General features: G+C 51.3%; 4 protein-coding genes across 9 annotated transcripts in view; 3 read left to right on the forward strand and 1 right to left on the reverse strand.

Moving 5' to 3' along the window:
* The window catches only part of LOC147120614 (villin-1-like), a 65,557-nt gene extending 64,979 nt beyond the window's left edge, over positions 1–578 (forward strand). Inside the window, exon 20 of the mRNA XM_085986747.1 lies at positions 1–578. This exon is cut by the window's left edge and continues 854 nt beyond it. The gene's annotated coding sequence lies outside the window, so the exon portion shown is untranslated.
* A 12,075-nt stretch (positions 579–12,653) lies between these two features.
* On the forward strand, positions 12,654–50,500 carry znf142 (zinc finger protein 142). 2 transcript variants are annotated; one of them, XM_085986753.1, is made up of 9 exons: positions 12,654–12,873; positions 14,403–14,827; positions 19,794–20,504; positions 24,257–24,457; positions 25,078–25,890; positions 26,690–26,867; positions 28,677–32,184; positions 42,764–42,869; positions 43,504–50,500. In XM_085986753.1, exons 2-9 carry the CDS (start codon positions 14,479–14,481, stop codon positions 44,004–44,006), a joined length of 6,369 nt encoding a protein of 2,122 aa, XP_085842879.1. In that variant the 5' UTR covers positions 12,654–12,873; positions 14,403–14,478; the 3' UTR covers positions 44,007–50,500. The 2 variants fall into 2 exon arrangements, with proteins under 2 accessions (XP_085842879.1, XP_085842880.1); XM_085986754.1 differs by having other exon boundaries at positions 19,797–20,504.
* A 1,854-nt stretch (positions 50,501–52,354) lies between these two features.
* On the reverse strand, positions 52,355–212,194 carry LOC147120616 (obscurin-like protein 1). Of its 5 annotated transcripts, XM_085986748.1 has the most exons (28): positions 211,969–212,194; positions 203,268–204,428; positions 197,516–197,785; positions 191,548–191,808; positions 188,255–188,560; positions 186,930–187,196; positions 179,184–179,459; positions 162,086–162,358; positions 157,514–157,786; positions 156,365–156,634; positions 132,608–132,877; positions 130,867–131,136; positions 128,962–129,231; positions 125,147–125,416; positions 121,797–122,072; positions 119,806–120,081; positions 109,337–109,612; positions 103,452–103,718; positions 102,119–102,391; positions 97,229–97,495; positions 95,810–96,076; positions 81,619–81,731; positions 77,885–78,038; positions 72,635–72,796; positions 66,073–66,177; positions 64,533–64,799; positions 63,389–63,658; positions 52,355–54,417 (listed from the first exon to the last, which is right to left on the reverse strand). In XM_085986748.1, exons 2-28 carry the CDS (start codon positions 204,370–204,372, stop codon positions 54,410–54,412), a joined length of 7,362 nt encoding a protein of 2,453 aa, XP_085842874.1. In that variant the 5' UTR covers positions 204,373–204,428; positions 211,969–212,194; the 3' UTR covers positions 52,355–54,409. The 5 variants fall into 5 exon arrangements, with proteins under 5 accessions (XP_085842874.1, XP_085842875.1, XP_085842876.1 ...); XM_085986749.1 differs by lacking the exon at positions 156,365–156,634; XM_085986750.1 differs by lacking the exon at positions 109,337–109,612.
* A 4,040-nt stretch (positions 212,195–216,234) lies between these two features.
* Positions 216,235–226,520, forward strand: inha (inhibin subunit alpha). Its single transcript, XM_085986755.1, has 2 exons — positions 216,235–217,374; positions 223,003–226,520. Exons 1-2 carry the CDS (start codon positions 217,035–217,037, stop codon positions 223,734–223,736), a joined length of 1,074 nt encoding a protein of 357 aa, XP_085842881.1. The 5' UTR covers positions 216,235–217,034; the 3' UTR covers positions 223,737–226,520.
* The last annotated feature ends 61,838 nt before the right edge of the window (positions 226,521–288,358 follow it).

Genomic DNA, 288,358 nt, shown 5'->3' on the forward strand with positions numbered 1-288,358 from the left:
TCGCTCGCTAATTTTTTTTCTCTCCGATCTTTGAGCAGTGTTGTAAATCTGGAACTGGTTCAAAACCTGAAACTAGTAAGACCGTCTATCTCCCATACATACACACACACACACTGCACGTTGTAGAATCGGAAAGAAAAAAACAAGATGGCTGATCCCTCACGCCTGCCTTGGAAGCCAGAATGTGGTGTGGCTTCCAATCCACTCTTCCCCAAGTGTAGATCATGTGGCCGAACCCCCATGGACATGACCAGTGCCAATTCTCCTCTTCCTGGCCGGTTTTTTTCATTTTTGAAGACCCAAGTCTTAACTCTTCAAGGTTGGAATATGGTGGTCACTGGCAATGGAGACCAATATTTCACCAAGCAATAAGTTGTAGTTCTAGTCTTGAGGGGAGGGGGGGGGTGTCTGAATCACACTGCACAGCATTTCAGCATCTTCATTAGTGATGCCTGCATTCATTCACTTTAGCTGGTCACGTGCATATGGGGATGTTTCGATTTGTAAAAGCTTACTGTGCCTGAGATGTATTTAAATATGAAATGCCCACAAAAATAAATATGGAATGATTCACGCAATTTATTTTTGGCCTTTTTTTCCTGGAGGAGGGGGCTAAAGTGGTTGCAGCATCACATCACACTGTGGTGTGGGGGGGCTGATGGAACAACTGTTGGGGTGATGGCCCTTGCTCTGTACCCCTTGTCAGAATTGACCCTGCAATTGTGCAGCACTAAATGCACTGTATATGTCACTTGCATTAATGTTATGGTGAAATCCCCGAGAACATAAATAGGAGCAGGAGTCGGCCACTTGGCCCCTCGAGCCTGCTCCGCCATTGGGATGGCAGGAATGACGTATGAGGAGAGATTGGGTCGATTAGGCTTGTACTCGCTGGAGTTTAGAAGAATGAGGGGGATCTCATTGAAACTTATAAAATTCTAACAGGACTAGACAGACTAGATGCAGGAAGGCTGTTCCCGATGGTCGGGGAGTCCAGAACCAGGGGTCACAGTCTAATGATAAGGGGTAAGCCATTTAGGAGAGAGATGAGGAGGAATTTCTTCACCCAGAGAGTGGTGAACCTGTGGAATTCTCTGCCACAGAAGGCAGTGGAGGCCAATTCATTAAATATATTCAAGAAGGAGTTGGATATATTTCTTAAGGCTAAAGGGATCAAGGGATATGGGAAGAAGGCAGGGACAGGGTACTGAGTTTGGATGATCAGCCATGATCTCATTGAATGGCAGAGCAGGCTCGAGGGGCCGAATGGCCTACTCCTGTTCTATGTTTAATAAGATCATGGCTGATCATCTACCTCAACTCCACCTTCCTGCACTATCCCCATATCCCTTGATTCCCTTAGTATCTAAAACATTGATATCTGCCTTGAATATACTCAAAGACTGAGCGTCCACAGCCCTCTGAGGTAGAGAATTCCAAAGATTCACAACCTTTTGAGTGAAGACATTTCTCCATCTCGTTCCTAAATGGCCGACCCCTTATCCTGAGACTGTGGACCCCCCCTATTTCTAGACTCCCCAGCCAGGGGAAACAACCTCTCCGCCTCTACCCTGCCAAGCCCTGTAAGAATTTCATGTTTCAATGAGCTCATCACCTCCTTCTAAACTCTAGGGAATATAGTCCTAGTCTCCTCAATCTGTCCTCATAGGACAATCCCCTCATCCCAGGAATCAGTCTAGTGAACCTTCATTGCACTCCTTCTGAGGCAAGTATATCCTTCCTTAGGTAAGGAGACCAAAACTGTACACAGTACTCCAGGTGTGGTCTCACCAAGGCTTATAATTGTAGTAAGATTTCTTTACTCTTGTCAAAGCCTTTATTACAAAGGGTAACGTACCATTTGCTTTCCTAATTGCTTGCTGTACCTGCATGTTTACTTTGATTTGTGTACAAGGACACCCAGGTCCCTCTGAACACCAACATTTCCCAATCTCTCACCACTTAGTCAAAAAAAAAATTCTGCTTTAGAAAAAATAGTGGATAACTTCACACTTCTCCACATTACATTCCATCTGGCATGTTCTTGCCCACTTACTTAGCCTGTCTATATCCCTCTTCAGCCTCTGCATCTTCCTTACAGCTTACTTTCCCACCTAACTTTATCAGCAAACTTGGATACGTTACACTCAGTTCCCTCATCTAAGTCATTGATGTAGATTATAAATAGCTGAGGCCCAAGCACTGATCCTTGTGGTACCCCGCTAGTTACAGCCTGCCAACCCGAAAAATGACCCGTTTATTCCTACTGTTTCCTGTCCGTTAACCAATCCTCAATCCATGCTAATATTATGGGGCAGTAATTCCTCCCCAAACGCGTGAGTACGGAAGGGGTACTCGCGCGTCTGGCCGGAGGAAATGCCGGTTTTCAGCATGCACAGCGCATGCGCTGAAAACCGGCATTTCCTCTCCTCTAACCCAAGAGGTGAAGAGGCTAGCGCGTGCATTGTAGGGGGCAGCACGTGCGTCTTGGATTTCCTCTGTTTTGGGGGATTTGCGCATGTGTAAAGGCCTCCGGTCTTTACACTTGTAAAAAGCACAAGTATTTATTTTTACAGGTAAGTGGTGTTTTAGTGCAATTTAGAATTTTTTTTTCCACAGGTTTATTATTTTAAAGAATCTACAATAAGGTAAGTTTAGTTTTAGACCCTTTTTATTAATTTATTTTTTTCAAAAAAAATTGTTTAAATTTTTTTTTAACTTATTTATACTTAATTTAAAGTTTGTGTTTTGGGGTGCAGTACTTCTCATGAGTTTGATGGTTCTTACACTCAAACTTATGAATGAAGTGTCCCCTCCCCTGATTGGCTGAACAGTGCTCACCTGATCCCAGCCAGCACATCGCACTAACTAGGCCGCTGGGTCAGGTTAGCACAGCGCGCTGACATCAGAACCGGGCCACTGACAGGAAATCCACCGCGGGCCAGGTTTCAGATGTCGGTGTGCCGGGTAAGTGCACATCGGGGGCTTGCACGCGCGGCAAGCCCCCGACACCAAGTTCTGGGCCATTACCCTCGATCTCGTGAGCCCTAATTTTGTGTAATAACTTTGTGTGGCACCTTGTTGACTGCTTTTTTTGAAAATCCGAATGTGCCACGTCCACTAGTTCCCCTCTTCTCTACCCTGCTAGTTACAACCGCAAACTCTAGCAAATTTGTTAAACACTTTCCCTTTCATAAATCCGTGTTGACTCTCATGATTTTCTAAGTGCCCTGTTACCGTGTCCCTAATAATAGATTCTAGCATTCTCCCTACTACTACTACTGCTGTCTGACTGACTACTGGCCTGTAGTTTGCTTCGCTCTCTCGCTCTCTCTCTGGATAACTCCCCTGCTCTTCAAAATGGTGCCCGTGAGGATCCTTTGGGTCCATCTGAGAAGGTAGACGTCTGTTTAATATCTCATGAGAAAGACGGCACCTCTGCCAGTGCAGCACTCCCTCAATACTGCACTGGGAGTATCGGCCTGGATTTTGTGCTCGAGTTTCGAGTTGGACATTAACCCACAACCTTCTGACTCTGAGGTGAGAGTGCCACCATGATTAAATGTGCCACTGGATAAATATTGCCATCCAAATAATGAAGTATTGGCTACCTGATCAAAAGAAAGATGTTGAGACGGTATGGATGAGTAACTGGAACAATTCAAGGTAATGGTTATGTTACTGGACTAATAATCCAGAAAATGAGTTCACTGCCCACCATGGGCAGTTTGAGAATTTGAATTCAGTTTTCAAAAAAAATAAAAATCTGAAAATAGAAAGCTGGTGTTCGTTAAAAGTGACCATGCAGCTGTTGTATTTTTATAATAAAAGCCCAACAGATTCACTCATTTTAGGGAAGGAAACTTGCCGTCCTTACCCGGTCTGGGCTTACATGTGACTTACGGATGTTTCGTGTAAGACCTATGCTCTCGTACGCTTCGGTGAAGGTGTTGACGATGGTTTGGAGTTCGACTTCCGAGTGAGCGCAGACGCAAGCATCGTCTGCATACTGTAATTCGTACATCCGTAAGACAAAGGTCCTTTACCAACCTGCACCTGCCATACAGTGCTGCTCCCGATTATCAAAATCCACAACAAGGCCTTGGACAACGTGGACCACTATCCATACCTCGGGAGCCTACTGTCAACAAGGGCAGACGTCGACGACTAAGTCCAACACTGCCTTCAGTGTGCCAATGCAGCCTTCGGTCGCCTGAGGAAGGAAGTGTTTGAAGACCAGGACCTCAAACCCGGCACTAAGCTCATGGTCTACAGGGTAGCAGTGATACCCGCCCTGCTGTATGCCTCAGAGACATGGACCATGTACAGCAGGCACCTCAAAGCACTGGAGAGGTACCACCAACGCTGCCTCCGCAAGATCCTGCAAATCCATTGGCAGGATAGGCACACCAACGTCAGTGCTCTTGCTCAGGCCAACATTCCCAGCATCGAAGCTTTGACCACGCTCAATCAGCTCCGATGGACGGGTCACATTGTCCGCATGCCCCATACGAGACTCCCAAAACAAGTGCTCTACTCGGAGCTCCGGCACGGCAAGAGAGCCCCAGGTGGGCAGAGGAAACGCTTCAAGGACACCCTCAAAGCCTCCTTGAAAAAGTATAGCATTCCCGCCGACACCTGGGAATCCCTGGCCCAAGACCACACAAAGTGGAGGAGAAGCATCCGGGAAGGCGCCCAACACCTCGAGTCTCTTCGCCGGGAGCAAGCGGAAGCCCAGCGCAAGGAGTGCACGTCAACCCAAGCACCCCGCCCCCTCAACCACCGTCTGCCCCACCTGTGACAGAGACTGTAGGTCCCGCATTGGACTCATCAGTCACCTGAGAACTCATTTTTAATGTGGAAGCAAGTCATCCTCGGTTCCGAGGGACTGTCGAAGAAGACGTGACTCCAGACCCACAACAATGAGGTTGACTCTTACCAGCCCACTTCGTTGTTTCCACCACCTTCTCGCGTACAACAGCAAAATCCTGCGGACGCTGGAAATCTGAAATAACAGCAAATGCTGGAAATACTCAGCAGGCCAGGCAGCATCCGTGGAGAGAGAAACGGAGTCAACGTTTCAGGTCTGTGACCCTTCGTCAGAACTGGAAAAAGCTGGAGATGTAACAGATATGGAAGGAATTGAAAGAACATACTGTGAAAATGTTGCAAATGGGAATGGCAAAATCATACAGCATGAAAAATGGCAGGGATTATCATCTGAAATTGTTGAACTCGATATTGATATCGCCTGTCACTCTAATTCTCCGCTCCACTCCCACTCTGACCTCTCTGTCCTCTTACATTGTTCCAATGAAGCTCAACGTAAGCTCGAGGAACAGCACCTCATCTTTCGATTGGGCACTTTGCAGCCTTCCGGACCCAATATCGAGTTCAACAATTTCAGATAATCCCTGCCCCCATTTCTCATGCTGTATGATTTTGCCATTCCCATTTGCAACATTTTCACAGTATGTTCTTTCAATTCCTTCCTCCCCTCCTAACCCCCCACCCTGTCTCTGCACCTGCTTAATATCTGTTACATCTCCAGCTTTTTCCAGTTCTGATGAAGGGTCCCAGACCTGAAACGTTAACTCTGTTTCTCTCTCCACGGATGCTGCCTGGCCTGCTGAGTATTTCCAGCATTTTCTATTATTACCACCTTCTCTGGGATGGGTAATAAATGCCCAAACCCTGAGAATGAATTTTTAAAAAAATCAGAATTTGAGTTATGAGGGAAATATAAAGCTGGTCTGGTTTTTTTTGGTAGGAAAGGTGAAAACTAATTGAAGATTTTAAAACTAATGACGGGAATTGACACAGTCGAAACAAGCAAATTGTTTACTGTGGTGAAGGATTTGAATGGCGGGGGATACAAGTTATTTGACACATCAAGACGGTGTCTTCCGCAGACCAATAAGCTCACACACTCTACCTCATCCATTTAAGAAAGAACTTTCATTCATGTAGCATCTTTCACGTCCTCAGGACATCCCGAAGTACTTTTGAAGTGTAGTTACTGTTGCAATGTAGGAAACGCGGCAGCCAATTTGCGCACAGCAAGCTCCCACAAACAGCAATGTGATAAAGACCAGATCATTTGTTTATTAGTGGTGTTGGTTGAGGGATAAATATTGGCCCCAGGACACTGGGGAGAACTCCCCCCTGCTCTTCCTCGAAATAGTGCCGTGGGATATTTTACGTCCACCTGAGAGGTCTCCTTTCTTTAGCTCATGATTCATATTTGTCTGATTATGCCACTGCCTGGGGATGTCTCACTATAGTGGCGCTATATAAATGCAAGTTGTTGCTGAATCTAATGAGACTCTTGTGTCTCTTGCAGCTTCGTTCTTAGTTATGTCCACACCATTCGTGGAGTATGTTGTTGCTTATTTCTACTTCCCATGTGCGATAACTTGCATCTGTCCGCCTTGCCAACCCAGGCTCAGTGGTACTGTTCTCGTCTCGGAGTCAGCCGGTTGTAAGTTCAAGCCCTACTCACGGACTTCAGTGCAGTACTGGCGGAGTGCAGTGCAGTCTTTTGGATAAGACGTTAAACCGAGGCCCCGTCTGAACACACGGGTGGATGTAAACATAGAAACATGGAAGATGGGAGCAGGAGTAGGCCATTCGGCCCCTCGAGCCTACTCCGCCATTCAATGCGATCATGGCTGATCATCCACATTCAGTACCCTGTTCCTGCTTTCTCCCCATATCCCTTGATCCCTTTAGCCTTAAGAAATATATCCAACTCCTTCTTGAATATATTTAATGAATTGGCCTCTACTGCCTTCTGGCGTAGAGAATTCCACAGGTTCACCACTCTCTGGGTGAAGAAATTCCTCCTCATCTCTGTCCTAAATGGCTTACCCCTTATCCTTAGACTGTGACCCCTGGTTCTGGACTCCCCTGCCATCGGGAACAGCCTTCCTGCATCTAAAAGGTTCCATGGCACTATTTGAAGAGCAGGGAAATTCTTCCAGTGTCCTGGTCAATTTTTGTCATTCAACCATTACTAAAACAGGTTGTCTCACTGCTGTTGGTGGGACCTTGCTGTGCGCAAATTGACTGCCGCGTTTCCCCACAGGCCGAAATTAATGAACAGGAAAAGACCAGCTGCTCCATCAAGCCTGCCCCACACTCATGATAGCTGGAACATCCTGGCTAGACACTTCTTCATCCTTCCAACCGCCCCCACCCCATCCTCTCCCAACCCCCGCAGCCATGTAATCTCCCGGGGAAGGCAAAAAAAAAGAAACCCAGGGCCAATAAGGGAAAAATACTTTGGAAAATTCCTCTCTGACGACAGTGACTACACTTCTAAAGTACTTCATTGGCTGCTTTGTGATGTACTGAGGTCATGAAAGGTGCTATATAAATGCAAGTGTGTTGATTAAGTTTCATCTGTCATTGTTCTGCCCACTTACATATATTCTGTAATTTCTCAGCTATCTGTACTCAACGATAGCAATCTCACATAGGAACAGGAGGAGGCCATTCAGCCCCTCGAGCCTGTTCTGCCATTCAATTCGATCATGGCTGATCTGTATCATAGCTCCTTCTAACCGCCTTGGTTCTGTAACCCTTAATACCCTTACCTAACAAAAATCTATCGATCTCAGTTTTGAAATTTTTCAATTGACCCCCCAGCTTCAACAGCTTTTTGGGGGGGGGGGGGGAGAGTTCCAGATTTCCACTACCCTTTGTGTGAAGAAGTGCTTCCTGACATCACCCCTGAACGGCCTGGCTCTAATTTTAAGGTTATGCTCCCTTGTTCTGGACTCCCCCCACCAGAGGAAATAGTTTCACTCTCTCTACCCTATCAACTCCTTTAATCATCTTAATACCTCGATTAGATCCCCCCTTAATCTTCTATACTCGAGGGAATACAAGCCAAGTCCTCATAATTTAACCCTTTTAGCCATGGTATCAATCTGTAACGAACAGGGTGGATAAGGGTGAGCCAGTAGATGTGGTGTATTTGGATTTCCAGAAGGCATTCGATAAGGTGCCACATAAAAGATTACTGCATAAGATAAGAGCTCACGGAGTTGAGGGTAACATATTAGCATGGATGGATAGAGAATTGGCTAACTAACAGAAAGCAGAGAGTCAGGATAAATGGGTCATTTTCCAGTTGGCAAACGGTAACTAGTGGGGTACCACAGGGATCGGTGCTGGGGCCGCAACTATTTACAGTCTACATTAATGACTTGGATGAAGGGACCGAGTGTAATGTAGCCAAGTTTGCGGATGATACAAAGATGGGTGGGAAAGCAAGTTGTGCAGAGGACTCAAAGAATCTGCAAAGGGATATAGACAGGCTAAGTGAGTGGGCAAACATTTGGCAGATGGAGTATAATGTGGGTAAGTGTGAGGTTATCCACTTTGGCAGGAAAAATAAAAAAGCAAATTATTATTTAAATGGAGAGAGATTACACAATGCTACAGTTCAGAGGGACCTTGGGGTCCTTGTGCATGAAACACAAAAAGTTAGCATGCAGGTACAGCAAGTAATCAAAAAGGCAAATGGAATGTTGGCCTTTATTTCAAGGGGGTTGGAGTATAAAAGCAGGGAAGTCCTGCTACAACTGTACAGGGTATTGGTGAGACCACACCTTGAGTACTGCGAACAGTTTTGGTCTCCTTATTTAAGGAAGGATATACTTGCATTGGAGGCAGTTCAGAGATGATTCACTAGGTTGATTCCTGAGATGAGGGGGTTGACTTATGAAGAAAAGTTGAGCAGGTTGAGCCTATACCCACTGGAATTTAGAAGAATGAGAGGTGATCTTATTGAAATATATAAGATACTGAGGGGGCTTGACAAGGTAGATGCAGAGAGGATGTTTCCCCTCGTGGGGAAATCTAGAACTCGGTGGTATAGTTTCAGAATAAAGGGTCGCCCTTTTAGAACTGAGATGAGGAGGAATTTCTTCTCTCAGAGGGTCGTAAATCTGTGAAATTCTCTGCCCCAAAGAGCCATGGAGGCTGGGTCATTAAATACATTTAAGTTGGAGATAGACAGATTTTTGCAAGATAAGGGAGTGAAGGGTTATGGGGAGCGGGCGGGGAAGTGGCTTTGAGCCCAAGATCAGCTCCTATTTCTTATGTTATGTAATCTGCGCTGCAAGGCCAGTATATCCTTCCTGAGGTGAGGTGCCCAGAACTGAACACAGTGTCCAGCTGGGGTCTGAACAGAGCGTTATACAACTGTAGCATAACTTCCACCCGTTTGTACTCCAGGCCCCTCGAGATAAAGGCCAACATTCCATTAGACTTTTTAATTATGTTTTGTACCTGTCCACTGGCTTTTAGTGATTTCTGTACTTAGATACCCAAATCTCTCTGCTCCTCCACAGTTCCAAGCTTCTCACCATTTAGAAAATACTCTGATCTATCTTTCTTGGGTTCAAAGTGGATGACCTCACACTTTCCCACACTGAACTCCATCTGCCACAGTTCTGTCCACTTACTTAATCTATCAATGTCCCTTTGCAACTTTCTGTTCCCATCTACACTATTTACTGTGTCACCTCTGAGTCAGAAGGTCGTGGGTTCGAGGCACACTTTGGAGACATGATGGCCCAGAAATTCGGGTCGGAGGCTTCCCGCGAGTGCAAGCCCCCGACCTGCACTTACCTAGAGCGCCGGCCGTTGTGCTGTGGGCCCGCGTGGGATTCCGATCCCGGGCCTGCTCCAACTGCCGGCGCGCAGTGCTTGCGTATCCCGGGGCGCAGTTAGTTCGAAGCGTCTCCTGGGATCACATGGGCCATGGAAAGCCAATGGTAGCAGGGAATGCTTCATTCATAAAATTGACAGGAAGAGCTGTCAAAACTATGAATACAATTCAGCCCCAAAACATAACTAAAACTTCAAATAAATTTTTAAAAAATCATCACATTTTAAAAATATCTATAAATTACATAAAATAACTATTTTAAACAATAATTTAAATTTTTGAAAAAATTAATTACAGTTTCTAATGAAATAAACTTACCTTTCTTTAAAGTATTTAAAAATAATAAACCTGTGGAAAAAAAGTTTTAATTTTACTTAATTCACCACTTACCTTGTTAAAAGCAGGCCTTGCGACTGCTTTTTACAAGCATAGCTCCTGGAGACTTACCCTCCCCGGAGAAAGCTGGAAAAAAAACCGGAAGTTCCAGGCGTACGCGCTGCCTCTCCGGCGCACGCATTCGACCTGTGAACCCCTTCCTTTAAGGGAACGGAAGTTCCGGTTTCCCGCGCATGCGCAGTGCATGCACGAAACCGGCACTTTCGTTGGGCCTACGCGTGAGTACTCAGCGTGTACTTGTCCATGGGGACCTGAAGTTCTGGCCCATGCATATGAGCACATAATCAGACTGACACTCTAGTGCAGTACTGAGGGAGTGCTGCACTGTCGGAGGTTCGGTTTCTCGGATGAGACGTTAAACCGAGGCCCCCGTCTGCTCTCCCAGATGCACTTTAAAGATCCCACGGCCACTATTTGAAGAGAGGTAGGGGAATTATCCCGGTGTCCTGGCCAATATTTATCCCTCAACCAACATCACTAAAATAGATTATCTGTTCATTATCACATGTGGGAGCTTGCTCTGTGCAAATTGCCTGCCGCGTTTCCTACATTACAACAGTGACTACACTTCAAAGGTACTTCATCGGCTGTAAAGCGCTTTGAGACGTTCTGAGGTTGTGTCTGAGGCTGAACCTTGGTGTCATATTTGACAATGAAATGAGCTTCCGACGACATATCCGCAGCGTAACTAAGACCGCCTACTTCCACCTCCGTAACATCGCCCGTCTCCGCCCTTACCTCAGCTCATCCGCTGCTGAAACCCTCATCCATGCCTTTGTTACCTCTAGACTTGACTATTCCAACACACTCCTGGCTGGCCTCCCACATTCCTCCCTAAGTAAATTTGAGGTCATCCAAAACTCGGCTGCCCGTGTCCTAACTCGCACCAAGTCCCGTTCGCCCATCAACCCTGTGCTCATTGACCTACATTGGCTCCCGGTTAAGCAACGCCTCGATTTCAAAATTCTCATCCTTGTTTTCAAATTCCTCCATGGCCTCGCCCCTCCTTATCTCTGTAATCTCCTTCAGCCCCTCAACCCCCCACAAAATATCTGCAGTCCTCTAATTCTGCCCTCTTGAGCATCCCTGATTATAATCGCTCAACCATTGGTGGCCGTGCCTTCTGTTGCCTAGGCCCTAAGCTCTGGAATTCCCTCCCTAAACCTCTCCACCTCTCCTCCTTTCAGACGCTCCTTAAAACTGACCTCTTTGACCGAGCTTTTGGTCACCTGCCCTAATTTCTCCTCATGTGGCTTGGTGTCAAATTTCTTGTCTTATAACACTCCTGTGAAGCATCTTGGGACGTTTTACTACGTTACAGGCGCTATATAAATACAAGTTGTTGTTAAATGGCGCTATAGAAATGGGAGTTCTTTCCTCTTTCCATTGCACTGCCCTATCTCTTTTGGTATTTACATAAAAATTGATCATAGAATTACTCAAGAAGCTCGACACCATCCAGGACAAAGCAGCCCGCTTGATTGGCACCCCATCCACCACCGGCGTACTGTGGCTGCAGTGTGTACCATCTACAAGATGCACTGCAGCAACTCGCCAAGGCTTCTTCGGCAGCACCTCCCAAACCCACGACCTCCACCACCTAGAAGGACAAGGGCAGCAGGTGCATGGGAACACCACCACCTCCAAGTTCCCCTCCAAGTCACACACCATGCTGACTTAGTAGTATATCGCCAGTCCTTCATTGTCGCTGGGACAAAGTCCTGGAACTCCTTCCCTAACAGCGCTGTGGGAGCACCTTCACCACACGGACTGCAGCGGTTCAAGAAGGCGGCTCACCACCACCTTCTCAGGGGCAATTAGGGATGGGCAATAAATGTTGGCCTTGCCAGCGACGCCCACATCCCATAAATGAATAAAAACAAATACAGCACAGAAACTGGCCATTCGGCGCAGTTAGTCTGTGCCGGTGTTTATACTCCTCAGGAGTCTCCATCTGCCTCATCTCAGTCTTTCAGCATATCTTTCTATTCCCTTTTCTCTCATGTACTCGTCCAGTTTACTTTTTGAATTTGAATTTCTGAGGCCCAACTCAACGGCTATCTCAGAATGCCAATGGGGGATTGGTTTTTGTTTTGGGTCTGTGAGCTTTTGCCCATTGTCCTGGGCTGCAATGTAGGATGCCCACATGGGAATTGGAAGAGGCCATTCAGCCCCTCCAGCCTGCTCTGCCATTCAACCATATGGTGGCTGATCTGCTTCCTAACTCCATATACCCGCCTTTGGCCCATATCCCTTAACACCTCTGGTTAACAAAACGCTGTCAACGTCAGAGTTAAAATTAAGAATAAATTTAAAAAAAAATCCCCTTCCAGCCATTGCCCACTGGTCTGCCCTAACTCAAAATGGCGGCTGCTGCTTCACCCTGTGACGTTCCAAACAATAGAGCCTTCCTATTGGCCAAACTGCCCACTCAGGGGGGCTTTTAACTACGGGCATAGGTGTCCGACCTGAAGCCTAAGAGATTTTTTAATTTTTTAAAGAACGTAACGATCGAAATCTTAAAATAAAAAACCCAAATTGCAGCGCAATCCTAATGACGGGGTGTCAATTGGCGATGGGATGTGCTCGTCGGGGAACAACAACAATAACAAAAAGGTGTCCACGGCGCCGGTTATTTGTCAGGCACTGAGGCGAACGCGAAGAAAGAGCGGAAATAAATGTCAGGCGGGCGGGCGGCAAAAAAACCGCTCGGGCCCGGGAGAGTGCGCGGCCCCGCGAGGGAGAGGGGGCGGCAGCGGGAGCGCGCGGTGCCCGGGAGCGGGGAGAGAGCACGGGTAAGTACCGGGCCAGACCGGGCCGCCATTCAACCCCACCGCGGGCTGAGAGAGAGCGAGCGAGGGGCGGGCGGGCCCGCCCGCCGCCCGATACCGGGCCACGGTCTCCCTGGCAACCGCCCCTCACCCCCACCCCCTTTACCCCTCTCCCTCCCCCTGTCCGTGCCCCTCTCCTCGCCCCGTCCCCCTCTCCTTGCCCCCTCTCTCACCCCCTTTTCGCTGTCCTTGCCCTCACCCCCTCTCCCACCCCTTCTTGCCCTGTCTTTGCCCCTCTCGCCCTGTCCTTGTCCACCTCTAGCCCTGTCTTTGTCCCCCTCTCGCCCTGTCCTTGCCCCCTCTCTCACCCCCTCTCGCCCCCTCTCACTCCCCCTCTCGCCCCCTCTCTCACTCCCCTGTCCTCGCCCCCTCTCTCACTCCCTCTCGCCCTGTCCTCACTCCCTCTCGCCCCCTCTCTCGCTCCCTCTCGCCCTGTCCTCACTCCCTCTCGCCCTGTCCTCGCCCCCTCTCGCCCTGTCCTCGCCCTGTCCTCGCCCCCTCTCTCACTCCCCTGTCCTCGCCCCCTCTCTCACTCCCCTGTCCTCGCCCCCTCTCTCGCCCCCTCTCTCGCCCTGTCCTCGCCCCCTCTCTCGCCCCCTCTCTCACCCCCCTCTCGCCCTGTCCTCGCCCCCTCTCTCGCCCCCTCTCTCGCCCTGTCCTCGCCCCCTCTCTCGCCCTGTCCTCGCCCCCTCTCTCGCCCTGTCCTCGCCCCCTCTCTCGCCCCCCTCTCTCGCCCCCTCTCTCGCCCTGTCCTCGCCCCCCTCTCTCGCCCCGCCTCTCACTCCCTCTCGCCCCCTCTCTCGCCCCCTCTCGCCCTGTCCTCGCCCCCCTCTCTCGCCCCCCCTCTCTCGCCCTGTCCTCGCCCCCTCTCGCCCTGTCCTCGCCCCCTCTCGCCCTGTCCTCGCCCCCTCTCGCCCTGTCCTCGCCCCCTCTCGCCCTGTCCTCGCCCCCTCTCGCCCTGTCCTCGCCCCCTCTCGCCCTGTCCTTGCCCCCTCTCCCACCCCCCTGCAAATTTTTCCTTTTCAAGTTTTCACCCAATTCCCTTTTGAAAGTTACTATTGAATCTGCTTCCACCGCCCTTTCAGGCAGCGCGTTCCAGATCACAACAACGCGCTGCATAAAAAAAAATTCTCATCTCCCCTCTGGTTATTTTGCCGATTACCTTTAACCTGTGTCCTCTGGTCACCGACCTTTCTGCCACTGGAAACAGTTTCTCCTTATTTACTCTTATCAAAACCCTTCATTATTTTGAATGCCTCTATTAATTCTCCACTTTAACCTTCCCTGCTCCAAGGAGAACAACTCCAGCTTCTCTAGTCTCTCCACATAACTGAAGTCCCTCATCCCTTTGTTGTTCTTCCAATTTTCTCCCCCCCCCCCCCGGTTCTTTTGCCAATTACCGTAAATCTGTGTCCTCTGGTTACTGACCACTGCTGCCAGTGGAAAGAGTTTCTCCTTATTAAATCTTATCAAAACCCTTTGTGTGTCGACAGGACTCAGTTCTGAACAGGAAGGGTTGACGGCCAAAGCAACTGGACGGCAACGAGGGCGAAAGGCGTCAAGGCCAAGATGGAAGAGCAGGGAGGAGGCGTAGAGGACAATAGCGGCATCTACACGGACTTCGCTCCCAAGCAGGACTACGCGCTCCATGGCATCGTCGAGCTGCGGGGCGGACCGCCCGGTCTCCAAAGTGGCGGGTGCTTCAGCGTGGACGTGGCGCACCTCATGGCGGCGGACGGGCGGTGCACTGACCCTCGTGACGAGCCCGGTTGCAAGGACACACGGCAAGCCGTGACCCTGGAGGTGACGCTAGAGTCCACGCAGGAGCTGTTGGAGAGCGGCGAAGAGTGCGACGGGAAGAACCTCGCGCAAACCGTCCAACGGGACGGAAAGATGGAGGCAGCTAACGACCCACCAGGTACCTTAACTTGGTCTCTTTTCTCGGTGCTGTAGTGTGACGGAGGCTTGTTGTACTGTCCAGATGAGTCCATGAAGAGCAACCCTGAAGTAGCTACTACCCAGCGTAAGCAGATACTAGCGGCCAGGACTGTCCAAGCTACAGGTACATTATCCTTTGTGCTCCAGACCCCATTTTCAATTATAGGAACATTGGAGGAGCGCAGAGATCTCGGAGGGTTGTGGGGTTGGGGGAGATTACAGAGATAGGGAGGGGGGTGCGAGGCCATGGAGGGATTTGAACACAAGGCTGAGAATTTTAAACTCGAGACGTTGCCGGACCGGGAGCCAGTGTAGGTCAGCGAGCGCAGGGGGTGATGGGTGAACGGGACTTGGTGCGAGTTAGGACACGGGCAGCAGAGTTTTGGATGAGGTGACGTTCACAGAGGGGGGGGAAGATGGGAGGCCGACTACGAGAGCATTGGAATAGTTGAGTCTGGAGGTACAATTGACCTCCACATCCCTGGACTATGAAAGGGTTAGTTGGGGTTCCTGCTCACAAACCTAATGACCCCTACTGCAAAATGCGTGTGTGAGGATTGAGTGGGGTTAGGAAGAGGCTTGTCTGTAATGCCCCGCCAAACCCCCCCCCCCCCTCCCCCAGCTGTGGCTCTGGGTTGCACTCTCGCCTCTGAGTCAGAAGGTTGTGGGTTCAAGTCTCACTCCAGTGCGGTGCTGAGGGAGTGCTGCACTGTCAGAGCTGCCGTCCTTCAGATGAGACGTTAAACCAAGGCCCCGTCTGCTTGCTCAGGTGGACATAAAAGATCCCATGGCACTATTTTGAAGAAGAGCAGGGGAGTTCTCCCCAGTGACCTGGGCCCAATACTTAACGCTCAATCAACATCACTAAAAACAGACTATCTGGTCGTTGTCACATTGCTGTTTGTGGGAGCTTGCTGTGCACAAATTGGCTGCTATGTTTCCTACATTAAAAGAGTGACGACACTTCCAAAAGTTCTTCATAGGCTGTAAAGCGCTTTGGGACGTCCTGAGGTTATGAAAGGCGCTATAGAAATGCAAGTCTTTTTTGATGCTCAATATTTCGGGTTACACAGAAGGAATGGCCACTTGCGTGAGGTATTGGAGGGAGCTCGTTGTCTGTGGAACCTACTTCACAGCTGGAGTGATCCGATCTCCATGATAGGAACAGGAGTAGAGCATTCAGCCTCTCGAGCCTGTTCCGCCATTCAATTAGATCACGGCTGATCTGTATCTTAACTCCATCCACCCGCCTTGGTTCCATATCCCTTAATACCCTTAATCAATCAATCAATCTCCGTTTTGAGATGATCAACAGCTTTTTGCGGGGCGGCGGGGGGAGGTGGGGGCGGACGAGTTCCAGATTTCCACAACCCTTTGTGTGAAGAAGTGCTTCCTGAATGACTGACTGAGCTTTAATGTTAAGGTTCTGCAATAAAGGCTAACATATATGTTTGTTTTAATTTGTTCATGGGATGTGGGTGTCGCTGGCAAGGCCAGCATTTATTGCCCATCCCTAATTGCCCTTGAGAAGGTGGTGGTGAACCGCCTGCTTGAACCACTGCCGTCCGTGTGGTGAAGGTGCTCCCACAGTGCTGTTAGGGAAGGAGTTCCAGGATTTTGACTCGGTGACGATGAAGGAATGGTGATGCAGGAAACTCTTTTTTTTTATCCGGCACCGACGGGACCGGTGTGGTGCCGGTTTATCAAAAAGTCTGGATTATAGAGAGGTATAGGAAAAGGTACGAGAGCCCCGTACACGGCCACAGATCCAGGCGTCCCTGTTGCATGGCAACAGGTGCAGGAACCCCGGCTACACAGCCACAGATCCAGGAACGGCCACTAATATGAAGTAAAACTTACCAGAACCTATTCCTGAATTTTGCCGGTTAACAGAGATTTCCGGTTATTTAGGTGTTGGTACATCAAGAGTTTCCTGTCTGTCTCTCTCTGTCTCTCTCTCTGTCTCTCTCTCTGTCTCTCTCTCTCTCTCTCTCTCTCTCTCTCTCTCTCTCCAATTCCAATTCCAATTCAAATGCTTTATTGGCATGAAAGTTTACAGAGAACCATATTGCCAAAGCTTACATAGCAAAAAGGTACAGTTTTCCAACATTCTGTAGGTGTCAATCGATTTGACATTTGTTGGGTACATACAATATTACTTTTAAACAATATTAATTTTAAACAGTCTTTCTACTTCATTTGGTACGTTCAATATTAATTTTAAACAGTCTTAATTTTAAACAGTCCTCAGGTTGTGACATGTTGTTACATATTTGGCCCCAAGGTATGGTCTGTCTCCTTCTCCCAGGACTAATCTCAATTTTGACAGGTCATCCAATTCCTTGAAATCTGGGGTTGTTTGGCTTAGCTTGTTGAATAATATGTTTCTTGATGTGTTGAATTTTTCGCATTTTAGGAGGAAATGCATTTCTGTTTCAACCTCGCCGGCCAGACATTGATCGCATATTCTATTCTCTCTAGGCTGCCAGGATTTCTTGTATCTGCCTTTTTCAATTTCCAGTTGGTGGTCGCTTAGTCTGTACCTGGTGAGGGTCTGTCTCTGTTTTGTGTCTCTGATGGTCGTGAGGTAGTCTGCCAGTTTATATTCTCTTTTTAGGGCCCGGTAACATTCTAATCTGCTTTGGCTTTCGGTTATTTTGTTCCAATGTTCCAGGTAGGTTTCTTTGCATTGTTTAATGATTTGGTTCACTCGGATTGGTGTTTGGACGGCTGTGTTGGTCTGGGGCTGGTCAGGGTCCGGCTGAGTACTTAGTTTCAGTAGCAGCTGACTCAGGGGACTCTTTTCTGGGTTTAGCTCTTGGGTCTGAAAGGCTTTGAAATGAAGGGTGTCTGGGGAGCTAGATTTGAGGTGATTTAGGAAGTTTAGTGCTCGTTTTTGGATGTTTATTATCAGTGGGTATCTGCCTAGTTCGGCTCTGCATGCATTTGTTGGCGTTTTTCTTTGGGTGCGAAGAATGCTTCGGCAGAATTCTGCATGTAGGGCTTCTATTGTGTGTTTTTCCCATTTAGTGTAGCTTTGGTGATTTAGCGGGCCCCATACTTCACTACCGTACAGTGCAATGGGCAGGATTATGCTGTCAAATATTTTGAGCCAGATTTTGATTGGGATTTGGATGTTGTAGAATTTTCTTTTTATTGCATATAGGGCTCTTCGGGCTTTTTCTTTTAGTGCATTCACTGCTATGCTGAAGCTCCCTGATGCTGTAATAGTTAGACCAAGGTAGGTGTAGCTCATAGTGTGTCCTATAGCGGTATCACTGAGGGTAAACTGGTATTTGTTTTCCTGACATCTGGGCCTTTTTTGAAAAATCATGATGTTGGTTTTCTTTAGATTTACTGTTAGAGCCCAATTTTGGCAGTATTTGTCGAGTAGGTCTAGTTGTTGCTGTAATCCCTGTTCTGTGGGAGACAGCAGAACCAGGTCGTCCGCATAGAACAGGGATTTCACTTCTCCATCCAGGAGACGGAGACCTGGTGACTCGCTTTGCTCCAGCATGTCTGCTAATTCATTTATGTATATGTTGAACAGGGTCGGGCTCAAATTGCAGCCCTGCCGGACGCCTCTTCTCTGGGTGAAGAAATCGGTGCGTTTGTCTCCAATTTTGACCCCGCATTTGTTTTTCAGATACATTGATTTAATAAGGTTATAGACTTTGCCCCCTATTCCACACTGAAGCAGTTTATAATAGAGCCCTTCGTGCCATATAGAGTCAAAGGCTTTCTTGAAGTCGATGAAACAGGCGAATATTTTCCCATTTTTTGTTTGGTGTATATGTTTTCCAATGAGGGTGTGAAGGGTATAGATATGGTCGGCAGTGCGGTGTTTTGGAAGAAAACCTATTTGGTTTTTTCTGAGGATATTATGTTTGTTAAGAAAATCAAGTCTCTCTGTCTCTCTCTCTGTCTCTCTCTCTCTCTCTCTGTCTCTCTGTCTCTCTCTCTCTGTCTCTCTCTCTCTCTCTCTCTCTGTCTCTCTCTCTCTCTGTCTCTCTCTGTCTCTCTGTCTCTGTCTCTGTCTCTCTCTCTCTCTCTCTCAATTCAATTCAATTCAAATCGCTTTATTGGCATGACAAGTTACATCTTATGTTGCCAAAGCATCGGAAAACATTCATGTTTGTTCACAAAAATACAGATCTATCCATACAGTGTATAAACAGATATATCCCTGAGTGTATAAATATACTTTCATATAATTTATATATACTCTTTTCTTATACTTAGTGGTTGTCCCTCTGTTTATGGCAAGCTGTAACATAGTGTGCCGCTAGTGTTACACAATTTCTCTCTTCCCCTAGTAGGTATGGGAGTTTTTGGTCGTCATTCAAATTTCTGAATTCCAGGCATATTTTTGTGAATTTTGGGTAGAAATTATCCCTTATGCCCTGATCTCTGTCTCTCTGTCTCTCTGTCTCTGTCTCTGTCTCTCTCTCTCTCTCTGTCTCTCTCTGTCTCTCTCTCTCTGTCTCTCTCTCTCTGTCTCTCTCTGTCTCTCTCTCTCTCTGTCTCTCTCTCTCTGTCTCTCTCTCTCTGTCTCTCTCTCTCTCTGTCTCTCTCTCTCTGTCTCTCTCTCTCTCTGTCTCTCTCTCTGTCTCTCTCTCTGTCTCTCTCTGTCTCTCTCTCTCTCTCTCTCCAAGTCAGAATGGTTGTGACTTGGAGGGGAGCTAGTGATCTTGCTGCCCTTGCCCTTGCCCTTCTAGGTGGTAGAGGTCGTTGGGTTTGGGAAGTGCAATTGCTTGTTGTAGCTACATGTTAACTTTCAGTGATTTGTGCACCGGGTCACCCGGGTCCCTCTGCGTACCAGGGTAATTGCAGGAGCAGAGCCAAGTCCCAGCACCTCGTGTGGTGTCACCCGAGTAAGACATTGGCTTGTAGTCTGGCCCTTGGATAAATAATGAGCCAAACTGACCGACGGTTTATGTTCTCAGCAGATGCTTTGATCCGAATGGAAGGACTTTACTGCTGCCAGCAATGCCACGAGAGCTTTGAGAACCAGAACCTTTTGGCCGATCACCTGCAGCATCACACACCGGGCGCTAACTGCCCTCTGTCTCCCAGGCGCGAAGACGAGGACGGATCGCAGGCGACGCGCCCTGGGACGGCGCGCAGGAAGCACGGCGCGGGTGGCGAGGAAAACGGCGGCACCGTGGCCACTTTTGCCCGGGAGAAGTACCCATGCCCGGTCTGCGGCAAAAAATTCACCCGGGCGCGGGCCTTGAAGGAGCACGAGGGCACGCACGGCAGCGGCGAGGTGGGGGGCCGCTGCAGTGAGCCCCCTGGGCAGTCGAGAGCTCGTCGCGGTGCCAAGCCCATCCCCTGCCCTTACCGGGCCTGCGAGCTGGTGTTCTGGAGCGCGGCGGAGATGGAGGAGCACCGACGCGGCCACTACCCGTTCCGCTGCGACCAGTGCGATTTCGTTTGCTCCAGTGCCAAGCTCTTTGCGCAGCACAAGAAGCGGGGGCGGCTGAAGGCCAGGAAGTTCAAGTGCAAACTCTGCCCCTTCAAGACCTGCGGCCCGTGCGACCTGAGCAAGCACTACAGCGGGGCGCATCGAGGCAAAGCAGCTTACGGCTGCAACAGGTGTGACTTCACCAGCCGCTACCGCAAAGTTTTGAAGAAGCACCTGACTGTGCACTCTGGTGGGTACCTCGCGCCATTCACCGCGCGGCACACATGCTCGTTCCCACCGTTGTACAGTAGACTAGTGGTTATGATACCGGACTAGCAATCCGGAGGTTGAGAGTTCAAATCCCATCGTGGTCTGGCACCAGATAAAATAATATTTGGAATGCACTCTCTGATAGGCTGGTGGATTCAGATTCAATACATAAATAAGAACATAAGAATTAGGAGCAGGAGTCGGCCATACGGCCCCTCGAGCCTGCTCTGCCATTCAATAAGATCATGGCTGATCTTCAACCTCAACTCCACTTTCCCACCGTATCCCTTGATTCCCCTAGAGTCCAAAAATCTATCGATCTCTGTCTTGAATATACTCAATGACTGAGCCTCCACAGCCCTCTGGGGTAGAGAATTCCAAAGATTCACCACCCTCTGAGTGAAGAAATTCCTCTCGGTCTTAAATGGCCGACCCCTTATCCTGAGACTATGCCCCCTAGTTCTAGACTCTCCAGCCAGGGGAAACAGCCTCTCAGCATCTACCCTGTCGATCCCCCTCAGTATCTTCTGTTTCAATGAGATCACCTCTCATTCTTCTAAACTCCAGAGAGTATAGGCCCATTCTACTCAAACTCGCCTCACGGGACAGCCCTCTCACCCCAAGGATCAGTCTAGTGAACCAATAGTAGCCTTCAAAAGGGAATTGGATAAATACTTGAAGGAGAAAACGTTGCAGGGAAATGGGGAAAGCGCGGGGGAGTGGGACTGACTGGATCGCTCTTCGAGAAGAGCCGGTGCAGACTCGATGGGCTGATTGGCCTCCTTCTGTGCTGTGCTATTCTATGATTCTAAAAAATGACCATGTTTTAAAAACCCCAACTGGTTCGTTAATGTCTTTCGGGGAAGGGGACCTGCCGACCTTACCCGGTCTGGCCTATACGTGACTCCAGTCCCACATTATGTGGTTGACCCTTGGAGTTGGACAATAAATACTGCTTTGCCATTGTTGCCTCCAGCAACAACAACTTGCATTTATAGAGCTCCTTTAACGTAGTAAAACAACCCAAAGGGCTTCACAGGATTGTTATGAAACAAAACTTGACACCGAGCCACATAAAGACATATTAGGACAGGTAAGTTAGGTTTTAAGGAGCGTCTTAAAGGAGGAGAGAGCAGTAGAGAGGCGGAGAGCTTTAGGGAGGGAATTCCAGAGCTTGGGGCCCCGGCAGCTGAAGGCACGGCCGCCAATGGCTACACTGGGTCTTGACTCCCCATGTACATTGACTAGTTTATTACCAAAAATCTTGCACTGCCTGTCCACAAACATTACTTCCCATTGACAGAAAAGTTTGACCAAATATTGGGACAACATTTAACATTGTAAATTGCTATGTCAATCTTATCCCATTCTGTTTTGTGCTGTGACCTGTCATGGTGTAGTGTGGGCTCTGGCTCCTAGGTGGCTCCACGGAACAGTTTTTTTTTAAAGTTGCTCAACTCCATGTTTGTATATAAAAGAAAGGTTGCGTTTATTTCCAACACCAGATCTCTGGTCACTTTGGAGGACAAGACCTGATTTCTGATCGGTCCCTTTGGAGGACAAGACCCACCCAGTAGTTTCTCTGGAATATGTAATTAGATGCTGCCTGCCTAAGTAATCAATCAGTTTGCAAAGTGTAATTCGAGCCATTCTGACAGCCAGACTCCAGGCAGAACAGAGCTCACGTAGAACAGACAGGGCTCATCCTCGCAGGTTAAGACATTCTCCCCCCACCGCGCCCCCCCACAAGTTACTGACCTCCCCCTGCCCCCCCTCCCCATCCCCACAAGTTCCTAACCTTCCTCCCACTCCCAAGTTCCTGACCTCCTCCCTCCGCCCGAGTTCCTGACCCCAGCTCAAGTCCTCCCCTCTTCCCGCCCCCACCCACCCACAAACCGGGTTCCTGACCTTCTTGCACCCAACAAGTTCCCGACCTTCCTCGCCACCCCCCTCATAGATGGGGCATTGTGTGTGGATCATGGATTATTAACCGGTTTATTGGGTATGAAGTGAATAGTGACAGTGTCGTGACTTCCGGATTTCGCCCAGTCCAATGTTGTCATTTGCCACACACGCACCGAGCTTTCTGAGAAATCAACCAGGTGTAGGGGGAGGGGAGGGAGAACGTGGTGTGGGTGTAAAGAGGGTGGGGTTGGAAGAACGTGATCTGTCTTCCCATCTGGATCACATTCTTGCTCTCATCCACCACCCCACCCCCCCCCCCACCTTTAGACCTGGATCATGTTCTTTCCCCATCCCCACTGTGTTGTTCGTGCTCTTTACCCCCCTCCTCCCAGAGTTCCTGACCGGTTTCTCTTTTTTTTTCTCTCTCTCTGTCTTTCCGTCCGTCGCCCTCTTTCCCCCCGCCACCCTCCGATTCTCCATCTCCCTTTTCGATCTTGTCTCTTTTCTCCCCCCTCCCCTGGCCACTAATGGATCTAGTTCACCCACGGAGCCGAGGAAAGCATGGCCCACGGTGCAGGCCACAACTGTTGGGTACTGCGATACGGCGCGCATGCACAGAAGGCCGCAAAAATGTTTGTCGATAATCACAGCGATAAAAGAATTGTATTGATAATTGGAAGAGAGCCATACCACGGTCACTTTACGAATAACATTTTGAAATCTTGAGCCTTAAACCTTGGGAGCTGTAGTTAATACAAAGGAAGACTGCAACAAAATACAAGAAGACATTAATAAACTTGTAGAATGGACGTTTCATTGCCAAATTCATTTCAATATAGATAAGTGTGAGGTGGTACATTTTGGTAGGAAAAATAAGGAGACCACATATTCCTGGGAAAATAAGAGTCTAAATGGGGTGGAGGACCAAGGGGATCTAGGGGTGCAGATACACAAATCACTAAAAGTAGCGACGCAGGTTAGTGAGGCCATTAAAAAAGCAAACCAAGCACTGGGGGTTTATTTCTAGAGGGATAGAATTGAAAAGTAGGGAAGTTAATGTAAAACTTGTATCGAACCTTGGTTAGACCACACTTGGAGTTACTGGGCACAGTTCTGGTCTCCGTATTATAAAAAGGATACAGAGGCACTGGAGAAGGTGCAAAAAAGATTTACTAGAATGATAGCCGAACCAAGAGGTTCTAACTATCGGGAAAGACTGAGCAGGCTGGGGCTCTTTTCTCTAGAAAAGAGAAGGCTGAGGGGACACCTGATCGAGGTCTATAAGATTATGAAGGGGTTCGATAGGGTAGACGTAGAGAAGATGTTTCCACTTGTGGGGGAGACCAGGACTAGGGGCCATAAATATAAGATAGACACTAATAAATCCAATAGGGAATTCAGGAGAAACTTCTTTACCCAGAGAGTGGTGAGAATGTGGAACTCACTACCACAGGGAGTGGTTGAGGCGAATAGCGGAGATGCATTTAAGGGGAAGCTGGATAAACACATGAGGGAGAAAGAAATCGAAGGATATGTTGATGGGGTGAGATGAAGAGGGGTGGGAGGAGGCCGGTGTGGAGCATAAACACCGGCACGGACCAGTTGGGCCGAATGGCCTGTTTCTGTGCTGTGGACTCGATGAAACCTTCTCAATTCTAGTAGAAAAAAAGAATTTTTTAAATGCACAATATCAATACATGGTAGTCAGGCTGCATGGGGATCAATGCACCAACTTTCCATTCCACATAGAGTGATCATCTAGAATGTCACGCTCATCACTTTCCGGAAGGTTCCTCTGTGTGATTCTGGCCATTTGTTTCCCTGTAGATGAGAGTGGTAGCGCTGCCGAAGAGAACGACGAACAAGAGGGAAGGAGACGGGAGCTAGCTGAAGGCAGCAGTACGGCACAGAGACTGCCCAGAAAGCGGAAGCGGGCCAGGTGCGAGGAGGAAGAGCTGGTGTCGGAGACCGGCTCGGAGGATGACATCAGCAGAAAAATCAAATCCTTCAGACAGAGACACTTCAAAGGTGCGCTAAAGACAGAAAGAACTTGCATTTATATAGCACCTTTCATGCCCTCAGGATGTCCCAAAGCGCTTTACAGCCATTGAAGTACATTTGAAATGTAATGTAGAAAACACGGCAACCAATTTGCGCACAGCAAGGTCCCAGAGATAGCAATGAGATAGCAGCCAGATAATCTGTTGATTGAGGAATAAATATTGGGCCAGGACACCGAGAAGAACTCCCCTGCTCTTCTTCGAAAATAGTGCCGTGGGATCTTTTACATCCCCCTGAGAGGGCAGACGGGGCCTCGGTTTAATGTCCCTTCCGAAAGACGGCACCTCCGACAGTGCAGCACTCCCTCAGTACTGGCACTGGGAGTGTCAGCCGAGATTATGTGCTCAAGTCTCGGGAATGGGACTTAAACCCAGGACCTTCTAACTTAGAGGCGAGAGAGTGCTACTCACTGAGGTATGGCAGACCCCTCAGTGCATGAGTGTGTGCGCCATGAGTGTGTGCATGCGTGCGCCTTGAGTGCTCGAGTGGGTGCGTATGTGTATCTCGGTGTGTGTGCTAAATAAATTGCATTGACTTTGAGCATCTCTTTGAGATTTTTGGTTCTTTTTTTTAATGGTGCGTCCCAGTTGACGTTCAGGAAGGAATGGAACATCTGTACAAGACTCACATCTGCCCCGAATGCAAACGCTGCTTCAAGAAGAGAACACACCTGGTCGAGCACCTTCATTTGCACTTCCCGGACCCCAGCCTCCAGTGCCCCCACTGCATGAAGTTCTTCACCAGCAAGGGCAAGCTGAAGGTCCACTTGATGCGGGAGCTCGGCGAGAAGACCCACCACTGCCCGCTGTGCGACTACAGCGCGGTAGAGAAGAACTCGCTGAACCGGCACATGGCCAGCATGCACGAGAACACCACCAACTTCTACTCTGACGTGTACTCGTGCCCGGCGTGCGAGGAGAAGTTCACCATCAGCAACTCGCTGAAGGAGCACATGAAGACCCATAAGGAGGAGTGGCGGCCGCTAGACTGCTTCGAGGGGGGCTGCAGCTACACGGCGGAGGAGCGCAAGGACTTCGTCCGCCACCTCAAGGAGGCGCATGGCGCCAGGGCGGTGGAGTGCCGCTACCGCACGTGCGGCTCGCTCTTTGGCACGGAGGCGGGCATGGAGGCACACCGCCGCACGCACTACGCCTTCCACTGCGACCAGTGCGACTTCGTCTGCTCCAACAAGCACGTCTTCAGGCGGCACAAGCGGAGAGGGCACCCGGGCAGCGAGGAGCTGGCCTGCAGCTTCTGCCCATACAAGACCTTCAACCCGGTGGAGTTCCACGACCACGTGGGCAAGATGCACGCCAACGAGAAGATCCACAAGTGCAGCGAGTGTGACTTCGCCACGGCGCACAAGAGAGTTCTCAACAGGCACATCCTCCTCCACACAGGTCAGTGATAATAACCACAACACACGGGGCGAGGGGCTGCTGTAGGCAGGGAGACCTCTCTGGGTGCGTGGAGGTGCCACCCGCAAGTGGAAACCTCCGCTACATCCACCCTATCTAAGCGGTCTTTAAGATTATGAAAGGTTATCAGGTCACCCCTCAGTCTTCTGTCGTCTAGAGAAAAGAGCCCCAGCCTGTTTAATCTTTCCCGATTAGTTATAAAATCACAGTTCTGGTATAATCCTTGTGAATGTTTTTGCACTTTCCTAATTAGCCTAGATCGAGTTTAGCCTAGATCGAGTGGAGAGGAAGGACCTATTTCCTGTAGCAGAAGGGTCAATAACCAGGGGGCACAGATTTAAAGTAATTGGGAGAAGGATTAGAGGGGAGTTGAGGAGAACTTTGTTCACCCAGAGGGTGGTGGGGGTCTGGAACTCACTGCCTGAAAGGGTGGTAGAGGCAGAAACCCTCATCACATTGAAAAAGTACTTTGGTATGCACTTGAAGTGTCGTAGCCTGCAGGGCTACGGACCAAGAGCTGGAAAGTGGGATTAGGCTGGGTAGCATTTTTACGGCCAGCACAGACACGATGGGCCGAATGGCCTCCTTCAGTGCCGTAAATTTCTGTGATTCTATGACTTGCCTCGATATCCTTTTTTGTAATGTGGAGACCAGATGCCTGCACAGTAACTCTTAAATGTGGTCTAACCAAGGTTCAATACAAGCTTAGCGAGTGTTAGTAGCAAATGTCCCTCGGTCTAATTGTTTTATTTTCTTGTTGGTTTTAAACCCTCCTTTCTAGGCGAGAAGCCACATAAATGTGAACTGTGCGATTTCACCTGCAGGGACGTAGGTTACCTGTCGAAGCACATGCTGACGCATTCCGACGATAAGAACTACATGTGCACGGAGTGTGGTTACATCACCAAGTGGAAACACTACCTTACGGTGCACATGCGCAAACACACCGGAGACCTGAGGTAATCTGCTTTCTTGTGTGTGAATTTTGTGCTCGTCAAAGGATGTCAGTAGTCAGAGAAGGGGCACCTTTCTATTTGGGATATCCATTGTTCCAGCAAACACTCCCAGGGCAGGTACAGCACGGGTTAGATACAGAGTAAAGCTCCCTCTACACTGTCCCATCAAACACTCCCAGGGCAGGTACAGCACGGGTTAGATACAGAGTAAAGCTCCCTCTACACTGTCTCATCAAACACTCCCAGGGCTGGTACAGCACGGGTTAGATACAGAGTAAAGCTCCCTCTACACTGTCCCATCAAACACTCCCAGGGCGGGTACAGCACGGGTTAGATACAGAGTAAAGCTCACTCTACACTGTCCCGTCAAACACTCCCAGGGCAGGTACAGCACGGGTTAGATACAGAGTAAAGCTCCCTCTACACTGTCTCATTAAACACTCCCAGGGCTGGTACAGCACGGGTTAGATACAGAGTAAAGCTCCCTCTACACTGTCCCATCAAACACTCCCAGGGCAGGTACAGCACGGGTTAGATACAGAGTAAAGCTCCCTCTACACTGTCCCATCAAACACTCCCAGGGCGGGTACAGCACGGGTTAGATACAGAGTAAAGCTCCCTCTACACTGTCCCATCAAACACTCCCAGGGCAGATACAGCACGGGTTAGATACAGAGTAAAGCTCCCTCTACACTGTCCCGTCAAACACTCCCAGGGCAGGTACAGCACGGGTTAGATACAGAGTAAAGCTCCCTCTACACTGTCCCGTCAAACACTCCCAGGGCAGGTACAGCACGGGGTTAGATACAGAGTAAAGCTCCCTCTACACTGTCCCATCAAACACTCCCAGGGCAGATACAGCACGGGTTAGATACAGAGTAAAGCTCCCTCTACACTGCCCCATCAAACACTCCCAGGGCAGGTACAGCACGGGTTAGATACAGAGTAATGCTCCCTATACACTGTCTCATCAAACACTCCCGGGGCAGGTATAGCATGGGTTAGATACAGAGTAGAGTTCCCTCTACACTGTCCCATCAAACACTCCCAGGGCAGGTACAACACGGGTTAGATACAGAGTAAAGCTCCCTCTACACTGTCCCATCAACACTCCCAGGGCAGGTACAGCACGGGTTAGATACAGAGCAAAGCTCCCTCTACACTGTCCCATCAAACACTCCCAGGGCAGGTACAGCACGGGTTAGATACAGAGTGAAGCTCCCTCTACACTGTCCCATCAAACACTCCCAGGGCAGGTACAGCACGGGTTAGATACAGAGTAAAGCTCCCTCTACACTGTCCCATCAAACACTCCCAGGGCAGGTACAGCACGGGTTAGATACAGAGTAAAGCTCCCTCTACACTGTCCCATCAAACACTCCCAGGGTAGGTACACCATGGGTTAGATACAGAGTAAAGCTCCCTCTACACTGTCCCATCAAACACTCCCAGGGCAGGTATAGCACGGGTTAGATACAGAGTAAAGCTCCCTCTACACTGTTCCAAGGGTGCTTGGTATAAGTGCCGTGGGCAGGAAGGGCGAACACATATAAGTGCTTATTTGGAGCTTGGCTGGAAAGGGAGAGGAAGCTTCAGAGAAGCATTGATAGTTTAGCTGGTATTGATATAGTAGAGAAAGGCAAGAAGGGATGCAATGGAAAGAGAACGGAGGTGGAGGTATCGGCTGATGATGGTATCCCACCTGGAGACATGATGACCAGGCGTTGGTCCACAACCACTACCCCCCGCGCTCCCTTGAAAATGAACGCCCTGGCACTACACTACTACCTGTACTGTCTTTCTCTCTTGCAGGTACCATTGTAATCAGTGTTCGTACCGCTGTCACCGTGCAGACCAGCTCAGCAGCCACAAGCTGCGGCACCAGGGCAAGTCGCTCATCTGCGAGGTGTGCGGCTTCGCTTGCAAGCGGAAGTATGAGCTGCAGAAGCACATGCAGGTGAAGCACTCGAAGGACTACCAAATGCCCCTCTACCAGTGCCAGTACTGCAGCTACCAGACGAGGTACAAGCAGGCCCTCCTGAATCACGAGAACTGCAAGCACACCAAGCACAAGGAGTTCCGCTGCGCCCTGTGCTCCTACAGGACTTTCAGCAACACCAGCCTCTTCTTCCACAAGAGGAAGGTCCACGGCTATGTGCCGGGCGACAAGGAGTGGCTGGAAAACTACGCCAAGGAGGAGATGGCCATGAACTCGACCCACATCCTGTTGGGGTACAACGACACGAACTTGACTCTTTTGACCTCGGCCAGGGCAGAAATGGTCGCGGCATCTTCGAGGAGCGAAGCGTGGCAAAAGAAGAGTTGCGCTGTGGTGGAGGAGCAGGAGCAGGTCTACCAGCACGCCTTTGGGGCCCCTCTCTTCGGCAACGGGCTCTCGCCAGCTGGAGAAGCAGCACAGAGCGGCGCCGCACCGCAAGAATCGGGACCGTTACAGCAGCGGCACTTGGAGTATTCAGCCACCGCGGGCCAGGTGGCTGTGCCCGGCGCTGCGGACCCAGATGAAGCTGGCACGGAGACCAACCGCGATATGGAGGGGGAGTTTCAGAAAAGGCTGTGCGGAAGCGGCTCGCAGCTGGACGAGGTCTTTGAGGCCCACCTGGGGTTTCACCATCCCCCGGCGGATGAAGTGGCAAAGCAGCTTTCCAGCTCCCAGCTGCCAGCCTTGGATTCCTGGGAACCCTGCGACACTGGCGCCATGTACAGGGACTTTGGACTTCACACTACAGACGATGCACAGGCTGACGATGGCAACGATGAGGCTGACATTGGAGACCACTGTGAAGACGAGGAAGGTGGCGGCGGGGACCACGTGGTAGGGAACCAAGAGGAAGTAGGCCACAGCGTCGATGTCTTCGCCGATGAAGATCAGAGGTACGAGCTTTCGGATAAAAACGATGAACCACTTGGCGGGCCCACCCAGCTGGAAGTCGAGGCATCCGCGAGCGTCGAGGCCGACGGGACCTGGGCGAGCGCAATAGAGCCTCCTGCGACTCTGCCCGCCGACGGCAGCCGGGGCGCGGCCGAAGCGCGGGACGCTGAAACCGCGAGGCGGGCCAGTCCCGACGCCGCTGGCTGCCGGCCCGGAAGTCGGGAGGAAGTGCGGCTCTCGCAGTCCGAATCCGAGATCAAGGCTCTGCGCAAACAGGACAAGCAGCAGGCCCAAGCCCTGGTCCTGGAGGGAAGGGTGCAGATGTTGGTGGTGCAGACGGATGCCCAGGTGTTCAAGTGCGAGAGGTGCTCGTACGTCACCAGGAAAGAGAAAGCCATGGTCCTTCATACAAAGTCTGGCTGCCAGAGCAAGAAGTCCCCGCTAGTCTGCACAGCCTGCGGGGCCACCTTCAAGCAACAGCGAGGGCTCAACACCCACCTGCAAAAGAAGTGCCCCGTCATCGTAAAGAAGCACAAGCTTTACGTGCGGCAAGCCACGGTAATACAGTCCAGCGCGGGGCCGGACAGAGAGAAGGAGCCGAGCGCAAAGCCGGAGGTGAAGAGAACGGGAGCGGCACCGAAGAGGAAAGGCAGACGGGCCAGCGCTGGTGACAACAAGAGGCGGGAGCCGAGCCCGGATCCGCCTAAACCCGATCGGCCGCTCGCCAAAGCGACGGGGGATTGCGGAGTCGGTGAAGAGCGGGCAATCCAAGACCTAATGTCCGTCTGTGTCCCAGAGCGAGGTTACGCTGCAGGAGAAATCCTGGCTGCTGGCGAGGAAGAGGAGGCTGGCTTCTCCACCGAAGAGGTCCTGGCTGGTGCTGCCCCGGCCCATGAGGAGACTTCCCCATCGGCCCAGGGGGAAGGGACTCCAGCCGACGTGGGGCTGTGCGAGGAAACCCAGCGGGAATCGGGGGCCTGGAAGTTCCGGCGGGACCAGGGCAAGTTCCACTGCGACTCGTGCCCTTTTGTCTGCGCCAGTGAGCAGGCCATCGGCTGCCACGTTGCAGGTGGCTGCCCGACGCCCCTCAAGCTGCCCTGCGGCTTCTGCACGTTGCTCTTCCGCTCGGAGCGGGCGCTGAGGAACCACCAGGCCATCAAGCACACCGAGGAAGAGGACCTCTCTGACCAGAGCGACCTGGACGAGCCGGACCGAGGCTCTTCCAGCGAGGACGAGGGGAGCCGAGACTCCGGAGGCGGTGACTCCCCGGAGAGCAGCGGCGACTCGGAAACCGAGGGTGGCCCCAGGCAGAGGCGCTTCTCCTGCCCTTCCTGCCCCTTCAGCTGCTACCAGGAGCGTGCCATGGACACCCACGGCAAGAAGGGCTGCATGAAGCCCGGCGAGCTCCAGTGCGGCCTCTGCTCGTTTGTCTGCAAGTCTGCCGCGGCCCTCAAGCACCACGCCCGCCTGCACAGCAAGAAGTGCTGCCGCAAGAGGCCGCGGCTGAGCTGCCGCCTGTGCCCGTTCACCTGCAAGCAGGCCAGGTGCCTGAAGCAGCACGTCGCCATCAAGCACGACGGCGTCAAGCCCTACAAGTGCCGCTACTGCGACTTTGGCACCACCCGGCGCTACCGCCTAGACGCCCACGAGTCCCTGCACACTGGCGTGGGGCGGCTGGCTTGCGACGCCTGCCCGCAGACGTTTGGCACCGGCTCCAAGCTGCGCATCCACAAGCTGCGGGTCCACGAGAAGCGGCCCACCCACTTCTGCGCCCTCTGCGACTACAGCGGCTACAACCAGAACGACATCACCCGGCACGTGGGCAGCTGCCACGCCGGCGAGCCCAGCGCGGCCTGCGGGCGCTGCGAGGCCCGCTTCAGCTCGGAGGGGGCGCTGAAGCAGCACTGCCTGCGGCGGCACGAGGCGAAGGTCTGCCACGGCTGCCCCTCCTGCGTCTTTGCCTGCTACAGCGAGTCCACCCTCCGGAGCCACGTGCAGCGGCAGCACCCGCAGCTAGAGTGCTCCGCCTGCAAGGAGCGCTTCGAGCGGCGCGACCAGCTAGAGGAGCACAAGAAGATCCACTTTAGCCACCGCTGCCAACACTGCGGCTTCGCCACCCGGGAGCGGCAGCAACTCATCCAGCACCTGCTGGACACCCACGAACGGGAGGAGGAGGAGGAGGGGGGTGGCGACGAGGAGGGGGGCAAGCCCTTCCGCTGCCCCTTCTGCGACTTTGCCTGTCGCCACCAGATGGTGTTTGACTACCACATGAAAGCTCACGGGGGCACGCGGCTGTACAAGTGCACCGACTGTGACTACACCACCAAGAACCGGCAGAAGATCACCTGGCACATCCGTATTCACACCGGCGAGAAGCCCTACAAGTGCCACCTGTGCAGCTACGCCTGCGCCGACCCGTCGCGCTTAAAGGTGAGCGGGGTCTCTGATACAGGGCACCGAGTCCCATTAACCCATCACCCGCTGTGCTCACCTGGCCTACATTGGCTTGCGGTCCGACAACAATGTTGCCCCTAATTTTTTGGGGGTGGTTTAAACAGAGTGCTGCGAGTTGGGTGAGTCAGAGAGTCTTAACTGTTTGCTAAAATCAAACTTTTGTTTGTTTCACATTTACTGTTTAAAATCTAAATTTCCCAGCTTTACGCAGGGTTATAAAGGGATACACAAGACCTACAATTCAGAGCAGCTGAAGGCAGTTAATTAGGGAAACTAGATTAAACTGGTTCTCCTGTAGCAGAACCCAGCAAGCTCCTTTGTTTCAGGGCCTATAAAAACAGGCTTTGCAGTGCCATTTTGCACTGAGTGCGGTTTAAACAGAGTGCTGCGAGTTGGGTGAGTCAGGGAGTGGGGGGAGGAGCTCCCTTGCTTCACCTTTGTTTTTCCTAACTTTTCACCCTGCAGGAATTAGTTCTTACTTTACACCAAGGAAAGAGTCCGAGAGCGGGAGCAGTCAAACAACAACAACTGCAAAACCGCTAAAGTGATGTCACAACCAGGGAAGGAGCTGATTGGTAAGTAGGACCTGGTGAGTATTTCTACAGTCCAGTCGTTAAAGTAAAAGTAAGGTCTCTAGTTTAGAGTAAGTAGTGTTTAAAGGGAAGTAAGGTCCCTAGTGTATTTAATATTCTTTAATTTAAAGGGAGTAAATTAAGGGTAGGACATGGCAGGGCAGCTCGGCTGCGTGGAGTGCCCCTCCTGTGCTATGTGGGAAGTCAGGCACACTTTTGGTGTCCAGGGCGAACACGTGCAGGAAGTGTCTCCAGCTGCAACTACTCGAAATCCGCGTTTCGGAGCTGGAACTGTGGTTGGAGTCACTGTGGAGCATCCGCGAAGCTGAGATCTTCATCGATAGCACGTTTAACGAGGTGGTCACACCGCAGGTAAAGAGTGCGCAGGCAGACAGGAAATGGGTGACTGACAGACAGAGTAAAAGAACTAGGAAAGTAGTGCAGGAGCCCCCTGGGTCCATCTCCCTCTCCAACAGATTTTCCGTTTTGGATACTGCTGGGGGAGATGGTTTCTCGGGGGGAATGCAGCAAGAACCAAGTCCGTGGCACTACGAGTGGCTCAGCTGTACAGGAGGGGAGGAAAAAGAGTGGGAGAGCAATAGTGATAGGGGATTCTATCGTAAGGGGAACAGATAGACGTTTCTATGGCCACAGACGTGACTCCAGGATGGTATGTTACCTCCCTGGTGCCAGGGTCAAGGATGTCACTGAAAGGCTGCAGGGCATTCTGAAGGGGGAGGGCGAGCAGTCAAGATAGGTTCACATTGGTACCAACGACATGGGTAGAAAGAGGGATGAGGTCCTGCAACAAGAATTTAGGGAGCTAGGTAGCGGATTAAAAAGCAGGACCTCAAAGGTTGTAATTTCTGGAATACTCCCGGTGCCACGTGCTAGTGAGTATAGGAATAGGAGGATAGAGCAGATGAATGCGTGGCTGAAGAGTTGGTGCAGGAGGGAGGGCTTTAGTTTCCTGGATCACTGGGTCTGCTTCTGGGGAAGGTGGGACCTGTACAAGTAGGACGGGTTGCACCTGAACCGGAATGGGAACAACATCTTTGCGGAGAGGTTTGCTAGTACTGTTGGGGGGTGGGGGTTTAAACTAAGTAGGCAGGGGGATACGGAGTGGAGCTATAGTAGGGGGTGATGCACAGCCAAATATAGAGGAAAAAACAAGTCAGCCTGGAAGGCAGAGCAAATATTTAACGGCACAAGGGAGTATGGCAAGGCTGGATGGCATTTATTTTAATGCAAGGAGTCTTGCGAGTAAGGCAGATGAATTGAAGGTGTTGATGAACACATGGGAGTATGATATTGTTGCTATCACAGAGACATGGTTGAGGGAGGGGCAGGACTGGCAGCTCAATATTCCAGGGTATAGAATCTTCAGGCGAGACAGAGGGGGATGTAAAAGAGGAGGGGGTGTCGTAATATTAATCAAGGAGTCAATTACTGCTGTAAGGAGGGATGATATCTTAGCAGTTTCCTCTAATGAGGCCATATGGGTTGAACTTAAAAGCAAAAAGGGGGCAAGCACTTTGCTGGGAGTGTACTATAGGCCCCCAAACAGTCAGGGGGAGATAGAGGAACATATATGTAGGCAAATCTCAGAGAAGTGTCGAAATAATAGGGTAATAATAGTAGGGGATTTCAGCTTCCCCAATATTACTGGGATAGTCAGAATGTGAAAGGCTTAGAGGGTGCGGAATTCTTAAAGTGCATCCAGGAGAGCTTTTTGAGCCAACATGTAGAAAGTCCTACAAGAGAGGGGGCGGTACTGGACCTAATTCTAGGGAATGTAGCCGGGCAAGTGGTGGAAGTGTCAGTAGGAGAGCATTTTGGTGACAGTGACCATAATTCGGTGAGATTTAAGGTAGTCAAGGAAAAGGACAAAGATGGACCGGAAATAAAGGTTCTAAACTGGGGGAAGGCTGATTTTAATATGATAGAGCAGGACCTGGCCAAAGTGGACTGGGATCAGCTACTTGCAGGAAAATCCACATCAGAGCAGTGGGAGTCTTTCAGAAAGGAAATAGAGAGAGTACAACGCCAACATGTTCCTGTAAAGGTCAAGAGTGGGACCAGCAAGCCCACAGAACCCTGGATGTCAAGGGATATACAAGAATGGATTAGGGGGGAAAAGGGAGGCTTTTGGCAGATACAAAGGACTAAAAACAGTGGAAGGAGTATAGAAAGTGCAGGAGGGTACTTAAAAAAAAAAAAAAAAAAAAATTAGGAGAGCGAAGAGGGGGCATGAAAAAACACTGGTGGGCAAAATAAAGGAAAATCCCAAGGTGATTTGTAAGTATATTAAGGGCAAGAGGATAACCAGGGAAAGAGTAGGGTCCATTAGGGACCAAAGTGGCAATCTGTGTGTAGAGCCGGAAGATGTAGGTGAGGTTTTAGATGAATATTTTGCATCTGTGTTCACTATGGAGAAGGACAATGTAGGCATAGAAATCAGTCAGGGGGATTTGTAATATACTGGAACAAATTAGTATTGAGAGGGGGGAGGTACTAGTGATTTTAGCAGGCTTAAAAGTGGATAAATCCCCAGGCCTAGACGAGATGTATCCCAGGCTGCTGTGTGAGGCAAGGGAGGAGATTGCAGGGGCTCTGACACAAATTTTCAGAACCTCCCTGGCCACAGGGGAGGTGCCAGAGGACTGGAGGACAGCTAACGTAGTGCCATTATTCAAGAAGGGTAGTAGGGATAAACCAGGGAATTACAGGCCAGTGAGCCTAACATCAGTAGTAGGGAAATTATTGGAAAAAATTCTGAGGGACAAAATTAGTCTCCACTTGGAGAGGCAAGGATTAATCTAGGATAGTCAGCATGGCTTTGTCAAGGGGAGATCATGTCTAACCAATTTGATTGAATTTTTCGATGGGGTGACTAGGTGTGTGGATGAGGGTAGTGCAGTTGATGTAGTCTACATGGACTCCAGTAAGGCTTTTGACAAAGTCCCGCATGGGAGACTGGTCAAGAAGCTAAGAACCCATGCGATCCAGGGCAATTTGGCACATTGGATCCAAAATTGGCTTCGTGGCAGGAGGCAGAGGGTGATGGTCGAAGGTTGTTTTTATGACTGGAAGCCTGTGTCCAGTGGTGTACTGCAGGGATCGGTGCTGGGTCCTTTGCTGTTTGTAGTGTACATTAATGATTTAGATATGAATGTAGGAGGTATGATCAGTAAGTTTGCAGATGACGCGAAAATTGGTGGAGTGGTAAATAACGAGGAGTGAAGCCTCAGGCTACAGGACGATATAGACGGGTTGGTTAGATGGGAAGAACAGTGGCAACTGGAATTTAACCCTGAAAAGTGTGAGGTGATGCATTTTGGGAGGACTAACAAGGCAAGGGAATACACAATGAATGGTAGGACCCTAGGAAGGACAGAGGATCAGAGGGACCTTGGTGTGCATGTACATAGATCCCTGAAGGCAGCAGGACAGGTAAATAAGGTGGTTAAAAAGGCAAATGGGATACTTGCCTTCATTAGCCGAGGCATAGAATATAAGAGCAGGGAGGTTATGATGGAGCTGTACAAAACGCTAGTTAGGCCACAGCTGGAATAGTGTGTGCAGTTCTAGTCGCCACACTATAGGAAGGATGTGATTGCATTGGAGAGGGTGCAGAGGAGATTCACCAGGATGTTACCTGGGCTGGAGCGCTTCAGCAATGAAGAAAGACTGGACAGGCTGGGGTTGTTTTCCTTAGAGCAGAGAAGGCTGAGGGGGGACCTGATTGAGGTGTACAAAATTATGAGGGGCATAGATAGGGTAGATAGAAAGGAACTTTTCCCCTTAGTAGAGGGGTCAGTAACCAGGGGGCATAGTTTCAAGGTAAGGGGCAGGAGGTTTAGAGGGGATTTGAAGAAAAACGTTTTCACCCAGAGGGTGGTTGGAATCTGGAACTCGCTGCCTGAAAGGGTGATAGAGGCAGGAACCCTCACAACATTCAAGAAGCATTTAGATGAGCACTTGAAACGCCATAGCATGCAAGGCTACGGACCAAGTGCTGGAAAATGGGATTAGAATAGATAGGGCTTGATGGCTGGCGCGGACACGATGGGCCGAAGGGCCTCTTTCTGTGCTGTATAACTCTATGGGGGAGAAATTGGGTGAGTAGCGCCACCTGTTAGCGCCTAAAGAGGCAGTCAGTGGCTGTAGCGCCACTGGCTGCGCCTCCCGCGATATTCAGCAGGGGCGCTAATGGTGGCGTTAGCCTTTTGCGCTGCGCCGCCACTGATGACGTCATCGGTGTGTGCAGCGCCCCGATCGCGATATTTGGTAGCGAACGCCGCTGTAGCGCCGTTCGCTACCCGCGCCCGGTTCACGGGGCCTTGCTGCGCCGGCAGAGGCGCAAGTTAAGGTGGAGGTGCGGGGCGGCCGCTTTTTTGGCGGCCGCCTGCCAGCACCTCCGTCCCCAGCCTCCTGGTCCCCCCGCGGCATTGCCGGCTGTTTCCCGAGAGCCTGGCACTTCTCCTTGGTGCCGGGCTCTTTTGCCGGCACTCGCGATCGGGGCTCGCGCTGCTGCAGGCCCCTCCCCCTTAACGGTGGGAGGAAGGCTGTGGCACGTAGCGCTGCGAAATTCACTTTCAGCGCCCTAAGCGGGACGCGGAGCACCTCGAGCCACGCCCCGTCTCCCTCTAGGGGCACTTCAACTGAATTTGCGACGATCGCTAATGCGGCGATCGCGGCGCAAATTCCAGCACCCAGGCGAACTTTGCGCCGCTTGGGCGCCTCAGGCCAATTTCTAGGCCTATGACTCTATCACGGACCCATTCAAAATCTCGTGCATCCGCAGAATGACCCAGTGAAAAGCCAGTGATCGGCTTGTACAGGACCTCAAGATGGCCAGGCAGCTTAACAGGAATATTGTCCGGCAACGCCTCGATTTTAAAATTCCCATCCCTGTTTTCAAATCCCTCCATGGCCTCACCCCTCCCTATCTCTGGAACCTCCTCCAGCCCCGCAACCCTCCGAGATCTCTGCGCTCCTCTAATTCTGGCCTCTTGCACCTCCCCGATTTTAATCGCTCCACCATTGGCGGCCATGCCTTCAACTGCAGAGGCCCTAAGCTCTGGAACTCCCTCCCTAAACCTCTCCACACCTCTCCTCCCTTTACGACGCTCCTTAAAACCTACCTCTTTGACCAAGCTTTTGGTCACCTGTCCTCATATCTGGAGCTCTTTTCTGAAGGGTGACCTGATGGAGGTCTTTAGGATTAGGGAGGGGTTCGATAGGGTAGACAGAGTAGATGTTGGAGGAGACCAAAACTAGAAGCCATAAATATAAGTAGTCACTAATAAATCCAATAAGGAATTCAGGAGAAAGGTCTTTGCCCAGTGATTGGTGAGAATGTGGAACTCGCTACCACAGGGAGTGGTTGAAAAGCATAGGTACACTTAAGGGGAAGCTAGATAAGCACAGGAGGGAGAAAAGAATAGAATGATAAGCTGATAGGGTGGGAGGAGGCTCGTGTGGAGCATAAACCTCAGCATGGGCCTGTTGGGCCGAATGGCCTGTTTCTGTGCTGTAAATTTTCTGTAATGCTCTATATAAGTGGCTGTTACAATTTTTATTTAGACTAAAGAAAGTTCAAGAGCTTTTTTGCAGCCCTTTCTTAAAAAAAAAAAGGACCTGTATTCTTACAGCAACTCTCAAACCCACGACCTCCACCACCTAGAAGGAAAAAGGCAGCAGGCGCACGGGAACACCACCGCCTCCAAGTCCCCCTCCAAGTTACACGCCATTCCGACTTGGAAATATATCACCTGTTCCTTCATCGTCACTGGGTCAAAATGCTGGAACTCCCTACCTAACAGCACTGTGGTAGCACCTTCACCACACGGACTGCAGCGGTTCAAGAAGGCGGCTCACCACCACCTTCTCAAGGGCCAACTAGGGAGGGGCAATAAATGCTGGCCTTGCCAGTGACACCCACATCTCAAGAACGAATAAGTAAAAGCTCCCTCTACACTGTCCCATCAAACACTCCCGGGGCAGGTACAGCACGGGTTAGATACAGAGTAAAGCTCCCTCTACACTGTCCCATCAAACACTCCCAGGGCAGGTACAGCACGGGTTAGATACAGAGTAAAGCTCCCTCTACACTGTCCCATCAAACACTCCCAGGGCAGGCAGAGTATGGGGTTAGATACAGAGTAAAGCTCCCTCTACACTGTCCCATCAAACACTCCCGGGGCAGGTACAGCACGGGTTAGATACAGAGTAAAGCTCCCTCTACACTGTCCCATCAAACACTCCCAGAACAGGTACAGCATGGGTTAGATACAGAGTAAAGCTCCCTCTGCACTGTCCCATCAAACATTCCCAGAACAGGTACAGCACGGGTTAGATACAGAGTAAAGCTCCCTCTACACTGTCCCATCAAACACTCCCGGGGCAGGTACAGCACGGGTTAGATACAGAGTAAAGCTCCCTCTACACTGTCCCATCAAACACTCCCAGAACAGGTACAGCATGGGTTAGATACAGAGTAAAGCTCCCTCTGCACTGTCCCATCAAACATTCCCAGAACAGGTACAGCACGGGTTAGATACAGAGTAAAGCTCCCTCTGCACTGTCCCATCAAACACTCCCAGGGCAGGTACAGCACGGGTTAGATACAGAGTAAAGCTCCCTCTACACTGTCCCATCAAACACTCCCAGGGCAGGTTCAGCACGGGTTAGATACAGAGTAAAGCTCCCTCTACACTGTCCCATCAAACACTCCCAGGGCAGGTACAGCACGGGTTAGATACAGAGTAAAGCTCCCTCTACACTGTCCCATCAAACACTCCCAGGGCAGGTACAGCACGGGTTAGATACAGAGTAAAGCTCCCTCTACACTGTCCCATCAAACACTCCCAGGGCAGGTACAGCATGGGTTAGATACAGAGTAAAGCTCCCTCTACACTGTCCCATCAAACACTCCCGGGGCAGGTACAGCACGGGTTAGATATAGTCTTAAAATCCTTCTTTCCACATTTTCTGAGCCCCCAGTGTGTTTTTGTTATTTATTCTGCTAGTGCTGCAGTAATTCGCTGAGTCACCTCTAACCCCATTACCTCATTTGATGATTTGAAACTGATCTGGATCTGTCAATTATTAACTCCCTTGCTGTTTGGGACTGTCAATAATTGTTCCGAGTGCACCATATGTACCTGGGATCATACAGACCCATCTATACATTAACGTTTCAATGTCTATAGTGGCTGCTAGATTGCTCCAACGTGGAATCAGTGCAGCAATTTAGATAAGGGTAGTAATCCGCTCCATTTTGGTCTGCACAACAAGCCTGGGAAACATGCCAGGGAAATTGTAACTTGTAAAAGAAGAAACTCTTGCGTTTGTGTAGCACTTTTCACAGCCTTGGGGCACCCCAAAACACTCCACAGCCAATGCCCTGACCAACACTGGTCCGACAACCAACTCCACCACAAGCAGATTAACTGGACATTCATAAAATAAGTCACTGTTGTAATGTAGGAAACGCGGCAGCCAATTTGCGCACCGCAAGCTCCCTCAAGCAGCAATGTGATAATGTCCAGATAATCTGCATTAGCGATGTTGGCTAGGATACTGGGGAGAACTCCCCTGCTCTTCTTCAAAATAGTGGCTGTGGGATCTTGTGCGTCCACCCGAGAGGGCAGACGGGGCCTCGGTTTAACGTCTCATGCGAAAGACGGCACCTCCGACAGTGCAGCGCTCCCTCAGCACTGGCACTGGGAGTGTCGGCCTAGGTTATGAGCTCAAGTCTCAGGAGTTGGACTTGACCCCACGACCTTTTGACTCTGAGGCGAGAGAGTGCAACCCACTGAGTCACAGGCTGACACAGACTGGGTAAGGACGGAAGGTTTCCGTCCCTAAATGACATTAGAGAACCAGCCACAACAGTCCGACAGCTTCATGGTTACTTTTGGAACATAAGAATTAGGAGCAGGAGTCGGCCATTCAGCCCTTCGAGCCTGCTGCTCCATTCAATAAGATCATGGCTGATCTTCGACCTCATTCCCGCCCGATCCACACATCACTCGAGTCCCTTTTACTGATACCATCCTTTTATTTCCAGAACTGTGCGCTGCCCCCCTCCCCATTGTCAACTAGCCTGCTGGATCTCACTGCCTAGGATTTCACACTAGAGTAATGCGCACTCATGGAACTACACCTCGGAGAGAGTTGTCTGACTGCTTCTGAAAAGGGAGGGGGGGGGGGGTGGAATTGGCCAAAAAAAAACAAATTGATCTTGAAAGCTTCATCTCCCTCCCTCGCTCTCCGCCCCACGCAGTTTTGTGAAAACAATAGCTGGACGGATGCCTTTACAAGCTGCAGTGGTGATGATTGATTTCATCTCCTTGTGATCATTGCAGGATAGTGAGTGCACCAGATGAGTCTGCGGGATCTTATCTTTTATCTGTGCACCGTTCTGTTCTGTTGTTTTTGCAAAGAAAAGTTTGTTTTTTAAAAAGACCTTTGCATTTACATCATTCAAATACCTCAAAAGCGTTTTACCACCCCATGAATTCCTTTTGAAGTGCGGTGACTGTTGTCATGGAGACGAGTTAAGCAGCCATTTACATAGAATGACATAAAATTAGATAGAATTTACAGCACAGAACCAGGCCATTCAGCCCAACTGGTCTGTGCTGGTGTTTATGCTCCACATGAGCCTCCTCCTACTCTACCTCATCTCACCCGATCTGCACATCCTTCTATTCCTTTCCTCCTGGTGTTTATCTAGCTTGCCCTTAATGTCCTCTATGCTATTCACCTCGAGTTCCACGATTATTAAAAAAAATGTTTTAATTCTCAGCATATGGGCATCGCTGGCAAGGCCGTCATTTATTGCCCATCCCTAATTGCCCTTGAGAAGGTGGTGGTGAGCCGCTGCCTTGAACCGCTGCAGTCCGTGTGGTGAAGGTACTCCCACAGTGCTGTTAGGGAGGGAGTTCCAGGATTGTGACCCAGCGACGATGAAAGAACGGCCGATATGTTTCCAAGTCAGGATGGTGTGTGACTTGGAGGGGAACTTGGAGGCGGTGGTGTTCCCATGCGCCGGTTGCCCTTGTCCTTCCAGGTGGTAGAGGCCAGGGGTTTGGGAGGTACTGTCGAAGACTGCTTAGCAAGTTGCTGCAGTGCATGGTGACAGACCTGTACCACAGTTCTGTACCCCAGTGTTATACAGCGACAGTCCTGTACCCATCAGTACTGTGCCATAGTGTTACAAAGTGACAGACCTGTACCCACCAGTACTGTACCCCAGTGTTATACAGTGACAGACCTATACCAACCAGTACTGTACCCCAGTGTTATACAGTGACAGACCTATACCCACCAGTACTGTACCCCAGTGTTATACAGTAACAGACCTATACCCACCAGTACTGTACCCCAGTGTTATACAGTGACAGACCTGCACCCACTGGTACTGTACCCCAGTGTTATACAGTGACAGACCTGTACCCACCAGTACTGTACCCCAGTGTTGTCTAGCGACAGCCCTGTACCCACCAGTACCGCACCCCAGTGTTGTCTAGCGACAGCCCTGTACCCACCAGTACTGTACCCCAGTGTTATACAGTGACAGACCTGCACCCACTGGTACTGTACCCCAGTGTTATACAGTGACAGACCTGTGCCCACCAGTACTGTACCCCAGTGTTGTCTAGCGACAGCCCTGTACCCACCAGTACCGCACCCCAGTGTTATACAGTGACAGACCTGTGCCCACCAGTACTGTACCCCAGTGTTATGCAGTGACAGACCTGCACCCTAATTATCACACAGCTCAAAGTGCTCTCTACAGGCACAACCCATGGACACATGCTATAATTGTATGTCTGGGAATTTCCCACAGTTCAAGCAGCCACATTCACTCTCCCACCGTTACACTTCATTCGTGCCCTAGTAACAAGACTAGTTGGTTAGTTTGGGAGGATGCTGGTGGCCGCCCATTAAGCGAACTCTCTGTCTTTCAGTACCACATGCGGATTCACCAGGAGGAGAGGAAGTACCTGTGCCCGGAGTGCGGGTACAAGTGCAAGTGGATCAACCAGCTCAAGTACCACATGACGAAACACACAGGTGAGGATTGGCTGGAGCACGGTGCCAGGTCGCAGATTGCCTGATGGCCTGGGAGCAGCCCCGGGTAGCTCAGCTGGTTAAAGGAGCGGGCAGTTAAGTTGATCCCTGCAGGGGAGGCGGTTTATATGTTATGCAAGTGGTCTCTGTCGCAAATAAACGGTGATTACACCTCACTTCCGGTGAAGTTACAGTGGCGGAGGGGGAGCCCACGTGTTGAGTTTACATGGGTAACCAAACTAGGGCCTCCAGTTACTGCTACTCTCTGAACGCCCAGTAGGGCCTCTAGTTAAGTGTAGGGGGTGCAACTAACTAGGTTAGTGTGTCTAGTCAATTGTTTGCAAGGGTAACTGGGTTAGTGCATCTAGTTAAGTGTGGGGGTACAGGTAACCAGGTTAGCATGTCTTGTTAATCGTGTTGGCTTTGTTAACTGCGTTAGTGCCTCTAGTTAAGTGTGGGGGAGGTGGAGGTAGCCTGGTTAGGGTGTCTAGTTAATAGTATTAGCCGAGGTAACTGGGTCAGTGCCTCTAGTTAAGTGTGTGCGATGGAGGTAGCCTGGTTAGGGTGTCTGGTTAATGGTGTTGTGCTGGGTAACTGCCTCGGTGTGCCCTGTTAACCGCGGTGTTCCTGTTCACAGGCGCCAAGCCCTACCAGTGCGACGAATGCGATTACTGCACCAACCGCGCGGATGCACTGCGGACCCACAAGGAGACGCGGCACAAGGAAGCTCGGAGCTTCATCTGCGAGCAGTGCGGGAAGGGCTTCAAGACCCGCTTCCTCCTGAAGACCCACCTGAAGAAACACAGCGAGGAGAAGCCGTACGTGTGCAGCGTGTGCCGCCGGGGTTTCCGCTGGCAGGCGGGCCTGCGCCACCACTACCTCACCCACACCAACGAGCACCCCTTCTTCTGCCGCCACTGCAGCTACAAGGCCAAGCAGAAGTTCCAGGTGGTCAAGCACATCCAGCGGCACCACCCGCTGAAAGCCTCGGCCGACCCCAGCGAGGGGGTGGGCAAGGTGCCGGTCAGCCATGCCCTGGGCCCGGGCGATGGCAAAGCCGGGGAGCCGCAGCCGGCCCGGCCCCACAGCTCCGCCGGTGCCGACGGCAAGCCGCTCCTCAGCCTGGCTGCCAGCTCGTGAGTGAGGGAAGAAGGGGAAAAGCCTTTGCCTTCGGGAGGCGAGCGATGACTACGAGTGTGGCTGGCCTGCACCGCCTGGGGTCTCCGTGTGTAGTTTGGAGGGTGTTGCATTAACTGGAGACGTGTGTTTGAGCTCGCGTGTGCGCACACATGGCCTGACTTGCATTAATGCAGAGAACGAGGACCTTCCTGCACTGTTTCAAACCCAAAAATAATGGACCAAGGATTCTCCGTGTAAAAAATATTATTGACCGGCTGTCGCCTTGGGAGATTCTAAACCTTGCTGTGTCGGGGGTATAAACCCTGCCACTGCCGTTTCTTACGAAAAGGGCGCACTGATCTGCGGGGAGCACCCGAATTGGGGAGGCGCAACCTCTTGCCCCCAGTCACGACACTCGGGCAGAACGAGAGGCGCGCCGGTTCTTGCCGCACTGCCGTGATCTAAGCAGAACGCGGAGGGAAGGACACAGGCTTCCCAGAGAGAGAGAAGTGTAATGGTGCGTCGCCAAGGGACACAATAATCGACCTCTCTGGCCACGTTTATTTCCGGCTGCGCCGCAGTTGCAAAGCCTCCGCTGAAAGACCCTATTGCTTAAGTAAAAGTGGAACAATAAGATTTCGCATTGTCAACCCGTCAGTATAATCGAACGATTGGCGTTAGCATTTCCACAAGACTTGACGCTGAAGGCAGGCAGTATTTGGACACTGGGGGTTGAATGCACGGAAAGTCGAAAACCCCCCCCTTCGGAATGGACTTGCTGCACCAAGGGATTTTCGCCGTCCGATTTTTGACAGCAAGTATTCCCCCCCCCACCCCTTTTATTTATCACCATGCAAATGTTCTATTAAAGCAACCGCCAGAACAGCCTAGAAAACTCAAACAGGGCCAAGATGTAGCACTGAGTATTAGTTGCATGCAGTACTGTGTTTGCTTCGGGTACCGAGGGACAGAGAGGGGCAAGGCTTCAGTTTTGTTTCGACGCCATTGCTGTCATGTCTGCCGGCTTTTTCGTCTCTCAACTGTTAATACTCCCCTTATTTCCGCTCGCAGTATTGTCAGAGGACCTTTTGAATGGTTTCTTGAGGGTCTGAGGAAAGGAGGGAGCGTTCTGAGTAACCGAACCGCCTGGAGTTTGTCCTTAATATTACATAGAACGTACAGCGCTGAAACAGGCCATTCGGCCCGACATGTCCGTGCCAGTGCTTATGCTCCACACGAGCCTCCTCCCACCCCTCTTCATCTCATCCCATCAGCATATCCTTCTATACCAAGACTTTATTTTATTTTTTTGCCACAGCTCTCTTTTCCCCATCTCTCCTGAAGGTGCTGAACCTGTCATAAGAACATAAGAAATAGGAGCAGGAGTCGGCCATATGGCCCCTCGAGCCTGCTCCACCATTCAATAAGATCATGGCTGATCATCGACCTCAACTCCACTTTCCCGCCCGATCTCCATATCCCTTGGTATCCAAAAATCTATCGATCTCAGCCTTGAATAGACGCGAAGACTGAGCCTCCACAGCCCTCTGGGGCAGAGAATGCCAAAGATTCACCACCCTCCGAGTGAAGAAATTTCTCCTCATCTCAGTCCTAAATGGCCGACCTCTTATTCTGAGACTGTGACCCCTGGTTCTAGACTCCCTGCATCTACCCTGTCGAGCCCTGTAAGAATTTTATGTTTCAATGAGATCACCTCTCATTCTTCTAAACTCTCGGGAATATAGGCCTAGTCTACCATATATTAATATAGGCCTAGGAACAAGAAGAATGTACCCTGGCTGATCTGTTTATCGGCCCGTTCCAACCCCTTCCTTAGCCCCAGGGGCAAGTGGGACCAATTGCAGCGTCCCAACTGCTTCCCGGACTGACCAACCAGCTCAGCACAGGCTGGCGATTGAAGCTGGGGCCCCCTTCCTCTGGCTCACTACCGAAGCAGCTCATTCATTGCCTTAGGCAGCTGAGCCCATGAGGAGTCCCCGTGTCGAGCGATCCTCTTCACATCGCCCATTGCTCCGCGGAGGCCATCCTCCGCCTGCTCTCACAATCCGGACGGAGAGAGTCCACCCACGCTGGACATCTGAGATAAATTCCCAGCAGGCCATCCAGCACATGGAAAGACCGCCTCTAGAATGATACAGCGCAGGAGGAGGCCATTCGGCCCATTGTACTTGTGCCGGCTCTTTGAAAAAGCTGTCCAATTAGTCCCACTCCCTGCTCTTTCCCCATAGCCCTGTGAATTTTTTTCCCCCTTAAAGTATTTATCCAATTCCCCTTTTGAAAGTTACTATTGAATCTGCTTCCACCGCCCTTTCAGGCAGCGCGTTCCAGATCACAACACAGAACAGTCTAAAGATAAGGGGTAAGCCATTTAGGACAGAGATGAGGAGGAATTTCTTCACCCAGGGAGTGGTGAACCTGTGGAATTCTCTTCCACAGAAGGCAGTAGAGGCCAATTCATTAAATATATTCAAGAAGGAGTTGGATATATTTCTTAAGGCTAAAGGGATCAAGGGATATGGGGAGAAAGCAGGGACCGGGTACTGAATTTGGATGATCAGCCATGATCGCATTGAATGGCGGAGCAGGCTCGAGGGGCCGAATGGCCTACTCCTGCTCCTATCTTCTATGTTTCTATGTAACTCGCTGTGTTTATAAAAAAAAAAAAAAAAAAAAAAAAAAAAAAAATTCTTTTCATCTCCCCCCTGGCTTTTTTGCCAATTATCTTCAATCTGTGTCCTCTGGTTACCGACCCTCCTGCCAGTGGAAACAGTTTCTCCTTATTTACTCCATCAAAACCCCTTATGATTTTGAATGCCTTTAATTAAATCTCCCCTTAACCTTCTCTATTCTAAGGAGAATAACCCAGCTTCTCCAGTCTCCACATAACTGTGAGAAACATGTTGACCTATGATCCGCCAACCTGCCTTCTCTTCCAGTTTTTATTATGGGGACAGAGGGAGCTGTTTCCTTGTGGGGGCTGTAGCCCAACACTCCCCGCCGCCGCCCCCCCCCCCCCCCCCCCCCCCCAACCGTCTCCTTCACTGGCACTGGACCAAGGGGGGAGTGCAGGCACCTAAGCCCCTCAGCGGGAGGACTGACCAAGGAGCAGCCGCTCGGGGGCCCTAGTCACTCTCGGATGTCTCACCTGCAGGTACAGAGCCTAGCTCACCCTGCTCCCTGGGGCAGGAGATCGAGGGAAGCCTGAAAGGGGGTAAGACTAATAGATCAGGGGGGGAAAACTGCCCTTTTCTAGAACAGCGGGGGAGGGGGGGGGAAGTGATGTAAGAATTAGACATCACTGGGACCTGGGGTCAGAACATAGAAACATAGAAGATAGGAGCAGGAGTAGGCCATTCAGCCCCTCGAGCCTGCTCCGCCATTTAATGAGATCATGGCTGATCATCCAAATTCAGTACCCTGTCCCTGCTTTCTCCCCATACCCCTTGATCCCTTTAGCCTTAAGAAATATATCCAACTCCTTCTTGAATATATTTAATGAATTGGCCTCTACTGCCTTCTGTGGCAGAGAATTCCACAGGTTCACCACTCTCTGGGTGAAGAAATTCCTCCTCATCTCAGTCCTAAATGGCCTACCCCTTATCCTTAGACTGTGACCCCTGGTTCTGGACTCCCTGAAGAGATCGCAAAGTCTCTGAAGAATGGATTCAGTCAAGAATATTTGTTTGTGGACTTCTCCTCAGAGAGCTGGGATGAGAGCCTCTCCCGTCTGCTGGCTGTAAGAAAGAAAGACTCCCATTTACACAGCGCCTTTCGTCACCTCCGGACGTCCCAAAGTGCTTTACAGCCAATGAAGTACTTTTTGAGGTGTAGTCGCTGTTGTAATGTAGGAAAGGTGGCAGCCAATTTGCGCACAGCAAGCTCCCACAAATAGTAATGAGATAATAAACAGATAATCTGTTTTATTAGTGATGTTGGTTGAGGGATAAATATTGGTCCAGGACAGCGGGGAGAACTCCCCTGCATTTCTTCGAAATAGTGCCCGTGGGATCTTTTACCTCCACCTGAGAGCAGACGGGGCCTCGGTTTAACGTCTCATCTGAAAGACGGCACCTCCAACGGTGTAGCATTCCCTCAGTACTGCACTGGGAGTGTCAGCCTGGATTATGGGCCTCGAGTCTCTGGAGTGGGGACTTGAACCCACAGCCAACTTGGAGGCGAGAGCCCTAGCAGACTGAGTTGTGCGCACTGGCAACACACAACTGCCTGTTATTCAGCTTAATTTGTCCTGGATTCGCAGCCTCACTCTGAGGCCTCAGTGTTGGTGTCTCTCTCCCGAAGGGGGGCTGACTGGACTGAGTTTACCGAACTCTACTTGGCATCCATTGCCTTCGAGTGGCCCATTACTCGTGCGCGAGCCTCGCCAGCACGGGTCAAGGGTCACCATGGGCAAGTCCTCGCCTGGCCTCCACACCTGTGTAGGTGGCCCTTCCCATTGGATGCACCCAGCGATAGCAGCAAACACTCTCATAGAAACATAGAAGATAGGAGCAGGAGTAGGCCATTCGGCCCCTCGAGCCTGTTCCGCCATTTAATGAGAGCATAGCTGATCATCCAAATTCAGTACCCTGTCCCTGCTTTCTCCCCATATCCCTTGATCTCTTTAGCCTTAAGAAATATATCTTGGGCTAGGTGGAGAACTAAACCCCCTCTACTCCTCCCCCCAACAAGCATGCCTCAGTCCCAACCTCGAGTACGCCTCCTGCTGCACCAGTCCGACATGTATTTTCACGTCTCACACCAGCCCGGTAGGACCTGGAGTGGGGACCGCCCAGAGTTCGTTGCAATTGGTCTGGGCCGGATTCACGAGCAGGTTGTGGAGTTGAATGGCTGAGGGTCCAAAACGCTGCTCCGCTCACGATCCCCGCATGTTGATGCTGTTCAGAATTTAATAGCAGTCTCCGCAATAGCTCCGGGGGTTTAATCCTCCTGGACTGGCTCCTGTCTGCTGACGCTTACCCCGTAGACACACCCTGAGCAACAACCACTTGGTTGAGGTGCCACCGGTGGCCTCTCACCCTGGACCCGTACCCCGCCCCCCCCCCTCACCCTGGAGCCCCGGGAAGTACATAACCAGAGAGTCTGAACCCTGCGGAGACGGTCCCGGGAGAATTATCCTCCAGTACAGGTCAGCGCTTGCAGGAAAGGAGGTAAAGAGCAAGGAGGAAGGCGGCAAAGAATTTTAAATTTTGTTAATTAACATTCCGAAAGAAATTCACAGAACCAAGAGAGCACAGGAAGAGGAAGCCTGAAGTTCAGAGCATCTACTACAGGGAGCAGCATTAGATATTTTTCTTAAGGCTAAAGGGATATGGGGAGAAAGCAGGGACAGGGTACTGAATTTGGATGATCAGCCATGATCTCATTAAATGGCAGAGCAGGCTCGAGGGGCCGAATGGCCTACTCCTGCTCCTATCTTCTATGTTTCTATGTACCTGCAGGATACCGAGATGCGAATGAGTCATGATGATATTTGCATTATAAAGTCTTATCACATCAAAATAACCAGAACTGCTTCATTCAGCGTATTGTGGAGTGCACCAAGAATCGACGTGTGGGCCATTTTACACACAGCACTATGAGGCGATGGACCAGTTAATTATTTTGTGTGTGGCGGCATTGGCTGAAGGAAGAGCGTTGGTGGAGGACGCGGGGGGGGGGAGATTGGGGGAGCTGGACTTACAGGAGCCGAGCAGCCTCCTCCAGTACGATAGCAAAATACTGCAGATGCTGGAAATCCGAAATAACAACAGAAAATGCTGGAAAAACTCAGCAGGCCAGGCAACATCCGTGGAGAGAAAATAGAGTCAACATTTCGGGTCAAACCCTTTGTCAAGACTGAAAAAGCACAGGAAATGAAACAGATTATAAGGCCAGTTTGGAGGCTGGGAGAGAACAAAAGAGAAGTGAAGAGACATTAAGAGGCATTCAAGACGAGATGGTGATGGAACTAGTGGAGACAAAAGACGGCTCTAGATTAGGTGTGAAATGCGCTGGCAGAATGAGACAGCTGCCATGTGGGAGAGCCTCCAGTGCTGTGATCTCTACAGTTCCAGGATACATGGAGAATTCTGCAATCCGTCAGAGCAGCCTTGGCCACCCCGCCTCTTTCCCCACACCAGGGGTCTGTCTGCTGATCAGACCACTGCCTCCGAAGGGGACTGGAGAAAACTGAGGTAAGGGGCCAGAGCGGAAAAGCAAGACGAGGTGCTGAGCACTGAAGCAGAGCAGGTACTGTGACAATACTGCACATCCGCAAACGCCTGGAAAGTATTTAATGCGGAGAAGGAGATTCCTCACAGATCACACACTCCTGATTAGAATATTAATATATTACTCAGTATCCATGTGCTAATCAAATGTATATGTTCAGCTTGCCTGTACAGAACCGAAAGACTTAAAAAAAAAGCTTTTTTTTTTCTAAATGTGATCCTGAATTCCATTAAAAACAAGAAGGAAATGATGGACTCCTGGGAGCCAAGGTTTAAGCCAATGATTTGCAGCAAGCAAGAGGAGGGTAGCTTGTTTTGAGTTTAATTCAGTCTGAGGCTGCCTGCCAATAAAACAAGAACGTGCATTTTTACAGTGCCTTTCACGGCATCGGGATGTCCCAAAACACTTTACAGCCAATGAAGTACTTTTTTTGAAGTGTAGCTACTGTTGTAATGGAGGCAACGCGGCAGTCAGTTCGTGCACAGCAAGCGGTGTGATAATGACCAGATAATCCGTTTTTAGTGATGTTGGTTGAGGGATAAATATTGGACACTGGGAACTCCCCTGCTCTTCAAAATAGTGGCCGTGGGATCTTTTACTGCCACTTGAGAGGGCACAGACGGGGCCTCGGTTGAACATCTCTACTGAAGATGGCACCTCTGACAGTGTAGCACTCCCTCAGCACTGGCACTGGAGTCGCAGCCTGGATTTTGTGTTCAGATATCTGGAGTGGGACTTGAACCCATGACCTTTTGACCTCAAGGCGAACGTTGTCTAATTGCCCTCGAGAAGTTTTACTTTAAAATGGGGAGGGGTGTGAGCGGGGGCTTGACGTTACAACACATTGCCCAGTGGGCTGCTGAGCCGTGAGGACTGCGAGGCCCTCGGGCGGCGGCTGAGTTAGTCGACGTGCCGCGATTCAGGTTGCCACTGTTGATCCTGGCGCTCCCAGGGGGAGGTGAGAATGAGGGATGTGGTGGCAGGGGGGGGTTTCCTGGATCTGATCACTAGCGGTGACCTCTGCTGGGAAAGTGCGTGAGGGGTGAGGGCAGAATCAAGCTCGACTATGACACCTCTTGCCGCCAAATGGCCCGGCGACGCCACACCACCACCTCAGCTTGCACACGATGCATAGCCATGGCCAACGGGGGTGGCCCTGTGGCTGCAGCTGTAGCCCAGGAAGATTCACTGCTGTTAGCAGACAAAAGGTAAAGGTGGGGGACGATACTGGCTGGAGAGACTGGGCCAAAACTCATTTCAGTGAGGGCCCAGTGGAGGGGTAAGTGTCTCATCCCCGTTTGGATGGGACTACCTCCGGGGTTATGGTTCTGGAGGGGCCAGCGCCTTCTCCCCCGCACCCGCCCTCCCAATACATTTCCCTTGTTGAAATCTATTGCTGGCGAGCAGCGGGTAGGTGCCAGCACTGAATGGGCCGCACTATGATTTAAAAGGACAGTCCGTTGAGATGCCCTCGTTCCGCCGGAAACCTGTGGGTATCACCATGGACACGGAGACCTGCAGCAGTTGAGGAACGAGGAAAGATCTTCCAGGGTAAGCCACGGCGCTCTCCCCGTTTTCAAGAGAATCATTCCCACAAGTGTTCACCGCGTTGGTGCATTTCTGTGATGGAGGATGGGTGTGTTCACAAGAACTTGCATTTACATAGCGCCTTTCACATACCTAATATGTCCCAAGGTGCTTCACAGGATCGTAATCAGACAAACTTTGACAATGAACCACACAAGGGGAGACGTGAGGACAGAAAGAAGTAGGTTTTAAGGAGCGTCTTAAAGGATTAGGGAGGGAATTCTGGAGCTTGGAGCCTAGGCAGCTGAAGGCACGGCCGCCAGTGGTGGAGTGAAAAATATCGGGAATGCGCAAGAATTGTAGGAGCGCAGATAGCTCGGAGGGTTGTAGGACTGGAGGATTACCGCAATAGGGAGGGGCGAAGCCATGGATGCAGTTTGAAAACAAGGATGTGAACTTTGGAGGCCTTGCTGGACCGGGAGCCAATGTAGGTCAGCGAGCACAGGTTATGCACGATGAGCTAGTGAACAAAGCTCCTCAGTGCCGCAGTACAGGCCTGAAGGCGGAAATAAAACAAGACACGCAAGAACTGCCATCTGGTGCAACTTTTTATTACAGGAGGTAATAACATCATAAAACAATCGTGTCGCTGACTGCAAACGAGCAGTGGGAAGGCTCAAGCACAACAGCCACAGCAAACACCAATCAATTCACACTGACTACTAGGTGGCGCATCACTAGGACCCCGTTGAAGTGTAATGGGGGGGGGTGAGATCTTCATACAGGGGCCCGATATTTCTCTTTATATATGGGTGTGCGCCACTGCCAGGGAGCCTCGCCAGAAGCTGTGTGCGTCGGGAGATCACGGGCGCCATTGGTGCAGAAATAAATGTCCCAAGGGGCCTCAGACAGAAAGATGGGCGCCTAGACGAAGAGATTAGGAGGGGGCGACCAAAAGCTTGGTCGGTGAGGTGGGTTTGAAGGAGAAGAGGGGGGAGGGAATTAACAGCCAGATTCCCAGGCGGCTGAAGGCACGGTCACCAAGGGTGAGGAGTGAAGGGAGGCCGGGGTGCACAGGAGGGCCCCGAGTCTGGAAGGGAGAGTTGTTGATGACAACACTGGGGGGGGGGGGCCGGTGCAAGGGAACAACATTAAATTACACCCTGGGGGAATTCAACAGGAGAGGCTGGCGTGAGACTTAAATGCTTCACAGAAGGAGCTCAAGATCCTGGGAACTGCTTGATAACTTTATACAATTGGGGTTACGGGTGAACGGGACCTGGTGCGAGTTAGGACATGGGCAGCAGAGTTTTGGATGAGCTGAAGTTTATGGAGGGTGCAAGTTGGGAGGCCGGCCAGGAGTGCATTGGAATAGTCGAGTCTGCAGGTAATAAAGGCATGGATGAGGGTTTCAGCAATAGATGAGCTGAGATGGGCGATGACTGGAGACTGCCACAGATAGGGAAGGAGAAGGACTGGAGCCCAGTCTCCGAAGAGTGGAAGGAGAGACACAGACATTGGGTCAGTGGAGGTCCCAGAGCCAGTCCGCGGAGCAGATTTGCCAACTCTGACAAGGGTCTTGCACGCTGAGTGTTGGCAGTGGTTGGTGAGGACAAAGGTGAGTGAGACTTAATAGTGGATAGGACTGCAGGGATCTACCCTGAAGGCACCGGCTCAAGCTGGGGTGTGGTTTCACAGATGCCCAAATGGCTAAACAGTGCTTATGTTGCTAGGCTATTCGCACTTGGGTGCATCCCTGCCAAGCTTTCCCCGGTTACACGTGCACTTCCCAGCAAGGAATCGCAAGACGGTGATCAGAAGCAGGGACCTTGGCTGTTTCTACATCTCTCCACCCCCATTAACCCAGGGATACTGAAGCCAATTGTTTCCCTCCCCACCACCACCACCCCAGTTGAGATCACGAGGGCGTGAGGGGCAAAGGGGAGGCCGGGATCGAATCGGGGACCTTTCTCATTTGAACGGCTCAGTACAGCACTGGGTGGTGCCGTTACCCAATAAAGCCAAGGGTTGCCAACCCTGGTCGTCCATATTCCAGGAGGTTTCATCACATGACATCTCAAGCCGCCAACCGACCCTCCTACACATTCTCGCCATCGGTCGCCCGACACGTTAACCCTCATGGCGGCGCCGCCCGTCCCGTGGCCAATTGGAAAGCGAACAGACTGTCACCCGATTGGATGATTCTTGGCTGTCAATCAAAGCGCCTTTTCCTCCCCATCTCCAATATATTTATATTAACTAATGAACAAAAGTGTTCAAAGAAAATGAAAACAACACTCCATTTTTTTTTTCAACGGCCCCTATGATGTTTCTCCCAGGTTTCGCTGGCAGCAGTGTCCTGGAGATGAATTCCCGGAGACTCCACGACAATCCAGGAAGGTTGGCAACCCCTTAACTGCACCGGCTGGGTTTATTCTGTCTCAGCGAGTGGAGTCAGGCGACCTGTCCGTGCGTTGCTGCCTGTTCCCAGGGAAGGGTAACGGTGAGCCAAGCGGTCCCTAACATCGCGCGGCAAGGCAGAACTGTCCCCAGGGTCCAGTGACGAGCTGTCGCAGGAGCGTGTGCGTGTGTGTGTGTGTGTTTGATTCCCGGGCGAACGGCAAGCTTGTTCCAAACTGCTGCTTCTAATCGGCTGATGAGACAAAACGAAGAAAGAAATCAAAAAACGGGTTCGCCAAGGTAGATGTAGAGAAGATGTTTCCACTTGTGGAGGGAGACCAGAACTAGGGGCCATCGATATATGATCGTTTCTAAAAAAAATCCAACAGGGAATTCAGGAGAAATTCTTTACCCAGAGAGTGGTGAGAATGTGGAACTCGCTACCACAGGGAGTGGTTGAGGTGAATAGCGTAGATGCACTTAAGGGGAAGCGAGGTAAGAGTAGGACTTGCATTTACAGAGTGTCTTTCATGACCTCAGGACGTCTCAAACCGCTTTACAGCCAAGGAAGTATTTTTGTTTTGAAGTGCAGTCATTGTTGTAAAGTAGGAAACGCAACAGCCAATTTGTGCACAGCAAGTTCCCACAAACAGCAATGTAATAATAACCAGATAATCTGTTTTTAGTGATGTTGATTGAGGGATAAATATTGGCCCCAGGACACCGGGGATAACTCCCCCTGCTCTTCGAAATAGTGCCGTGGGAACCTTTACATCCACCTGAGAGAGCAGACAGAGCCTCCGAAAGACAGCACCTCTGACTGAGCAGCACTCTATATATTTTGATATATATAAATGACCTTGATATTGGAATACAGAGTAGAATTTCTAAATTTGTCGATGACACCAAACTTGGGGGTGTGGCAAACAGTGATGATGATACCAATCGACTGCAACAGAACATAGGAAGGCTAGCAGAATGGGCAGACAAGTGGCAGATGGAATTTAATACAGAGAAGTGTGAGGTGATGCATTTTAGCAGAAGGAACAGGGAGAGGCAATATACACTTAATGGCACAGTTTTAAAGAGTGTGCAGGGACAGAGGGACCTGGGAGTTAATGTGCATAGGTCCCTGAGGTGGTGGGACATATTGAGAGAGTGGTTAACAAAGCATATGGGATCTTGGGCTTCATAAATAGAGGTATGGAGTACAAAAGTAGAGAAGTTATGCTGAATCTTTATAAAGCGCTGGTTAGGCCACAACTGGAGTATTGCGTCCTGTTCTGGTCACCACACTTTAGGAAGGATGTGAAGACCCTTGAGAAGGTACAGAGGAGATTTACCAGAATGGTTCCAGGGATGGGGGATCTTAGCTACAAGGACAGGTTGGAGAAGCTGGATTTGTTTTCATTAGAGCAAAAGAGGTTGAGGGGTGATTTGATAGAGGTGTACAAGATTATGATGGGTTTGGATAGACTAGACGATGGTTGATGGTACAAGGACTAGGGGACACAGATTTAAGGTTTTGGGCAAGATACAGGGGGGATGTGAAGAAAAACTTTTTTATGCAGCGAGTGGTGAGGACCTGGAACTCGCTGCTGACGGAAGTGGTGGAAGCGGAGACACTCAATGTTTTCAAGGGGAGACTGGATAGGCACTTGAGGGAAATAAACTTGCAGGGCTACGGGGATAGAGCGGGGGAATGGGACTGACTGGATTGCTCTACGGAGAGCCGGCACGGACACAATGGGCCGAATGGCCTCCTTCTGTGTCGTTATGACTCATACCCTCAGTACTGCCCTGGAGTGTCAGCCTAGATTTTTGTGCTCAAGTCGCTGGGAGTGGGACTCTGAACTCAGAGGCGAGAGTGCTACCCACTGAGCCATGGCTGACATGAGGGAGATGTAAGTACATGAGAGAGAAAGGAATAGAAGGATATGCTGATGGGGTGAGATTAAGTAGGGTGGGAGGAGGATCATATGGAGTGTAAGCACTGGCACGGACCAGTTGGGCCGAATGGGCGGTTTCTGTGCTGTTTCCAGCATTTTCTGTTGTTATTTCGGATTTCCAACATCTGCAGTATTTTGCTATCGACTCGATGTAAATGTGTATGTTAATTTGTAGAGAAAGCGAATTGGGGAGGAAGAGATTTTCAGGTTGCGCTATTAACCGACAGCAACAGAAAAGTTGTACCTCAGAACATAGCCCCTTCACTCCTCACTGTTATAGGGGGAGAGGGGCATTGGGGCCTCATTGTAGAGAGGGGGAGAGGGGCATTGGGGCCTCACTGTAGACAGGGGGAGAGGGGCTTTGGGCCTCACTGTAGACAGGGGGAGAGGAGCATTGAGGCCTCACTGTAGACAGGGGGAGAGGGGCATTGGGTCATCACTGTGATAGACAGGGGGAGAGGGGTATTCGGACCTCACTGTAGACAGGGAGAGGGGCATTGAGGCCTCACTGTAGACGGGGAGAGGGGCATTGAGGCCTCACTGTAGACAGGGGAGAGGGGCATTGAGGCCTCACTGTAGACGGGGAGAGGGGCATTGGGGCCTCACTGTAGAGAGGGGGAGAGGGGCATTGAGGCCTCACTGTAGACAGGGGGAGAGGGGCATTGGGGCCTCACTGTAGACAGGGGGAGAGGGGCATTGGGGCCTCACTGTAGACAGGGGGAGAGGGGCATTGGGGCTTCACTGTAGACAGGGGGAGAGGGGCATTGGGGCCTCACTGTAGACAGGGGGAGAGGGGCTTTGGGGCCTCACTGTAGACAGGGGGAGAGGGGCATTGAGGCCTCACTGTAGACAGGGGGAGAGGGGCATTGGGTCATCACTGTGATAGGGGGAGAGGGGTATTCGGACCTCACTGTAGACAGGGAGAGGGGCATTGAGGCCTCACTGTAGACAGGGGGAGAGGAGCATTGGGGCCTCACTGTAGACAGTGGGAGAGGGGTATTGGGGCCTTACTGTAGACAGGGGAGAGGGGCATTGGGGCCTCACTGTAGACAAGGGGTGAGGGGCATTGGGGCCTCACTATAGACAGGGGTGAGGGGCATTGGGTCGTCACTGTAGATAGTGGGAGAGGGGCATCGGGGCCACACTGTAGACAGGGTGAGAGGGGCATTGGGGCCTCACTGTAGACAGGGGAGAGGGGCATTGGGGCCTCACTGTAGACAGGAGGAGAGGGGCATTGGGGCCTCACTGTAGAGAGGGGGAGGGGGGCACTGAGGCCTCACTGTAGACATGGGGAGAGGGGCATTGAGGCTTCACTGTAGACAGGGGGAGAAGGGCATTGGGGCCTCGCTGTAGACAGGGGGAGAGGGACATTGGGGCCTCACTGTAGACAGGGGGAGAGAGTCATTGAGGCCTCACTGTAGACAGGGGGAGAGGGGCATTGGGGCCACACTTTTATAGACAGGGGGAGAGGAGCATTGGGGCCACACTGTAGACAGAGGGAGATGGGCATTGGGGCCTCACTGTAGACAGGGGGAGAGGGGCATTGGGGCCTCACTGTGATAGACAGGAGGAGAGGGGCATTGGGGCCTCACTGTGATAGACAGGAGGAGAGGGGCATTGGAGCCTCACTGTAGACAGGGGGAGAGGGGCATTGAGGCCTCACTGTGATAGACAGGGGGAGAGGGGCATTGAGGCCTCACTGTAAACAAGGGGAGAGGGGCATTGGGGCCTCGCTGTAGACAGGGGGAGAGGGGCATTGAGGCCTCACTGTGATAGACAGGAGGAGAGGGGCATTGGGGCCTCACTGTAGACAGGGGGAGAGGGGCATTGGGGCCTCACTGTAGACAGGGGGAGAGGGGAATTGGGGCCTCACTGTAGACAGGGGAGAGGGGCATTCGGGCCTCACTGTTGAGGTGGGAAGGCTGTGCTATAAAACACTGTCAAGCAGCGCTGGGAATACACGGTGAACACCAACCGGAGCAGCCTCAGGCCTATTTATTGGCCCGTGGATTGTGGCGGGCTTTGAGTGAATGAGGCCATTGATCAGCTTGAGCCTGAGCACTAGAAGCACACCACTGGCATCTGGTGGCTGCACCTGGGCATTGCAGTACCTCCCAAACCAAGTTGCTGTAATGATGGGGATTTTAACGCATGCTAAAGCTAATTTAATTATCTGAATTGATCCTTAATTATATATCTCTAACACTGCATGGTATACCTCAGTCCCTTTCTCGCAGGGAGATATCTGTACACTGACTGGTGTCTCTCAGTCCCACTCTCTCAGGGAGATATCTGTACACTGACTGGTGTCTCTCAGTCCTGCTCTCTCAGGGAGATATCAGTCCACTGACTGGTGTCTCTCAGTCCCTCTCTCTCAGGGAGATATCTGTACACTGACTGGTGTCTCTCAGTCCCGCTCTCTCAGGGAGATATCTGTACACTGACTGGTGTCCCTCAGTCGCGCTCTCTCAGGGAGATATCTGCACACTGAGTGGTGTCTCTCAGTCGCTCTCTCGGAGATATCTGTACACTGACTGGTGTCTCTCAGTCCCTCTCTCTCAGGGAGATATCTGTACACTGACTGGTGTGTCTCAGTCCCTCTCTCTCAGGGAGATATCTGTACACTGACTGGTGTCTCTCAGTCCCTCTCTCTCAGGGAGATATCTGTACACTGAGTGGTGTCTCTCAGTCGCTCTCTCTCGGAGATATCTGTACACTGACTGGTATCTCTCAGTCTCCTCTCTCAGGGAGATATCTGTATATTAGAATCATATAATCATAGAATGGTTACCGCACAGAAAGAGGCCATTCGGCCCGTCATGCCCATGCCAGCTCTCTGCAAGAGCAATTTAGCTAGTCCCACTCCCCCGCCCTTTCCCTGTAGCCCTGGAATTTTTTTTCCTTCAGGTACTTATCCAATTCCCTTTTGAAAGCCACGATTGAATCTGCCTCCACCACCCTTTCAGGCCGTGCATTCCAGATCCTAACCACTCGCTGCGTAAAAAAGTTTTTCCTCATGTCACCTTTGGTTCTTCTGCCAATCACCTTAAATCTGTGCCCTCTGGTTCTCGACCCTTCCGCCAATGGGAACAGTCTCTCTCTATTTGCTCTGTCTCGACCCCTCATGATTTTGAACACCTCTATCAAATCGCAACCTTCTCTGCTCCAAGGAGAACAACCCCAGCTTCTCCAGTCTATCCATGTAACTGAAGTTCCTCATCCCTGGAACCATTCTCGTAAATCTTTTCTGCACCCTCTGTAAGGCCTTCACATCCTTCCTAAAGTGCGGCACCCAGAATTGAACACAATACTCCAGTTTGAGGCCAGACCAGTGTTTTATGAAAGTTCATCATAACTTCCTTGCTTTTGTACTCTGCCTCTATTTATGAAGCCCAAGATCCCATATGCTTTTTTAAACACTTTCTCAACCTGCCCTGCCACCTTCAATGATTTGTGCACATATACCCCCAGGTCTCTCTGTTCCTGCACCCCCTTCAGGATTGTACCCTTTAGTTTATATGTCCTCTCCTCATTCTTCCGACCAAAATGTATCACTTCGCACTTTTCTGTGTTAAATTTCATCTGCCACGTGTCCGCCCATTCCACCAGCCTGTCTATGTCTTCCTGAAGTCTATCACTATCCTCCTCACTGTTCACTATACTTCCAAGTTTTGTCTCATCTGTAAATTTTGAAATTGTGCCCTGTACACCCAAGTCATTAATATATATCAAGAAAAGCAGTGGTCCTAATACCGACCCCTGGGGAATACCACAGTATACCTTCCTCCAGTTCAAAAAACAACCGTTCACCACTACTCTCTGTTTCCTGTCACTTAGCCAATTCCGTATTCATGCTGCCACTGTCCCTTTTATTCCATGGGCTTCAACTTTGCTGGTAAGCCTATTATGTGGTACTTTATCAAACGCCTTTTGGAAGTCCAGGTACACCACATCAACCACATTGCCCTTATCAACTCTCTTTGTTACCTAATCAAAAAACTCGATAAGGTTAGTTAAACACGATCTGCCTTTAACAAATCTGTGCTGGCTTTCCTTAATTAATCCATACTTATCCAAGTGACTCTTAACTTTGTCCCTGATTATCGTTTCTAAAAGCTTCCCCACTACTGAGGTTAAACTGACTGGCCTGTAGTTGCTGGGTTTATACTTGCACCCTTTTTTGAACAAGGAAGTAACGTTTACAATTCTCCAGTCCTCTGGCACCACCCCCGCCTAAGGCGGATTGGAAGATTATGGCCAGTACCTCCGCAATTTCCTCCTTATCTTCCCTCACCATCCTAGGATGCATCCCATCCGCTTCTGGTGACTTGCTAACTAAGTACAGCCAGCCTTTCTAGTACCTCCTCTTTATCAATTTTTATCTCATCCAGCATCTCCACTACCTCCTCTTTCACTGTGACTTTGGCAGCATCTTCTTCCTTGGCGAAGACAGGTGCAAAGTACTCATTTAGTACCTCAGCCATACCCTCTGCCTCCATGTATAGGTCTCCTTTTTGATCATTAATCGGCCCCACCCCTCTTATTACCCGTTTATTATTTATATGCCTACAGAAGATTTTTGAATTGCATTTTATGTTGGCTGCCAATCTATTCTCATACCCTCTCTTTGCCCCTCTTATTTTCTTTTCCACTTCCCCTCTGAACTTTCTATATTCAGCCTGTTTCTCACTTGTATTCTCAACCTGACATCTGTCATACGCACTCTTTTTCTGCTTCATCTTACTCTCTATCTCTTTAGTTGCCCTACCTTTCCCCCTTGTGGGAATGTACCTTGACTGTACCCGAACCATCTCCTCTTTAAAGGCAGCCCATTGTTCAATTACAGTTTTGCCTGCCAATCTTTGATTCCAATTTACCCGGGCCAGATCCATTTTCAACCCACTGAAATTTGCCTTCCTCCAATTAAGTATTTTTACTCTAGATTGCTCCATCCTTTTCCATAGCTAATCTAAACCTTATGATACTATGATCACTGTTCCCTAAATGTTCCCCTACTGACACTTGCTCCACTTGACCCACCTCATTCCCCAGAACCAGATCCAGCAATGCCTCCTTCCTCATTGGGCCGGAAACATACTGATCAAGAAAGTCTTCCTGAGCACATTTCAGAAATTCTTCCCCCTCTCTGCCCTTTACACTATTACTATCCCAGTCTATATTAGGATAGTTGAAGACTGGTGTCCCTCAGTCCCTCTCTCTCAGGGAGATATCTGTACACTAACTGGTGTCCCTCAGTCCTTCTCCCTCGGGGAGATATCTGTACACTGACTGGTGTCTCTCAGTCCCTCTCCCTCAGGGAGATATCTGTACACTATTCAATTCAATTCAATTCAATTCAAATCGCTTTATTGGCATGACAAGTTACATCTTATGTTGCCAAAGCATCGGAAAACATTCATGTTTGTTCACAAAAATACAGATCTATCCATACAGTGTATAGACAGATATATCCCTGAGTGTATAAATATACATTCATATAATTTATATATACTCTTTTCTTATATTTAGTGGTTGTCCCTCTGTTTATGGCAAGCTGTAACATAGTGTGCCGCTAGTGTTACACAATTTCTCTCTTCCCCTAGTAGGTATGGGAGTTTTTGGTCGTCAATCAAATTTCTGAATTCCGGACATATTTTTGTGAATTTTGGGTAGAAATTCTCCCTTATGCCCTGATATTTTCTACAAGTTGTGAGGAAGTGCATCTCTGTCTCCACCACTCCCTGACTGCAGTGAGAGCATATCCTGTCCTCTCTTGGTAGCCGGGTCTGTCTGTGTCTACCTTTTTCGATCGCCAGGCTATGTTCACTAAGTCTGTACATTGTCAAAGTTTTTCTCAGTTTGCTATCCTTTACCATGGTCAGGTAATCAGCCATGTTGTATTGTCTGTTTAGGGCCAAGTAGCAATTGAGTTTGCTTTGGGTTTTTGTTGTTTCTGCCCAATATGACAGACATTTTTCCTTTTGCTTAGCGACGATTGTGTTGGGTCGAATTCTTTGTGTTACGCTGTCACTGTCCTGGGGCTGGTTATTGTTAGTAGTTACTTCACTGAGTCCCAGGACTAGTTGACTGAGGGTATTCTTGTGTCTCTCAGTCCCCTCTCCCTCAGGGAGATATCTGTACACTGACTGGTGTCTCTTAGTCCCCTCTTCCTCAGGGAGATATCTGTACACTAACTGGTGTCTCTCAGTCCCCTCTCCCTCAGGGAGATATCTGTACTCTGACTGGTGTCTCTCAGTCCCCCCTCCCTCATGGAGATATCTGTACACTGACTAGTGTCTCTCAGTCCCCTCTCTCTCAGGGAGATATCTGTACACTGACTGGTGTCTCTCAGTCCCTCTCTCTCAGGGAGATATCTGTACACTGACTGGTGTCTCTCAGTCCCTCTCTCTCAGGGAGATATCTGTACACTGACTGGTGTCTCTCAGTCCCTCTCTCAGGGAGATATCTGTACACTGACTGGTGTCTCTGAGTCCCCCCTCCCTCAGGGAGCTATCTGTACACTGACTGGTGTCTCTCAGTCCCCTCTCCCTCAGGGAGATATCTGTACACTGACTGGTGTCTCTCAGTCCCCTCTCTCAGGGAGATATCTGTACACTGACTGGTGTCTCTCAGTCTCTCTCCCTCAGGGAGATATCTGTACACTAACTGGTGTTTCTCAGTCCCCTCTCCCTCAGGGAGATATCTGTACACTGATTGGTGTCTCTCAGTCCTTCTCCCTCAGGGAGATATCTGTACACTGACTGGTGTCTCTCAGTCCCTCTCTCTCTCAGGGAGATATCTGTACAGTGACTGCTGTCTCTCAGTCCCTCTCTCTCAGGGAGATATCTGTACAGTGACTGGTGTCTCTCAGTCCCTCTCTCTCAGGGAGATATCTGTACTCTGACTGATGTCTCTCAGTCCCCCCTCCCTCAGGGAGGTATCTGTACACTGACTGGTGTCTCTCAGTCCCTCTCTCTCAGGGAGATATCTGTACACTAACTGTTGCCCCGATTTTAAATACTTCACCGTGTCTTCAGCTGCTGAGGCCCTAAGCTCTGGAATTCCCTCCCTAAATCTCTCCGCCTCTCTTTAAATCCTACTTCTTTGACCAAGCTTTTGGTCACCTGTCCTAATGTGGCTCGGTGTCAAATTTTGTTTGATAATGTTCCTGTGAAGCGCCTTGGGCCGTTTTGCTATGTTATCGGCGCTGAACTAACACAAGTTATGGTTGATCTACCGATTACACCGCGCTAAATCCTTCTGTTGAAGTTTTACCTTTGACGGTGAGCTGTGCGCTGGAGCGCGCCTTCCCCGTGGTGAACTTCACCACCCCGCTCATGCCGGGGGACGTTTTGCTCAGGATGAGCCGCTGGACGGTGCCCTTGTTTTCCACACGGACCCCGTTTCCGTTCTGAAGGGCCTGCCCATTGAGGCTCCACTGTGGGGGTCTGATCACCGGCACCGACACCTCGCACTCCAGCTGGGCCTCCCCCGGAGCCGTCACCTCCACATCCACCAGTTCCCTCACCATCAGAATGGCTTGTTCTGGAACAAAGTCAATTGGGAAAACACCTCATTCCAATGGGACTCGCGGTTTCTCTCTTTTGTTCTCTCTTTCTGTTCCTTTTTTTCCCCCTCTTTCTCTGTTTCTTTCCTCTTTTCTTTCTCTCGCGTGCTGTCTCTCTTTCCCTTTCTCCCTCTCTCGCTTGCACTCTCTCTTCGTACCTGAGGAACACAGGAACAGGAGGAGGCCATTCAGCCCCTCCAGCCTGTTCCGCCATTCAATCAGATCACGGCTGATCTGTATCCTAACTCCATTTACCTGCCTTGGTTCCGAAACCATTAATACCCTTACCCAACAAAAATCTACCGATTACAGTTTTGACATTTCCAATTGACCCCCCCTCAGCCTCAACAGCTTTTTGGGGAGAGTTTCCAGATTTCCACTCCCCTTTGTGTGAAGAAGTGCTTCCTGACATCATCCCTGAACGGCCTGGCTCTAATTTTAAGGTTATGCCCCCTTGTTCTGGACTCCCCCCACCAGAGGAAATAGTTTCTCTCTCTCCACCCTATCGAAAAATTTAATCATCTTAAACACCTCAATTAGATCCCCCCCCTTAATCTTCTATACTCAAGGGAATACAAGCCTAGTCTATGCAATCAGCGCTCATAATTTGACCCTTTAAGCCCCAGACGAGCCGGCACAGGCACGATGGGCTGAATGGCCTCTTTCCGTACTGTAAGCTTCTATGAGTCTGTGTATCACCCCCGAATGGCCTGGTTCCGATTTGACAGTTATAGAAAGATACAGCGCAGAAGGAGGCCATACGGCCCACCATGCCTGTGCCCCCTTCAGTAGCCACACCGGGGTTGGGCCTGCAGCCACCGAGGCCGCTGGAGTGCGGATTGCCCAAGGTACCTTCCACCAGGACCTTGGCGGATGAGCAGTCATCGAAGGCGTCGCAGGTGTAGGTGTCCTCATCCTCGAAGCTGACGTCGTGAATGATCAGCTGGCGGTAGCAGTCGTCGCTGCAGATCTCGTACTTGCCCACGGAATGGAGCTCCTCGCTGCCCCGGTACCAACGCACCCTGGCGCGCGGCTTGGAGACCTTACACTCCAGGATGACCTTGTGCTTCTCCAGCGCCGTCTTGTCCCGCAGCGGCTTGACAATCTTGATCGGGAGCTCTGAGGGGAAGAGACGGAGAGAGAGCGATGTCAGAGGAATGCGTCACCTCCCCAAGAGATTCCACCCCCCCCCGCCCCTTCGTATCTCGAGTCGCACCCAAGGGATTCCCTCCTTGCCAATGGTCCCGTTCATTTTTTATGGGTGCGTGGCCCATTCAAAATAACACGCGTGCGCAGTTTTTCCCATTGAAAAGCTGGCGAGCTGGCTGCACGTGAGGTCCAGAGAGCTGCGCGGCCATGCAGCTCAAAGGGAACATTGCCCCTTGCCCCTTCTCAGCTTGTGTCGCATCCAAGAGATTCCCCCACTGCCCCTTCTCAGCTTGTGTCGCATTCAAGAGATTCCCCCACTGCCCCATCTCAGCTTGTGTCGCATTCAAGAGATTCCCCCACTGCCCCATCTCAGCTTGTGTCACACCCAAGAGATTCCCCCACTGCCCCATCTCAGCTTGTGTCACACCCAAGAGATTCCCCCACTGCCCCATCTCAGCTTGTGTCACACCCAAGAGATTCCCCCACTGCCCCTTCTCGGCTTGTGTCGCATCCAAGAGATTCCCCCACTGCCCCTTCTCGGCTTGCGTCGCACCCAAGAGATTCCCCCACTGCCCCATCTTGGCTTGCGTCGCACCCAAGAGATTCCCCCACTGCCCCATCTCGGCTTGCGTCGTACCCAAGAGATTCCCGCGTCACTCATGGTTTAGGCTTAAGGGAGGGGGAACAGCCACTTGCATGGCCCTCCCCCCACCCAATTAAAGATTTGCATTTATATAGCACCGTTCAGGACATCCCAAAGCGCCTGAAGTCAATGAAGTACTTTTTGAAGTGCAGTCACTGTTGTAATGTAGGAAACACGGCAGCCAATTTGCACACAGCAAGATCCCACAAACAGCAATGAGATAATGTCCAGATAATCTGTTTTTACGATGGTGGTTGAGGGATAAATATTGGCCAGGACACCGGAGAAAAATCCCCTGCTCTTCTTCCAAATAGTGCCGTGGGATTTTTAACGTCCACCTGAGAGGGCAGACGGGGTTTAACGGCATCTCCGACAGTGCAGCACTCCCTCAGTACTGCACTGGGAGTGTCAGCCTAGATTATGGGCTCAAGTCTCTGGAGTGGGACTTGAACCAACAACCTTCTGACTCAGAGGCGAGAGTGCTACCCATTGAGACAGAAAGTCGTGGGTTCAAGTCCCACTCCAGTGCACACTTAGAGGAGAGGATCCCATTGTTGAATGTAAAAGGAAATGGGACTGAGGAATAAGTGGCAGACTTACCGTTAACATCTAGACGAGCCACAGACTCGACGTTCTTGGCTGTAAATTGGATCTCCCCTGCATCCTCCGCCCTCACGTTGCATATCAGCAGGAAATGCTTGGTCCCTGGGCAAACGGGATGGAAAACAAGTTGACTTTCCATCGTGTGGAAAATTGTTCCCATCGTCTCAAGGTGCTGAATCGCCCTGGTCCAGGTAATCATTGCACACAGGGGAAGCCAGAGAACGAGGGTCAGGCAAGTCATTGGAGTGCATCACTGCCTAGTCCAATTCTGTTCTCAGCTACACTCACACAAGCACACACAAACAAGTGCACATGTGCACACACGTACAGCATGGGTTAGCTACAGAGTAAAACTCCCTCTACACTGTCCCATCAAACACTCCCAGGGCAGGTACAGCACGGGTTAGATACAGGGTAAAGCTCCCTCTACACTGTCCCATCAAACACTCCCAGGGCAGATACAGCACGGGTTATGTTGTGTATGTACCTTTAAGAGAATAACTGGTCTCAGACTGCAGTACCGGCAGTGACCACCCCTGTATAAAAGGCGCTAGTGAGCCTCTGTTGTTTTAGTTTTCACTATTGACTTCCACCAGTAAAGACGTGTTTTGTTTAACTCTGCTGTCCGTGTCTCAATCATTCACGGACATAATACTGGCGACGAGCAGATACGAACCTACCTACAGTCTGCACCACCTCCTGGGATCCATTCCTACAGCGAAGTGAGCAGAGGTCGAGGCCAGAAAGAAAAGAAAGTAAGAGGCAGTAGAAACGGGCGTCGACCGTGGGCATCCGCCCTGTGTTGCAGAGTTGAAGATTGCTGGAGAAGCTGTCGGATGCGGGGCCTGGTTCCTGTCGACGGTGCTTCAGCTAATCGGGCTGGTGGCAGGTAGTGCACTGATCTTTCCTGGGCTGTGGCGGTCGCGAACTCGAGTGGGTGGTTTGCAACGGGGCCGAGCAGCGTTGTCGGGAAGAAGAGAGAGGGTGGAGCACACAGGGCGCGGCCGGTGCTACGAAGCCGGGCTGCGTATAGACCCGCGAAGAGGGAGGCAAGAGTCCCACAGGGTTGTTCCATGACGGGAAAATAATTTAAAAAAAAATATTAAACGCGCAAGAAACCGCGAGGAGCTGCAGGTTGCAACGGGAACCGCGGAAAGCAGCGCTAACAACAGCAGGGAAGAAGGCAAAGCGCGGGAGGCGCCATTTTGTTAAATCGGGGAAGAAGGCAAAGCGCGGGAGGCGCCATTTTAGATTTGCAAGATGCCGAAGACTGGCTGTATCACTGCTTTTGATAATACAATAGAGGACTGGACCACGTATGTGGAAAGAGTCGAGGTATATTTCGAGGCAAACGAAATAGCGGAGGAGAAAATGGCATCGATATTGTTAAACTTAATGGGCGCTAGAACGTACGGCCTATTGCGGGACCTGATTACTCCAGCCAAACCGAAGGCGAAGAGTTTTAATGAAATTGTTGCTGTCCTACAGGAACACCTAAACCCTGCACCGCTGTTGATAGCAGAAAGATTTAAATTTCACAGGAGAACTCAGCACAAAGATGAGAGCAATGCTGAGTATCTTATGGAACTACGCAAGCTATCAAAGCACTGCCAGTTTGGAGCAGGACTGGCAGATACCCTACGGGACAAATTTGTCTGTGGACTCCTGAGTGAAGGAACACAGAAGAAGTTACTCTCAGAGAAAGAGCTGACGCTAGATAAGGCTTTCAGCGTGGCAGTATCGTATGAAGCAGCAGCCAGGGGAGCTGCAGAAATTCAACAAAAACCACAGGAATACGGCACCCACGAAATGACACGGGGATTTGCAAAATGTTATCGCTGCGGCAGAACTAACCATGACCAGAAGGACTGCTGGTCCAAAGACAAAATATGCAGGCAATGCGGGAAGATGGGTTGCACGAGTTTGCAGGTCTGGGAAGAAGACCAGCGACAACAAAAAGGCTACTAAGGAACCGTACAAGAAAGTACAAAATATGACGGACAGTAGTTCCGAAGACCAGATGAGCGATAGTGAATCCGGGAACAGGAGACTAAGCTGTCTCAAACTTCACAATGTAATCGCAAAAGAGGATCACCGAACCATTTGGGTCACCCTCACGATAGCAGGGTCCCAAGTTAAAATGGAATTGGATACAGGATCAGCGCTAACCGTCATGAATCGACGAGACTACGAGCGGCTATTTTCACACATACCCTTGAGAGAGACATCCATCGTCTTGATGACGTATACGGGGCAAAAAGTATACCCCAGAGGAAAAATAAGGGTGCCTGTCGAATACAACGGCAAGAAAATACGGAAATTGTATCTCTACATACTGCCAAATGGTGGACCACCGTTATTGGGATGGGAATGGATCAGGAAGATAAACTTAGATTGGCACTCCATTCATGCAATGATGGTGGACGGTAAAAAAGATGAAGACGTCACTCCTGGACGATTGTCAATAATCTTAACTAACGCCAAAGAGGTATTTCAACAAGAACTGGGCACGCTTAAAGGCGTAACTGCCTCGATAAAAATAGAAGAGAATGCAGTTCCCAAGTTTTTCAAAGCAAGACCGGTACCATATGCAATTCGCCCAGCCGTCGAGGCAGAACTGGAGAATCTGGAGAAGGCGGGCGTGTTGTCTAAGGTCGACTGGAGCGAGTGGGCGACACCCATCGTTCCTGTCATGAAGAAAACGTTAAGCAATAAGTCCGGGGAGCCAAGGAAGATTCACATCTGTGGGGATTTCAAGGTGACGGTGAACCCAGTCCTTCACACAGTACAATATCCCCTTCCAAGGATAGAAGACATCTTCGCCTCACTGTCTGGAGGGAAGCGTTTTACAAAAATTGACCTAGCACAAGCATATTTGCAGATGGAGGTTGAAGAGTCCTCTAGGAAGTATCTCACGATAAACACTCACAAAGGTCTTTACCAGTATCATCGATTGGTAGTCGGAGTAGCATCGGCTCCGGCGATATGGCAAAGAGCGATGGAACAAGTCCTGCAAGGGATTCCGGGGACTCAGTGTTACTTGGACGACATCCTTGTGACGGGTGAAGATGACAGTGAACACCTTAACAACCTAGAACAGGTGCTCACTAGACTACGGGAACATGGGCTGCGAGCTAACTGCCCCAAGTGCGAATTTTTTAAGAAACAGATATCGTATTGTGGCCACGTGATTGATGAAGAGGGGTTACATAAGTCCCCTGACAAAATTGAAGCGGTTGTTAAGGCCCCAGCGCCTGAAAATGTGTCGCAACTGAGGTCATTCCTCGGATTGGTGAATTACTATCATAAGTTTTTGCCGAATTTGTCGACAATTCTGCACCCACTGAACGCCCTGCTACGAATGGGGGTAGCATGGAAATGGAGCGATGATTGTAAGCGTGCTTTTCAGAAGAGTAAGTACTTAATCACTTCGAGGGAAGTATTGGCTCACTACAACCCAGCACTGCCGATCAGACTGGCGTGTGATGCGTCTCCCTACGGCATTGGGGCGGTACTGTCACATAAATTCCTTGATGGTTTAGAGAGGCCGATAGCTTTTGCGTCACGCTCGTTAACTTCTGCCGAGCGTAACTACGCCCAGATTGACAGAGAGGCCCTCAGCCTAGTGTGGGGGGTGAAGAAGTTCAATCACTACCTGCACGGTCAAAAATTTACTCTACTAACCGATCATCAACCTCTTGTCTCCATTTTCAACCCTCAGAAGGGCGTACCGATAATGACAGCACAACGGCTGCAGAGATGGTCCCTTTTCCTAGGGGCACACCAATATGACATCGAGTACAAAGGAACTAAACAGCATGGAAATGCTGATGGATTGTCACGCCTACCGTTGCCGACGGTGGAAGAAGAAGACCTTGCAGTGGATCCAATGGAGTTATTCCACTCGACCATAATCGAATGTCTCCCTGTGACGAATGCAAACATAGAAAAGGAAACACGGAATGACCCGACACTATCACGGGTCTATGATTTAACGGTGAAGGGATGGCCAGCACATGGCGAACCACTGCTGCCAGCATTCTCGCCGAGAAGAGAGCAGCTGTCAGTGTGCAGAGGAACGTTGATGTGTGGATCCAGAGTAGTAATTCCACCTAAGTTGACGGATAGAGTGCTCAATGAGCTTCATGAGGGTCATCTGGGTGGGGTAAAAATGAAGAACTTAGCCAGAGCGCTTGTGTGGTGGCCGGGAATCGATAGAGAAATCGAAGAGATGACCAAGAGCTGTGCAGGATGCCAGAAGGTCCAAAACGCCCCACCACAAGCTCCTCTGCATCCATGGGAGTGGCCCTCATCTCCATGGCAAAGGGTGCACATTGATTTTGCTGGTCCCTTCATGGACTCGATGTTTTTAATTGCGGTGGATGCACATTCAAAGTGGCCAAAGGTAATAAAAATGTCCTCAACCACCACGGAAAAAACTATCACAGTTTTACGAACCATATTCGCCAGAAATGGGCTGCCTGAACAGATTTGCTCTGACAATGGACCACAGTTTGTGTCTGAAGAGTTCCGGAGGTTCTTAAAGAACAATGGTGTTAAGCATTACACATCTGCCCCATATCATCCAGCCACTAATGGATTGGCCGAGAGGTTTGTCCAAACATTCAAGAAGGCTATCAAGGCAATGTGTAATGAAGATATACCCCTACAACACAAGGTGGACAACTTCTTGTTTGCCTACCGGAATGCGACACATGCGGTTACCAACCAAACTCCAGCCATGATGTTCTTCAATCGAAGACTACGATGCCGCTTGGATTTGGTTAAGCCAAACGTCCGAAGAGATGTGGAGAACAGGCAGTTTCAGAATATGAATGAAAGGCCGACCAGGAGTTTTAAGATAGGTCAACCAGTTTTGGCCCGGGACTACCGCACTGAGAAATGGCAGCCAGGAACGATTTGTACACGACAAGGACCTCTCATGTATACCGTGGACGTTGGGGAGAGCATTGTAAGACGCCATGCTGACCAGATTCTAGAGTCACTGGAAAACGTCAACTCCACACCACGATCTGATACACCTGGTAATGAAATCGACGTTCCAATTGCAACTACCGCAGAACCGATAATATTGGAAGCAGATGAACCAAACAACGACATTGATCCCGACTCAACATTGCCAGAAGAACCTGATACCCCAAAGAGGCGTTATCCAGACAGAATCAGGAAGCCTCCTCAAAGACTGAACTTATAATTGCTTAAACTTAACCAATGTATCTTGCAACAGTAATTGTGATTGTAATTAGTTATCATTTAGTTGTTAAATGAATGTTATGTACTGTTTATCTAAAAGGGGAGGAATTGTTGTGTATGTACCTTTAAGAGAATAACTGGTCTCAGACTGCAGTACCGGCAGTGACCACCTCTGTATAAAAGGCGTTAGTGAGCCTCTGTTGTTTTAGTTTTCACTATTGACTTCCACCAGTAAAGACGTGTTTTGTTTAACTCTGCTGTCCGTGTCTCAATCATTCACGGACATAATAGGTTAGATACAGAGTAAAGCTCCCTCTACACTGTCTCATCAAACACTCCCAGGGCAGGTACAGCACGGGTTAGATACAGAGTAAAGCTCCCTCTACACTGTCCCATCAAACACTCCCAGGGCAGATACAGCACGGGTTAGATACAGAGTAAAGCTCCCTCTACACTGCCAATGTACTTTGCTGGATTTGAAACCAACTCCCAGATTTGAAAGCTCGGTGTCTGACCTACTGCCCTGCCCGTCACCCAGCAATAATGGCCCAGAAATTCGGGTCGGGGGCTTCCTGCGGTTTGCAAGCCCCCGACCCGCACTTACCTAGCGCGCCGGCCGTTGTGCTGTGGGCCCGCGTGGGATTCCGATCCTGGGCCTCCTGCAACTGCCGGCGCGCAGTGCTTGCGTATCCCAGGGGCGCAGTTAGTTCGATGCATCCCCTGGGATCACGTGGGCCATGGGGAGCCAATGGTAGCAGGGAAATGCCCATTCATAAAATTGACAGGAAGAGCTGTCAAACCTATAAATACTATAAGCCCCAAAACATCACTAAATCTTCAAATAAATTTTTTTTTAAATCACATTTTTAAAATAAACTATAAATTACATGAAATAACTATTTTAAACAATAATTTAAATTTTTGAAAAAAATAATTTTATTTTCTAACGGGGCTAAAAATAAACTTACCTTTCTTTAAAGTATTTAAAAATAATAAACCTGTGGAAAAAATGTTTTAATTTTAATTAATTCACCACTTACCTTGTTAAAAGCAGGTCTTACGCCTGCTTTTTACATGACTAACTTCTGGAGACTTACCCTCCCGGAGAAACCTGGGAAAAAAACATAAGTTTGATGCGCACGCGCTGCCTCTCCCGCGCATGTGTTCGACCTCTGAACCCCTTCTTTCAGGGGAACGGAAGTGCCGGTTTCCCGCGCATGCGCAGTGCATGCAGGAAACCGGCACTTCCATTGGGCTTACGGGTGAGTACCCCGTGCGTACTCACCCGTGGAGACCCGAATTTCTGGGCCAATATTGTCTTTAAAACCCACAAAAGTCTGCTCACCCTCCTGTCTTATTTTGACGGTGCTGTTCAATTTGATTTTGTGTCCATTCTTTAACCATTCGCTCTTCACCTCCTCGTGAGACACTTCACAGACAAAGACCGCGTTGTCGTTCTCTCGCACCTCCAGATCCTCCAGCTGCTGCACAATCTGGATTTCCCGTTCTGTAAGGATACACAGATAAGATGCAAAGACACTCAGTGTGTACAGACTCGGGCCCAAACCCGCACCTGTGCTTCACAACCTATTCTGAGGCTGAACCAGACAGTTCGCAAACTCGCCGTCCTACTTGACCACGAGCTGAGCTTCCGACTCCATGTCCGCTCCATCACCAAGACCGCCTACTTCCACCTCTGTGACATCGCCCGTTTCCTGCCTCAGCCCATCTGCTGTTGAAACCCTCATCCATGCCTTTGTTACCTCCAGACTCGACTATTCTAACGCTCTCCTGGCCGGCCTCCCATCTTCCAGCCTCCGTAAACATCAGCTCATCCAAAACTCTGCTGCCCCCGTGTCCTAACTCGCACCGAGTCCCGTTCACCCATCACCCCCTGTGCTCACTGCCCCGTGTCCTAACTCGCAACAAGTCCCGTTCACCCATCACCCCCTGTGCTCACTGCCCCGTGTCCTAACTCGCACCGAGTCCCGTTCACCCATCACCCCTGTGCTCACTGCCCCGTGTCCTAACTCGCACCGAGTCCCAACTCGCACCGAGTCCCGTTCACCCATCACCCCTGTGCTCACTGCCCCGTGTCCTAACTCACACCAAGTCCCGTTCACCCGTCACCCCCTGTGCTCACTGCCCCGTGTCCTAACTTGCACCGAGTCCCGTTCACCCATCACCCCTGTGCTCACTGCCCCGTGTCCTAACTCGCACCAAGTCCCATTCACCCATCATCCCGTGCTCACTGCCCCGTGTCCTAACTCGCACCGAGTCCCGTTCACCCATCAACCCGTGCTCACTGCCCCGTGTCCTAACTCACACCAAGTCCCGTTCACCCATCACCCCTGTGCTCGCTGCCCCGTGTCCTAACTCGCACCGAGTCCCGTTCACCCATCACCCCTGTGCTCACTGCCCCGTGTCCTAACGCGCACCGAGTCCCATTCACCCATCACCCCTGTGCTCACTTCCCCGTGTCCTAACTCGCACCAAGTCCCGCTCACCCATCACCCCTGTGCTCATTGCCCCGTGTCCTAACTCGCACCAAGTCCCGCTCACCCATCACCCCTGTGCTCACTGCCCCGTGTCGTAACTCGCACCAAGTCCCGTTCACCCATCACCCCTGTGCTCGCTGCCCCGTGTCCTAACTCGCACTGAGTCCCTTTCACCCATCACCCCTGTGCTCACTGCCCCGTGTCCTAACTCGCACCAAGTCCCGCTCACCCATCACCCCTGTGCTCACTGCCCTGTGTCCTAACTCGCACCAAGTCCCGTTCACCCATCACCCCTGTGCTTGCTGCCCCGTGTCCTAACTCGCACCAAGTCCCGTTCACCCATCACCCCTGTGCTCACTGCCCCATGTCCTAACTCGCACCGAGTCCCATTCACCCATCACCCCTGTGCTCACTGCCCCGTGTCCTAACTCGCACCAAGTCCCGTTCACCCATCACCCCCTGTGCTCACTGCCCCGTGTCCTAACTCGCACCGAGTCCCGTTCACCCATCACCCCTGTGCTCACTGCCCCGTGTCCTAACTCGCACTGAGTCCCGTTCACCCATCACCCCTGTGCTCACTGCCCCGTGTCCTAACTCGCACCAAGTCCCGTTCACCCATCACCCCCTGTGCTCACTGCCCCGTGTCCTAACTCGCACCAAGTCCCACTCACCCATCACCCCTGTGCTCACTGCCCCGTGTCCTAACTCGCACCAAGTCCCACTCACCCATCACCCCTGTGCTCACTGCCCCGTGTCCTAACTCGCACCAAGTCCCACTCACCCATCACCCCTGTGCTCACTGCCCCGTGTCCTAACTCGCACCAAGTCCCACTCACCCATCACCCCTGTGCTCACTGCCCCGTGTCCTAACTCGCACCAAGTCCCGCTCACCCATCACCCCTGTGCTCACTGCCCCGTGTCCTAACTCGCACTGAGTCCCGTTCACCCATCACCCCTGTGCTCACTGCCCCGTGTCCTAACTCGCACCAAGTCCCGCTCACCCATCACCCCTGTGCTCACTGCCCCGTGTCCTAACTCGCACCAAGTCCCGCTCACCCATCACCCCTGTGCTCGCTGACCTACATTGGCTCCCAGTCCAGCAACGCCTCGATTTTAAAATTCTCATCCTTGTTTTCAAATCCCTCCATGGCCTCCTCGCTCCCTCCCCATCTCTATAACCTCTTCCAGCCCCACATCCGTCTGTGAGCTCTTGAGTTGTTGTGATCTGGAATGCGCTGTCTGAAAGGGCGGTGGAAGCTGATTCAATAGTAACTTTCAAAAGGGAATTGGTAAAATACTGGAAGGGTAAACATATGCAGGACTGGGGGTGGGGTGGGGTGGGGGGGGGTGCGGCAGGGGGTGAAGAGCAGGGAGAGTGGGACTAACTGGATCACTCTTTCAAAGAGCCGGCACAGGCTCGATGGGCCGAATGGCCTCCTGCGCTGTGTGATTCTGTGATTCTGCTACCAAAGGCCCAACCCGCTCCAGCCTGAGGCTGCCATCTGCTGCCAGTGCCTTGCGCCTAGAGACGGGATGGAAAGCCAACCGTGGGTCCAGGTACGAGAGGCCTCCAGGAGCGGTAATGGCCGCTTCTAGAGGCTGTCCATTAACGGGCCTCCAGCCCTGAGAAGCTCCCTCATGTCCCTGGGGTGGGGGGGAAACTGGCCGCATTCAGCCCTCACGGCCTAGCTGCCAGCCAGCGCCCGTCCTTCCAACGAGGGGGAATGGAGGCGGAGCGTGATGTCTGCCCCACCTGGCCACACTCCCTAATGGGCCCAGGGCTTGGGGAGAAAATTGAGGCAGGAGGCACCTTTGTGTTCCTAGTTACCTCATCTGCATAAGGGAACAAAATGTTCAATCTTAGAAAAGAAAGACTTGCATTTCTATAGCGCCTTTCACGACCACCAGATGTCCCAAAGCGCTTTACAGCCAATGAAGCACTTTTTGAAGTGTAGTCACTGTTGTAATGTAGGAAACGTGACAGCCAATTTGCACACAGCAAGCTCCCACAAACAGCAATGTGATAAATGACCAGATCATCTGTTTTTTAGTGATGTTGGTTGAGGGATAAATATCGGCCCCAGGACACCCGGGAGAACTCCCCCTGCTCTTCTTCGAAATAGTGGCCATGGGATCTTTTACGTCCACCTGAGAGGACAGGCGGGGCCTCGGTTTAACATCTATTTCAAAGGTGGCACTTGTGTCAGCCGTGGCTCAGTGGGTAGCACTCTCGCCTCTGAGTCAGAAGGTTGTGGGTTCAAGTCCCACTCCAGAGAATTGAACACAAAAATTTCGATTGACTCTGCCAGTGCCGTCTTTCGGATGAGACGTTAAACCGAGGCCCCGTCTGCTCTCTCAGGTGGACGTAAAAGATCCCGCGGCACTATTTTGAAGAAGAGCAGGGGAGTTCTCCCCGGTGTCCTGAGCCAACATTTATCCCTCAATCAACATCACTAAAACATTATCTGGTCATTATCACATTGCTGTTTGTGGGAGCTTGCTGTGCACTAATTGTTTCCTGCATTACAACAGTGACTACACTTCAAAAATACTTAATTGGGACTGACATAAGAAAACTACTAGGCACTTGGTCTAAGCTTTAATCAACTGTTTTACAACATGGAGGTCTAGTTGTGTCCTTCACTAGTTCCTGTTAAGAATGTCCTGCGCAAGCTGGGCCCATGCCCGAGTATGTATACTCTCCCTGGACAGCGCCACCCGCAGGTCGCTCAATATTATTTCATAAGTCTTTCTTTTATGAATGACTGATTCATGTCAGGGACGTCCCGAGGTCGTGAAAGGTGCTATATAAATGCAAGTCTTTTCTTTTTCCTTTCTTACTCCAACACTGCAGCACACCCTCTGTTCTGCACTGGGGGGGTCTCAGCCTGGATATTGTGCTCAAGTCTCTGGAATGGGGACTGTGAACCCAGGACCCTGCTGACTCAGAGGCCAGGGTGTTGCCCACTGAGCCCAAAGCCAGCTGACAGTGACAGCGATTCAGTGGGTAGACACCCGGCTGGGTGTGGTACTGAGCTGCACAGAGGGGCAGGCCCCAGGTTCAGCGTGTGCTCTGACAGCCGATCTCAGTTCCTTAAAAGTGCACAAGTACCGCGAGGTGAGGGAAGCAAATAAAGTACAGTAAACTCTTTCTTATCCGGCACCTATGGGACCAGGATGGAGCCGGTTGATGAAAAATTCTGGATAACAGAGAGGTCTACCTACCACGGTGCTGCTTTTCCACTCACCATCACCACGGACTAACTCGGCCACCGCGGGAGACTTGGACTCGGCAAAACGAGTGCTGGATGGATTCGGCAAGATTACCGGTTATTGAGCTGTTGTTTTGTATTGAGATATTTCTACAGGAAACTCTTGATTTACCGGCACCTAAATAACCGGAAATCTCTGTTAACCGGCAAAATTCAGGAGTAGGTTCAGGTAAGTTTTACTTCATATTAGTGGCCGTTCCTGGATCTGTGGCTGTGTAACTGGGGTTCCTGCACTTGTTGCTAAGGAACAGGGACGCCTGGATCTTGTAGCCGGGGTTCCTGCACCTGTTGCTAAGCAACAGGGAAGCCCAGATCTGTTGCTGTGTACGGGGCTCTCGTACCTTTTACTATACCTCTCTGTAATCCGGACTTTTTGATAAACCGGCACCACGTCGGTCCCGTCGGTGCCGGATAAAAAAAAGTTTCCTGTATTTTGCCGGTTATTAAAGTATTCCGGATGATCAAAGTGCCGTTTAAACAAGAGTTTACTGTATTTAGATTGCATCGGTAGATCTTTCCTACACTACACTTAGGATATTAAGACTCCGCTGCTTAAGAGTGTCATGCCCAGTTTGGGTCCCCGTGAATGGTGAAGGATACCAGGGATCTACAGAAGGTACAGAGGGTGACTAGATTGCCACGCATGCTAACGGCTCGAGGTTATGTGACTGCTACCCGACTGAGCCATGGCCGACACAATAATAGCAAACATATTAATGCTTCAAAAGAGTACATCAACCAACCAGTGCATTGGGTTGAATTCCTCGCGCTCTCATTGGCAGCGACATGCAGCCAATGAATACAAGGTCAAGTATGGCCAATTACCGTAAACTTCCAGCTTGCCGGAGGTCTTGCTTTCGCCAGCGTCGCAGGTGTAAGTTCCCGACTCCTGCAGTCCGCACTTCCCCAACTGGACAATCCGCTTCCTCCCCATCGAGTAAATCCGAATATTTTTGTTGGGTTTCATCTCCAAATCGTCCTGTGGAGAGAACATTCAACGAGTGTATGGGAGGGTCCAGCACGGGTCAGATACAGAGTAAAGCTCCCTCTACTGTAAGATTATCATGGATTAGTTTTTTTTTTAAGAATACTTGCTTTACTATCTTATAACCATTAATATCTTATAATCATCAGTAACAGATCTTTAATCGTGTGTAGGATTAAATATAAAAGTCTGTAATCATCAACTGTATCGGTAGATCTTTCCTATACTACACTTAGGATATTAAGGGCTGGATTTTGATACTGGAGGCGGGTAGGAGGCGGGACTACAACTTTTGGGGTTGTAGTCCCGCCTCCATCGAATTGTGGCCAACCCACGCGATTTTCCCTTGATTGACCTTGTTGAGCCCACCCAGCGGGCTCAGCAGGCCAATTAGGGGCCACCCGGCAACAGGTGACGTCACAGATTGACATTTCATCTGTCAAGACCTTTTGACAGATGAAATAGCAGCTGTTTGAAGCTGTCAAACACTGACAATCTGTACACTAAGTTAATTCCTTCCTCTCAGGATGATTTAGAGATCTCTCCAGAACAGAAAGCTGAATGCTGCAACTTTTGACAGCTCGCGGCCATTCTGCTTTCTGTGCCGGTGAGATGAGGGACTCCCGAGACCTGAAGGAAGGAAGGGTGTAAAGGTAAGTAAAGGTAATTAAACGTCTTTAAACACTTTACACACACCAAACACACTTACCTCTGCACTCATCACTCACCTGAACACCGGACATCCCAAACCCTCCAAGCCCTTCAGCCCGACGGTCCGTCACGCTAACTTGGCATGTTTTGGAGCCATCGGGAATCCCACACTTCAGGAATAAAAATAGGGATTAGGCTAAAAACTGCCTGTTAACTACCTGTTAACAGGCAGTTAATTTGCACTAATCCCCTTCCCGCCTCGGGGAGGCGGGTCCCAGCACAGGTCGGGTATCTGCCTCCTTTGAAACTGGCATGGAGGCGGGTTGGGGGCGGGATGGGTTCGTGCCCCCTGATTTCACAATTTTAACCCCCCACACGCCTCCAATCCCGCCTCCACGGCCCAATGAAAATCCTGCCCTAAGACTCCGCTACTTAAGACCTGAATTATATGCGAGATGTGACCCTTTTGCTCATAATTAAAAGTCTGTGAGTAAGCTGTAAGCAGACAGCCTGGGGTGAGAAAGAGGATTGCTATAGTGAAACAGTGAGGCTATGGGTGTGGGATATCAGCCAACAGTAAGGATGAGACAGAGTACAGCTCGCCTGGGAACCAAGGTTAGGCGCAGTTACCACTGTGCTGGAATGTTATAACATCCGCAGTGAATTAAAAAAACAAAGGCCGACAGCAAGGGCCGTATCTCAACCTGTGGAGACATATTCCTTTCATATTGCCATAACTACCCCAGATACGAGTCTTAATGGTCGAAAACAGATAATGTAAGAGTGTCATCAGACCAAAAACCTGCGTGAGCCAGGGCGCTACCAACGTGGCATCTTTAGGACTGGATTTTGGGTTTCGGTCTCAGCCAGTGAATGGTTCAGGAGGACCCCTTAGGTTTTGAAAGAGAGTAAGGGTATAAGAAGGGGGTCGTAACAACCACAAAGGGTAGGAGATTTCAGGAGTAGACGTTTACAGGACAAATCAAAGAGCCACCTGGAACTCGGAGAGAGAGAGAGAGACAAGAGGCACAGGGTGCAGCTTACTCAAGGTTACGGTTCCTGCCCAGAGTATAAGTGATAATATAAGTCTCAATTATACACTGTAAACTGCTGCTCGAATACTGTAATGTATTAAGTCTGGCTTGCGCTGAATAAAGGTAAATCACTGTCCCCAGTACGGGTCAACCTCAGATCACTAGGAACCAGGGTCCTTCTGGCTCTTATACTACACTGCCCCATGAAACACTCCCAGGGCGGGTACAGCATGGGTTAGATACAGAGTAAAGCTCCCTCTACACTGTCCCATCAAACACTCCCAGGGCGGGTACAGCACGGGTTAGATACAGAGTAAAGCTCCCTCTACACTGTCCCATGAAACACTCCCAGAGCAGGTACAGCACGGGTTAGATACAGAGTAAAGCTCCCTCTACACTGTCCCATGAAACACTCCCAGGGCGGGTACAGCATGGGTTAGATACAGAGTAAAGCTCCCTCTACACTGTCCCATGAAACACTCCCAGAGCAGGTACAGCATGGGTTAGATACAGAGTAAAGCTCCCTCTACACTGTCCCATCAAACACTCACAGGGCGGGTACAGCACGGGTTAGATACAGAGTAAAGCTCCCTCTACACTGTCCCATCAAACACTCCCAGGGCAGGTACAGCACGGGTTAGATACAGAGTAAAGCTCCCTCTACACTGTCCCATCAAACACTCCCAGGGCGGGTACAGCACGGGTTAGATACAGAGTAAAGCTCCCTCTACACTGTCCCATCAAACACTCCCAGGGCGGGTACAGCACGGGTTAGATACAGAGTAAAGCTCCCTCTACACTGTCCCATCAAACACTCCCAGGGCAGATACAGCACGGGTTAGATACCGAGTAAAGCTCCCTCTACACTGCCCCATCAAACACTCCCAGGGCAGGTACAGCACAGGATAGATACTGAGTAAAGCTCCCTCTAGACTGTCCCACCAAACACTCTCAGGGCAGGTACAGCATGGGTTAGATACAGAGTAAAGCTCCCTCTACACTGTCCCATCAAACACTCCCAGGGCAGGTACAGCACGGGTTAGATACAGAGTAAAGCTCCCTCTACACTATCCCATCAAACACTCCCAGGGCAGGTACAGCACGGGTTAGATACAGAGTAAAGCTCCCTCTACACTGTCCCATCAAACACTCCCAGGGCAGGTACAGCATGGTTTAGATACAGAGTAAAGCTTCTATACTCAGGGAATACAACATAGTCTATGCAACCTGTCCTCATAATTTAATCCTTTTAGCCCTGGTATTGTAACATTTGCATATTGAATTAACATTGGCCCGCAGGCATCTGTACGGAATACCTATTATATTCACATGTGATCACATGCTGAGTTGTCATTGGCCTGCAGGCATCTGTAAGGACTACTATTGTTTTGAAGACCCAGGCTAGGGGTCCTAATGCCATGCTTCCCCCACTGTGCTGCTATGAGTAAGATCAGACCTAATGCTTAATAAAAGAGTTAAACTGTAATACTCCGTTGTCCTGCAATTTATTATTTCTGTACAAAGTGTGCAAAACAAGACAGGTATAACTCTGTTGAATCTGCACTGCACCCCATCCTAGGTCAATAGATCCTTCCTGATGTGCCTAGAGCTGAATGCGGTGCTCCAGGTGGGGTGTAACCAAGGCAAGACGCACCTCAATCCCAACCCCTGCTGGTCTAGTAATTGGCTGGGGGTAACTGTCTATGCCCAAGGATGAAGGATGTTTGGCACTGTGGACCTCGTACCCCACCAGCAAGCAACAGCGCTTTCAGGAGAGAAGGGGAACGAAGAAATCCAAACATATAAATCCTACAGCATTGCACCCGAGATCACAGGGGAAGTCGGTGACCCGTGAGTTACGGGGGCCGCGTGATGGTTGAACCTCCTACCTTATACCATGTGACCTCTACGTTGGGCCGGGACAGCTCACACTCCAAGGTGATGATGGTAGTTTCCGGAACCCGCAGGTCCTTCAGCTGCTTCAGAAAGGTCACCGGGGGTTCTGAAACGAACCAGCGACAAGACAGGGTGAGCGGAGACTGCGGTGGGATACAACACACGGGATGGAACGGTGGGATACAGCGCACAGGACGGAACCGTGCTGTGCCTCCCCACCTCCCCCGCAACCCCCAAGCAGGGCTATCTCTTTCCAGCTCTTCGTAGCACCCTATACAATGCCTGCTGCCTCGCGAACAATGCCCACATCCGCCCCCCATCCGTCCACCTCCTTCTCCTGTAGGAGGACATTGGTGTCCAGAGCAGCCATGTCCACTGCCGCGAGCCATGTGCTTGGTCTTAGCGTCGGAGGCAGTACAACATCGTCTGGTACCCATGCCGCCCAACAGGGCTTAGACCTACTGCCCATGAGTTGCTGCATTTGGCACAAGGCAGGCAGCTTTAGTGCAGTGCTCAGAATTGAACCCAATACTCCAGGTGGGGGTCTAACCAACCACAAGAACTTGCATTTATATAGCGCCTTTAACATAGTAAAACATCCCAAGAGGCTTCACAGGAGTGATTATCAACAAAACTTGAGACCGAGCCACATAAGGAGGTATTAGGACAGATGAACAAAAGCTTGGTCAAAGAGGTGGGTTTTAAGGAGCGACTTAAAGGAGGAGAGAGAGGTGGAGAGGCTTAGGGAGGGAATTCTAGAGCTCAGGGCCCAGGCAGCTGAAGGCACGGCCGCCAATGGTGGAGCGATGAAAATCGAGGATGCGCAAGAGGCCAGAATTGGAGAAGTGCAGAGATCTCGGAGTTTTGTGGGGCTGGGGGAGGTTACAGAGAAAGGGAGGGGGCGCGACCTTGGAGGGATTTGAAAACAAGGATGAGATTTTTTTTTAAATTGAGGCTTTGCCAGATCGGGATCCAATGTAGGCCTGTGAGCACGGCGGTGATGGGTGAACGGGTCTTGGTGCGAGTTAGGGCATGGGCAGCTGTGTTTTGGATGAGTTCAAATTTATGGAGGGTGGGAGATGGTAGGCCAGCAAGGAGAGCGTTGGAATAGTCGAGTCTGGAGGTAACAAAGGCATGGATGAGGGTTTCAGCAGCGGATGAGCTGAGGCAGGGGCGGAGACGGGCGATGTTACGGAGGTGGAAATCGGCGGTCTGGAGCTTTATACAACTGAAGCATCACTTCCTGACTTTCCAACTCCCTTGAGATAATGTCCTACATTCCATCAGCCTTTCTGATAATGAGTTCATCCACCCAAAGAGATCCCAACAACCCCCATTTCAGCATCTATTTGGTCATTAAATGATTCCAGGTTCTTGCCTTCCTGGAAGTTCACTCCACACGTTGATTGCTCCTCGTGTGAAGAAGAATATTTTTGATATCAGTCCTAATTTTGCCTTTTGCTATTTTGAACCTCTCCCCATCTCCCATCACAATTTAACATCACATTCCAGGTTGACATATTCTACATAGAATGACAGAATTTTACAGCACAGAAACAGGCCATTCGGCCCAACTGCTCCGTGCCGGTCTTTATCTCCACACGAGCCTCCTCCCACCCCTCTTCATCTCACCCCATCAACATATTCCTTTCTCCCTCATGTGTTTATTGAGCTTCCCCTTAAATGTATCTATACTATTCGCCTCAACCACTCCCTGTGGCAGCGAGTTCCACATTCTCACCACTCTCTGGGTAAAGAAGTTTCTCCTGAATTCCCTATTGGAATTATTAGTGACTGTCTTATATTTATGGTCCCCTAGTTCTGGTCTCCCCCACAAGTGGAAACATCTTCTCTACGTCTACCCTATCAAACCCCTTCATAATCTTAAAGACCTCGATCAGGTCACACCTCAGCCTTCTCTTTCCTTGAAAAAAGAGCCTCAGCCTGTTCAAACCTTTCAGTTCTGATATCATCCTTGTGAATCTTTTTTGCACCTTCCCCAGTGCCTCTGTATCCATTTTATAATACGGAGACCAGAACTGTGCCCAGTAACTCCAAGTGTGGTCTAACCAAGGTTCAATACAAGTTTAACATAACTTCCCTGCTTTTCAATTCTATCCCTCTAGAAAGGGTTGTTCTCCTTAGAGCAGAGATGTTTAAGGGGAGACTTACTAGAGGTGTTCAAAATTCTGAGGGGTTTTGATAGAGTAGATAGGGAGAAACTGTTTTCAGTGGCAGGAGGGTCGGTAACCAGAGGACACAGATTTAAGATAATCGGCAAAAGAACCAGAGGGAGATGAGGAGAATTATTTTACACAGAGAGTTATGATGATCTGGAATGCGCTGCCTGAAAGGGCGGTGGAAACAGATTCAATAGTAACTTTTGTTGTGTATGTAATATGTATGTTACTTTAAACCTATGGCCAGGGCGGCACTACTTTGTAGGGCGTAGTGATACCATAGTACCACTCCTGGCCATAGGGGTATAAAAAGTACTGTGGGTACTGATCTCCCCTCAGTTCCCGCCTGTTGGTATTAAGTAAAGACCTACGTTGAATCTTCCAAGCTGTCTCTTCATTATTGGATTAAGTATAGACACATACTTTACACTGGCGACGAGTAAGGTTCGAACTCACCAGTACACGGTGCAACAAAGGAACGGCAGCAGTACGGAGAGAGAAGGAGAGAGGCTTCTTACCAGCCAGCCTGCAGAGTCCAGCGTCGACCAAAGGAAACTGCCCAGCACTCCAGGTTCGGGAGGAGCAGCAGCAACAGAGAGAGAGAGAGAGGGTTCCAACAGAAGCTGCAGCAGCTGAGAGAAGAGGCTGAACGGGCGCTCCAGCCACGGGGCAAAAGTCCACCCAGGGCCAGGTAAACTGAAATCCTTCCCGGGGAATGGGAGCTGCAAGGGCCAGAACGGGCAGGCGATCTGGGGAACAAACGGAGCCACGAGGACTAGCAAGCCACGAGAGGGGAAGGTCGTTGTTAATAGCAGCGGTGGTGATAACGGGAGCTGCAAGGGCCAAAAATAACGACACTGGAGAGAGGTCGTTAGCAGCAGCAGGAGAAAAGGCGGGAAAAACGCCATCTAGTGGACAAAGGGGGAAAGTTTTTTCTCTTCAGCAGTTTTAAATAAAAAAAATTAAAAAACGCCATCTAGTGGACAAAGGAGGGAAAAGCTCTTCAGCAGTTTAAAATGTCTAAAGAAGGTTGGTTGTCAGAATTTGTTGAGGACACAGAAGAGTGGGATGCCTATGTCGAAAGGCATGAACTTTATTGCATAGTACACAAGGTGAAAGATGACGAAAAGGCAGCAACCTTATTAAATTTTATGGGGGCAAAAACATACGGTCTGCTGAGGAATCTTCATACTCCAGAAAAGCCAGCAGACAAAACGTATGCCCAAATTGTTGATACGTTAAGGGAACATTTAAACCCTAAGCCACCATTTATAGCGGAAAGGTACCGCTTCTACAGACGTGACCAAAGGAATGATGAGTCGCAGGCAGCCTATTTGCCTGAGCTCAGAAGGTTGTCCAAACATTGCCAGTTTGGAGCCTTTTTGGCGGACGCGATCAGAGACAGATTTGTCTGTGGCATGTTAAATGAGAGTACACGAAAACGGTTGCTAGCCAAGAAACAGCTCAGCCTAGATCAGGCGATTGAAATAGCATCGGTCCATGAAGCAGCAGCACAGGGTGCTGCTCAAATGCAACAAAACACAACCTGCTATGACACCCATGAGGTGACATTTCACAAAGGTAAATGCTACCGTTGTGGCAAAACCACCCACGACCAAAGTAATTGTTGGTTTCGTGATAAAATATGCCGGCAGTGTGGGAAAAAGGGGCATATAGCGAAAGTTTGTCGGTCGGGTACAAAACCCAATAGTGGGGGCAGTCCAAGCAGTACCAAGGCAAGGACAAAAATACATAAGATGTCTGACAGTAGCTCAGACGAGTCACAGGAAGGCACAAAAGCAGAGCCTAAAGGTCTGGGATGTCTCAAGTTATATGGTGTAGACAAAACGGAGGACCACAGCACAATGTGGGTTAAAATGAAGGTAGCAGGCGTCGAAGTTAATATGGAGCTGGACACGGGTTCAGCCCTATCAGTAATTAATGAACAAGATTATAACAGGCTGTTCAAACGCATTCCCTTAAAGGATACGGAAATTAAATTAAAAACATATACGTGTCTGCGTGGGTTTCCTCCGGGTGCTCCGGTTTCCTCCCACAGTCCAAAGATGTGCAGGTTAGGTTGATTTGGCTATGATAAATTGACCCTTAGTGTTAGGGGATTAAATACGTGGGGTTACGGGGATAGGGTGGGATATGTGTCGGTGCAGGCTCATAGAAACATAGAAACATAGAGATAGGAACAGGAGTAGGCCATTCGGCCCTTCGAGCCTGCTCCGCCATTCAATGAGATCATGGCTGATCTTCGTCTGAGATCATAGCTGATCTTACCAGTTCAGTACCCGGTCCCCGCCTTTTCTCCGTAACCCTTAATCCCCTTAGCCTTCAGAAATATATCCAATTCTCTCTTGAAAATATTTATTGAATTAGCCTTCACATCCCTCTGTGGCAGGGAATTCCACAGGCTCACCACTCTTTGAGTGAAGAAATTCTTCCTCATCTCTGTTTTAAATGATTTGCCCGCTATTTTTAGACTGTGGCCCCTGGTTCTGTGCTCCCCGGCCATTGGAAACATTCTCTCTGAATTCAGCCTGTCCAGGCCTGCCATAATTTTATATGTTTCGATGAGATCCCCTCTCAATCTTCTAAACTCCAGTGAGTACAAGCCCAAACTATTTAATCTCTCTTCATAGGTCATTCCCGCCATTCCAGGTATCAGCCTGGTGAATCGCCGTTGCACTCTTTCCATGGCAAGAACATCCTTCCGCAGATGGGGCGACCAAAACTGTATACAATACTCCAGATGCGGTCTCACCAGCACCTTGTACAGCTGTAGTAAGGTATCCCTATTCCTATACTCGAACCCCCTTGATATGAAGGCCAACATACCATTTGCCTTCTTAATCGCCTGTTGCACCTGCATGCTCTCCTTCAGTGACTGGTGCACAAGAACACCCAGGTCCCTCTGCACTTCCCCATCTCCCAATCTATTGCCATTTAGATAATAATCTACCCTCCTGTTTTTACCCCCAAAGTGGATAACCTCGCATTTATCCACATTATAGTGCATCTGCCACGTATCCACCCATTCCCCCAACCTGTCCAAATCGCACTGTAGCCTCCTGACATCCTCATCAGAGCCCACCCCTCCTCCTAGTTTAGTGTCGTCAGCGAATTTGGAAATATTGCATCCAATTCCCTGATCCAGATCATTTATATATATTGTGAACAGCTGGGGTCCCAGGACAGATCCTTGCGGCACCCCGCTGGTCACTGCCTGCCACTCCGAAAACGAGCCGTTTATTCCAACTCTCTGTTTTCTATCCGCCAGCCAGTTCTCTATCCACGTTAATACTTTGCCCCCAATTCCATGAGCCTTAATTTTGCATGATAATCTTTTGTGTGGAACCTTATCGAAGGCTTTCTGGAAGTCAAGGTACACCACATCCACTGGCTCTCCCCCATCTATTTTACCAGTTACTTCCTCAAAAAATTCCAGCAGATTAGTCAAACACGATTTACCCTTTGTAAATCCATGTTGACTCTGTCCGATCCTTTCCCCATTTGTCAAGTGCTCCGCTATTTTATCCTTAATAATGGACTCTAGCATTGGCTCGATGGGCCGAAATGGCCTCTATCTGCACTGTAGATTCTGTGATTCTGTGATTGTGGGACAAAAAATTTACCCGAAGGGAAAAATGCAAGTAACAGTTAAATACAACGGCAGAAAAGTGCCAGGACTTTATTTATACGTCCTACCAAACGGTGGACCACCACTTTTGGGTAGGGAATGGATAAGAAAAATCCATTTCGACTGGAAGTCGATACACGAGTTAAAAGTAGAGACCACCAAGGATGATACAACCATTACAAGCAGGCTGTCGAAAATATTGGCAAAAACGCCAGAGGTGTTCCAACAAGGGCTGGGGACCTTAAAGGACATTAGAGCAAAAATAACTATTGCTCAAGACGCAAACCCCAAGTTTTGTAAGGCCAGATCGGTGCCTTACGCCATTTGGCCAGCTGTGGAAGCAGAACTGGATGCCTTAGAGAGTGCAGGTGTCCTTACAAAGATTGAGTGGAGTGAGTGGGCCACGCCCATCGTCCCAGTTATAAAGAAATCTGCAAATAACACACCGGGGGAACCAAAGAAGGTTCGCATTTGCGGGGATTTTAAGATAACTATTAACCCAGTCACAGAATCACAGAAATCACAGAAACCCCACAGTGCAGATAGAGGCCATTTCGGCCCATCGAGCCTGCACCGACACATATCCCACCCGATCCCCGTAACCCCACGTATTTAATCCCCCTCACACTAAGGGTTAATTTATCATAGCCAATCAACCTAACCCGCACATCTTTGGATGTGCACACGGTACAGTATCCGCTGCCGTGGATAGAGGAAATATTCGCATCGTTAGCTGGGGGTAGACACTTTACGAAGATTGACCTTTGTCAAGCTTATTTACAGATGGAGGTGGAACAGGACTCGAAAAAGCTCCTAACGATTAACACACACAAGGGATTGTACCAGTACAATCGCCTGGTATTTGGTGTGGCGTCCGCCCCGGCAATATGGCAGAGGACCATGGAACAGGTCTTACAGGGCATTCCAGGAACGCAATGCTACCTGGATGACATCCTGGTGACAGGACAAACGGATAACGACCACCTCGCGAACCTGGAGCGAGTACTTCTGCGGTTACAACAATACGGACTCAGGGCGAACAAGCAGAAATGTGAGTTTTTCCAGGAACGTATTGTGATAAAAATGCTAACTTCCGGGAAGTTATGTCATCACTTCCTGTGAACTATGAACTATGAACTGTGTACATACCTCACTTCCTGTAAATGTCACTTCCTGTTGGACTGGTATAAATACTGGTCTGTTCAGTATTGTAAGAGGCTTCTACCAGAGGCATGGTAAAGACCTCTCTTGTATATAGTGTGTTTATAAGTTACTTAAAGCTTACTTTAAAGTTACTTGATGGTAAGTCTCCTTTTTCTTACATCAATTTAAGTAACTTAGTATTTACACTGACAAATACTAGACCTTCAGACAAACTCGGAAGTTAAGGATCCAGGGAACCACCCATCATGGAGAAAATCCTTAGACCTATTCGTCTGGACTTGGACCCGAATACACCAGCAGCTGGCAGGGTATGGAAGCATTGGTATCGTACTTTTGAGAATTTTCTGGATGAATGTAAAGTGGATGCTCCTGCTAAATTGAAGATACTTGTCAATTATGTGACCCCAAAAGTGTTCGAATATGTTGATGACTGGGATAATTACGAAGAGGTGATTCGGGCACTTAAGAAACTGTATGCGAAGACCCCAAATGAGGTCTATGCTAGACATCTACTGGCCACAGCCCGACAAGGGCCAGGGGAATCAATTGACGAATTCCTGCAAGAACTTCGCAGGCTCAGCGTAGATTGTAACTTTCAGGCAGCCTCAGCTGAGCTGTACCGCCAAGAAATGATTCGTGATGCTTTCATCTGCGGGATTGCCTCTCCATTTATACGCCAGCGTCTACTAGAAAGTAAAACACTTGAGCTACAAAAAGCTTTTGAACTAGCTTGTTCACTGGATTTGGCAAAGAGAAATGCAGACCTCTATCAGCTGCCCAGATCTCGATCTGCTGCTGTAGCTGCAACCAGACAATTCAAGCGGTCTCAGGTGAACCCTATCATGGGGGAATCTAATTCTGATAATTCTGATGAAGAAGAGGAGGACGACCCCACTTTAGCAGCCTCTTGGCAATCTAGGAAGGAATGCTTCTTTTGTGGAGATGCTTTTCACCCTAGGAAAACCTGCCCTGCTCGCAATGCAATCTGCAGTTATTGCGGGAAAAAAGGACACTTTGCTAAAGTTTGCCTATCAAGGGCCTCTACGAGGGCCAATCCAGCTAAGGCCTACCGAACTGCCCCAATTAGGGCCTATCAAGATGCTCCAGCTAGGACCTATCAAGCTTCCTCTCGAGCTCTCTCCCGAAGAAGCACACCGAGAGTTTTAGCCACTCTCTGTGCAACGACACCAATTACAGCTGCTTGCCCACAGAACCTGTCTCAGGCAGCCACAAAAATTTCAATTAAAGGGCATACCTTAGATGCCTTAATTGACTCAGGAAGTACTGATAGTTTCATTAAGGAACAGATTGTTGCGAAATTGAAACTACATGTCTTCCCATCGGACCAGGCAATTGCGATGGCCCAGTCATCACTTAATACCAGAATCTCCGGCTTTTGTGTTGTTGATATGACACTTCATGGTCGTATGTATCCCTCCACCCGACTTTCAGTGCTCAAAGACTTATGTAGTGATCTCCTCTTAGGGCTGGACTTCCAAAAACAGCATAAGAAACTCACCATTGAGTTTGGTGGATCCAAACCCGGACTTACTATTTCTAATATACCATCTAAATTACCATTTTGTGCATTATCAGCAGCTTCACTTGATGAACCCTCATTATTTGCCAGTATTCCGCCTCAATGCCAACCGATAATAACGAAATCGCGGCGCTTTAATCAGGGAGACCAATCTTTTATTGCGGCTGAAATCTCTCGACTTCTAGCAGAGGATATCATTGAACCATGTTCGTCGCCCTGGCGGGCTCAAGTCGTCATTGTCAAGAACCCTCTAAAACCTCACAAACAGCGACTATGCATCGATTATTCACAAACCATCAATCAATATACCGACTTGGACGCCTACCCATTGCCACGCATTGATGATATGGTTAATAAACTGGCCGAATACAAAGTGTTCTCAACTTACGATTTAAAAAGTGCCTATCATCAGTTACCCTTGAAGGTCTCAGATAAGCAGTACACAGCCTTTGAGGCTAATGGACGGCTGTACCAATTTCGTCGCCTCCCATTCGGGGTTACTAATGGAGTGGCTGTCTTTCAACGGGCAATGGATGGCCTGGTTAAGCAGGAAAACCTAAGGGACACTTTTCCCTATCTTGATAACATTACCATTGCAGGTCACGATCAACAGGAACACGACTCCAACCTCCAAAAATTTCGGGATGCCCTCCATCGCCGTAATTTGACCCTGAATGAATCCAAATCTGTTGAGTCGCAACCGACCATCAACATCCTTGGCTACTGTGTAGGCAATGGTATCATTAAGCCAGACCCAGAAAGACTTCGCCCGCTCCAAGAGCTCCCGTCACCTAAGAATCCGGCTTCTTTACGTCGGGCTCTCGGTCTGTTTGCATACTACGCTAAATGGATTCCTCATTTTTCGGACAAAATCCAACCCTTGCTGCATGCTAGATCATTTCCACTGGGAACAGCGGCTGTTGCAGCCTTTAACCTTCTCAAAAAACAGTTGGAGAAAGCGGCTCTTCACTCCATCGATGAGAATCTCCCTTTCGTGGTTGAATGTGATGCCTCGGAGGTGGCGATCTCGGCTACTCTGAATCAGGAAGGTCGTCCTGTAGCATTTATGTCCAGGACCTTACAAGGTGCCGAGCTACATTATCCTCCGGTTGAGAAAGAAGCCACAGCCATCATAGAGGCAGTACGGAAGTGGAACCATTTTCTAGCTCGCCAGCACTTTACATTGATCACGGACCAACGATCAGTCGCCTTCATGCTCGATAATCGAAAACGAACCAAAATTAAGAATAATAAAATACAACTTTGGAGGATGGAACTGGCCTCTTTTGGTTATACCATTCTCTATCGGCCTGGCAAGGAGAATGTGGCCCCGGACACCCTCACACGGGCATTCTGCTCCACTATGTCATCCTCCACTCTCATGGATGTCCACAATGGTTTGTGTCATCCTGGCGTTACGCGCATGCTACATTTCGTACGATCACGGAATCTCCCTTTTTCCACTGGAGATGTAAAAAAAATATGCTCAGAATGCCGGCTTTGTGCGGAATTAAAACCTCAGTTCTTCCGCCCCTCAGATGGTATACTCATACATGCAACCCAACCGATGCAACGACTTAGCATCGATTTTAAGGGCCCAGTGCCCTCTTCAACTCGGAACACATATTTGCTCACCATGATCGACGAATATTCACGTTTTCCGTTTGCCTTCCCCTGCTCCAATATGCTGGCGTCCACAGTAATCTGCTGCCTTGAGCAGGTATTTTCTCTCTGTGGCATGCCGGCTTATATTCACTCAGATCGGGGTCCATCCTTTATGTCAAGGGAACTCAAGGACTACCTCTCAGAACGGGGAATTGCTACAAGCAAAACAACACCATACCATCCCATCGGAAATGGGCAGGTAGAGAGGTATAACGGTATCATCTGGAATTCCGTACGTCTCGCTTTAAGATCTCGGGGCCTACCAGACCAGCAATGGGAAACAGTGCTTCCGGATGCATTGCACTCTATACGGTCCCTGCTTTCTACAGCCACAAATACTACACCTCATGAGCGGTTCTTTGGATTCCAGCGTCGCTCATCTCATGGAACATCACTCCCGTCATGGCTAACTACTCCTGGACCTGTATTACTCCGAAGATACGTTCGGACGTCTAAAAATGACCCTCTTGTAGACGAGGTCGAACTAACCGATGCCAACCCCACCTATGCAAACATACGATATTCCGACGGCCGAGAATCTACCGTATCATTACGGGATCTGGCTCCCTGCCCACCAGGACCGAGTGGGACATCGGGTGATGGCATTTCACCAGGAAACTCTTGGGACCTATCGGGTACCCCTCTCCAGGATCCTGATCGGACACCAACTAGCTTGGTGCCGGTAGAACCCCGTGCTCAAGGTTGCGACCCTCCCAGTACCGCGCATGAAAGTACTGATCCGCCACAGACCAGCTCTGCACCTCCCTCTGAACAGAGGCAGACCGACTTTGAACCTATTGGGGCTCGTACTCGAAGCCATGATCTCCCCGACCCTTCACAGAGCAATCCAGGCCACACAGACTCTGACCAATGGCCAACCGCATGTAAGCGGACCAGCGACCCTCTACGACGGGAATCCAAACGGGTGCGACTCTTCCTTGTTCGGCGGCTGCGGACCAAAAGGTAGACCACAGCCTCCTAATCCTGCAGGAGGGAAGAATGTGATAAAAATGCTAACTTCCGGGAAGTTATGTCATCACTTCCTGTGAACTATGAACTATGAACTGTGTACATACCTCACTTCCTGTAAATGTCACTTCCTGTTGGACTGGTATAAATACTGGTCTGTTCAGTATTGTAAGAGGCTTCTACCAGAGGCATGGTAAAGACCTCTCTTGTATATAGTGTGTTTATAAGTTACTTAAAGCTTACTTTAAAGTTACTTGATGGTAAGTCTCCTTTTTCTTACATCACGTATCTCATACTGTGGTCACATTATAGACAAGGAAGGCCTGCATAAGTCCCCGGAAAAGATCGAGACAGTAGTGAAGGCCCCGCCCCCTGAGAATGTATCTCAGTTACGATCATTCTTAGGCCTTATAAACTATTACCATAAGTTCCTCCCGAACTTATCGTCCATTTTACATCCACTAAATTCATTGCTGCAAAGGGGAGTCTCCTGGAATTGGGACGAAGCGTGTGAGGCTGCTTTTAAAAAGGGTAAACAACTCATTACATCAAAGGAAGTGCTCGCACACTTTGACCCAAAAATGCCAATGAGGTTGGCATGTGACGCCTCCCCGTATGGTATAGGGGCAGTGTTGTCACACAAATTTCCCAACGGGACGGAGAGGCCAATAGCATTTGCCTCAAGGTCATTAACTACAGACGAAAGAAACTATGCGCAAATCGACAGGGAGGCCCTCAGTCTGGTGTGGGGTGTAAAAAAATTCCACCACTACCTACATGGGCAACGTTTCACACTACTGACGGATCATCAACCGTTGGTGTCGATATTTAATCCAACAAAAGGGGTGCCCCTGATGACGGCCCAAAGGCTACAGAGATGGTCACTGTTCTTAGGCGCACACCAGTACCTTATCGAATATAAGGGTACCAAACAGCATGGCAATGCGGATGGCCTGTCGCGGCTACCATTGCCTGCCGAGATCGAAGAGATAGTACAGGACCCCGTGGAAATATATCATACGGCTGTTATGGAACACTTGCCCATCACCAGCCAATGTATCGAGCGGGAAACACAGAACGACCCGACATTGGCAAGGGTTTACGAATTGACCGTGAAAGGCTGGCCGGCGCAGGGTGACGCATCATTGCCGGCGTTTTCGGCAAGGAAGGACCAGTTGTCCGTCTGCCGGGGCACATTGATGTGCAGAGCCAGGGTGGTGGTCCCTCAAAAATTACAACGTAAAGTGTTGCGGGACTTACACGAAGGTCATCTGGGGGGTGTCAAAATGAAAAGCCTCGCCAGAGCCTATGTCTGGTGGCCCGGCATTGACAGGGACATCGAGGAAGTAGCAAAAGCGTGCCAAGGGTGCCAGATGGTACAGAACGTACCACCCCAAGCCCCACTACATCCGTGGGAGTGGCCCTCAACGCTGTGGCAAAGGATCCACGTGGACTTCGCTGGGCCCTTCCTGGATGCGATGTTCCTTATTGTAGTGGACGCCCACTCAAAATGGCCGGAGGTCATAAAGATGTCATCAACGACAGCCGAAAAGACGGTCGCAGTCTTAAGGACCACTTTTGCCCGAAACGGGGTGCCCGAGCAAGTCTGTTCGGACAATGGGCCGCAATTTGTGGCAGTAGAATTTCAAGCATTCCTAAAAAGGAATGGAGTGCGACATTATACGTCCGCACCATATCATCCGTCTACAAATGGGCTGGCAGAGCGCTTTGTACAGACTTTTAAAAAGGCCATCAAGGCGATGGGGGAGGAAAGGTTGCCACTACAACACAAGGTGGACAATTTCCTATTCGCGTACCATAATGCTGCACATACGGTGACCAACCAGGCCCCCGCCGTCATGTTCTTTAATAGAAGGTTAAGGTCTCGCCTTGAATTGCTCAGACCAAACATCCGGAGAGATGTGGAAAACCGAGTATTTCGTAGGGCTCCTGACAGGCAGACACGGAGCTTCGAGGTGGGGCAGCAAGTGTTGGCCCGTGATTATAGAAATGAAAAGTGGCGGTCTGGTACGATAAAGGCCCGCCAGGGACCTTTGATGTACACAGTGGATACAGGGGACGGCATAATCAGACGACATGCTGATCAACTTGTGGAGTCCAGAAACCCAACTGATTCACTACCTCAAACGTCTCAGCACATTGCTACAGCGGAATCACGGCCCAGCTCGTCGTTACAGAGGTCTCAGGATTGCGAGGAGTTCAGCACTCCAGTGATCTCCACGGCACAGGATGTGCCATCAGACACCGACGACTCCAGCGATGAAGTGGTGACGGAAGTACCGCCGCCTACACCGAGACCGACTAGAGAAAGGCGTTATCCTAGTCGAGACAGGAGGCCCCCTCAGAGACTGAATCTATAACATGTTTCTTTTTATATATATATATAGGTAGACAACTCTGATGTAAATATGTTATGTATATTGTGTTACCAAATGTTATTAGCCCTAGTTATGGTGCATCTGTTGACTTAATTGCACAGGTACGTTTTAATTAAAAGGGGAGGAATGTTGTGTATGTAATATGTATGTTACTTTAAACCTATGGCCAGGGCGGCACTACTTTGTAGGGCGAAGTGATACCATAGTACCACTCCTGGCCATAGGGGTATAAATAGTACTGTGGGTACTGATCTCCCCTCAGTTCCCGCCTGTTGGTATTAAGTAAAGACCTACGTTGAATCTTCCAAGCTGTCTCTTCATTATTGGATTAAGTATAGACACATACTTTACAACTTTCAAAAGGGAATTGGATAAATACTTGAAAAGGAACAATTTGCAGGGCTCTGGGGAAAGAGCAGGGGGAGTGGGTCTAATTGGAGAGCTCTTTCAAAGAGCCGGCACAGGCACGATGGGCCGAATGGCCTCCTTCTGTGCTGTGAGATTCTACGATTCTATCTGGACCCAGTACTTGAGGTGCGGTCTGATCATGAATCCCAACTGTGAGCATGCAGTCAGGACAGGGGGAGCGAGGTGGGTATTGGGGGGTGGGGATCTCACCTCTGACCGTGAGCCGCGAGGCGCACCGGACGCTGTCGCTCTGGAACGCGATGGTCCCGGTGTCCTCGAGCATTAGCGCGGACAGCGTGAGGCTGTGGACTCTCCCTGCCGCGCTGATCCGCCGGTTGTTGTTGGGCTTCACACGGATTCCGTCTTTGATCCAGATGCCTTCAATCTCTGGGTGGGACAACTCCACTTGGAATGTGACTGCCTCCTTCTCGAAGGTCTCCATGTCCACCAGGGGCTTCCTCACGGTTATCCTACGAGCTGACCCCAAATAGAAGAGCCAGAAACAGGTTAATCCCTCCGGCTGAACACCATGTCCACCATCTTCTATCCCATCCCTCCATTTTGAGCTCCTGATGATCGCATCGTTGGGTTCATTCTCACAAGGTCATCCTCCAAGACCTCGCCCTCGGTAGTCAACATCGAGACTCACCCAACATTCACACCCACTCGCACACTCGTTCTTGGATCACTGCTTAGCGATAAGGATGGATAAAGCTCCCTCTACACTGTCCCATCAGACACTCCCAGGGCAGGTACAGCACGGATTAGATACAGAGTAAAGCTCCCTCTACACTGTCCCATCAGACACTCCCAGGGCAGGTACAGCATGGGTTAGATACAGAGTAAAGCTCCCTCTACACTGTCCCATCAAACACTCCCAGGGCAGGTACAACACGGGTTAGATACAGAGTAAAGCTCCCTCTACACTGTCCCATCAAACACTCCCAGGGCAGGTACAGCACAGGTTAGATACAGAGTAAAGCTCCCTCTACACTGTCCCATCAAACACTCCCAGGGCAGGTACAACACGGGTTAGATACAGAGTAAAGCTCCCTCTACACTGTACCATCAGACATTCCCAGGGCAGATACAGCACAGGTTAGATACAGAGTAAAGCTCCCTCTACACTGTCCCATCAAACACTCCCAGGGCAGGTACAGCACAGGTTAGATACAGAGTAAAGCTCCCTCTACACTGTCCCATCAAAGACTCCCAGGGCAGGTACAGCACGGGTTAGGTACAGAGTAAAGCTCCCTCTACACTGTCCCATCAAACACTCCCAGGGCAGGTAAAGCACGGGGTTAGATATAGAGTAAAGCTCCCTCTACAATCTCCCATCAAACACTCCCAGGGCAGGTACAGCATGGGTTAGATACAGAGTAAAGCTCCCTCTACACTGTCCTATCAAACACTCCCGGGGCAGGTACAGCACGGGTTAGATACAGAGTAAAGCTCCCTCTACACTGTCCCACCAAACACTCCCAGGGCAGGTACAGCACGGGTTAGATACAGAGTAAAGCTCCCTCTACACTGTCCCATCAAACACTCCCAGGGCAGGTACAGCACGGGTTAGATACAGAGTAGAGTTCCCTCCCTCGGTGTCTGTTCGGTTAAAGGGGCCACACTTACGCTCCACGGTGAGCTTGGCTTGCGTTTTGTCGTGCAGCGTCTCACAGCGGTAGTTCCCCCGGTCCGCGAAGACGGTGCCGTGCACGGTGAGGCGCCTTGTCCTGCCTTCCCGCTGGAGGAGGAACTTTGGGCCCGGCTGGATGACCACCCCTTGCTTCATCCACTGGACCTCGGCCGTCTCGCTGCTCACCTCCACCTCGAAGGTGGCGTCCTGCATCTCCTCCGACACCACGCTCGCCATCTTCCTCGTGAACATGATCTGTGCCTCTGCGGGAGAAGATGGGATGGAGTTTACAAAAGTTCCCCCTTTGTCCCCCTCTCGCGAGCTATTCGACTGTGGGAGGGTATTCAGGCCAGAAGCCCCCACCGGCTCTGCCAACAAACACACAAATCTGACGGGCAGGAGAAGACCAGCTGCTCCATCATACCTGCCGCACACACCATGATGGCCAGAGCATCGTAACTAGCCACTTCCCACCCCACCTTCTCCCTTCCACCCCAAGCCATGTAAGCTCCTGGAAGAAGCAAAAAAAATCCAGAGGATAAACCCCGGGCCAATAAGGGGAAAAAATACTCTGGGAAATTTCCTCTCCCACCCCCTCAGGCGATGGAAACCAGTCCGGGAGATCACATGGACCCAGTGTTATAAGAACGTAGGAACATAAGAAATAGGGGCAGGAGTTGGCCATTTGGCCCCTCGAGCCTGCTCCGCCATTCAATAAGATCATGACTGATCTTCGACCTCAACTCCACTTTCCCGCCCGATCCCCATATCCCTTGATTCCCCTGCAGTCCGTAAATCCATATCTATAAAGATACTGACCTTCTATATGCTGCGATCTCGGCCCAGCTGCCACTTGAAGGCAGAGAGTCAGCACCCAGCACACCAGCCGACAATGTATTCCAGAGACTCACTACTCTGGGGGGAGAGGAACCGCCCAACACCCAGCCTATACAAAGCCTTGGTTTGACCACACCTGGAGCACTGTGCACAGTTCTGGGCACCGCACCTTAGGAAGCATATACTGAACTAGGAAGGAGTGCAGCGTAGATTCACCAGAATGATACGCTTGCGTCTGCGCTCACTCAGAGGTCGAACTCCAAACCATCGTCAACACCTTCACCGAAGCGTAAAAGAGCATGGGCCTTGCACTAAACATCCGTAAGACAAAGGTCCTCTGCCAACCTGCCCCCACCACACAGTACTGCCCCCCGATTATCAAAATCCACGACAAGGCCTTGGACAACACGGACCACTTTCCATACCTCAGGAGCCTACTGTCAACAAGGGCAGACGTCGACGACGAAGTCCAACACCGCCTTTAGTGTGCCAGTGCAGCCTTCCGTCGCCTGAGGAAGAGAGTGTTTGAAGACCAGGACCTCAAGCCCGGCACTAAGCTCATGGTCTACAGAGCAGCAGTGATACTCGCCCTGCTATATGCCTCGGCGACATGGACCATGTACAGCAGGCACCTCAAAGCACTGGAGAGGTACCACCAATGCTGCCTCCGCAAGATCCTGCAAATCCACTGGCAGGATAGGCGCACCAACGTCAGTGTTCTCGCTCAGGCCAACATCCCCAGCATCGAAGCTTTGACCACGCTCGGTCAGCTCCGATGGACGGGTCACATTGTCCGCATGCCTGATATGGGACTCCCAAAACAAGCGCTCTACTCGGAGCTCCGGCACAGCAAGAGAGCCACAGGTGGGCAGAGGAAACGCTTCAAGGACACCCTCAAAACCTCCTTGAAAAAGTGTAACATCCCCACCGACACCTGGGAATCCCTGGCCCAAGACCGCACAAAGTGGAGGAGAAGCATCCGGGAAGGCGCCAAACACCTCGAGTCTCTTCGCCTGGAGCAAGCGGAAGCCAAGCGCAAGGAGCGCACATCAACCCAAGCACCCCACCCACCCGCCCCTTCAAACACCGTCTGCCCCACCTGTGACAGAGACTGTAGGTCCCGCATTGGACTCATCAGTCACCTGCGAACTCATTTTTAATGTGGAAGCAAGTCATCCTCGGTTCCGAGGGACTGCCTAAGAAGAAGAAGACCAGGGCTCCAAGCGTTAGATTATGAGGAGAGATTACACTAACTAGGCTTGTATTCCCTGGAATCTAGAAGGTCAAGGGGTGATCTGATTGAGATTTTTAGGATTTCGGTAGGAACTGATAGAGTAGATAGAGAGAAACGTTTCCACTGGTGGGGGAATCTAGGACATAACCATAAAATCCGAGCCAGGCCATTCAGGAGAGAAGTTAGGCAACACTTCTTCATGCCAAAGGTGGTAGACGTGTGGAACTCTCTCCCACGAAAAGCAGTAGATGCTAGCTCAATTAATCATTTTAAGTCTGAGATTGATAGATTTTTGTTGGGTAAGGGTATTGAGGATTACGGAACCAAGGTGGGTGGTCGGAGTTAAGATAGAGAACAGGCACGAGCTCATTGAATGGCGGACCAGGCTCGAGGGGCTGAATGGCCTCCTCCTGTCTCCGATGTTCCTAATTTCCTATTCCTACTCTTACGTAGTTTAAACTCACGCTCCCCTGGTCACACCCACACTTTCAAGCAGAGTTCCCTGGACGGTGATCAGGAGTGGGAACCAGAGCATGGCTGTTTTCTTCCCCTCCTTAAATCCATGGGAGTTGTGCAGGGGGTGGCTATAACAGGCCTGTGGACCCCTGGGGTTCTGGAGAAGAAAATCAGCCATAGGCATTCCCACTCCCTTCTACTGACTCCTGCTGAAAAGTGCGATACCGACAACAACAACTTGTATTTATATAGCGCCTTTAACGTAGTAAATCGTCCCAAGGCTCTTCACAGGAGCGATTATCAAACAAAATTTGTCATCAAGCCACATAAGGAGATATTAGGACAGGTGACCAAAAGCTTGGTCATAAAGGTAGGTTTTAAGGAGCGACTTAAAGGAGGAGAGAGAGGCGGAGAGGCTTAGGGGGGAAATTCCAGAGCTCAGGGCCCAGGCAGCTGAAGGCACGGCCGTCAATGGTGGAGCGATGAAAATCGAGGATGCTCAAGATGCCAGAATTGGGGAGCGCAGAGATCTCGGAAGGTTGTAGGGCTGGAGGAGGTTACAGAGATAGGGAGGGGCAACAAGGATGAGGATTCTAAAATTGAAGCGTTGCTGGACCGGAAGCCAATGTAGGTCAGCGAGCACAGGGGGTGATGGGCAAAGGGGACTTGGTGCGAGTTAGGACACGGGGCAGTGAGCACAGGGGGTGATGGGCAAAGGGGACTTGGTGCGAGTTAGGACACGGGGCAGTGAGCACAGGGGGTGATGGGCAAAGGGGACTTGGTGCGAGTTAGGACACGGGGCAGTGAGCACAGGGGGTGATGGGCAAAGGGGACTTGGTGCGAGTTAGGACACGGGGCAGTGAGCACAGGGGGTGATGGGCAAAGGGGACTTGGTGCGAGTTAGGACACGGGGCAGTGAGCACAGGGGGTGATGGGCAAAGGGGACTTGGTGCGAGTTAGGACATGGGGCAGTGAGCACAGGGGGTGATGGGCAAAGGGCATTGGTGCGAGTTAGGACACGGGGCAGTGAGCACAGGGGGTGATGGGCAAAGGGGACTTGGTGCGAGTTAGGACACGGGCAGCCGAGTTTTGGATGAGCTCAAGTTTATGGAGGGTGGAATAGTCAAGTACCAGAGGGCCTTCTGTGGCCTGTGGGACTATCATCCAGCATGAGGCTTCAGTGAGGGAGATAACAGTGAGGCACAATCACAACCAGAGATAACATAGGGATTACGAGACGTAAAAAGGTCGTGGTCCATCTAGCTCACCTTCTAACCATCCTGGTAGTCACATGGTGCAATGATAATGGGAGCTGTTGACTAATCACAGCGATCAATCTCGATCAATGAGTCTACAACAGACCGTGACATGAGGCGAGGAAAACCCCCAGTGGTGGAGAGCTTTGGGAACCATAGTATCTTACAGCACAGAAGGAGGCCATTTAGCCCATTATATCTGTGCCGGCTCTCTGGTAGAGCTGCCCAATCAGTCCCACTGCTCCCTGCTCGTTCCCTGTAGTCCGGCCAATGTTTCCTTGTCCTGGAGTGAGGGGACAGTCTACATCAACAACAACAACGTGCATTTACACAGCGCCTGTAAAGTAGTAAAAATGACCCAAGGCGCTTCACAGGAGCGTAAATCAACAACAACAACTTGTATTTATATAGCGCCTTTAATGTATTATTTTAAGACAAAAAATGTGACACCGAGCCACATAAGGAGAAATTAGGGCAGGTGGTCAAATGCATGGTCAAAGAGGTGGGTTTTAAGGAGCGTCTTAAAGGAGGAAAGAGAGGTGGAGAGGCAGAGAGGTTTAGGCAGGGAATTCCAGAGCTTAGGGCCCAGGCAACAGAAGGCACAGCCACCAATGGTGGAGTGATTATAATCAGGGATCCTCAAGAGGGCAGAATTAGAGGAGCACAGATATCTCGGCCGGGGTGGGGGGGTTGTGGGGCTGGAGGAGATTACAGAGATAGAGAGGGGCGAGGCCATGGAGGGATTTGAAAACAAGGATGAGAATTTTGAAATCGAGGCGTTGCTTAACCGGGAACCAATGTAGGTCAATGAGCACAGGGTTGATGGGCGAACGGGACTTGGTGCGAGTTAGGACACGGGCAGCCGAGTTTTGGATGACCTCAAGTTTACGTAGGGTGGAATGTGGGAGGCCAGCCAGGAGTGTGTTGGAATAGTCAAGTCTAGAGGCAACAAAGGCATGGATGAGGGTTTCGGCAGCGGATGAACTGAGGCGGGGGCGGAGACGGGCGATGTTATGGAGGTGGAAATAGGCGGTCCGGCAAATATGGTGAGCGCGGATTAGTTTTGAAGTTGCCCCCTCCGCCAACGCGGGGCCGTGTCCTACCTTGCACCTGAAGGTTAGCGGTGGAGGTGCTGCCCTCTGCCTCCGCTGTCACTCTGGTTGCCTCGGCGAGCTGGCAGTTGCGTATTAGCAGCATGTGGCACAGCCCGTTCCGCGAGATCAGGTACTTGTCGCTGCCGGGTGGTATTTCGGCCCCATTCATTTGCCAGGCCAGCCTCACGTCCTCCGGTGACACCATGCACTTGAACTTGGCGTCGTCTCCCTCCAGCACCGTGACACTGTGGAGGTCGGAGATGAACTCCACGACCCGGGGAACTGAAATGAGGGGGGAAAACACTTCCAGTTCAGGGAGTCAGAAAGCCCCAGCAACAGCAGTGTGCATTTATATAGCGCCTTTAACACAGTAAAACGTCCCTTTAACTATTAACAATCAAAATTTGACACCGAGCCACACAAGGAGATATTAGGGCAGATGACCAAAAGCTTGGTCAAAGAGGTAGGTTTTAAGGAGCATCTTAAAGGAGGAGAGAGAGGTGGAGAGGTTTAGGGAAGGAATTCCAGAGCTTAGAGCCCAGGCAGCTGAAGACACGGCCGCCAATGGTGGAACGATTATAATCAGGGATGCTCAAGAGGCCAGAATTAGAGGAGCGCAGAGATCTCGGGGGGTTGTGGGGCTGGAGGAGATTCTTCTCTTAGGCAGTCCCTCGGAACTGAGGATGACTTGCTTCCACATTAAAATGAGTTCTCAGGTGACTGTCGAGTCCAATGCGGGACCTACAATCTCTGTCACAGGTGGGGCAGACGGTGGTTGAAGGGGCGGGTGGGTGGGGTGCTTGGGTTGACGTGCGCTCCTTGCGCTGCCTGCGCTTGGCTTCCGCTTGCTCCCGGTGAAGAGACTCGAGGTGTTCGGCGCCTTCCCGGATGCTTCTCCTCCACTTTGTGCGGTCTTGGGCCAGGGATTCCCAGGTGTCGGTGGGGATGTTACACTCTTTCAAAAGTGGAGGAGATTACAGAGATAGGAAGGGGCGAGGCCATGGAGGGATTTGAAAACAAGGATGAGAATTTTTAAATCGAGGTATTGCCAGACCGGGAGCCAATGTTGGTCAGCGAGCACAGCGGGTGATGGGCGAACGGGACTTGGTGCGAGTTAGGACACGGGCAGAAGGGTTTTGGATGAGCTGAAGTTTACGGAGGGCGGAAGATGGGATGCCGGCCAGGAGAGCGAGGGAATAGTCGAGTCTGGAGGTAACAAAGGCATGGATGAGGGTTTCAGCAGCAGATGAGCTGAGGTGGGGCGGAGTTACGGAGGTGGAAGTAGACGGTCTTCGGCGATGGAGAGGATACGGGGTCAAACAAAACGCACGGCGCCACGAACCTCTCACGGACACTCGCGCTGCCGTCCTGTCGTCCTTGGACTCGCAGGAGTATTCGCCCCCATCCTCGAGGGCCACTTTGGCCAGGGTCAAGGACCTCAGTCGCCCCTCGGCTCGGACCACGCGCTTGCGACTGGGCTGGACCTCCTTCCCGTCCTTCAGCCACATGACGTCGCCCTTTGCCTTGTTGAGCTCACACCACAGGGTGACCGTGCCGTCTTTCTGTACACACAGGTCCTCCAGCTTCAGCACGAACAGGAGGGGGAGCTCTGCGAAAAAAGAGATAGACTTGCATTTCTATAGCACCTTTCACAACCTCAGGATGTCCCAAAGCGCTTTACAGTCAATGAAGTACTTTTGAAGTGTGGTCACTATTACGTCCGTGAATGATTGAGACACGGACAGCAGGAGTTGAACAAAACACGTCTTTACTGATGGAAGTCAATAGTGAAACTGAAAACAACAGAGGCTCACTAGCGCCTTTTATACAGGGGTGGTCACTGCCGGTAATGCAGTCTGAGACCAGTTATTCTCTTAAAGGTACATACACAACAGTCACTGTTGTAATGTGGGAAATGCGGCAGCCAATTTGCGCACAGCAAGCTCCCACAAACAACAAAGTGATAATGAGCAGATCATCTGTTTTTAGTGCTGTTGATTGAGGGATAAATATTGGCCCCAGGGCACTGGGCAGAACTCCCCTTCTCGTCTTCGAAATAGTGGCCATGGGATCTTTTATGTCCACCTGAGAGAGCAGATGGGGCATTGGTTTAACGTCTCATCCAAAAGACGGCACCTCCGACAGCACAGCACTCCCTCAGTGTCAACCTAGTTTTTTGTGCTTAAGAGTCTTGTGCGAAGACCAAAGAGGCGATGTTGACCCCATGTCATGGTGAAAAGACCCCTTTATTCCCCTCCAATTTTCTCCCGAAGGCCCCCTACTCCTTCCAGGTTCCAGCTTCACAGACACCAGAAAGTTAACATGCAGGGACAGCAAGCAATAAGGAAGGCAAATTGTATGTTGGCCTTTATTGCAAGGGGGTTGGAGTATAAGAGTAAGGAAGTCTTGCTACAATTGTACAGGGCCTTGGTGAGACCACACCTGGAGTACTGCGCACAGTTTTGGTCTCCTTATCTAAGGAAGGATATACTTGCCTTGGAGGCGGTGCAACAAAGGTTCACTAGATTGATTCCAGGGACGAGAAAATTGGGCCTAAACTCTCTGGAGTTTAGAAGAATGAGGGGTGATCTCATTGAAACATATAGGGGTAAAAATTGGATAGTGCCCCGAAAAAGTTAGCATCCCCGTGGCCGATTTTCCCAGGTAGCACCCCGAGAGGGAGGAGGGGCGCCACTGGAAGCGCCCCGCGGCCCTCTTGGGGTGCTGTGAGCCAATATCGCGGCGCTACATGCCGCGGTACTGCAGGCCTTCCTCCCCTTATTAAAGGGGAGGGGCCTGGCGCAGCGCCTCCCGGCGCCCAGCTGGGCCACCAGGGATTGGGAGTGCCGGCAAACGAGCCCGGCACTCAAGAGGAGTTCAAGAGGAGTGCCGGGCTCACGGCGAGCAGCTGGCACCCCGCGAGGGGGCTTCACGGGGGCCGGAGACAGCAACGGGGGCAGGTGCTGGCAGGCGGCCAGCAACAAAAATGGCCGCCCGCCACCTCCCCTTCAACTAGCGCCACCCCGGCTGCAGGTAGGCCCCCCTGACCCTGGCGGACATAGCGTCTGGCGGTAAGTCGGGGGGGCACCACCCAATATTACAGCCGGGGCGCTGTGCACGGTGATGATGTCATCACTGGCGGCACAGCGCCACGCAGTGCTAACGGTCAGCGGCGCCGCTAACCTCCCGCTGAATTTCGCGGGAGGTGTTAATGGCATCACACCCAGGCGCTAGTTGCTTTGCGCCCCGTTAGGGCACTAACGGGAGGTGCAAATCAACCAAATTTAGCCCCCATAAAATTCTTAGAGGGATTGACAGGGTAGATGCTGAGAGGTTGTTTCCCCTGGCTGGGGGGTCTAGAACTAGGGGGCATAGTCTCAGGATAAGGGGTCGGCCATTTAGGCCTGAGAAGAGGAGAAATTTGTTCACTTGAGTATATTCAAGACAGAGCTCGACTGATTTTGCGGACTCTAGGGGTGTCAAAGGATATGGGGATCGGGCAGGAAAGTGTAGTTGGGATCGAAGATCAGCCATGATCTTATTGAATGGCGGAGCAGGCTCAAGGGGCCGAATGGCCGACTCCTGCTCCTATTTCTTATGCTCTTATGTTCTCCTGCAACAGGGGTTTGATAGGGTAGACATTGAGAAGGTCTTTACACTTATGGGGGAACCCAGAACTGGGGGGAAATCAATATAAGATGGTCACTAATAAATCCAATAAGCAATTCAGGAGAAACTTCTTTACCCAGAGAGTGGTGAGAATGTGGAACTCGCTACCACAGGGAGTGGTTGAGGCGAAGAGCAGAGATACATTTAAGGGGAGGCTGGATAAACACATGAGGGAGAAAGAATAACAGGATATGGTGATAGGGTGAGCTGCCCGTTCATGCATGAACAGTGAGTAGGCTATTCTACCACGTGTCAAAATCCTGGAACTCCCTCCCTAACAGCACTGTGGGAGTACTTTCACCACATGGACTGCAGCGGTTCAAGAAGGCGGCTCACCACCACCTTCTCAAGGGCAACTAAGGATGGGCAATAATAGCCGGCCTTGCCAGCGACGCCCACATCCCAAGAACGCATAAAAGAAATTGGCAAAGATTACCGACATGGGAGGTGGAACAAGAAGCCTTAATTCTTTTGTATTTATTCATTCACAGGATGTGGGCATCGCTGGCAAGGCCGGCATTTATTGCCCATCCCTGATTGCCCCCTGAGAAGATGGTGGTGAGCCGCCTCTTGAACCGCTGCAGTCAGCATGGAGAAGGTGCTGACTTTGTCATAGTGATTTGGTACAACTGAGTGTCTCGCTGGGCCATTTCAGAGGGCAGTTAAGAGTCAACCACATTGCTGTGGGTCTGGAGTCACATACAGGCCAGACCGGGTAAGGACGGCAGATTTCCTTCCCTAAAGGACATTAGTGAACCAGATGGGTTTTTACGGCAATCCAGTAGTTTTATGGTGACCATTACTGATACTTGCTTTTTATTCCAGATATATTTAATTAACTGAATTTAAATTCTCCAGCTGCCGTGGTGGGATTTGAACCCTTGTCTCGGAAATCATTGGGCCTGGTTTCTGGATTAACTAGTCCAGTCACATAACCACTATGTACTACCGTCAGTTTCAAGAAGGAATAGGTAGGTTCCTGTAAAGAAATGGGATTCTGGGTCATTAGCAATGCACCATGGGAATACCGGGGATAGGTGGGCTAGATGGGCCAAAGGGCTTCTCTTGCCTGAAATTGTTACTATGTTTATATACCTATTAGGGGCCATGGAGGGGAGGAGAGGGGATGAAAGCAAGAGATATGAAGCACTTCTTCATACAAAGGGGAGTGGAAATCTGAAACTCTCTCCCCCAAAAAGCTGTTGAGGCTGTGGGGGGTCAATTGAAAATTTTCAAAACTGAGATTGATAGATTTTTTGTTGGGTAAGGGTATTAAGGGTTACGGAACGAAGGTGGATAGATAGAGTTATGATACAGATCAGCCGTGATCTAATTGAATGGTAGAACAGGCTCGAGGGGCTGAATGGCCTCCTCCTGTTCCTGTGTAACAGGCTCGAGGGGCTGAATGGCCTCCTCCTGTTCCTGTATAACAGGCTCGAGGGGCTGAATGGCCTCCTCCTGTTCCTAATGTAACAGGCTCGAGGGGCTGAACGGCCTCCTCCTGTTCCTGTGTAACAGGCTCGAGGGGCTGAATGGCCTCCTCCTGTTTCTAATGTAACAGGCTCGAGGGGCTGAATGGCCTCCTCCTGTTCCTGTGTAACAGGCTCGAGGGGCTTAACGGCCTCCTCCTGTTCCTGTGTAACAGGCTCGAGGGGCTGAACGGCCTCCTCCTGTTCCTGTGTAACAGGCTGGAGTGGCTCAACGGCCTCCTCCTGTTCCTGTGATTCTGAAACAACAACAAAACCGTGTATTTCTATAGCCCCATCAATGTAGTAAAACGTCCGAAGAGGCTTCACAGGAGCGATTATCAGACAAAATTTGACACCGAGCCTGAGGAGAGATATTAGGACAGGTGATCAAAAGCTTGGTCAAAGGTCTTGGGATGTTTGGTCCATTAAGGGTGCTGTCTAAATGCAAATGGTGGAAATCTGAAATATAAACAGAAAATGCTGGAAACACTCAGCAGGTCAGGCAGCATCTGTGGAGAGAGAAACAGAGTTAACGTTTCAGGTCGATGACCTTTCGTCAGAATGTTAAAAGAGCAGACTTGCATTTCTATAGCGCCTTTCACGACCACCGGACACCCAAAGCGCTTTACAGCCAATGAAGTACTTTTTGAAGTACAGCCACTGTTGTATTGTGGGAAACACGGCAGCCAGTTTGCGCACAGCAAGCTCCCACAAACAGCAATGTGATAATGACCAGATCATCTGTTTTAATGATGTTGGTTGAGGGATAAATATTGGCCCCAGGACACCGGGGAGAACTCCCCTGCTCTTTTTCAAAATAGTGGCTGTGGGATCTTTTACATCCACCTGAGAGAGCAGATGGGGCCTCGGTTTAACGTCTCATCCGAAAGACGGCACCTCCGACAGTGCAGCACTCCCTCAGTACTGCACTGGGAGTGTCAGCCTAGCTTTATGTGCTCAAGTCCCTGGAGTGGGACTGTGAACCCACGACCTTCTGACTCAGTAGGTGAGTGTGCTGCCCACTGAACCAGGGCTGACTCTGAAAGCAGATGTAGAAGAGCAGAACTTCTGCCAAGGGTGGGCGTTCCTGGAAGAGAAGTGGCAGTGAACCAAACACTAATACAAAAGCAAAATGCTGCGGGTGCTGGAAATCGGAAGTATAAACAGCGTTCGCTGTCACTTCTCTTCCAGGAACGCCCACCTTGACAGAAGTTCTGCTCTTCCACATCTGTAGTATTTTCCGGTTCTGACGAAAGGTCAATCGACCTGAAACGTTTACTCTGTCTCTCTCTCTCTCCACAGGTGCTGCCCGTTTCCAGCAGGTGCTGCTTGTATAAATGCAAGGTAGAAACATAGAAACATAGAAGATAGGAGCAGGAGTAGGCCATTCGGCCCCTCGAGCCTGCTCCGCCATTCAATGAGATCATGGCTGATCATCCAAGCTCAGTACCCTGTCCCTGCTTTCTCCCCATACCCCTTGATCCCTTTAGCCTTAAGAAATATATCTAACTCCTTCTTGAATATATTTAATGAATTGGCCTCAACTGCCTTCTGTGGTAGAGAATTCCACAGGTTCACCACTCTCTGGGTGAAGAAATTCCTCCTCATTTCTGTCCTAAATGGCTTACCCCTTATCCTTAGACTGTGACCCCTGGTTCTGGACTCCCCCGCCATCGGGAACATCCTTCCTGCATCTAGTCTGTCCAGTCCTGTTAGAATTTTATAAGTTTCAATGAGATCCCCTCTCATTCTTCTAAACTCCAGCGAGTATAAGCCCAATCGACCCAATCTCTCCTCATACTTCATTCCTGCCATCCCAGGTATCAGCCTGGTGAATCTTCGCTGCACTCCCTCCATGGCAAGAACATCCTTCCTCAGATGAGGCGACCAAAACTGCACACAATACTCAAGGTGTGATCTCATCAGGGCCCTGTACAACTGCAGCAAGACATCCTTGCTCCTGTACTCAAATCCTCTGATATCGGCACCACTCACGGCCTGATGCTACCCTTCTGCCTGGTTCAGTACCCCCCTCCCATCTCGCCCCTTCGCCCCGAGTCGGTCCGCCCTACCCCCCCCCCACTCCTACCTGCCACGTTTACATTGAAAACCATCTCGTCATCTGCGGAGCGGCAGGTGTAAAGTCCGGAATCTTCCTTCAGGACGTTCTTGACGATCAGACTGTGCACCCGGGACTCGTTCCTCATCTCGTGCTTCTCCCCCTCGGCCACCGGCTCCTTGTGCCTGTACCAGGCGACACTGACATTCTCCTTGGAGACGATGGCGGCCAGCATCGCCTGGCCATTCTCATTGGCGGAGATTTCTTCCGGATGCTTCTCCTTGTTCGTAAACAGCACCGGGGCCTCTGGCGGACAGAACAAGAAAGAGAAAGCGCTGGCGTTTATACAATGCCTCGCACTGCCTCGGGACTTCACGGGCAATGAAGTGTTGTAATGTAGGGAAACGTGGCGGCCAATTTGCGCACAGCAAGATCCCACAAACAGCAACAGGTTTGATGAAGAAGGGTGGGAGGAGGCGCACGTGGAGCGTAAACACCAGCACGGACCAGTGGGGCCGAATGGCCTGTTTCTGTGCTGTACATTCTATGTAATTTTCGATGTAATGAGGTAATGACCAGATAATCTGTTTTTAGTGATGTTGGTTGAGGGATCACCGGGGAGAACTCCCCTGCTCTTCCTCGAAATAGTGGCCGTGGGAATCTTTTATATCCACACGAGAGGGCAGACGAAGGTTTAACAGCTCATCTGAAAGACGGCACCTCCGACAGTGCACCACTCCCTCAGTACTCGACAGGGTAGATGCTGGGAGGATGTTTCCCCTGGCTGGGGAGTCTAGAACCAGGGGTCACAGTCTCAGAATAAGGGGTCGGCCATTTACGATTGAGATGGGGAGAAATTTCTTCACTCAGAGGGCGGTGAATCTTTGGAATTCTCCACCCCAGAGGGCTGTGGATGCTGAGTCGTTGAGTATATTCAAGGCTGAGATCGATAGATTTTTGGACTCTAGGGGAATCAAGGGATATGGAGATCGGGCGGGAAAGTGGAGTTGAGGTCGATGATCAGCCATGATCTTATCGAATGGTGCAGCAGACCCGATGGGCCAAATGGCCGACTCCTGCTCCTAATTCGTATGTTCTTATGAGTGTCAGCCTGGATTACGCGCTCAAGTCTCTGGAGTGGGGACTCGAACCCACAACCTAGTTAAACAATAAAGGGGCTGAGTGTGTGGACTGAGGTAGGAGAGAGGGAAGGCAACGAGTCCCTCCTTTCACACGAGTAACCCGAGGAAGAAAGAGGTCGCCATGACAACATTTCCTCAGTCAGCGGTGGCCTACCAACCTCCGCCCAGTGCTCACCGTGACGACCACTCAGTGACGGGACCACCTGCTCGGAGATTCAGCCCCATATTCACAGCCTCGGGACGTCCCAAAGCACTTCACAGCTGAAGGAGTACTTTTGAAGTGTCGTTAAGTAGCAAAGGAGGCAGCCAGTTGTGCAAAGCGAGATCCCGCAACCGGACTGGATTTTGGTGGGCCTGGGTTGAAGGAGGAATGTTGGCCCAAGACAACGGGAAAACTCTACTTCGATATAGTGGCCGCGGGATCTTTTACGCCCACCTGAGAGGGGCAGACGGGGGCCCTCGGTTTAACATCTCACCCTGAAAGACGGCACCTCTGACAGTGCGGCACTCCCTCAGTACTGCCCCTCTGACAGTGCAGCGCTCCCTCAGTACTGCCCCTCCGACAGTGCGGCACTCCCTCAGTACTGCCCCTCCGACAGTGCCACGCTCCCTCAGTACTGACCCTCCGACAGTGCAGCGCTCCCTCAGTACTGCCCCTCCGACAGTGCAGCGCTCCCTCAGTGCTGTCCCTTCGACAGTGCGGCACTCCCTCAGTAGTGCCCCTCTGACAGTGCCACGCTCCCTCAGTACTGCCCCTCCGACAGTGCGGCACTCCCTCAGTACTGCCCCTCCGACAGTGCCGCGCTCCCTCAGTACTGTCCCTTCGACAGTGCGGCACTCCCTCAGTACTGCCCCTCCGACAGTGCGGCACTCCCTCAGTGCTGCCCCCCCGACAGTGCAGCCCTCCCTCAGTACTGCCCCTCCGACAGTGCGGCACTCCCTCAGTACTGCCCCTCCGACAGTGCGGCACTCCCTCAGTACTGCCCCTCCGACAGTTCAGCGCTCCCTCAGTACTGCCCCTCCAACAGTGCAGCACTCCCTCAGTACTGCCCCTCTGACAGTGCAGCGCTCCCTCAGCACTGCACTGGGAGGTTCAGCCTGGAGTATGTGCCCAAGCCTCTGGAGCGGTGCTCGAAACCACAACCTTGTGCTATCAAACGAGCCAAGCCAAGCTCGCTGATGATTGGTTGCACCATTTTGCCAGTCGCTGATATAGGCTTAGTAATTACCTGGGCTTGTTATGTTATCTATGAAACCGGGCACCACATTTCACCATAAGAAATCAGACACCATAAATTAATGGCCAATCGTATCCATGCTGTTCAGTTGGGGAATCCTACTCTCATCCCATTTCCCTGCTCTTTTGCTGTATCCCTTCAATATTTCCTTTTCAGCTTTTTGGGTTGAGATGAAGAGGGGTGGGAGGAGGCTGGTGTGGAGCATTAACACCGGCACGGACCAGTTGGGCCGAATGGCCTGTTTCTGTGCTGTGAATTCTGTGTAATATTATGTTAATCTGATGCCTTCTTACTGACTTGGTTTCAATAACCGTCTGTGTGGTGACTGAACCATGCTCTATTAGCCCTATCCTTTACATTGACAGATCCATATTTAATAGAAATTGCAGCACAGAAGGTCCTTGTGTCCAATCCAGGAGTACTCCCCCCCGACTCTCTCACGTGACTGTCATCGTGTCTTGCCGAGCCGCACTCTTGCAAGTGATGTCACCATCATTAAGTTTTGGGGCAGGATTTTCATTGGGCCGTGGAGGCGGGATTGGAGGCGTGTGGGGGGTTAAAATCCTGAAATCGGGGGGGGGGGGGGGGCACCCAACCCATCCCGCCTCCATCTCATTGAAACTTATAAAATTCTAACAGGACTAGACAGACTAGATGCAGGAAGGATGTTCCCGATGGCCGGGGAGTCCAGAACCAGGGGTCACAGTCTAAGGATAAGGGGTAAGTCATTTAGGACTGAGATGAGGAGGAATTTCTTTACCCAGAGAGTGGTGAACCTGTGGAATTCTCTACCACAGAAGGCAGTTGAGGCCAATTCATTAAATATATTCAAGAAGGATTTGGATATATTTCTTAAGGCTAAAGGGATCAAGGGGTATGGGGAGAAAGCAGGGCCAGGGTACTGAATTTGGATGATCAGCCATGATCTCATTGAATGGCGGAGCAGGCTCGAGGGGCCGAATGGCCTACTCCTGCTCCTATCTTCTATGTTTCTATGCCAGTTTCAAAGGAGGTGGGTACCCGCCCTGCGCTGGGAGCCGCCTCTCCGAGGCGGGAAGGGGATTAGTGCCAATTAACTGCCTGTTAACAGGTAGTTAACAGGCAGTTTTTAGCCTAATCCCTATTTTCATTGGTGAAGTGTGGGATTCCCGACGGCTCCAAACCACGCCAGGTTAGCGAGGCGGGCCGTCGGGCTGAAGGACTTGGAGGGGTCAAGATGTCCGGTGTTCAGGTGAGTGATGGGTGCATGAGTGCAGAGGTAAGTGTGTTTGGTGTGTGTAAAGTGTTTAAAGAAGTTTTACTTACCTTTACTTACCTTTACATCCTTCGTTCCTTCAGGTCTTGGGAATCCCTCATCTCACCGGCACAGAAAGCAGAATAGCCGCGAGCTGTCAAAAATTGCAGCATTCAGCTTTCTGTTCCCGAGAGATCGCCACATCATCCTGAGAGGAAGGAATTAACTTGGAGTACAGATTGTCAGTGTTTGACAGCTTCAAACAGCTGTCAAACGCTGATATTTCATCTGTCAAAAGGTCTTGACAGATGAAATTTCAATCTGTGACGTCACCTGTTGCTGGGTGGCCCTTAATTGGCCTGCTGAGTCCGCTGGGCGGGCTCAACAAGGTCAATCAGGTCAAAATCGCATGGGCTAGCTACAACTCGGTGGAGGCGGGACTACAACCCCGAAAGTTATAGTCCCGCCTCCTACCCGCCTCCTCAATGAAAATCCAGCCCTTGGTGTCTGACCTGTGGCAGTGGGTAATCTGTCAGGTACAATTTTAAAGGGGGTGCAGGAACAGATAGACTTGGGGGTAATGTTCCCTCTTATTTTTATTCTTTGGGCATGCGGCCCCTTTCGCCTGGGCAATACCTTACACTGAAAAAGCCGGTCTGGGGCTGCGCAGGGCTGGCAGAGAGGTGCGCGGCTGCTAAAACCCTTTCTAAATCACTAGTTAGACCCCAGCTGGGCACCGCACTGTAGGAAGGATGTCCAGGCCTCGGAGAGGGCGCAGAGGAGATTTACCAGAACGGTACCCGGGGATGAGGGGCTTCCGTTATGTGGAGAGACTGGAGAAGCTGGGATTGTTCTCCTTAGAGCAGAGGTTAAGAGGAGATTTCATAGAGTTGTTCAAAATTATGAGAGTAAATGAGGAGAAACTGTTTCCAGTGGCAGGAGGGTCGGTAACCAGAGGACACAGATTGAAGGTGATTGGCAAAAGAACCAGAGGGGAGAGGAGGAGAATATTTTTTCCGCATCGAGTTGTTGTGATCTGGAATTCACTGCCTGAAAGCAGATTCAATAATAACTTTCAAAAGGGAAATTGGATAAATATTTGAAGAGGAAAAATTTGCAGGGCTCTGGGGAAAGAGCAGGGGGAGCGGGACTAATTGGAGAGCTCTTTCAAAGAGCCGGCACAGGCACGATGGGCTGAATGGCCTCCTTCTGTGCTGTATCATCCTATGATTCTACAGGTTTCAGGTCTTGCCTTAGATATTCTCATTGGCCCCATTGGGGGCCTGAGTGTCTTACGTTTAGGGGTGTTGCCCGTACTGATCAGTATTGAACCTTATGACAGCGTAACCCAGTGTCTAACAGTAGGACCCCTTTGTGCTCTGAACTGGACGTGATGTCTCTCACATAAGTCACCATGTGACCATGTACAGCAGGCACCACAAAGCACTGGAGAGGTACCACCAATGCTGCCTCCGCAAGATCCTGCAAATCCATTGGCAGGATAGGCGCACCAACGTCAGTGTTCTTGCTCAGGCCAACATCCCCAGCATCGAAGCTTTGACCATGCTTGATCAGCTCCGATGGACGGGTCACATTGTCCGCATGCCTGATATGAGACTCCCAAAACAAGCGCTCTACTCGGAGCTCCGACACGGCAAGAGAGCCCCAGGTGGGCCGAGGAAACACTTCAAGGACATCCTCAAAGCCTCCTTGAAAAAGTGTAACATCCCCACCGACACCTGGGAATCCCTGGCCCAAGACCGCACAAAGTGGAGGAGAAGCATTCGGGAAGGCGCCGAACACCTCGAGTCTCTTCACCGGGAGCAAGCGGAAGCCAAGCGCAGGCAGCGCAAGGAGCGTACGTCAACCCAAGCACCGCACCCACCCGTCCCTTCAACCACCGTCTGCCCCACCTGTGACAGAGACTGTAGGTCCCGCATTGGACTCATCAGTCACCTGCAAACTCATTTTTAATGTGGAAGCGAGTCATCCTCGGTTCCGAGGGACTGCCTAAGAGAAGAAGAATTCTGTCTCTCACATAAGCCTCCATGTGAACCTCTCCAATCTTTACAAACACTTGGTAAGACGAGGTCAGTTACGAGGTCAATCAGACGTTTCATTTCTCAGACAGCAGGTGACGCTACAGGACAACAGTTATGGTCGGGCTCACTTAATTCCATCAGTGCGACTGGTTTTTGCGTAATAACACAAAATAATGAATAAGCTACGCTTTCCCACGTCAGTAGGTTGTCTTGCCTTGTCTTAAAATAACTACCCTCCTGCATTCTAGCCTTCAGAGTCTGGTGAGGTCCTGTCCGAACAGCTTTCTGTTTACAACATGACTGTGTTCACACACAGAGAAAGGAGCTTATGCCAGACAATCCTCTCCCAAGCACCAAGGACCAAGGACTTCCCAACACAATGGGTGTCAGGTGTTTGTCGAGAACCGGGACAGGCTAACAAATCGTTCATTGTTTCCCATTTCTTGCGAAACAACTTCACGTGCAGCTCATTAGCATTTAAACCACCTCCATCTCAGTGCTTTTTCAAAACCTGTGTGAATGCACTTCGCTTTAAATCCCTGACGTTTAAATGTAACTCTTTTCCAGATCCTGTCTCTGAATGAAATGGTTAAAATGCTTTCATAGAATGATACAGCACAGAAGGAGGCCATTCGGCCCATCGTGCCTGTGCCGGCTCTTTGAAATCAGTCCCACTCTCCCCCTGCTCTTTCCCCAGAGCTCGGCGAATGTTTCCTTTCCAAGTACAGTATTTGTCCAATTCCCTTTTGAAAGTTACTATTGAATCTGCTTCCACCGCCCTTTCAGGCAGCGCATTCCAGGCTGGGGTGGGGGGGCGGTGTTAAGATCGAGGCCTGTGTGTCTGTCTCTCCCTCGATTTCTCTTTCTGTCTGTCTCTCTCTCTGTCTATGTCTGTTTCTTTGTTTGCCTGTCTCTCTGTCTGTCTCTCTTTCTGTCTGTCTCTCGCTCTGTCTATCTCTCTCTCTCTTTCTCTCCCTCGATTTCTCTTTCTGTCTGTCTCTCTCTCTGTCTATCTCTCTGTCTGTCTATCTCTCTCTCTGTCTATCTCTCTCTCTGTCTATCTGTCTCTCGCTCTGTCTATCTCTCTCTCTCTTTCTCTCCCTCGATTTCTCTCTCTGTCTATCTCTCTCTCTGTCTATCTCTCTCTCTGTCTATCTCTCTCTCTCTGTCTATCTCTCTCTCTGTCTGTCTCTCTCTCTGTCTGTCTCTCTCTCTCTCTCTTTCTCTCTCTCTGTCTGTCTGTCTGTGTCTGTCTCTCTTTCTGTCTGTCTCTCTCTCTGTCTATCTCTCTCTCTGTCTATTTCTCTCTGTCTGTCTGTGTCTGTCTCTCTTTCTCTCTGTCTGTCTTGTCTCTCTCCCAGAATCAATTTCTGTTAGCTCTGGGGGGGGTTTGGTTAGGTTCTGGAGGGTGAGATATTAAAATCTAAACCAATGTCACCTGTTGTTAATGATCAAAATGCCAGCAGTCCAACCCCTCGCTGACCCTGTCTAATTTGGTCTGCGGGGATTAGGTAACGATTTTACAGGGTTACCATGCAAATAGTTTCATTGTCGGGCCCTCTGAGTGAGCACAGACCTCTGTGACTGCAATAATCGAGAGAAAGGACTCCCTAACCCCTGTGGATCGAGTCAGGCCACTTACAGGACCCCACCTGATGCCCCATCCAGATAAACGCAGGCACGCTCCGAGGGTCAGTGAAAAGTGACCGGGCCCAAAGGACAATCTATCCCTGCTGTTCTTCCCGCAACCGGTGTCAGCCCATCCCATTGGGAAGCAGGAAATTTTGCGTCTATCCACAATGCATGGCGCCCCAGGAGGAGGTCAATGCTTGGGCTTCAGTGATTGGCTGCTGCTCATGAACCCTGGGCCTCAGTGATTGGCTGCTGCTCATGAACCCCTGGGCCTCAGTGATTGGCTGCTGCTCATGAACCCCTGGGCCTCAGTGATTGGCGGCAGCTCATGAACAATGGGCCTCAGTGATTGGCCGCTGCTCGTGAACAATGGGCCTCAGTGATTGGCCGCTGCTTGTGAACAATGGGCCTCAGTGATTGGCCACTGCTTGTGAACAATGGGCCTCAGTGATTGACCACTGCTCGTGAACAATGGGCCTCAGTGATTGGCGGCAGCTCATGAACAATGGGCCTCAGTGATTGGCCGCTGCTCGTGAACAATGGGCCTCAGTGATTGGCCGCTGCTTGTGAACAATGGGCCTCAGTGATTGGCCGCTGCTTGTGAACAATGGGCCTCAGTGATTGACCACTGCTCGTGAACAATGGGCCTCAGTGATTGGCCGCTGCTTGTGAACAATGGGCCTCAGTGATTGGCCACTGCTTGTGAACAATGGGCCTCAGTGATTGGCAGCTGCTCGTGAACAATGGGCCTCAGTGATTGGCCACTGCTTGTGAACAATGGGCCTCAGTGATTGGACGCTGCTTGTAAACAATGGGCCTCAGTGATTGACCACTGCTTGTGAACAATGGGCCTCAGTGATTGGCGGCTGCTCGTGAACAATGGGCCTCAGTGATTGGCCACTGCTTGTGAACAATGGGCCTCAGTGATGGGCCGCTGCTTGTGAACAATGGGCCTCAGTGATTGGCGGTAGATTATATTTATTTCTCACAGGTTGATGAAGAACAGACGATCAGATTTGATGATTTTAGTATAAAACTGGACCAGTATCCCTTGGGACTGGGATTGAGGGTTAGAGAGAGCTATCTGATTTACACTGGGGGCTACAGGAGGAAGGTCATGGCGGGTAGTGACAGGAGCCAACTTGTTGGTTTTATCTGCAGGTGTCACCGGTGGCTCAGTGGCAGAATCTCTCGCCTCGGAATCAAGTCTCACTCCAGAGACTCAAGCGCATAATCCAGGTTGATACTCCCAGTGCAGAGCGGAGGGAGTGCTGCACTGTCAGAGGTGCTGTCTTTCGGATGAGATGTTAAACCGAGGCCCCGTCTGCCCTCTCAGGTGGACGCTAAAGGTCCCATGGAACTATTTCAAAGAAGAGCAGGGGAGATCTCCCTGGTGCCCTGGACAATATTTATCCTTCAATCAACATCACTAAAATACTGATTATCTGGTCATTATCACACTGCTGTTTGTGGGAGCTTGCTGTGCGCAAATTGGCTGCTGCGTTTCCTACATTACAACAGTGACTACACTTCGAAAAGCACTTCATTGGCTGTAAAGCACTTTGGGACGTCCTAAGGTGGTGAAAGGCACTATAGAAATGCAAGTCTTTTATTTCCCACAGCACTCTCTCCTTACAGGGCTGCCTCTGAATAGGCCGCTCAATCGATGTCTTGCGGGATTGATCGGAAGTGACGTTGTCCCCCAGGTGGGCTCGGCAGACTGTGGCACTGCCTGGTGTGGGGCTGGGCCACATGGGTCAGGAGAGTGCCAGGCTCGCTCCCGAGCCTGTCCTAAGCAAGCTGATCTCTGCCCGGGGCTGCAGTCAGCAGGAGGGGAGACGTTACAGTTTGGGCTCTGGGCCAGAGTGGGCAAGGGACATGTCTGCAGATGTCAGGTGGAACCACGAGGCCCCACAAGGTTGAACAGCAGGCAAGAAGGTCACACACGGTGACTGGTCAGAAAAGTAAAAGCCCATGGGATCCAAGGCAAAATTGGCTCAGAGGCAGGAAACAAAGGGTAATGGTCGAAGGGTGGTTTTGTGACTGGAAGGCTGTTTCCAGTGGGGTCTCGCAGGGCTCAGTACTGGGTCCTTTTCTTTTTTTGCTATATATCAATGATTTAGACTTGAATGTAGGAAGAATGATTAAGAAGTTTGCAGATGATACTAAAATTGGCCGTGTGTTTGATAATGAAGAAGAAAGCTGTAGACTGCAGGAGGCTATCAATGGACTGGTCAGGTGGGCAGAACAGTGGCAAATGGAATTCAATCTGGAGAAGTGTGAGGTGATGCATTTGGGGAGGGCTAACAAGACAAGAGAATACACATTAAATGGTAGGACACTGAGAAGTGTAGAAGATCCGAGGGACCTTGGAGTGCATGTCCACAGATCCCTGAAGGTAGCAGGACAGGTAGATAAGGTGGTCAATAAGGCGTACGGGATATTTGCCTTTATTAGCCGAGGCACAGAATACAAGAGCAGGGGGGTTATGCTTAAACTGTATAAAACAATAGTTAGGCCACAGCTAGAATACTGCGTGCAGTTCTGGTCACCACATTACAGGAAGGTTGTGATTGCACTAGAGTGGGTGCAGAGGAGATTTACGAGGATGTTGCCTGGGCTGGGGAATTTTAGCTGTGAGGAAAGATTGGATAGGCTGGGGTTGTTTTCTTTGGAACAGAGGAGGCTGAGGGGAGACCTAATTGAGATGTATAAAATTATGAGGGGCCTAGATCGAGTGGATAGGAAGGAGCTATTTCCCTTAGCAGAAGGGTCAATAACCAGGGGAAATAGATTTAAAGTAACTGGTCGGAGGTTTAGAGGGGATTTGAGGAGAAATCTTTTCACCCAGAGGGTGGTGGGGGTCTGGAACTCACTGCCTGAAAGGGTGGGAGAGGCAGAAACCCTCATCACATTTAAAAAGTACTTGGATATGCACTTGAAGTGCTGTAACCTACAGGGCTACGGACCAAGAGCTGGAAAGTGGGATTAGGCTGGGATAGCTCTTTTTTGGTCGACAGACACGATGGGCCGAATGGCCTCCTTCTGTGCCGTAAATTTCCACGATTCTCTGATTCTATGAACAATTCCTCGTGGCTTTCCCACAAACCGTGGCGGCTGAGACAAGAGTGCTTGGCGCCTCAGGGACAGAAGGATGAAAAGTGTAACCATTGTTGGCGATGAGCTGGCGCTGTGTCACCATGCCCGATACCTGCGACTGTCACTTTAAAGGTCAGTCTGTCTGACCCCGCATCGCAGACGTATTGGCCGGAGTCGCACGGCTCAGAGTCGAAGATCATCAGCTCCCGCCTCAGGCCACGCCACTCGATCCTGATCTTGTCGCTGGGCAGCAGCTCCGTGCCGTCCTTGTACCACCGAACCTCGACGTCGGGGCGAGAAAGCTCGCAGGTCATGGCGATGACCTCGGACTCGGTGAAACAGCGGTCTTCCGTGATCTTGCTGCTTCCGACGATCGTCACCGGAGGGTCTACAAGAAAACCCGGAGGGTTAGTCACTCATGAATCATCGGGATCATGGCATGCTCATAAACCATGGAGTGTTAGTCACTCCGGAGCACCAGAGAGTTCTACCTGTCCCATCACTGACAGATACAGACCCTGGAGTTACTGCCTGTGTGGTGTAGCTCAAACACAACAACACAACAACTTGCATTTATAGAGCGCCTTTAACATAGTAAAATATTGCAAGGCACCTCACAGGAGCGATTATCAAACAATCTTTGACTCCGAGCCACATAAGGAGATATTAGGACAAGTGCTCAAAAGCTTGGTCAAAGAGGGAGGTTTTAAGGAGCGTTATAAAGGAGGAGAGAGAGGTAGAGAGACGGAGAAGTTTAGGGAGGGGATTCCAGAACTTAGGGCCTAGACAGCTGAAGGCACGGCCGCCAATGGAGGAGCGATGGAAATCGGGGACGCGCGAGAGGCCGGGATTGGAGGAGCGCAGAGATCTCGGAGGGTTGTGGGGCTGGAGGAGGTTACAGAGATAGGGAGGGGGTGAGGCCATGGAGGGATTTGAACACAATGGTGAGAATTTTAAAATGGAGGTGTTGCCGGACTGGGAGCCAATGTAGGTCAGCGAGCGCAGGGGGGTGATGGGCGAACGAGATGCGGTGTGAGTTAGGACACGGGGCAGCAACATTTTTCAATGACCTGAAGTTTGTTGAGGGCGGACGATGGGAGGCCGGCCAGGAGTGCGTTGGAATAGTCGAGTCTAGAGGTTACTAATGTATGGATGAGGGTTTCAGCAGCAGATGGGCCAGGTAGAGCCGTCAGTGTACATGTGGGACCTGACATCATGTTTCAGATAATGTCGTCAAGAGGCAGCATGTAGATGATCAATAGGAGGGGGGGCCAAGGATAGGTCCTGGGGGGACACCAGAGGTAACAATGCGGGAGTGGGAAGAGAAGCCATTGCAGGTGATTCTCTGGCTATGACTGGATCGATAGAAATGGAACTAGGCGAGGGCAGTCCCACCCAGCTGGACAACAGTGGAGAGGCGTTGGAGGAGGATGGAGTGGTCAACCGTGTCAAAGGTTGCACACAGGTCAAGAAGGACGAGGAGGGATAGTTTATCACGGTAACAGTCACATATTTGTGACTTTGATAAGAGCTGTTTCTTTTTTATTCATTCACAGGATGTGGGCGTCGCTGGCAAGGCCGGCATTGATTGCCCATCCCTAATTGCCCTCGAGAAGGTGGTGGTGAGCCGCCTTCTTGAACCGCTGCAGTCCATGTGGTGAAAGTGCTCCCACAGTGCTGTTAGGGAGGGAGTCCCAGGATTTTGACCCAGCGACGATGAAGAACGGCCGATATATTTCCAAGTCAGGATGGTCTTCAGTGCTGTGGCGGGGCGGAAACCTAATTGGAGGGGATCAAACATGGAGTTGCGGGAATGATGGGCACGGATTTGGGAGGTGACAACATGTTCAAGGACTTTGGAGAGGAAAGGGAGGTCGGAGATGGGGCGGTAGTTTGCAAGGACCGAGGACATGTCCCATCACTGCCAGGTACTGACCCCTGGAGTTACTGTCTGTGCGGTAGAGCTCGGAGCCACAGCGGGCGATGTATTTACAACCTCGGCCAGCAGGGGATCATGGAGGTCCTAGGTGTCGCCTCCCAATGATGGGGAGAGAGTCCTCCGGTCAGATTTTCAGGGAGGGGACTGAGACTGTGGTGCGTTACCTTCCACAAGGACTCGGAATACAAGGCTGTCGTCCTGAACGTCACAGAGGTACTCTCCCGAGTCTGTCGTCCGAGTGTCCAGCATCCGCAGTGACCGCAGCGCCCCCTCCCGCCCGATGAACGTCCGCTCGTCCTCGACCAGCTTTTCCCCGTCCTTGTACCATTTGGCAACGCCATCTGCCCGAGACAGCTCGCACTCGAGCGCAATGTCCTCGGAGATCAAGTACTTGTGTTCTGTCGGCCTGTCTGCACGTTGGATTATATTAACTGGCGCTTCTGCAGATAGAGCCACGGAGTCGTTGGTTTAATGGCAACATGACAACAACAACTTGCATTTATAAAGCACCTTTAACTTCGTAAAAATGCCCCAGGGCGCTTCACAGGAGCGATTATCAAAACAAAAACTGACCCCGAGCCACATATTAGGACAGATGACCAAGAGCTTTACATAGAATTACATCGGGCTCGATTTTGTCAATGGCGGGACTCCCACTTTTTGGGTTGTAGTCCCGCCTCCATCGACTTGTGGCCAACCCATGCGATTTTCCCTTGATTGACCTTGTTAAGCCCGCCAGTGGGCTCAGCAGGCCAATTAAGGGACACCTGGTCACTGGTGACGTCAGCGATTGACATTTCATCTGTCAAGAGCTTTTGACAGATGAAAAATCAGCGTTTGACAGCTCTGTGAAGCTGTCAAACACTGACAACCTGTCTTCTAACTTGAGTCCTTCTACTCGGACACAGTTAGAGAGCTCTCCAGACCAGAAAGCAGAGGCTGCAGCTTTTGACAGTCCAGCGGCCATTCTGCTTTCTGTGCCGGTGAGCTGAGGGACTCCCGAGAACTGAAGGAAGGAAGCCTGCAGGAGAAAGTAAAGATAAGTAAAACTTATTAAAACACTTTATACTTACCTCACACACTTACCTCTGCACACATGCACCCATCACTCACCTGCACAACGGACATCTCGACCCCTCCAACCCTTGCAGACCGATGCTCCGCCTCGCTAACTTGGCGTGGTTCGGAGCCGTCGGACAGCCCACACTTCAGGGCTAAAAATAGGGATTAGGCAAAAAACTGCCTGTTAACTACCTGTTAACGGGCAGTTAATTGGCACTAATCCCCTTCCCGCCTCGGGGAGGCGGCTCCCAGCACAGGTCGGGTACCCGCCTTCTGGGACACTGGCACGGAGGCGGGTTGGGGGCGGGATGGGTTCCTGCCCCCCGATTCTGCAATTTTCCCACCCGCCTCCTCGGGGCTTGGAAAATCGAGCCCATCGAGTCTACAGCACAGAAACAGGCCATTCAGCCCAACTGGTCCGTGCCGGTGTTTATGCTCCACACGAGCCTCCTCCCTCCCCTCTTCATCTCACCCTATCAACATATCCTTCTATTCCTTTCTCCCTCGTGTGTTTATCTAGCTTCCCCTTGAGTGCATCAATGCTATTCGCCTCAACTACTCCCTGTAGAAGAGAATCTTACAGCACAGAAGGAGGCCATTCGGCCCATCGTGCCTGTGCCGGCTCTTTGAAAGAGCTCTCCAATTAGTCCCACTCCCTCTGCTCTTTCCCCAGAGCCCTGCAAATGTTTCCTTTTTAAGGTATATCTCCAATTTCCTTTGGAAAGTTACTGATTCCATTGTGGCAGCGAGTTCCTCATTCTAAACACTCTGGGAAAAGAAGTTTCTCCTGAAATCCATGTTGGATTTATTAGTGACCAATAAGATAGGTGGGCAAAGAGGAGTGTCTTAAAGGAGGAGAGGCGGAGAGGTTCAGGAAGGGAATTCCAGAGCTTAGGGCCCAGGCAGCTGAAGGAACGGCTGCCAATGATGGGGCGATTAAAATCAGTGATGCGTGGGAGCCCCCTGAACACCGATGGCCGTGACGGAATCTCCAGGACACGGCGAGGGCCATTTTAACCAAAGCTGCCCAGCTGGGGGTCTGACAGGATCGCATCAGCTGCCCGTCTGACACCCCGCCCGAGCTCACTTCAATGGAACGTGAGAGGGTCACTGCCCCTTTGCCCCATCGCTTCATAGAAACTTACAGCACAGAAGGAGGCCATTCGGCCCGTCGTGCCTGTGCTGGCTCTTTGAAAGAGCGATCGTGCTCAGTCCCACACCCCCCGTTTATTGTCCGTAACCCTGTGAGTTCCTCATCCTCAAGAACCCGTCCAACTCCCTTTTAATATTACTTATGGAATCAGCTCCCACCACCTTTTCAGGTCGAGCGTTCCCGATCCCCACAACTCTCCGAGTGAAAACATTTCTCCTCATCTCCCCTCTGGATCTTTGGCCAATGATTTTGAATCTCTGACCTCTGGTTATTGACCCACTCACCAGAGGGAATAGTTTTTCTCTCTCTACTCGATCAAAACCTCTCATCATCCTGAATACCTCTATTGGGTCACTTCTTAACCTTCTCTGTTCCAAGGAGAACAGTCCGAACTTTTCCAACCTCTCCTCATAACTGAAGTCCCTCATCCCTGGCAACATCCTGGCAAACCTCCTCTGTACCCTTTCTAAGGCCTTTCCATCTTTCCTGAAGTGTGGGGCCCAGAATTCTCCACAATACTCCAGCTGAGGCCTAACCAGTGATTGGGCTTATACTCGCTGGAGTTTAGAAGAATGAGAGGGGATCTCACTGAAACTTATAAAATTCTAAAAGGACTGGACAGACTAGATGCAGGAAGGATGTTCCCAATGGCGGGGGAGTCTAGAACCAGGGGACACAGTCTAAGGATAAGGGGTAAGACATTTAGGACTGAGATGAGGGGGAATTTCTTCACCCAGAGAGTGGTGAACCTGTGGAATTCTCTACCACAGAAGGCAGTAGAGGCCAATTCATTAAATATATTTAAGAAGGAGTTGGATATATTTCTTGAGGCTAAAGGGATCAAGGGATATGGGGAGAAAGCAGGGACAGGGTACTGAATTTGGATGATCAGCCATGATCTCATTGAATGGCGGAGCGGGCTCGAGGGGCCGAATGGCCTACTCCTGCTCCTATCTTCTATGTTTCTATTCTATGTATTATAAAGTTCTAGCCTGATCTCTTTGCTTTTATATTCTACTCCTCTATTTATAAACCCATCTGCTTTTTTAACCACCTTACCAACTTGCCCTGCCAGCTTTAATGATTTGTGTATATGGACTCCAAGGATGCTTCTCCCCATTTGCCCCATCACTTCTCCCCTTTTCTCTGTCACTGTCCCTTTGGCCCATTCCTGTCCTCTTGCCTTCCAATCGTTGCTCTTTCCTACCTGTCGGTGATTCTTTCTCTCCCCGTTCCTCTTTCTGGTAAGTGAATACAGTTGAAACGTATCTCAACACGAGCGCCCGACCGGGTACTCACGGGAGACGGTCACTTCAAACTCGGCCGAGTCGTCGACTGCGTCGCACACGTACGTCCCTCGGTCCTCCGTCGTAGCCGAGCGGACGGTCAGCCTCCGGCGCTCTCCATCCACCTCCATCGTGGTCCGCTCGCTCGGCTCCACCTCCAACCCATCCTTGTACCAGCTCACCTCCGCCTCGGGCCGCGAGAGCTCGCACAAGAGGACAACCTCGCCACCGGTCAGCACGCTCAGCGCCGAGGGGGAACTGGTGAGGATTTTCACCGGAGGGTCTGGAACCGACACAGCCAGAGAAGGAGAGAAAGAGAAAGAGAGTGAGAGACAGAGAGAGCGAGGGAGAGGGTGAAAGAGGAGAGTGAGAAAGAGAGAGAGAAACAGAATTAGAGAAAGAGAGAGAGAGCGAGGGAGAGACAGAGAGAGCGAGGGAGAGGGTGAAAGAGGAGAGTGAGAGAGAGAGAGAATCAGAATTAGAGAAAGAGAGAGAGAGCGAGGGAGAGACAGAGAGAGCGAGGGAGAGGGTGAAAGAGGAGAGTGAGAGAGAGAAACAGAATTAGAGAAAGAGAGAGAGAGCAAGGGAGAGACAGAGAGAGCGAGGGAGAGGGTGAAAGAGGAGAGTGAGAAAGAGAGAGAGAATCAGAATTAGAGAAAGAGAGAGAGAGCGAGGGAGAGACAGAGAGAGCGAGGGAGAGGGTGAAAGAGGAGAGTGAGAGAGAGAGAGAGAAACAGAATTAGAGAAAGAGAGAGAGAGCGAGGGAGAGACAGAGAGAGCGAGGGAGAGGGTGAAAGAGGAGAGTTAGAAAGAGAGAGAGAATCAGAATTAGAGAAAGAGAGAGAGAGCAAGGGAGAGACAGAGAGAGCGAGGGAGAGGGTGAAAGAGGAGAGTGAGAGAGAGAGAAACAGAATTAGAGAAAGAGAGAGAGAGCAAGGGAGAGACAGAGAGAGCGAGGGAGAGGGTGAAAGAGGAGAGTGAGAGAGAGAGAGAGAAACAGAATTAGAGAAAGAGAGAGAGAGCGAGGGAGAGACAGAGAGAGCGAGGGAGAGGGTGAAAGAGGAGAGTGAGAAAGAGAGAAACAGAATTAGAGAAAGAGAGAGAGAGAACGAGGGAGATAAAAAAAGAGAGTGAAAGAGAGAGAAACAGAAAGTGAGAGAGAAATGGAGAAAGAAACAGAGAGAGGGAAACAGAGACGGCCAGAGAAACAGAGAGAGATAGAAAGAGACAGAGAGAGGGAGAGAGATAGAGGAACAGAGAGAGAGAGAGAAATTGAGAAACAGAGAGAGGGAAACAGAGAGAGAGAGAGACAGAAAGAGAGACAGATAGAGAGAGAAACAGAGCGAGAGATAGACAGAGAGAGATGGAGAGGCAGAGGAAGAGAGTAAGTGAGAGACAATGAAACAGAAAAAGAGAGACAGAAATAGCAAAAGAGAGAGAAAAAGAAACAAAAAGATAAATTTAATATATATGTGAGAGTGAGAAAGTGATGCATAGAATGAGAGTGAATGAAAGAGAGAGAGATAGTTACAATTACAGGGGAGAAGATAAAGGTGGAATAAAAACCAGCAGGAAATGACTGGCTTTCTCATTTTCAAGGCCGTTCTGCCTCTGTAACAAGGTGTGACGCTGGGAGTGTGACAACTCAGTCCTGAAATTCTGCGGAGGTTCACCTCATCTCCCGTCCTATCTCTGAAGGAGACTACTGGGACTCCCCAGAGGGAATAATGTAACTGGCTGAAAGTGGCCACTGACTCCGTTTCTCTGGGGGATGCATTGGTTTATGGCCAGAGTTACGGTGGGAGATTGGGAGAATTTCAGGGTCATGTACCGCGTAAAGTTAAGTAAATCTAGTCATGATCAGCCCATCCCTGGCCTCCCAGGCAGCAATGTGCTCGGCTGCTAGTGGGATCTGGCCCGCAGATTCCTCCAGTTCCTGCTCCTCCTCGTCTTCCAGCTGATGCTCCTCCCCCTCCTGCTCCTTCTCTGAAGAGGCTGTGCGCTCAGAGCCTTGCTCCTCATGCAGCGCTAATCCTCAGTGCTGCGCTATGTTGTGCAGGGCGCAGCAGACCACGACGATTCTGGAGACCCTGGCTGGTGTGTACCGAAGGGCTCCTCCAGATCTGTCAAGGCATCTGAAGCGCATTTTGAGCATGCCTATTGTTTGCTCTATGACACATCTGGTGGCAATATGGCTTTCATTGTATCTCTCCTGGGCCTCAGTACTTGGTCCCCTCAAGGGTGTCATGAGCCACATCTTCAGTGGATAGCCCTTGCCTCCGAGCAGCCAGCCGGAAAGTCTGTTTGGAGGAGCGAAGAGCTGAGGGAGGGCGGACTGGCGAAGGGCGAGTCATGGCAGTTGCCAGGGAATTTGGCGCACACAAGCGTGAAGATATTCCTGTGGGTGCAGACGAGCTGCACATTGAGCCAGTGGAAGCCCTTGTGGTTCACAAACACTCCTGGGTGATGTGGGGGTGCTCTGATGACCACATGTGTGTAGTCGATGATGCCCTGCACCCGTGGGAAGCCAGCCAGAGCAGCGAAGCACACGCTCACTAACACTGGCTTCATCAGTGGCAAAGTTGATATAATACGCTTATATTCGCTAGAGTTTAGAAGAATGAGAGGGGATCTCACTGAAACTTATAAAATTCTAACAGGACTAGACAGACTAGATGCAGGAAGGATGTTCCCGATGGCGGGGGAGTCCAGAACCAGGGGTCACAGTCTAAGGATAAGGGGTAAGCCATTTAGGACAGAGATGAGGAGGAATTCCTTCACCCGGAGAGTGGTGAACCTGTGGAATTCTCTACCACAGAAGGCAGTAGAGGCCAATTCATTAAATATATTCAAGAAGGAGTTGGAAATATTTCTTAAGGCTAAGGGGTCAATGGATATGGGGAGAAAGCAGGGACAGGGTACTGAATTTGGATGATCAGCCATGATCTCATTGAGCTTTCTGTGCAGGAGAGATTTCTAACTGAGTCTGTGGAGAAGGACTCATGTTAGAAGTAAGACTGTCAGTGTTTGACAGCTTCAAAGAGCTTTCAAACACTGATATTTCATCTGTCAAAACCTCTTGACAGATGAAATTTCAGTCTGTGACGTCACCTGTTGCCGAGTGGTCCTTAATTGGGGGGCTCAACAAGGTCAATCAAGTTAAAATCGGGTGGATTGGCCACATCTCGGTGGAGGCGGGACAACAACCCCGAAAGTTGTAGTCCCGCCTCCATCACGTCCCCTGAATGAAAATCCAGCCCTTGCAGTCTGTAGAAAGTTAAATCTGTGCTGGGAATAGAGTCAGCAACAGCTTCTGCCTGAGGAAAGTGATCAGCTGTGAGGTGGGAGCTTTTACTGTACATTTGATGCTGTCATCTAATCAGCTGGATCAATGGCCACTCAACGCCTGCCTCAGGCTGACAGATGTGGTTCCTGAGCTGCATGAATCCCCATGGGCAGCCAGGGAAATTCGAAAGGTAGGCTGAAAAAGGCGCTCAAGGGTCTGACAGCTACCTGTTAATGATTTGAATTAGGTCGCTAGCCTCTGCTGGTTGGGTCTCTGCCACACTGGCAAACATACCCGAGGGAAAGGCACGGGAGGGCGGGATGACGGTGGGTTCCTGACGAGCTGCAACTTATTTCAAATTTCCCACCCGACCCGGCTCCAATCGCGCCCGCCATGGACCCCAGAAAATTCTGACCCATGGTGTCTGGTGTGTGACCTCTGGAGAGTGACCTTTGCAGTGTGACCTCAGCAGTGTGAAGTCAGCTACCCCGGGCTACGGAGGAAAAATGGCAAGTTTGCATGCGGCTTGACCAGGGACTCACGGGAGACGATCACTTCAAACTCGGCCGAGTCGTCGACTGCGTCGCACACGTACGTCCCTCGGTCCTCCATCGTAGCTGAGCGGACCGTTAGCCTCCGGCGCTCTCCGTCCACCTCCATCACGGTCCGCTCGCTCGGCTTCACCTCCAACCCGTCCTTGTACCAGCTCACCTCCGCCTCGGGCCGCGAGAGCTCGCACAAGAGGACAACCTCGCCACCGGTCAGCACGCTCAGCGCCGAAGGGGAACTGGTGACGATTTTCACCGGAGGGTCTGGAACCGACACAGCCAGAGAAGGAGAGAGAGAAAGAGAGTGAGAGAGAACGAAGGAGTGAGAGGAGTGTGAGAAAAAGAGAGAGATAGAGAGAGAAAGATAGAGTGAGGGAGAGGTCGAAAGAGAAGGAGAGAGAATAACAGAATTAGAGAAAGAGAGAGAGCGAGGGAGATAGAGAAACAAAGAGAAATGGAGAGGAAAACAGAAAGAGAGGGGGAAACAGAGAGGACAAGAGATAGATAGAGAGAAACAGAGAGGGAAAAACAGAAAGAGAGAGAAAGAAGGAGAAAGAGAAAGAGAGAGATAAAGAGAAAAAGTCAAAGAGAGAGCGAGCGAGAAAGATATATGGAGAGAGAGAGAAAAAAGAGAGAAAGAACGAGTGAGGGACAGGAAGAGATAGAGAAAGAAAGTGAGGGAAAGGATGAGAAAGATAGAGACAGAGATAAAGAGAGAGAGGGAGGAGAGACAAAGAGAGTGAGAGATCGTTAGAGAGAGGGAGAGAAAGAGGAGTGGCAGAGGAAAAGTTAGATAGAGAATCAGGGACAGAGGAGGAAGAGAGAGAGAACATGAAACAGAGAGAGAAAGAGATAGAAAAAGCAAAGATCAGAGAAAAAAAGAAAGAGAAAAGAGAGTGATAGAGAAAGGGAGCAAGATGGATAGGTAAAGAAACAGAGAGAGAGAGAAAAAGATAAAGATATGTGAGAGAGAAAGTGATGCAGAGAATGAGAGAGAGTGAAAGAAAGAGAGAGAGAGTTACAATTACCGGGGAGAAGATAAAGGGGGAATATAATTTTGTTAGAATCTCTGAACAGAGGAAATCCTCGTGACCCATTTCCGATGTCCCTCCACAGAGTGTCCGACCCATCCCTCCCCACAGAGCGGGGTCTATGATTTGTTTACAGTGATAGTGACCCCGTCACACTGCTCGAGGTGAGTTAGTGACTCGGTGTTTAGAGGGACAGGAGCGTTCTAGTGTGTGACGCACAAAGTATTATTCTGCTGCACTGTTCCTTTAAGGTTACAGGTCACAGGACCAATTACTGTAAATGTAAATGGAGAGTCTGGAACGAGGGGTCATAGACTCAGAATAAGGGGTCGGCCATTTAGGACTGAGATGAGGAGGAATTTCTTCATTCAGAGGGTGGTGAATCTTTGGAATTCTCTACCCCAGAGGGCTGTGGATGCTCAATCGTTGAGTATATTCAAGGCTGAGATTGATAGATTTTTGGATACTGGGGGAATCAAGGAATATGGGGATCGGGCAGGATTGTGGAGTTGAGGTAGAAGATCAGCCATGATCTTATTGAATGGCGGAGCAGGCTCGAGGGACCATATTGCTGACTCCTGCTCCTAATTTTTATGTTCTTATCCTGGGGTCAATTAAATTTGCAGCTCCTCACCTCCAGCTGAGAAAAACCAGTCAGAAATGACTGGCCTTCTCATTTTCAGGACGGTTTTGCCTCTGTAACAAGGTGTGATGCTGGGAGTGTGACAACTCAGCCCTGAAATTCTACCGAGGTTCTCCTCGTCTCCCAACGTAATTCTGAAGGAGCCCGGCTGGTGGGACCGCCCCCTCCCCCCCGAGGGACCGGTGTACATGGCTGCGTCCAAGTGCGGCTTGACCAGGTACTCACGGGAGATGGTCACTTCAAACTCGGCCGAGTCGTCGACTGCGTCGCACACGTACGTCCCTCGGTCCTCGGTCGTAGCCGAGCAGACGGTCAGCCTCCGGCGCTCTCCGTCCACCTCCATCGTGGTCCGCTCGCTCGGCTCCACCTCCAACCCATCCTTGTACCAGCTCACCTCCGCCTCGGGCTGCGAGAGCTCGCACAAGAGGACAACCTCGCCACCGGTCAGCACGCTCAGCGCCGAGGGGGAACTGGTGACGATTTTCACCGGAGGGTCTGGAACCGACACAGCCAGAGAAGGAGAGAGAGAAAGAGAGTGAGAGAGAACGAAGGAGTGAGAGGAGAGAGAGGGAGAGACAGATAGAGAGAGAAATGGAGAGAGAACAAAGGAGTGAGAGGAGAGTGAGAAATAGAGAGAGATAGAGAGAGAAAGAGGAAGATAGAGGGAAACATTGAAAGAGAAGAGAGGAAAACAGAATTAGAGAAAGAGACAGAGCGAGGGAGATAGAGAAAAAAAGAGAAACGGAGAGAGAGAAAAACAGAGAGTGAGAAAGGAGAAAGAGAAAGAGCGAAAAAGTTAGATACAGAGGAGAGAATGAGCGAGAAAGGTATTTGGAGAGAGAGAAAGAGAACGAGTGAGGAAAAGGAAGAGAAAGATAGAGAGAGACAGAGATGAAGAGAGGGAGGAGGAGAGACAAAGAGAGTGAGAGAAAACATGAGAGAGATCGTTAGAGAAAGAGGAGAAAAAGAGGAGAGGCAGAGGAAGAGTTAGATAGAGAATCAGGGACAGAGGAGAAAAAGATAAAGATATGTGAGCGAGAAAGTGATGCAGAGAATGAGAGAGAGTGAAAGAAAGAGAGAGAGAGTTACAATTACCGGGGAGAAGATAAAGGGGGAATATAATTTTGTTAGAATCTCTGAACAGAGGAAATCCTCGTGACCCATTTCCGATGTCCCTCCACAGAGTGTCCGACCCATCCCTCCCCACAGAGCGGGGTCTATGGTTTGTTTACAGTGATAGTGACCCCGTCACACTGCTCGAGGTGAGTTAGTGACTCGGTGTTTAGAGGGACAGGAGCGTTCTAGTGTGTGACGCACAAAGTATTATTCTGCTGCCCTGATCCTTTAAGGTCATAGGTCACAGGACCAATTACTGTAAATGTAAATGGGGAGTCTGGAACCAGGGGTCATAGACTCAGGATAAGGGGTCGGTCATTTAGGACTGAGATGAGGAGGAATTTCTTCACTCAGAGGGTGGTGAATCTTTGGAATTCTCTACCCCAGAGGGCTGTGGATGCTCAGTCGTTGAGTTTATTCAAAGCTGAGGTCGATAGATTTTTGGACACTGGGGGAATCAAGGGATATGGGGATAGTGCAGGATAGTGGAGTTGAGGTAGAAGATCAGCCATGATCTTATTGAATGGCGGAGCAGGCTCGAGGGACCGTATTGCCGACCCCTGCTCCTAGTTTTTATGTTCTTATCCTGGGTTCGATAAAATTGGCTGCTCCCCACCTCCAGCTGAGAAAAACCAGCTGGAAATGACTGGTTTTCTCATTTTCAGGACGGTTTTTCCTCTGTAACGAGGTGTGACGCTGGGTGTGTGACAACTCAGCCCTGAAATTCTGCCGAGGTTCTCCTCGTCTCCCAACGTAATTCTGAAGGAGACCGGCCGGTGGGACCGCCCCCTCCCCCCCGAGGGACCGGTGTACATGGCTGCGTCCAAGTGCGGCTTGACCAAGTACTCACGGAAGACGGTCACTTCAAACTCGGCCGAGTCGTCGACTGCGTCGCACACGTACGTCCCTCGGTCCTCCGTTGTAGCCGAGCGGACGGTCAGCCTCCGGCGCTCTCCGTCCACCTCCATCACGGTCCGCTCGCTCGGCTCCACCTCCAACCCATCCTTGTACCAGCTCACCTCCGCCTCGGGCCGCGAGAGCTCGCACAAGAGGACAACCTCGCCACCGGTCAGCACGCTCAGCGCCGAAGGGGAACTGCTGACGATTTTCACCGGAGGGTCTGGAACCGACACAGCCAGAGAAGGAGAGAAAGAGAGAGAGAGAACGAAGGAGTGAGAGGAGAGAGAGGGAGAGACAGATAGAGAGAGAAAGAGAAATGGAGAGATAAATAGAAAGAGATAGAAACGGAAAGAGAGCGAGAGAGTGGGAGAAACAGAAAGGGAGAAAGAGAAAGAGACAAAGAGAGAGATTGAAGGAGAAAGATATATGGAGAGTGAGAGGAAGAGAGAGGGAGAGGAAGAGAGGGAGAGGAAGAGAGAAAGGGTGAGAAAGAGAAAGAGAGCGAGGGAAAGGAAGAGAAAGATAGAGAGAGAGACCGACAAAGAGAGAGGGAGGAGGAGGTGACAAAGAGAGTGAGAGAGAGCATGGGAGAGATAGATATAGAGGGAGGGAGAGAAGGAGGAGAGGCAGAGGAAGAGAGAGATAGAGAAAGAGAGAGAGGAGGAAGAGAGAGATGGAGAGAGAACAAGAAACAGAAAGAGAAAGAGATAGAAATAGCAAAGGATAGAGAGAAAAAGAAACAGAGAAAAGACAGAGAGAGAAAGAGAGAACGAGGCAGAGTTAGCAAAAGAAACAGAAAGAGAAAAAGAGATAAAGATAAAGATATGTGAGAGAGAAAGTGATGCAGAGAATGAGTTAAAGAAAGAGAGAGAGAGAGAGTTACAATTACTGGGGAGAAGATAAAGGGGGAATATAATTTAGTTAGAAACTCTGAACAGAGGAAATCCTCGTGACCCATTTCCGATGTCCCTCCACAGAGTGTCCGACCCATCCCTCCCCACAGAGCGGGGTCTATGATTTGTTTACAGTGATAGTGACCCCGTCACACTGCTCGAGGTGAGTTAGTGACTCGGTGTTTAGAGGGACAGGAGCGTTCTTTAAGGTCACAGGTCCCATTACTGTAAATACAGGCATGCTGAGGTCAGCTGGTCAGCCTCCTTAGAACCCGACCACCTCTCGCTCTGCTCCAACTCCACCCCATTCTTATTCAGTTGTCCTTGGGATGTGGCCGACACCAGTATTTATTGCCCATCCCTAGTTGCCCAGATTCAACCAAGCTGTTGTGGGTCTGGAGTCACATATAGGCCCAGACCGTGTAGGGACAGCAGTTTCCCTTTTCCTTAAGAACATTGGTGAACTAGTTGTGTTTTTACAACATAGGAACAGGAGAAGGCTGTGATGAAATATTCCATTCATCACTCATCAGTATTTCTCTGCCTGTGACTGTGGTTGGTTTCAGTTTCATTTCCATTGTATTGTACTGTGTGTAGGGCTCCGCCCATACCTGGCTCCTATGTAAGCTGGCCCAGCCTGCAGCACATCCAGTACGGCAGACCTCTGGATGGAAGATACATTCTCCTCTGTGTGTTACCTTCTAAGTCAATAAAAGCCTTGTTTTGTTTCGCTAACATCGAGTCTCGGATTTATTGAGGCACATCAAGTTTATTGACTTAATTTTCAACACAATGGATCAACTCTTGAAACCCGAACGTTTGGATTTGGACCAGCATGCTTCGGACGCATCGGCACGCTTCGGACACTGGTTTATGTGTATGGAATTCTTCCTGGACAATTCCGCAGCCGTCAAAGACGCTACGGACGCTGCGAGTATGAAACTCGGAATTCTGCGGAATTGGGTAAGCCACCGGGTTTACCCCCTCGTCCAAGACGCCGACACGTACCCGGCCGCCTGCGACAGTTTAAAGGCGCATTACCAGCAGCCTACGAATGAGGTGTATGCTAGGCATCTGCTCGCTACTCGCGCACAGCGACCTGGGGAATCGGTGGAGGAGTTCCTAGGCACCCTGAAAATGCTTGGCAAAGACTGCAAGTGCCAAGATGTAAAAGCCGCAGTGTACACTGACGAGCTTGTTCGCGATGCCTTTATCACAGGCCTCAGCTCCACTTACATCCGGCAGAGACTGCTGGAAAAAACGGGATTGGACCTGAAACAGGCTGCGGACACAGCACGATCCCTGGATGTGGCCCAGAGAAACTCGGACGCCTACTCTTCAGCCCGCGCCGTCCACGCTGCCACGTGTGCACCAAGGGCGCCGCCATCTTGGAAGGCATCTTCCCCGCCCGGCAGCCCGACACCGTCGGGGCCCCGCTCTCCCCCCAGAAGCCCTACGACAGCCGCGACGCGTCGGGGACCCAACTGCTACTTCTGCTGGCAGCCGAAGCACACCAGAAACCTGTGCCCGGCGAAAGGCACCACCTGCTTTAAGTGCGGTAAGAAGGGGCACTTCGGGAAGGTGTGCAGAGGGAACCCCGCCGGAAAACCCACCACCGCCGCGTGTGCGCCGTGGGAGCGGCCACCTTGGACGCCATCTTGCCCGACCTCGTGGGGTCCGCCATCTTGTGAGCAGACAGCGTGGACGCCATCTTGTCTCGATCAGGGCCCTACAGTGGCATCGGTCACAGTGGACCAGACCAGGCCGCACCCGCTATCCAAATCAATGGTGGACATCGAGGTAAACGGGTGCAGAGTTAAATGTTTAATTGACAGTGGAAGCACGGAGAGTTTTATCCACCCTGAACTGGTACAACAACTCTCCCTAAAGGTGGTCCCGACTCGGGGTACCATCTCTATGGCTGATAAAACCCAGACATCGACCATTATGGGTTACTGCACGGTACAATTGTCCGTTAACGGAACTGTATACGATAATTTTAAAGTATTAATCATGAAGAATCTATGTGCGAGCGTGATCTTGGGCCTGGATTTCCAGTGCTACCACCAAAGCATCACGCTCAATTACGGTGGGTCCCAGCCGCCCCTCACAGTGTGCGGTCTGGCTACCCTGAAGGTAAAGCCGCCTTCGCTATTCGCGAACTGTGGTAAACCACTGTTTGTATTCCACTGTGTACATGCCTGGACATGCCTCGGCTGACTCCTCCCAGAAGTCCTAGTATAAAGGTGACTGCTCCCCAGCCCTTTGTATTTCTGGACCGGTCGACCACTCGAGGCAGACCTTCATTCTTTTGTTAATAAAAGCCTTTAGTTACTCTCTTAACTCTCAGTCTTTTATGAGTAATTGATAGCGCATCAATTTTATTAACAAAATTTTTATAATGGAGAAGATCCTCACACCAGCATGCCTGGACTTAGATCATCGGGAGGCGGACTCATCCACCAAGTTTACTCACTGGCTTAAGTGTTTCGAAAAATTCCTGACCGCCTCCGCAGCAATCAAATCGGACGAGGACAAACTGGATGTCCTGACCTCCAAAGTGAACCACCGAGTGTACTCGGTCATCCAAGACGCGACCTCGTACGCGGACGCTATCAAGCTCCTCAAGGACCAGTACACGCGCCCAGTGAACGAAGTGTACGCCAGGCACCTTCTGGGGAGTCGTAAACAACAACCTGGGGAATCGACCGTGGAATACCTTCAGGCACTGTCTGTGCTTGGCCGGGCCTGTGGTTGTAAGGATGTAAAGGCCGCCGTGTACACAGAGGAACTTATCCGGGACGCTTTTGTAGCGGGCCACAGATCCAATTACACCCGACAGCGACTGTTGGAGCAGAGTGACCTCGACCTCAACAAGGCCTCTGAACTCGCACTATCATTGGATGCAGCCTACCGGGGCATGGATGCCTACTCCTCTGCACCGTGGATGCCGCGGGGAATGACAGCCTGGGACACGGTAGGACCGCCTCATAGCGCCGTGCCACCCCAGCCACACCCCAGCAACGGCCCAACTACCGCAGCAGTGTCCCAAGGCCAGACAGCAGTGCCCCAAGGCCAGAAATGCTACTTCTGTGGCCAGGCAAAACACCCCAGAGCGCGCTGCCCGGCGAAAAACGCGATCTGCTCGGGCTGCGGGAAGAAGGGACACTACGCTAATGTCTGCAGGGCCAAAGCCACCCCGAACCCCAGCAGCGCCGCGTGTGGGCCATGCGGGCCGCCATCTTGGGCCTCCCCGGCCATGTGCGAACCACCGGTACAGCAGCCATTTTGGACGCCTCCAGCCACATGGGGATCATGGACGCCGCCATCTTGGACGACAGCCGGAACGCAGCAGGCCCCCAACACCACCTCATCTGATACCCGCAGCGACACACCGACCCCTACGCTGGCATCCGTTACACTGGACCAAGCGAGACCGCACCAGCTGGCCAGTTCCACAATGGACATTAAGGTAAATGGCCACGATACAATCTGCCTCTTTGACTCTGGGAGCACGGAGAGCTTCATCCACCCCGACACAGTGCGGCGTTGCTCTCTCCCAGTCCTGCCTGCGCACCAGCGGATTTCTATGGCCTCCGAGTCCCAGTCGGCGGACATCGGCGGCTACTGCGTAGTGACACTCGTAGTAGACGGGACCGTGTACGATCATTTTAAACTTCTGGTCCTGCCCGACCTCTGCGCTGCCGTCCTGCTGGGGTTAGATTTTCAGTGCCACCTTAAAAGTGTTACGATGGCGTACGGTGGACCCCTACCCCCACTCACAGTCCGCAGCCAGCAGCTCCCAAATTGCCCGCCGTGCACCAGGTGCAACCTCTCCACACTCAGAGTCACCCCCCCCCCACTGTTTGCTAACCTCACCCCCGACTGTAAGCCCATCGCCACAAAGAGCAGGCGATACAGTGCCGGGGACAGGGTTTTCATTAAAACCGAAGTGGAGTGGCTCCTGAAGGAAGGGATTATTGAGGGCAGCACCAGCCCCTGGCGAGCCCAGGTTGTGGTCGTTAAGACCGGCGAGAAGCAGCGCCTGGTCATCGACTACAGCCAGACAATAAATCGCTACACCCTGCTGGACGCCTACCCACTCCCCCGCATAGCTGATATGGTCAACCAGATCGCGCAGTACCGCGTCTTCTCGACCATTGACCTGAAATCAGCGTACCACCAGCTCCCTATCCGCCCTGAGGACCGCCAGTATACTGCCTTTGAGGCAAACGGCCGCCTCTACCACTTCCTTAGGGTTCCCTTTGGCGTCACCAACGGGGTCTCCATCTTCCAAAGGGAGATGGACTGGATGGTAGATCAAAATGCGTTGCAGGCCACTTTCCCATATCTGGACAATGTGACCATCTGCGGCCGTGACTTGCAGGGCCATGACGCAAACCTCGAAAAATTCCTCCGCACCGCCCAACTTCTGAACCTGACATATAACAAGGAGAAGTGCATATTCCGCACAAACCGCCTCGCCATCCTTGGCTGTGTTGTGGAACACGGAGTCATCGGCCCCGACCCCGACCGGATGCGTCCCCTTATGGAACTCCCACTGCCCCACTGCCTCAAGGCCCTGAAGAGGTGCCTAGGGTTTTTCCCCTATTATGCCCAGTGGGTCCCCTACTATGCGGACAAGGCCCATCCGCTGATCAAGTCCACCTCTTTTCCCTTGACGGCAGAGGCCCGCTTAGCCTTCCACCGTATCAAGGAAGACATTGCCAAAGCCACCATGCACGCAGTGGACGAATCCATCCCCTTCCAGGTGGAAAGCGACGCGTCCGACTTTGCCCTGGCCGCTACCCTCAATCAGGCGGGGAGACCCGTGGCCTTCTTTTCACGAACCCTCCAAGGCCCGGAGACCAGACACTCCGCTGTTGAGAAGGAGGCCCAGGCGATTGTGGAGGCTGTGCGTCATTGGAGGCACTACCTGGCCGGAAAACGATTTACCCTGCTCACTGACCAACGTTCAGTTGCTTTCATGTTTAACAACAAGCAGAGGGGCAAAATCAAAAATGACAAGATCTTGAGGTGGAGAATCGAACTTTCCACCTACAATTACGAGATCTTGTACCGGCCCGGGAAGCTCAATGAACCCCCGGATGCGCTATCGCGTGGCACCTGCGCCAGCGTGCAGATCGATAGACTGCGGGCCCTCCACAATGACCTCTGCCACCCGGGGGTCACCAGGTTCTTCCACTTCATCAAGGCCCGCAACCTGCCTTACTCTATTGAGGAGGTCAGGACCATGACCAGGAACTGCCAAGTCTGCGCTGAGTGCAAACCGCACTTTTATAGACCAGACAGGGCCCACCTGATAAAAGCCACTCGCCCCTTCGAGCACCTGAGCGTTGATTTTAAAGGGCCTCTCCCCTCCTCCGACCGCAATGTGTACTTCCTCAATATTATTGATGAGTACTCCCGTTTCCCGTTCGCCATCCCCTGCCCGGACATGACCAGTGCCACGGTCATTAAATGTCTGAACGACCTCTTCACCCTGTTCGGTTTCCCCAGCTATATCCATAACGACCGGGGCTCATCGTTTATGAGCGACGAACTCCGTCAGTACCTGCTAACTAGGGGTATTGCCACAAGCAGGACCACCAGTTACAACCCCCGGGGGAACGGACAGGTGGAAAGAGAAAATGCGACAGTTTGGAAGGCCGCCCTGCTAGCCTTAAAGTCTAGGGACCTTCCAACCTCCCGCTGGCAGGATGTGCTCCCCGATGTGCTCCACTCTATTTGGTCACTGCTCTGCACTGCCACTAACGCCACCCCTCATGAGAAAATGTTTGTCTTCCCAAGGAAGTCCACATCGGGGACATCGCTACCGCCATGGCTGACGTCCCCAGGGCCGGTCCTACTGAGAAGGCACGTGAGGACCCATAAAACGGACCCCCTGGTCGAGAGGGTCGACCTCCTCCACGCCAACCCCCAGTATGCTTACATTGCATACCCGGACGGGCGGGAGGACACAGTCTCCATAAGAGACCTTGCACCCTCGGGGGCCGCAGTAACCCACTACTCACTACCACCCCCCCCCCATGATCCGATATCCAGCCCCAGCAGACGGCAGGCCTGGGCCGCGCGACCCGCTCGACATCTACGAGGACGACACGCCTGTGCCACAGCCCACGCAGGACTCGACGCCGGAAGCTCCACTACCCCTGCCGTCGCCACGCCGATCACAGCGGCAGACAAGACCTCCGGAGAGACTCCAATACACTAACTTTTAATACACTTCACCCCGCCGGACTCAATTTTAAACAAGGGGTGAATGTGGTAAACCACTGTTTGTATTCCACTGTGTACATGCCTGGACATGCCTCGGCTGACTCCTCCCACAAGTCCTAGTATAAAGGTGACTGCTCCCCAGCCCTTTGTATTTCTGGACCGGTCGACCACTCGAGGCAGACCTTCATTCTTTTGTTAATAAAAGCCTTTAGTTACTCTCTTAACTCTCAGTCTTTTATGAGTAATTGATAGCGCATCACGAACCTTACCCCTAACTGCCGGCCAATAGCGACCAAAAGCAGGAGGTACAGCTGGGAGGACAGGCGGTTTATCGCGACCGAGGTAGACAGGCTCCTGAAAGAGCGCATTATTGAACGCAGCAATAGCCCGTGGCGCGCCCAAGTGGTGGTGGTAAGGGGTAGCGAGAAGAAACGGATGGTGATCGACTATAGCCAAACGATCAACAGGTACACCCAACTAGACGCCTACCCGCTACCCCGCATATCAGAAATGGTGAACCAAATCGCCCAATACCGGGTGTTCTCCACCATCGACCTCAAGTCAGCGTACCACCAGCTCCCTATCAGACCAGAGGACCGCCCGTACACCGCCTTCGAGGCGAACGGACGCCTCTACCAATTCCTCAGAGTCCCCTTTGGGGTGACGAATGGGGTCTCGGTCTTCCAGAGGGAGATGGACCGCATGGTCGATAACCACCACTTGCAGGCAACCTTCCCCTACCTCGACAACGTCACCATCTGCGGTCACAACCAGCAGGATCACGACTCGAACCTCGAGAGGTTCCTGAAAACCGCACAAAAACTCAACCTCACCTACAACGAGGACAAGTGCGTTTACAACACCACGCGCCTCTGCATACTAGGCAGCGTGGTGGAGAATGGCGAAATCGGACCAGACCCCGACCGATTGCGCCCCCTATGGGAGCTGCCCCTGCCCAACACTCCCAAAGCCTTGAAAAGATGCCTGGGGTTATTTTCTTATTATTCCCAATGGGTCCCCAACTACTCCGACAAAGCCCGCCCCCTCTTGAAAGCATCCTCTTTTCCACTCTCTGCTGAGGCCCATGCCGCCTTCAAAAGCATTAAGCAGGATATTGAGCGGGCCACACTACAGGCAGTGGACGAGAACACTCCCTTTCAAGTGGAAAGTGATGCGTCTGACTTTGCCTTGGCGGCCACCCTCAACCAGGCGGGGCGGCCCGTAGCTTTCTTCTCGAGGACCCTCCAAGGGCCCGAGATCAGACACTCCTCCGTGGAAAAGGAGGCCCAAGCCATCGTGGAGGCAGTGCGCCACTGGCGCCACTACCTAGCTGGCAAACGCTTCACCCTACTTACCGACCAGCGGTCGGTAGCGTTTATGTTCAATAATAAACAGAGGGGGAAGATTAAAAATGATAAGATTCTTAGGTGGCGGATCGAGCTCTCCACCTTCGATTATGACATCATTTACCGGCCAGGGGCCCTTAACGAATCCCCCGACGCCCTCTCATGAGGGATGTGTGCCAGCGCCACCGGGGATCGGCTACAGACCCTCCACAATGACCTCTGCCACCCAGGGGTCACGCGGCTGTTCCACTTCATAAAGTCCCGCAACTTACCCTACTCGATTGAGGAAGTTCGGTCCCTGACCAGGAACTGTCACACTTGCGCTGAGTGCAAGCCTCGGTTCTACCGCCCAGATAGAGCCCACTTAATCAAAGCTACACGGCCCTTTGAGCGGCTCAGCTTAGATTTCAAGGGCCCCCTCCCGCCCGTCGACCGCAATGTTTACTTCCTGAACATTGTGGACGAATACTCTCGTTTCCCATTCGCCTTCCCCTGCCCAGACATGACCAGCGCCACGGTCATTAAATGCCTCAACAGCCTGTTCTGCCTGTTCGGTATGCCGAGCTACATCCATACGGATAGGGGGGCGTCCTTCATGAGTGAAGAGCTACGCCAGTACATGCTGTCCAGGTGGATCGCCACGAGCCATACCACCAGCTACAACCCCCGGGGTAACGGTCAAGTGGAGCGAGAGAACGGGACAGTATGGAAAGCAGTCACTCTAGCTCGAAGGACCAAAGGCCTTCCTATCTCCCGCTGGCAGGAAGTCCTCCCAGATGTGCTCTGTAGTGTATGTACCCGTCTGCCTTTAAGGAAACTATTGTATGTAACCGTTCACCTTTAAGAGAACTACTTTAGGTGTGGCACTACTTGTTTGGCTTCTGTATACTGTAATACCGACAGTGACCACACCAGTATATAAGTGTTGTGGCAGGATTGCTGGGGCAGATTCGCCCTGACCTTCGAATAGTAAAGACCTGTTTGTTTGTTATTCCTGAAGTCTGTGTCGTTATTAACTGTACAACCCACAGACTTTACAGTGGCGACGAGTCCGATCGTACCCTGCGGCAAGACTACCAAAGCAACTAAAGAGCGTCGAAGAGAGGCAACCGCCCTCGTCGTTCTGCTGGAAGAAAACACGAGGCTGCAGCAATAGAAAGGAGGAAGACTTTAGCAACAAAAGCTTCCATCAGCAACAGGCACTGACTATCCTTCTACCACGGTGCGGAGTGAGCCGATCAGCAGGAAACAAGGCGGCCGCGGAGACTGTGAGTAGGGGAAAGTGTAACGAAATCCGGAGGATAAGGGCTGTGCACTCGACCACGGTCGAGGGGGAGCAGAGCTGGTCAGGAAGGCGGGTCCAACGGCGTCGTGAGACAGCCGGACCGCGATCGGCGGGAAAAAGCTGGGCAGCGACCGAAGCCACGAAGCGCTGAGACCGGGAGCAGGCGTGGGAAGAGAGAAACTCAGCCGCAGCCGGGGAGGGAAGCACCGGACTGCGTGAGGGCTGGGAGGCGAACGGGAACAGAGCGTGTGGGAGAGGCAGAGCTGACCAAAGGAGGCTGCGCGAGAGCCAGTCCAGCGGCTGAACTGTCCTCCACCAACGGGGTACCCAGCGCCGGTAGAGCCGAGTGTGCGGGAGAGAGAGAGACAGAGCCGAGCAAGGAGAGAGAGACTGCGCGAGAGCCAGTCCAGCGGCTGAACTGTCCTCCACCAACGGGGTACCCAGCGCCGGTAGAACCGAACGTACGGGAGAGAGAAAGACAGAGCCGAGTAAGGGGAGCTGTGTGAGAGCCAGCCCAGCAGCTGAACCTGTCCGTTGTGGGGAAAGCGTACCCCTTCCACCAGGGAAGAAACGCGGGAAGCCGCCATTAGGCGGCGAAGACGACAGAAGCGGGAAACCGCCATTGAAGTGGGCGGGGAGAGAAGGAAAGAGCGGGAAACCGCCATTTTCGCGGGAAAAGCCGCCATCTTAGGAAAAAAAATAATAAATAAATAAATACAAATTGTGTTGTACCCAAGGAAAGGAAGATGCCTAAGCGGGGGGACATCAACGATTTTAATTCTGAGATAGAAGACTGGGCCACGTACGTGGAACGTATTGAGATACATTGTAAGGCTAACAAAATAGCTAAGGATGAAAAAGCTTTAACCTTACTTAACATGATGGGTGCGAAAACATTCGGGTTGTTGAAGCATCTTCTCTCACCAGCTAAACCGGCGGATCAGACTTTCGATGATATTGTAGCAGTGCTGAAGGATCACTTGAACCCCACACCGTTGATACTGGCTGAACGATCCAAATTCTATGCAAGAACGCAGAAGAAAGACGAAAGCAACACGGAATACTTGGTCGAACTGCGTAGGCTAGCGGAACACTGCCAGTTCGGAGGGAATCTGACAGAGGCACTGCGAGACAAGTTCGTATGTGGATTGTCCAAAGAAGGGACGCAAAAGCGACTACTGGAAGAGAACGACCTCACACTAGACAGGGCTGTCCTTATAGCTGCATCGCACGAAGCCGCAGCGAAAGGAACGGCGGAAATGCAGCTAAAGGCGGCGGCACTCGGGGTGGACCAAATTACCTCGAGGACAACAAAATGCTATCGTTGTGGGAAGACAACACACGACCAGAATCAATGCTGGGTTAAAAACCAAGAATGCAGGAAATGTGGCAAGATCGGGCACATAGCTAAGGTATGCCGGTCAGGAACAACGTACAACAATAAGGAGTCACCACAAAAATGGTACGGAAAAGTGCAAGAGGTGACTAGGAAGAGTCTGAGGGAACAGAAGTCGGACTCACACTCCAAATGCAAAGGACTGGACAGTCTGAGAATTCACAATGTGAGTAATGAAGCTGACCAACAAACTATCTGGATAACGCTACAGATTGCAAAGGTCCAAGTAAAAATGGAAGTGGACACCGGATCGGCGTTGATGGTCATGAATAAGCATGACTATAAAAAGTTTTTCAAGCATATTCCACTACGGGATACGGAACTAGTACTACAGACATACACGGGGCACAAAGTATTCCCCATCGGAAAGATAGAAGTCAAGGTGAGATACAAGGATAAAGATCACCACCGGTTGGACCTGTATGTGTTGCCTTAGGGAGGTCCACCACTTCTGGGACGGGAGTGGATCCGAAAAATAAAGATGGACTGGCATTCACTAAACACCATGACGGTGGATTCGGAAAAAGAGGATGTCAAACCGGAACGGTTGTCCAGAATATTGGACGAAGCTAAAGAGGTATTCCAGCAAGGACTGGGAACACTGCGAGGAATTAAAGCAAAGGTTAAGATTGCAGAACATGCAAGCCCAAAGTTTTTTAAGGCCAGATCGGTACCTTACGCAATACGACCAGCGGTGGAGGCAGAACTGGAAGAACTTGAACGATCAGGGGTTCTGTCAAAAGTGGACTGGAGTGAGTGGGCCACGCCCATTGTTCCCGTCATGAAGTCCTCACCAAGTAATAAGCCAGGGGGACCGGGGAAGGTCCGTATCTGTGGAGATTTCAAGATCACTGTGAATCCGGTGCTTCACACGGTACAATACCCGCTTCCGCGGATTGAAGATATCTTTGCTTCGTTGGCTGGAGGGAAGCACTTCACGAAAATAGACCTGGCTCAGGCATATTTACAGATGGAGGTCGAGGAAGAGTCACGCCAGTACCTCACCATCAACACTCACAGAGGCTTGTATCGCTATAATAGGCTGGTCTTTGGGGTAGCTTCGGCACCAGCAATTTGGCAGAGGGCCATGGAACAGGTGTTACAAGGAATTCCAAGCACGCAGTGCTACTTAGATGACATTTTAATCACGGGAAAAGATGAGGAAGAACACCTCACGAATTTGAAACTGGTACTCACCAGGTTGAAGGAGTATGGCCTTCGGGTTAATCACAAGAAGTGTGAGTTCTTCCAAAAACGGATCTCATACTGCGGTCATGTCATTGACCGAGAGGGACTGCATAAGTCACCTGAAAAGATAGAAGCGGTCGTGAAGGCCCCCGCTCCAGGAAACGTTTCACAGTTAAGATCATTCTTGGGGTTGATTAATTAATATCACAGGTTTCTGCCAAATTTATCCACGTTGCTGCATCCGCTGAATGATCTGTTGCGGAAAGAAACACCATGGAAGTGGAGTGAAGAATGCAAAAGGGCTTTTCGCAGAAGCAAGGAGTTGATTACCTCTGAAGAAGTGTTGGCTCATTTCAACCCAGCATTACCCCTTCGTCTAGCTTGTGATGCTTCCCCGTACGGAATTGGGGCAGTACTTTCGCACAGGCTACCAAATGGCTCGGAAAGGCCAGTGGCATTCGCGTCACGATCATTGACACCCGCGGAGCGAAATTACGCTCAAATAGATAGGGAGGCCCTCAGTCTTGTGTGGGGCGTGAAGAAATTCAACCATTACCTACAATGTAAAAGGTTCACATTGCTGACAGACCACCAGCCGTTGGTGTCCATATTCAACCCAAACAAGGCCGTGTCCACCATGACAGCACAAAGGTTACAAAGGTGGTCCATGTTACTTGGGGCACACCAATATGAAATTGAGTACAAAAGGTCCAAACAGCATGGAAATGCTGATGGGTTATCACGCTTGCCATTGCCGATGGTGGAAGAAGCGAGTACAGTGGACCCAGTAGAGTTGTTCCACTCATTCATAGTGGAGTGTCTACCGATAACAAACTCAATGATTGAGAATGAGACAAGGAATGACCCGACTCTTTCACGAGTCTATGATGTAACGGTGGAGGGATGGCCAGCACAGAGCGAACCAACACTGCAAGCATTTTCACAGAGGAAAGAACAACTGTCAGTGTGTCGAGGAACCCTGATGTGTGGATCTAGAGTGGTGATTCCACCCAAACTCCAAAAGAAAGTGCTAAAGGAGCTGCACGAAGGACATCTGGGTGGAGTAAAGATGAAGAATCTAGCAAGAGCGTTTGTGTGGTGGCCAGGCATTGATGGAGACATAGAGGAGATCACGAAGAACTGCCTAGGATGTCAGAGGGTTCAGAACGCGCCACCACAGGCTCCTCTGCATCCATGGGAGTGGCCCTCATCTCCTTGGCAAAGAGTACACATCGACTTTGCTGGTCCATTTATGGACTCGATGTTCCTAATAGCGGTGGATGCCCACTCCAAGTGGCCGGAAGTAATTAAGATGACCACCACCACGACGGAAAAAACCATCACAGTGTTAAGGACTATGTTTGCTCGGAATGGCCTGCCGGAACAGATCTGTTCTGATAATGGACCGCAATTTGTGTCCGAAGAATTCAAGAAATTCTTAAAGAGCAATGGGGTTAAGCATTACACGTCAGCCCCATACCATCCCGCCTCCAATGGATTGGCTGAAAGGTTTGTCCAGACCTTCAAGAAGGCCGTAAAGGCCATGAGTAATGAAGACATAAGTCTACAACATAAGGTGGATAGCTTTTTGTTGGCATACCGGAATGCAACACATGCGGTCACAAATCAAACTCCCGCAATGATGTTTTGTAATAGACGCCTAAGATGCCGGCTGGATTTGCTCAAACCAAACGTCAGAAGGGACATAGAGAACCGGCAATTCCAGGGCATGAATGAAAGGGCCACTAGATCTTTCCAGATCGGTCAACGAGTTTTGGCCCGGGACTACCGTACCGAGAAATGGCAGCCTGGAACTACTGGAAAAAGGCTAGGGCCGTTGATGTACACCGTGGACATTGGGGACAATATAATAAGGCGCCATGTTGACCAAATCATAGGGTCCGCCACAAATGGGCCACCGACTTCACCACCTTACCCGGGTAATGTTGAGTCTGAGATACCCAGAACACCTACGTCCGATCTGGTAATACTGGAATCAGCTGAACCTGACACTGTCTTTCAAGCCGAATCGACTTTGCCAGAAGCACCTACTAGCCCGCCTGGAATGACGACACCACTGCGGCGTTATCCGGACAGAATCCGGAAACCTCCAGAAAGACTGAATCTATGAACTGTCTTACATAAGCTGTATATATGTTATAATGTATGTTCACTATGGACTCAGTATGTTGAAAGCTAAAAAGGGAGGATTGTAGTGTATGTACCCGTCTACCTTTAAGGAAACTATTGTATGTAACCGTTCACCTTTAAGAGAACTACTTTAGGTGTGGCACTACTTGTTTGGCTTCTGTATACTGTAATACCGACAGTGACCACACCAGTATATAAGTGTTGTGGCAGGATTGCTGGGGCAGATTCGCCCTGACCTTCGAATAGTAAAGACCTGTTTGTTTGTTATTCCTGAAGTCTGTGTCGTTATTAACTGTACAACCCACAGACTTTACATGCTCCATTCGATACGGTCGCTATTGTGTACTGCCACTAATGCCACGCCTCACAAGCGAATGTTTGTCTTTCCCCGGAAATCCACCTCAGGCGTATCCATGCCGTCATGGCTCTCCACCCCAGGTCCGGTATTCGTGCGAAGGCATGTGAGGGGCCACAAGACGGACCCTCTCGTGGAGTCAGTGCACCTACTCCATGCCAACCCCCAATACGCGTATGTCCGGCACGCCGACGGAAGGGAGGACACCGTGTCCATAAAAGACGTCGCCCCAGCCGGTAACGACAACAACCACGACAACAGCAGCAACAACGACCACAGCAACTCTTACCCACCCACTACTCTTTCATCAACCCCGGCAGAACATCGACCAACGGTACCCCCACCAACTACCCCTTCAACAACCCTGGCGGCACCCCCGGCAGAGACCCAGGAGGCCACCGGGGACACCCAGCCGACACCCGCGGCACCACAACAGCCACGTCGGTCGCAGAGGACTATCAAACCCCCGAACAGACTAAATCTATAGAAGGGGTGAATGTGATGAAATATTCCATTCATCACTCATCAGTATTTCTCTGCCTGTGACTGTGGTTGGTTTCAGTTTCATTTCCATTGTATTGTACTGTGTGTAGGGCTCCGCCCATACCTGGCTCCTATGTAAGCTGGCCCAGCCTGCAGCACATCCAGTACGGCAGACCTCTGGATGGAAGATACATTCTCCTCTGTGTGTTACCTTCTAAGTCAATAAAAGCCTTGTTTTGTTTCGCTAACATCGAGTCTCGGATTTATTGAGGCACATCAAAGGCCATTCAGCTCCTCGAGCCTTCAATTAGATCATGGCTGATCTATCTTCTTCTTCTTAGGCAGTCCCTCGGAGCCGAGGATGACTTGCTTCCACATTAAAAATGAGTTCGCAGGTAACTGATGAGTCCAATGCGGGACCTACAGTCTCTGTCACAGGTGGGGCAGACGGTGGTTGAAGGGGCGGGTGGGTGGGTGCTTGGGTTGACGTGCGCTCCTTGCGCTGCCTGCGCTTGGCTTCCACTTGCTCCCGGCAAAGAGACTCGAGGTGTTCGGCGCCTTCCCGGATGCTTCTCCTCCACTTTGTGCGGTCTTGGGCCAGGGATTCCCAGGTGTCGATGGGGATGTTACACTTTTTCAAGGAGGCTTTGGCTGATCTATATCATAACTCCATCTACCTGCTTCCTTACATCGCCCCTGAACAGCCTGGCTCTAATTTTAAGGTTATGCCCCCTTGTTCTGGACTACTTATAAAATCCTTTAATCATCTTTAAACACCACAATTAGATTCCCCCTTAATTGTCTATACTCGAGGGACTACAAACCTGGTCTATGCAACCCACCTGTCCTCATAATTTAACCTTTTACCCCCGATAACAACAATCCGACAGTTTTCATAATCACTTTCTGTTGCCAGCCCATAAATGATCAATTTAATAGATTCACAGGTTACCATGGTGCGGTTTGAACTCACAACAACTTACATTTATATAGCGCCTTTAACATAGTGAAACGTCCCCAGGTGTTTTACAGGAGCGCGATCAGATAAAAATTTGACACCGAGCCACATAAAGAGATATTAGACATGGTGATCAAAAGCTGGGTCAAAGAGGCAGGTTTTCAGGAGCAACTTAAAAGGAGGAGAGAGAGGCGGAGAGGTTTAGGGAGGGAATTCCAGAGCTTAGGGCCCAGGCAGCTGAAGGCACGGCCGCCAATGGTGGAGCGATTCAAATCATGGGATGCTCAAGAGGCCAGAATTGGAGGAGCGCAGAGTTCTCAGAGGGTTGTAGGGCTGGAGGAGGTTAGAGATATAAGGAGGGTGTGAGGCCATGGAGGGTTTTGAACACAAGGGTTGCTAGTCCAGTACCATAGCTACTAGGCTGCCCTACCTGTGACTGCAGAGTAAAGGGACATAGGTGCAAACTAGTAGAGGATTCATGTCAGGAAGTATTCAGAGTGATCAGTACCTGGGATGGTCTCTGGTTAGGGGAGTGTTGGCAAAAGATTTTGGGGTCATTCAAGAGGCAGTTTTGTTGTGTATGTAATATGTGTGCTACTTTGAACCTATGGACAGGACTGCACTACTTGTTGGGCGTAGTGATACGCAGTACCACTCCTGGCCATAGGGGTATAAATAGTACTGTGGGTACTGATTCCCCTCAGTTCCCGCCTGTGGGCATGAAGTAAAGACCTATGTGCAGTCCCTACCTCCAACCAGTAAAGGCCTGTTTGAGTTATACGTTTAAGTCTTTGTGTTAATTGTTCAATACAATACACATACTTAACACTGGCGACGAGTCAGGCTCTTACCCTGCGGCAGTTATTCCAGGCGGCTTCGTCCAAAGACAGGACGTTGAAGAGAGGTTTCAATCCTCAACACCCCACTCAAAACTGAAGGGCAGCAGAAATCCTGACAGCTTCCAGCGACTGGAAGCGACAGGCATTAGGACCCTGAAGCCTCCATCAGCTTGTGAACCGGAGTAAAGACAGGACTGGGGAAGAGAGAGAGGTAGGGCGATAGCGATCGGCAGATAAGGGCCGGGCCGCTTTGAAGTGAGGGGCGCAGCCGGGCCAGCGATCGGGACCAAAGATAAGAGCCGCACTCGGACTGAAAGGCGCGGCGGCTGCAGAAGCTCAAGGTGCGAGAGTCGCGGTGCACAGCGCGGGCTATCGATCGCGGCGAAGATAAGGGCCGCACTCGAGGGCTGAAGGGAGACGGCGTCGGGGGACGGGTGAAGACCGCCAAGCGCGGGAAAACCGCCATTTTGTGGGCGGAGGACGACGGCAAGAGCGGGAAGCCGCCATCTTTGATAACAAGTAAAGAAAATAAAATCTGAGAAATTGCAAATCTACAATGCCTAAACACGGGAATATTAGCACCTTTGATAGTGACCTTGAAGATTGGGCCATATATGTTGAAAGAGTAAAAAATTATTGTAAGGCCAATAAAATTCGTGACCAAGATAAAGCTCTAACATTATTAAATTTAATGGGTGCGAAGACGTACGGGCAATTGAAACACCTGTTATCACCAGATGAACCGGCGGATAAGACGTTCGATGAGATTGTTACTGTCCTGAAAGATCATCTAAACCCCACGCCGCTGATGCTAGCGGAACGATTTAAATTTTACGACAGAAGGCAGCTACAGCATGAAAGCAATGCTGATTATTTGCTGGAATTGCGTAAATTAGCGAAATATTGCCAGTTTCGAACGGGCCTGACAGATGCACTACGAGACAAATTTGTGTGTGGTTTATTTAAACAGGATACACAAAAGCGACTGCTCGAGGAGAATGAGCTGACGCTTGAGAAGGCGGTCACTATGGCAGCAGCACACGAAGCCGCAGCGAGAGGCACGGCAGTAATGCAGCTACGGTCACCGGAGCTCAGTGCACACAAATTGGGTGTGAGTTCTGGCAAATGTTATCGTTGTGGAAAGACAACGCATGATCAGAACCAGTGTTGGTTTAAAAACCAAGAATGTAGAACTTGTGGTAGGCTTGGACATATAGCTAGAGTATGCAGGTCAGGGAAGAAGACCAGCAACAAGAAGTCACCGCAAGGGAAATACGCAAAGGTACACAAGGTGGCCGAACAGGAGTCCGATTCAGACGCTAGCAGTAATGAACTGGCTAGCTTAAGCTGTAATGAACTGGCTAGCTTAAGAGTACTCAACGCTGGTAAGGGTGCAGACCTCCAGACAATTTGGGTCACTCTTCAGATAGAAGGAGTCCAAGTAAAACTGGAATTGGACACTGGATCGGCATTGACGGTCATAAATAAGAAAGATTACGGAAAGTTATTCCAACATATTCCCCTACAGGATACGGGGATTATATTGAAAACATACACGGGGCAAAGAGTGTACCCCATCGGGAAAATAGAGGTTGCAGTGGCCCACAAGGGCGAAGACAGTCAAATAATGGACTTATATGTGATATCTGAAGGAGGTCCTCCACTACTAGGACGGGAGTGGATTAGGAAAATGAATATGGACTGGCATTTCCTACAAACAATAACGAGTGAGAACTCGGTGAAGATAGTCGGCCCAGACTCTGGAACGGATGATGGTAAGCCCAACTCAGGTGCAAAAGACAAAGTTTCAGCACAGAATTCCACTGAGCAACAACAACATAGTTTAACTGTGGATTCTGAGTCTGGCAAGTCTACTGATGTGCCCATTTCTGAGGGACACCGGGCTCGAACTCAACTCCATTTCAAACTACAACAGCAATTAGAACAAATGCTTCGCCGTTTTGAGCAAGAGTTGAATGCAACGAAAGAGTTCTTTGATATAGAGTTGGAGAATCTGGAAAGACAACAGAAGCAGCTGATGGAGAAAATGGAGCAGGAGCACACAAAACGTCTGATGTCAGAGGAGTTAACGGTCAGCCAACTCCTGCATATGCTGAAGGACAGGACTCTGAAATGGGAAAAACTTGAACATGAACTTCAATATTCAAACGAAAGGGGTTCGGAGCTCTCAAAGGTTATTGGAAGAGCTGAGGTGGCAACACAGACTGAGATGACTGCAACAGAGCAGCCCTTGGATGCCAAAAGTACGCTGACTCACGTCAACGTAGAACAACAGACCGCTGAAACAGCTGCTCCGGTAGAGGGATTGCATAGTCCGATCAATCAATCTCCAAAGGAAGTTGAAGTATTAAAATCACAAATGAGGTCACTAGTAAACGACTTGCTGAAAGCCCAGAAAAAGCTGGATGCAGAGGTACACATGAAGAAGTCTCTTCAGGAAAGATGTCTGGATTTGGAACAAGAGCTGGCTAACGTCCAGCTAGGTATGGAGGAAATAGACGACCCTCTCACTGGTCTAGCTCAGGACGACACCGAATATTACGATGTCCTGTCCTGCCCAGCTTGTAACTTCGACTCCCAAAGTGCAGAAATCATGGAGGAGCACCAAAAGTCTACGGAACATCGGGAGAAGCTGGCTCTACGACGGAAACAGGAGGAAGAGAAGGAGGAACTGCGCATGCAGCTGGCAGCTGTGGCAGCTGACAATGGAGCCCAGAGAGTCTCCAAGAAGCAGAAAAGGAAAAGTAAAAACAGAAGATGACCCATCTGAACCATTATCACCTCTACCAGATCACACACGTGGTCCCTCCGAACGGAGCCAATTCAGTTCGGAAGTTCAAACTGTTAAATCCATGGAAGGACTATTGAATGAGTCACTCTAGCAACGTGAACCGACTACACCACAGAGATTGAATCTGTGAACTGTTTTTGACATGAAGTTATCTATGTTATTCTGTTATGTAAACCTGAAGTTATATATGTATATATGTTATTACGTTATGTTAAATGGGGAGATGACTGTAAAGCTAGGAAGGGAGGAATGTTGTGTATGTAATATGTGTGCTACTTTGAACCTATGGACAGGACTGCACTACTTGTTGGGCGTAGTGATACGCAGTACCACTCCTGGCCATAGGGGTATAAATAGTACTGTGGGTACTGATTCCCCTCAGTTCCCGCCTGTGGGCATGAAGTAAAGACCTATGTGCAGTCCCTACCTCCAACCAGTAAAGGCCTGTTTGAGTTATACGTTTAAGTCTTTGTGTTAATTGTTCAATACAATACACATACTTAACAAGTTTGATGCCCTGATGGAGGGTGTAAGTCTACTTGAGAGGGCAGACGGAGCCTCGGTTTAACATCTTCCAGCACTCTGTCGGCACTGCACTGGGAGTGTCAGCCTAGATTTTGCACACAAGTCTCTGGTGTGGGGCTTGAACCCACGACCTTCTGATTCAGACACCATGAAGCCAAGGCTGATGTGTGAAGACCCCCCTCATTCCCCTTTATCGAGATTTTACAGCTGCCATTTTCTTACGACGCAAATTAGATAAGTACATGAGGGAGAAAGGAATAGAAGGATCTGCTGATGGGGTGAGATGAAGAGGGGTGGAAGGAGGCTCATGTGGAGCGTAAACACCGGCATGGACCAGTTGGGCCGAATGGCCTGTTTCTGTGCTGTAAATTCATTGTAACACTCACAGTCTGGTGAAGAGGAGGCTGTCCCAATGGCCAAGTCATTCACCAGAATGATACCGGAGGGTTAAATGAGGAGGACATGCTGCATAAACTTGGCTTGTATTGCCTTGCGTTTAGAAGGTTAAGGAGTGATTTGATCGAGGTGTTTAAGATGTTAAACAAATTTGATGGGATGGATAGAGAGAAACTATTTCCTCTGGTGGGGGGAGTCCAGAACAAGGGGGTGTAACCTTATCATTAGAGTCAGGCCGTTCAGGGGTGATGTCAGGAAGCACTTCTTCACACAAAGGGGAGCGGAAATCTGGAACTCTCTCCCCCAGAAAGCTGTGGATGCTGGGGGCCAATTGGAGCTTTCAAGACTGAGATTGATAGATTTTTGTTGGATGAGAGTCTCAAGGGATATGGAGCAAAGGCGGGTAAATGGGGTTGAGGAACAGATCAGCCATGATCTCATAGAAACATAGAAGATAGGAGCAGGAGTAGGCCATTCGGCCCCTCGAGCCTGCTCCACCATTCAATGAGATCATGGCTGATCATCCAAACTCAGTACCCTGTCCCTGCTTTCTCCCCATATCCCTTGATCCCTTTAGCCTTAAGAAATATATCTAACTCCTTCTTGAATATATTTAATGAATTGGCCTCTACTGCCTTCTGTGGCAGAGAATTCCACAGGTTCACCACTCTCTGGGTGAAGAAATTCCTCCTCATTTCTGTCCTAAATGGCTTACCCCTTATCCTTAGACTGTGACCCCTGGTTCTGGACTCCCTGACCATCGGGAACATCCTTCCTGCATCTAGTTTGTCCAGTCCTGTCAGAATTGTATAAGTTTCAATGAGATCCCCTCTCATTCTTCTAAACCCCAGCGAGTATAAGCCCAATCAACCCAATCTCTCCTCATACGTCATTCCTGCCATCCCAGGTATCAGCCTGGTGAATCTTCGCTGAACTCCTTCCATGGCAAGAACATCCTTCCTCAGATAAGGCGACCAAAACTGCACACAATACTCAAGGTGTGGTCTCACCAAGGCCCTGTACAACTGCAGCAAGACATCCTTGTTCCTGTACTCGAACCCTCTTGCTACGAAGGCCAACATACCATTTGCCTTCTTAACCGCCTGCTGCACCTGCATGCTTACCTTCAGCGACTGGTGCACAAGGACACCCAGGTCTCATTGCACTTCCCCTTCTCCCAATCTATTGCCATTCAGATAATAATCTGCCTTCCTGTTTTTGCCACCAAAGTGGATAACCTTGCATTTATCCACGTTATATTGCATCTGCCATGCTTCTGCCCAATCACCCAACCTCTCCAAATCATCCTGGAGTTTCTTGGCATCCTCCTCACAGCACACACGCCCACCCAGCTTTGTGTTGTCTGCAAACTTGGAGATATTACATCTAGTTCCCTTGTCTAGATCATTAATATATCAATGTATGGCAGGACAGACCCAAGGGGCTGAATGGTCTCCTCCTGTTCCGATGTTCCTAAGTGTGTTACGAGACCGTACAATGTGATATTGAGACACAGGGCAGGATTTTCATTGGGCCATGGAGGCAGGATTGGAGGCATGCGGGGGGTTAAAATCTCAAAATCGGGGAGGTCTCGACCCCATTCCGCACCCAACCTGCCTCCATGCCAGTTTCAAAGGAGGCGGGTGCCCACCCAGCACTGGGACCCGCCTCCCCGAGGTGTGAAGGGGATTAGTGCCAATTAACTGCCTGTTAACAGTTAACAGGCAGTTTTTAGCCTAATCCCTATTTTTAATGTTGAAGTGTGGGGTTCCCGACGGCTCCAAACCATGCCAAGCACGGTGGCATAGTGGTTAGCACTGTTGCCTCACAGCGCCAGGGACCCGGGTTCGAATCCGGCCTCGGGTGACTGTCTGTGTGGAGTTTGCACATTCTCCCCGTGTTTGCGTGGGTTTCCTCCGGGTGCTCCGGTTTCCTCCCACAGTCCAAAGATGTGCAGGTTAGGTTGATTGGCTATGATAAATTGACCCTTAGTGTTAGGGGGATTAAATACGTGGGGTTATAGGGATAGGGTGGGATATGTGTTGGTGTAGGGGTTACGGGGATCGGGTGGGATATGTGTCGGTGCAGGCTCGATGGGCCGAAATGGCCTCTATCTGCACTGTGGGGTTTCTGTGATTCTGTGAAGTTAGCGAGGCGGGCCGTCGGGATGAAGGGCTTGGAGGGGTCGAGATGTCCGGTGTTCAGGTGAGTGATGGGTACATGAATGCAGAGGTAAGTGTGTTTGGTGTGTGTAAAGTGTTTAATGAAGTTTAATTACCTTTACTTACCTTTTCAGCCTTCCTTCCTTCAGGTCTCGGGAGTCCCTCATCTCACTGGCACAGAAAGCAGAATGGCTGCGAGCTGTCAAAAATTGCAGCATTCAGCTTTCTGTTCCGGGGAGATCTCTAAATCAGCCTGAGAGGAACGAATTAACTTGGAGTACAGATTGTCAGTGTTTGACAGCTTCAAACAGCTGTCAAACGCTGATATTTCATCTGTCAAAAGGTCTTGACAGATGAAATGTCAATCTGTGACGTCACCTGTTGCCGGGTGGCCCTTAATTGGCCTGCTGAGCCCACTGGGCTCAGCGGGCCAATTAAGTGAAAATCGCGTGGGTTGGCCACAACTCGATGGAGGCGGAACGACAACCCTGAAAGTTGTAGTCCCGCCTCCTACCCGACTTCTCAATGAAAATCCAGCCCATAGTCCGAAAGCTCCCATGTTTGATCAGTGTCGTTGTCTGGTCTCCTCCAGGGTGTCGGTGGGATCTCTATACTTGGCTACCAGGTGGTGGGGGGCAAGGGGAAATCAAGTTGACATGCGCCCTAACGCCAACTCACGGGAGACGGTCACTTCAAACTCAGCCGAGTCGTTGACCACGTCGCACACGTACGTCCCTCGGTCCTCCATCTTAGCCGAGTGGACGGTCAGCCTCCGGTGCTCTCCATCCACCTCCATCGCGGTCCTCTCGCTCGGCTCCACCTCCACCCCGTCCTTGTACCAGCTCACCTCCGCCTCGGGCCGCGAGAGCTCGCACAAGAGGACAACCTCGCCACCGGTCAGCACACTCAGCGCCGAGGGGGAACTGGTGACGATTTTCACCGGAGGGTCTGGAACCGACACAGCGAGAGAAGGAGAGAAAGAGAAAGAGAGTGAGAGACAGAGAGAGCGAGGGAGAGGGTGAAAGAGAAGGAGAGTGAGAAAGAGAAAGAGTGAGAGAAACAGAGAGAAAAAGAGAGAGGGAAACAGAGAGAGACAGAAAGAGGGAAAGAGAGAAAGAGAGAGAAAGGAAAAGAGATAGAGTGAGAGAGGGTGAAAGAGGAGAAAGAAAAACAGAAAGAGACAGAGAAAGAGGGAGTGGGAGAGAGAGAGAGATAAAGAGAGAGAGAGCGTGATGGAGAGAGAGAGAGTAAGAGAGAGAGAGGCAGAGGAAGCGAGCAATAGAGAGAGGAGAGAAAGCGAGATAGATAAAGATTGGGAGAAAGGGAGAGAGACAGAGAGAAACAGAAAAAGATAGAGAAAAAATAAATTAAAGAATCATAGAACCATCGAATCATAGAAAAATACAGCACAGAAGGAGGCCATTCGGCCCATTGAGTCTGCGCTGGCTCTTTAAGGAGCAGATAATCAGAGGATACTGACTGACAGTGTAAGGGGGACGAGTTAACATTAACTGATAGTGCAGAAGACAGGTATTCACAAAACTTACTAAACCTTGGACATCTAACCATTCATCTCAACTGGTCATTTTGTCAGCAGCAAGCTTAAAGAACAAAAAATTAAAATTCTACTTAAAATTCTCAGCCTCAGTGTTTCACCTTTTAACTGCCCCAACAAACACTGGGAGGGAATAGGTCTTTCTTTCTTTCTTTCTCGCTCCCCGCTATCGCGCACCTTCGTGAGCCTGGCCCTGTCGGACCTGAGAGTGCGTGTGGGATTGGCGGGGCTGGAGCCTTGGCCGGCTGTGCCGCCCTCTCCAGCGCTCTCACCTGACACGGTGACGGTGAAGGACACCAAGTCTTCCGTCACCTCGCAGACGTACTCTCCGCTGTCGCCCCTGGAGGCGCTGGGGATCACCAGCCACCTGAGTAACCCCTCGGCCTCCACCTGCACACCCCGGCTCCCCTCCAGTTCCTGGCCGTCTTTGTACCACTTCACCTCCGCGTCCGCTCGGGAGGCCTCGCACCTCAGCACAATCGGCTCGCCGCTCAGGCACTCAGTCCGAAGCCCAGCCTCCATGGCTCTTACCGTCGTGGGCGGTTCTAGGAATAAAAGGAAAAAAGGATTTAGGAACAGGAGGAGGCCATTCAGCCCCTCGAGCCTGTTACACAGGAACAGGAGGAGGCCGTTCAGCCCCTCGAGCCTGTTACACAGGAACAGGAGGCGGCCATTCAGCCCCTCAAGTCTGTTACACAGTTCGGGGGAGAGCAGCAGCGGAGGAGGAGCCCGGCTTAAAAACCGGCGCGAAGGCAGAGGCCTGACCAGTTCGGGGGAGAGCAGCAGCGGAGGAGGAGCCCGGCTTAAAAACCGGCGCGAAGGCAGAGGCCTGACCAGTTCGGGGGAGAGCAGCAGCGGAGGAGGAGCCCGGCTTAAAAACCGGCGCGAAGGCAGAGGCCCGACCAGTTCGGGGGAGAGCAGCAGCGGAGGAGGAGCCCGGCTTAAAAACCGGCGCGAAGGCAGAGGCCCGACCAGTTCGGGGGAGAGCAGCAGCGGAGGAGGAGCCCGGCTTAAAAACCGGTGCGAAGGCAGAGGCCCGACCAGTTCGGGGGAGAGCAGCAGCAGCGGAGGAGGAGCCCGGCTTAAAAACCGGCGCGAAGGCAGAGGCCCGACCAGTTCGGGGGAGAGCAGCAGCGGAGGAGGAGCCCGGCTTAAAAACCGGCGCCAAGGCAGAGGCCCGACCAGTTCGGGGGAGAGCAGCAGCGGAGGAGGAGCCCGGCTTAAAAACCGGCGCCAAGGCAGAGGCTAGACCAAATCAACAGCAGAGGAGAGAGGTAAAAAGTAATCAGTGTGTGACGTCACCAGGGAGCAGGTAAGTGATTGGTTGGTGAGTATTTCTCTCTTTTCAATACAAGCTTGACTTCTGTGGTGTTAAATTTCTAGGGTCTCTGGTGTAGTGGGGACAGTTGGTAAATAAAGCGCCCTAGAGTATACCTGTAACTGGGGTATTGAATAAATTTTTAAATTAATTAAAGGAGTAAGTCATGGCAGGAGAGCTCAGACCCGTGTTCTGCTCCTCTTGCTCCATGTGGGAAATCAGGGACGCTGCCAGTGTCTATGAATGTAAAGGGTATGATCAGTAAGTTCGCGGATGATACAAAAATTGGTAGGGTGGTAAATAACGAGGAGGGTAGCCTCAGTCTGCAGGACGATATAGATGGGTTGATCAGATGGGCGGAACAGTGGCAAATGGAATTTAACCCGGAAAAGTGCGAGGTGATGCACTTTGGGGGGACTAACAAGGCAAAGGAATACACACTGAATGGAAAGACCCTAGGCAAGACGGAGGGTCAGAGGGATCTGGGTGTGCAAGTACACAGATCCCTGAAGGCGGCGGAACAGGTGGATAAGGTGGTAAAAAAGGCATATGGGATACTTGCCTTCATTAGCCGAGGCATTGAATATAAGAGCAAGGAGGTTATGATGGAGCTGTATAAAACACTGGTTAGGCCACAGCTGGAATACTGTGTGCAGTTCTGGTTGCCACACTACAGGAAGGATGTGATCGCGTTAGAGAGAGTGCAGAGGAGGTTCACCAGGATGTTACCAGGGCTGGAGCGCTTCAGCTATGAAGAGAGACTGGGCAGATTGGGTTTGTTTTCCTTGGAGCAGAGGAGGCTGAGGGGGGACATGATTGAGGTGTACAAAATTATGAGGGGCATAGATAGGATGGATGCTGAGGAGCTTTTTCCCTTAGTAGAGGGGTCAATAACTAGGGGGCATAGATTCAAGGTAAAGGGCGGGAGGTTTAGAGGGGATTTGAGAAAGAACTTTTTCACCCAGAGGGTGGTTGGAGTCTGGAACTCACTGCCTGAAAGGGTTGTGGAGGCAGAAACCCTCACAACATTTAAGAAGCATTTGGATGTGCACTTGAAATGCCATAGCATACGGATGTGCACTTGAAATGCCATAGCATACAAGGCTACAGGCCAAATGCTGGAATATGGGATTAGATTAGACAGGGCTTGATGGCCGGCACGGACACGATGGGCCGAAGGGCCTCTATCCGTGCTGTATTACTCTATGACTCTATGACTATGACTCTATGAGGCCATTCAGCCCCCTTGAGCTTGTTTCACAGGAACAGGAGGAGGCCATTCAGCCCCTCGAGCCTGTTACACAGGAACAAGAGGAGGCCATTCAGCCCCTCGTGTCTGTTACACAGGAACAAGAGGAGGCCATTCAGCCCCTCGAGCCTGTTACACAGGAACAAGAGGAGGCCATTCAGCCCCTCGTGTCTGTTACACGGGAACAAGAGGCCATTCAGCCCCTCGAGCCTGTTACACAGGAACAAGAGGAGGCCATTCAGCCCCTCGTGTCTGTTACACAGGAACAGGAGGAGGCCATTCAGCCCCTCGAGCCGGTTACACAGGAACAAGAGGAGGCCATTCAGCCCCTCGAGCCTGTTACACAGGAACAGGAGGAGGCCATTCAGCCCCTCGTGTCTGTTACACAGGAACAGGAGGAGGCCGTTCAGCCCCTCGAGCCTGTTACACAGGAACAGGAGGAGGCCATTCAGCCCCTCGAGCCTGTTACACAGGAACAGGAGGAGGTCATTCAGCCCCTCGAGCCTGTTACACAGGAACAGGAGGAGGACCATTCAGCCCCCCGAGCCTGTTACACAGGAACAGGAGGAGGCCATTCAGCCCCTCGAGCCTGTTACACAGGAACAGGATGGGGCCATTCAGCCCCTCGAGCCTGTTACACAGGAACAGGAGGAGGACCATTCAGCCCCTCAAGCCTGTTACACAGGAACAGGAGGAGGCCATTCAGCCCCTCGAGCCTGTTGCGGCATTCAGTTAGAGCATGGATGATCTATAACTTAACTCCATCTACCCGCCTGTAACCATTCTGTAACCCTTCATACCCTTGCCTAATAAAAATCGATCAATCTCAGACTTGCATTTCTATAGCGCCTTTCACCACCTCAGGACGTCCCAAAGTGCTTCACAGCCAATGAAGTACTTTTTGAAGTCTAGTCACTGTTGTAATGTAGGAAACGCGGCAGCCAATTTTGCCACAGCAAGATCCCACAAACGGCAATGTGATAGTGACCAGATCATCTGTGTTTTAGTGGTGTTGGTTGAGGGATAAATATTGTCCCAGGACACCGGGGAGAACTCCCCCCGCACCCCGCCGCTCTTCTTTGAAATAGTGGCTGTGGGGATCTTTTACGTCCACCTGAGAGAGCAGACGGGGACTTGATTTAACGTCTCATCCTGAAAGACGGCACCTCCGACAGTGCAGCACCCCCTCAGTACTGGCACTGGGAGCGTCGGCCTGGATTATGGGCTCAAGTCTCTGGAGTGGGACTCGAACCCACGACCTTCTGACTCGGAGGCGAGAGCGCTACCTCTGAACCAAGGCTTAAATAGTTTAGCCCAATCCATCCCTGCTGTGTGAGGGAACCATTCCACTCTGGGAAGAGTGGGGACCTATTCCGCATTGACCTGAGAAAGATCTAGAAAGAAGAAGTTGCACTGATATTGGCCCAGAACTTCGGGTCTCCACGGGTGAGTACGCGCTGGGTACTCACCCGTAGGCCCAATGGAAGTGCCGGTTTCCTGCATGCACTGCGCATGCGCGGGAAGCCGGCACTTCCGTTCCCCTGAACAAAGGGGTTCAGAGGTCGAACGCGTGCACGGGAGAGGCTGCGCGTGCGCATCGAACTTACGTTTTTTTTGCAGGTTTTCCCGGAAGGGTAAGTCTCCAGAAGTTAGACATTTAAAAAGCAGTCGCAAGGCCTGCTTTTTACAAGGTAAGTGGTGAATTAATTAAAATTAAAACATTTTTTCCACAGGTTTATTATTTTTAAATACTTTAAAGCAAGGTAAGTTTATTTTTAGCCCCGTTAGAAAATAAAATTATTTTTTTCAAAAATTTAAATTATTGTTTAAAATAGTTATTTCACGCAATTTATAGTTTATTTAAAAATGTGATTTAAAAAAATGTATTTGAAGATTTAGTGAAGTTTTGGGGCTTATAGTATTTATAAGTTTTGACAGGTCTTCCTGTCAAACTTATGAATGAAGCATTCCCTGCTACCATTGGCTCTCCATGGCCCACGTGATCCCAGGGGACGTTTCGAACTAACTGCGCCCCTGGGATACGCAAGCACTGCGCGCCGGCAGTTGGAGGAGGCCCAGGATCGGAATCCCACGCGGGCCCACAGCTCAATGGCCGGCGCGCTAGGTAAGTGCAGGTCGGAGGCTTGCACCCGCGGGAAGACTCTGGCCCAGAAATTCTGGGCCAATGTGCCTTATCTCGTAAGGCGCCCAAATACACGTCACAGCCAATGACGATCGATTGGGAGGGTAATCACTGTTATTAGCCTGGGCTCTAACCTCTCACTGTGATGTCATAAAAGATGGAGTCGTCGACAGCATCGCAGACGTATTCTCCGGAATCTTCTGTTCCAGCGCTCTGAACAATCAGACTCCTGTGGACTCCGTGCGACTCCATTGTGACGTTCCCGCTCCCCTCGACTTCCAGCCCATTCTTGTACCATTTCACCTTGGCGTGTGAACGGGAGAGCTCGCAGGTCAGGACGATGCGCTCGGAGGTGAGATACTCCACCTTCGTATCGTCTGTCGTGTTCACGATCCTCACTGGAGACTCTGAAACGGCAGCGTCGCAACGGACACACTTTGTGATGAAGTGAAACTGGGGCGTTAGCACAATATACAGTTAACGCTGTCACTCTCTCTCCCTCCCTCCGACACTCCCTCAGTTAACACTGTCACTCTCCCTCCCTCCCTCCAACACTCCCTCAGTTAACGCTGTCACTCTCTCTCTCTCCCTCACTCCCTCAGTTAACGCTGTCACTCTCTCTCCCTCCAACACTCCCTCAGTTAATGCTGTCACTCTCTCTCCCTCACTCCCTCAGTTGAAGCTGTCACTCTCTCTCCCTCACTCCCTCAGTTAACGCTGTCACTCTCTCTCCCTCACTCCCTCAGTTAACACTGTCACTCTCTCTCCCTCACTCCCTCAGTTAACGCTGTCACTCTCTCTCCCTCACTCCCTCAGTTAACGCTGTCACTCTCTCTCCCTCCCTCCAACACTCCCTCAGTTAACACTGTCACTCTCTCTCCCTCCAACACTCCCTCAGTTAACGCTGTCACTCTCCCTCCAACACTCCCTCAGTTAACGCTGTCACTCTCTCTCCCTCACTCCCTCAGTTAACGCTGTCACCTATTCAGAAAAATACACTATTCTATAAAAGAATTCTGACTTTATAAAAACATGACAAACTGACATCAAATGAACATGAGAGGCACAAGTCTGTGTTACAACCAGCTGAGGTAACTAAGAAGACAATGGTGCACCTGGTTGAGGTGTTTTTAATTTACACGTCGTAAAGAGACACAGATAGAAGACTTTGGTAAGAATGACATCAAATAGATGCACCTGCTCCACACTGTTTTTTATGATACATTCGAACACCTAAAGGTAGAGACATAATTCTCAATGCTACAAGCTGATATAACTGTAAAAATAGCAGGGGTCAACAGAAAAATGACTAGAGATAATTAGCTTACATCAGCAGAAAACGTCAAAGGAAATACAACTGAGAAAAGGTATAAAAATTGAACTTTCAAATGGGATGATAGATTCGCTGTAAAGGGGCAAAGCGATTCTCGGCTTCAGAGGCAAGATCTGTAAGTCTTCAACTCTTTGTATCTCGGGGATCAACGGTATTGTATTTGATTTTGGTGGATATCCTGGAATAAACTAAGAACTGTAAAACTAGCGAAGTTAAGATTTGAGAATAAGGATCTCTGATAATAGAATTGTAAGCTTTTTGTATTTGGAATTGTTAATGTTGCGATTGAATTGCCAACTGTAAATTACATGTCGGTTCTTTAATAAATCTATATATTTTTAGAATTGTCTCACAATACTTCTGTATCAAACACGCAAACTCAATCTCTGTACATTTTTTGGTGAGGAGTTGCAGAATTCTGGGGGAGTTTTCGGGACCCTCATAATATCCGGAATGTTACAGTCTAGCTAAACTTATTAAAAGTGCTATCTGGAGGACGGTAACATTTTCAGGTTGTTCCTTTCCTTTAGGGAGCGAAAGCCCGGACCTTTAGACCCAATTAAGCATCTTTAGGATTCGGCTACCTCAAAACTTTAGTTGAAAGTGAACGTCTGAGGAATACGCCTGATCCAGGGTAGCCCTAAAGGGGCTAGGACTAGTAATTATCCTTTCAAGCTAATGCTGAAACTCTCTCTCCATCACTCCCTCAGTTAACGCTGTCACTCACTCTCCATCACTCCCTCAGTTAATGCTGTCACTCTCTCTCTCTCAAACCCTCAGTTAATGCTGACACGGCATTTAGGGTTAGGGTTAGGGTTACAGTTAGGGTTAGGGTTAACTATCCACTCCCTCAGTTAACACTGTCACTCTCTCTACCTCAAACCCTCAGTTAATGCTGACACTGTCCCTGCCCACTCCCTCAGTTAATGCTGAAACTCTCTCTCCCTCACTCCTTCAGTTAACAATGTCACTCTCTTTCCCTCGCTCACTCAGTCAATGCTGACACTCTCCCTTCCGGCTGTCGTGCTGAAGACTTGTGCTCCAGAACTAGCCGTGCCTCTAGCCAAGCTGTTCCAGTGCAGCTATAACATTGGCATCTATCCGACAATGTGGAAAACTGCCCAGGTATGACCTGTTCACAAAAAGCAAAACAAATCCAATCCAGCCAATTACTGCCCCATCAGTCTACTCTCAACCCTCACTCCCTCAGTTAATGCTGTCACTCTCTCTCCCTTGCTCCCTCAGTTAACACTGTCACTCACTCTCCCTCACTCCCTCAGTTAATGCTGTCACTCTCCCTCACAACATTCAGGCTTGGGCTGATAAGTGGCAGGTAACATTCGCGCCACACAAGTGCCAGGCAATGACTATCTCCAACAAGTGAGAGTCTAACCAACGCCCCTTGAAATTCAACGGCATTACCATCACCGAATCCCTCACCATCAACATTCTGGGGGTCACCATTGACCAGAAACTTAACTGAACCAGCCACATAAATACTGTGGCAACAAGAGCAGGTCAGAGGCTGGGTATTCTGCGGCGAGTGTCTCACCTCCTGACTCCCCAAAGCTTTTCCACCATCTACAAGGCACAAGTAAGGAGTGAGATGGAATACTCTCCACTTGTCTGGATGAGTGCAGCTCCAACAACACACAAGAAGCTCGACACCATCCAGGACAAAGCAGCCCGCTTGATTGGCACCCCACCCACCACCTTAAACATTCACTCCCTCCACCACCGGTGTACCGTGGCTGCAGTGTACCATCTACAAGATGCACTGCAGCAACTCGCCAAGGCTTCTTCGACAGCACCTCCCAAACCCGCGACCTCTTCCACCTAGCAGACGGATGGGAACACCACCAACTCCAAGTTCCCCTCCAAGTCACACACCATCCTGACTTGGAAGTATATCGCCAATCCTTCATCATCACTGGGTCAAAATCCTGGAACTCCCTCCCTGACAGCACTGCGGGAGTACCTTCACCACACGGACTGCAGCGGTTCAAGAAAGCGGCTCACCACCACTTTCTCAAGGGCAAATAGGGATGGGCAATAAATGCTGGCCTTGCGAGCGACGCCCACATCTCATAAATGAATAAAAAAAATTCCCTCAATTAATGTGGAATGTTCCTTGTTCAAAATCCCAAAGACCTCAGCTGGAGGTGCCAGAAGGGGGCGCTGCTATTGGCCTCAGCACCTAAAGCTTAAGGAGGGGCAAATCAGTCTAGGAGAATGGGATTGGAGGCTCGGTGGAAGAGAGGGGTAATGGGGGTCGGCGGATAGGGAGACTGGTGAACTGGTGAGAGTGATTGGGGGTCAGAGAAAAAGGGAAAATGGGGGTCAGGGGGAGGGTAATGGGGTCAGAGAGGGGGGGAACCCCAGAGGGCTGTGGCTGCTCAGTCGATGAGTATATTCAAGACAGAGATCGATAGATTTTTGAACTCACGGGGAATCAAGGGATAGGGGGATCGGGCGGGAAAGTGGAGTTGATGGAGTTCAGCCATGATCTTATTGAATGGTGGAGCAGGGTCGAGGGGCCGAATAACCGGCTCCTGCTCCTATTTCTTATGTTCTTATGTTTCCTGCTCCTGATCTCTATCCAGTGACCCCTCGGGAGGCAGTACAGACGGTGTGGATGTTGGATGAGGACAGTGTCAGGCTTTGTGTGCTGTCTCCATAGTAGAATAGCCGCTCAATACTCAGTCTACAACAACAACTTACATTTATATAGCGTCTTTAACGCAGTAAAATGCCCCAAGGCGCTTCACAGGAGCGATTATCAAATAAAATTTGACACCGAGCCACATAAGGAGATATTAGGACAGGAGCTTGGTCAAAGAGGTAGGTTTTAAGGAGCGTCTTCAAAGGAGGAGAGAGAGGCAGAGAGGTTTAGGGAGGGAATTTCAGAGCTTAGGACCTCGGCAGTCCTCCTGCCAGTGGAAACAGTTTCTCCCTATTTACTCTATCAAAACCCCTCATTAATTTTGAACAGCTCTGTCAAATCTCCCCTTAACCTTCTTTGACCTTCTCTGCTCCAAGGAGAACAAGCCCAGCTTCTCCCGCCTCCCCTCGACCCTGATACCGTTCGAGTAACTCTCCTCTGCACCCTCTCCAAGGCCTTGTCCCACCAAAGGAGATTATAGCCAGAGCTAAATTCTTCAATACACGCAATCCATTCAGAAGGATTGAGAGAGAGCTGGAATGCGAGGAATGCCGGAGGCTACAACTCCCAACAAGAGAGGACAAGCAAGTTAGAAAAGCCACAAATGCCTGTCTGAAGTGTTTTAAATTACATTACAAGTGCAACAACAGCTGCCAGCAGAGATAGACACGGTGCAAAGCCAGAGCTCTGGGTTAGTTACTACTGTATTCAGGATCCATTACCGCATTGCATATAGGGCTACTTAAGAACATAAGCATTTTTAGAACCCATTCAGGCCACTCGACCCCAAACGACCCGATGCTGCTGCCTCCTCACCCGATCCCTCAATCCCTTCGTCGCTCCCAGAACCTTCTCAAGGGCAACTAGGGATGGGCAATAAATGCCGGCCTTGCCAGCGAGGTCCACGTCCCGGGGACGAATAAAGAAAAAAACACACCCTACCGCCCCCTAGTCCGATTACACTGACCCTTCAATGTCCTTCCCAGCGTAACTTATTCCACAAATCCGTTAGTCGAAAGTTCGTGGGTTCGAGTCCCCGCTCCAGAGACTTGAGCGCAAAACAGGCTGAGGCTCCCGGTGACAGTGCTGAGGGAGTGCTGCACTGTCGGAGGTGCCGTCTTTCGGAAGGGACATTAAACCAAGGCCCCGTCTGCCCTCTCAGGTAGATGTAAAAGATCCCACAGCCACTATTTCGAAGAAGAGCAGGGGAGTTATCCCCGGTGTCCTGGGGCCAATATTTATCCCTCAACCAACATCACTTAAAAATAAATGATCTGGTCATTATCATATCGCTGCTTGTGGGAGCTTACTGTGCACAAATTGGCTGTCAAGGACTTTGGGAGGTTGTGAAAGGCGCTATATAAATGCAGGGTCTTTCTTTCCTTTAATTTTTGAGTGAACAAAGCTCTCCTGACCGCCCATCTCACTCCTCGGCAGGAACACTGTCAAAAATAGGAATTCAGCCTCATTTTCAGCACCTGCAATGGACATTCCCTAATGTTTAGTCTAGTAACTGTGAACAAGAATGGACCTGTAGTTATCGAGGGCACATTTCAAAGGGATTCCTATGTAGACGAGCACAGCTTTTGCACAAGATCCCTCCAACAGCAGTGAGATGAATAACCAAGTCGATCAGGATTATGGTAGCATAATGGTAACGTTACTGGACTAGTAACCCAGAGTAACAGCAGAAAACACTGGAAAAACTCAGCAGGCCAGGCAACATCCGTGGAGAGAGAAACAGAGTCAATGTTTCGGGTCGAAACCCTTCTACAGAACTGAGAGAAAAGGCAGGAAATGAAACAAAAGGCAGTCTGGGGGCTGGGAAATGGGGGAGGGGATGAAAGAAGAGACATTAAGAGATATTCAAGGGGAGACGAGATGGTAATAGGACAGGTAAAGAAACAAACAATGGCTCTAGATGAAGTGTGGAATGCGCTGGCAGAGTGAGAGACAGCTGCCGTGTGGGGGAGAGAGAGAAACAAGGAAAAGGCACAAACCAAAAGTGTGGATAAAAAATATAAAAATGTAATAGGGGCCGAGGTTATGATCTGAAATTGTTGAACTCATAATAATCATAATCATAATAATAATCCACTTTATTGTCATTGTTAGTGCACAAGTGCAGTACAACGAAATGTAGGCTTGCGGCTCCCGAGAGTGTACATTTAGATTAAGACATTTAAACATTCAACATACATTTGGCTTGTAATACATTAACATAAACATAACCATAATAAAGTGCATTGGCAGATGTGCAGGCTTTAGAGTTTATTTGTAGAGTTCAGTAGGATGACAGCCCTGGGAAAGAAGCTGTTCCTAAATCTGGTAGTACGGGTGCGAATGCATCTGTAGCGTCTCCCAGATGGCAGGAGGGCGAACAGACTGTGGCTGGGGTGGGTAGGGTCTTTGATGATCGACCGTGACCTCCGTAAACAGCGTTTCTGGTATATGTGCTCTATGGTCGGTAGCCGGGTGCCGGTAATGCATTGGGCAGTTTTGACTACCCGCTGCAGGGCTTTCCAGTCATAGTAGCTACAGCTGCCATACCATACTGTGATACAGTTCGTCAGGATGCTCTCTATTGTGCAGCGGTAAAAGTTAGAGAGGATCAGGGGTGACAGGTTACATCCCTTCAGCCTCCTTAGGAAATATAGGCGCTGCTGGGCCTTCTTCACCAGAGAGGAGGTATTGAGGGACCAGGAGAGGTCTTCCGTGATGTGGACTCCGAGGAACTTAAAGCTGTCCACCCTTTCCACCACAGCCCCATTGATTTGGATGGGGGTGTGACTTCCGCCTTTAGACTTCCTGAAGTCCACAATGATTTCTTTGGTTTTCTTGATGTTAAGGGCCAGGTTGTTATCGGCGCACCACTTCACGAGATGCTGGACCTCCTCCCTGTAGGCTGACTCATCATTGTTGGTGATCTGGAGTACTACCGTGGTATCATCCACAAACTTGATGATGGTGTTGGAACCATGAACAGCCACACAGTCGTGGGTGAAGAGGGAGTAGAGGAGGGGGCTCAGCACACATCCTTGTGGGGCCCCCGTGTTCAGGGTCAGGGGGGTGGGGGGGGAGGTGTGGTTACCTAATTTGACAGACTGGGGTCTGTTTGTTAGGAAGTCCAGGGTCCAGTTGCAGAGGGAAGTGTTCAGGCCAAGAGTGTGGAGTTTGGTGGCCAGCTTGTTGGGGACGATAGTGTTGAATGCTGAGCTGTAGTCTATGAACAGCATTCTGATGTAGGTCTCTTTACCATCTAAGTGATTCAGTGCAGAGTGTAGAGCAGTTGTGATTGCATCCTCCGTTGGTCTGTTTGCACGATAGGCAAACTGGTGTTGGTCAAGAGAGGCGGGGACACTGGTTTTGATGTGAGCCAGGACCAGTCTCTCGAAACACTTCATTATGATGGGTGTGAGTGCGACAGGTCGATAGTCGTTCAGGCACGTCACAGCCGTTTGTTTTGGCACAGGAATAATGGTAGCGGTCTTGAAGCATGTAGGGACTACTGCCTGGGCCAATGACAGATTGAAGATGGCGGTGAAGACATCAGCCAGCTGATCAGCACATTCCTTGAGTACCCGTCCAGGGATGCTATCCGGTCCAGCAGCCTTTCGTGTGCTCACTCCGCGTAGAACACCCCTTACGTCGGAGGTCGACAGAGTGAGCACCTGGTCTTCCGGGGGTGGCAAGGCTTTGGTAGCCGGCTCCCTGTTGTCCCTGTTGAAGCGAGCGTAGAAGTTGTTAAGCTCCTCCGGAAGGGAGGCATCGCTAACCGGGGGGATGGTGTTCTTGCTCTTGTAGTCAGTGATGGACTGGATGCCTTGCCACATGCGCCGGGGGTCCGAGTTGTTGTGGAAATGATCCTCTATCCGCAGAGTCTGTTTCCTTTTGGCAGTCCTGATACCCTTTTTTAGGTTGGTCCTAGCTACCCTGTAAGCCGCCGCGTCGCCAGATTTAAATGCTGCGTTGCGTGCTTTCGATATTGAGTCTGGAAACCTGGGCTAATGATCCAGCGATATGAGTTCAAATCCCACCACGGTAGTGTGGTCATTATCACATCGCTGAATAATAAATAATTCAGTTAATTTCAATAAATCTGGTTCACTAACGTCCTTTAGGGAAGGAAATCCGCTGTGGCTGGCCTGTATGTGACTCCAGACCCACAGCAATGGGGTTGATGTTTAACTGCCCTCTGGAATGGCCCAACAAGCCACTCAGTTATGATCAAGAAGGCAGCTCACCACCACCTTCTCCAGGGCAATAAATACTAGCCGTGCCACGTCCCAATGAATAATAAATTTTAAAAATTTGGCGGTGGTTTTTTGGAGGAATGCCAGGACACCGGGAGAACTCCCCGCCCTCTCCTTTAAACTGTGACACGGGATCTTCGACGCTCATCGAAGCCAACCGATAAACCTCAGCTTCAGCACCTCGTCTGAAAAGGATCGCCTCCCTCGGTACGAGACTGAAGTATCAACGGATGATGATGCGATTCTATTGCCAGGAGCGGGCCTTGAACCCACAACCTGCGGACTCAGAGAGGCGACTGCTGTTCACTGAGGCAAACTGATACTCAATGTTACATTACAGCACAACAACAACGGCCATTTATATCAGACCTTTAACATAGCAAAACGTCCCAAGGTGCTTCACAGCAGCGATTATCAGGCAAAAATGTTGACACCGAGCCACATACGGAGATTTTAGGGTGACCTAAAGCTTGGCGAAAGAGGTAAGATTTAAGGAGCATCTTAAAGGAGGAGAGAGAGGTAGAGAAACATAGAAACATAGAAACATTGAAGATAGGAGCAGGAGTAGGCCATTCGGCCCCTCGAGCCCGCTCCGCCATTTAATGTGATCATGGCTGATCATCCAAATTCAGTACCCTGTCCCTGCTTTCTCCCCATAATCCCTTGATCCCTTTAGCCTTAAGAAATATATCCAACTCCTTCTTGAATATATTTAATGAATTGGCCTCTACTGCCTTCTGTGGTAGAGAGGTATGGGCAGCCGTGCCTTCAGCGGCCGAGGTCCTAAGCTCTGGGACGCCCTCCTTACAACTCTCCGCCTCTGTACCTCTCTCTAGAAAAACGGAGACTTAGAGGAGACCTGATAGAGGCCTTTAAAATTATGAATGTGTTGATAGGGTAGATGTGGAGAGAATGTTTCCACTTGTGGGAGAATCCAAAACTAGAGGCCATAAATACAAGATAGTTACTAATAAATCCAATAGGGAAATAAGGAGAAATAAGGAAGACAGATTCCAATAGGGAAATTGATGGGATTGAAGGCCGATAAATCCCCAGGGCCTGATAATCTACATCCTAGGGTACTTAAGAGAGTGGCCCTAGAAATAGTAGATGCATTGTTGGTCATCTTCCAAAATTCTATAGACTCTGGAACAGTTCCCATGGATTGGAGGGTAGCTAATGTAACCCCACTATTTAAGAAGGGTGGTAGAGAGAAAACGGGGAATTATAGACCGGTAAGCCTGACATTGGTAGTGGGGAAAATGCTAGAGTCCATTATAAAAGATGTAATAGCAGAGCACTTGGAAAACAGTGACAGGATCGAACAAAGTCAACATGGATTTACAAAAGGTAAATCATGCTTGACTAATCTACTGGAATTTTTTGAGGATGTAACTGGTAGAATAGATAAGGGAGAACCAGTGGATGTGGTGTATTTGGACTTTCAGAAGGCTTTCGATAAGGTCCCGCATAAGAGATTAGCGTGAAAAGCTAAAGCACATGGGATTGGAGGTAAGGTACTGACTTGGTTAGAGAACTGGTTGGCAGACAGGAAGCAAAGAGTTGGAATAAACGGGTCTTTTTCCGAGCGGCAGGCAGTGATTAGTGGGGTACCGCAGGGATCGGTCCTAGGACCCCAGCTATTCACAGTATATATATAAATAATCTAGACGAGGGAACTAGATGTAATATCTCCAAGTTTGCAGACGACACAAAGCTGGGTGGGCATGTGTGCTGTGAGGAGGTTGCAGAGAAACTCCAGTACGATTTGGACAGGTTGGGTGATTGGGCAGATGCATGGCAAATGCAGTATAATGTGGATAAATGCGAGGTTATTCACTTCGGTGGCAAAAACAGGAAGACAGATTATTATCTGAACGGCAATAGATTGGGAAAAGGGGCAGTGCAACGAGACCTGGGTGTCCTTGTGCACCAGTCGCTGAAGGTAAGCATGCTGGTGCAGCAGGTGGTTAAGAAGGCAAATGGTATGTTGGCCTTCACAGTGAGAGGATTTGAGTACAGGAGCAAGGAAGTCTTGCTGTAGTTGTACAGGGCCTTGGTGAGACCACACCTTGAGTATTGTGTGCGTGTTTGGTCACCTTATCTGAGGAAGGATGTTCTTGCCATGGAGAGAGTGCAGCGAAGATTCACCAGACTGATACCTGGGATGGCAGGAATGATGTATGAGGAGAGATTGGGTCGATTAGGCTTATATTCGCTAGAGTTTAGAAGAATGAGAGGGGATCTCATTGAAACTTATAAAATTCTAACAGGACTAGACAGACTAGATGCAGGAAGGATGTTCCCAATGGCGGAGGAGTCCAGAACCAGGGGTCACAGTCTAAGGATAAGGGGTAAGCCATTTAGGACAGAGATGAGGAGGAATTTCTTCACCCAGAGAGTGGTGAACCTGTGGAATTCTCTACCACAGAAGGCAGTAGAGGCCAATTCATTAAATATATTCAAGAAGGAGTTAGATATATTTCTTGAGGCTAAAGGGAACAAGGGATATGGGGAGAAAGCAGGAACAGGGTACTGAATTTGGATGATCAGCCATGATTTCATTGAATGGCGGAGCGGGCTTGAGGGGCCGAATGGCCTACTCCTGCTCCTATCTTCTATGTTTCTATGTTTACTCAGAGAGTGGTTAAACGTAGAGCTCGCTACCACAGGAAGTGGTTGAGGCAAATAGCTTAGATGCTTTCAAAAGGGAACTAGACGAGTACATGAGAGAAAAGGGGATAGAAAGATATGCTGAGAGGCTGAGATGAGGGCGATGGAGTGGAAGGAGACTCGTGTGGAGGAGTATAAAGACTAGTTGGGCCGAATGGCCTGTTTCTGCGAGTTTATTCTATGTAATAATCCAAAATTTGAGATTAAAATTAGTGAGAATTTAGAGATCAAGGATGGACTGCATGTATTTGTTAAAGGCAAGTCGTGTTTGATGAATTAACATTGATTTTTGAAGGTGGCCAGGCCAGATATGGCATTGGGGAGCCATCAGATTCATACAACCAGTGCCCTTTACTAATCGAATGCTGGAACAGGCTCGAGGGGCTGAATGGCCTCCTCCTGTTCCTACGGTTCCTGTGCTAGACACCCTGTCCACATCAACAGCTTGATTTGTACAGCACCTTTAACGTAGTAAAACATCGGAAGACGCGAGTTGAGTCATCAAACCATGCATGAGTTGTAAATTCCGATGGCACACTGGAAGCAATATTGAAGCCTCGTTCAGCTCTCACCACGTTCTTATCAACTGCCCTGGCCACCAAGTCAATTCCGATGGTGTTTAATTTAAATAGTCTCTGTGTAAGCGACGTCTGTATAAACAAGGACTTTGCAAAAGCCCCTCATCAATTATTTTTTAATTTCATCCGTCACGGTATAGAATCATAGCATCATAGAATCATACAGCACAGAAGGAGGCCATTCGACTCATCGTGCCTGTGCTGGCTCTTTGTTCGAGCTATCCAATTAATCACACTCCCCCCTGCTCTTTCCCCACAGCCCTCTTAAGTTTTTTCCTCTTCAATGTATTTATCCAATTCCCTTTTGAAAGTTACTATTGAATCTGCTTCCACCGCCCTTTCAGGCAGTGCATTCCAGATCACAACAACTCGCTGCGTTAAAAAAATTCTCCTCATCTTTCCCTCTGGTTCTTTTATCTTTGTGGGAGGCTACGGTCTCCCGCGTAAAGAAATAGGCAACACAGCGAGCTGCAAGAAATAGGTCTTTACTCCAACTCTCACAATACAGTACTGAATTCGTGAAGCCCGCGAACCTGTGATGACTCACGGATTGGTTACCTGCTGGAACCTGATTGGTTTTCCTTCTATCAGCAGCAGGCAAGTCTGAACGTGCCTTATTCCTCTCAGCTTGCAACTGTCTTGCGGGGGGAGGGGAATACAGCAGTTAAAAGGGGATTATACAGGTTTATCTACATACACACAGTGTTTCCCCAATGTGGCAACGCCACATACGCCCCCCCAGAATCCTCGTTAACTGTAAAAGTTAGTCTCTGCGGAGGTTTGACCAAGCGGCCGTAGTGGCTGTAGTAGCCATCTGGCGTGTGAGGAGGGCTGTCTGGGAGGTCGGCCGGTTGGTTCGTTGGCTGGTCTGGCGGCTGGTCTGCCGGTGGGCTGGCTGGACGGGCTGCCGGCGAAGGTGGGGCGGCGGCCGGAAAGTAAAGTTCTGGCGTGTCTTGGTCCTCTTGTGGGACCGTCGCCAACACGAGAGGTCTGCCCCGCCGTGGGGGAAGAGCCGGCTGAAACGGGAAGCTAAGGTCCAGGTGCGCCGGTTTGAGGCGGTCTACTGAAATAAGGTCCGGCTTCCCACCGACATCGATAAGAAAAGCTTTGTCCCCCGTCTCCAATACTGGGAAGGGGCCGGTGTATGGTGCCTGCAGCGGGCCTCTGTGCGCGTCCCGGCGCACGAAGACGAACTCCGCATGTCGTAAGTCTCGAGGCACGTAGGACGGCTGCGGGCCGTGTTGCGAAGTGGGCACTGGACGGAATTGCTGGGCCGCGTCCTGATGCAGGGAAAGCTGTCTGGCGGCCGACCACGGCTCCGTTGTCAGGGGGAGGAAGTCGCCTGGTACTCTGAGCGGTTGGCCGTAGACCATCTCGGCCGCAGAGGCGCGGAGGTCCTCTTTGGGCGCGATACGCAATCCCAGGAGAACCCAGGGTAGTTTGTCGATCCAGCTGGTATCGACCAGGCTGGCGCGGAGAGAGGCTTTCAAAGAATGATGAAAGCACTCGCAGAGCCCGTTGGCCTGCGGGTGGTAGGCTGTTGTCCTATGCAACTTGGTGCCTAGGCCGGCGATGAAGGCATTCCACAAGTGGGAGGTGAACTGGGGGCCTCTGTCCGAGGATATATCGGTCGGCACGCCGAACCGGGCCACCCATGTCGAGACGAATGCTCGCGCGACGTCGGTCATGGTGGTGGAGGCGAGGGGAACCACCTCGGGCCATTTGGTGGTGCGGTCGACGATTATGAGCAGGCGTATAAAGCCATGCGACGGCGGCAAGGGGCCTACCAGATCGACGTGGACGTGGTCGAAACGCCTCTCGGGCACCGGGAAACACGCCAATGACGCCTTCGTGTGCTGCTGGACCTTAGCGCGCTGACACGGCACGCATGTGTTGGTCCAGTCTCTCACATCCTTGTGGAGTCCAGGCCAGACGAACTTGGCGGACATAAGTTTCTGAGACGCACGCATTCCTGGATGTGAGAGGCCGTGGATGATGTCGAAAACTCGCTTGCGCCAGGCGGATGGAACAACCGGCCTAGGCGAAGGGACTGAGACGTTGCACAGGAGGGTTGTGCCGGCTGCGTGGAAGTGGATGTCGGCCAGGGTGAGACTGGTAGTTGACGTCCTGAGGGCCTGGATCTCCGCGTCGGCAGCCTGGTCTCTCGCCATGCTGGCGTAGTCGACGCCCAGGTGCACTGCGTGGAGCGAGGGTCTTGAGAGGCAGTCGGCCACCAAATTATCCTTGCCGGCGACGTGGCGAATGTCCGTGGTGAACTCCGAGATGAAGTTGAGTTGGCGCTGTTGGCGCGCGGACCAGGGTTCGGTTACTTTGGCCATGGCGAAAGTGAGCGGCTTGTGGTCCATGAATGCGGTGAACGGCCGGCCTTCCAGAAGGAAACGGAAGTGCCGGATTGCCAGGAACAGGGCCAGGAGCTCTCTGTCGAACGTGCTGTAAGCCTACTCGTTCTTGCGCAGCTGTCGGCTGAAAAATGCCAGTGGCTGCCACGCGCCTTCGACCCACTGTTGCTGGACGGCGCCGACGGCGTAATCCGTGGCGTCTGTGGTGAGGGCGGTCTTAGCGCCCGGGATGGGGTGGGCCAGTAGTGTGGCATTGGCCAAGGCGCTTTTGGTCTGGGGGAAGGCTGTTGCCATCTCGCTGGACCAGGTGAGTTGCTCTTTGCCCGTTTTGCCCCTGGTGGCTTCGTAGAGGGGGCGCATGAGTGCGGCGGCCTTGGGCACGAACCGATGATAGAAATTGACCATCCCCAAAAATTCCTGCAGCGCCTTAACCGAGGTGGGCTGGGGAAAGTCCGCCACCGCCTGCACCTTGGAAGGTAGGGGAATGGCTCCCCTTGGCGAGATTCTGTGGCCGAGAAAGTCAATTTGGGCTGCTCCGAACTGGCATTTGGTCGGGTTGACGATTAGCCCATGTTGGCTGAGGCGCTGGAAAAGGGAGCACAAATGCGCGATGTGCTCGGCCTTGCTGGTACTGGCCACGAGGATATCGTCCAGATAGACGAACAGGAAGCTCAGGTCCCGTAGGACGGAGTCCATGAGCCGTTGGAAGGCCTGTGCGGTGTTCTTAAGCCCAAAGGGCATGCGCAGGAACTCGAACAGTCCGAAGGAGGTGATGACCGCCGTCTTCTGGACGTCTGCGTGGTGGACGGGGACCTGATGGTAGCCGCGAATCAGGTCGACCTTGGAAAAGACGGACTTTCCTGCTAGGTGTGCCGAGAAGTCTTGGATGTGCGGAATGGGGTATCTATCGGGCGTGGTGGTGTCATTGAGCCGTCTGTAGTTGCCGCAGGGGCGCCAGCCACTGCCCGGCTTGGGCACAATATGGAGGGGGGATGACCAAGGGCTGTTCGAGTGGCGGATAATGCCCAGTTTTTCCATCGTGGTGAATTCTTCCTTGGCCACCGCCATCTTGGCTGGGTCCAGGCGTCTGGCTCGAGCGAACACTGGTGGTCCCGTAGTGGTGATGTGGTGTTCGACCCCATGCTTGGCTGCCGTGGCTGAGAAGGTCGGTTGTGAGAGCCTCGGGAAATCTGCGAGTAGGCGGGCGTAGTCATCATGCGCCGGGGCGGAGCAGGACCCGACGAGGGCCGGGCTGTTGCTCTGCTGGCAGACCAGTGAAGCGAAAGTTGCTGCGTCGATCAGGCGCCTGTCGCGGACGTCGACCAGGAGTCCGTGGGCGCAAAGAAAAACGGCGCCCAGCAAAGGATGTGCCACCGAGGCCGTCACAAAATCCCACGTAAATCGCTGGCCATTGAAACAAACCTCGGCCCGTTGCTTTCCGAAAGTAGCGATGGTTGCGCCATTTGCCGCCACGAGGGGTGGGCCGCTGCGGCCTGCCTGGATGTCGAGCTGGGAGGCAGGAATTATGCTGCATTGGGCTCCGGTGTCGCAAAGGAATCTGCGCCCTGAAAGAGAGTCGGTTATGTACAGCAGTTTACCTGCGGTGCCAATGACCATCGTGGCGGCGGGGCTGCGGTAAAGCGGGCCTAGGCGGCGGCGCGGGGCTGGTGCGTTGGGCCGGGCGGCCATCTTGGTTTGATCAAAACAGCAGGGTGCTCTGCAGCGTTGGGCCTTGTGGCCGAAACGCGCGTGATAGTAGCATAGTTCTGCGGCCTGGCGTGGCGGCGCGCGCTCGGTGGTGTCGGGGAGCCTCGCGGCTGCACAGCCGAGTTGGGCGACGGCGAAAACTTTGTCCGCGGCGGCTGCCAGTTGTACGCAGTCCGTGATCGGGGACCCCGCGAGGGCAGTCTGTACCTGCTGAGGGAGCAGGCTGAGGAAAAGGGCCCGAAACAAAAAGCACTGCGGTTCAGAGCCCAGGAGCGCAAGCATCCGGCTCATCAACTGGGTCGGGGTAGAATTGCCGAGGCTTGGTAGTGAGAGAAGCCTGCGGGCCCTCTCCTCCTTGGACAGGCCGTAAGCCTGCAGCAAGCGGCCCTTAATGGTTGAGTACTTGCCGGTCTGTGGTGGGTTCCCCAGCAGGTCGAGAACTTCGGCAGCGGTAGAGCTTGCTAGTGCTGAGACTACGTGGAGGTACCTTTCTTCATCGTCTTGAACCCTGCGAAGGGTGAATTGGGCCTCCGAGTGCGCGAACCAAGCTGGTGCTTGGTGTTCCCAGAAGGTGGGGAGCTTCAAGGACGCGGCGCCGGCCGACATCAAGCTGCTGCTGGTTGCCATCGGGTCGTTGCTGGCCTCTGTAGGGCTGCGTGAGTCGGAGGCTTCGGCCGCCGACATTCGGGGTCACCAATGTGGGAGGCTACGGTCTCCCGCGTAAAGAAATAGGCAACGCAGCGAGCTACAAGAAATAGGTCTTTACTCCAACTCTCACAATACAGTACTGAATTCGTGAAGCCCGCGAACCTGTGATGACTCACGGATTGGTCACCTGCTGGAACCTGATTGGTTTTCCTTCTATCAGAAGCAGGCAAGTCTGAACGTGCCTTATTCCTCTCAGCTTGCAACTGTCTTGCGGGGGGAGGGGAATACAGCAGTTAAAAGGGGATTATACAGGTTTATCTACATACACACAGTGTTTCCCCAATGTGGCAACACCTTCATAGATACATAGAAGATAGGAGTAGGCCATTCAGCCCCTCGAGCCTGCTCTGCCATTCAATGAGATCATGGCTAATCATCCAAACTCAGTACCCTGTTCCTGCCTTCTCCCCATATCCCTTGATCCCTTTAGCCTTAAGAAATATATCCAACTCCTTCTTGAATATATTTAATGAACTGGCCTCTACTGCCTTCTGTGGTAGAGAATTCCACAGGTTCACCACTCTCTGGGTGAAGAAATTCCTCCTCATCTCTGTCCTAAATGGCTTACCCCTTTTCCTTAGACTGTGACCCCTGGTTCTGGACTCCCCGACCATCGGGAACATCCTTCCTGCATCAAGTCTGTCTAGTCCTGTTAGAATTTTATAAGTTTCAATGAGGTCCCCTCTCATTCTTCTAAACTCCAGTGAGTATAAGCCCAATCGACCCAATCTCGCCTCATACGTCATTCCTGCCATCCCAGGTATCAGTCTGGTGAATCTTCACTGCACTCCCTAATCTGCGTCCTCTGGTTACCGACCCTCCTGCCACTGGAAACAGTTTCTCCCTATTTACTCCATCAAAACCCTTCATGATTTTGAACACCTCGATCAAATCTTCTCTTCCTTCTCTGCGCTAAGGAGAACAACCCCAGCTTCTCCAGAATTTAAGGAAGACGTACCTAAAACGTTAACGCTGAACGTGATGGCATCATCCACTGCATCGCAGGCGTACTGGCCGGAATCTGAGGGCTGGGCAGACTGGACGATGAGCCTCCTAATTTGGCCGAACGACTGGAGAGTGACGCGGTCACTCGGTGTGAGCTCTTCGCCATCTTTGGACCAGCGGACCTGGACATCAGGCCTCGACAGCTCGCAGCACAGGACAATCGATTCCGGGACTGCGACCCGCAGGACTCTGTCCATTCCAGGGCTCAGTGAGACCGTCACCGGGGCAGCTGAAAGAGAAAGGGCAGCATAAACATCCCTCTACACTGTCCCATCAAACACTCCCAGGGCAGGTACAGCACGGGTTAGATACAGAGTAAAGATCCCTCTACACTGTCCCATCAAACACTCCCAGGGCAGGTACAGCACAGGTTAGATACAGAGTAAAGCTCCCTCTACACTGTCCCATCAAACACTCCCAGGGCAGGTACAGTACGGGTTAGATACAGAGTAAAGCTCCCTCTACACTGTCCCATCAAACACTCCCAGGGCAGGTACAGCACGGGTAAGATACTGAGTAAAGCTGCCTCTACATTGTCCCATCCAACACTCCCAGGGCAGGTACAGCACGGGTTAGATACAGAGTAAAGCTCCCTCTACACTGTCCCATCCAACACTCCCAGGGCAGGTACAGCACGGGTTAGATACAGAGTAAAGCTTCCTCTACACTGTCCCATCAAACACTCCCAGGGCAGGTACAGTACGGGTTAGATACAGAGTAAAGCTCCCTCTACACTGTCCCATCAAACACTCCCAGGGCAGGTACAGTATGGGTTAGATACAGAGTAAAGCTCCCTCTACACTGTCCCATCAAACACTCCCAGGGCAGGTACAGCACGGGTTAGATACAGAGTAAAGCTCCCTCTACACTGTCCCATCAAACACTCCCAGGGCAGGTACAGCACGGGTTAGATACAGAGTAAAGCTCCCTCTACACTGTCCCATCAAACACTCCCAGGGTAGGTACAGTACAGGTTAGATACAGAGTAAAGCTCCCTCTACACTGTCCCATCAAACACTCCCAGGGCAGGTACAGCACGGGTTAGATACTGAGTAAAGCTGCCTCTACATTGTCCCATCCAACACTCCCAGGGCAGGTACAGCACAGGTTAGATACAGAGTAAAGCTCCCTCTACACTGTCCCATCAAACACTCCCAGGGCAGGTACAGCACGGGTTAGATGCAGAGTAAAGCTTCCTCTACACTGTCCCATCAAACACTCCCAGGGCAGGTACAGCACGGGTTAGATACAGAGTAAAGCTCCCTCTACACTGTCCCATCAAACACTCCCAGGGCAGGTACAGCACGGGTTAGATACTGAGTAAAGCTACCTCTACACTGTCCCATCAAACACTCCCAGGGCAGGTACAGCATGGGTTAGATACAGAGTAAAGCTCCCTCTACATTGTCCCATCTGTTGTGTATGTAACCTGTTCCACCTTAAGAGATGTACTACTTTCTCAGGCTGCTGTAGACGTAATACCGGGGGTGAACACACCGGTATATAAGCACTGTGCAGTAATCTTGTATTCAGTATAGTCCCTACCTCCAACCAGTAAAGACCTGTTTTTATTGTTACTCATTAGTCTGTGTCTTAATTAACTAAATAATTCACAGACTTAACACTGGCGACGAGTCAGGTTCTTACCCTGCGGCAGTTATTCCACGGCGGTTGAAGAGAGGTTTCAAACCACACCACCCCACTGGAAGCAACAGGCATTAGGACCCTGAAGCCTCCATCAGCTTGTGAACCGGAGTAGAAGACAGGGCTGGGGAAGACAGGTACAGGGCGATAGCGATCGGCAGATAAGGGCCGGGCCGCTTTGAAGTGAGGGGCGCAGCCGGGCCATCGATCGCAACCACCGATAAGGGCCGCACTCGGGCTGAAAGGGCAGCGGCTGCAGAAATTGAAGGCGCGAGAGCCGCGGTGCACAGCGCGGGCCATCGATCGTGATCGGGAGATAAGGGCTTTGGAGTGCGAGGCGCAGCCGGGCCATCGATCGCAAGCACTGATAAGGGCCGGGCCGCTTTCAAGTGCGAGGCGCAGCCGGGCCATCGATCGCATCCGCTGATAAGGGCCGCACTCGGGCGATCGCGGCGAAGATAAGGGCCGCACTCGGGGGCTGAAGGGAGACGGCGTCGGGGGACGGGTGAAGACCGCCAAGCGCGGGAAAACCGCCATTTTGTGGGCGGAGGACGACGGCAAGAGCGGGAAGCCGCCATCTTTGATAACAAGTAAAGAAAATAAAATCTGAGAAATTGCAAATCTACAATGCCTAAACACGGGAATATTAGCACCTTTGATAGTGACCTCGAAGATTGGGCCATATATGTTGAAAGAGTAAAAAATTATTGTAAGGCCAATAAAATTCGTGACCAAGATAAAGCTCTAACATTATTAAATTTAATGGGTGCGAAGACATACGGGCAATTGAAACACCTGTTATCACCAGATGAACCGGCGGATAAGACGTTCGATGAGATTGTTACTGTCCTGAAAGATCATCTAAACCCCACGCCGCTGATGCTAGCGGAACGATTTAAATTTTACGACAGAAGGCAGCTACAGCATGAAAGCAATGCTGAATATTTGCTGGAATTGCGTAAATTAGCGAAATATTGCCAGTTTGGAACGGGACTGACAGATGCACTACGAGACAAATTTGTGTGTGGTTTATTTAAACAGGATACACAAAAGCGACTGCTCGAGAATGAGCTGACGCTTGAGAAGGCGGTCACTATGGCAGCAGCACACGAAGCCGCAGCGAGAGGCACGGCAGTAATGCAGCTACGGTCACCGGAGCTCAGTGCACACAAATTGGGTGTGAGTTCTGGCAAATGTTATCGTTGTGGAAAGACAACGCATGATCAGAACCAGTGTTGGTTTAAAAACCAAGAATGTAGAACTTGTGGTAGACTTGGACACATAGCTAGAGTATGCAGGTCAGGGAAGAAGACCAGCAACAAGAAGTCACCGCAAGGAAAATACGCAAAAGTACACAAGGTGGCCGAACAGGAGTCCGATTCAGACGCTAGCAGTAATGAACTGGCTGGCTTAAGCAGTATTGAACTGGCTAGCTTAAGGGTACTCAACGTTGGTAAGGGTGCAGACCTCCAGACAATTTGGGTTACTCGTCAGATAGAAGGAGTCCAAGTAAAAATGGAATTGGACACTGGATCGGCATTGTCGGTCATGAATAAGAAAGATTACAGAAGGTTATTCCAACATATTCCCCTACAGGATACGGAGATTATATTGACAACCTACACGGGGCAGAGAGTGTACCCCATCGGGACAATAAAGGTTGCAGTGGCCAACAAGGGCGAAGGAAGTCAAATAATGGACTTATATGTGCTACCGGAGGGAGGTCCACCACTACTAGGCCGGGAGTGGTTTAGAAACATAAATATGGACTGGCATTCACTAAAAGCCATAAAGAGTGAGAACTCGGTGCAGATAATCAGCCCAGACTCTAGAACTGATGATGGTAAGACCAACCCATGTGCAAAAGACAAAGTTTCAGCACAGAATTCCACTGAACAACAACAACATAGTTTAACAGAGAATTCTGAGTCTGTCAAGTCTACTGATATGCACATTTTTGAGGGACACTGGGCTCGAACTCAACTCCATTTCAAACTACAACAGCAATTAGAACAAATGATTCGCCGTTTTGAGCAAGAGATGAATGAAATAAAAAAGTTCTTTGTTACAGAGTGGGAGAATCTGGAAAGTCAACAGAAGCAACTGATGGAGAAAATGGAGCAGGAGCACACCAACCATCTGCGCGAGGAGGCCGAACGAATCAAAGCTGATTCAGGTTCTGAAGGTGCGTGCCATAATCTGGTGTCAGAAGAGTTAACGGTCAGCCAACTCCTTCATATGCTGAGGGACAAGACTCTGAAATGGGAAAAACTTGAACACGAGCTGCGATCTTCAAAGGAAAAGGGTTCGGAGCTCTCAAAAGTCATTGAGATGGCTGATGTGACGACACAGACTGAAACGACTGCAACAGAGCAGCCATTGGATGCCAAAAGTACGCTGACTCACGTCAATGTAGAACAACAGACCGCTGAAACAGCTGCTCCGGTAGAGGGATTGCATAGTCCGATCAATCAATTTCCAAAGGAAGTTGAAGTATTAAAATCACAAATGAGGTCACTAGTAAACGACTTGCTGAAAGCCCAGAAAAAGCTGGATGCAGGGGTACACATGAAGAAGTCTCTTCAGGAAAGATGTCTGGATTTGGAACAAGAGCTGGCTAACGTCCAGCTGGGTATGGAGGAAATAGACGACCCTCTCACTGGTCTAGCTCAGGACGACACCGAATATTACCATGACCTGGTGGACGACACTGAATATTACGATGTCCTGTCCTGCCCAGCTTGTAACTTCGACTCCCAAAGTGCAGAAATCATGGAGGAGCACCAAAAGTCTACGGAACATCGGGAGAAGCTGGCTCGACGACGGAAACAGGAGGAAGAGAAGGAGGAACTGCGCATGCAGCTGGCAGCTGTGGCAGCTGACAATGGAGCCCAGAGAGTCTCCAAGAAGCAGAAAAGGAAAAGTAAAAACAGAAGATGACCCATCTGAACCATTATCACCTCTACCAGATCACACACGTGGTCCCTCCGAACGGAGCCAAATCAGTTCGGAAGTTCAAGCTGTTAAATCCATGAAAGGACTATTGAATGAGTAACGTGAACCGACTACACCACAGAGATTGAATCTGTGAACTGTTTTCTGCAGAGACTGAATCTGTGATATGTTACGTTAAACATGAAGTTATATATGTATATATGTTATTACGTTATGTTAAATGGGGGGGATGACTATAAAGCTAAGAAGGGAGGAGTGTTGTGTATGTAACCTGTTCCACCTTAAGAGATGTACTACTTTCTCAGGCTGCTGTAGACGTAATACCGGGGGTGAACACACCGGTATATAAGCACTGTGCAGTAATCTTGTATTCAGTATAGTCCCTACCTCCAACCAGTAAAGACCTGTTTTTATTGTTACTCATTAGTCTGTGTCTTAATTAACTAAATAATTCACAGACTTAACACCATCCAACACTCCCAGGGCAGGTACAGCACGGGTTCGATACAGAGTAAAGCTCCCTCTACACTGTCCCATCAAACACTCCCAGGGCAGGTACAGCATGGGTTAGATACAGAGTAAAGCTCCCTCTACACTGTCCCATCAAACACTCCCAGGGCAGGTACAGCCCGGGTTAGATACAGAGTAATGCTCCCTCTACACTGTCCCATCAAACACTCCCAGGGCAGGTACAGCACGGGGTTAGATACAGAGTAAAGCTTCCTCTACACTGCCCCATCAAACACTCCCAGGGCAGGTACAGCACGGGTTAGATACAGAGTAAAGCTCCCTCTACACTGTCCCATCAAACACTCCCAGGGCAGGTACAGCACGGGTTAGATACAGAGTAAAGCTCCCTCTACACTGTCCCATCAAACACTCCCAGGGCAGGTACAGCACGGGTTAGATACAGGGTAAAGCTCCCTCTACACTGTCCCATCAAACACTCCCAGGGCAGGTACAGCACGGGTTAGATACAAAGTAAAGCTCCCTCTACACTGTCCCATCAAACACTCCCAGGGCAGGTGCAGCACGGGTTAGATACAGAGTAAAGCTCCCTCTACACTGTCCCATCAAACACTCCCAGGGCAGATACAGCACGGGTTAGATACAGAGTAAAGCTCCCTCTACACTGTCCCATCAAACACTCCCAGGGCAGGTACAGCACGGGTTAGATACAGAGTAAAGCTCCCTCTACACTGTCCCATCCAACACTCCCAGGGCAGGTACAGCACGGGTTAGATACAGGGTAAAGCTCCCTCTACACTGTCCCATCAAACACTCCCATGGCAGATACAGCACGGGTTAGATACAGAGTAAAGCTCCCTCTACACTGTCCCATCAAACACTCCCAGGGCAGGTACAGCACGGGTTAGATGCAGAGTAAAGCTCCCTCTACACTGTCCCATCCAACACTCCCAGGGCAGGTACAGCACGGGTTAGATACAGAGTAAAGCTCCCTCTACACTGTCCCATCCAACACTCCCAGGGCAGGTACAGCACGGGTTAGATACAGAGTAAAGCTCCCTCTGCACTGTCCCACCCAACACTCCCAGGGCAGGTACAGCACGGGTTCGATACAGAGTAAATTGCAGTCACTGTTGCAATGTGGGAAGCACAGCAGCCAATTTGCGCACAGCAAGCTCCCACAAACAGCAACATGATAATCATTTTTATTGATGTTGGTTGAGTGCAAAATATCGACCCCAGGACAAACTCCCCTGCTCTTCTTCGAAATAGTGGCCGTGGGATCTTTTACATCCACCTGAGAGAGCAGACGGGGCCTCGGTTTAACAGCTCGCCCGAAAGATGGCACCTCTGACAGTGCAGCACTCCCTCAGCACTGACACTAGGAGTGTCAGCCTGGATTGTGTGCTCTGCTCGAATCTCTGGAGTGGGACTCGAACCCATGACCTTGTGACTCGGAGGTGAGAGAGAGAGAGAGCCACCCAGTGAGCCACGGCTAACAGATTGACATCAAGGGCGGAGACTGTCCTGCCGACACTGCGTTCCGACAGGCGGTCCTCAGCCCCTCCCCTCCCCATTCCCCCCGAAATGCCTGCACATTGCTAATGCGTCTGGTCAAAGAGAAGGTTGGATTGAAGTAATTAAAGTTAATATGAATGTCAGAGGGCAGCGAAGTGCTTAATGCGGAGATAAGTAGCTGCATTTTGCTTCCAAGTGTGGATTGGCTGTGGTTGAAACGTGACCGAGCAGATTGGAACAAAGGGACCTTGAGCTGCCCAATCGCGGCCGGGTGATAATCCGCTGCACTGATGATTGGGAATATTTTCAAAAAGTGCTTTGGAATTCTTCCTGAAAAGGAATGGAAGTGAAGCAGATAAAATAAATTCACAAGGTTCCATCTGCAGGTTTTGGAGTTCGGGCCGTCTCCACTCAGCCTCCGGTGTCTCCATCACCATTTGCTGGGCAAGAGTATTGAGGGATATGGAGCAACGGCGGAGTGGTGGGGTTAAGGTGCAGACCAGCCGCGATCCAATCGAATGGTAGAACAGGCTCGAGGGGCTGAATGGCCTCCTCCTGTTCCCGTGTAACAGGCTCGAGGGGCTGTATGGCCTCCTCCTGTTCCTGTGTAACAGGCTCGAGGGGCTGAATGGCCTCCTCCTGTTCCTGTGTAACAGGCTCGAGGGGCTGAATGGCCTCCTCCTGTTCCTGTGTAACAGGCTCGAGGGGCTGAATGGCCTCCTCCTGTTCCTGTGTAACAGGCTCAAGGGGCTGAATGGCCTCCTCCTGTTCCTGTGTAACAGGCTCGAGGGGCTGAATGGCCTCCTCCTGTTCCTGTGTAACAGTCTCAAGGGGCTGAATGGCCTCCTCCTGTTCCCGTGTAACAGTCTCGAGGGGCTGAATGGCCTCCTCCTGTTCCTGTGTAACAGGCTCGAGGAGCTGAATGGCCTCCTCCTGTTCCCGTGTAACAGGCTCGAGGGGCTGAATGGCCTCCTCCTGTTCCCGTGTAACAGGCACGAGGGGCTGAATGGCCTCCTCCTGTTCCCGTGTAACAAGCTCGAGGGGCTGAATGGCCTCCTCCTGTTCCCTTGCCCACAGAAACTGGCCACTGTTCTTAAGGTAACGCTGATCTCACCTTTGACGAACAAAATGGCGGAGTCCCGCACACCGTGAGCAACAAACGTTATCTCCGCCTCGTTCTCTTCCACTTGGACCCCTCTGATCAGCAGGGTGTGACGAGTCCACGACTGCTCAATCTTGAACCTCTCACCATCGAGGAGCTGCCGGCCCTTCATGTGCCACGTTCCGAGGACCGAGGTGGACAGCTCGATGGCGAACTCCGCGTCTCCGCCCTGGCACAGTATCATGTCACTCAGGTGAGTGTGAATCCTCGCTGAAGGCACTGGAGGGAGACAGGAACAGTTATAGTCAGCTCCGAGACAGTCTCTCCCATCTGAGACTGTACGGCCCGTGTGTCTCAGTGTCAGCTTCGAGACAGTCTCTCCCGTCTGGGACTGTGCAGCCCGTGTGTGTCTCAGTGTCGGCTCCGAGACAGTCTCTCCCGTCTGGGACTGTACGGCCCGTGTGTGTCTCAGAGTCGGCTCCGAGACAGTCTCTCCCATCTGGGACTGTGCAGCCCGTGTGTGTCTCAGTGTCGGCTCCGTGACAGTCTCTCCCGTCTGGGACTGTACGGCCCGTGTGTGTCTCAGAGTCGGCTCCTGTACATGTACAGCACACAGCGGGTAAAAGGGAACGATTGACTCCTGTCTGGTACTGTACGATCCGTGTGTGTCTCAGTGTCAGCTCCTGTACATGTACAGTACACAGCGGGTAAAAGGGAACGATTCACTCCTGTCTGGTACTGTACCGCGCGTGTGTGTCTCAGTGTCGGCTCCGTGACAGTCTCTCCCGTCTGGGACTGTACGGCCCGTGTGTGTCTCAGAGTCGGCTCCGTGACAGTCTCTCCCGTCTGGGACTGTACGGCCCGTGTGTGCCTCAGAGTCGGCTCCGTGACAGTCTCTCCCGTCTGGGACTGTACGGCCCGTGTGTGTCTCAGTGTCAGCTCCGTGACAGTCTCTCCCATCTGGGACTGTGCAGCCCGTGTGTGTCTCAGTGTCAGCTCCTGTACAGTACACAGTGGGTAAAAGGGAACGATTGACTCCTGTCTGGTACTGTACGGCCCGTGTCTCTCAGTGACAGCTCCTGTACATGTACAGTACACAGCGGGTAAAAGGGAACGATTCACTCCTGTCTGGTACTGTACCGCGCGTGTGTGTCTCAGTGTCAGCTCCTGTACGTGTGATCACAGTCCCGCTACTCAATATCTTTTTCTTCCGGGATAACTCGGCTCTGCTCTGTTCCTGGAATCAGGAGTGAGGAAGGGCCACAGAGTGTTAGAGCCCGACTTCAGAACTTTCCCCCCCGTTCCCCTCCCCTGCCCGGCAGCCCTCCAGCTCTTACCCAGATGCACCACTCCGGGAAACTCCGCCGTCTCGCTCCTCCCGTAGTTATTGATGGAGCAGACCCGGAATCGGTAATGGGCCTCGGCGGGAACACTCTCGCCCAGGATCTCCACCGCCGTGGTGACCTCGGTGGTCAAGCAGCGCACCCATTCCTCGGCGCCCAGCTCCTGCCGCTCGATCACGTAGCCGGTCACCCCGCTCCTCCGGCAGTCGGGCGGTGGGGCCCACAGCAGCGAGGCAGCGTTCGGCTTCTCGCAGCTCATCTGTATGCTGACCGGGGCGCACGGAGGCGTCTGTCTCCTGGCTACAGGTGAGAAAGCACACAACAACAACTTGCATTAGTATAGCGCCTTTAAGATAGTAAAACGTCCCAAGGCGCTTCACAGGAGCGATTATCAAGCAAAATTTGACAACGAGCCACACAAGGAGAAATTAGGGCAGGAATTTGGTCAAGGAGGTGGGTATTAAGGAGTGTCTTAAATGAGGAGAGAGAGGCGGAGAGGTTTAGGGAGGGAATTCCAGAGCTCAGGGCCCAGGCGGCTGAAGGCACGGCTGCCAATGGTGGAGCGATTATAATCGGGGATGTGCAAGAGGCCAGAATTGGAGGAGCGCAAAGATCTCGGCGGGTTGTAGGGCTGGAGGAGGTTACAGAGATAGGGAGGAGCGAGGCCTGGGAGGGGTTTGAATACAAGGCGACAAACAAAGAAGAAAGTCCGATCTGAAGATTCTTCCGAGATCTTTCCTCTCCTCCTGACTTCACTACTTGCTGGGATAAGAACATAAGAAACAGGAGCAGGAGTCGGCCATTCGGCCCCTCGAGCCTGCTCCGCCATTCAATAAGATCATGGCTGACCTTCTACCTGAACTCCACTTTCCTGCACTATCCCCATATCCCTTGATTCCCTTAATATTCTAAAATCTATCGATCTCTGTCTTGAATATACTCAACGACTGAGCCTCCACAGCCCTCTGGGGCAGAGAATTCCAAAGATTCACCACCCTCTGAGTGAAGAAATTTCTCCTCATCTCAGTCCTAAATGGCCAACCCCTTATTCTGAAACTGTGACCTCTGGTTCTAGACTCTCCAGCCAGGGGAGACATCCTCCCTGCATCTACCCTGTCAAGCCCTGTAAGAATTTTGTATGTTTCAATGAGATCACCTCTCATTCTTCTAAACTCCAGAGAATATCGGCCTAGTCTACTCAATCTCTCCTCATAGGACAATCCCCCCCATCCCAGGAACCAGTCTGGTGAACCTTTGTTGCACTCCCTCTATGGCAAGTATATCCTTCCTTAGGTAAGGAGACCAAAACTGTACACAATACTCCAGGTGTGGTCTCACCAGGGCCCTATATAATTGCAGTAAGACGTCTTTACTCTTATACTCAAATTCTCTTGTAATAAAGGCCAACATACCATTTGCTTTCCTAATTGCTTGCTGTACCTGCATGTTAACTTTCAGTGATTCGTGTACAAGGACACCCAGGTCCCTCTGAACACCAACATTTCCCAATCTCTCACCATTTAAAAAATACCCCTGCTTTTCTATTTTTCCTACCAAAGTGGATAACTTCACATTTCTCCACATTATATTCCATTTGCCATGTTCTTGCCCACTCACTTGGCCTGTCTATATCCCCTTGAAGCCTCCTTCCATCCTCCTCACAACTTACATTCCCACCCAGCTTTGTATCATCAGCAAACTTGGATATAGTACATTTGGTCCCCTCATCCAAATCATTGATGTAGTTTGTGAATAGCTGAGGCCCAAACACTGATCCTTGCGGTACCCCACTAGTTACAGCCTGCCAACCCGAAAATGACCCTTTATTCCTACTCTCTGTTTTCTGTCCGTTAACCAATCCTCAATCCATGTTAGTATATTACCCCCAATCCCATGAGCCCTAATTTTGTTTAATAACCTCTTGTGCGGCACCTTATTGAATGCCTTCTGAAAATCCAAATACACCACATCCACTGGTTCCCCCTTATCTATTCTGCTAGTTACAACCTTAAAAACTCTAACAAATTTGTCAAACACGATTTCCCTTTCATAAATCTGTGTTGACTCTGCCCAATCCTATTATTATTTTCTAAGTGCTCTGTTACCACGTCCTTAATAATAGATTCTAGCATTTTCCCTACTACTGATGTCTGACTAACTGGTCTGTAGTTCCCCGTTTTCTCTCTCCCTCCTTTCTTAAATAGTGGGGTTACATTTGCTACCTTCCAATCCATGGGAAGCATTCCAGAATCCTTGGAATTTTGGAAAATGACAACCAATGCATCCACTATCTCTAGCCACCTCTTTCAAAACCCGAGGATGTAGGCCATCAGGTACAGGGGACTTATCGGCTTTCAGTCCCATTAATTTCTCCAGTACTATTTTTTTACTAATACTAATTTCTTTCAGTTCCTCATTCTCGTTAGACCATTGGTTCTCCACTATTTCCGGGAAGTTTTTTGCGTCTTCTTCCATGAAGACAGACACAAAAATGTATTTGTTTAATTTCTCTGCCATTTCCTTATTCCCCATTATAATTTCTCCTGTCTCGGCCTGTAAGGGACCCACATTTACTTTCGCTAATCTTTTCCTTTTTACATACCTATAGAAGCTTTGAGTCTGTTTTTATGTCTCTCGCTAGTTTACTCTCATATTCTATTTTCCCTTTCTTTATCAATTTCTTGGTCCTCCTTTGCTGAATTCTAAAATCCTCCCAATCCTCAGGTTTACTACTCTTTTTGGCAACATTATAAGCCTCTTCCTTTGATCTAATGCTATCTTTAACTTCTTCTGTTAGCCACGGTTGGACCACTTTTCCTGTGGGGTTTTTGTGCCTTAAAGGAATGTACAGCTGCTGTAAATTATGTATTAATTCTTTAAATGCTAGCCACTGCTCGACTACCATCATACCTTTTAATGTAGTTTCCCAATCTACTTTAACCAACTCGCCCCTCATACCTACGTAGTTTGCTTTGTTTAGATTTAAGACCCTAGTTTCAAAACTGAGATTGATCGATTTTTGTTGGGTAAGGGTATTAAGGGTTACGGAAACAAGGCGGGTAAATGGAGTTATGATACAGATCAGCCATGATTTAATTGAATGGCGGAACAAGCTCGAGGGGCTGAATGGCCTCCTCCTGTTCCTATGTTGCTAGGCGGGGCTTTGGATGCCAGTCAGAAGGCCCTTTTCAAAATGGCGGCGGCCGTATCGCTTGGCGTATGTCGGGGCGGTGAGGACGCTGACCCCACTCAAAATTGGCAGCTAGGTTTGGCTTTGAGCGACTTACGTTTCACTCGGAGCTGGCACGACGACTTGGAGTCGCTGATCACGAAGGTGATGACGCCGGAATCTTCTGTCGTGGCGTTGACAAAGACCAGGATGTGCGTCTTCCCGAAGGACTTGATGATGGTCTTGTGCGACTCGCTCAGCAGCTCCCCGTCCTTGTACCAGCGCACCTCCACGTGCTCCTCGTCCAGGTCCACGCAGAAGGCTGCATTCTCCCCTTCCGCCAAGTCCAGCTTACGTGGTAACCGCTTCACGATCTTACCTTCGGCGGGAGGGAAAGATGGCGAGGGGTTAAAATAAATCCTCACCTGGGCCGGGTTTAATTTTCAATCTATTTCAGCCGTGGCTCAGTGGGTCTCACTCTCTCACCTCTGAGTCAGGAGGCCACTCCAGAGACTTGTCGGAGGTGCAGTCTTTCAGATGGCAATTTGCGCACAGCAAGCTCCCGCAAACAGCAATGTGATAATGACCAGATAATATGTTTTTAGTGATGTTGATTGAGGGACAAATACTGGCCCCAGGACTCCCCGGCTCTTCTTCAAAATTGTGCCATGGCATTTTTTTACATCCAGCCGAGAGCAGACAGGGGCCTCGGTTTAAAGTCTCATCTGAAAGATGGCACCTCCGACAGTGCAGCGCTCCCTCAGTACTGCCCCTCCGACAGTGCAGCGCTCCCTCAGTACTGTCCCTCTGACAGTGCAGCACTCCCTTACTACTGCCCCTCCGACAGTGCAGCACTCCCTCAGTACCGCCCCTCCGACAGTGCAAAGCTCCTCAGTACTGCCCCTCCGACAGTGCGGCACTCCCTCAGTACTGCGCCTCCGACAGTGCAGCGCTCCCTCAGTACTGCCCCGCCAACAGTGCGGTGCTCCCTCAGTACTGCCCCAACAGTGCAGCGCTCCCTCGGTACTGCCCCTCCAACAGTGCAGCACTTCCTCGGTACTGTCCCTCCAACAGTGCAGCGCTCCCTCAGTACTGCCCCTCCGAGAGTGCAGCGCTCCCTCAGTACTGCCCCTCCGACAGTGCAGCGCTCCCTCAGTACTGCCCCTCCAACAGTGCGGCGCTCCCTCAGTACCGCCCATCTGACAGTGCGGCCCTCACTCAGCACTGCCCCTCCGACAGTGCGGTGCTCCCCCAGTACTGCCCCTCCGACAGTGCAGCGCTCCCTCAGTACTGCCCCTCCGACAGTGCATCACTCCCTCAGTACTGCCCCTCCGACAGTGCAGTGCTCCCTCAGTAACGCCCCTCTGACAGTGCAGCATTCCCTCAGTACTGCCCCTCCGACAGTGCAACGCTCCCTCAGTACTGCCCCTCCGACAGTATAGCACTCCCTCAGTACTGCTGCTCTGACAGTGCAGCGCTCCCTTGGTACTGTCCCTCTGACAGTGCAGCGCTCCCTTAATAATGCCCATCCGACAGTGCAGCACTCCCTCAGTACTGCCCCAACAGTGCAGCGCTTCCTCAATACAGCCCCTTCAACAATGCAGCGCTCCCCGAGTACTGCCACTCCAACAGTGCAGCGCGCCCCCAGTACTGCCCCTCCGACAGTGCAGCGCTCCCTTAGCATTGACCAACCGACAGTGCAGCACTCCCTCAGTACTGTCCATCCGACAGTGCAGAGCTCCCTTTACCGCCTCCCTGACAGTGCTGCGCTCCCTCAGTACTGCCCCTCTGATAAAGCAGCGCTCCCTCAGTACTGCCCCTCCGACAGTATAGCACTCCCTCAGTACTGCCGCTCCGACAGTGCAGTGCTTCCTCAGTACTGCCCCTCTGACAGTGCAGCGCTCCCTCAGTACTGCCTCTCCGACAGTGCAGCGTTCCCTCAGTACTGCCCCTCCGACAGTGCAGCACTCCCTCAGTACTGCCCCTCCGACAGTGCAGCGCTCCCTCAGTACTGCCTCGCCAACAGTGCAATGCTCCCTCAGTACTGCCCCAACAGTGCAGCTGTCCCTCAGTACTGCCCATCTGACAATGCGGCCCTCCCTCAGCACTGCCCCTCCGACAGTGCGGCGCTCACTCAGTACTGACCCTCCGACAGTGCAGCGCTCCCTCAGTACTGCCCCTCCGACAGTGCGGCGCTCCCTCAGCACTGCCCCTCCGACAGTGCGGCGCTCCCTCAGCACTGCCCCTCCGACAGTGCGGCGCTCCCTCAGTACTGCCTCTACGACACTGCGGCGCTCAGTCGATACTGCCCCTCCGACAGTGCATCACTCCCTCAGTACTGCCGCTCCGACAGTGCGGCGCTCCCTCAGTACTGCCCCTCCGACAGTGCAGCGCTACCTCAGTCCTGCCCCTCTGACAGTGCAGCATTCCCTCAGTACTGCCCCGACAGTGCAGCACATCCCTCAGTACTGCCCCGCCAACAGTGCAGTTCTCCCTCAGTACTGCCGCAACAGTGTAACGCTCCCTCAGTACTGCCCCTCCAATGGTGCAGCGCTCCCTCGGTACTGTCCCCCCGACAGTGCAGCGCTCCCTCAGTACTGCCCCTCCAACAGTGCAGCGCTCCCTCAGTACTGCCCCTCCGACAGTATAGCACTCCCTTAGTACTACCCCTCCGACAGTATAGCGCTCCCTCAGTACTGCCCCTCCGACAGTGCAGCACTCCCTCAGTACTGCCACTCCGACAGTGCAGCGCTCCCTCAGTACTGCCTCTCCGTCAGTGCAGCACTCCCTCAGTACTGCCCCTCCGACAGTGCAGCGCTCCCTCAGTACTGACCTTTCGACAGTGCAGCACTCCCTCAGTACTGCCCCTCCGACAGTGCAGCGCTCCCTCAGTACTGCCCCTCCGACAGTGCAGCACTCCTTCAGTACTGCCCCTCCGACAGTGCAGCGCTCCCTCAGTACTGCCCCTCCGACAGTGCAGCGCTCCCTCAGTACTGCCCCTCCGACAGTGCAGCGCTCCCTCAGTACTGTCCCTCTGACAGTGCAGCACTCCCTTACTACTGCCCCTCCGACAGTGCAGCACTCCCTCAGTACCGCCCCTCCGACAGTGCAAAGCTCCTCAGTACTGCCCCTCCGACAGTGCGGCACTCCCTCAGTACTGCGCCTCCGACAGTGCAGCGCTCCCTCAGTACTGCCCCGCCAACAGTGCGGTGCTCCCTCAGTACTGCCCCAACAGTGCAGCGCTCCCTCGGTACTGCCCCTCCAACAGTGCAGCACTTCCTCGGTACTGTCCCTCTAACAGTGCAGCGCTCCCTCAGTACTGCCCCTCCGAGAGTGCAGCGCTCCCTCAGTACTGCCCCTCCGACAGTGCAGCGCTCCCTCAGTACTGCCCCTCCAACAGTGCGGCGCTCCCTCAGTACCGCCCATCTGACAGTGCGGCCCTCACTCAGCACTGCCCCTCCGACAGTGCGGTGCTCCCTCAGTACTGCCCCTCCGACAGTGCAGCGCTCCCTCAGTACTGCCCCTCCGACAGTGCATCACTCCCTCAGTACTGCCCCTCCGACAGTGCAGTGCTCCCTCAGTAACGCCCCTCTGACAGTGCAGCATTCCCTCAGTACTGCCCCTCCGACAGTGCAACGCTCCCTCAGTACTGCCCCTCCGACAGTATAGCACTCCCTCAGTACTGCTGCTCTGACAGTGCAGCGCTCCCTTGGTACTGTCCCTCCGACAGTGCAGCGCTCCCTTAATAATGCCCATCCGACAGTGCAGCACTCCCTCAGTACTGCCCCAACAGTGCAGCGCTTCCTCAATACAGCCCCTTCAACAATGCAGCGCTCCCCGAGTACTGCCACTCCAACAGTGCAGCGCGCCCCCAGTACTGCCCCTCCGACAGTGCAGCGCTCCCTTAGCATTGACCAACCGACAGTGCAGCACTCCCTCAGTACTGTCCATCCGACAGTGCAGAGCTCCCTTTACCGCCTCCCTGACAGTGCTGCGCTCCCTCAGTACTGCCCCTCTGATAAAGCAGCGCTCCCTCAGTACTGCCCCTCCGACAGTATAGCACTCCCTCAGTACTGCCGCTCCGACAGTGCAGTGCTTCCTCAGTACTGCCCCTCTGACAGTGCAGCGCTCCCTCAGTACTGCCTCTGCGACAGTGCAGCGTTCCCTCAGTACTGCCCCTCCGACAGTGCAGCACTCCCTCAGTACTGCCCCTCCGACAGTGCAGCGCTCCCTCAGTACTGCCTCGCCAACAGTGCAATGCTCCCTCAGTACTGCCCCAACAGTGCAGCTGTCCCTCAGTACTGCCCCTCCGACAGTGCAGCGCTCCCTCGGTACCGCCCATCTGACAATGCGGCCCTCCCTCAGCACTGCCCCTCCGACAGTGCGGCGCTCACTCAGTACTGACCCTCCGACAGTGCAGCGCTCCCTCAGTACTGCCCCTCCGACAGTGCGGCGCTCCCTCAGCACTGCCCCTCCGACAGTGCGGCGCTCCCTCAGCACTGCCCCTCCGACAGCGCGGCGCTCCCTCAGTACTGCCTCTACGACACTGCGGCGCTCAGTCGATACTGCCCCTCCGACAGTGCATCACTCCCTCAGTACTGCCGCTCCGACAGTGCAGCGCTCCCTCAGTACTGCCCCTCCGACAGTGCAGCGCTACCTCAGTCCTGCCCCTCTGACAGTGCAGCATTCCCTCAGTACTGCCCCGACAGTGCAGCACATCCCTCAGTACTGCCCCGCCAACAGTGCAGTTCTCCCTCAGTACTGCCGCAACAGTGTAACGCTCCCTCAGTACTGCCCCTCCAATGGTGCAGCGCTCCCTCGGTACTGTCCCCCCGACAGTGCAGCACTCCCTCAGTACTGCCCCTCCAACAGTGCAGCGCTCCCTCAGTACTGCCCCTCCGACAGTATAGCACTCCCTTAGTACTACCCCTCCGACAGTATAGCGCTCCCTCAGTACTGCCCCTCCGACAGTGCAGCACTCCCTCAGTACTGCCACTCCGACAGTGCAGCGCTCCCTCAGTACTGCCTCTCCGTCAGTGCAGCACTCCCTCAGTACTGCCCCAACAGTGCAGCTGTCCCTCAGTACTGCCCCTCCGACAGTGCAGCGCTCCCTCGGTACCGCCCATCTGACAATGCGGCCCTCCCTCAGCACTGCCCCTCCGACAGTGCGGCGCTCACTCAGTACTGACCCTCCGACAGTGCAGCGCTCCCTCAGTACTGCCCCTCCGACAGTGCGGCGCTCCCTCAGCACTGCCCCTCCGACAGTGCGGCGCTCCCTCAGCACTGCCCCTCCGACAGCGCGGCGCTCCCTCAGTACTGCCTCTACGACACTGCGGCGCTCAGTCGATACTGCCCCTCCGACAGTGCATCACTCCCTCAGTACTGCCGCTCCGACAGTGCGGCGCTCCCTCAGTACTGCCCCTCCGACAGTGCAGCGCTACCTCAGTCCTGCCCCTCTGACAGTGCAGCATTCCCTCAGTACTGCCCCGACAGTGCAGCACATCCCTCAGTACTGCCCCGCCAACAGTGCAGTTCTCCCTCAGTACTGCCGCAACAGTGTAACGCTCCCTCAGTACTGCCCCTCCAATGGTGCAGCGCTCCCTCGGTACTGTCCCCCCGACAGTGCAGCGCTCCCTCAGTACTGCCCCTCCAACAGTGCAGCGCTCCCTCAGTACTGCCTCTCCGTCAGTGCAGCACTCCCTCAGTACTGCCCCTCCGACAGTGCAGCGCTCCCTCAGTACTGACCTTTCGACAGTGCAGCACTCCCTCAGTACTGCCCCTCCGACAGTGCAGCGCTCCCTCAGTACTGCCCCTCCGACAGTGCAGCACTCCTTCAGTACTGCCCCTCCGACAGTGCAGCGCTCCCTCAGTACTGCCCCTCCGACAGTGCAGCGCTCCCTCAGTACTGCCCCTCCGACAGTGCAGCGCTCCTTCAGTAAGTGGAGGCCTCCACCCGTGTAATACTAATCCTTTGAACGGTGGGTACAGGTGGCTGGATTTTCCCCCAGCTTTGCACTCTCCCCACGCCTCCAACACACTTGCCAATGGAGAGGATGCACGCGCTCCACTGGCTTCCAGCCTCTCACCTTTTACCGCTACCTCGGCAATGCTCCTGCCACCATCTTTCATCTCGCAAAGGTAAATGCCGTCATCATCCATGGTTATGTCCTTGATGGTGAGCCGGCGCAGTGACCCCTGCTGCTCGATGATGTACTTGGCGCTGGGCTGTAACTTGCGGTCTTCAAGGTACCAGAAGGCTGGGACGGAGTCACCTGGGACCTCACACTCCAGGATGGCCTGCTCCCTCTCGTTAACCTCGACATCTTGCAACTGGCTCTTAAACTTGATGTGAGGTTCTGGAGAGGAGATAAAGAGGAATAGCTAACAAGTTCTTTATAAGAACATAAGAAATAGGAGCAGGAGTCGGCCACTTGGCCCCTCGAGCCTGCTCCGCCATTCAATAAGATCATGGCTGATCTTCTACTCTCATCTCTACTTTCATAATCAACTTTATTGTCATTGTTAGTGCACAAGTGCAGTACAACGAAATGTAAGCTTGCGGCTCCCGAGAGTGTACATTTTGATTAAGACATTTAACATTCATTTGACTTGTAACATAAACATAAACATAATAAAGTGCATTGGCAGATGTGCAGGCTTTAGAGTTTATTTGCAGAGTTCAATAGGATGACAGCCCTGGGAAAGAAGCTGTTCCTAAATCTGGTCGTTCGGGTGCGAATGCATCTGTAGCGTCTCCCAGATGGCAGGGGGGCGAACAAACTGTGGCTGGGGTGGGTAGGGTCTTTGATGATGGTCCGTGACCTAATATCTATTAATCTCTGTCTTGAATATACTCAACGACTGAGCCTCCACAGCCCTCTGGGGTAGAGAATTCCAAAGATTCACCACCCTCTGAGTGAAGGAATTTCTCCCCATCTCAGTCCCAAATGGCTGACCCCTTTATTCTGAGACTGTGACCCCTGGTTCTAGACTCCCCAGCCAGGGGGAAACATCCTCCCTGCATCTACCCTGTCAAACCCTGTAAGAATTTTGTTTGTTTAAATGAGATCACCTCTCATTCTTCTAAACTCCAGAGAGTATAGGCCTAGTCTACTCAATCTCTCCTCATAGGACAACCCTCTCATCCCAGGAATCAATCTAGTGAACCTTCGTTGCACCGCCTCCAAGGCAAGTATATCCTTCCTTAGATAAGGAGGCCAAAACTGTGCACAGTACTCCAGGTGTGGTCTCACCAGAGCCCTGTACAATAGTAGCAAGACTTCCTCACTCTTATACTCCAACCCCCTTGCAATAAAGGCCAATATACCATTTGCCTTCCTAATTGCTTGCTGTACCTAAGTGCTAACTTTCTGCGTTTCCTGTACGAGGACACCTAAATCTCTCTGAACACCAACATTTAATCGTTTTTTTTTACTCCTTTCTTTCTGTTTTTCTATTCTTCCTACCAAAGTGAATAACCTCACATTTCCCCACATTATACTCCATCTGCCACCTTACTGCCCACTCACTTAGCCTGTCTATATCTCATTGCAGACTCTTTGGGCTGGATTTTCATTGAGGAATCGGGTAGGAGGCAGGACTACAATGTTCAGGGTTGTAGTCCCGCCTCCATCGAGTTGTAACCAACCCACGCGATTTTCACTTGATTGACCTTGTTGAGCCCGCCCAGCGGACTCAGCAGGCCAATTAAGGGCCACCCGGCAACAGGTGACATCACAGGTTGATATTTCATCTGTCAAGTGCTTTTGACAGATGAAATATCAGCGTTTGACAGCTGTTTGAAGCTGTCAAACACTGACAATCTGTACTCCAGGTTAATTCATTCCTCTCAGGATGATTTAGAGATCTCTCCGGAACAGAAAGCTGAATGCTGCAATTTTTGACAGATCGCAGCCATTCTGCTTTCTGTGCCGGTGAGATGAGGGACTCCTGAGACCTGAAGGAAGGAAGGCTGTAAAGGTAAGTAAAACTTCTTTAAACACTTTACACACACCAAACACACTTACCTCTGCACTCATGCACCCATCACTCACCTGAACACCGGACATCTCGACCCCTCCAAGCCCTTCAGCCCGACGGTCCGCCTCGCTAACTTGGCGTGGTTTGGAGCCATCGGGAATCCCACACTTCAAGAATGAAAATAGGGATTAGGCTAAAAACTGCCTGTTAACTACCTGTTAACAGGCAATTAATTGGCACTAATCCCCTTCCCGCCTCGGGAAGGCGGGTCCCAGTGTGGGTCGGGTACCCACCTCCTTTGAAACTGGCATGGAGGCGGGTTGGGGGCGGGATGGGTTCGTGCCCCCCGATTTCAGGATTTTAACCCCCCACACGCCTCCAATCCCACCTCCACGGCCCAATGAAAATCCTGCCCTTCATGTCCTCCTCACAGCTTACTTTCATAACAACTTATATTTATTGGCAGCAAACGAGGTCTTTATAATAAGAATTTAGATTTATGAATAGCTAATGATGTCTTTGTAACAACAACTTATATTTGCTCAGTACCATTAACATAGTAAACATTGCCAGGGTGCTTCAGAGATGAGAAACGATGTGATTATCGCCACTTTGGCAGTATATCGTCCCCGCGGGGACTGAGGCGATTCAAGGAGTAGGTCCACCTCTCCCTCCTCAGGACGGGATTAAATGAGGCATCTTTTCTCCTACTCAATCTCTCCTCATAAGACAACCCTCTCATCCCAGGAATCAATCTAGTGAACCTTCGTTGCACCGCCTCTATGTCCTTCCTTAAATAAGGAGACCAAAACTGTGCACAGTACTCCAGGTGTGGTCTCACCAGAGCCCTGTACAATTGTAGCAAGACTTCTTTACTCTTATACTCCAACCCTCTAGCAATAAAGGCCAACATGCTATTTGCCTTCCTAATTGCTTGCTGTACCTAAGTGCTAACTTTCTGCATTTCCTGTACGAGGACACCTAAATCTCTCTGAACACCAACATTTAATAGGTTTTTTTTTACTCCTTCCTTTCTGTTTTTCGATTCTTCCTACCAAAGTGAATAACCTCACATTTCCCCACATTATACTCCATCTGCCACCTTATTGCCCACTCAGAGTATTGTGTGCAGTTTTGGTCGCCTTATCTGAGGAAGGATGTTCTTGCCATGGAGGGAGTGCAGCGAAGATTCACCAGGCTGATACCTGGGATGGCAGGAATGACGTATGAGGAGAGATTGGGTCGATTGAAACATAGAAACATAGAAACATAGGAGCAGGAGTAGGCCATTCGGCCCCTCAAGCCTGTTCCGCCATTTAATGAGATCATGGCTGATCATCCAAATTCAGTACACTGTCCCTGCTTTCTCCCCATATCCCTTGATCCCTTTAGCCTTAAGAAATATATCTAATTCCTTCTTGAATATATTTAATAAGTTGGCCTCAACTGCCTTCTGGGGTAGAGAATTTCACAGGTTCACCACTCTCTGGGTCGATTGGGCTTGTACTCGCTGAAGTTTAGAAGAATGAGAGGGGATCTCACTGAAACTTATAAAATTCTGGCAGGACTGGACAGACTAGATGCAGGGAGGATGTTCCCAATGGTCGGGGAGTCCAGAACCAGGGGTCACAGTCTAAGGATAAGGGGTAAGCTATTTAGGACAGAGATGAGGAGGAATTTCTTCACCCAGATGTTGTACAAAGCTCTGGTCAGGCCCCAGCTGGAGTCCGCCATTCACCTCACCTCAGGACGGATACATTGGCCTTGGAGGGGGTGCAGCGCAGGCTCACCACCGGGCTTGTGTTCTCTTCAACAACAACAATGTATTTATCTAGCGCCTTTAACGTAGTAAAACGTCCCAAGGCGCTTCACAGGACGGCCTTCGGGCGCTCCGCTTCTTCCTTGAACAGAGGCCCAACCAGTCCCCATCCACCACCACCCTCCTCCGCCTGGCTGAACTTGTTCTCACATTGAACAACTTCTCCTTTGACTCCACTCATTTCCTCCAAATTAAAAGTGTTGCTATGGGAACCCACATTGGTCCTAGCTATGCCTGCCTTTTCGTGGGTTATGTGGAACATTCTTTGTTCCAGTCCTACTCGGGTCCCCTCCCTCACCTCTTTTTCCGGTACATTGATGACTGTATCGGTGCCATTTCCTGCTCTCGCCCTGAACTAGAAAATTTCATTTGTTTCCAATTTCCACCCTTCCCTCACCTTCACATGGTCCATCTCCGACTCTTCCCTTCCCTTCCTCGACTTCTCTGTCTCCATCTCTGGGGATAGGTTATTGACCAACATTCACTACAAGCCCACTGACTCCCACAGCTACCTGGACTACACTTCCTCCCACCCCGCCTCCTGTAAGGACTCCATTCCATTCTCCCAGTTTCTCTGTCTCCACCGCATCTGCTCTGACGATGCCACCTTCCATACCAGTGCTTCCGACATGTCTTCCTTTTTCCTCAACCGAGGATTCCCCTCTACTGTGGTTGACATGGCCCTTGACCGTGTCCGTTCTATTTCCCGCACTTCTACTCTCACCCCTGCCCCTCCCTCCCGGAACCACGATAGGGTTCCCCTTGTCCTCACCTTTCACCCCACCAGCCTCCACATTTAATGGATCATTCTCCGCCATTTCCGCCACCTCCAGTATGATCCCACCACCAAACACATCTTCCCCTCACCTCCCCTTTCAGCATTCCAAATGGACTGCTCCCCCCGCGACACCCTGGTCCACTCCTCTATCACCGCCAAAACCCCTTCCCCTTCGCCCGGCACCTTCCTGTGCAAGCGCAGGAGATGCAACACATGCCCTTTTACCTCCTCCCTTCCCACTGTCCAGGGCCCCAAACACCCCTTCCAGGTGAAACAGCGATTTACTTGTAATTCTTGCAATTTAATATACTGTATTCGCTGCTCACGATGCGGTCTCCTCTCCATTGGGGAGACCAAACGCAGATTGGGTGACTGCTTTACGGAACACCTCCGTTCAGTCCGTAAGGGTGACCCCGAGCTTCCGGTTGCCTGTCACTTTAATTCTCCGCTCCACTCCCACTCAGACCTCACCGTCCTCGGCCTCTTACACTGTTCCAATGAAGCTCAGCGTAAGCTCGAGGAACAGCACCTCATCTTTCGATTAGGCACTTTACAGCCTTCCGGACTCCACATAGAGTTCAACAATTTCAGATCATAACCTCGGCCCCTATCATAGATATATTTTTTTATCCACACTTTTTGTCTGTGTCTTTTTTTCTTCTCTCCCACATGGCAGCTGTCTTTCACTCTGCCAGCACAATTTACACTTCATCTAGAGCCATCCTTTGTTTCTTAACCTGCCCCATTACCATCTCCTCTTGCCTTGAATATCTCGTAATGTCTCTTAACCTCTTCCGCCTTTCATCCTATCACAGACCTTCCTGACATAAGAAAACTACTAGGCACTTGGTCTAAGCGTTAAACAAAGCTTTAATCAACTGTTTTACAACATGGAGGTCTAGTTGTGTCCTTCACTAGTTCCTGTTAAGAATGTCCTGCGCAAGCTGGGCCCGTGCCCGAGTATTTATACTCTCCCTGGACAGCGCCACCCGTAGGCCGCTCAGTATTATTTCATAAGTCTTTCTTTCATGAATGACTGATTCATGTCACTTCCCTTTTGTTCTTTCCTCCCCTCCCCCCTTTCCCAACCCCTACACTTGCTTATAAACCTGTTCCATCTCCTGCTTTTTTTCCAGTTCTGACGAAAGGGTCATCGACCTGAAACGTTAACTCTGTTTCTCTCTCCACGGATGCTGCCTGGCCTGCTGCGTATCTCCAGCATTGGCTGTTTTTATTATTGAAGGAGTATTAAGTCGGGTACCTTTGACGTTGAGCAGTACTGAGCTGAGCGTCTGACCAGCTGCATTGGAGGCTGAACACGCATAAAGCCCATGGTCCAGTTGCTTGCAGTAGAGCACCTTGAGGATGAAGTAGCCCTCCCTGTCCTCGTACAGGAGGTGACGCCTATCAGGGGCAATCAGCCTGCCGTCCTTCCGCCAGATGATCTCCGGCTTGGGCTTCCCGGTGACGTAGCAGCGGAACTTGGCATGCTTGCCTTCCGTCACGGAGAACACTTTGACCTTGGCGAGCCGGGGCGAGTCGCCGCTGGCCACTTTCCGCCGTGCGCTCTTGGAGTCCGGCTCAAGCTCGTGCGGGTTGCGGTGGCGGCTCCGGTGCCTCCTCTCGCAGTGCGGCTCGTGGTGACGCCGGCGGCCATCCGGCCCCTCGCCGTCCTGGACGCCGTTGGCGCAGGGGTGACTGGCGGTGGTGGTGGCGGCGGAGGCAGGGGTGGGGACCGCCTCGTTGGTGCATGCGCCGGGGTCCACCAGGAGGACGGCTGCCGCCATGGCCTCGCCGTAGGCGTTGCGCGCCTTGCAGAGGTAGACGCCGGCGTCGGGCATCCGGGCGTTGAAGATCTTCAGGTGGTGCCACCCCTCGCCCTCCTGGCCTGTGCTGAAGTGCGCGCTCTCGAAGATCTCGCCCAGCTTCTTGCCGTCCTTCTCCCACGTCACCGAGGGCATCGGACTTCCGGCCAGCTGGCCATTGAAGGCGACGTTGTCTCCTCGGACCACCCTGGCCGAGGTGGGCTTGACCAGGAAGGCCGGCTTGTTCTCGGAGCTCCCGTCCCCCTCCTCCACCCGGAGGGTGGCAGCGGCGTAGGTCTCCCCCACCCCGTTCTTGGCCTTGCAGATGTACTGCCCGCTGTCCTCCAGCCGCGCCTGCGAGACCACCAGGTTGTAGACGTTCCCGTCCTCCAGGAACCGGTAGCGGCCGGAAGGGGAGATCTGAGCCTTGTCCCTCTCCCAGATCACCGTCGGTTTAGGGTCTCCTGCAATCTGGCACTTGAGGACTGCGTCAGCCCCATTTGGCACGGTAAACGTCCTGGGGTACGCCAGGAATCTTGGAGCTCCACCAAACACATCCATCGGTGAAGAATACTTAAGGGCCGCGGTGACAGAGTGAGCCTCCTTTGGGCATCCACCTAAAAATAGTCAAAGTACAACAAATTTAACACCTTTTTCTAACAATAATCGGTAAAAGAACCAGAGGGGAGACGAGGAGAATTTTTTTTTACGCGGCGAGTTGTTGTGATCTGGAACACGCTGTCTGAAAGGGCGGTGGAAGCAGATTCAATAGTAACTTTCAAAAGGGAATTGGATAAATACTTGAAGGGGAGAAATTCACAGGACTGTGGGGAAAGAGCAGGGGGGAGTGGGACTAATTGGAGAGCTCTTTCAAAGAGCCGGCACAGGCACGATGGGCCGAATGGCCTCCTTCTGTGCTGTATCATTCTATGATTCTACAAGTTTCGGGTCTTGCCTTAGATATTCTTGCTGGTCACTCCCATTGGGGGTCTGAGTGTCTTATGTCTACAGGTGTTGCCTGTACTGAAAGAATGAAAGACTTGCATTTATATAGCGCCTTTCACGACCACCAGATGTCTCAAAGAGCTTTACATCCAATGAAGTATTTTTGAAGTGGAGTTACTGTTGTAATGTGGGAAACGCGGCAGCCAATTTGCGCACAGCAAGCTCCCACAAACAGCAATGTGATAATGACCAGATAATCTGTTTTTGCTATGTTGGCTGAGGGATAAATATTGGCCCAGGACACCGGAGATAACTCCCCTGTTCTTCTTTGAAATAGTGCCGTGGGATCTTTTACGTCCACCCGAGAGAGCAAACAGGGCCTCGGTTTAACATCTCATCCGAAAGACGGCACCTCCGACAGTGCGGCCCTCCCTCAGCACCGCACTGGGAGTGTCAGCCTGGATATTTTTGCTCAAGTCTCGTGAGTGGGACTTGAACCCACGACCTTCTGACTCAGAGGCAAGAGTGTGCGGCCCACTGAGCCACAGCTGACATCTACTGGCCACTATTTAACCTTGTGTACAGCGTAACCCAGTGTCTAACAGAAGGACACCTTTGTGATCTGAACTGGACGTGGTGTCTCTCGCATAAGCCTGCACGTGAACCTCTCCATCTTTTCAAACACTCGGTAAAGGCGAGGTTAGTTACGAATGGTTCAGGTGTTTCATTTCTCAGACAGCAGGTGACGCTACAGGACAACAGTTATGGTGGGACTCACTTAATTCCATCACTGCGACTGATCTTTGCGTAAAAGCCGGCGCCAGCACGATGGGCCGAATGGCCTGCTTCTGTGCTGTATGTGACGTAAGAAAACTACTAGGCACTTGGTCTAAGCGTTAAACAAAGCTTTAATCAACTGTTTTACAACATGGAGGTCTAGTTGTGTCCTTCACTAGTTCCTGTTAAGAATGTCCTGCGCAAGCTGAGCCCATGCCCGAGTATTTATACTCTCCCTGGACAGCGCCACCCGCAGGCCGCTCAGTATTATTTCATAAGTCTTTTTTTTCATGAATGACTGATTCATGTCAGTATGATTCTATGATTAATCCGCATTGATGTAACAGTAATGGAGTCCGACAGGCCGGGATGGTCCCAGGTTCAACTCCTGGTCTGTATTGAGTGGGCGAGTCTCAGCTGAAGCAATGGTCGGGACCCTCACATCCCTCACCCCGTCCCCCGTGCCAGGGAAAGGGGGAAATCAGCCAGAGTTCCCGTTCCTCATCGTTATCTATCTTAGCCACGGGGGGTGGGGGGGAGCGGGGGCGGGGAGGAGGGGGGCCGGTTGCGAGGAGGAGGTGGGGGAGGAGTGGGGGGTGACCGGTGCCCTCGCCATGAAGTCAACACCATCAAAAAAGAAAAAGAAAGAACCGACAGTTATATCGCACCTCCTGACTCCCCAAAGCCTTTCCACCATCTGCAAGGCACAAGTCAGGAGTGTGATGGAATACTCTCCACTTGCCTGGATGAGTGCAGCTCCAACAACACTCAAGAAGCTTGACACCATCCAGGAGTATTGTGTGCAGTTTTGGTCGCCTTATCTGAGGAAGGATGTTCTTGCCATGGAGGGAGTGCAGCAAAGATTCACCAGGCTGATACCTGGGATGGCAGGAATGACGTATGAGGAGAGATTGGGTCGATTGGGCTTGTACTCGCTGGAGCTTAGAAGAATGAGAGGGGATCTCATTCAAACTTATACAATTCTGACAGGACTGGACAGACTAGATGCAGGAAGGATGTTCCCGATGGTCGGGGAGTCCAGAACCGGGGTCACAGTCTAAGGATAAGGGGTAAGCCATTTAGGGCAGAGATGAGGAGGAATTTCTTCACCCAGAGAGTGGTGAACCTGTGGAATTCTCTACCACAGAAGGCAGTGGAGGCCAATTCATTAAATATATTCAAGAAGGAGTTGGATATATTTCTTAAGGCTAAAGGGATCAAGGGATATGGGGAGAAAGCAGGGACAGGGTACTGAATTTAGATGATCAGCCATGATTGCATTGAATGGCGGAGCAGGCTCGAGGGGCCAAATGGCCTACTCCTGCTCCTATCTTCTATGTTTCTATGTTTCTATGTAGGACAAAGCAGCCCGCTTGATTGGCACCCCATCCACCACCTTAAACATCCACTCCCTCCACCACCGGCGCACCGTGGCTGCAGTGTGCACCATCTACAAGATGCACTGCAGCAACTCGCTAAGGCTTCTTCAGCAGCACCTCCCAAACCCGCGATCTCTTCCATCTAGTAGGACAAGGGCAGCAGGCGCATGGGAACACCACCAGCTCCAAGTTCCCCTCCAAGTCACACACCATCCTGACTTAGAAGTATATCGCCGATCCTTCATCGTCACTGGGTCGAAATCCTGGAACTCCCTCCCTAACAGCACTGTGGGAGTACCTTCACCACACGGACTGCAGCGGTTCAAGAAGGCGGCTCACCATCACCTTCTCGAGGGCAATTAGGGATGGGCAATAAATGCTGGCCTTGCCAGCGACACCCACATCCCGAGAATGAATATAAAAGAAGTTGCCAGGTTTCATGTGCGAAGCAATAAGGATATTGAGGCATGGGGGATGCTGCAAAATAGATTTACAAGGATGATACCAGGAGTGAGAGATTATGGGGGAAAAATTCGGTTGCTTTACGCCTCCCGTTAGTGCCTTAAGAGGGCGCTAATGGGGCGCAAAGCAACTAGCGCCCGGGCGCGACGATGTTTGCACAGCTCGCGAAATTGACCAGAGTTTTTGCTGCGGCGCTAAACACTACCGCCACGATCTCCTGCGCCCGCAGATCATGACGTCAGTCAAACGTGCAACGCCCCGGTAGCACCCCAGACCGGATATTGAGTGGCGCCCCCTGCCTTACCGCCTGCCGCTAGCAACGACAGGTTGAGGGGAGCGTTATGCAGTTGGGAAGGGACTGGGGGAGCGCTATTTAAAGGCGACCGCTTCCTGCCTTTTTTGTCGGTGACATTTTTGCACCACACATTCTGAGAGAGAGAGACTTCTGGAGAGATTCAACGCTGTGTGAAGGAGTCTTGGGTACTGAGCAGCACTCTGCAGGTTCATTTTGATTTGACCTTCCTTGCATCGATTTAGAAGAGACTATGGGGGCTGCACTCTGAGCTCTTTCCCTGGGCCTCTCCATTGTTCTTTCCAGCAGATTTGATGTACAGGTCTCTCCAGGCCGAGATTCAAGGCTGCAATGGGCAGGATGTGGATGGAGAGCTAGATCGACCCTCCCCTTTAAGAACTGGCCGGCGCCAGCGTGTCTGTGTTCCATTGCTGACTGACATTACATGAACTTCGCCAGCGCTCTGACGTAGCGCCTCGCTCCTCGGCGTTAGCGCCTTAAGACAGGTGTGTAGCACCTGATTTAGCGCTCCAATCACCTCCAGGGGCGATAGAAGCCAAGTTTGCAGTCGGAGGCGATAATTAGCGCAGGCGCTAAATTTTGCGCCCGGCCGATAATTGCGCCCCAAACGGGGCGATACCGAGTTTCTCCCCCTATAACTATCAGGAAAGACTGAGCAGGCTGGGGCTCTTTTCTCTAGAAAAGAGAAGGCTGAGGGGAGACCTGATCGAGGTCTTTAAAATTATGAAAGGGTTCAATAAGGTGGATGTAGAGAAGATGTTTCCACTTGTGGGGGAGACCAGAACCAGGGGCCATCAATATAAGATAGTCACTAATAAATCCAATAGGGAATTCAGGAGCAACTTCTTTACCCAGAGAGTGGTGAGAATGTGGAACTCGCTACCACAGGGAGTGGTTGAGGCGAATAGCAGAGATACATTTAACGGGAAGCTCGATAAACACATGAGGGAGAAAGGAATAGAAGGATATGGTGATGGGGTGAGATGAAGAGGGGTGGGAGGAGGCTCGTGTGGAGCATAAACACCGGCACGGACCAGTTGGGCCGAATGGCCTGTTTCGGTGCTGTAAATTTGTGACTGTGTTGGGGCCACCAGTGCCAAGCTTGATCCTGTCCTCACTCAATGTCCATTCACCCGCAAAGGTCCATGGAGATCAGATGCGTGGACCTTGGCTAATCTTCCCCTCCCAACTCTGGGCACACTGGGGTTGACTGGGGCCCCCTTTACCTCTGCCCCAGCCGAGGTCAAGCTAACCCAGCACAGATTGACAGTACAACACGTGAGCTTACGGTCATAGGAACATAGGAGGAGGAGGCCATTCAGTCCCTCGAGCCTGTTCCATCGTTTAATCGGATCACGGCTGATCTGTACCTTAACTCCATCTACCCGCCTTAGCTCCATATCCCTGGCTACCCTTACCCCTAAAAAATCTATCAATCTTCAGTTATGAAATTTTCAACTGACCCCCAGCTTCAGCAGCCTTTGAAGGGAGAGTGTTCCAGATTTCCTGGGGCCTCGCCCCCTCCCTATCTCTGTATCCTCCTCCAGCCCTACAACCCTCCAAGGTCTCTGCGCTCCTCCAATTCTGGCCTCTTGCGCATCCCCAATTATAATCGCTCCACCATTGGCGGCCGTGCCTTCAGCTGCCTGGGCCCTAAGCTCTGGAATTCCCTCCCTAAACCTCTCCGCCTCTCTCTCCTCCTTTAAGATGCACCTTAAAACCTACCTCTTTGATCTCTGCCTTAATATCTCCTTATATCATAGAATCATAGAAATTTACAGCACGGAAGGAGGCCATTTCGGCCCATCGTGTCCGCGCCGGCCAACAAAGAGCCATCCAGCCTAATCCCACTTCCCAGCTCTTGGTCCGTAGCCCTGTAGGTTACGGCACTTCAAATGCATATCCAAGTACTTTTAAAATGTGGTTAGGGTTTCTGCCTCTACCACCCTTTCAGGCAGTGAGTTCCAGACCCCCACAACCCTCTGGGTGAAGAAATTTCCCTCAAATCTCCTCTAAACCTTCCACCAATTACTTTAAATCTATGCCCCCTGGTTATTGACCCTTCTGCTAAGGGAAATAGGTCCTTCCTATCCACTCTATCTAGGCCCCTCATCATTTTATACACCTCCATTAGGTCTCCCCTCAGCCTCCTCTGTTCCAAAGAAAACAACCCCAGCCTATCCAATCTTTCCTCATAGCTAAAATTCTCCAGCCCAGGCAACATCCTCATAAATCTCCTCTGTACCCTCTTGTAATGTATGTACCTTTAAGGGAGAGAACTACTTTTTACAGCTCCTGTATACTGTAGTACCGGCAGTGACCACACCTGTATATAAACCCTGAGTAGTGATCTGTACAGTTAGTTCTAGAGTAACCCTCATTCAGTAAACACCTGTTGTACCGTTTTTCCTGCAGTCTGTGTCTTATTATACACAGACACAACACCTCTCTAGTGCAATCACATCCTTCCTGTAATGTGGTGACCAGAACTGCACGCAGTATTCTAGCTGCGGCCTAACTAGTGTTTTATACAGTTCAAGCATAACCTCCCTGCTCTTATATTCTATGTCTCGACTAATAAAGGAAAGTATCCCGTATGCCTTCTTAACCACCTTATCTACCTGTCCTGCTACCTTCAGGGATCTGTGGACATGCACTCCAAGGTCCCTCTGATCCTCTACACTTCTCAGTGTCCTGCCATTTATTGTGTATTCACGGGGAAGCATCCGGGAAGGCGCGAATACCTCGAGTCTCTTCGCCGCGAGCAAGCGGAAGCCAAGCGCAAACAGCGGAAGGAGCGCACGTCAACCCAAGCACCCCACCCACCCGCCCCTTCAACCACCGTCTGCCCCACCTGTGACAGAGACTGTAGGTCCCGCATTGGGCTCATCAGTCACCTGAGAACTCATTTTTAATGTGGAAGCAAGTCATCTTCGGTTCCGAGGGACTGCCTAAGAAGAAGAAGATTCCCTTGCCTTGTTAGCCCTCCCCAAATGCATTACCTCACACTTCTCTGGATTGAATTCCATTTGCCACTGTTCTGCCCACCTGACCAGTTCATTGATATCTTCCTGCAGTCTACATCTTTCTTCTTCATTATCAACCACACAGCCGATTTTAGTATCATGTGGCTCGGTGTCAAATTTTGTTTGATAATCGTTCCTGTGAAGCACCTTGGGATGTTTTACTACGTTAAAGGTGCTATATAAATACAAGTTTTGTTGTTGCTGTTGTCTGTGCAGTTCAGCTCCCAAAGCCTTCACCACCTCAGGCAACAGAAGAGCACGAACTGAGCTAACAGTCTGACATTGCCCAGACAAGAATCCGCTTTGGATCTCAACGCTGGCACTCAACTGGTATGCAGGCGTCACTGATATTAGTTGAAACCTGTTGACAGTGACGACTGATCCACATTGCTCTAACCTAATTTTCCCATTCCCCACTTCCTCAGTCGAAGCTTATTCTCGTGGGTGCAATCATACATTCCACCGACCCCCCAGCAATCAGACATCGTGTCGAGGACATCCTCACGATCCTGTGACCCTCGTTGAATGTAGCTTTGACACCTCCTCATTGCGCACTCTGATACTCCACACAGTCTCTTTACGCATATCCCGATTACACATTCCAATACCCTCTTAAGACACTCTGATCCCGTGGCTCAGTGGGCAGCACTCTCGCCTCTGAGTCAGAAGGTCGTGGGTTCGCAGTCCCACTCCATGAGGCTTGAGCACAAAAGTCTCGGCTGACACTCCAGTGCAGTACTGAGGGAGTGCTGCACTGTCGGAGGTGCCGTCTTTCGGATGAGACGTTAAACCGAGGCCCCATCTGCCCTCTCAGGTGGATGTAAAAGATCCCATTACACTATTTCGAAAAAGAGCAGGGGAGTTCTCCCCGGTGTTCTGCGGCCAATATTTATCCCTCAACCAAATCACTAAAAACGGATGATCTGGTCATTGTCACATTGCTGTTTGTGGGAGCTTGCTGGGCACAAATTGGCTGCTGCGTTTCCTACATTACAACAGTGACTACACTCCAAAAAAAAGTACTTCATTGACTGTAAAGCGCTTTGGGACGTCCGGTGGTCGTAAAAAGCGTTGTATAAATGCAAGACTTTCTTCTTTTTTCTCATTACACACTCTGATACTCTACACAGCCTCTTTATGCAGTTTGATATCCCTATTGCACATTCCAATACCCTCTTAAGGCACTTACTTCACAGCTGCTCATTTGTCCAGCACAGAATACGCGCATTAAATTATTCCGGATATTTTTACTTACCAGTCAGTATGCTGAGGGTTCGGGCGTGTTGGTCTGCTTGCTCGTCCTGTGAAGAGGTTTCCCTCAGAGCATCCCTAAAGTCCCACCGTGAGGCTTATTTCCTAAGCTAGCCTCTCCATGAATCTCAGTGGTACAGCGAGTAATCCTGTCCGCCTCGTAACAGCCCCCCTCCTTTCTCCCAGCAAGTCTATTTCAAATTCCGTGCCCACCCTTTCCCCCCCCTCAGCCCTTCCGAGCCTCTCTCTGTCCCCCTGTGCTGCTCGCCAGCTCGTTGTCTTGAGGAGGCCAGTGCTTGTCCAGCTGTCTTTTAGTCCTAAAATACTCCCTGTCGTCATGACATGGCAACACCGATAAGGGCTGGAGTGTGGGGAGGGGGTGAGGGGGCGGGGAGTAGGGAGCAAAGGAGGCCACCGTCCATTGACTGGCCAGCCTATGAATAGTAAGTTGTCTGTGGAGTGCGGCGGGGCGGGGGGACGAGCGACTGCATATCCTGTACAAGAATTCAAAGGCCCTTATCTGAGCTGTGCTGGGAGATCGGAATTAGCTATCCCATGAGGAAAGCGAGGTGTGTGTGTCCGTGTCTAAGTGGTGGGGCAGAAGGATTTGTGCTATCTCAGCCACTGCTATGACCCAAGCAAGGGAGGGAGGTGGGTGGCGGGGGGTGGGGGTTGGGGGAGGTGGATAGAATTAGAAGAATCTGAACTGCCTTTGACATTTAATACAAAGCAGCTGAACAGAAGTGAGGAAGCACTGATTGGGCTCGACACGCACCACTCCTGCAGGCTAGAGTGAGAGCCAGGACGGTAGCAGTTGTGTGTGAGAGAGCGATAGAGAACTTGCATTTCCATAGCGCCTTTCACCACCTCAGGACGTCCCAAAGTGCTTTACAGCCAATGAAGCACATTTTTCGAAGTGCGGTCACTGTTGTGATGTAGGAAAGGCGGCAGCCAATTAGCGCACAGCAAGCTCCCACAGACAGCAATGTGATCACAACCAATCTGTTTTATAGCGAGGGATAAATATTGGCCCCAGGACACCGGGGAGAACTCCCCCCTGCTCTTCTTTGAAACAATGCAGTGGGATTTAACATCGCATTGGAAAGACGGCACCGCCGACAGTGCAGCACTCCCTCAGTACTGGCACTGGCAGAGCCAGCCTAGATGATCCGGTCATTATCTCATTGCTGTTTGTGGGAGCTTGCTGTGCGCAAATTGGCCGCCGTGTTTCCTACATTACAACAGTGACTACACTTCATTGGCTGTAAAGCGCTTTGGGGCGTTCTGAGGTCCTGCAAGGCCCTGTAGAAATACTAATACTTTCTTTTCTTTTATTTTTCAATGGCTGTGCCCTCACTCCCAGGTCTTCCCTGTTGTTCCACTCTGTGTGAGGGTTTCACACCCTGCCCCCGCCCCGACACACTAACAACACGCAGCGACCGCCCTCTCAGGGAAAGTTCTCGTATTTAGCCGATGCTTTCTTGAATGTTCCCATCAGGCATGCCGTGCATTCCCACTGACGCCGCTGTGTGATTACAGCAAGACTCGGCGCTCAATCCTCTCTATATATAAAGACATTTATCTTTGAGCAACCAAGGTGCTGATCTCTCCCGATGATGTCACTGCACTGCAAATATCAGCTGGCATCTTTGTGGCATCGCTCACCAGCAGAACTTTTTTTTCAAAGTTGCGGCCTAGATATCCGATTGGGCAACGGGCGCTCGTTCGGGTGAGAAGCGGGCGCTGCAGGGACCAATATTGGGTGCGGCGCGCACGGGCTGGCTCTGTACGCTGGGAGCGCGACGCACCCATAGAAACATAGAAACATAGAAGATAGGAGCAGGAGTAGGCCATTCAGCCCCTCGAGCCTGCTCCGCCATTTAATGAGATCATGGCTGATCATCCAAATTCAGTACCCTGTCCCTGCTTTCTCCCCATATCCCTTGATCCCTTTAGCCTTAAGAAATATATCAAACTCCTTGAATATATTTACTGAATTGGCCTCAACTGCCTTCAGTGGTAGAGAATTCGACAGGTTCACCACTCTCTGGGTGAAGAAATTCCTCCTTATCTCAGTCCTAAATGGCTTACCTCTTATCTTTAGACTGTGACCCCTAGTTCTGGACTCCCCCGCCATCGGGAACATCCTTCCTGCATCTAGTCTGTCTAGTCCTGTTAGAATTTTATAAGCTTCAACGCGATCCCCTCTCATTCTTCTAAACTCTAGCGAATATAAGCCCAATCGACCCAATCTCTCTTCATACGTCATTCCTGCCATCCCAGGTATCAGTCTGGAGAATCTTCGCTGCACTCCCTCCATGGCAAGAACATCCTTCCTCAGATAAGGCGACCAAAACTGCACACAATACTCAAGGTGTGGTCTCACCAAGGCCCTGTACAACTGCAGCAAGACATCCTTGCTCCTGTACTCAAATCCTCTCGCTATGAAGGCCAACATACCATTTGCCTTCTTAACTGCCTGTTGCACCTGCATGCTTACCTTCAGCGACTGGTGCACAAGGACACCCAGGTCTCGTTGCACTTCCCCTTCTCCCAATCTATTGCCGTTCAGATAATAATCTGTCTTCCTGTTTTTGCCACCAAACTGGATAACCTCACATTTATCCACATTATACTGCATCTGCCATGCATCTACCCCGTACTGGTTAGAGCGCCCGTCGGTCATCCAGAGGATCCGACTGAACGTGAAGTTAGGCCCCGTTGCCAAAGCGAACTTGGGGCCTTAATGTTTGGTTCAGGCCCCTTTGTGAAACAGGGCGGCGATGGACCTCAGCCGGACGCGCGCGGCCAAACAAGCCGCCCTTAAAGGGACAGTCTGATAAGTGCACGACCCGGCCTGTAACTGTGGCTCAGTGGGCAGCACTCTCTCTCTCGCCTTTGAGTTAGAAGGTCGTGGGTTCGAGTCCCACTCAATGGGACTTGAGCACATAATCCAGGCTGACTCTCCCAGTGCCAGTACTGAGGGAGTGCTGCACTGTGGGAGGTGCCGTCTTTCGGATGAGACGTTAAACCGAGGCCCCGTCTGCCCTTTCGGGTGGGCGTAAAAGATCCCACGGCCACTATTTCGAAGAAGAGCAGGGGGAGTTATCCCCGGTGTCCTGGGACAATAATTTCCACTCAACCAACACCGCTAAAATGGAATACAGGAATCTCCTTGGTATCCGGCACCGACGGGACCGGGATGGTGCCGGTTGATTAAAAATTCCGGATGACGGAGAGGGTTATCTACTGAGGCTATTTTTAACAAAGAAAAATAAAAAAATCAGAAATGTGCAGTATAATTGGGTACTCACCTACAGAATGTTGTGTTAAATGGATGGTGGAAGATGCTTGATTAAGTACAGTTCTGCCAGTTGAGGGTAATCCATAACTCTTTAATTACTTAACAGTAAAACAAAACTTATACAGTAAATAGAAAAATGGCAGATCGGAAATACCGGCAGCGCGGGAGAGTCGGACTCCTGTTATTGAGGTGTTCGGACTTCCGACAGCGCCAAGAAGCCGAGTAGTGGCAGTTTGGAGAACTAACCCCACTGACTAACTCGGCCACCGCGGGAGACTCGGACTCGGACTCGGCAACATTGCCGGTTATTGAGGTGCTGTTTTCGGAGTGAGAATTTTGCCGGTTAATAGAGAATTCTGGATATTTAGGTGCCGTTTAAACGAGAGTTTCCTGTATCTGGTCATTATCACATTGCTGCTTGTGGGAGCTTGCTGTGCGCAAATTGGCTGCCGCGTTCCCCACATTACAACAGCGACTACACTTCAAAAAGTACTTCATTGGCTGTAAAGCACTTTGGGATGTCCTGAGGTGGTGAAAGGCGCTATAGAAATGCAAGTCTTTCTGTGACTGTCCTGTATCAATCCAAAACAAATCCCACTGCCCTGCTCTCTCCCCATCTGCGAATAGCAAAAGGGGAGGGGGAGGGCCAGGATGTGAAAGGCCATAGAAAGGTGTGAGGTGACTAAAAGAGTCGACAATCCTAACACCCCCTGCTCCCCCGCCAGCTCCGTGGAGGTGTTTAAGTTCCCGTGAAGTGTTGCTTTGCCCTTCTGTGTCTGTGAGATTTTTGGCTTTGGTTGAGTTTCAGTCGCCGGGATGGCTGTTTTCTCCACTGCCTGGGTCCAAAACAATAAATTCCACAGATAGCGCCTTCTGCTTCCCAGCCGAGATAACGCTGAGCTCGCTGAGAGAGCTGCGTCATTTCCCCTGGAATAATCCTGGAGGATGTGCCCAATGTCACCAGCTGTGATAGTGGCCACTTCGCTCAGTCACACTGACGTGCTCGGTGAGAAGGGAGCCAGGGAGCGGGCCAGAGACGGGACATTCACCAGCACCGTCAGGGCGAATGACAAGATTGGCAGCTCACTCTCCCCTCCAAGGGTCACAGTGAACAGCTGAGGATGTGTCTGCTGGGACTGAAGGAATTCTGAAGACATCAATTAAAGGACATTTCTATCTCTCTCTTTGTCAACATCTGTATCTCTGCTCATTTCTGTCTCTGCCTCCTTTTGTATCCTCTTTGTGACTGTCCCATTGTGTTTCCAACTCTGTTCCTCTCAGTCCCCATTGCTGTATCGCATCTGTTTCTGTGCCTCTGTGTTCACCTCTCTCATTCTTTCTCTCTGTGTCTACCTTTCACTCTTATCCTCTGTCTGAGTCTCTCACCCTATCTCTCTCACATTCTTGTCTCGCGTCTGTCTGTCTCTCACACTCTGTCTCTCTGTCTGTCTCTCGCTCTGTGCAACTCTCTGCCTCTATCTCTGTGGGTGTGTATGTGTGTCTCTTTGGATCTCGCTCTGTCTCATTCTCCCTCTTGCTGTCTGCTTCTTTTTTTCCCTCTCTCACACTCTCTCTCTCTCTCTTTCGCTCTGTCTCTATCTGTGTCTGACTCTCCCTCTCTGTGTACATCTTGCTCTGTCTAATCCTCCATTTCTCTCTCTGCCTCTCTGGCTCTGTGTGTGTCTCTCACTCTGTCTCTATCTCTATCGCTCTCTCCCTTTATCTCTTTGTATCTCACTCTGTCTCCTCTCTATCTATCGGTCTCAATGTCTCAGCCGCTCTTTGCTCGGAAGCTGTCTGCTGTCCCGTTGTTCCTGAGCATGCTAGCGGTGGCACTGCTGATTCTGACGCTCCGGGTCCCTGGGCTGGGAGCTGCCTGTTCGATGCACAGTCTCAGTGAGGATGCAATTCTGGCGAAGGTGCAGGAGAAGATTCTGCAGAGCCTGGGGTTGGCTGAAGCCCCACAGAGCTGCAACCAAACCAATCAGGAGCTGAGAAATCCGTTCAAGAACCGCAGACTGGCACGACGCCTCACCCGGTGGATTGGCCATCAAAGATACAACAAGGACGATGATAAATCAGAGGTCATTTCATTCCCCATTACCAGTAAGGTTCATTTTTGTTTTTATAAAACTTGTTGACTATCTCATTCCCTACATTAAAAAAGATAGACTTGCCTTTCTACAGCGCTTTTCACACTCAGGACGTCCCAAAGCGCTTTACAGCCAATGAAGAACTTTTTGAAGTGCGGATTCTGTTGTAATGTGGGAAACACGGCAGACAATTTGCGCACAGCAAGCTCCCACAAACAGCAATGTGATAATGACCGGATCATCTGTTTTAGTGATGTTGATTGAGGGATAAATATTGGCCAGGACACCGGAGAGAACTTCCCAGCTCTCCTTCAAAATAGTTCCATGAGATCTTTAGTGTCCACCTGAGAGCAGACAGGGCCTCGGTTTAACGTCTCATCCAAAAGACGGCACCTCTGACAGTGCAGCGCTCCCTCAGTACTGCACTGGGAGTGTCGGCCTGGATTTTGTGCTCAGGTCTCTGGAGTGGGGACTAGAACCCACGACCTTCTGACTCGGAGGCGAGAGAGTGCTGCCTGCTGAGCCACGGCTGACGATTAACGGGCGGCTGAGCCGATTTTGCGCATTTTACATAGTCGTCTCCCATCATAATTAACCCCACAGTGTCGAACATTGCAAAGGATACCAAATGTGGGGGGTGCAGCTAATAATGTGGATGACTGCACCAAAATACAGAAAGGCATCAAGAGGCTTCCAGAGTGGGTGAATAAATGGCAAATATCATTCAATACAGCAGGTGGTTGATGTTAGCAGGAGGATTGAGAAGGGCACTGGTTCCTTGGAAGGTAAGAACCTAATTGTGGTGGAGCAGTGGTTCTCTCCCGTTGTTGGTTGAAGGACCCCTTTTCAAATGGATCAGTAATCATGGAACCCCCACCATCTAAATTATAATACTCATAATATCAAAGTGTTGCGTGTGAAGAGTGTTTTAATAATGCTTTTAAGAATGTAGGAACATAAGAAATAGGAGCAGGAGTCGGCCATACGGCCCCTCGAGCCTGCTCCACCATTCAATAAGATCATGGCTGATCTTTGACCTCAAATCCACTTTCCCGCCCAATCCCCATATCCCTTGATTCCCCTAGAGTCCAAAAATCTATCTATCTCAGCCTTGAATACACTCAAAGACTCAGCATTCACAGCCCTCTGGGGTAGAGAATTCCAAAGATTCACAACCCTCTGAGTGAAGAAATTTCTCCTCATCTCAGTCTTAAATGGCCGACTCCTTATCCTGAGACTATGCCCCCTAGTTCTAGACTCTCCAGCCAGGGGGAAACAGCCTCTCAGCATCTACCCTGTCAATCCCCCTCAGAATTTTATGGGGGAAAAATTGAGTTGCATCCCCCTTTGGGGCGCTAACTTCGCCGGGCTCACAGCCAAAATTCATCGATTGTGCCCCAAGAGGGAAGCGGGATGCTACTGGAAGCGCCGTGCCTCCCTCTTGGGCCGCTGCGAGGGAATATTGCGGCGCCACATGCGGCACGTCGGCTCAGGAGGCCAGGGACGGCGACGGGGGCAGGTGCTGGAAGGCGGCCAGCACCTCGCCTTTAATTTGCACCACCCCAGCCGCGGGTAGGCCCCCCCTGGCCCTGTCGGCATAGCGTCCGGCGGTAAGTCAGGGGGCGCTACCAAAGATCGCGGCCGGGACACTGCGCACGGTGATGATGCCATCGCCGGCAGCGCAGAGCCTCGGGACGCTAACAGTTACCGCCGCCGCTAACCTCCCGCTGAATTTCGCAGGAGGCATTGGCAGCGTCGCGCCCGGGCGCTAGTTGCTTTGCGCCCCGTTAGCGCCCTCGCTAACAGGAGGCGCAAATCAATCAAATTTTTAGCCCTGTAGGTTTCAATGAGATCACCTCTCATTCTTCTAAACTGCAGAGAGTAAAGGCCCAATCTACACAATCTTTCCTCAGAGGACAACCCTCTCACCCCAGGAATCAATCTAGTGAACCTTCATTGCACCGCCTCTAAGGCATGTTTGTCCTTTCTCAGCTAAGGAGACCAAAACTGTGCACAGTACTCCAGGTGTGGTCTCACCAGGGCCCTGTACAATTGTAGCAAGACTTCCGTACTCTTATACTCCAACCCCCTTGCAATAAAGGCTAATCACGGCCCTCCCCATTAAATTATAACACTATATAACACTCATAATATGCAAGTGCTGCATGTAGAGTGTTTTAATAATGCTTTTACGTAAACAGGTATTTACTTACAGGTATCAGTGAGATGGGTGTGTCTGCTTCTCACTGCAGAGTCTGTCGATCCTTGGTGTGATCCTTTTCCCCAGACGAGGGAGGGAAAGTGTCGCTAAAATAGGGGATCAACTGGTGATGTAGGGAGAAAGTGCGAGCGAGTGGTCACAGGGCAGGTCCACCAGCTCCTGTTGTTCTGGTGACCTTCGTGCCACTCTCGGCGCTCCTCCGCGTGCGCGCCCATCCGAGGAGAGACAGCCCACTCTGCGCTGCACAAGTGGCGGCTGCACTCCACTCCCGCCTCCCGGCCTCACAACAAGCCCGCCTCCGGCCGCGCTCCGCTCCCGCCTCGCAACAAGCCCGCCTCCGACCGCGCTCCGCTCCCAGCCTCGCAACAAGCCCGCCTCCGACCACGCTCCGCTCCCAGCCTCGCAACAAGCCCGCCTCCGACCGCGCTCCACTCCCGCCTCCCGGCCTCGCAACAAGCCCGCCTCCGACCACGCTCTGCTCCCGGCCTCGCGACAAGCCCGCCTCCGACCGCGCTCCGCTCCAGGCCTCGCGACAAGCCCGCCTCCAGCCACGCTCCACTCCCGCCTCCCGGCCTCGCAACAAGCCCACCTCCGACCGCGCTCCTCTCCCGGCCTCGCGACAAGCCCGCCTCCGACCGCGCTCCGCTCCCGGCCTCGCGACAAGCCCGCCTCCAGCCACGCTCCACTCCCGCCTCCCGGCCTCGCAACAAGCCCACCTCCAACCGCGCTCCACTCCCGGCCTCGCGACAAGCCCGCCTCCGACCGCGCTCCACTCCCGCCTCCCAGCCTCGCAACAAGCCCGCCTCCGACCGCGCTCCACTCCTGCCTCCCGGCCTCGCAACAAGCCCGCCTCCGACCGCGCTCCACTCCCGCCTCCCGGCCTCGCAACAAGCCCGCCTCCGACCGCGCTCCACTCCCGCCTCCCGGCCTCGCGACAAGCCCGCCTCCGACCGCGCTCCGCTCCTGGCCTCGCGACAAGCCCGCCTCCGACCGCACTCCGCTCCTGGCCTCGCGACAAGCCCGCCTCCGACCGCGCTCCACTCCCGCCTCCCGGCCTCGTGACAAGCCCGCCTCCGACCGCGCTCCACTCCTGGCCTCGCGACAAGCCCGCCTCCGACCGCGCTCCGCTCCTGGCCTCACGACAAGCCCGCCTCTGACCGCGCTCCGCTCCTGGCCTCGCGACAAGCCCGCCTCTGACCGCGCTCCGCTCCCGCCTCCCGGCCTCGCGACAAGCCCGCCTCCGACCGCGCTCCACTCCCGCCTCCCGGCCTCGTGACAAGCCCGCCTCCGACCGCGCTCCGCTCCTGGCCTCGCGACAAGCCCGCCTCCGACCGCGCTCCGCTCCTGGCCTCGCGACAAGCCCGCCTCCGACCGCGCTCCACTCCCGCCTCCCGGCCTCGTGACAAGCCCGCCTCCGACCGCGCTCCGCTCCTGGCCTCGCGACAAGCCCGCCTCCGACCGCGCTCCGCTCCTGGCCTCGCGACAAGCCCGCCTCCGACCGCGCTCCGCTCCTGGCCTCGCGACAAGCCCGCCTCCGACCGCGCTCCGCTCCTGGCCTCGCGACAAGCCCGCCTCCGACCGCGCTCCGCTCCTGGCCTCGCGACAAGCCCGCCTCCGACCGCGCTCCGCTCCTGGCCTCGCGACAAGCCCGCCTCCGACCGCGCTCCGCTCCTGGCCTCGCGACAAGCCCGCCTCCGACCGCGCTCCGCTCCTGGCCTCGCGACAAGCCCGCCTCCGACCGCGCTCCGCTCCTGGCCTCGCGACAAGCCCGCCTCTGACCGCGCTCCGCTCCCGCCTCCCGGCCTCGCGACAAGCCCGCCTCCGACCGCGCTCCGCTCCCGCCTCCCGGCCTCGCGACAAGCCCACCTCCGACCGCGCTCCACTCCCGCCTCCCGGCCTCGCGACAAGCCCGCCTCCGACCGTGCTCCGCTCCTGGCCTCGCGACAAGCCCGCCTCCGACCGCGCTCCGCTCCTGGCCTCGCGATAAGCCCGCCTCCGACCGCGCTCCACTCCCGCCTCCCGGCCTCGCAACAAGCCCGCCTCCGGCCGCACTTCCACATTATGTCCCGGACCCCCGGAAAGTCTCTATGGACCCATCTCCCCCCTCACCCTCCAGGGGTCCGCGGACCCCAGTTTGAGAATCACTGGGGTCGAGGAACAAAGAGATCTGGGAATACAGATACAGAAATCGCTAAAAGTAGCAACACACTCGATAAGGCTGTAAAGAGTGCAAACAAAACACTGGGCTTTATTTCTGAAGGAATAGAATACAAAAGCAGGGGGGTTATGGGTTATGTTCCATTTATGTAGAGCTTTGGTCAGACCACACTTGGAGTACTGCGCACAGTTCCAGTCTCCGTGTTACAAAAAGGATATTGAAGCACTAGAGAAAAGATTCACGTGGATGTTACCAGAATTGAGGAGATGCAAAAACAACAACAACAATGTGTATTTGTATAGCGCCTTTAACGTAGTAAAACGTCCCAAGGTGCTTCACAGGAGTGTTATAAGACAAAAAAAATTGACACTGAGCCACATAAGGAGAAATTAGGGCAGGTGACCAAAAGCTAAGGATAAGGGGTAAGCCATTTAGGGCAGAGATGAGGAGGAATTTCTTCACCCAGAGAGTGGTGAACCTGTGGAATTCTCTACCACAGAAGGCAGTTGAGGCCAATTCATTAAATATATTCAAGAAGGAGTTGGATATATTTCTTAAGGCTAAAGGGATCAAGGGATATGGGGAGAAAGCAGGGACAGGGAACTGACTTTCGATGATCAGCCATGATCTCATTGAATGGCAGAGCTGGCTCGAGGGGCCGAATGGCCTACTCCTGCTCCTATCTTCTATGTTTCTATGTTTCTAAGAGGTAGGTTTTAAGGAGCGACATTAAAGGAGGAAAGAGAGGTAGCGAGGCGGAGAGGTTTAGGGAGGGAATTCCAGAGCTTGGGGCCCAGGCAGCTGAAGGCACGGCCGCCAATGGTGGAGCGATGAAAATCAGAGATGCACAAGAGGCCAGAGTTGGAGGAGGGCGGAGATCTCTGGGGGGCAGTAGGCAATGTTCCCGTTAAGCTGTGTGGCTGCCTGGCCGCGCGGCGGTCTGGAGGTCCCGGGCAGGCCGCGCCCACCGGCTTTTAAATGAAAAATCCTCGCACGGGCGGAAATTTGAGTGGGCCACGCATCGAAAAAAAATAAGAGGGAAACATTGGATGTAAGGCTAGAGATGGGAGGGGGGGGGTTTGAAAACAAAGATGAGAATTTTAAAATCGAGGCGGTGCTTAACCGGGAGCCACTGTCGGTCAGCGAGCACAGGGGGGTGATGAGTGAACACGGAAAAATAATGCAAATCATTCCATTTTTTAGACATTTTGCCCTCTTTGTAATCCTTTCCTATCCACCCCTCCCCCTCCCTTTAATTACAGACATCCCGTGTGACCTGCGGTATGAGGGATTCGTGGGCAATTACAGTTACATCTTCCAGCCGTCCGCGCACTCCCACAGCCGTCTGGTGACTTCTGGCGAGTTCTGGTTCTACGCTGGAGTCCAGTTGACCCTGGCAGAGGCCAGCACCGACTCTCCCGCCGAGCTGTACTTTCTCACCCGGCATGGCAGCTTCGCCAGAGCAGCTGAGAGCGTGGCGATACGAGGGCAGTGGGCGGTCTTTCACATCTCCGAACCCTTCCTCCCGTACGTCTCGCACAAGATACTTTTCCTGCAGGTCAAGTGCCCCGGCTGCCTGTGCGTGGCGGATCAGGTCAACCTGCCCTTCATCCTGTCCTCTACAAAGCCCTCGGATCCCGGGCGATCCAGGCGCTCCACGATCCCCTGGTCCCCGGCCTACGTCAGTCTCCTGCAAAGGCCGCCGTCTCCTGAGCTGATCCACGACGACTGCCACCGCTCCGCCATCAACATCTCTTTCGAGGAGTTGGGATGGGGTAACTGGATTGTCCAACCCAGCGTCTTCACCTTCTACTACTGCAACGGGACCTGCTCCAACTCCAACAGGCTGACCTCGAGCCTCGGCCTCAAGGTGTGCTGCACGTCCGTCCCCGGGACAATGAAGCCCCTGAGAGTGAGGACAACATCCGACAGTGGCTACACCTTCAAATACGAGACTGTCCCCAATATAATCACGGAGGAGTGCGCCTGCATTTAAACCCCCTACCCCCTCCGCCCACCCCACCCCCACTGGGTAAGTCACCAAACCTCCAGGATTGTCCTAGAGCCTCCAGGAATTCAAGATTAATCTCCAGGACAATCCAGGAGAGAAAAATCATCGGTAGAATCATCATAGATAAATAGAATGGTTACAGCACTGAAGGAGGCCATTCGGCCCGTCGAGCTAGTCCCACTCCCCCGCCCTTTCCCCGTAGCCCTGCAAATTTATTTCCTTCAGGTACTTATCCAATTCCCTTTTGAAAGCTGTGATTAAATCTGCCCCCACCACCCTTTCAGGCAGTGCATTCCAGATCCTAACCACTCACTGAGTAAAAAAGTTTTTCCTCATGTCGCCTTTGGTTCTTCTGTCAATCACCTTAAATCTGTGTCCTCTGGTTCTCGACCCTTCTGCCAATGGGAACAGTTTCTCTCTACCTACTCTGTCTAGACTGCTCATGATTTTGAACATCTCCATCAGATCTCCTCTCAACCTTCTCTGCTCTAAGGAAAACAACCTCAGCTTCTCCAGTCAATCCACGGAACTGAAGTCCCTCATCCCTGGAACCATTCTTGTAAATCTTTTCTGCACCCTCTCTAAGGCCTTCACATCCTTCCTAAAGTGCGGTGCCCAGAATTGGACACAATACTCCAGTTGAGGCTCAGCCAGTGTTTTATAAAGGTTCATCCTAATTTCCATGCTTTTGTACTCCATGGCCTCAATTTTCATTGAGCCGTGGAGTCGGGCTTGGAGGGGTGCGGGGGGTTCAAATCACAAAAACTGGCGGGCAGGACCCCCCCCCACCCCCCGCCTGGTTCCCGACTCCGAGCAATTTTAACTCAGTCGTGTCTGATGGTCCCGACTCCGTCCCGCATCCATCAGGCGGGACTGGTCTTTAAGGCCCTTAACAACCACTAAATGGCCTCTATAATCCTATTTTGAAAGGCCCTTGCGAATTTAACCCTTTTCCCACATGAAACACGCCTGGTGGGAAACACGAATGTGAAACCTGGCGGGAGCACTATTGGATTGCTGACTATCAACTGCAGGTCAACCATTAAAGTTGAGATTTGACCAGCCATGATTTGCAGGTGGGAGGACTTCGTGGTCTCAGGTCTGGGGCAACTTGTAGAAGGCTTAACCACACCTGTGGAAGGTTGGAGCCTCACACCCATCTCCATTGTGACCTCCTGGGAAACCCCTCTCGCCACCTTCACTCAGCGCTTCCTCAACGGAGGCATATACCAGAAGCATGGGAGCCATTTATTTCCTTCCCATCTGGGCATTAGAGGAGCTCGAGCACCAGCCGCAGCAGCAGCAGAACCAGGAGCAACAGCAGCACCAGCAACAGCAGCAGCAGCAGCAGCAGGAGCACCAGGCTGCTGCTCACCCACCTGAGGCTGCACAGGCCAGAAGTGGCCAGTGCCTGGAAGCCCATCGGCGCAGGAGATACCCCCCAAACAGGGTCTACAGACACAGGGTCAGCTATCTCAACATGTCTGAGCAGCAGTGCCAAAGGCGGCTCCGACTTTCGCAAGAGGTAGTGACTGACATCTGCGCAATGCTACAGCAAGACCTGCTGCCCAGAGGACCAGGTGGACAAGCATTACCAGTGACCATCAAAGTCACCACCGCACTCAACTTTTTTGCCTCAGGCTCATTCCAGGGATCAGCAGCAGACATCAGCGGCATCTCCCAGGCGGCCGCACACACTTGCATCACGCAGGTAACCGATGCCCTCTTTGTCCTCGCGCAATCACATCAATTTCACCCAGGATCGAGCAAGTGTCACGGCGCGAGCGGTTGGATTAGCTAATCTGGCAGGCTTTCCAAGGGTGCAGGGTGTCGTTGACTGCACACATGTGGCCCTTAGGGCACCCCATCGCAATCCAGGTATTTTTGTCAACCGCAAGGGCTTCCACTCCCTCAACGTTCAGCTGGTGTGCGACCACAAGAAGGAAATTTTGCATGTTTGTGCCATGTACCCTGGCAGTTGCCATGACTTCTTCATACTGCGCCAGTCTAGTGTGCCTCCGCTATTCAGTCCGCCAGACCAACTTAACGGATGGCTACTTGGAGACAAGGGCTATCCCCTGAGGATGTGGCTAATGACGCCGTTGAGGAGGCCAGCCAATGAAGCTGAGGAGCGCTACAAATCCAGCCACATTTCCACCAGATCCATTATCGAGCAAACCATCGGTTTGTTGAAGATGCGCTTCAGATGCCTGGATAGATCAGGTGGAGCCCTGCAGTACTCAGCAGCCAGGGTCTCCAGAATCGTCATGGTTTGCTGTGCACTTCACAACATGGCACAGCGTCGTGGCTTGCAGATTCCTGAGGACCAGGTGGCTCCTCACATATCCTCCTCAGATGAGGAGGAGGAGGAGGAGGAGGATGAGGAGGAGGAGGAGGATGAGGAGGGGGAGGAGGAGGAGTGCGAAAACGAACATCCTGCAGAGGCCCATCAAGCAGCGGCAGCAGTACGTGAGAACATTGCTGCCCAGGATGCAAGGAACGCACTCATCCTGGCCAGATTTGCTTAGCCTAGTCAATCAAACACTTTTGCCTCACTGCTTCTTACCAGAGCATTGACAATGGCCAAGAACCAGAGGATTCCCAGCACTCTGACCACCATACTGACAATTGCAAGTAATCCTAAGGCCTCAATGTGGAAGTCCCAATAGTGAAATGACAGACGCCACAACTGCAACATTTGCCATCAGAATTTTTACGTTCAATAATGACGTGATGGCATTTTTACAATAAACACAAAATTGCACCCAAGTGACTACCCTTGTGACTATTTGTGCAGAATTTTCCTCTTACATGTGCTCCTACGTGGTGCCTCCCCTGTGGCTTCAGCAGATGTGGAGGCCCCTTGCTCACTTTCCTGCTGCTCCTGTCCCGACACCTTTGGCGGGCATCCTCTGGAGTTGTGAGCCTGTGAGGGCTCGTCAACAGTCTGCTGCTCCTGCGGCTGTGCAGGGGTTGAGACGTCTATCTCACTTGAGTGTGGACTCCGGTGGGGCACTGACTGAGGGCTCTGCAGTGCCATGGAAGTGTGAGCGCTTGGAGAGGAGCCCCCACTTCCTTGAGGTCTGCCACCAACCTCCCTCTCATGGGTCAGGTCCCCCTCAGCGCCTGCAAGTGGCTGGAGAGTGCCTTGCTGCACATCAGGGGGGCCATGGGGACCTGTATCTGTAATGGCAGTCCTTCTCAGAAGGACTTCCATGAAGGTCTGGTTTCTCTGTTCAATAGATGCCCATCGCTCCTCAAGAGATGTCATTCTATTCTGAACAATGACCATGTTTTCCATACCTTGGCGACTAAGCCATCCTCTCCTCTACCATAGCCATCCTCTCCTCTACGGTAGCCAGCCTTACCACGGAGGTAGCAATCCTTTCCACGGAGGTAGCCATCCTTTCCGTGGTGATGCGTTCATGCGCCAATGACTCCACAAAGGCTCTGCTCATGTTCGCAATGGACTCCTCCATTCGCTCCACACTCGCAGCGACCCTAGAGACAAAACCTGCCAGAGACTCCTGCATCTGTGCCTGGAGTTCCATCACCTCTGATCTTATGGATGGACCCAGAGGCAGAGGGTCGACATGCTGCTGAGCCGAGCTGGCAGAGTCCTCCGACTAGGACTCTCCACTGCTGTCCCTGTCTCCACAATCTGCTGATGCTCACATGTGAGCTGTGATACACCAGGTGACAACACTACTCTATGTCCCGAAAGTCCCACCGAGGTGTGAGTGTCTGCGCTGGTGCTGGGTGCGCTGAATTCTGCTGACGCTGCACCCTCAGAGGTTGCAGCTTCCTCTGAGGAGTCTGGCTGCTCAGCCTCTTCTTCCTGGCTAGGGGGGACGGATGCTTGTGATGGTCCTGTGGGGGAGTAAAGGAAAGAGTCAGAGATGTGATGCAAAGGCTACATGCACATAGCTTTTGGCAGATACTCATAAGTCCATCTGTTACAGCTTCACAATCATTATCAGTGACTCATGCAATGTCAAAGAGAAAGATGGGAAACTTTTCTGTCACCAGCTTGCTGTGTTATACCCGTCTGTCCGTCCCCTACGCGCGAATCATCCTCTATTCTCATCATTTCCAGGACGGCCTCCTCCCAGGGGGTCAGGTGGGCTATTGAGGCTGCCCTCCTGCTGTCCTGGCTCGCTCTCTTTTGTTGTGAACTCTCTTTTCCTGCAATGAGGTAGACAAGTGGAGGTTGAGTGAGAATGAAGGAGTGAGTGTAGAGATTGCATAGCATAGATACTTAGAAGGAGACAAAGATGGAGTGAGGTTGCAAGACCGAGGGCCCTCCCTGTGTGTTGTCAGTTGTGTTCAAAGCATCAGAGTGATAGGGAGTGTGAGGGCTGCATGGTCAAATAGTTATGTGAATGTGAGCATAGAGAGAGAGGGAATGGGTAAGGGTGCATGGATGTCAATGTCAAGTGGGATGTGGAGGAAGAGATTGCTAAAGCTGAGTGCTGGTGAGGAAAGGCAATGGGGATCAGATTGAGGGTGATGGGAAATTCATACTCACTTTTCCAGTGCGCTGAAGGTCATGAAATCTTTTCCTGCACTGTATCCAGGTTCTGTGGGTGACTCCCAAGGAGTTGACCTCTTCAGCCACCTGCATCCACACTGCCTTGGTCTGAGTGGGAGGCCTCTTCCTCCCTGATGAAGGGAACAGGACTTCCCTGTTGGCCCTAGCCCCATCCACTAATGAGGAGCGAGGAGCTGATGTGGCCCTCCCTCTTGTCATATTTGCTGCAGCTCCCTCACACTGCACAGTCAAGAAGCTTCGCAGCCTGCAGAAGAAGCAAGGCTTGCTGTGGACCTTAAATGCAGCAGCAATGATGACGTCATCAGAGGGGACTTTCAGTCATGAAAAACCCATTTGCAAAGGCTTCCCACACATTGGAAATCAATTGGCCAATTAAGTTAAAATTGCATCAATCTCCCACATCCATTTAGATTCGTGTGGGAAACACGAAATTCGGATAACACGACACCATCCCGCACCTGAGTTAAAATCCCCCCACATGCCTCTATTTATGAAGCCCGGGATCCCGTATGCTTTTTTAACCGCTTTCCCAACCTGTCCTGTCACGTCCAACGATTTGTGCACATATACCCCCAGGTCTCTCTGTTCATGCACCCCCTTTAGAATTGTACCCTTTAGTTTATATTTCCTCTCCTCGTTCTTCCTACCAAAATGTATCACTTTGCACTTTTCTGCATTAAATTTTATCTGCCACGTGTCAACCCATTTCACCAGCCTGTCTATGTCCTCTTGAAGTCTATCACTATCCTCCTCACTGTTCACTATACTTCCAAGTGTTGTGTCATCTGCAAATTTTGAAATTGTGCCCTGTACACCCAGTCCAAGTCATTAATATATATCAAGAAAAGCAGTGGTCCTAGAACTGACCCCTGGGGAACACCACTGTATACCTTCCTCCAGTCCGAAAAACAACCGTTCACCACTACTCTCTGTTTCTTGTCACTTAGCCAATTTCGTATCCATGCTGCCCCTGGCTATGGGGAAAGGGCGGGCGAGTGGGACTAGCTTTAGCACTCTTGCAGAGAGCTGGCAAGGGATTGACGGGCCGAATGGCCTCCTTCTGTGCTGTAACCATTCTATGATTCTCTGATTCTGTGTGTGTCTGTGACTGTGTGTGTGTGTCTCTGTGTGTCAGTGTGTGTGTGTCTGTGCCTGTGACTGTGTGTGTGTCTGTATGTGTGTGACTGTGTGTGTGTGTCTGTGTGTGTGTGTCTGTGTGTGTGTCTGTGACTGTGTGTGTGTCTTTGTGTCTGTGACTGTGTGTCTGTATGTGTGTGACTGTGTGTGACTGTGTGTCAGTGTATGTGCCTATGTGTGTGTGTCTGTGTGTGTGACTGTGTGTGTGTGTCTGTGTGTGTGTGACCGTGTGTGTGTGTGTCTGTGTGTGTGTCTGTGCCTGTGTGTTTGTGTGTCTGTGTGTGTTTGTGTGTGTGTATCTGTGACTGTGTGTGTGTCTGTGTGTGTTGTGTTGGCACTGATGCCCTCTGTGCTTCAATAGTCTGCCACCAGTCAGTCCAGGCTGAAACAACAGACCGTTGGGTGTGGAACTGAGAGGGTCTATTATCTGTGGCATTGCGTCCGGTGTGAGTCACACGAGAGCATGTAAGAACCTGAAGGAGGAAGAGGAATTAAAGCCTTACCTATCCTTCCCTGGAGGCTGAATGAATCATCTTCCTAGCTAGGCAAGCTCTGTTTCCTCTCCGACTGTCTCCTTCCTTGAGCCCAGTTCAATGGGCACTGACTCATGGGGTCCCATTCCATAGGGTCCAGTTCCAGGGGCTTTGATGCCATATGGGTACGTCATTGCAGTGGTTATGTCACTGCTCCAGTAATTTAGAGGCCAGGACTAATAATCCAGAGAATCTGGCCACGATTTTCCCCTACCTCGGCCAGTCTGTGGCGGGTGACGTCAGTAGCGGGTCCCGACCCTGCTGCTGGCTCCAGCCCGCTGTGTAGAATGATTTTACGCTGATTGGGCTTGTTAAGCCTGCCCAGCGTGTTTGCCGGCCAATTGAAGGAAGCAAGTTGATGACGTCACTTGATGACACGTCATCAGCCGGTTTCCTTAAAGGGACCATGCGCAAACTAATTTTGACAGTTGTGCTGTCCGTGTTCGACACAACCTCCCTTATGCTTATGGAGGGAGTCACAGCACGTAAGGAGGTTCTCTTCCCTTCCCATGGGCGGAAGAGACCACCCCAGGAGATCAACGCAGCCTGGTTGCACATTGCACAGGAGGACACAAGCAGGGATGTTGTTCGGAGGACCAGGCTGCAGTGGTGCAAACCTTTCAATGATCTCAGCAGATTACTGCATTACTGCAAAGCCACAGCCAACCTCATCCTGCCGTACCACTCATCACATCCCCATCACCAGCTGATTGCGGAGAAGGTTGGTGTTGTTGTTGATGCTGCTGGTGCACCTGGTGCTGCTGGTGTTGGGGCTGATTGTAGTCAGATTCTGAGGACCAAGGTGAGATAGTTTCAACGGCAGCCATGCTGATGGAACAGATGGCAGGTGAAGTTGAGATGACAGAAGCGATCTGTCAATCGTGAGAGAGGTTGTTCCAATGCGGTGACACTGGATAGAGAGTTTGCTCCAAACACTTTCAACCTGCGTAAAGCTCAACCTGTCTTCCAAATGCAGTAAGCAACAGCTTCTGAACTTGGAAAGTGAACAGCTGTGAGATGGGAGCTTTTATAGCACATTTGCAGCTGTCAAGTAAAGAAATAATCACATGCCGATACAACGCCCGACCTCCGTACCTGACGTGATCCCCGAACAGCGGGGAAGCCGAGGGCGAACTCTAAAAATCTAAAGGTGAGCTTAAAATAGTTTTTAACTGCCTGTTAACAAGCTCTTCATAATCTAAATTGCCTCCCCCGCCACTTGGTGTCGGGTCTGTTCAGCGATGACAGAGCTGACATTTGGGAGACGAGCGTGGAGGCAGGTTGACAGTCAGTTCCCAGCCCACTCTCAAAAAAACAAATTTTCCCACCTGACCCACCACCAAACATGCCTGCTGACCCCCCACCCCTGAAAAACTCACCCCTCTGAGTTTAAATCCCATCATGGTAATTTGAGAAAATATAACAAAATAAATCTGGAAATAAAAAGTCAGTAAAATATGACCGTGAAGCTGTCGAATTGCAAAACAACCAACTGGTTCAGTAATGTTCCTTTAGGGAAGGAAACCTGCCGTCCTTACCCCGTCTGGGCCTATATGTAACTCCAGTCCCCACACCAACGTGGTTAACTCTTAACTGCCCTCTGAGTGGCTGAGCAAGTCACCCAGTTCACGGACTGCAGCGGTTCAAGAAGGCGGCTCACCACCACCTTCTCAAGGGCAATTAGGGATGGGCAATAAATGCCGGCCTTGTCAGCATACCCCCAGTGTCTAAACATCTCCCCTTGACATTCAACGGTATTACCATCACCGAATCCCCCACCATCAACATCCTGGGGTCACCATTGACCAGAAACTTAACTGGACCAGCCACATAAATACTGTGGCAACAAGAGCAGGTCAGAGGCTAGGTATTCTGCGGTGAGTGTCTCACCTCCTGACTCCCCAAAGCATTTCCACCATCTACAAGGCACAAGTCAGGAGTGTGATTGAATACTCTCCACTTGCCTGGATGAGTGCAGCTCTAACACTCAAGAAGCTTGACACCATCCAGGACAAAGCAGCCCGCTTGATTGGCTCCCCATCCACCACCTTAAACATTCACTCCCTCCACCACCGGCGTACCGTGGCATCTACAAGATGCACCACAGCAACTCGCCAAGGCTTCTTCGACAGCATCTCCCAAACCCGCGACCTCTACCACCTAGAAGGACAAGGGCAGCAGGCGCATGGGAACACCAGTCACACACCATCCTGACTTGTAAGTATATCGCCGTTCCTTCATCGTCGCTGGGTCAAAATCCTGGAACTCCCTCCCGAACAGCACTGTGGGAGTACCTTCACCACACGGACTGCAGCGGTTCAGCACCACCTTCTCAAGGGCAATTAGGGATGGGCAGTAAATGCCGGCCTCACCAGCGATGCCCACATCCCATGAACGAATAAAAAAAACATCTGAGAGTGCAGCGCTCCCTCACTAATGCACAGGGGTGTCAGCCTGGATTTTGTGCTCAAATCTCTGGAGTGGGACGTGAACCCAGAAACCACTAGCTCAGAGTGAGTGTTAAAACACCAGGGCAATTGGGTCACCATCAGATACAAGGAAGTCGCAATTACCTTTTCCTGAATCTAAAATGCTGGTAGTTCCTGGAGGTTGGACATGTTTGCACCATAAAGATCAGTCCATGGATGGACACAACCGGGTCTTGAACCAACCGTTGCAAATACTGACACACTCCTGGGGACCCCCTGTAAATACTGACACATTTCCGGAGACCCCCTGTAAATACTGACACACTCCCGGAGACCCCCTGTAAATACTGACACATTCCCGGGGACACCCTGTAAATACTGACACACTCCCGGGGACCCCCGGTAAATACTGACACACTCCGGGGACACCCTGTAAATACTGACACACTCCCGGGGACCCCCTTCAAATACTGACACACTCCCGGGAAACACCATGTAAATACTGACACACTCCTGGGGACCCCCTGTAAATACTGACACCCTCCCGGGGACCTCCTGTAAATACTGACACACTCCCGGGGACCCCCACTGCCAATACTGACACACTCCCGGGGACCCCTAGTAAATACTGACACACTCCGGGGACCCCCTGTAAATACTGACACACTCCCGGGGATACCCTGTAAATACTGACACAATCCCGGGGATCCCCTGTAAATTCTGAAACACTCCCGGGGAACCCCTGTAAATGCTGACATACTCCCGGCGACCTCCTGTAAATACTGACACACTCCCCGGGGACACCCTGTAAAAACTGACACATTCCGGGGACCCCCTGTAAATACTGACAGACTCCCGGGGACCCCTGTAAATACTGACACACTTCCAGGGACCCCCTGTAAATACTGACACACTTCCAGGGACCCCCTGTAAATACTGACACACTCCGGGGACCCCCCTGTAAATACTGACACACACCTGGGGACCCCCTGTAAATACTGACACACTCCCGGGGACACCCTGTAAATACTGACACACTCCCGGGGACCCCCTGTAAATACTGACACACTTCCGGGGACCCCCTGTAAATACTGACACACTCCCGGGGACCCCCTGTAAATACTGACACACTCCCGCGGACCCCCTGTAAATACTGACACATTCCCGGGAACACCCTGTGAATACTGACACAAACCCGGAGACCCCCTATAAATACTGACACACACCCGGGGACCCCCTGTAAATACTGACACATTCCCGGGAACACCCTGTGAATACTGACACACTCACGGGGACCCCCTGTAAATATTGACACACTCCCGGTGACCCCCTGTAAATACTGGCACACTCCCGGAGACCCCCTGTAAATACTGACACACACCCGGGGACCCCCTGTAAATACTGACACACTCCTGGGGACCCTCTGTAAATACTGACACACTCCCGGGGACCCTCTGTAAATACTGACACACACCTGGGGACCCCCTGTAAATACTGACACACTCCTGGGGACCCTCTGTAAATACTGACACACTCCCGGGGACCCTCTGTAAATACTGACACACACCCGGGGACCCCCTGTAAATACTGACACACTCCTGGGGACCCTCTGTAAATACTGACACACTCCTGGGGACCCTCTGTAAATACTGACACACACCTGGGGACCCCCTGTAAATACTGACACACTCCTGGGGACCCCCTGTAAATACTGACACACTCCCGGGGACTCCCTGTAAATACTGACACACTCCTGGGGACCCCCTGTAAATACTGACACACTCCAGGGGACCCTCTGTAAATACTGACACAGTCCCGGGGACCCCCTGTAAATACTGACACACTCCTGGGGACCCCCTGTAAATACTGACACACTCCCGGGGACTCCCTGTAAATACTGACACACTCCTGGGGACCCCCTGTAAATACTGACACACTCCAGGGGACCCTCTGTAAATACTGACACAGTCCCGGGGACCCCCTGTAAATACTGACACACTCCTGGGGACCCCCTGTAAATACTGACACACTCCTGGGGACCCCCTGTAAATACTGACACACTCCCAGGGACCCCCTGTAAATACTGACACAGTCCCGGGGACCCCCTGTAAATACTGGCACACTCCCGGAGACCCCCTGTAAATACTGACACACACCCGGGGACCCCCTGTAAATACTGACACACTCCTGGGGACCCTCTGTAAATACTGACACACTCCCAGGGACCCTCTGTAAATACTGACACACACCTGGGGACCCCCTGTAAATACTGACACACTCCTGGGGACCCTCTGTAAATACTGACACACTCCCGGGGACCCTCTGTAAATACTGACACACACCCGGGGACCCCCTGTAAATACTGACACACTCCTGGGGACCCTCTGTAAATACTGACACACTCCCGGGGACCCTCTGTAAATACTGACACACACCCGGGGACCCCCTGTAAATACTGACACACTCCCGGGGACCCCCTGTAAATACTGACACACTCCTGGGGACCCTCTGTAAATACTGACACACACCTGGGGACCCCCTGTAAATACTGACACACTCCTGGGGACCCCCTGTAAATACTGACACACTCCCGGGGACTCCCTGTAAATACTGACACACTCCTGGGGACCCTCTGTAAATACTGACACAGTCCCGGGGACCCCCTGTAAATACTGACACACTCCTGGGGACCCCCTGTAAATACTGACACACTCCTGGGGACCCCCTGTAAATACTGACACACTCCTGGGGACCCCCTGTAAATACTGACACACTCCTGGGGACCCCCTGTAAATACTGACACACTCCCGGGGACTCCCTGTAAATACTGACACAGTCCCGGGGACCCCCTGTAAATACTGACACACTCCTGGGGACCCCCTGTAAATACTGACACACTCCTGGGGACCCCCTGTAAATACTGACACACTCCAGGGGACCCTCTGTAAATACTGACACAGTCCCGGGGACCCCCTGTAAATACTGACACACTCCTGGGGACCCCCTGTAAATACTGACACACTCCTGGGGACCCCCTGTAAATACTGACACACTCCCAGGGACCCCCTGTAAATACTGACACAGTCCCGGGGACCCCCTGTAAATACTGGCACACTCCCGGAGACCCCCTGTAAATACTGACACACTCCCGGGGACCCCCTGTAAATACTGACACACTCCTGGGGACCCCCTGTAAATACTGACACAGTCCCGGGGACCCCCTGTAAATACTGGCACACTCCTGGGGACCCCCTGTAAATACTGACACAGTCCCGGGGACCCCCTGTAAATACTGACACACTCCTGGGGACCCCCTGTAAATACTGACACACTCCCGGGGACCCCCTGTAAATACTGACACACTCCTGGGGACCCCCTGTAAATACTGACACAGTCCCGGGGACTCCCTGTAAATACTGACACACTCCTGGGGACCCCCTGTAACTACTGACACACTCCCGGGGACTCCCTGTAAATACTGACACACTCCCGGGGACCCCCCTTAAATACTGACACAGTCCCGGGGACCCCCTGTAAATACTGACACACTCCCGGGGAGCCCCTGTAAATATTCATCCAATATCACATTGTCTCATCATTTATCTCATTGCTGTTTGTGGGAGCTTGCTGTGCGCAAACTGGCCGAGGGCCAGATCTGAACAAGGAACCGCCCGTCTGCTTTGATTCACCTGGGGAGAATGGTGACTTGTGGAAAGTACTTGAAGAGCGCCAGGGGTTGTTTATTGCCTAACTCTCCTCGTGGGACATTTTACCACATCCTTTCCCATCACACAGGATCATCCTGTTTCCCTGAATCGGCAGCTCCCACTTAATCCCAGTCACACATCAGCGGTGAGGTGACTTTTAGCAACAATAATCTGGGACAAAATTAATTGGCATTTGGGAAAGTCGGGGCTGGTAAAGGAAAGCCGGCACGGAATTGTGAAAGGCAAGTCGTGTTTGACCAACCTGGTTGAGTTCTTTGATGAAGTAACAGAGAGGGTTGATGAGGGGATTGTGGTTGATGTTAAGTATATGGACTTTTGAAAGGCATTTGATAAAGTTCCACAAAACGGGGGTGAAATTGGGTGACTTTGTGCCTCCCGTTAGCGCGGGGCACAAATGGCTTTGCGACCGGGCGTGGCGCTGACATCGACTCCCACCATATTCGGCGCTACGGCATTGCGCCCCGATCTCCTTCGCCCGGAGACCGTAACGTTATCGCCATGCGTGTCGCCCCGGACCCAAAAACGTTGTGCATCGGTCGGCCGGCCGCTTCGGGGGTGGGGAGGTGGGGGGGGCGATGATTAAAGGCGAGGTGGCCGAGGTAAGTGGGACAAAAAACTTACCTTTCCTGTTCTAGTTTTTCTGGGCGGGTTCCTGCCCACGATCGATCAGCCCGGCGCTCTGCTTGAGTGTCGGGCTAATCGCGCGGGATCATGGCTGCCTCGGTGGTCCAGATCGGGACTTTTTCTATCACAGAGCCTGCAGCGATGGCCCTTCCCTTTAAGGGAGGGAAGGAGCCTTTGAACGTGGCAGCGCTGTACGGCCCAGTGTGCAGCACTACTGAAGTCTCCGCCCCGCTCTCCAACATTGGCGCCATAAGAAGGAAGTGGAATGCTTGATTTAGCGCTCCACTTCTCTCTTGGGACACTAAAACTCAATTTCCCGGTCGCCGGCACTAATTAGCACCGGGCGCTAAAGTTAGCGCCCCAAAATGGTCGATACCGAATTTTTCCCCCAATACACTTGTTAGCAAAATTGAAGTCCGTGGGATTACAGGGACAGTGGCAGCATGGATACAAAATTGGCAAAGTGACAGGAAACAGAAGGTAGTGGTGAACAGTTGTTTTTCAGACTGGAGGGAAGTTTACAGTGGCGTTCCCCAGGGGTCGGTATTAGGACCACTGCTCTTTTTGATATATATTATTGATTTGGACTTGGGTATAGAAGGCATAATTTCAAAGTTTGCAGATGTCACGAAACCCGGAAATTTAGTAAACAATGGGGAGGATAGTAACAGACTTCAGGAGGACACAGACAGGCTGGGGAAATGGGCAGACACAGGGCAGATGAAATTTAAAATAGGGAATGTGAAGTGATACATTTTTGTAGGAAGAATGAAGAGAAGCAATATAAACTAAATGGTACAATTTTAAAGGGGGTGCAGGAACAGAGAGACCTGGGGGTGTGTGTACACAAGTGAAGGTGGCAGGACAAGTTGAGAAGGCTGTTAAAAAATCATGTGGGATTCTTGGTTTTATTAACAGAGGCATAGAGCCCAAAAACAAGGAAGTTATGCCTGCCGCCGGAAGTGGTGGAAGCGGAGACACTCAATGTTTTCAAGGGGCGACTGGATAGACACTTGAGGGAAATAAACCTGCAGGGCTACAGGGATAGAGCGGGGGAATGGGACTGACTGGATTGCTCTACAGAGAGCCGGCACGGACTCAATGGCCCAAATGGCCTTCTTCTGTGCTGTTAGCCTAAAAGTTTGGCTGCCACGTTCAAAGGCTCCTAAGAGGGCGCTAACATGGCGCAAAGCAACTAGCGCCCGGGCGCAGCGCCGCCAACGCCTCCCGTGAAATTCAGCGGGAGGTTAGTGGCGGCGGTAACCACTAGCGGTCTGTGGCGCAGTGCCGCCGGTGATGATGTCACCGCCGTGCGCAGCGCCCCACTCGCGCCCCAGCCGCGATCTTCGGTAGCGCCCCCTGAATTACCGCCGGACGCCATGTCCGACAGGGTCAGGGGGGCCTACCTGCGGCTGGGACGGCGCTAATTAAAGGCGAGGTGCCGGGCGCCCATTTTTGTTACTGGCCACCTGCCAGCACCTGCCTCCGTCGCTGTCCCTGGCCTCCTGTGAAGCTCCCCCCCCCGCGAAGTGCCGGCTGCGCTCCGTGAGCCCGGCACTTCTCTTGAGTGCTCGGCTCTTATGCCAGCACTCCCGATCCCTGGTGGCTCAGCTGGGCCCCGGGTCGTGCTGCGCAAGGCCCCTCCCCTTTAAGAAGGGGAGGAAGGCCAGTAGCACCCCGCTTCCCTCTTGGGGCGCTACCGGTGAATTTCAGCTGCGGGGGTGCTAATTTTTTCAGGGCACTGATGACCATAGCGCCCCAAAGGGGGCGCAACCTAATTTTTCCCCCTGTGACTCTAACCCTTTATAAAACACTGGTTCGGCCTCAGCTGGAGTGTGGTGTTCAATTCTGGGCACCGCACTTTAGGAAGGATGTCAAGGCCTTGGAGAGGGTACGGAGGAGATTTACGAGAATGGTTCCAGGGATGAGGGACTTCAGTGATGTGGAGAGACTGGAGAAGCTGGGGTTGTTCACCTTAGAGCAGAGAAGGTTAAGGGGAGATTTAATAGAGGTGTTCAAAATTATGAAGGGTTTTGATAGAATAAATAAGGAGAAACTGTTTCCAGTGGCAGAAGGGTCGGTAACCAGAGGACACAGATTGAAGGTAATCGGCAAAAAAACCAGAGGGGAGATGAGAATTTTTTTACGCAGCGAGTTGTTGTGATCTGGAATGCGCTGCCTGAAAGGGCGGTGGAAGCAGATTCAATAGTAACTTTCAAAAAGGAATTGGATAAATACTTGAAGGGGAAAAACATCTTAACAGGGCTCTGGGGAAAGGCCAGAGGAGTGGGACTAATTTGATAGGTCTACCAAAGGATCCAATGGCATTCTTTCGAAGAAGAGCAGGGGAGTTCTCCCCGGTGTCCTGGGCCAATATTTACCCCCCAACCAACATCACTAAAAACAGATTATCTGGTCATTAGTTCATTGCTGTTTGTGGGAGCTTGCTGTGCGCACTAATGTCCTTTTGGAAGGAAATCTGCCGTTCTTACCCGGTCTGGCCTATATGTGACTCCAGACCCACAATGTGGTTGACTCTTAACTGCCCTCTGAAATGGCCCAGCAAGACACTCAGTTGTAACAAACCGCTACGAATTTATAATGTGGAATGAGGAAATGGCAGAGTAATTAAATAAATGCTTTGTTTCTGTCTTCACAGAGGGAGGAAGACACAAAAAAACTCCCAGAAATATGAGAAAACCAAGGGTGTGGAGAGAATTAGGAACTTAAAGAAATTATTATTAGTAAAAAAACAGTACTAGCAAAATTAATGGGACTAAAAGTCAATAAATCCCAAGGACTGGATGGCCTACATCCTAGAGTTTTGAAAGAGGTGGCCATTGGGATAGTGGATGCATTGGTTGTCATCTTCCAAAATTCTATAGATTCTGGAACGGTTCCTGCAGATTAGAGGATAGCAAATGTAACCCCACTATTTAAGAAAGGAGGGAGAGAGAAAACGGGGAACTACAGGCCTGTTAGCCTCACACCAGTAGTTGGGAAAATGCTGGAGTCTATTATAAAGGATACAATAACTGGGCACTTAGAAACTAATAGTAAGATTGGGCAGAGTCAACATGGATTTATGAAAGGGAAGTCCTGTTTGACAAACCTATTGGAGTTCTTTGAGGATGTAAGTAGTGGAGTAGACAAAGGGGAACCGGTAGATGTGTGTATTTGGATTTTCAGAAGGCCTTCGATAAGGTCCCAAACAAGAGGTTGGTGAACAAAATTAGGGCACATGGAATTGGGGGTAATATACTAGCATGGATTGAGAATTTGTTAACAGACAAAAAACAAAGAGTAGGGATAAACGGGCCTTTTTCAGGATGGCAGGCTGTGACTAGTGGGGTACCACAAGGATCGGTGCTCGGGCCCCAGCTATTCACAATCTATATCAATGATTTGGATGAGGGGACTAAATGCAACATTTCCAAATTTGCTGATGATACAAAGCTAGGTGGCAGTGTCAGTTGTGACGAGGATGTGAAGAGGCTTCAAGGGGATCTCGACAGGCTCAGTGAGTGGGCGAGAACATGGCAGATGGAATATAATGTGGATAAATGTGAATTTATCCACTTTGGTAGAAAAAACAGAAAGGCAGAGTATTTCCTAAGTGGTGAAAGATTGGGGAAAGCAGATGCTCAAAGGAACCTGGGTGTCCTTGTACATGAGTCACTGAAAGTGAATGTGCAGGTGCAGCAAGCCATTAAGAAGACAAATGGTGTGTTGGCCTTCATTACAAGAGGATTTGAGTACAAGAGTAAAGAAGTCTTACTCCAATTATATAGGGCCTTGGCGAGACCACACTTGGAGTACTGTGTATAATTTTTGTCTCCTTACCTAAGGAAGGATATACTTGCCATAGAGGGAGTGCAACGAGGGTTGATGAGATTGATTCCTGGGATGGCGGGACTGTCGTACGAGAAGAGATTGAGTAAACTAGGCCTGTATTCTCTTGAATTCAGAAGAATGAGAGGGATCTCATTGAAGCATACAAAATTATTAAGGGCTTGATAGGGTGGATGCTGGGAGAATGTTTCCCTTGGCTGGGGAATCTAGAACCAGGGGCCACAGCCTCAATATAAAGGGTAGGCCATTCAGGACTGAGATGAGAAGAAATTTCTTCACACAGAGGGTGGTGAATCTTTGGAATTCTCTACCCCAGAGGGTTGTGGAGGCTCAGTTATTGGGTATATTCAAAACAGAAGTCGATAGATTTCTGACCAGTAAGGGCATCAAGGGATATGGCAATAGGGCCGGTGAATGGAGTTGAGGCAGAAGATCAGCCATGATCTTATTGAATGGCGGAGCAGGCTCGAAGGGCCGAGTGGCCTACTCCTGCTCCTATTTCTTATGTTCTTATGAAAAACAATAAAAAGCACCACACGGAGGTGGCTCACCACCACCTTCTCAAGGGCCATTAGGGATGGGCAATAAATGCTGGCCTTGCCCACATCCCATAAACAAATTTTAAAAAATTGGCTGCCGCGTTTCCTACATGTTGGCTTTGGGACCAACTGAGGTTGTGAAAGGTGCTATATAAATGCAAGTCTTTCTTGTTTATGCGCAATATATTCTGTAACAGGGAGCTTTAGTTGTGGCTTAAGATCTCCCATTGTTAGGAGGCAGTGGGGACTGAAGCAATGAGAAAGAAAAAGAACTTGCATTTCTATAGCACCTTTCCCGACCTCAGGATATCCCAGAGCCCTTCACAGGCAATGAAGGACTTTTTTGAAGTGTGGTCACTGTTGTAATGTAGGAAGCGGTGCAGTCAATCTGCTCACAGCAAGATCTTTTACGTCCACCTGACAGAGCAGACGGGGGCCTCGGTTTAAAGTCTCATCCGCTCGTCTGAGAGACTGGAGCTTGTGGTTAAACAGGCCGGGGAGACGATGGATGCAGAGGGCAGGAGCTGAACAAGGAACTGCCCGCCTGCTTCGATTCACCTGGGGAGAATGGTGATTTGGGGAAAGTACCTGAAGGGTGCCAGGGGTTATTTATTGCCTAACTCTCCTTGTGGGACATTATGCCACATTTTTTCCCATCACACAACAACAGGGCTGGACCAACCTGTCACCACGATTCAGTGGCTCCAAATTAATCCCAGTCACACATGAGATTACAATGCCAACAGGAAGCTTCAAGACAGTAGGCGGTGAAGTGTCCGCTGTGGCTCAGTGGGTAGCACTCTTGCCTCTGAGTCAGAAGGTTGTGGGTTCTAAGACTCACTTCAGAAATTTGAGCCTATAATCTAGGCTGACACTCCCAGTGCAGTACTGAGGGACTGCCTCCACTTCCAGAACATTGCCCAACTCCACCCCTGCCTCAGCTCATCTGCTGCTGAAACCCTCATCCATGCCTTTGTTACCTCTAGACTTGACTATTCCAACGCACTCCTGGCCGGCCTCTCACATTCTACCCTACGTAAACTTGAGCTCATCCAAAACTCTGCTGCCCGTGTCCCACCAAGTCCCGTTCACCTACATTGGCTCCAAGCAACACCTCAATTTTAAAATTCCCATCCTTCTTTTCAAATCCCTCCATGGCCTCGTCCCTCCCTATCTCTGTAACCTCCTACAGCCCCACAACCCTCTGAAATCTCTGCGCTCCTCCAATTCTGGCCTCTTGCACATCCCCGATTTTAATCGCTCCACCGTTGGCGGCCGTGTCTTCAGCTGCCTGGGCCCTAAGCTCTGGAATTCCCTCCCTAAACCTCTCCTCCTCTCCACCTCTTTTTCCTCCTTTAAGACGCTCCTTAAAACCTAACTCTTTGACCAAGCTCGTCTGCCCTAATTTCTCCTTGTGTGGTTCGGTGTCAAATTATGTTTTATAATCGCTCCTGTGAAGCCCCTTGGGGACGTTTTACTACGGTAAAGGCGCTATATAAATACAAGTTGTTATCGCTGTTGTTGAGTGCTGTGCTGTCGGAGGTGCTGGGCTGGATTTTCATTGCAGAGTCGGGTTGGAGGCGGGACTACAACTTTCGGGGTTGTAGTCCCGCCTCCATCGAGTTCTAGCCAACCCACGCGATTTTGACTTGATTGACCTTGTTGAGCCCGCCCAGCGGGCTCAGCAGGCCAATTAAGGGCCACCCGGCAACAGGTGACGTCACAGATTGATATTTCACCTGTCAAGACCTTTTGACAGATGAAATATCAGCGTTTCACAGCTGTTTGAAGCTGTCAAACACTGACAATCTGTACTCCAAGTTAATTCCTTCCTGTCAGGATGATTTAGAGATCTCCCCGGAACAGAAAGCTGAATGCTGGAACTTTTGACAGCTCGCGGCCATTCTGCTTTCTGTGCAGGTGAGATGAGGGACTCCCGAGACCTGAGGGAAGGAAGGCTGTAAAGGTAAGTAAAACTTCTTTAAACACTTTACACACACCAAACACACTTACCTCTGCACTCATGCACCCATCACTCACCTGAACACCGGACACCTCGACCCCTCCAAGCCCTTCATCCTGACGGCCTGCCTCGCTAACTTGGCGTGGTTTGGAGCCATTGGGAATCCCACAGTTCAACAATGAAAATAGGGATTAGGCTAAAAACTGCCTGTTAACTACCTGTTAACAGGCAGTTAATTGGCACTAATCCCCTTCCCGCCTCGGGGAGGCGGATCCCAGTGCGGGGCGGGTACCCGCCTCCTTTGAAACTGGCATGGAGGCGGGTTTGGGTGCGGAATGGGTTCGTGCCCCCCCCTTTTCAGGATTTTAACCCCCCACACGCCTCCAATCCCGCCTCCATGGCCCAATGAAAATCCTGCCCGCTGCCTTTCAGAGAGGTGTTAAACTGAGGCCCTGTCTGCCCTCTCAGGTGGATGTAAAAGATCCTGCAGCCACTATTTCAAAGAAGAACAAACAGTGCTTGTCCTGGGCCGATATTCACCCCTCAACCAACATCACTAGAAACAGATTATCGAGTAATTTATCTAATTGCTGTTTGTTGGGAGCTTGCTGTGCACAGATCCAGTCCAGCTGGGATGCATCCGAGGTTACCGAGGGAAGTAAGGGTAGAAATTGCGGAGGTGCTGGCTAGTGTTCCCTGTAAGCCGCGCTTTGTTCTGCGCAGCCTGTGTGACGTAATAAAACTCACTACGCACTTGGTTTGAGTATAAAGCAAGACTTTAATCAACTTGTTTCAGAACATGGAGGTCTAGTTGTACTTCACTAGTTCCTTGTTGTTATGTTCATAAATAAATAGACGTTTTCATTATGAACAGCTAGCTTGAGCTAGTCATTTATTCAGCCATGTGGACTAGTGTACAGGCATCCATCTTGACTACTGCCTTGTGGGTAGCCCACTACTAAACATACAGCTCCACCTAGTGTACCATTCTAGAATGACATGTTACTGATCATTACATCCCCCTTCCTTTGAGGTTAAACAAAATCAATATCAATCAACTTTCAAGAAAAATGATAAAGATGATATCAGTAACACTTTTGTTAGTGCTCTATAAACATAAACATTTTTTTAAACATCTTCACAACAGTCAACACATCTTCAAAGCTTTACTTTATGAACTCTAAGCTTTTCATTCTTTTATTATAGTTTTCTTTGCACTCAAAGATTAAGTCTATCAGGCTTTTTTACTTCACGTGTGGATCTTCTCAGCACAGGTAAGTCTGATGTGTTTGCATGAGAGCCTGTATGTGTGTTTGTGTTAGATTGTTCTGGTGGTGAGTGACAAGTTTCAGTTGCGGCATTGTCATCGATTTGCTCTTGGATAGTTTCTTGTGTTTTCAGGAGTGAACGGCGGTTCCTCCTGAGAATCTGTCCTTCCTCAGTTCTAACAGTGTATGACCTTGGTCCTACTTCCTCAAGAACTTTAGCTTTCCTGTTCCATGCATCTGGATCCTCAATCCTGACAACATCATCCCTTGTCAATGGTTTCAGAGTTTTGGATGACTTGTCATAGTGTGATTTCTGTTTCAGCTTTAACAGTTGAAGTCTCTGTCTCAGTTCCTTACTCTGCTTTTCTTTTGCACAGCAGGGTAGCATGGTGCGCAACTTGCGACCCATTAGGAGTTCAGCAGGTGAAGAACCACAGTCTAAAGGGGAGGCTCGGTAGCTCAGCAGGGCGAGATAAGGATCAGACTTGCTTTCTGTTGGTTTCTTCAGTAGCTGTTTGAGAACTTGAACACCTTTCTCTGCCTTACCATTCGACTGAGCATACAGAGGACTGGATGTGATGTGTTGACAGTCATAATGTGCTGCAAACTGTTGCCACTCCTTACAGTTGAAGCACGGACCATTGTCGCTAACGGCAATCCTGGGAATTCCATGTCTGGCGAAGATGGATTTAACATGCATTATGACACTGCTTGCTGATGTGCTTGAGAGCAGTGCCATCTCAGGATAGTTAGAATAGTAGTTGATCACTATTAGACAGTCTTTACCATTCAAATGAAAGAGGTCCATACCAACCTTTTGCCATCATGCTGTTGGTAAGTCAGCTATTATCATTGGTTCCTTTGCTTGTTTGTTTTGGTGTTTCTGACATGTCTCACATATGCCTACCATGTTCTCAATGTCCTTATTTATGCCAGGCCAATAAACAGTGGCCTAGAAATTCAGCTGTTTGCGCCAGACGTTAGCGCCAGATTTCCGGCGCTATCCACTTAGCGCCCGGGCACCGCCGGATCTGCGCCTACGCCGAAATTCAGCTGGGCTTTAGCGCCGGCGCAAAGTGTTAGCGCCCGGTCAGCTGCGCGCGCATCTTATGACGTCATTCCGTCGTGCAACGCCGTTTGTGCGCCCCAAACCGGAAATTCAGTGGCGCCCGGCCGATGTTGGCATGGCGCTACTAAGAACTGTGAAATGGAACTCAACAGAGGCCCTGTGGGATTCGGGGAGCGCTAATTAAAGGGCACATCCACTCACCCATAAAAGCTAGCCATTTCGCTGCAATGACTTGACTGGTTTGGATTTCTGCACAGAGAGCAAGGCACAGAGATTACTGATTTCGGACACCATAGGAGAGGTCTTTTTGGCTTCTAGCCAGTGCTTTGACATTTGCATCCTTGTGATTTTGCTGGTTGGAACTTTGTAATGGGGGCTGCATGGGGGGCCAACCCTCAGTTGCGACATTTTGTGCGAAGGGCTGGCATACGCTTTGAGACAGGCCCAGGCATGGTTAGACGCAGAGGGGCCATTAGGCGTCGCCAACGTAGGCCTTACCCAGTCAGGCAATACCGGGAGCAGGTCTCATATCTCACCATGACTGCGGCGCATTGTGTTAAGAGGCTGCGCTTCAGAAGGGAGGTGGTTGAAGAGATCTGCCAGCGGCTTCATGCAGATTTGCAGCCACAGCTCATGTCCAGGGCGTCTCTCTCGGTGGAAGTGAAGGTCACGGTGGCTCTCAGCTTTTATGCAAGCGGCTCCTTCCAAGCCGCTGCTGGGGACATCGCGACCATCTCCCAGTTCGCCGCGCATCGCTGCATCCGACCGGTCACCGAAGCACTTTTCGCGAGGAGCCACCAATTCATCTCCTTCCCCATGACCCAACACAAGCAGGAGCAGCGTGCATTCGGATTTGCCAGGATCGCGGCCTTCCCCATGGTGCAGGGCGCCATTGACTGCACGCATGTGGCTATGCGGCCACCTATCCGCAATGCCGAGCAAGACCGCAACCGGAAGGGCTACCATTCCCTAAATGTGCAGCTGGTGTGTGACCACAGGCAGCGCATCCTAGCTGTCAATGCCCGCTTCCCAGGAAGCATCCACGATGCCTTTATCCTGCGACAGACTACTGTGGCTGACATGTTCCAGGCACAGCCTCAACCAAGGGGATGGCTTCTCGGGGACAAGGGCACCCTTTGTGCACATGGCTCATGACCCCGCTCCGCGCGCCCAGGACCCCAGCGGAGCTGGCATACAACGAAAGCCATCAAGCCACAAGGAACCTAATAGAGCAAACGATAGGCGTCCTCAAGCAACGGTTCCGTTGCCTGGATCGTTCGGGCGGGTCTCTTCAGTATTCGCCGGATAGAGTCTCCCAGTTCGTCGTGGTCTGCTGCATGCTCCACAACCTGGCTATCCGCAGGACTCAGGCACTGCCACCTGACATTGGGCCACCACCTCAGGAGGACGAGCAGGAGGACCCTGAGGAGGAGCAGCACCAGGCCAGGAGGGAGCGACAAGGTCCAAGGGCCGTCCGCCGGGGGCTTATTGCTCGACACTTCTAGGCCCCCTGTCAGGGAATGGCCTGGCCCACTGAACGCAGCCGCTTCGCAAGCCCTCAGCCGGTTAACCCAACAACCACTTGAAACATGACACCTGCACATGGTGAATAAATAAACATCTTTATTTGAAAACCTCAGGGCCCTTCCCACATGGAAGAGCAAAACAGAGAAGACCCCCAAAAAACAGTAACAAACTTCTGTCACTCCCAAAACCTGGGGAGGACTAACATAACATCAGCATCCAAATGGCCTCGTCACTGGCCTAACAAAAACAAGCCCCCCCAACAACACAAAGACCCCCATAAAACAAAAACACATAATGCCCCCCAGAACAGAAGCCCCCGCATCACCCAAACCCTCGGTGAACACACTCTATTGGGTGTGGCGAGAGGGCGAGTGTGTGGACAGGCGTCTTTTGCCCCGGCCCGTCCTGCTGCTGCGCCTCAAGCTGGGCCGTGAGGCTGTGCCGAGGCTGGGGGAAGGATCCTCAGGGCGACAAGGCGTCTCCCCAGATGCCCTTGGGGGTCGGCCTACACGAGGGCGGGCCCGGGAGGGGCCGGCTGGTGGCTGCTGCAGCTGTGGGTGGCCCTCTTCACTGCCTGCAGCAGCTCCTTGCACCGTGGCTGGGGGAGTGGCAGGCTCGCCTGCACCAATGGGTACAAGGTGGGTGATGCCAGGCGCGCGCTGGTCGCCAGACACACGTGCACTCGGGCGGCCTGGCCGGGGAGCAAGCGCGCCAAACTGTGGGTGGCCAGACCGGTGTGCGGCAGCAGGGCGGCGCCTGGCCTGGCGACGCCTCCCCGCCAGTGCGAGGGTCGCAGAAGTCAGTGCCCCAACTGCGCCGGCATGTCCCCGCATCTGCAGTCCCATTGTCTGGACAGCACCTCTCAGCTGGCGACTGGCGTGCTGCGCTGCCTCGAGTTGCTCGACCCCCCTCTCATGTGCTGCCACAAGGAGCTCCACCCCCCTGGCGTGCGCTGCAGTGAAAACCTCGAGGCCCCTGGCCTGGGCTTGGCCGAAAGCCACCACACTTTGAGAGAGGCTTTCGATGGCCTGAGGCATCTGTGCCAGCACCTCCATGATTTCCACGTGGCGGCGCTCCGACGCCGCCGACATCTCGTCCAGGAGGCGCACCTCCTGGGCGACGTCCGAGTCCGGACTGGAGGGCGCCTCCACCCTCTGGCCAGAAGGCTGGCGTGCCGCCGGAGCGCTGCCGCGTGCGGCCACGCCACTGACACCAGGTTCTGCCCTCCCCTCCACCGCCTCCCCCCTCTGGGCAGAAGGGTCGCGTGCCGCCGGAGCCTTGCCGCGGGCGTCCATGCCACTGGGACCAGGTTCGGGGCTCCCCTCCCCCGCCTCCCCCTGGCTCTCCGGCACGCCAGACGTATCCCCTTCATTGGCATGTCCTGGAGCGGAGGAGGGTTCCCCCGAGGTGGCGCCTTCCACGTCCTCCTCCTCCGAGGGCCTGGCTGTGTGGGCTTCAGGGAGCACCTCCTCCTCACCAGCTGAAAGCAGGAAGGCACAAGTGTAGCTTTAGAGTGAGGACAGGCCGACAGCGAGGGAGGCCGCACTGGTGCATTATGCGCATTTATCGGCCACTGGGGAAGGATGTAGATCTGATGCGCGAGGGCAAGGATAGAGGTGCAGCCGGTCCTGTCCTTACCAGTGGGCTCCAGTATAGGGTCGGCGTCGCCGATCGCCACAGGCCCAATCACCGGGTGCCGCAGCAGTCGGGCCACCCTCTCTTCCAGAGGCGTCAGCTCCTGGAACTCACGAGGGCCTCCACCAGTGACACGGAGGCTCCTGGCGTTCCTCGCCAGCTTGGCCTGCAAGAGAAAGGAGGGCGTCTAAGTACAGTGTGGTGCCCTGTAGCTGTGTGTGAGGCCTCCCATGGTGGAATAGCTTGCACAGTGTGGTGCCCTGTAGCTCTGTGTGAGGCCTCCCATGGTGGAATAGCTTGCACAGTGTGGTGCCCTGTAGCTCTGTGTGAGGCCTCCCATGGTGGAATAGCTTGCACAGTGTGGTGCCCTGTAGCTCTGTGTGAGGCCTCCCATGGTGGAATAGCTTGCACAGTGTGGTAAGTGCAGAAAGAGCTCTTGATTAACATGCAAGTGCCATTGCAGCGGCAGCAGGGCTGGCCATTAGACCTTGGATGTCCCTTTGGCCCTAATGGGAGGTGCACATGCAAGGATGAGGGGGACATTGGAAAGGGTACTCACCTTGACCAGCCGACATAGGTCGTTGTATTTCTTGCGGCACTGGTCCGCACTCCTGGGAACATCTGAGCTGGAGGAGACCCTCCGGCCAATTTTGGTCCAGGCCTCCCTGAACTGGCTCCTGGGAGCCTTCCTGCCACTAGCCGGGCAAACGACCCGCCTTCTTTTGCGCACCCCATGAAGGAGCACACCCAGCGCATGCTCAGAGAAGCGTTCGGCTCTTTCACGGGCCCTCTCCATGTCCTCCAGGCGTTGATATGCCACACAACCACTCCTGAGGCCTAGTTGCAGGGCTACAGCATGCAGGGCGTGGCTGCAGTCAAAGTTGACCCTTCCCCCTTTAAGAGCTGGCCGGCGTCAGGGTGTCTGCTGACACTCACCACATGATCGCACCTGCGCTGCGCCCGGAATCGGCGTTATTAGGCTGCATCGCCGGATTAGCGCCTGAACACAGGGTTCCAACACCTTGTGCAGCGCTCGGCCAAAAAGTTGGCCAAATCTACTGAATTTCGGCGAGCTCGCCTGCACTTTCCGGCGGGCGCTAAATTTGACAAGCGCCCGACTTTAGCGCCGCAATAGCGTCAGAACTGAATTTCTAGGCCAGTGTCTCTTGCTCTCCTTTTGCATTTTTCAATTCCGAGGTATCCCTCATGAATCTTTTTGAGCATGTCTCGACGTAGAGCCTGTGGAATGACTATTCTGTTCTGTTTTAGTAATAGTCCACTTGTGACACTCAACTCTGACCTGATGCGATAGTACTTTGGACAGGAACCTTTTGGCCAACCATGATGAATGTTTTCTATTACTGTTTGTAACACTGTGGCCTAGAAATTCAGTCGCGTTTGCGCCCACTTATTGGCTATAAAGTGGTTTGCGCCGGAAGTATTTTAGCGCCCAAAATTGAGTTGGTCCCTAACATCGGCGTTAGGCGGTAGCGCTGCGCCGGCACCGATGACGTCATCGGTGTGCGCAGCGCCCCAGTTCCAATGTTAATCCGTCCCGATGGCCAAATTCAGTTGCGGCCGCCTCGCCCGTCGCGGCCGCAAACAGCGTTTGCAAAACGGTGCCTTACAGCTCTGAGAGGCCGGCGCATAAAGGTGGAGGGGCGTCCGGCCGCTTTCCCGGCGGCCGCCTGGCCGCACCTCCCTCCCCGGACTCCTGCACCACCCCCCCGCGGCATTGGTGTGTGACTCCCGCGAGCCCGGCACTTCTCCGTGGTGCCGGGCTCATTTGACGGGGGAATCCAGCGGCGATCTCACGGCTGCAGGCAGCTCCTCCTTAAGAGAAGGAGGAGGCCTGCAGTACCCCAGCCTGCCGCACCGCATCGGGTGCCGCAGCGGCAGCTGGGCGCCGGAAACTGACATTCTTCGCCCCAAACGAGGCGGCCAAACCCTCCAATAGCGCCCGCCTCCGTCTTGGGGCGGCGCTACTGAATTTCAGGCGGGCGCTAGGGGAATCCGGCCCAGCGCTAAATTTCGGGCACTAAAGACCTGGCGCGGCGATACCGAATTTTTAGCCCTGTATCTTTTACTGTTTCTTCTGCTATTTGCTTTGATTTTGTGTCTGACACGGGCAGCGCAGCAGTGACCATACTCACATGAACATCCACGTCTTCCTCAGTAGAGTTCACATGACTCATTGTGGGTGCTCGGGATAGTGCATCTGCTAACACTATGGGCTGGATTTTGCTATGGGGGCGGGTTGGGGTCGTGTTCCCCACATTTCGGCCTAGAAATTCGGTAGGCTTAGCGTCGCTTTTGAGGCGCTAGAGGGCCTAGCGCCGGAGTTATGGCCAGTTTGGAAATTGAGTGGGTCCCTAAATCGGCGTTAGGCCGTTAGCACTGCGCCGGCACCGATGACGTCATCGGTGTGCGCAGCGTCCCGGTTGCCATGGTAACCCGCCCGAACTCCGAAATTGACTTGTGGCCACCTCGCCCGTGGCAGCCGCAAGCAACGTTCTGGCAGAGGTGCCTTACTGGACTTTGCGCCGGCGCATTAAAGGCCCCGCGGCGGCCGGCCGCTTTCCCGCCGGCCGCCTGGCCGCAGCTCCCTCCCCGGACTTCTCCCCCCCCCCCCCCCCGGGACAGATGCAAGCCCGGCACTTGTCCGAGGTGCCGGGCTCATTTTTACAATGATTTTCGCGGGCCGCGGCCGGGTGCAGGCAGCTCCTCCTTAAGGGAAGGAGGAGGCCTGCACTTCCCGAACCTGCCGCACCGCAGCGGGCGCCGCAGCGCCGGAATATCGCCGCAATTCAGCGCGTAGCACCAGTTTTCAGGCACAAACAGCTTTCAGCAGCGCCGGCAGCCGTTTGGGCGCAGAACTAGTGAATTTTTGGCCCGCCCAGCGCGACTTAGCTCCGGCACTAACTTCCGGCGCTAAAGCCGTCGCTGCGCCAAAACCCAATTTCTAGGCCTTCGTGTTTCCCACACGAATCCTGAACGATGTGGGAAATTGATGCAATTTTGATTTTATAGCCCAATTGATTCCCTACGTGTGGGAACCCCTAGCCAGTGAGCTTTTCAGGTGGGAAGCTCGCCTCCAATGACATCGTCACTGCTGCTTCATTTAAGGGCTTCCACAAGCCTTGCTCACTTCAGCAGACTGCCAAGCTTCTGGCCCTGGCAGCTGCTGTTACCATCATCAATCATGGCGACACATCGGAGTAAGGCATCCCCCAGATTTGACGAGGCAGCTCTCCAGGCATTGGTGGAGGGAGCGACAGAGAGCAGGGAGGTGCTCTTCCCCTCCTCGGGGAGGAAGAAGCCACCCCAGCAAACCAAGGCTGTGTGGCTGAGGGTGGCAGAGCAGGTGAACGCCAGCTCGAATACCAGCAGAACATGGATCCAGTGTCGGAAACGCTTCCATGACCTTCTGCGCACTGGAAAAGTGAGTATGATGTTCCCATCACTCTTAATCTGATCCCCATTGCCTTTCCTCACCAGCTCTCAGCTTTACCAATCTCTTCCTCCACATCCCACTTGACACTGACATCCATGCACCCTTTCCCACTCCCTCTCTCTCTATGGTCACATTCACCTAACTAATGGACTATGCAGCCCTCACACTCCCTATCACTGTCATGCTGTGAAAACAACTTACATCACATAGGGAGGGCCCTTGGTCTTGCCATCTCACTCCATCTTTCTCTCCTTCTAAGCATCTATGCCATCGATTCTCTACACTCACTCCTTCATTCTCGCTCAAACTCCACTTGTCTCCCCCATTGCAGGAAAAGAGAGCTCACAACCGAACAGAGCGAGCCAGGACAGGTGGAGGGGCAGCCTCCTTAGCCCAGCTGACCCCATGGGAGGAGGCGATCCTGGAGATCGTCGGCATCCAGGATGACACACAAGTGGGGGACGGAGAGACCGGTGCAGCAGAGCAAGCTGGTGACAGAAGAGTTTTCCAACTCTCTCAATTGCATTGCATGACTCGCTGATAATGACTTGGAAGCTCTAGCAGATGGACCTCTGATCATCTGCAATAAGCACTGTGCAGGTAACCCTGGCCTCTCATCTCTGACACTTTCCTTTACTCCCCCACAGGACCATTGCAAGCTCCCGTCTCCAGGACGCAGGAGGAGGTTCAGCCTCAGCATCCAGACTCCTCAGAGGAAGCTGCAACCTCTGAGGGCGCAGCGTCAGCAGAAGGCAACGCACCCAGCACCAGCGCAGACACTCACACCTCGGTGGGACCTTTGGGACATAGAGTAGTGTTGTCACCTGGTGTATCACAGCTCACAAGTGAGCCTCAGCAGATGGTGGAGACAGGGACAGCAGTGGAGAGTCCTAGTCGGAGGGCGCAGCACTCTCCCAGCTCGGCTCAGCTGCATGTCGACCCTCTGCCTCTGGGTCCATCCACAGTATCAGCGGTGATGGCACTCCAGGAAAATATGCAGGAGTCTCTGGCAGGTTTTGTCTCCAGGGTTGCTGCGAGTGTGGAGCGAATGGAGGAGTCCGTCGCTAACATGAGCAGAGCCTTTGTGGAGTCATTGGCGCATCAACGCATAACCACGGAAAGGATGGCAACCTCCGTGGAAAGGCTGGCTATGGCCATGGAGGAGATAAGTCGCGCGAGTGTTGAAAACATGGTGAGTGTTCAGACTAGACTGACATCTCTGGAGGAGCGATGGGCAGCTATTGAACAGAGAAACCAGACCTTCATGGCAGTCCCTCTGAGAAGGACTGCCAGTCCCGACACGGGTCCCCATGGCTCCCCTGATGTGCAGCAAGGTGCTCTCTCGCCACTTGCAAGCGCTGAGGGGGACCTGACCCATGAGAGGGATGATGGTGGCAGAGAACAAGGAGGTGGGGGCTCCTCTCCAAGCGCTCAAACTTCCATGCCACTGACAAGTCCTCGGTCAGAGCCCCACCTGAGTCAGCACCCAAGTGAGATCGGCGTCTCAACCCCTGCACAGCCGCAGGAGCAGCAGACTGTTGCGCAGCCCTTACAGGCTCGCAACCCCAGAGGACGCCCGCCAAAGGTGTCCAGACAGGAGCAGCAAGGAAGTGAGCAAGGGGCCTCCACATCTGCTGATGCCACTGGGGAACCGCTACGTAGGAGCACGTGTAAGAGAAAGAAACTGCACAAATAGTCACAAGGGTAGTCACTTGGGTGGAATTTAATGTGTTATGGTTGAAAGCCATCAGAATAATGTTAATAAATCATCTGTTGGCTACTGCTGTAGTTGTGGCGTGTGTCATTTCGCGAATGGGACTTTCACTTTGAGGTCAGTATGGTGGTCACATCGCTAGAAGTCAGCTGGTTCCTGGCTATTGTCAGTGCTCAGGTAAAAGGATGCGAGGCAATAGTCCCTCATGGGCGAGGCTCAGCAAATCTGCCCAATATGAGCGCGTTCCTTGCATGCCGGCCACCAATGTTCTCGCGCACTGCTGCCGCTGGTTGATGAGCCTCTGCAAGATGTTCGTCTTCGCTCTCCTCCTCCCCCCCCTCCTCCTCCTCATCAGAGGAGGATATGTCAGGAGCCACTTGGTCCTCGGCCATCTGCAAGCCACGACGCTGTGCCATGTTGTGAAGCACACAGCAAACCACAACGATTCTGGAGACCCTGGCAGCTGAGTATTGCAGGGCTCCACCTGATCTATCCAGGCATCTGAAGCGCATCTTCAGCAGACCAATGGTCTGCTCGATCATGGCTCTGGTGGAAAGGTGGCTGGAGTTTAGTTCTCCTCAGCTGCGTTGGATGGGCTCCTCAGCGGCGTCAATAGCCACGTCCTCAAGGGATAGCCCTTGTCTCCAAGTAGCCATCCGTTAAGTTGGTGTGGCGGACTGAATAGCGGAGGCACAGTAGACTGGCGCAGTATGAAGGAGTCATGGCAACTGCCAGGGTACTTGGCACAAACATGCAAAATTTCCTTCTTGTGGTCACACACCAGCTGAACGTTGAGGGAGTGGAAGCCCTTGCGGTTGACAAAAATACCAGGATTGCGATGGGGAGCCTTAAGGGCCACATGTGTGCAATCAACGATGCCCTGCACCCTTGGAAAGCCTGCAAGATTAGCAAATCCAACTGCTCTCGCCATGACACTTGCTCGATCCTTGGTGAAATGGATGTGATTGTGCGCGATGGCAAAGAGGGCATCGGTTACCCGCTTGATGCAGGTGTGTGCGGCCGCCTGGGAGATGCCGCTGATGTCTGCCGCTGATCCCTGGAATGAGCCTGAGGCAAAAAAGTTGAGTGCAATGGTGACTTTGACAGCCACTGATAAGGGGTGTCCAGCTGCTCCTCTGGACTCCAGGTCTTGCTGCAGCATTGCGCAGATGTCAGCCACTATCTCTCGCGAATGTCGGAGCCGCCTTTGGCACTGCTGCTCAGACATGTTGAGGTAGCTGACCCTGCGTCTGTAGACCCTGTTTGGGGGGTATCTCCTGCGCCGACGGCCTTCCATGCGCTGGCCCCTTCTGACCTGTGCATCCTCAGGTGGGGCAGCAGCAGCTTGGTGCAACAGCTGTTGGTCGGCCTCATGTAATATCCAGAAGGGCAGGACAAAAATGGCTCCCATGCTTCTGGTAGATGCCTCAGTTGAGGAAGCGCTCAGTGAAGGTGGCAAGAGGGGTTTCCCAGGAGGTCACACTGGAGATGGTTGTCAGGCTGCAAACTTCCAGAGTTGTGGGTATGCCTTCTGAAAGATCCCCCAGACCTGAGAGAGCAAAGTTATGCCACCTGCAATTAAAGCCTGTTCAAATCTGCCATTTAATGGTTGAGCTGCAGCTGCTACTCCGCAAGCCAGTTGTGCTCCCGCCAGGTTTCAGATGTGTGTTTCCCACCAGGCGTGTTTCACGTGGGAAAACGAGTAAACTTGCAAGTGGTTAGGAAAATGGGATTATAGAGCCAATTGAGGGCTTGTTAAGGGCCTATCCCGCCTCCTGGAGGCGGGATGGAGTCGGGACCAGCAGACACGAATTTAGGAAAATTGCGTGGAGGCGGGATGGAGGCGGGTTTGGGCCCGCACGCCAGTTTTGCGATTTTTATCCCCCACACGCCTCCAATCCCGCCTCCCCGGCCCTAGCAAAATCCAGCCCTATGTGTTTGCCTGGTGTGTAGATCAGTTCAAAGTCATATCTTTGCAGCTTCATCATGAGTCATTGAATCCTTGGAGACATCTCATTCAGATTTTTTTTTATGATGGCAACCAGTGGGCAGTGGTGTGTCTCAACTGTGAAGGTGGGAAGTCCATATATGTAGCCATGGAACTTTTCTAGTCCAACTACCAAGCCTAGACATTCCTTTTCAATCTGGGTGTATCGACACTCAGAGTCAGTCATAGACCTGGAGGCACAGGCAACAGGCTTCCAATCTTCATCCTCTGCTTGTAGCAAGACCGCGCCTAGACCATCTTTTGATGCATCCGTTGACACTTTGATTCTCTTTGTTGGGTCAAAGAAGGTGAGTACAGGTGTGGTTGTCAGCAGTGTTTTGAGGTTCATCCACTCTTGTTCATGCCTTTCTGTCCATGCGAACTCATTTGTTTTATGTAGCAGGTCTCGCAGATAGGCTGTCTTGGCTGACAAGTTAGGAATGAACTTTCCAATGAAGTTTATCATCCCCATGATGCGTAGCACTCCTTTTTTGTCAGTGGGTCGCGGCATTTTGAGTATGGCGTTTACTTTTTCCATATGTGGCTCTATTCCTTTACCAGATAGATTATCTCCTAGGAAAGTGACTTCCTGGATGCCAAACTGACACTTGGCTTTGTTGAGCTTCAGTCCATTCCGGCGTATGCTCTATAGCACTTTAGTCAGTCTCTCATTGTGTTCTTTCAGTGTGGAGCCCCAGACGATGATGTCATCAACATAGACCCGAACTCCTTCCAGACCTTCAATTATGTGTTCCATCGCTCTATGAAAGATTTCAGATGCAGATATTATCCCGAAAGGCATTCTGAGGAAACAATACCTGCCAAATGGTGTGTTGAAGGTACAGTATTTGGTGCTCTCTTCATCCAGTTTTAGTTGCCAAAATCCTTGTGAGGCATCGAGCTTTGTGAAGTATCTGGCACCTGACATTTCACTGGTGATTTCTTCTCGCTTGGGAATCTGGTAGTGTTCACGTTTTATGTTTGCATTTAAGTCCTTTGGATCCATGCATACTCTTAGATCATTGTTCTTTTTCTTTACACATACCATGGAGTTAACCCAGTCTGTTGGCTCTTTGACTTTCCTGATGACTCCTCGGGTGGTCATTCTGTCCAGTTCTTTCTTGAGCCGGTCACGCAGGAGTGCTGGAACTCTCCATGGAGCATGTACCACTGGCTGAGAATTCTCCATTAGCTGGATCTTGTAAGTGAATGGTAGAACTCCAAATCCTTTGAACACATCCTGGAAATTACTCACTACAGAATCCACCGAGTCATCTGGTCTGCTTATGGCACAGTTTATGCGGTAGACTCTCTTGACCAGTTCTAAGTCCTCACAAGCTTTGTCACCTAGTAGTGAATCAAGTCCTTCAGCCACAACAGAAAACATGAGATGATGCACTTTGTCTTTGACTGTCACTTTAAGTCTGCATACACCTAAGCTATCTATTTTCTGTCCATTATAGTCCTTCAGTAGTACTGACTTTTTCTGTATTTTGGGCTTTTCTTTCATATTTTTAATGTCACTCATACTGATTAAGTTTGCTTTTGCCCCAGTGTCTAGTTTCAATGTAACTAATGCTCCATTTACCTGCAGTGGGATCATCCATTTGTCCTCTTTTACTGCATTAACTTTATGTTCAGCGTTGTCCATTCCTGAGGGCTGCACATTTTCTGTATCCTTTTTGATATTGTCACATGACACCATTCCTACAAAAAATGTCTCACTTAAATCAGTGTCCTCAATCACATTGACTTGTTGCCCTTTCTTTGTTTTTACTTTTGAAAAGCATTGTTTGGCAAAGTGATTCTTTCCATTACATTTTGTGCACATTTTCCCAAACGCTGGGCATTGTCTTGATTGGTGCTGGTAACCATAGCGTTTACAATTAAAAATTCCATCCTCCGATTGCTTTGCATTTCTGTTCTGCCCATGTTTCTTCCCCTTGTAGGACACAGCACCGACAGCAGCACTATCACTTACTACAGTCGCATTATTATTAATTTCACTGAAAGTCTTTGCGTGCTGTTGAGCTAGCTCACTGGTATGGCATATTTTCACAGCTTTCTCCAATGTTAGTTCAGTTTCTCTCAACAAACGTTCCCTGACCTTTTTATCATGAATACCAAACACAATCTGGTCACGAATCATGGATGATTTCAGTTCAGAGAAATTACATGTCTGTGCTTTCAGTTTCAGATCGGTCACAAAGCTATCAAAAGTCTCATTTTGCTGCTGTGTCCGTGAACGGAACACGTACCTCTCATAGGTCTCATTCTTTTTGGGAGAACAATGTGTATCAAACTTCTTGAGCACATTGTCCATTTTTTCTCTGTCCTCCTCTTGATCAAATACAAACGCATTAAATACCTCTATCGCCTGCGGGCCTGCAACCGTGAGCAGTAACGCTATTTTCCTTGCATCTGGCTTCGTACCGAACCCAATGGCAGCAATGTAGAGTTCAAATTGTTGTTTGAAAGTCCGCCAATTGCAGTCGACATTCCCCATGAGTTTCAAACCCTCCGGTGGCTTCAAATTCTCCATGTCGCGTTTCACAATATTCAGCAGATATTACCACTCCTGGTACCATGTTATGTTCATAAATAAATAGACGTTTTCATTATGAACAGCTAGCTTGAGCTAGTCATTTATTCAGCCATGTGGACTAGCGTACAGGCATCCATCTTGACTACTGCCTTGTGGGTAGCCCACTACTAAACATACAGCTCCACCTAGTGTACCATTCTATAATGACATGTTACTGATCATTACACTTGTCTTACAAAATGTCCCTGGAAAGCTGGGGCCGACGCCCGAGTATTTATACTCCTTGGACGGCGCCACCAGCTGGCTGTCCAGCGTTATTTCATGAGTAGTTCCTTGAATGATGAGATTTATAACACTGTGGGGGAGAAATTCGGTATCGCCCCGCTTGGGGCGTAAGTATCGGCCGGGCGTGAAATTTTGCGCCCGGCGCAAATTATCGTCACCTACTGCTAAATTGGCCTCCTTTGCCCCAGGAGGTGCTTGGAGCGCTAAAACAGGCGTTGCACGACTGTCTTAAGGTGCTCAGCTGGAGGAGCGAGGCGCTACCTCCGAGGGCGGGTGCAGCGCAGGTGCTGTCAGTTAACGATTGCACACAGACACGCTGGCGCAGGTCAGCTCTTAAAGGGGAGGGTCGATCTTGAATTGCAGCCACACCCTGCGCATCGGAGCCCTGAATCTTGGCCTGGACAGACCTGTTGCCACATACTTAAGCCAAGGACCATGGAGAGGGCTAGGGAGCGAGCGCAGCGGTTCAGCGAGGGGGCCTTGGAGGTTCTGGTTGGCGCGGTGGAGCGCAGGCGATCTCTCCTGTACCCAGACAGTGGCAGGAGGCCACTGCCCAGCGACTATCGAAAAGTTTGGAGGGAGGTGGCTCACAGAGTGACCTCCCGCAGCATGGTGCCTAGGACCCCTGTGCAATGCAGGAAGAAGTTCAACGACCTCACTCAGGTCGTCAGGGTGAGTGCCCTTTTCAGAATCCTCTTCATCCCTCCATCTCGACCTCACTTTATGGCCAAAGGGTCCTGAAAGCCCCAATGCCCAGCACTCATCCAACACCTATGGCCCTTTCAGGAAACTCACACGCACATTCAGCACTTTGCACACTGTAAGGGCTATTCGACCATGGGAGGCAGTGCAGCCAAGATCAGGGCTGCACACTGTAATGGCTATTTGACCATGGGAGACAGTGCAGCCAAGATCAGGGCTGCACACTGTAAGGGCTATTCGACCATGGGAGGCATTGCAGCCAAGATCAGGGCTGCACACTGTACTCAGAGCCCGTCCTTTCTCTTGCAGGGCAAGCTGGCGCATAATAGGAGGCAGCAGCAATGGACCGGGGAGGCCGGCCTCATCTTCAAGCCCAGACCGATCTGGAGTAGCGAGTCCAACGGATTATGGCAGGCCGGATGATTGGCCCCGTCGCCACTGGAGATGCCGACCCCGTTATGGACAGCAATGGTAAGGTCATCACCTTTTTGACCTCTTTCCTTCCACTTGTTCCTCACACCAGCATCCTTTGCCACTTTCGAGCCAAATCAGTACATTGCAGCACTCATGCCTCCCTTGCTGCCACCCTGTCCTCACACTAAAGCCACTCTTGTACCTCCCTGCTTTCAGATGCTGATTCACCAGGTGAGGAGGTGGGCCCTCAAGCTGCGTGTTTCTGAGTGAGTGATTCTGAAGGCGACGAGGAGGAGGAAGCCGGACCATCAGTGCCACCCTCAGCTGAGGCAGCCCATGGCCATAATGGGGACACGCCTTCCCTGGAGGGGAGCAGGGGGGAATGGTCTGAGGAGGGTGAAGCTCCGGGGCCCAGCAGGCTGCAGCAACGTGAGGGGGGTAGTGAAGCTCGGGGGCCTTTGTCCAGGACTTCGGCGCAGCACAGGCGGCTGCCACGCAATTGCTAAGTGCTGCAATGCAGTCAGTGGCTGGTCTCATGCAGACGCAGATTGAGGCCACACGAGCACTGACTGCTGTCACCCTCGCTGGATCGGGCAGGATTCCCCGGGGCCCTCACCGCGCCGCAGCAGGCCAGCAATCTGTGCTCCAGCAGATTGCTCCGCATGCTGCAGTGCTGCCCCGTGGGAGTGCCAGTGTGTCGTCCAACCAGGGAGTGGTTGTCCTTTCTCAGGATGACAGCATTCCTGCTGCCAGCACTGTCACTTCTCCACTGCAGCTGCCACCACCTGTAGGACAGACTGGTGCCGCCCATGCAGAGTTGGAGCAGTCAGCAGCCGGGCCCTCCAGGCCATACCTCAAGGGCATCTGCCGACTCAGTTTCTGACACTCAGCAGCCTTTCCCCAGTGTAGTGGCGCTTCTTAGTTTCCAAACAGGCAGCCACTGAGCTGTGGGGCTTTTAACAACGAGTAGACGCGTGTCGAAATAAAACATTCCCAAACGTAGCTTTGTCTTTTAAACTGTTTACTATAACACTTTACGAACAGAATTACAAAGCAAACATGTATAAACGAACACGGTCAAAAGCTGTATTGCTCCAAACCTCACAACTTCTGCCTCCTTCAGCCACGTGGAGTTTAAACTGTAAAATGGCTGCATACCATGTGTGGCTTAAGGACTGTACCATTGTGGCAAGAATGAAGGGGGTGTCTCGGACTATACTACTGGAGCAAGAAAATAGGGGGTTTCTTAATACAATAAGTCAATCAGGTAAATTAACTGTATTATGCTATTTAACCAATATTTTAAAGTATTTTCTTAAGCTTTTATGGCTCTTACATTCCGGCCCCTAATTGACTAGGCACATGAAGCGTATCAATTACTCAAACATTAAGAGTCATAAACTAATGAGTTCAACATATTTACAATATAAGTGTCCACTTTTTTCGTTCAGGAGCTTTTCACGCTGCTTCTTGTAGCAGGCAGAGCTTTGTGACCGGTCTTTCCAGGGTACTGGTCTTGGTTTGCAAACAAACGCGACGAACGACGCCTCTGGAGTCTGGCATGGCCTTAATTATTTTTCCCATCAACCAAGAATTTCTAGGGGCTGAATCATCCACGATTAAGACAATGTCTCCGACAATGAAGTTCCTCTTTATTTTGGACCATTTTTGATGCTCCTGTAGCAGAGGTAAGTATTCTCTTGTCCATCTGGTCCAGAAAAGGTCTGACATATACTGAACTTGCCTCCACTTCCGACGGGCATACAGATCTTCCTTTTTGAAGACTCCCGTGGGCATGGCTGGCTGTGTTTTCAACAACAACAGGTGGTTCGGAGTCAGGGCTTCGAGGTCGTTGGGATCATCTGATGTCTTAGTTATCGGTCGGTCATTAATGATGGCTTCGACCTCGCACAGATCGGTTTGGAGTCCCTCGTCGTCGAGCGCTTGCTGCTTCAGTACAGAACTGAGTAGTTTTCTTACAGTGCGTATCTGTCTTTCCCAGACACCTCCATGGTGGGATGCAGCCGGAGGATTGAAGATCCACTTAATTCCTGTTTGCATCATGGCTTCCTGTAGTTCTCTCTCCGCTCCGACGAAATTAGTGCCATTATCAGAACGCATAATGGACACCTGACCTCTTCTACAGACAAAGCGCCGCAAGGCGTTAATACGGGAATCAGTGTCAAGCGTGTGTGCCACCTCAATATGAACTGCTCTGATGGTCAAACAAGTGAAAAGCACACCATATCTCTTGACAAGGCTCCGTCCTCGCTTTACCTCGAAAGGCCCGAAATAGTCCACCCCTACGTTTGTAAATGGGGGCTTGTCTGGTAACAAACGGTCTTCAGGCAGGTCTGCCATTTTCTGCTCCCCAGCTCTAGCGTGTAACCGTCTGCAAACAATGCATTCAGAGAGTATTTTTCTTATTACAGAATTAGCTCCTGGAATCCAGTATCTTTGTCTTAGCTTCGCAAGCACGTGATTCCTCCCACTGTGTCCAATACTCTGGTGTATATGCTGAAGAATGCGAGTAGCAACCCGGAGGTCCTTAGAAAGGATAGCAGGATGCTTGGCCTCCTCTGGCATAGCAGATTTGTTTAGTCTCCCTCCCACCCTCAGTACTCCATCTTGCAGTGTAGGATCCAGCTTGTAGATATGACTACCTTTCTTGATTGGAGTATTTCGCTGTAAAGCTTCGATTTCTTCTGGGTATCTTTGTCTTTGACTGAAGCAAACTATCTCCATCTCAGCCTTGGCCAAATCCTCCACGGTCAATGAATTCTTACCCAATGTGGTCTTGTGCTGATGCATATACTGCTGTAGAAGCATTCTCTGCTTATCAGGGTTACTTTCAGACTGACTGATAGTGGCTCGGTACTCTTTTTCTTACCGCTCAGGCGTAGCAGCAACTCTTTCAACCTTAGAAACCATGCAACTGCTTTCCTCAACTGGTGCCATCCTGAGAAATGGTTAACAAGCTTGTTCACTGTGTCAAAGTTCTCTTTCGTAGTTATGAGATTTACTGTGACTGATCTCTTGACTTCGACGTCGTCTTCAGCAATCTGACTTGGCATATCTGGTCTTTCTGGCCATGATCTCTCTGTTTCCAGCAGATAACTTGGGCCTTGTATCCAAGTTTCACTCCTCATGAAGTTTTCAGCCTTCAATCCCCGTGAGGCTTGATCTGCTGGGTTTAATGAGGTGTTTACATACCTCCATTGAGATGGTTGTGTAGCTTCTCTAATGGATGAGATTCTGTTTGCTACGAAGGTCTTGAAGCATATCTTCTCATTCTCTATATACTTCAGCACCGTCGTGCTATCCGTCCAGAAGACAGATTCTTCTAGTGGGAGCTGTAACTCTTTCCGCATCGCCTGGTCAACTTTAACTGCAACAACCGCTGCCGTCAACTCCAGTCTCGGGATGGTGACCTGTTTCAGCGGAGCCACCCTGAATTTCCCCATGAGGAAGGCACAATGTTTCTGGCCCTGTTGATTTGTCAGCAAGAGGTAAGTAGCCGTGCCATAGCCGTCCTCACTGGCGTCCGAGAAATGATGTAGTTGAGCCGTCTTTGTAACTCCAAAACTCACGGGCTTGATGCATCTACTGACGTTGAAGCTAGAAAGTTGTTGCAAATCTGTCAACCATCTGTGCCATCTCTGAGCTTGACCTTCTGGGATATCTTCATCCCATCCTCTCTTGTCTCTACACAGCTCTCGTAGCATCAGCTTCACCGGCAGAATGAGTGGTGCCAGGAATCCAAGAGGGTCGTAGATGGAACTGACCACGGAGAGAATCCCTCGTCTTGTGGATGGTCTTTCGTTCACCATTATCCTGAAGTTGAACGTGTCTGACTCAATGCACCATTGTACACCAAGAGCTCTCTCGATAGGAAGGACATCGTGGCTCAGGTCCAGATCTTTGACTTCAGTGGCTCTTTCCTTTTCTGGGATAGAAGCTAGAACTGCTCTGCTGTTGCTTATCCACTTAGTCAGATGGAATCCTCCATTCGAACACAGAGTTCTAAGGTCCCTTGACAGTGCGATCGCATCGTCTTCTGTTGACACGGACTTCAGACAGTCATCGACATAAAAGTTTCTGAAGATTGTCTCCACAGCCTCTGATGGTGCCTTGCCTTTGCCATCTTCTGCAGTTTTTCTGAGAGCGTAGCTTGCACAGCTGGGAGATGATGTGGCTCCGAACAGGTGTACGGCCATTCTACATTCCACCATCGCTTGACTAACGTCGCCATCTGGCCACCAAAGGAAACGCAGAAGATCAGCATCTTCATCAGGGATTCTGACTTGGTAGAACATTGATTCTATGTCTGCCATCATGGCAATGAGCTCTTGTCTAAACCTAGTCAAGACGCCAATGAGGGTATTAGTAAGATCAGGACCTTGAAGCAGCTGGTCATTCAGTGAAGTTCCTCTGAATGAGGCGGCGCAGTCAAACACTACACGGATCTTTTTCTTCTTTGGGTGATACACACCGTGATGAGGAATGTACCAGACCCTTCCATCGTCTCTGTTCAACTGTTCCTCGGGCACTTTTACAGCATAGCCTTTCGCTATGATGTTTCTCATGAAGCCTTTGTAGTCTTCGTGAAAGTCGGGGTTCTTGTTCAGCTTTCTCTTTAGACTGATTGCGCGTTGCTCTGCTATGCAGCGATTGTTCGGCATCTTCGCGGTCTGTCTTCTCAGTGGCAAACCAATGTGATAGTGGCCATCAATGAACTGTGTAGACCTTGTCATCAAATCCATGAACTGATGGTCTTCTTGTGACATCTCTGTCTTTTCCTCACAGCTGCGTTCTGAAAAGTCTGCGTTGAACTGCTGTATCAACAGCTCTTCAATGCTTGCGATAGAGATGCGATTAACTGTGACATTTTGTCGTTCCTCCTTGTTTGACTTGTTGCCATCATCTCTCCTTACCGGTCCATTGACTACCCATCCAAGGGCTGTCCTGACGGCGTAGGGTCCGTCATCCTTGCTGTTTATCACCTGCCATGGCTCCATAGTTTTGTAGGCATTGGTTCCAATTAATAGGCCAATTTCTGCTTCAATGGGAGACGCACCTTTTCTAGGTAAGGCCATCTATCCACATCCTTCTGCAGGGCTAAGTTCCCTATTCTAACAGGAATCTCCCTCTGTGTGAAAACATTAGGCAGGTCTATGAAGTCCTTCTCTTCAAGTCCACACACTTCTAAGTCTGACAGGATATAACTTTGCATTGACTTCTCATGACCCATGGTGCGTAATAGGATTTCTGTTCTTCTGCCTCTAACGTTCAGCTGTCGCATGAGTGATTCTGTGCAGAACGTTGCTGAACTACCTGGATCCATGAAGGCGTAAGTCTCCACAAGCTTCTCGCTCCTCTTAGACTTGATCTTTACTGGTACGATGGCAAGAATACAAGCACTGTCACCGGCCCCAGTGAGTCCACAAGTCTCTGGTTCTAGCGACACCAGAGCACTTGAAACAACCTTCTCGTCGGTATTGTTTTCTTCACTCTTCTTAGAGACTTGTTCTTCTTTATGGATATGCAGCAGACTGGGATGTTTCCGAGTGCACTCTCTGCATGTTGTTCTTTGCTTACAGTTTCTACTCAGGTGCCCCTGAGAGAGACATCCAAAACATAGGCCGTTGTACTTCAGGAATTCGATTCTGTCCTTATGTGGCTGTGCTTTGATGTCGCTGCAGAAATCCAATGTATGATTCTTCTGGCAGAATAAGCATGGCTTCTGAAAGGCATTAGCAGGCGTCACTGTGCTGCTCTTTTTGGGAGATGAGTTCTGGGGCCTTTCTTCCTCGGCCTGAGTGACGATAGTTGCAAAGCTGCTTCCCCTGGAACCACCTTTCCTGAGAGTCTTTGATTCAACAGGCTTGGCTTTCACTCTTCCATTGGTGGTCGGGCTGGCGTCCTGGATGTTTCCAAACAATGGGTCCCTAGCAATTTTATCCTGTTTGTCTATGAAATTCACTAAGTCTGCAAACCTGGCTCTACTTTTCCGTCTCTCCATTATCTCAAAGGCTGTTCTTCTCCATTGTTCTCTCATCCTGTAAGGAAGCTTAGAGATGATGATTCTCATAGTCGTAGGATTGTCCATCTCTTCCATGAATTCAACATCCTCCATGGTGTTGCGACATCCTATGAGGAAAAGAACATATGCGTTCAATGCCTCTCCGTCCTCCGATCTGATCTGTGGCCACTTGGTAGCCTTTTCAATATATGCAGTGGCTATCTTCAGCTCGTTACCATAGTGCTCCTGCAGCAACTTCCTGGCTTCTATGTATCCCCGGTCCGGTCTCATGTGCTCACAGCTTCTGACCAGGTCTTGTGGTTTAACACTGGTGTACTGTCCCAGGTAATACAACTTATCACTGCTGCTCTCTGTTTTGGAGTCAATGGCTTGTTCAAAGGATCTGATGAAGGGCTTATACTTGAGTGGGTCGCCTTGGAACACTGGTATGTCTCTTTGAGGGAGTCGAAACAGATTCTGTTGTTTTACAAGCATCTCTGTAATTTCGTTCTGACGTTGCATCACTCGGTATAGGCTTCTCCCTGTGTCTTCAGGCCTCTGGTGGTCGTCAGCAGGGTCTAGTCTAGACCGTCTGACATCTGGGGTAGCATCACGTGCTCCTGTTAGTGGAGAGGCCACTCTTCCACGCTGTAATGCCAGGGGATTGCCTTTGGACTCTCTTGTAACTCTTGAAGGTGCCCTGGATCCAACTCTATGTGACAACATTGACTGGCAGTATTCACTCCCGCCGTCCCGTGAGCCTTCATAATCTTCATATGCACTCAACCTGGCATCTGAGACCGCGATAGCTGTTTTCATCTCCAGCTGTTCTTTCTTTGCCTGCACCTGGGCCTGTTGGGCCTGCAGTTGGGCCTGTTGGGCCTGCACTTGGGCCTGCAGTTGGGCCTGTTGGGCCTGTTGGGCCTGCAGTTGGGCCTCTTGGACCTGCAGTTGGGCTTCTTCCTGTTCAAGAGCTTGCTTCTCCGCTAAAGATGCTGCGCGCGCCATCAACGCCGCCCGTTCAACCTCCTCTCTCATGCGTCGCGACGAGCTTGTGGTAGAAGCGACTGACCTGCGTCCAGAAACAGAGCTACCTTCTTTTCGATTTTTGCTCGGTCTGGCGGAAGTCTCTGAAATGCTATCGTCTGGCCCGACTTCATCGTCAACTTTATCTTTCTCTGCTGTATCAGCATCTTGACGAATCTTTAACATCCACTGTTCTGTGGCCTTGATATAGTCCTTAATGCTGGTTGATTTAAGATCAAACCAGTTGTGCTGATCAGCGTTTCCCTCTTCTTCAGACAGAAGTGCTAATACATCTTCATTGAGTACATTAAATTCTTCATGCAGCTTGGAGAAATCGTAATACATTATGTCTTCAGCTTTCTTAATATTAGCATTATCTTCCATGAGACGATCAATTATCTTCATTTTTCCAGTTATCTGAGCTAATTTAGCCTTCCTTGCACCTATGCTTCTATGTAACTTCTCTTCCATTGCCTTTGGGGGGAGCTTTATTTCCCTCTTTTGGCCAGCAATCCTTCTGGCTGGGGGAAGCTCCTGGCTCCGTAAGGCCTCAGCCATTTTACCCGCAGCTCTTATTTAGCTTCTCAATAGAATTAACAAAGCAAGTAACAGTCACTGTACCTTCGCTTTCTTATATTGTCGTCTGGCTCCGTGACCATTCATGTATACGTTCGCCGACGATTCCGTCCTTTCCTTCTTAGGGAGCAAGTTTTTGACTAATGTAGTGGCGCTTCTTAGTTTCCAAACAGGCAGCCACTGAGCTGTGGGGCTTTTAACAACGAGTAGACGCGTGTCGAAATAAAACGTTCCCAAACGTAGCTTTGTCTTTTAAACTGTTTACTATAACACTTTACGAACAGAATTACAAAGCAAACACGTATAAACGAACACGGTCAAAAACTGTATTGCTCCAAACCTCACAACTTCTGCCTCCTTCAGCCACGTGGAGTTTAAACTGTAAAATGGCTGCATACCATGTGTGGCTTAAGGACTGTACCATTGTGGCAAGAATGAAGGGGGTGTCTCGGACTATACTACTGGAACAAGAAAATAGGGGGTTTCTTAATACAATAAGTCAATCAGGTAAATTAACTGTGTGATAAAAATGATAACTTCCGGGAAGTTATGTCATCACTTCCTGTGAACTATGAACTATGAACTGTGTACATACCTCACTTCCTGTCATATGTCACTTCCTGTTGGACTGGTATAAATACTGGTCTGTTCAGTATTGTAGGAGGCTTCTACCAGAGGCATGGTAAAGACCTCTCTTGTGTATACAGTGTGTTTATAAGTTACTTAAAGCTTACTTTAAAGTTACTTGATGGTAAGTCTCCTTTTTCTTACATCAATTTAAGTAACTTAATATTTACACTGACAAATACTAGACCTTCAGACAAACTCGGAAGTTAAGGATCCAGGGAACCACCCATCATGGAGAAAATCCTTAGACCTATTCGTCTGGACTTGGACCCGAATACACCAGCAGCTGGCAGGGTATGAAAGCATTGGTATCGTACTTTTGAGAATTTTCTGGATGAATGTAAAGCGGATGCTCCTGCTAAATTGAAGATACTTGTCAATTATGTGACCCCAAAAGTGTTCGAATATGTTGATGACTGGGATAATTACGAAGAGGTGATTCGGGCACTTAAGAAACTGTATGCGAAGACCCCAAATGAGGTCTATGCTAGACATCTACTGGCCACAGCCCGACAAGGGCCAGGGGAATCAATTGACGAATTCCTGCAAGAACTTCGCAGGCTCAGCGTAGATTGTAACTTTCAGGCAGCCTCAGCTGAGCTGTACCGCCAAGAAATGATTCGTGATGCTTTCATCTGCGGGATTGCCTCTCCATTTATACGCCAGCGTCTACTAGAAAGTAAAACACTTGAGCTACAAAAAGCTTTTGACCTAGCTTGTTCACTGGATTTAGCAAAGAGAAATGCAGACCTCTATCAGCTGCCCAGATCTCGATCTGCTGCTGTAGCTGCAACCAGACAATTCAAGCGGTCTCAGGTGAACCCTATCATGGGGGAATCTAATTCTGATAATTCTGATGAAGAAGAGGAGGACGACCCCACTTTAGCAGCCTCTTGGCAATCTAGGAAGGAATGCTTCTTTTGTGGAGATGCTTTTCACCCTAGGAAAACCTGCCCTGCTCGCAATGCAATCTGCAGTTATTGCGGGAAAAAAGGACACTTTGCTAAAGTTTGCCTATCAAGGGCCTCTACGAGGGCCAATCCAGCTAAGGCCTACCGAACTGCCCCAATTAGGGCCTATCAAGATGCTCCAGCTAGGACCTATCAAGCTTCCTCTCGAGCTCTCTCCCGAAGAAGCACACCGAGAGTTTTAGCCACTCTCTGTGCAATGACACCAATTACAGCTGCTTGCCCACAGAACCTGTCTCATGCAGCCACAAAAATTTCAATTAAAGGGCATACCTTAGATGCCTTAATTGACTCAGGAAGTACTGATAGTTTCATTAAGGAACAGATTGTTGCGAAATTGAAACTACATGTCTTCCCATCGGACCAGGCAATTGCGATGGCCCAGTCATCACTTAATACCAGAATCTCCGGCTTTTGTGTTGTTGATATGACACTTCATGGTCGTATGTATCCCTCCACCCGACTTTCGGTGCTCAAGGGCTTATGTAGTGATCTCCTCTTAGGGCTGGACTTCCAAAAACAGCATAAGAAACTCACCATTGAGTTTGGTGGATCCAAACCCGGACTTACTATTTCTAATATACCGTCTAAATTACCATTTTGTGCATTATCAGCAGCTTCACTTGATGAACCCTCATTATTTGCCAGTATTCCGCCTCAATGCCAACCGATAATAACGAAATCGCGGCGCTTTAATCAGGAAGACCAATCTTTTATTGCGGCTGAAATCTCTCGACTTCTAGCAGAGGATATCATTGAACCATGTTCGTCGCCCTGGCGGGCTCAAGTCGTCATTGTCAAGAACCCTCTAAAACCTCACAAACAGCGACTATGCATCGATTATTCGCAAACCATCAATCAATATACCGATTTGGACGCCTACCCATTGCCACGCATTGATGATATGGTTAATAAACTGGCCGAATACAAAGTGTTCTCAACTTACGATTTAAAAAGTGCCTATCATCAGTTACCCTTGAAGGTCTCAGATAAGCAGTACACAGCCTTTGAGGCTAATGGACGGCTGTACCAATTTCGTCGCCTCCCATTCGGGGTTACTAATGGAGTGGCTGTCTTTCAACGGGCAATGGATGGCCTGGTTAAGCAGGAAAACCTAAGGGACACTTTTCCCTATCTTGATAACATTACCATTGCAGGTCACGATCAACAGGAACACGACTCCAACCTCCAAAAATTTCGGGATGCCCTCCATCGCCGTAATTTGACCCTGAATGAATCCAAATCTGTTGAGTCGCAACCGACCATCAACATCCTTGGCTACTGCGTAGGCAATGGTATCATTAAGCCAGACCCAGAAAGACTTCGCCCGCTCCAAGAGCTCCCGTCACCTAAGAATCCGGCTTCTTTACGTCGGGCTCTCGGTCTGTTTGCATACTACGCTAAATGGATTCCTCATTTTTCGGACAAAATCCAACCCTTGCTGCATGCTAGATCATTTCCACTGGGAACAGCGGCTGTTGCAGCCTTTAACCTTCTCAAAAAACAGTTGGAGAAAGCGGCTCTTCACTCCATTGATGAGAATCTCCCTTTCGTGGTTGAATGTGATGCCTCGGAGGTGGCGATCTCGGCTACTCTGAATCAGGAAGGTCGTCCTGTAGCATTTATGTCCAGGACCTTACAAGGTGCCGAGCTACATTATCCTCCGGTTGAGAAAGAAGCCACAGCCATCATAGAGGCAGTACGGAAGTGGAACCATTTTCTAGCTCGCCAGCACTTTACATTGATCACGGACCAACGATTAGTCGCCTTCATGCTCGATAATCGAAAACGAACCAAAATTAAGAATAATAAAATACAACTTTGGAGGATGGAACTGGCCTCTTTTGGTTATACCATTCTCTATCGGCCTGGCAAGGAGAATGTGGCCCCGGACACCCTCACACGGGCATTCTGCTCCACTATGTCATCCTCCACTCTCATGGATGTCCACAATGGTTTGTGTCATCCTGGCGTTACGCGCATGCTACATTTCGTACGATCACGGAATCTCCCTTTTTCCACTGGAGATGTAAAGAAAATATGCTCAGAATGCCGGCTTTGTGCGGAATTAAAACCTCAGTTCTTCCGCCCCTCAGATGGTATACTCATGCATGCAACCCAACCGATGCAACGACTTAGCATCGATTTTAAGGGCCCAGTGCCCTCTTCAACTCGGAACACATATTTGCTCACCATGATCGACGAATATTCACGTTTTCCGTTTGCCTTCCCCTGCTCCAATATGCTGGCGTCCACAGTAATCTGCTGCCTTGAGCAGGTATTTTCTCTCTGTGGCATGCCGGCTTATATTCACTCAGATCGGGGTCCATCCTTTATGTCAAGGGAACTCAAGGACTACCTCTCAGAACGGGGAATTGCTACAAGCAAAACAACACCATACCATCCCATCGGAAATGGGCAGGTAGAGAGGTATAACGGTATCATCTGGAATTCCGTACGTCTCGCTTTAAGATCTCGGGGCCTACCAGACCAGCAATGGGAAACAGTGCTTCCGGATGCATTGCACTCTATACGGTCCCTGTTTTCTACAGCCACAAATACTACACCTCATGAGCGGTTCTTTGGATTCCAGCATCGCTCATCTCATGGGACATCACTCCCGTCATGGCTAACTACTCCTGGACCTGTATTACTCTGAAGATACGTTCGGACGTCTAAAAATGACCCTCTTGTAGACGAGGTCGAACTAACCGATGCCAACCCCACCTATGCAAACATACGATATTCCGACGGCCGAGAATCTACCGTATCATTACGGGATCTGGCTCCCTGCCCACCAGGACCTAGTGGGACATCGGATGATGGCATTTCACCAGGAAACTCTTGGGACCTATCGGGTACCCCTCTCCAGGATCCTGATCGGACACCAACTAGCTTGGTGCCAGTAGAACCCCGTGCTCAAGGTTGCGACCCTCCCAGTACCGCGCATGAAAGTACTGATCCACCACAGACCAGCTCTGCACCTCCCTCTGAACAGAGGCAGTCCGACTTTGAACCTATTGGGGCTCGTACTTGAAGCCATGATCTCCCCGACCCTTCACAGGGCAATCCAGGCCACACAGACTCTGACCAATGGCCAACCGCATGTAAGCGGACCAGCGACCCTCTACGACGGGAATCCAAACGGGTGCGACTCTTCCTTGTTCGGCAGCTGCGGACCAAAAGGTAGACCACAGCCTCCTAATCCTGCAGGAGGGAAGAATGTGATAAAAATGATAACTTCCGGGAAGTTATGTCATCACTTCCTGTGAACTATGAACTATGAACTGTGTACATACCTCACTTCCTGTCATATGTCACTTCCTGTTGGACTGGTATAAATACTGGTCTGTTCAGTATTGTAGGAGGCTTCTACCAGAGGCATGGTAAAGACCTCTCTTGTGTATATAGTGTGTTTCTAAGTTACTTAAAGCTTACTTTAAAGTTACTTGATGGTAAGTCTCCTTTTTCTTACATCAAACTGTATTATGCTATTTAACCAATATTTTAAAGTATTTTCTTAAGCTTTTATGGCTCTTACACCCAGCCTTGCTGCAGCCACTGGGGTCCCAGTGCGGAGGAGCTGCAGGGTGGGAAGGGGCCAATCTCGCAAGCAAAGCAGATCACCCTCGAAGGGCAAAAAGTAGGAGGTGTGGCAAAGTGTTGTTAATTGTTTTATTGAAGGCCGAGGATCGTGGTCCTATTTTTGTTACTGTTTTGGTCATTGTCTCCAGGTTGTGAGAGCCAGTTATGTGACTGACTGTTTTTTTGGGGGTTTCTTTCTATTACTTTGTCATGCGGGAAGGGTACACAGTTTGTGAAATAAAGAAGTGTCTTTATTCAGAATGTGCATGTTTGCTCTTTCAACTAATTGTTGCATTGACCGGCTTAGGGGTTGCGGCACGGTTCCATTCAGGTTCTTTGAATGGCAGAAGCCATTCCCTCAGAGGGGGCCTCGAAGCGACTTGCTATAAGCCGCTGACGGACGGCCCTTGCACTTTGTGCCTCCCTCCCGTCTTGGTGCTGCTGCTCCTCCTCCTCTGCTGGTGCTCCAATGTCTGGTGGCATTGGCTGGGTCCTGAGGAATGCAAGGTTATGCAGCATGCAGCACACAACAACGAAGTGGGAGACTCGCTCAGGTGAGTACTGAAGGACTCCTCCGGAATGGTCCAGACAGCAGAACCGTTGCTTGAGCACGCCGATTGTGTGCTCAACAATGTTCCTGGTAGCTTGATGGCTCTCATTGTATCATTCTTCAGCAGGGGTGCTGGGCGAACGGAGCAGGGTCATCAGCCAGGTGCACAGAGGATAGCCCTTGTCTCCGAGAAGCCAGCCTCCTGGGTGAGCCGAGGCCTCAAAAAGGTCTGCCACAGAAGTCTGGCGCAGGATGTGTAATGTATGTACCTTTAAGGGGGAGAACTACTTTTTACAGCTCCTGTATCCTGTAGTACCGGCAGTGACCACAACTGTATATAAACCCTGAGTAGTGATCTGTACAGTCAGTTGCAGTTTGAACCCTCATTCAGTAAACACCTGTTGATCGTTCCCTGCAGTCTGTTGTCTGATTATTGAAGGACACAACATTAAGATACACGGATATAACATTGGCGATGACGCAGATTCGAACCTACCTGCAACTCTGCATCACCTCCCAGGGATTCGCTCCTGGAGAACAGTGGAAGGAGGTCGAGTCCAGAAGCACGGGCGTCGACCACGGGCAACCGCCCAGCCATCCAGCAGAGATTTGAGCATCGCAGGGGAGGTTGTCGAGAGCCAGGCTTGGCTTTCCAGTCACGGTGGTCCAGCGAAATGGGCTGGCAACAGGTACTGCGCAGACCCTTCCCAGACAGCGGCGGCTAGAGCCGACCGAGCGGCACAGAAAAAGGCCGAGCAGTGTCGACGGTGGAGAGAGAGAGGGCAGAGCGCACAGGGCGCAGCCGGTGTTCAGGACCGAGCGGCGTCAACGGGGAGAGAGACGAGAGAGAGCAGAGCGCAGCCGGTGTTCAAGGGCCGAGCAGCGTCAACGGGGGAGAGAGGCGCGCAGGAAAACGCGAGGCGCTGCCATTGCCACGAGGACCACAGAGAGCGGCATTGGCAGCAGCGCAGGAGCAGCGCAGGAAACCCACAGGGCGTCGCCATTTGCCACGAGGACCGCCGAGAGCGGCGTTGGCAGCAGCGCGGGAGAAACCATTTTAAGTTGCAGCGGGGAAGAAAGGAAAGCGCGGGAGACGCCATTTTAAGCCGCAGTGGGGAAGAAAGGAAAGCGCGGGAGACGCCATTTTAAGCCAGTCTAACCACACCCAAAAATGCCGAAGAGTGGCAGTATCACAGCGTTCGACAATGAAATCGAAGATTGGACGACATATGTCGAACGCATAGAAGTATACTGCAGGGCGAATGAAGTGCCAGATGACAAGAAAGCGCTGGTATTGTTGAATTCAATGGGTGCAAAAACGTATGGCTTACTACAAAACCTAGTAACCCCAGAGAAGCCAGTAGAAAAGGATTTTGAAAACATAGTGTCAATCCTACAGGACCACTTAAACCCCACACCGCTGCTGATAGCAGAAAGATTTAAGTTTCACAAAAGGAACCAGCATAAAGATGAAAGTAATGCTGAGTATTTAACGGAACTGCGCAAGCTATCGAAACACTGCCAGTTTGGAACGGGACTAGCAGATACTTTAAGGGACAAGTTTGTGTGTGGGCTTCAAAGTGAAGGAACACAGAAACAGCTTCTATCAGAAAAGGATCTTACGCTGGACAAGGCTTTCAGCATTGCAGTAGCACATGAAGCAGCAGCACGGGGCGCTGCAGAGATACAACGGAAACCGCAAGAATATGGCACAAATGAAATGTCATACGGAACAGTGAAGTGCTATCGCTGCGGCAGAACAACACACGACCATAATGATTGCTGGTTCAAGGACAAAGTGTGCAGACAGTGTGGAAAAGTAGGACACATAGCAAGAGTCTGCAGGTCGGGAAAGAAAACCAGCAGCAAGAAATCTCCACAGGAGAAGTACAAGAAGGTACATAAGGTGACGGAGAGTAGTTCAGACGAACAGAAGAGTGATAAAGACTCCGGAAGCAAGGAGCTGGGTTGTCTGAAATTACATAATGTGATCAAAACGGAGGATCACCAAACTATCTGGGTCACGCTCAAGATAGCAGGAGTCCAACTGAAAATGGAATTGGACACAGGATCAGCCCTAACAGTCATAAACCGAAGGGACTACAAGCGGCTATTCTCACATATACCCTTGAGAGATACAAAGATTGTCTTGAAGACGTACACGGGGCAAAAAGTCTACCCCAAAGGAAAAATAAGGGTGAATGTTATATATAACGGCAAGGAAACACCAAAAATGGACCTATATGTATTGCCAGATGGAGGACCACCACTACTAGGACGTGAATGGATCCGGAAGATACAGCTAGAGTGGCATTCCATACAAGCACTGACTGTAGATGCCAAAAAGGATGATGACGTCACACCTGGACGACTGTCAAAAATGCTAACTGACGCACAAGAAGTGTTCCAGCAGGGACTCAGAACACTAAAAGGCATAACAGCGATGATCAAAATAGAGGAAAATGCAAGCCCAAAGTTTTTTAAGGCCAGACCGGTACCTTATGCGATCTGCCCAGCTGTCGAAGCAGAGCTGGAAGGTTTGGAACGTTCAGGAGTACTGTCCAAAGTGGACTGGAGCGAGTGGGCTACACCCATCATTCCTGTAATGAAGAAATCGTTGAGTAATACGCCTGGGGAACCAAAGAAGGTTCGCATCTGTGGGGACTTTAAGGTGACAGTGAACCCAGTCCTTCACACTGTACAATATCCGCTTCCGCGGATTGAAGATATTTTCGCCTCGCTATCTGGAGGGAAACGCTTCACTAAGATTGATCTGGCCCAGGCGTACCTGCAAATGGAGGTAGAAGAAGCCTCGAAACAGTACCTCACGATCAACACTCATAAAGGTCTCTACCAATACAACCGGCTGGTGTTCGGGGTAGCATCAGCTCCGGCTATTTGGCAAAGGGCAATGGAACAAGTCCTGCAAGGGATTCCAGGGACCCAGTGTTATTTGGACGACATCCTGGTCATGGGCGAAAATGACAGTGATCACGTCGCCAACTTGGAGCAGGTGTTCACTAGATTGAAGGAATATGGGCTCCGAGCTAATCGCCACAAATGCGAGTTTTTCCAGAAGCAGATCTCGTATTGTGGCCACGTTATTGATAAAGAGGGGTTACATAAGTCCCCTGAAAAGATTGAGGCAGTAGTCAAGGCTCCAGCAACGGAAAATGTGTCACAACTGAGGTCGTTCCTCGGGCTGGTGAACTACTACCATAAGTTCTTGCTGAATTTGTCTACAGTACTACACCCACTGAACACCCTACTGCAAACGGGGGTACCATGGAAGTGGAGTGACGAATGTAAACGAGCTTTCCAGAAGAGCAAAGCATTGATCACATCAAAAGAGGTGTTGGCTCATTTCAACCCAGCACTACCAATTCGGTTGGCATGTGATGCATCACCCTATGGCATTGGAGCGGTGCTGTCGCACAAATTCCCGGACGGCTCAGAGAGGCCAGTAGCCTTTGCGTCTCGGTCACTAACCTCAGCCGAGCGTAACTACGCCCAGATTGACAGGGAGGCCCTCAGCCTAGTGTGGGGAGTGAAAAAGTTCAATCACTATCTGCACGGGCAGAAGTTCACCTTGCTGACTGACCACCAACCACTTGTCTCCATCTTTAATCCAAAGAAGGGCATTCCGCTGATGACTGCGCAACGGCTACAAAGATGGTCCCTTTTTCTAGGGGCGCACCAATATGAAATCGAGTATAAGGGCACGAAACAGCATGGAAACGCTGATGGGCTATCACGCCTGCCACTGCCTACTGTGGAGGAAGCACCAGCAGTGGATCCTGTCGAAATATTTCATTCGACTATAATTGAATGCTTGCCAGTAACTAACGCTGGTATAGAGAAGGAGACCCGAAATGACCCGACACTGTCTCGGGTATATGATTTGACGGTGAAGGGATGGCCAGCACATGGCGACTCACTGTTGCCAGCATTCTCATCCAGAAGAGAACAGCTGTCAGTATGCCAGGGGACCTTGATGTGTGGATCCCAAGTGGTAATTCCACCCAAGTTAAGGGAGAGAGTGCTCAATGAGCTTCATGAAGGTCATCTGGGAGGGGTGAAAATGAAAAGCCTTGCTAGGGCTTATGTGTGGTGGCCGGGGATCAATCAGCAAATTGAGGACCTGACAAAGAGCTGCTCAGGATGCCAGAAGGTCCAAAATGCACCACCACATGCCCCTCTACACCCATGGGAGTGGCCCTCATCTCCATGGCAACAGGTGCATATTGATTTTGCTGGTCCATTCATGGACTCAATGTTTTTAATAGCCGTGGATGCGCACTCGAAATGGCCTGAGGTCATCAAAATGTCCTCCACCACCACGGAGAAAACTATTGCAGTCCTACAGACCATTTTTGCCAGGAACGGCTTGCCAGAGCAGATTTGCTCTGATAACGGACCACAGTTTGTGTCCGAAGAGTTTCAAAGGTTTATGAAAAGGAATGGGGTAAGGCATTACACATCCGCCCCGTATCATCCAGCCACAAATGGATTGGCTGAGAGGTTCGTACAAACCTTTAAAAAAGCAGTAAAGGCCATGTGCGATGACGACATTCCACTGCAGCATAAGGTGGACAATTTCCTGTTAGCCTACAGAAATGCGACACATGCAGTCACCAACCAAGCCCCGGCCATGATGTTCTTTAACCGAAGGTTGAGATCTCGTCTGGATTTGCTCAGACCAAATGTACGAAGAGATGTTGAGAGTAAGCAATTCCAGCACATCAATGAGAAGCCGACAAGGAGCTTCAATATAGGGCAACCAGTCTTGGCCCGCGACTACCGAACAGAGAAATGGCAACCAGGAACGATATGCACACGGCAGGGGCCACTAATGTACACAGTGGATGTTGGGGAGAACATTGTGAGACGCCAAGCTGACCAGATCCTAGAGTCACAGGAGCGAGTCAACCCCATGTCTCGGCCATACGTACCTGGTGAGGAACCCGACGTACAGGTCGCATCTACCTCAGAAACAATAGCATTGGAAGCTGATGAATCAACTGACGACAGGGTGTTAGAATCGCCTCCGCACCAAGAGCGAGACACTCGGGAAAGGCGTTATCCAGAAAGAATCAGGAAGCCTCCCCAAAGACTGAATTTATAAATAGACTATTTTCAGTTAATGTTGCATGTTAAAAGTGTTAATTGTAATTAGTTTGATATTTAATTGTTAAATGAGTGTTATGGTACTGTTAATCTAAAAGGGGAGGAATTGTAATGTATGTACCTTTAAGGGGGAGAACTACTTTTTACAGCTCCTGTATCCTGTAGTACCGGCAGTGACCACACCTGTCTATAAACCCTGAGTAGTGATCTGTACAGTCAGTTGCAGTTTGAACCCTCATTCAGTAAACACCCGTTGATCGTTCCCTGCAGTCTGTTGTCTGATTATTGAAGGACACAACATTAAGATACATAGATATAACAGGATGAAGGCGTTGTGGCTGCTGCCTGGATAGTGGGCATTGACAGCGAGTATCAGCTGTCTGTGGTCAAAGACCAACTGGACGTTCAATGAATGGAAACCCTTTCGGTTGCGGAAATCCTCGGCATTCTCTTGCGGTGCCCGCAAAGCCACATGCGTACAGTCAATGGCGCCCTGCGCCATGGGGAAGCCCGCTATTCTTGCAAAGCCCATTGCGCGTTCTTGCTGCTTGTCCGGGGTCATGGGAAAGGAGATGTACTGTCGTCTCCTTTTAAAGAGGGCATTCGTGACTTGACGGATGCAGCAATGCACCGCGAATTGGGAGATATTGGCAATGTCCCCAGTAGCGGATTGAAAGGAGCCGGTGGCATAGAAGTTGAGAGCCACTGTTACCTTCACTGCCACCAACAGAGATGTCCTGCTCCTCAGTTGAGGCTGCAGATCTGGCTGAAGCAGGCGGTAGAGCTCAGTGACCACCTCCTTGCTGAATCGCAGCCTCCGAAAACACTGCTCCTCAGACATATTGAGGTATGAGAAGTGTTGGCAGAAAACCCTGGGAGCGTAAGGTCTCGTGTGCCGACGCCTGTTGGCCCTCCTCCGTCTGGCCATGATTGGCACTCTCTGCGTCTCTGTGCCCTCTCAATGTAATGGAGAAGCACGACGTTCCCATCCATTGCAGCCCCCATAGTATGTGGCCATTCAAAGTTATGCCGGTGAAAAAGCAAAGCAACTACAAAGTTCTGGTCAGAAGCCAAAAGTACCTCAGCGAGCGCTGACTCAATGCAGAAATCTCTCTCCCTTTGTCTCTCTGCAAATCTCTCTCTCTCTCACACAGGACTGGTCCAAAAATGGCTACCACAAAGAAGCCAGGAAGAGCCCCCTTTAAATAGCGCCCCCCCAGCCCCACAGCGACTGGGAACTGTTCCAGTCAACCTGTCTTTGGGAGCGACAGGCGGAAAGGAGGGGGACGCCACTGAATTTCCGGTCCGGGGCGCCCCAAGGGCGTTGCACTCTGAAATGACGTCAGGATCTGCGTGCGCAGCTGAGCGGGTGTTGCGGTTTAGCGCCGCCGCTAAATGTCTGCTCAATTTTGTGAGAGGCGCAAGAATTGCCGTGCCCGGGCGCTAGCTGGTTCGCGCCCCACTTATCGCCCTCTTAAGGCGCTAATGGGTGGCGCAACCAAGTGAATTTCTCCCCCTGTGTCTTTTACTGCTCGGTCCTTTTAAATTTCTGCGGCGTGTGCAGTAGGTCCAATGTGAAAGCCGGTGAGCAGCCTGCGCGGGACCTTTGAGATTACTGTACGGCCGCGCAGCCGTGAGCCTCAGCGGGAACATTGGTGCTGACCACAATCTTCCAATCCTCTTTAGATACATGGTGTGGAGATGCCGGAGTTGGACTGGGGTGGACAAATGTAAGAAGTCACACAAAACCAGGTTATAGTCCAACAGCTTTATTTGAAATCACAAGCTTTCGGAGCGCTGCTCCTTCGTCAGGTGAAGTGGAGAAATGCATAAAGACACAGCTTATATAGTCAGAGAATAATGTCAGATGTTTACAGGTAATCTTTCCAACTGCCATTTATCACACCTCGGCAGAGAGATAATCACAGCAATCAAAGGTGTGAATGGTGTCCAAACAGGCCAGTCAGGAAAACATTACATCAAAGAACAATGAGGTGGGGTCACAAGGGGTCAAATATTGCAGATGCTGGGGTCTGTATGAAAAACAAAAAAACAGACAAAAAACAGACTCTTTAGATACAGGGGTGGTGCCAGAGGACTGGAGGATTGCAAACGTTACACCCTCGTTCCAAAAAAAAGGGGAAGGGTAAACCCGGCAACGACAGGCCAGTCAGTTTAGCCTCAGTGGAGGAGCAACTTTTAGAAACAATAATCCGGGAGAAGATTAACAGCCACTTAGACAAGCAGGGACTAATAAAGGAGAGCCAGCTCGGGATTGTTAAGGGAAAATCGTGTTTGACTAACTTGATTGAATCTTTTGATGGGGTAACAGAGAGGGTGGATGAGGGCAGTATGGTTGATGTTGTGAATATGCACCAACTCTGCATGGGCGGCAGCAGTCTGGACGACAGGCGGTGGCAAGTGCAATGGGGAAGTGCCAGTGGTGGGAGCAGGAATGCTGTCATCCTGAGAGAGGACAGCACCTCCCTACTCGACCGACACACTGGCACTCCCACGGGGCAGCACCTCAGCATCCGGAGCAATCTGCTCGAGCACAGATTGCTGGCCTGCTGCTGCGCCCTGAGAGCCCCGGGGAAATGTGTCCGAACCAGCGACGATGGCAGCAGCCAGTGCTTGTGTGGCCTCAATCTGAGACAGCATGAGAGCAGTCTAAGACTGGATGGCAGCAGCCAGTGACTGAATTGCAGCACTAAGCAGTTGCATTGTGTCCGCCTGTGCTGCAGCGGAGTGCTCCACACTCCTTGCCAGTCCATCAATGCATTCGGGCACCCTTCCCACTGCACCCATGAGCTGAGTGTGCATGTCCACCGCCTGGGTGTTCATTTCAGCGATGAGCCGCTCCTCCTCTGCGTCCAGTGCAGCAGGGCTCGCTGGCCTACTCTCCCTTCGGGGAGAAGGCCCCCGAGCTTCCCTAGCCACATCGCGTTGCTGCAGCCCACTAGGTCCTGGAGTTTCACCCTCATCAGTCCCTTCCCCCCTGCTCCCCTCCAGGGAAGACGTGGTCCCAGTCTGGGCATGGGCTTCCTCGGGAGAGGGTGGCGCTGAGGCTCTGGCTTCCTCTTCCTCCTCGCCTGCGGCTTCACTCCCATTGGCAGCTTGAGGGCCCGTCTCCTCAGCTGGTGAATCACCATCTGAAAGCAGGGAGGTACAAGAGTGGCTTTAGCGTGAGGACAGGGGGGCAGTAAGGGAGGAAGGAGTGGAGCGATTTAGTAAGTTGGATTGAAAGTGTCAAAGGCTGGTGTTGTGAGGGACAAGTGGAATGAGAGAGGAGAGAAAGCTGATGACCTTACCATTGCTGTACCGAACAGGGTCGACCTCTCCAGGGGCGACGGGACCGATCACCTGGCTCCCCACAATCCTGTGGAGGCGTGCCTCAAGATCACTGAGGGGTTGCAGCTGAGGCAGCCCTCCACCCATCCATTGCTGCTGTCTCCTGTTGTGAGATAGCTTGGTCTGCAAGATAAAGGACGGCGTCTGAGTAAATATCCACCCATGGTCCTGCCTGATGTGCCTCCCATAGTTGAATAGCCCTTAATGTAAGCAGCCATGGTCTTGCCTGATGTGCTTCCCATAGTTGAATAACCCTTACTGTATGCAAAGTGTGGAATGTGCGTGTGTGTTTTATGAGAGGGCCATAGGTGTTGGATGAGTGTTGGGCATTGGGATTTTAAGACCCTCTGGCCATAGAGTGAGGTTGAGATGGAGGGATGGAGAGGTTTTGAAAAAAAGGCACTCACCCTGACGACCCGAGTGAGGTCGTTGAACTTTTTGCGACATTGAGTATAGGTCCTGGGCACCATGCTCCTGGTGAGGCACCGCTCTCCAGACTCTTCTGTAGTCGCACGGCAATGGCCTCCTGCCACTCTCAGGGTAGAGTATAGATCTTCTGCGCTCCACCGCGCCAACCAGAGCCTCCAAGGCCCGCTCGCTGAAGCGCTGAGCTCGTTCTCTCACCCTCTCCATAGCCCTTGGCTGGAAAATTTAGGCACACATCTCTCCAGGCCGAGATTCAAGGCTCCAATGAGCAGGGTGTGGCTGGAGAGCAAGATCGACCCTCCCCTTTAAGAACTGTCCGGCGCCAGTGTGTCTGTGTTACATCGCTAACTGACATCACCTGCGCTGCGCCTGCGCTCTGAGTTAGCGCCTCGCTCCTCGGCCTTTGCGCCTTAAGAGAGGTGTGTAGCACCTGATTTAGGGCTCCAATCACCTCCAGGGGCGATAAAAGTCAAGTTTGCAGTTGGAGGCAATAATTAGCGCCAGGCACTAAACTTTGCGCCCGGCCGATAATTGCGCCCCAAACGGGGCGATACTGAATTTCTCCCCCATAAGATTCTGAGGGGGATTGACAGGGGAGATGCTGAGAGGTTGTTTCCCCTGGCTGGAGAGTTTAGAACTAGGGGTCATAGTCTCAGGATAAGGGGTCGGCCATTTAGGACTGAGATGAGGAGGAATTTCTTCACTCAGAGTGTGGTGAATCTTTGGAATTCTCTGCCCCAGAGGGCTGTGAATGCCTAGTCTTTGAGTATATTCAAGACAGAGATCGATAGATTTTTGGGCTCTGGAGGAAACAAGGGATAGAAACATAGAAATATAGAAAAATAGGAGCAGGAGTCGGCCATTCAGCCTTTCGAGCCTGCTCCGCCATTCAGTATGATCATGGCTGATCCTCTATCTCAATACCATATTTCCACTCTCTCCCCATACCCCTTGATGCCTTTTATGTCCAGAAATCTATCTATCTCCTTCTTAAATATATTCAGTGACTTGGCCTCCACAGCCTTCTGTGGTAGGGAATTCCACAGGTTCACCACCCTCTGAGTGAAGAAATTTCTCCTCATCTCAGTCCTAGATGTCCTACCCCGTATCCTGAAACTGTGACCCCTCGTTCTAGACCCCCCCAGCCAGGGGAAACATCCTCCCTGCATCCAGTCTGTCTAGCCCTGTCAGAATTTTATACGTTTCAATGAGATCCCCTCTCATTTTTCTAAACTCTAGTGAATACAGGCCTAGTCGACCCAATCTCTCCTCATACGGCAGTCCTGCCATCCCAGGAATCAGTCTGTGAACCTTCGCTGCACTCCCTCTATGGCAAGTATATCCTTTCTTAGGTAAGGAGACCAAAACTGCACACAATACTCCAGGTGTGGTCTCACCAAGGCCCCGTATAACTGTAGTAAGACATCCTTGCTCCTGTACTCAAATCCTCTTGCAATGAAGGCCAACATACCATTTGCCTTCCTAACTGCTTGCTGCACCTGCATGTTTGCTTTCAGTGACTGGTGTACAAGGACACCCAGGTCCCTTTGTACATCAACATTTCCCAATCTATCACCATTTAAATAATACTCTGCCTTTCTGTTTTTCCTACCGAAGTGGATAACTTCACATTTATCCACGTTATACTGCATCTGCCACTCACTCAACTTGTCTAAATCGTCTTGAAGCCTCTTTGCATCCTCCTCACAACTCACAATCCCACCTAGTTTTGTGTCGTCAGCAAACTTGGAAATATTACATTTGGTTCCCTCATCCAAATCATTGATATATATTGTGAATAGCTGGGGCCCAAGCACTGATCCCTGCGGTACCCCACTAGTCACCGCCTGCCACCCTGAAAAAGACCCATTTATTCCGACTCTCTGTTTCCTGTCTGTTAACCAATTTTCAATCCATGCCAGTATATTACCCCCAATCCCATGGGCTTTAATTTTGCACACTAACCTCTTATCAAAGGCCTTCTGAAAATCCAAATACACCACATCCACTGGTTCTCCCTTATCTATTCTACCAGTTACATCCTCAGAAAACTCCAGTAGGTTTGTCAAACACGATTTCCCTTTCATAAATCCATGTTGACTTTGTCTGATCCCATTGATATTTTCTAAGTGTCCTGTTGTCACATCCTTTATAATACTCTAGCATTTTCCCTACTACTGATGTTAGGCTAACCGGTCTGTAGTTCCCTGTTTTCTCTCTCCCTCCTTTTTTAAATAGCGGGGTTACATTTGCCACCCTCCAATCTGCAGGAACTGTTCCATAATCTATCGAATTTTGGAAGATGACAACCAATGGAGATCGGGTGAGAAAGTGGAGTTGAGGTCGATGATCAGCCATGGTGGAGCAAGCTCTAGGGGCCGTATGGCCTACTCCTGCTCCTATTTGAAGTGTAGTCCTATTCCTTATGTTCGTATGTATTACAATGCCAACAAATGGCAACAAAAAAATGTTTTTTTCCTCTGTTTGTAGTCGAGTGCTTTTAGCCTCAATGTAATCCAATGGCACTTCACTGGAAGAACGTCTGGCTTGACACGTGAAAGAAAATAACAGCAGCGAAATTCCACCATCCACTTTTCATGCTTGATGACTCCTCTCCCAAGATAATCTATGGTGGATCAGCGTCAAATAATTCCCAGGGCAACAGGAAATAAAAACAGGAGTGGCTTATTACATGCATGGGCTTAGATTTTCCTTTTTCCCAAATGAAATGGGTTGGCAATCACATCCAAATAACACAGGCAGGAATTCAAAGCATTTCACAATAGCCAGTGTGCCAGAATGTACAGTGCCAAGGAAGTGTACACCCAGAGGGATAGATACAGGCCCTGAAACTCCTTGGGTCAAGGCCCTGGCCATCAGGCCTCTGGCACCCTCCAGTGCTGACCCTGCTGCAGTTTCCACGGTCAATCGGTGGTGGCCTCTCCTTAGCACCTCCTGACCCCGCGACCTCCACCACCTAGAAGGTCAAGGGCAGCAGGCACATGGGAAGCAGCATCACCCACCGCCCCCCCCCACCCCGCAAGTTCCCCTCTGAGTCACACACGCGCACCCACCCGACTTGGACATATATCGGCCGTTCCTTCATCATCGCTGGGTCAAAATCCTGGAACTCCCTCCCTAACAGCACTGTGGGAGTACCTTCACCACACGGACTGCAGCGGTTCCAGAAGACGGCTCACCACCACCTTCTCGAGGGCAACTAGGGATGGGCAATAAATGCTGGCCTTACCAGTGACGCCCGAGAACGAATGAAAGGAAAGCACGTGCCATTACAGGTGCTTCTTGGATTCGCACAGAAAACTGCATTATTTGCCCACACTTGGGGGCTGACCAAGCACCCCTGCCAACACCCCACCTGCCACTGCCCCTCGATCATGTCCACCACAGCCCCACCCTCCAGATAAAAGGGGTCCAATCTGGGTACATTTTTTAGGGATCCTGCCCACTTGGATGCCCAGTGGGACCCATTGGCGGCGGCTGATATACTTCAAGCCACTCGGCACACCTGTAACACTGGGGTCCCCTTCCAGGCTCAGGAGCGGGAAGCTGCAGCTCAGGGAATACCCCCCCCCCCCCCGGCTCCACACCACCCACCCCTCCCCCCACCCCCCCGGCTCCACACCACCCACCCCTTCCCCCACCCCCCCCCGGCTCCACACCACCCCTCCCCCCCAACCCCCCCCGGCTCCACACCACCCACCCCACCGCCCCCCACCCCGGCTCCACACCACCCACCCCTTCCCCCACCCCCCCGGCTCCACACCACCCCACCCCCCCACCCCCCCCCCCCCCGGCTCCACACCACCCCCCCCCACCCCGGCTCCACACCACCCACCCCTCCCCCCCACCAGCACCCCGGCTCCACACCACCCACCCCTCCCCCCCACCAGCACCCCGCCCCACCCCCGGCTCCACACCACCCACCCCTTCCCCCACCCCCCCGGCTCCGCACCACCCCTCCCCCCCCAGCCCCCCCGGCTCCACACCACCCACCCCACCACCCCCCACCCCGGCTCCACACCACCCACCCCTTCCCCCAACCCCCTGGCTCCACACCACCCCTTCCCCCCACCCCCCCGGATCCACACCACCCACCCCTTCCCCCACCCCCCCGGCTCCACACCACCCCTCCCCCCCCACCCCCCGGCTCCACACCACCCACCCCACCCCGGCTCCACACCACCCACCCCTTCCCCCACCCCCCGGCTCCACACCACCCACCCCACCCCGGCTCCACACCACCCACCCCTTCCCCCACCCCCCGGCTCCACACCACCCCTTCCCCCCACCCCCCCGGCTCCACACCACCCCTTCCCCCCACCCCCCGGCTCCACACCACCCCTTCCCCCCACCCCCCGGCTCCACACCACCCACCCCACCCCCCCCACCCCGGCTCCACACCACCCACCCCTTCCCCCACCCCCCGGCTCCACACCACCCCTTCCCCCCACCCCCCCGGCTCCACACCACCCCTTCCCCCCACCCCCCGGCTCCACACCACCCCTTCCCCCCACCCCCCCGGCTCCACACCATCCAACCCCACCCCCCCACCCCCCCCCCCACCCCCCGCACCCCCCACCCCCCCATCCCCCCCCAGCTCCACACCACCCCCACCCCCACCCCCCACCACCCCGGCTCCACACCACCCACCCCTCCCACCCCCGGCTCCACATCACCCCACCCCCCTGCACCCCCACCCCCCGGCTCCACACCACCCACCCCCCACACCCCCAACCCCCCCGGCTCCACACCACCCCCACCCCCCCCCCCGGCTCCACACCACCCACCCCCCACACCCCAACCCCCCCGGCTCCACACCACCCCCCACCCCCACCACCCCGGCTCCACACCACCCCCCCCACCCCGGCTCCACACCACCCACCCCCTGCACCCCCACCCCCCGGTTCCACACCACCCACCCCCCGCACCCCAACCCCCCCCGGCTCCACACCACCCACCCCCCCGCACCCCCACCCCCACCCCCCCCGGCTCCACACCACCCACCCCATGCACCCCCATCCCCCGGCTCCACACCACCCACCCCCTGCACTCCCACCCCCACGGCTCCACGCCACCCAACCCCCGCACCCCCACCCCCAACTCCACCCCCCCCTCCCAGCTCCACACCACCCACCCCCCGCGCCCCCAACCCCCAGCTCCACACCACCCACACCCCGCACCCCCACCCCCCGGCTCCACACCACCCACCCCCCCACCCCCACCCCCCGGCTCCACACCACCCACCCCCCTGCACCCCCCCCGGCTCCACACCACCCGACACCCCGCACCCCCACCCCCCCCGGCTCCACACCACCCACCCCCCGGCACCCCCACCCCCCCGGCTCCACACCACCCACCCCCCCGCACCCCCACCCCCACCCCCCGGCTCCACACCACCCACCCCTCCCCCCCCACCCCGGCTCCACACCACCTCCCTCCCCTACCCACCCCCCCCCCCGGCTCCGCACCAGAGGTTCATCACCATTCAAGAGTAAGAAAAGACTGGACGAAAGAAAAACAAAATGAATTCTTTGAAGTGTATTCACTTTAGTAATGTAGGATAGGGGTTCTCAACCTTTTTGATTCTGAGGCTCCCCCCCTCCCGTGTTATAAATGTTGTGTGGGGCGGGGGAGAGAGTTTGCCCCACTGTCTGTGGGCGAGGGAGTCAGTTTGCCTCACTGTCTGTGGGCGGGGGCGGGGGAGACAGTTTGCCCCACTGTCTGTGGGCGGGGGGGCGGGGGAGACAGTTTGCCCCCACTGTCTGTGGGTGGGGGGGGGAGACAGTTTGCCCCACTGTCTGTGGGCGGGGCGGGGGGAGACAGTTTGCCCCACTGTCTGTGGGCGGGGGAGTCAGTTTGCCTCACTGTCTGTGGGCGGGGGAGTCAGTTTGCCCCACTGTCTGTGGGCGGGGGAGTCAGTTTGCCCCACTGTCTGTGGGTGGGGGGGGGGAGACAGTTTGCCCCACTGTCTGTGGGTGGGGGGGGGAGACAGTTTGCCCCACTGTCTGTGGGTGTGGGGGGGGAGACAATTTGCCCCCACTGTCTGTGGGCGGGGGGCGGGGGAGACAGTTTGCCCCACTGTCTGTGGGTGGGGGGGGGAGACAGTTTGCCCCACTGTCTGTGGGCGGGGGCGGGGGAGACAGTTTGCCCCACTGTCTGTGGGTGGGGGGCGGGGAGACAGTTTGCCCCACTGTCTGTGGGTGGGGGGCGGGGAGTCAGTTTGCCCCACTGTCTGTGGGCGGGGGGCGGGGGAGTCAGTTTGCCCCACTGTCTGTGGGTGGGGGGGGGGGGGGGAGACAGTTTGCCCCACTGTCTGTGGGCGGGGGAGTCAGTTTGCCTCACTGTCTGTGGGCGGGGGCGGGGGAGACAGT

The sequence above is a fragment of the Somniosus microcephalus genome, chromosome 4, assembly GCF_052327205.1.
Source record: "Somniosus microcephalus isolate GS21.2 chromosome 4, FLI_Smic_1.0, whole genome shotgun sequence".
NCBI classification, from domain to species: domain Eukaryota; kingdom Metazoa; phylum Chordata; class Chondrichthyes; order Squaliformes; family Somniosidae; genus Somniosus; species Somniosus microcephalus.

Coding starts and splice junctions, on each gene's coding strand:
- znf142 (XM_085986753.1), top strand. CDS start 14,479: ATGGAAGAGCAGGGAGGAGGCGTAGAGGACAATAGCGGCATCTACACG. Junction 24,458..25,077: donor CAGACAGAGACACTTCAAAG/GTGCGCTAAAGA, acceptor GGTGCGTCCCAG/TTGACGTTCAGGAAGGAATG. Junction 32,185..42,763: donor CCGACCCGTCGCGCTTAAAG/GTGAGCGGGGTC, acceptor TCTGTCTTTCAG/TACCACATGCGGATTCACCA.
- LOC147120616 (XM_085986748.1), bottom strand. CDS start 204,372: ATGGATGTGTTTGGTGGAGCTCCAAGATTCCTGGCGTACCCCAGGACG. Junction 125,417..128,961: donor GTTTGAAGTGATCGTCTCCC/GTGAGTCCCTGG, acceptor TGTCGGTTCCAG/ACCCTCCGGTGAAAATCCTC. Junction 63,659..64,532: donor CGCCAAGGTCCTGGTGGAAG/GTACCTTGGGCA, acceptor ACTTTGTTCCAG/AACAAGCCATTCTGATGGTG.
- inha (XM_085986755.1), top strand. CDS start 217,035: ATGTCTCAGCCGCTCTTTGCTCGGAAGCTGTCTGCTGTCCCGTTGTTC. Junction 217,375..223,002: donor CATTTCATTCCCCATTACCA/GTAAGGTTCATT, acceptor CTTTAATTACAG/ACATCCCGTGTGACCTGCGG.